Genomic DNA, 288,358 nt, shown 5'->3' with positions numbered 1-288,358 from the left:
ATATCAATGATCTATTCTCAGATATTGCTAAATAGAAAATCTCTTCTGATGAAATCCGCCTAGTATCCTTATAATATCTACTGTACCAATACCATACTTTCTGCCAAAATTGCCAGATTTTCGGGCATGACCAAATCATTTTTGCAGGAAATGTTCTCAGGTGTTTCTGCTATTAAACGGCTTCAGCTCAGTTCAGTGAGGCTGTTACAGATCCATCTCACGCCCCCAGGCGCTGCCTGCAGTTATCTCAGACATAATGAGCAGCACAGACACTGCCTGATAGGCCGCGATGGATACACTGAAAACCACAACACATTCTTGGATGTCGTTTGAGTAACTTGTTAGCACGGCTATTGAGCACCAAGGAATATTTCTGGACTCCCCCTGGATTGGGATGAGGATTTTCTCACTTTGAATTTTGCCTGGGTGTCTGCCGGACAACACTTTGGTTCCGGCTTGTCTATTTTGCACACTTGTGCTCTTCATCACGTGAGTAAGATTCTATCAGCACCTGTACTGTTAATTGCTGGTTTCCTGCTTGATCTGCAGTATGTGGCGCCCTATATCCTTCTTGTTCTAGATTCATCTTTTTTGTGCCATTTCGTGACACATTAGAGGAGCTGCCTGATCTGTGATACCATCTGGACTGGATTAACCCTCTAAGGGACACTTTTGTGTTGTTTTACCAGATACACTGTTTTGGTATTTCTGATTGCTTCACTGCCACGCTTTGCATGTTTGAATTTGTTATTGTTTGTCTACTTATGGTCAGCATTGTATACTGTCATTTTAGCTGTTATATAATTGATATAACTGACACATCAGTTAGCTACACTATTTAAATGATACAATACTAAATCTTATTATAGACATTTTTTATATATTTGTTGCATATTTGCTTAAGGATTTGTTTACTGAGCACATCATTTTGTATCGTTGGCGCCTCTTACAGCTACCTGCTTGGCTCTAATTAAGGTTAAATATTTTTGCCTGCTGTGTATCTTAGTTTGCACCCAATCCTTACCCTACACTAATCTCTCTAAATCCTGTAATCCACATTGGGGGGAATAACTCGGTTATAACAAGCTCCGCAAAAGAGAGAGAATTTAGAAATGGGGCTAAAATACGCCTTTGGATCGGGAGAGGGTAGGATTTAATTATAGGTAGCCATCCCAACAAAAAGCATTTTATCCTAGCTTCGGTTGTAAATTTCGTATGATATGATTCGAAAAGAATTTGAAGTTGGACTTCTTTCAAAAAATCTGATCAAAAAATTATCTTTACAATTTTTAACTATTATATGTCTTACCATTAAAATTATAGTATTCAGAGCTTTTAAACATATCGAGGATCTATTCTCAGATGTTGCTAAAAAGAAAATCTCTTCTGATGAAATCGGCCTAGTATCCTTATAATATCTACTGTATGTACCAATACCATAAATTATTACAGAACAATATGACATGATTTATAATTCAGAAAGAAAAGTACAGTATAAAATTATTCTTTACAAAACGGTTGGAGAATATCAGCACTCTCCTTATTATCTTACAAATACAAATTAGAACACCCTTTCATCACTCAGAATTAATTAATTTATTCTTTTCAAATACACCAGAGAACTTTGCAGTTGATTTTTAGATATGATCTATACTTTTCCTTTTTTCTCTCTCTTTTTTTTCTTTGGGATGGGAATTAGATAAATTATAGACAAAAGATATTATTTAATGAAATAAATATTCACTTTATTTGCGTAGATAATTTCTATATGAATGATTAATTTTCATTTTCTTCAGAAATTTATTAACACTTGGCAAATATGCTGTACATGCACATTAAGATAAATGAAGTTATGTGTTTAAACTATGTTTTAAAATAAGGATTGCATTTAATTTGCTTTAATCTTTTGTCTTTTAATAAAAATAAACAAAAAAAATAGTAAAGCAGTGCAGTTAGTAAAGATTATTTCATACTATACATTTATGAATACATAAAAATATCAAAGAACCCCCAGGAAGACCTATAGGCTCCGAAAATGAATGCCTAACAGAAAATGGTAGCAGGTACATAGATCAGAGACTAAGGGAAGGGAATATCTATATACGCTACTATCCTACATCAGAGATACAACAGAGTTACTAACAAAATGGCAGAATATCCATGCATCCCAACAAACATGGATGGTTGTAGCAGATGTGGAATCACTATATACCAGTATTAAACACACTGATGGGATAAAAGCTACAGAATATTTCCTATCAACCAATAATGACAAGTCTGATCATAATGAAATCATCATCAAGCTTCTAGATTTTATTCTAAGGCATATTTATTTTACCTTTAAAGACCAATACTTTCATCAAACACAAGACACAGCAATGGGTACAAAATGTGCTCCTACATATGCACATTTATTTCTAGGCCATTGGGAACAAAAATCAGTATTCACATATGACAATGATGAATACATGGATCTCATCCATATTTGGGTGAGATTCATAGAGGATATTCTATTTTTTGGGAAGGAAATCATAAAAAAAATAGGAGAATTTCTGAACAAAATCAACAATATTGATTCCAATATAAAACTAACAATTCAAGCCAGTCAAACAGCATTAACTTTTTGTATCTCACCATAGAGAAAAGAAATAACGGTACCTTAGAAACAGCTACTAATACCTTATTACATAAGACTAGTGCACATGCCAATGGCACAATCAAAGCTATACCACAAGGAGAATTCCTTAGACTAAGGAGTAACTGCTCAAGCACTGAAATATATCAACATGAAAGTAAAGCACTAATATTGCATCTAGTACAGAGAGGATACGGTAAAAGACAAAGCAAAAAAGCAAAGTATAAAGCCCTAAAATCTGATAGACAATATCTCTTACAATCCCAAAAGACTGAGAATGAGATTTCTATTTCAGCCCCAAGATTCATAACCACATACTGTCCACAAATACCAGAAGTCCTAAAAATTATACACTCCAAGGGTCTGATCAAATATACGGCGCAGGTTTCGGCACAAGTGTGGACACCTGCTTCACCCGTAATTTCACCTCGCACATCGGGGTATTACATATACTGCGCCGTTAGATGCTAAACTGGCGTAAGTAAGACAAACTGGCGTTCTTCCCGAAAAGTGCGCAAATACACATTTTAGTCGTCGCAAGTAACTTACGCCAATATTTGATGCCACCACCATTGACATATGACCCCTGGCAAGATTCCTGGCCAGAGGAATATTCTTCTTTTGGCTTTGAGGGGAAGCCAAGACAGCCACAAAGGGTCCATGTATTTACCCCCCCCCCCCCCCAACACAATCTCAGGGCAGTCATGGCTTTTACACACAGAGTATGTCACAAGAAGTGCCAACTGGACAAGCTGAGTGGTCACACACTGGTCATCAGTGGGACTATCAATCCACCCTGAGAGCTCCACCATCCTCATCACTTGGGAGCACTCCACCATCCTCATCACTTGGGAGAGCTCCACCATCTGCAGATGTAAATATAGCTTAAAGTACTCAAGCACCAGCAGATGCAGCTGAAAATGTCCCACAAGCACCAGCAGATGTAGCTGAAAATGTCCCACAAGCACCTGTAAGTTGCAGCAGAAAATGTCCAACAAGTACCAGCAGTTGCAGCTGAAATGGTCCAACAAGAACCAGCAGATGCAGCTGAACCTGCACCTCAAGCACCTAGAAGCCCTGCTGCTCAAGAGCCTGTGGATGCATTGTATTCTCCCCTGGGTGAGGAATACATTGCACTCCAGAGGAGGCTCATAACAAGCTCCGAGAGCAGACAAAGAGGCCAAGAGAGGTTTCACAGGAGCCAAGAGAGGTTCTTCAGGAGCCAAGAAAGGTTCTTCAGGAACCATGAGAGGTTACACAAATGTAGCATAGAGCTGCAGAGGCACATGGCAGCATCATTAAGTGGAAGTGTTCAAAACCAGTCACAGATGATGCAAATTCTGTCTGATATGCAGATGCAGATGGACAATAGATGTCGGGAACAAAATCAACTCTTGGGTGTGTTGGTTGAGCACTTTACACACCAGCAGGACACTGCCTCCAGCATCTGTGGCCAGCACACCAGCAGATACATCAGAATCCTCTAAAACAAGGAAATCCACTACAGGCACCTCAGCTCCCTCATCCAAGAAGCCTAAAAAGAAATAAATATTATTATAGTTCACCATAAATCTTGTCCTCTGTTATTTACCATATAATTGTCATCCACATCCATGTGAGGTGTGTTTTAGTACACTAATATTGTTAAAACATATAATAAGGCCTGTGTGGAAATGGCCCAAAAAAGGTAATATTATCATGTTTATGACATATTCATGTTCTATAAAGCACATTACATAGTTGTTTATGAAGGGTATATATAATAATATTCACTTCTAAGATGTAAATCAAGGTTTCTCACATCCAATATAAATTGCCATGTGGGTATATATATATAAATAATAATGTATTTACAGAAGGTGTGAACATAAGGTATAAACATCCATTTTCATTCTTCTTAATGATAGTCAATAAATCATAGTGACCTAAACATGAATTAAACAAATGAGATATTTTCAGTAATTAGGGTGGTTAAGGGAAGGGGGGTGGGATGTAGTAGTTTCACTTACATGCAGTGGAAATACGCAGTATGTAATTCTATGACCAGCTGCAGCAACAACAGCAGCAGGGGCAGCACCAGGGACAGCAGCACCAGGACCAGGGACCTCAGCAGCAACTAGAGCATCAGCGGGTATATCATGAACAACAAGGGCTTGTAAGGGCTTCCAGCACCCCTTGTGCCCCATGAGGCTGTATATCTATGTAAAGCAGGGGAAACATGGTGGATAATGAGGGTGTGCACTGGCAAGTGGTTTAAGGCTTCCGGGTGAGAGGTTGTGCTGTTTGTGATTGGTTTGACACACCTGCAGGGGCAGGACTAATAAATGCTTAGAAGTTTAACTGTTTGAGATCAAGCGGCTGATATGTATGTGATTGAGCATGCATTTGTTAGGCCTTCAGAGAGTTACGTTGGTTTTTAAGTCAGTGCAAGGGTTGCTGCACCTGCAATTTGTGTCAAGATGAGAATGGAGTAGATTTTCTGAATTCTGCGCATAAGTCCTTACGCTGTATATTGGATACCAAATTGCGCGTCTGTTCTATGTCAGTCTATGGGTAAAAAAAATACGGGCGAAGGGTGAAATATACGTGCGTAACTTGTATGCTACGCCATATATGTAATACCAAAATTGCGTAAAATTTGGCGCTCTATATGTAATGGAGGCCCAATTGGCATATTTTAAAAAAATGACCCTATTATAGCTAGTTCAATTGTAACCACAGGATACTAGCTCAATTGTTGACAAAGTAACCACAGGATACAAAAGACCCCCAAATCTAAAAGTTAAGCTTGTCCAACGTCATTATATACACCTACCAAAACAGATATAATTGAGTCCTGGAATGCATCCCTGTGGAAACTGTTCAATTTGTAGTTATGTCAAAACCATTAATTCCATAACAGATAAATCTGGCTTCAAACATACAATGAAACATTTTTCATGTACTACTGAGGGAGTAATATATATGCTAATATGCACTTGTTCCAAGCTCTATGTGGGTATGACGTTATGTCAAGTCAGAACTTGAGTCATGGAACATATAAACAACAGAAAAAATACAGAAAAACATCATAAAAAAGGCAGAAAATTAACCACAGTAGCCAGACATTGTCGAGAATATCATCAGAGTAATCCAATGGCATTAAAATTTTCAGTACTACAAAAGGTATCCTTAGAGGGCGGAGCCAAGCAGCACACATAGATGGTTGTGTGAGACATCAGCTCCGGAGTGTGATACACTGAAAAAGGAGGTTAATGCACTGAAATCGAGTGATGAGAGGCAACCATATAGCAGATTAGTGGTAGCGACTTGCCCTAACTGCTTTTTTGAGGGACTTTGTAGCCAGACATTGTCGAGAATATCATCAGAGTAATCCAATGGCATTAAAATTTTCAGTACTACAAAAGAAATCCTTAGAGGGCGGAGCCAAGCAGCACTCATAGATGGTTGTGTGAGACATCAGCTCCGGAGTGTGATACACTGAAAAAGGAGGTTAATGCACTGAAATCGAGTGATGAGAGGCAACCATATAGCAGATTAGTGGTAGTGACTTGCCCTAACTGCTTTTTTGAGGGACTTTGGCAAAAACGTATAAGCGCAACAGAGGATGATGTGCTGACGGGGTCTGGACATATACAGCAAGCGCCATCTTGGATAAGCTACGCAGAGGCCTAACTGTCAGCACAGGACACTACGGGAGCCGTTGTCCCTGGATTATGCGTATAACAGATGTCGGGATGTAAGGACACAGAAATAAAACATGTCAAGGTAACAAACTTCACTGGGGATAATAAACCAGTTGCAGAGGAGTTATGAGGGAAACAGCAGAGCTGCATAAGGATAGTGTTGAAACACGCATAGAGCACACTATATTCAAAATAAACACAGCTAATTCAACTATGCTACTGAAACACATATATTTCGTATAGCCTATATGAATATGAGAACTGTGCATACTGAGCTGTATTAACGCATCAACACATCAACTCTGGGTTACGCAGATATGCCTCTGGAAAACTATTTGGAGTAGAATATAAGGCCTATATGTAGCCTTATTGAAGAGATGGTATTGGCAAGAGTTAACTAATAAATAGCAACAACCATCAAATTGCATCTTGCAGCACATGCTTACACCATCTTATTCTTTCAGAGGTGAAAACTTATATTAGACATTTTTGAGATACTAAAGGTAACATTACCTCTTCAGCAGATATTTGAATATCTATCCAGACACCAAACATTTATGGGAGTTGGCGTTTGTTTGTTTTGATACTACATCTACATCTAGGATGTCTTCCAGAAGAGTTCAAAAACCTGAGAAAGCTACCAAACTAACTTCCATGGATACTTATCTCAGATCTAACACAGCTACTAAACAATTAGAAATTACACCTATGGATGCAGAGGGAGAGTCTGATTTGGAGTCTGGTCAATGTGAACCTCTTGATGCTCAAACGCCTGCGACCAAAGCAGATCTTCACCTATTAGTGTCAAAGCAAGACATTGCCACTAACTTTGAGAAATTATGGGACAAAATAGATAGTCTTCATACCACAGTTACCAGCAGTCTTTCAGAGATTAAGAGTGAGATGATTGAAATTGGAAACAGAGTTGATGCTTTGGAAAATGATAAAGGTGATCTAGAAGAAAATGTTTGTGTCATGTCGCAAACTGTTTCCCGCCAGCAACAACAAATAATAGATCTCCAGGACAAGATGGAAGATTTGGAGAACTGAGATAGGAGGTTGAATCTTCGGATAAAAGGTATACCGGAATCTGTCACCACCCCAGACCTACATACCTACCTACAGAGTCTCTTTAAAGTTATCACAACGGATACAGATGGCACAGAGTATCAGATTGAGAGGGCCCACAGGGCACTTAGAGCAAGACCCCAAAGAGATATGCCACCACAGGATGTGATTATTAAATTCCTTAAGTTTACCGACAAAGAAAAAATCTTGAATGCGTCAAGGAAGAACCCTACCTTTAAATTTCAAGGAACCGTGGTGCAATTCTTCCAAGATCTGTGTGTAAGAACATTACAGCGGCGAGGCAGACTCCGACCATTAACATCACTACTGAGAAAACATCAAATACCCTATCGTTGGGGCTTCCCTTTCGCCCTCAACATACTTAAGGATGGGAAAATGACCTCAATCAAGACAACTAATGAGATACCTGAAGTTTGCAGAATCTTTGGTTTGGAAACACCGGAGATACCATTGGACACTGACCCTGGAGAAAAAACAGGGACACAATCTACCACACAAAGCTACAAAAAGTCTACTTGGACAAAAGTAAACAACAAAAGATCCAGACCTTGACCTCACACTTGATCCAGAACAACCTAGAAGCACATTCATAATGAGAGTTGGTAAGACATTCTCCCAAATGTGGCTATGTCCATATAATGGAGATTACAAACTGTATACACCAGTAATGTTAGTAGACTGTATGAGACTGCTAAAGTTTATCATATAGTTATATGTTGAGCCGTTAACCAAAGCTTCTTTGATATGCATTGCTGCCTATTACAAATAGAGTAAATGCAATAAGACACTTAGTATCATCTCCTATGTCATATGTTAATGCAAAGAATGCGTTATTTGTTATATATTTTCTACAGTTTTTTTTGTTTTCTTTTATATGAAAAGTTTTTTTTTGTTTTTGTTATTTAAGTATTTTGAATTGTGCCATTCTCACTGTGCGTCAGATAGCAATTCCGCTGAGAGGTTCACCAAGACTAGTGATCAGGAGAGGAGGAGTTGGAGGTTACGTGACAGTCAGGATAACAATACACCAGGGTGGTTAGATAATGAGGAGGAAACTGGGAGACACTTTTTAACGCATTACTATCATGACATTAGTTAATGGCTAAGACACTGAATTATATATGCGGACAAACCTGATAAATATCTAGCTGAAAAAATCAGAGACGAATATCAATCAGTATCTATCCCGAATATTCAGACTGCTACAGGACGCATTACTTCATACCCGCAAGAAATCATAGATACTTTTGCGGAGTACTATAGAGACTTATATGATGGAAAAAAGGTGCAACTCAATGCCCATACACATACTGTTCTTGAAAGCTTCCTAGATCTAGCTAGTTTGCCACACTTGACTACAGAACAACAAGACCAACTGAATGCTAAGATAACACGGGCTGAAGTGGTGATAGCTAAAGGAGCTCAAACCAGGAAAGGCCCCGGGACCTGATGGATTCCTGGGGGAATATTACAGACTTTTTAGACAGATACTGATTCCCCATATCAAATGTCAAATTTGCTAACCATATATTGGAGGGCCAACCTATACTATACTTTCAGAGCTTCTGCAGGCCAAAATAATTGTTATTCCAAAGAAGGGCAGAAATGCTACATTATGCTCTAGTTACAGACCCATATCCCTAATAAACCAAGATTTGAAGATTGTGACTAAAATTCTTGCCAAACGTTTGAAACATATCCTGCCCTTTATTATACACCCTGACCAGGTGGGCCTTATCAAAAACAGGGAATCCCCAGATAATATTAGAAGGATGACCACAGTTCTTGACTATTTACACCATGAGCGGACCCCTTCTCTGGTCCTCTCCTTGGACACGGAGAAGGCGTTCAATATGGTAGATTGGACATATATGAATACGGTACTAACGAGGGTGGGATTCAATGGGTCATTTAGGAAAGCATTAGAATGCTTATATTCAAACCCCACGGCGCGCATTAGAGCAATCAGACACCAATCTGGAGTTATTAACATACGCAACGGTACCAGGCAAGGATGTCCACTGTCACCTCTTCTTTTTGCAATTTGTATTGAGCCGTTAGCAGCAAATATACGAAATTCACCAAACATTACTGGGTTGCAATTACAACACACTCATCACAAGATAGCCCTATTGATGTACTCTTAACAGTAACTAAACCACTCATTTCACTTCCCAATATATACAAGATTTTACAACAATTCTCAGAGGTATCAGGATACAAGATAAACGTAGACAAATGTGAAGCACTCCCACTGGGCTTACCAAAACAAACTATTAAATTGATAGAAATGAACTTCGACTTTAAATGGGTGAAAGACGACATAAAATACCTAGCGGTCAAACTAACAAAATAATCTACCCAATTATATAAGGCCAACTATATACCCATGTTTAAATCAATAAGATCTGACCTGCTGAAGTGGAAAAAACATAATTTCTCCTGGTATGGTAGATTGTCTTCGATTAAGATGAATATACTTTTGAGACTCCTATATTTATTCTGATCTCTACCCGTTAAAATAGACAAATCGGACCTAAGGGCCCTTCAGACAGATCTCCATAGATATCTTAGAGGCTCTAGACATGCAAGGATCCCACAAGACACACTTACTGGACATAGACAACTAGGAGGAGTGGGACTTCCTAACTTGATGGATTACTATTTAGCAGCTAGAGTAGCCCAAAACTCACTATTTCGGAGAAAACAGACAGATGTATTATGGCCTCATTTAGAAGCTATTGTAGGGGGTTATAGGGTTTCAGAAGATGTAATATGGGACAGAGACACCTATAAAAATAAGAAAGGTTACCAGAATCCGATTACCAGACTGGCAGTTAAACAACTAGATATAGCTAACAGAAAGAGCTTGATCCTATATTTTGTCAGAGGGGTCAGGTCGATTGATAGATAAGTGGGCACATAAAGACCTATATCGAATAGCTGATTTTCTGGATCATAGGAAGATTATGACTTTCAACCAACTGCAAAGAAAACTTGAACCCTTCCGCTTACCATGGTTTTTAGATTTACAGATAGCTTCAGCTATTAATTCGTATATTAAAACTGGATCAGACTTCAAGACTAATACTATTTTTGAAAAACTATGCAGTGCAACATATAGACCAAAACAAGCAGTTTCACAACTATATCTCCACATACAGGAAGCACATACGTTATCAAAATCTTCTGCCATACTTCAATGGGAAACAGATATAGGCAAAATATTAGATGTGATGACATGGAATCAAATATTTCTAAATTCTAATAAGGGCCTACTAGGTGCAGATCTAAGGGAAAACAACATCAAGACAATATTTCGCTGGTACTTAACACCTTTAAAGACAGCACATATGGTTAAGGGCGGCACCAGGCAATGCTATAGGGGGTGTACACAGATAGGCACATATTTTCATATGTGGTGGGAGTGCCCTAAGGTGCAAAGGGTGTGGCTTGATCTTTCCAAAATGATAACCACATTACTAGATGAACAAATAGTATTAGCGCCTATGCAGGCATTATTGAATGAAGGAGATCCGAGATTCAATATGTTTATAAACAAATTTATTAGAATTGTATGTACAGTATGTCTATAGCAAAATACTGTAAACAGGGAGTACCAGAGTGGAGGGAGGTTTAGGAAAGAATCAGGAACATGTCTTGTATGTGTGAGACAGTTGCATATATTCAGGATACAGTGGAATCTTTCAACAACATTTTGGTTTTATTGGATTCTAAACGAAAAATGTGTTTAAGATTGGTTGAAGTATAATGTAGAGGGTGAGGGAGGATCTGACACAGATATGAACAGAAAAGATATAAGGGTGAGCTCAGTGGACAACTAATGAACGGAAAGATATTAAGAGATGTTTATTGATAAATTAGCAGAAGGAGGTGTACAGTGAAATGGCTTATTGGTTATATTTGTTTTATATGTTGATTGTTATATAACTTTAAAATGGAACATTTTAATATGGATTCTCGCTCTTAAGGGGGCTTTAGCCTGAAATACACAGTGTTATTATGTTATAGGAATTGTTAACATGGAGAGACAAACTTAAACAGCTGTTATCTACTTGTAAAATTGTCTTTCAAATGGAATTAACTGTGTATTGAGAAGAATGTTCAATAAAAAATAGTTCAATCTAAAAGATATCCTTAGGTATTAGAGGTGGTAATTTTGAAAAAGCTTTATTGCGTGCTGAATGCAAATGGAACTACTTATTAGACAGTGTCAAACCCAAAGGATTAAATGATAATAACAACTTTCATGTGTAGCTTTAAACACACTTTATATATCATTACAACAACAAAAAAGTTTTATACTCAGATCCCAACATCATCACTACAAACATAAATAAAGAAAATGTAAAACATCATATAGTACTTCATACCTTATCACCTTTCATTTAACAGAATGTATTCAACCACAGCCAATAGATAGTTGTTGCACTTCTATAATCCTCACATGTTTTCGCCAGCATAGAATCACATAATAATGAACAAATGAAATAGTCACATATCACATTTTTAAATATCAATTTAACCCATTACTAAGCATTAAAAGCACATACTGCAACATCAAGAGCACAGACCCCAAACAGTGTGTCACATATTGAGACATCCAGAGCACAAACCCCAGTGTGTCACAAAATGAAACACTCTGAGCAGAGACTACAGTGTGTCACAAACAAAAAAACACCCAGAGCAGAGACCCCAAACAGTGTGTCACATATTGAAACATCCAGAGCAGAGACTCCAAACAGTGTGTCAGATATTGAAACATCTAAAGAGACCCCAAATAGTGTGTCATATACTGATACATCTGTTATATTTAGCTGAAAAAATCTAAATCACTGATAAGAAATATAATGGAACAATAAAAATAAGGAAAATATAATTTACATGTCAAATTATGTAACTTAAATATAGTGAAGTGTAAAACACTGAGCAAAATCTTCAAGCACAACATTTTAAAAGTTAAAATGTTCCCATTTTACGATCCAGCAACAACTGCATACAATAAACAACAACAGGCAACTTTAAAATAACAATGTCATTTTAAAAATTAAAACACAACCTTACAATCTATGATTTAAATTGCTGCTACTATGCAATCTATTACCAACTTTATATAATAATCATAACTGGCAATATTAATACATCAGTGTTACTTACAAATTCAAGTGCAATGTTATATCATATAATTTACATTAAAGGGACAGTCTAGTCAAAATTAAACTTTCATGATTTAGATAGGGCATGCAAGTTTAAACAACTTTCCAATTTACTTCTATTATCTAATTTGCTCAATTGCTTAGATATCCTTTGTTGAAGAAATAGCAATGTACATGTGTGAGCCAATCACACAAGGCCTTTATGTGCAGCAACCAATCAGCAGCTACTGAGCATAACTAGATATGCTTTTAAGCAAGTGATATCAAGAGAATGAAGCAAATTAGATAATAGAAGTAAATTAGAAAGTTGTTTAAAATTACATGCTCTTTCTAAATCATGAAAGCAAAAAAATTGGGTTTCATGTCCCTTTAAGTTGCTATCTTACTTATTAACAACAATCTCTTACAGCAATTAACAACCAGTAATACTAAAATGATAGTGTCACTTTAAAAAATTGACACTAAACAAAATGAAGATAAATGACACAAATCCTAGCTAATCAGGAAAAAATGAATCAACCAATGAGCTCAAGGAGGAGGGAATGATATACCAGTAAATACAGGATCATCTGAACCGCCCGGCCCCCCCTCTGAAGAAGCGTTAGTGAAACGTGCTACAGGGGATCCTCTAATGGAGTTTATCTCCATGTTTTAATTTGCTTGTCTCAGCCTATAATCTCTTAGTTAGCAGTGGTTTGTAGTTTACAGATAGATAAAAGTTAAATTAGCTCCCGGATTGAAGGAGTTTAGCAGAGAATCATTTGAATCACCTATGTGACTGATTTAACTTCCAGAATCTAAGTATCTAGCACCATATCACCTCTGCACCAGATTATTAAACTAGGCTGAGACAAAGGGGCCCTTGTACTAAGAGACGGGCGGACAGCTTTTCGATTTGCGAAGCTGTCCGTCCGCCTTCGCTACATACGGGCAGCGGATCTGTTCGTCTGTGGACCCGTATGTATCATTACACACTCATCGCAGTGTGTAATGCCCGCCCCTTCATTCGCACGACTAAAGGGGCTGTCAATCACCGAGAGCGAGCAAACTCTCTGTGATTTTCCCTCGCCACCTCAGAGATGGTGTAGGGTGTAAGAAGCAGCGGTCTAATGACCGCTGCTTCTTACATTGCGGGAAGCAGGCTCGCTGCTTTGTACATGGAGCCCAATGTGTTTTTAATATGGTTTGAATGGCAATTGTGTGCATGAATTGTAATGATTATCACCTAATTTTCTTATAATAAGTGCCAATAAAACTACGTTTTACTTTTAGTGATAGTATAATTTAGCTATTCTCTTTAAAATGTAAAGGTGTACACAACTTTCTTTTGTCAAGCTCTTTTTGATTTAGTTATATAAGTAAAACTTTCTTATTGTAAATCTAGTGCACTCTTATTGTAAATCTAGTGCACTCCTATTGTAAACCTAATGCACTCTTATTGTAAACCTAGTGCACTTTTATTGTAAACCTAATGCACTCTTATTGTAAACCTACTGCACTCTTATTGTAAACCTAATGCACTCTTATTGTAAACCTAGTGCACTCTTATTGTAAGCCTAATGCACTCTTATTGTAAACCTAGTGCATTCTTATTGTAAACCTAATGCATTCTTATTGTAAACCTAATGCATTCTTATTGTAAACCTGGTGCACTCTTATTGAAACCTAGTGCACTCTTATTGTAAACCTAGTGCACTCTTATAGTAAACCTGGTGCACTCTTATAGTAAACCTGGTGCACTCTTATTGAAACCTAGTACACTTATTGTAAACCTGGTGCACTCTTATTGAAACCTAGTGCACTCTTATTGTAAACCTAGTGCACTCTTATTGTAAACCTAGTGCATTCTTATTGTAAATCTAGTGCACTCTTATTGTAAACCTAATGCATTCTTATTGTAAATCTAGTGCATTCTTATTGTATACCTAGTGCAATCTTATTGTAAACCTAATCCACTCTTATTGTAAACCTAGTGCATTCTTATTCTAAATCTAGTGCATTCTTAATGTAAACCTAGTGCACTCTTATTGTAAATCTAGTGCACTCTTATTGTAAACCTAGTGCATTCTTATTGTAAACCTAGTGCAATCTTATTGTAAACCTAATCCACTCTTATTGTAAACCTAGTGCATTCTTATTCTAAATCTAGTGCAATCTTATTGTAAATATAGTGCATTCTTATTGTAAATCTAGTGCAATCTTATTGTAAATCTAGTGCATTCTTATTGTAAATCTAGTGCACTTTTATTGTAAACCTAATGCATTCTTATTGTAAACCTAGTGCACTCTTATTGTAAACCTAGGGCACTCTTATTGTAAACCTAGTGCACTCTTATTGTAAACCTAGTGCATTCTTATTGTAAATCTAGTGCACTCTTATTGTAAACCTAATGCATTCTTATTGTAAATCTAGTGCACTCTTATTGTAAACCTAGTGCACTCTTATTGTAAACCTAGTGCACTCTTATTGTAAATCTACTGCATTCTAATTGTAAACCTAGTGCATTCTTAATGTAAACCTAGTGCACTCTTATTGTAAATTTAGTGCACTCTTATTGTAAACCTAGTGCATTCTTATTGTAAACCTAGTGCAATCTTATTGTAAACCTAATCCACTCTTATTGTAAACCTAGTGCATTCTTATTCTAAATCTAGTGCAATCTTATTGTAAATCTAGTGCAATCTTATTGTAAATCTAGTTCATTCTTATTGTAAATCTAGTGCACTTTTATTGTAAACCTAATGCATTCTTATTGTAAACCTAGTGCACTCTTATTGTAAACCTAGTGTACTCTTATTGTAAATCTAGTGCACTCTTATTGTAAACCTAGTGCACTCTTATTTTAAACCTAGTGCACTCTTATTGTAAATCTAGTGCATTCTTATTGTAAACCTAGTGCATTTTTATTGTAAACCTAGTGCACTCTTATTGTAAATCTAGTGCATTCTTATTGTAAACATAGTGCACTCTTATTGTAAACCTAGTGCACTCTTATTGTAAATCTAGTGCACTCTTATTGTAAACCTAGTGCACTCTTATTTTAAAGCTAGTGCACTCTTATTGTAAATCTAGTCCATTCTTATTGTAAACCTAGTGCATTTTTATTGTAAACCTAGTGCACTCTTATTGTAAATCTAGTGCACTCTTATTGTAAACCTAGTGCATTCTTATTGTAAATCTAGTGCAATCTTATTGTAAACCTAATCCACTCTTATTGTAAATCTAGTGCAATCTTATTGTAAATCTAGTGCACTCCTATTGTAAAACTAATGCACTCTTATTGTAAACCTAGTGTACTCTTATTGTAAACCTAGTGCACTCTTATTGTAAAACTAATGCACTCTTTTTGTAAATCTAGTGCACTCTTATTGTAAATTTAGTCCCAAACTTTAGTCTTTAAAAACACTTATGGAGGTACCCATCACCTTCTCCACCTTTCCCTTTGCATTAACATGTTTCGCAAACACTTGGGGCGCATTTAAATATACGGCGCAGGCCTCGGCGCAAGCGTGGAAACCCGCGCCGCCCGTAATTTCAACTCGCACATCCGGGTATTACATATACTGCACTTTATACACCAGCAGGACACTGCACTCTTATTGTAAACCTAGTGTACTCTTATTGTAAACCTGGTGCACTCTTATTGTAAACCTGGTGCACTCTTATTGAAACCTAGTGCACTCTTATTGTAAACCTAGTGCACTCTTATTGTAAACCTAGTGCATTCTTATTGTAAATCTAGTGCACTCTTATTGAAAACCTAATGCATTCTTATTGTAAACCTAGTGCACTCTTATTGTAAATCTAGTGCACTCTTATTGTAAACCAAGTGCACTCTTATTGTAAATCTAGTGCATTCTTTTTGTAAACCTAGTGCATTCTTAATGTAAACCTAGTGCACTCTTATTGTAAATCTAGTGCACTCTTATTGTAAACCTAGTGCATTCTTATTGTAAATCTAGTGCAATCTTATTGTAAACCTAATCCACTCTTATTGTAAACCTAGTGCATTCTTATTGTAAATCTAGTGCAATCTTATTGTAAATCTAGTGCATTCTTATTGTAAATCTAGTGCAATCTTATTGTAAATCTAGTGCACTCTTATTGTAAACCTAGTACATTCTTATTGTAAACCTAGTGCACTCTTATTGTAAATGTAGTGCACTCTTATTGTTAACCTAGTGCACTCTTATTGTAAAACTAATGCACTCTTTTTGTAAATCTAGTGCACTCTTATTGTAAATTTAGTCCCAAACTTTAGTCTTTAAAAACACTTATGGAGGTACCCATTACCTTCTCCACCTTTACCTTTGCATTAACATGTTTCGCAAACACTTGGGGCGCGTTTAAATATACGGAGCAGGCTTCAGCGCAAGCGTGGAAACCCATGGATGGCAGGGAGAGGTGGGTGGAGGGGAGGAGGGGAGGAGGGGAGAGGAGTATTGGAGAGGGCAGGAGGAGCAGTGGGGTTTCCGTCAGGGAGTAAGTGGGGAGAGGGAGAGCCAGAAGGGATGATGGGAGGGGAGATGCCCGAGAGCCCCAGAGAGCAGGCACATCTAGTAGAGGGACAGAGGGTGCAGATGGGGACAGAAGGGGGGAGGAGGGAAAGGATAGGGAGAAACCCACACCAGGGACATCACAGGGAGGAAGCCAAGTGGCCATGGAGGATGAGAGGCTGAGATGTCCCAACTTCTCATTTGCTGAAAATGTTGCCCTTGTCCAGGCCACCATGGACAATTACAGAGCCCTCTTCGGGCAGGAGAAGGGCAAAGGCATTGCCAAAAAGAGAAAAACGACATGGTTGGTGGTATAGGATGCCGTCAACAGTGTGGCCCCGCAGAGGAGGAATGTTGAGGGCCTGAAAAAGCCCTGGAATGACTTCAAGAGGTGGGTCAAAGAAAAGATGGGGCAGGAAACTATGCACCAGAAGGGAACAGGTGGTGGGCCAGCCCTGGATATAGAGTATAACACCTGGCAGGAGATGATACGCAGGTCCCTGAGTATCACAGCAGTCTGTGGACTTCCAGGGGCTCGTGACTCAGGGGCTGCAACCACAGCACATCATGCTGGTGAGTAACAGCCCACACACCAGTATTATATATGTATTTGAGATATAACATCCTTTAATATCACACATTCATGTACACAATGAGGAGCATGGTCATTGGCGTACTAACAAAAAATCTACAATTATACTTGACATTACTGCTACTTAACACAATGCAAATTCATGATATGAGGTGGAATAGTGCAATACTAACATGTCTCAGAGTAACACAGGCCACAATCCACATGTAGAGTTTTCATTGAATGGACACATAACTATTGTATGAAACATATCCCTGTATACTGCTCATATTCAAACCAATAGGAGAACAACTCACAATGTGCACATGCATGTTATAGAGTTTGACATGAGAATCAGTATAGGCCCTAGCATGTATCAATGTACATTGTATGCCCACATGGACATATATCTGACTGTACTAATCCCTCTCATCCTTTGACTCCTCCACAGAACCTCCTGTCACGAGGATACAAACATCCATGCCACCACCACCGCCACCACCAGTCTTCAGGCAACCATAAGAACAGTATGCTCCCATGCATGAGCATGGTTGGATGGCTTCAGTTGAGGACCCGGGAGTGATGCCACCACCATTGCCATATGACCCCTCGCAAGATTTCTGGCCAGAGGAATATCCTTCCTTTGGATTTGAGGGGGAGCCATGACAGCCACAAAGGGTCCATGTATTTACCCCCCCCCCCCACAACACAATCTCATGTCAGTCATGGATTTTACCCACAGACTATGTCACAAGATGTGCCAATTGGACAGGCTGAGTGGTCACACACTGGTCATCAGTGGGACTATCAATCAACCATGAGAGCTCCACCATCCTCATCACTTGGACGAGCTCCACCATCCTCAACACTCGGACGAGCTCCACCATCCTCATCACTTGGACGAGCTCCACCATCCTCATCACTTGGACGAACTCCACCATCCTCATCACTTGGATGAGCTCCACCATCCTCATCACTTGGACGAGCTCAACCATCCTCATCACTTGGACGAGCTCTATCATCTGCAGATGGAAATATAGCAGAAACTACAGCTGCACCTCAAGCACCATCAGATGCAGCTGCCCCTGCCCCACAAGAATCATCAGATGCAGCTGAACCTGCCCTACAAGGACCATCAGATGCAGCTGAACCTGTCGCACAAGGACCATCAGATGCAGCTGAACCTGCCGCACAAGGACCATCAGATGCAGCTGAACCTGCCCCACAAGGACCAGCAGATGCAGCTGAACCTGCCCCACAAGGACCAGCAGATGCAGCTGAACCTGCCCCACAAGGACCAGCAGATGCAGCTGAACCTGCCCCACAAGCAACTAGAAGCCCTGCTGCTTAAGAGCCTGTGGATGCATTGTATTCTCCCCTGGGTGAGGAATACATTGCACTCCAGAGGAGTATACAAAGAGGACAAGAGAGGTTCTTCAGGAACCAAGAGAGGTTCATCAGGAGCCAAGAGAGGATGCATCAACGCAGCATAGATCTGCAGAGGGACATGGCAGCATTGTTAAGTGCAAGTGTTCAGAACCAGTCACAGATGATGCGAATTATGTCTGATATGCAGATGCAGATGGACAATAGATGGAGAGAACAAAATCAACTCTTGGGTGTGTTGGTTGAGCACTTTACACACCAGCAGGACACTTCCTCCAGCATCTGTGGCCAGCACACCAGCAGATACATCAGAATCTTCTAAAACAAGGAAATCCACTACAGGCACCCCAGCTCCGTCATCCAAGAAGCCAAAGAAATAAATAAATATTATTATAGTTCACCATAAACCTTGTCCTCTGTTATTTACCATGTAATTGTCATACACATCCATGTAAGGTGTGTTCTATTACACTAATATTATTATAACATATAATATGACCTGTGTGGAAATGGCAAGATAAACAGGTAATGTTATCATGTTTATGACATATTCTTGTACTATAACTCACATCCACAATAGTTGTTTATGAAGGGTACATATAGTAATATTCACTTCAAAGATGTTACTCAATGTATCTCACATCCAATATAAATTGACACATGGGTATATATAATACTGATGATACTGATAGGTGTGCATTATCAGGTGTTTTAAGGCTGCAGGTGAGAGGTTGTGTTGTTTGTGATTGGTTTGACACAATTGCAAAGAGGCGGCCTTCAAGGTCCTACAAATTATCATATGAGCCATCCTAGATTTAGCTTTCAACTAAGAATACCAAAAGAACAAAGCAATATTGGTGTTAGAATTAAATTGGAAAGTTGTTTGAAATGACATGCCCTATTTGAAACAAGAAGGTTTTCTTTGGACTTGACTGTCTCATTATATATTTTAGCATCAATGCCAAGCTGTGTTAACAGTAGAATAAATTACACTCCCAGTGGGTTCTAAAGAGATAAAGGTAATACAAACATGATTTCCCATTGTTCTCTCAAAGTATTGGTGATTGTTTTAAGAACAAATATAAAGTAAAGAAGCAAGTATATGTACACAATGTGATAAAGTAATGAGATCTGATTATACCTACAAGCTCAATGCATTTGATAAGGTTGTGGCTTCCAAATACAAAATCAGCTATTTCAAATACACAAATAAAAAAAACACATCTCATAGTATACTGTCCCTTCAACTATTGGAGATGCTGCTTAAATGTATGTGTTTGTTAAGGCTTCCAGGGAGTTACGTTATTTTTTAGTCAGTGCAAGGGTTGCTGCGCCTGCAATTTGTGGCGAGATGAAAATGGAGTCGATTTTCTGAATTCTGTGTGCGTAAGTCCTTACGCTGTATATTGGATACCAAATTGTGTGGCTGTTCTATGTTAAGCTAAGGGAGAAAAAAATACGGATGACGGGTGAAATATACGCGCGTAACTTGTATGCTATGCTGTATATGTAATACCAAAATCGCGTAAAAACCGGCGGCGGCGGCTTTTGCGGGCGACGTTACATATGTAATGGGGCCCTTGGCTTTCTCTCAACTTAACCAAATCTTAACTTCAGGCCCCACTCTTGGCCTCACTATATATATATTTTTTTTTATTATGGTTTGAATGGCAATTGTGTGCATGAATTGTAATGACTATCACCTCATTTTCTTATAATAAGTGCCAATAAAAGCTACATTTTACTTTTAGTGATAATGTAATTTAGCGATTCTCTTTAAAATTTAAAGGTGTACACAACTTTCTTTTGTCAAGATCTTTTTGACTTAATTATCTACGTAACATTTCTAGTTAACTCCACCCTTCCACACTTTCCATTTCTGTGTATTCCATAGTATGTTTCTAATCAGTATCAGAAGAATACTAACTAATATTAAATATTGCAACAGTATTTTGGTATTTTTGTATGATTCAGTGTTACAAGTGATTTACTAATGTATTTTATTGGATTATAGCTATGTTATGTGACAAACATCTCAAGTCTGATCTTTAAATATAATTTTTAAATATGGCCAAGGAAATGGTCAATACACACATTGCAATATTATTGTTTAAAGCAATTGGAATAAATTAGTATTATTTTTTCATGGCAACTGTTTTCCTTTAGATCCCAACCTGATCTGAAGGCTGAGGTTTAATCCCTGTAGTACAATCAGAGGCCAATCAGACCGGAGGACTCCTAACACACCCAGCCTGCTTCGTTAGCACCAGCTGGGGTGTTTCACTTGTGTAAGTTTTTTTGGTACAGAACATCTTTAGTTTTAAAGGAGAGTTACACTATGAAAACACCCTCTTTTGTCTTATTATTGCTAAGGACTGGATATTTCTGGAATGGTTATCAAGAGGAGCTGCTGTTTAGAGTTGTTTTCTATACAGATGAACTGTTTTTTTGTTTTTCCCACTGTCCACTTTAATTTTTTAATGTTGTGATGTTTATTAGATACGCCTATAAACACAATGTTAATTTAACATGCTTGACCCAGAAAGCCCATTTTTAGGTCTATGTTAAATTAATGTGTTTGACACTGGACTTAGGGGGTTAATTAACTAAGTGAAAAGTAATATTGGTGCCAGCCAGGTCCAGTAAAATGACAACATGCAACATATGGTCAGTACTTTAGTTCCATCTGCTGGGCAATGTCCATAATGCTTTTTAGTTCATTTATGCTTTTTTATTAAAAGTGAGATAATAATAATAATTATTATACTTTATTTATGAAGCGCCAACATATTCCGCAGCGCTGTCCATGGATACAATTCATTTAAATAAAACAATGATATAAAACCTGTAAGAGATAGGACAAATTTTACAAACACATACAGGAGGAATTGAGGGCCCTATTCCTGTGGGAACTTACAATCTAGAATGCAAAAATGACATGTTCCAATCATGAATAACCGCATTATTGATGCTAGATTGCTATGTGTGTAACCCCACAAATGGGTTAAATATAAAAGTCCTGTTTTGAAGCTACAAGCTTTTCATCCTCTAGATCAGAAAACGACCAGTTAGCCAATCAAGAACAGCAGTTAAATGACCCCTATAATCACTGGACATTTTCTGCCACTCTAACTAATTAGAACATATTTTTTTTCATTAAAATAAGCATTTCATTCAGTAATTTAAAACTAAAAAAGAATGTTTTTGTAACTTTACACCATGCTGCAATTTATGCTGAGAATAAGTAGTTAAAAATGATCTAAACATAGAAATATTATATATATTTTAAAATGTCACACAATTCTGATTTCACAAAGGTGGCTTAACCCCTAAAAATAGCTGTAACAAAATGTTCCTATATAGAATTTTACATAATATTAATTTCATAAAATAGTGAGAGGATTACACTCCAGTTTACTAGGAGGAGACAAAACACCCAACATAACAGCTTTAACCCCTTAATGACCACAGCACTTTTCCATTTTCTGCCCGTATGGGACCGAGGCTATTTTTACATTTCTGCAGTGTTTGTGTTTAGCTGTAATTTTCCTCTTACTCATTTACTGTACCCACACATATTATATACCGTTTTTCTCGCCATTAAATGGACTTTCTAAAGATACCATTATTTTCATCATATCTTATAATTTACTATAAAAAAATTATAAAATATGAGGAAAAAACTTTTTCTAATTTTGACCCCCAAAATCTGTTACACATCTACAACCACCAAAAAACACCCAAGCTAAATAGTTTCTAAATTTTGTCCTGAGTTTAGAAATACCCAATGTTTACATGTTCTTTGCTTTTTTTGCAAGTTATAGGGCAATAAATACAAGTAGCACTTTGCTATTTCCAAACCACTTTTTTTTTCAAAATTAGCAATAGTTACATTAGAACACTGATATCTGTCAGGAATCCCTGAATATCCCTTGACATGTATATATATATATTTTTAGAAGACATCCCAAAGTATTGATCTAGGCCCATTTTGGTATATTTCATGCCACATTTCACCGCCAAATGCGATCAAATAAAAAAAATTGTTCACAAACTTTAGGTTTCTCACTGAAATTGTTTACAAACAACTTATGCAATTATGACACAAATGATTGTAAATGCTTCTCTGGGATCCCCTTTGTTCATAAATAGTAGACATATATGGCTTTGACTTTGCTTTTTGGTAATTAGAAGGCCGCTAAATGCCACTGCGCACCACACGTGTATTATGCCCAGCATTGAAGGGGTTAATTAGGGAGCACGTAGGGAGCTTCTAGGGTTAATTTTAGCTTTAGTGTAGTAGACAACCCCAAGTATTGATCTAGGCCCATTTTGGTATATTTCATGCCACCATTTCACCGCCAAATGCGATCAAATTATAAAAAACGTAAAATTTTTCACAATTTTAGGTTTCTCACTGAAATTATTTACAAACAGCTTGTGCAATTATGGAACAAATGGTTGCAAATGCTTCTCTGGGATCCCCTTTCTTCAGAAATAGCAGACATATATAGCTTTGGCATTGCTTTTTGGTAATTAGAAGGCCGCTAAATGCCTCTGCGCACCACACGTATCTTATGCCCAGCAGTGAAAGGGTTAATTAGGGAGCTTGTAGGGAGTTTGTATGGTTAATTTTAGCTTTAATGTAGTGTAGTAGACAACCCAAAGTATTGATCTAGGCCCATTTTAGTATATTTCATGCCACCATTTCACCGCCAAAAGCGATCAAATAAAAATCGATTACAAACTTTTTCACAAACTTTAGGTTTCTCACTGAAATTATTTACAAATAGCTTGTGCAATTATGGCACAAATGGTTTCAAATACTTCTCTAGGATCCCCTTTCTTCAGAAATAGCAGACATATATGGCTTTGGTGTTGCTTTTTGGAAATTAGAAGGCCGCTAAATGCCGCTGCGCATCACACGTGTATTATGGCTAGCAGTGAAGGGGTTAATTAGGTAGTTTGTAGGGAGCTTGCAGAGTTAATTTTAGCTTTAGTGTAGAGAACAGCCTCCCACCTGGCACATCACACCCCCTGATCCCTCCCAAACAGCTCCCTTCCCTCCCCCACCCCACAATTGTCCCTGCCATCTTAAGTACTGGCAGAAAGTCTGCCAGTACTAAAATAAAAGGTATCTTTAATTTTTTTTTTTAGCATATTTACATATGCTGCTGTGTAGGATCTCCCCTTAGCCCCCAACCTCCCTGATCCCCCCCAAACAGCTCTCTAACCCTCCCCCTCTGCCTTATTGGGGGCCATCTTGGGTACTGGCAGCTGTCTGCCAGTACCCAGTTTGCAAAAAAAATGTGTTGTTTTTTTTAAAATTCTGTAGTGTTGCTTCCCCCCACAGACTAACCCCCCACCCCCTGACTGATCATTTTTTATATACTTTAGTCCCCCCTTTTTCACATTTTTAACAAAAAAAATTCTGTAGTGTAGCGGTTCCTACCCGCTCCATCCCTGTGCACACACCCCCGGCTACCCCCGCCCACGATTCCCGCCCCCCTCCACATCACAAGGCCCATCGATGGCCGCCACCCACCTCCCACACCGGCTCTCACCCACCAACAATACCGGCCATCAATGTTCGGTGCAGAGAGGGCCACAGAGTGGCTCTCTCTGCATCGGATGGCCAAGGACTGTTATTGCAGGGTGCCTCAATATCGAGGCATCACTGCAATAACCAGAAAGCGGCTGGAAGCGATCAGGATCGCTTCCACCGCTTTCCCAGACCGACGATATACAGGGTACGTCCTCAGGCGTTAACTTTTTTTTTGAGGACGTACCCTGTACGTCGTTGGTCATTAAGGGGTTAAAGGGACAGTAAACCCAAAAATGTTCTTTCATTATTTAGATAGAGAATACAATTTTTAAAACGTTTCCAATTTACTTCTATTATCAGATTTGTTTTGTTCTCATGGATACCTAGGTTGGTAGCGTGCACAAGATAGAGTGAGGTGGATTCTGAAGTGCTGGACTAAACACTGTTGATAGTTCTCTGAGCTGAGACCCAATTTCCCCCTCAGAGGGCCTATGAAGGACAGACAGGAGTTTTATCCAGGCAGTGAGCATCTTCTCTCCGGGCTACAGTGTACTGCTCTGCATGTATTGCCTCAGATAGGCCCTTCTACTGCATGCAGTGGTGCAGCTGCGGTAAGCATGGTATAGGGTAGAGCTCACAGGTAAGTACATTACACCTTCCATGAACCACTGGCTATTACAACAAACATGTACGCGTTTCACATAATCTGGGGACATGTACACACACACTACATATTGTATGTAAGCTGAGTACTTTTAGGTACTTTATATTTCTACACATTTTCTAGCATTAAGAATAGAAAGACTGGCTTTATGACTCTACAGTAACACCTGAGCGTTTAACACAGCCCCTTTTACTTCATCTGTGCTAAATCACTGCTTGGGTATAAGATCCTACATTTGACGTCTAATGGACTCAAACCATCTAATGAAAGAAAACAAAATGATACATTTTCTTTATGATGGTTAGAGTCCATAAGCCCTGCCCTTGTTATTCTGTACAGATCTTGCAGGTCTTGTTGCACTTCATTTGCGCTACTTATATACTTTTCTAGTTTCCTACTCTGCTTATGTATGCGTATGTATGACTGAGGGTTCTGGGAGGGTTTAAAGTTCTCATAGACTGAAGTAAAATCTCCCATGTGATGTCTCCTGGACTCTCATCATCACAAAAGAAATTAAATTATCAGGTAAGCATAAATGTTGTTTTTTACACTTCACCCATTTATTGTGATTCCTCACTATCAGTTCAGAGAAAGAGGGATCTATAAGACCTGAAAACAACACAACAAACTGACGGCTAGATTTAGAGTTCTGCGGCCAAAGGGGTGCGTTAGCTACGCTGGCTTTTTTTCTCCTGCACCTTTTAAATACCGCTGGTATTTAGAGTTCACAGAAGGGCTGTGTTAGGCTCCAAAAAGGGAGCGTAGAGCATATTTACCGCCACTGCAACTCTAAATTCCAGCGGTGCTTACAGACGCGGCCAGCTTCAAAAACGTGCTCGTGCACGATTCCCCCATAGGAAACAATGGGGCTGTTTGAGCTGAAAAAATACCTAACACCTGCAAAAAAGCAGCGTTCAGCTCCTAACGCAGCTACATTGTTTCCTATGGGGAACACTTCCTATGTCTGCACCTAACACCCTAACATGTACCCCGAGTCTAAACACCCCTAACCTTATACTTATTAACCCCTAATCTGCCGCCCCCGCTATCGCTGACCCCTGCATTTTATTATTAACAGGGCCGGACTGGGAATAAAATGCAGCCCTGGAAAAATATGAAGACCAGCCCTATTTTCTGTTTAGTCGGTAGAATGCAGATGGATTACTGAGATACTCCTTTCCCAATATGTTTTTCAGAATTAAATTATATTACTTTGCATTAAATAAAAATGCCAGAGGGATATTATATAGGCACCCTACAACCCAATTGCATCCATTAATCACCCCTTTAAATTGTAAATTTCCAGCCCCAGCTGCTGCAGCCCACCGGGAAATGTCCTGGTATCCTGGTAGGCCAATCCGGCCCTGATTATTAACCCCTAATCTGCCGCTCTGTACACCGCCACAACCTACATTATCCCTATGTACCCCTAATCTGCTGCCCCTAACACAGCCGACCCCTATATTATATTTATTAACCCCTAATCTGCCGCCCCCAACGTCGCCTCCACCTACCTACACTTATTAACCCCTAATCTGCCGACCGGATCTCGCCATTACTATAATAAATGTATTAACCCCTAATCCGCCTCACTCCCGCCTCAATAACCCTATAATAAATAGTATTAACCCCTAATCTGCCCTCCCTAACATTGCTGACACCTAACTTCAAGTATTAACCCCTAATCTGCCGACCGGAGCTCACTGCTACTCTAATAAATGTTTTAACCCCTAAAGCTAATTCTAACCCTAACCCTAACACCCCCTAAGTTAAATATAATTTTATTCTAACAAAATAAATTAACTCTTATTAAATAAATTATTCCTTTTTAAATCTAAATACTTACCTGTAAAATAAACCCTAATATAGCTACAATATAAATTATAATTATATTGTAGCTATTTTAGGATTAATATTTATTTTACAGGCAACTTTGTATTTATTTTAACCAGGTACAATAGCTATTAAATAGTTAAGAACTATTTAATAGTTACCTAGTTAAAATAATTACAAATTACCTGTATAATAAATCCTAACCTAAGTTACAATTAAACCTAACACTACACTATCAATAAATTAATTAAATAAACTACCTACAATTATCTACAATTAAACCTAACACTACACCATCAATAAATTAATTAAATACAATACCTACAAATAAATACAATGAAATAAACTAACTAAAGTACAAAAAATAAAAAAATATTTACAAACATTAGAAAAATATTACAACAATTTTAAACTAATTACATCTACTCTAAGCCCCCTAATAAAATAACAAAGACCCCCAAAATAAAAAAAATGCCCTACCCTATTCTAAATTAAAAAAGTTCAAAGCTCTTTTACCTTACCAGCCCTGAAAAGGGCCATTTGCGGGGCATGCCCCAAATAATTCAGCTCTTTTGCCTGTAAAAAAAAACATACGATACCCCCCCAACATTACAACCCACCACCAACATACCCCTAATCTAACCCAAACCCCCCTTAAATAAACCTAACACTAAGCCCCTGAAGATCTTCCTACCTTATCTTCACCATGCCAGGTTCACCGATCCGTCCACCGAAGTCTTGATCCAAGCCTCCGAAATCTTGATTTGGCGTTCCTTTTGTGCTCAAATGGGGATCCAGCTTTCCTTCTCCTCGGCATATCACCCTCAATCCAATGGGGCTGCGGAACGGTCTAATCAAGCTCTGGAACAGTTCCTCCGTTGCTATGTCTCAAATCACCACAATAATTGGTCTGAACTGTTACCTTGGGCAGAGTTTGCTCGTAATAGTGCTATTAATGCTTCCTCCAAGTTATCCCCGTTCATGGCGAATTATGGGTTTCAACTATCCTTGTTGCCCGATTCATTCATGTTTCAGGTAATTCCGGCTTTGGAGGAGCATCTCCGGCAACTCCGTTCCACGTGGGTGCAGATTCAGGATTGCCTTCATTGTTCTATGCAGCGCCAAAAGTTCCAAGCTGATCGTAGGCATCTGCCCGCGCCTTCCTACCAGGTTAGTGAGAGACTTTGGCTGTCCTCCCGCAACTTGAACCTTCGTGTGCCTTCCAGTAAACTGGCTCCCCATTATGTTGGTCCTTTTTGAATATTCCGACGGGTCAATCCTGTGGCCTACGCTCTTGACCTTCCTCCTGCAATGCGCATCTCCAATGCTTTTCATGTCTCCCTCTTGAAACCATTGGTTTGTAATCGGTTTACCACTGTGTTGCCTCGTCCCTGTCCTATCTTCGTTGACAACCATGAGGAGTATGAGGTCAGCAGCATTATTGACTCTTGTATGTCCAGGGGCCGTGTACAGTATTTGGTTCACTGGAGGGGCTACGGTCCGGAGGAGCGTTCTTGGGTTCCCTCCTCTGATGTTCATGCTCCCGCCCTCCTCCGTACCTTCCTGTCAGATTCTACAGTGTAGCCTATGCTGTCTCTTTAAGCAATTGTCCTTACTCCCTATATAACCTCCCACTTCTCTTGCCTCATTGCTGGATTAATGTTTTCACATCTCTGCATGAGAAAGCTTCTCAGCCAATCTGCTATCTGACATAGGGGAATCATTCTTCTGCTACACAGAGCAACCACTTCCTGTGCTGCAGCTCTCTCCCTCTCACACAGAACCACCTGTGTGCAGGACTGACATCATCAGCTACAGCCACAGCTCTCACCTCTCACTCTCAAGCTTGTTACCTGCAGTTCAGCATTCTCATACACGCTGAACTCTTCTGTTCCTGGGAAACCTGTAGCAGCACTGGACTCTAACTCACTAAGGTCTAAGGCAGGTTGTATAACTTATTATCTTATGCTAAGTCAATTTAGCTTCATGCTTAGTAACCTGTGAATTGTTACTGAAATCTCTCTCTCATTTATACCTGATTGTATTTGTATGGTTACCTTCTGCTTAAAGCTATAACCTCCAAGTCTGCAGTGACTCTGGAGAAATAGTTTATAGGCAAACATTAAGACAGATAGTTTAATATTGCCAATTGCATATTGTAATTAAGCTATCTGTAACATCTATCACTTTGCTTAAGTTAACCTATTCAAGTAAGCTGCATAAATTCTACAGAACTGCTTTCAGGAAATCCTCACAAAAACAAGTACACTCACACTTTTTGTTCAGGGTTATAACAGATTAATCCAGCCTAAATTTGTAGAGGTTGAAAGCAGTTATGGAATTAACTAAAATCACTAATCAAGTCACAGCACTTTCACAGCGTATGGATAATGTTACCCAGTCAATTAGAGAATTGCAAACTGAGTATCAATTGTTGAAAGATTGTGTTAGAGAAATGTATGCTTCAAAAACCGCTCAACCTGAACCGCAAGTGTCATTACCTGATAAATTTAGCGGTAATAGGTCTAATTTCAAAGAATTTAGAAATGCCTGTTTACTCCTGTTTGAACTCAAGCCTAAAACCTATAGCACTGATCGCCTTAAGGTTTTAACCATGATTTCCTATTTAAGGGGAGAGCCTCGCAGTTGGGCTGATAGTTTATTTGAAAATCAAAATACCTTATTGGATTCTTTTCAAGACTTTCTAAAAGCACTTTCTTCTCTGTATGACGATCCTTTCAAGCAGGAATCTGCTGAGGCTTCACTCAGAGCCTTAAAACAAGGCCGGCATCCTGTGGAGGATTATATTTCACAATTTAAAATATTTGCCATTGAGTCAAAATGGAATGAGGCGTCACTGAGACACCAATTTAGAAGTGGGCTTAGTGAAGATATTAAGGATGAGTTGTCCCGCACAGGCGTACCCCAGAGACTGGAGGATATTTGCAATCTCTGTACCAGACCGACGACTACGTGAGCGTAAACATGAGAGGTCTAATACGTCAGCTCCCTACAAAAGGTTCACCCCCTCTCCATCAAGTTCCAAGGAAACCGAATCACCTATGGAAATAGGTTTTATGCGTGGTCCTCTCTCCACTGACGAGAAAAGTAGAAGGCGGGCATTGAGACTATGCTTGTACTGTGCCTCCCCAGAGCATGATGTGTCATCTTGTCCACTTCTTAAAAAGACAAAAGCTGGTAAGATAGAATTTAACACACTTAGTCTGTCTCTATCTAAACATACTCATTCTCATATAACGTTACCTCTTACTTTGCAGTGGGATCACCACCACATAGAAGTTGAGGCTCTTATTGACACAGGAGCGTCATCAAGTTATATTGATATTCATTTTGTCAATTTAAATAAAATTCCCTTCCTAGCAAAACAGTCTCCTGTCTCCATTAATTTAGTTGATGGCTCTTCTCTCTCCACAGGCCCCATTACACATGAAACAACACCTTTATTACTCTGTACTAGATCTGGACATAGGGAATCGATATCTTTCGACTTAATTCCAAGTCCTCTATACCCAATTATCCTTGGGTTGTCTTGGTTACACATACACAAACCAACCTTTGACTGGCAACGTATAACTGTTGATTTAACTTCTTCCTACTGCACTCAGACTTGTTTTCCATTATCTCATATATTACTCACAAAGGATGTTATATTACCTAGTGATCTAGAGGATTTTCAGGATGTGTTCAACAAAAAAGAGGCACAGGTTCTACCGCCCCATAGGTCATACGATTGCCCCATTGACCTTTTGCCTGGTGCAACAATTCCTGTTGGACACATATATCCTCTATCAAGACCTGAATTAGATCACTTAAAGTTATACCTACAAGAAAACCTAGCAAAAGGTTTTATTAGACCATCCACGTCCCCAGCTGGAGCTGGAATCTTTTTTGTTAAAAATAAAGACCAGTCACTTAGGCCCATAATTGACTATCGGGAGCTAAATAAAAGAACAAAGAAAAACCATTACCCGCTCCCGTTAATACCCGAACTTATTGAGAGGTTACGCACTGCCAAGATCTTTACAAAATTGGATCTCAGGGGTGCATATAACCTCATACGAATGAGGGCTGGAGATGAATGGTTGACAGCATTTAGAACTCGATATGGCCTTTACGAATATACTGTCATGCCATTTGGTCTTTGTAATGCTCCAGCAACATTTCAATGCTTTATTAATGACATCTTTCATGACATCTTAGACAATTTTGTAGTCGTGTACCTAGACGATATACTTATCTTCTCTGAATCCCAACAACAACATTTAACTCATGTTAGAACAGTATTAGCTCGTTTAAGACAACACAAATTTTACGCCAAATTAGAGAAATGTGAGTTCAGCAGGCCTGAAGTGACATTTCTGGGTTACGTTATCTCAAGCACAGGAATCACTATGGACGATTCAAAAATACATGCTATAACACAGTGGCCAACTCCTAAAACCAAGAAACAGGTACAGAGGTTTCTTGGCTTTGCCAACTTTTACCGAAGATTTATGCATAATTTTGCACAAACAGCTAAACCTCTAACTGACCTAACTAAGGGAAAAAACTCATTTGACTGGACTAAGGACTGTGAAAGGGTATTCGAAAAACTAAAAACAGATTTCACCACAGCACCCATTCTGCAGTTCCCAGACCCCAACTTACAGTTTATTGTCGAAGTGGACGCATCAGATTATGCTCTCGGGGCTATACTCTCGCAAAAAACATCTTTAACAGATAAGTTACATCCAGTAGCATATCTCTCCAGACTCCTGTCTCCTGCTGAACGCAATTATCCCGTGGGGGAAAAAGAATTATTGGCAATTAAAACTGCATTTGAACAGTGGCGACACCTTCTAGAAGGTGCTACTTTCCCTGTTATAGTTATAACTGATCACAAAAACTTGCAATATTTACAGCAGAACAGAACCCTATCCTCCAGACAACTACGATGGAATCTATATTTTTCTCGTTTTGACTTTCTGATTATGTACCGTCCGGGAAGTCGTAATGGTAAAGCGGACGCACTATCCAGACGGGATTCTAGACCTCCTTCTGAAGAAGTTCCATCCACAGTCATTCCTAGTTCAAAAATTCTGGGGTTACTTATATCCCCACATCCTGAATTCCAAACCTGTCAAACCCAGGATTCCTCAAAGCCATTGCATCTCTTGCAAGCAAGGGAGGACGGCTTATACTACCATGGAAACCTCCTTTACATACCACCGCAATATAGGTTACAACTCCTTTACTCCTGCCACGACTCTCCAACATCTGGACACTTAGGTCTTAATAAAACTCTGGACTTACTACGACAACACTATTGGTGGCCAGCGATGACCTCAACAGTTCAGGAATACATCGCACAGTGTACAACCTGTTCTACTTCCAAACCGTCTCGTCATTTCCCTGTAGGGTTACTCCAATCTTATCCAGTACCCGAAACTCCCTGGAGCTATATTGCTATGGATTTTATCGTTGACCTCCCAAGCTCTTTTTCCTTTTCTACTATACTAGTTGTTGTAGATCTTTTGAGTAAAATGGCACATTTTATTCCAGCAGTTGGGTTGCCGACAGCTCAGGAAACCAGTGAGTTATTCATTAAAGAAGTTGTTCGGTTACATGGACTTCCCATGGTGATACTCTCGGACAGGGGTTCACAATTTACCTCACGTTTTTGGAAATCTCTTTGTCAAACTCTGCATATCACTCAAAAACTTACGACCTCTTACCATCCCCAATCCAACGGGCAAGTAGAACGAACCAACCAATGGTTGGAGCAGTATCTGCGTTGCTTTTGCTCAAATCAACAAGAAATGTGGACAAAGCATTTAGCTTTGGCAGAGTTTGCCTACAACAATGCTACCAACTCCTCCACTCGACTTAGTCCATTCTACGTCAACTATGGCTTACATCCTAGAATCTCTTTTTACCCATACTTACCAAGTTCCAACCCAAAAGTGAATGATACAGTTAACGATATCTCTCAAACTTTCACCATTGCTCAACAAAATATACAACATGCTCAAAATTTGCAGAAAAAATACTATGACTTACGTCACACTCCTCAACCAACGTATCAGATAGGCCAAATGGTATGGTTGTCAACGAAAAATTTAAAATTACATACTCCCTCAAAGAAATTGAGTAAATTATTCATTGGACCATTTCCAATTGTGGATATTAAAAATCCTGCTACTGTTACACTTCGTCTTCCCGACATCTATAAAATTCATCCCACATTTCATGTCTCTCTGGTAAAGCCTTGTCTTTCTGACAAATTATCTGCAAATGCAGTCTCGCATACAGTCTCACACGATCAAGAGTATGACGTGCAGTCTATCATTGACTCCAGACGTAGACGCGGGACACTGGAATACTTGATTCACTGGAAGGGCTTTGATCATTCTGAGGATACTTGGGAACCAGCTGCTTCTGTATCTGCTCTGAGATGTGTTTCCCTGTTTCATCGCCGAAACCCAGACCGTCCAGCTCCCTGAACCCTCGTGGTGGGTTCCTTTTCGGGGGGGCTATGTCAGATTCTACAGTGTAGCCTATGCTGTCTCTTTAAGCAATTGTCCTTACTCCCTATATAACCTCCCACTTCTCTTACCTCATTGCTGGATTAATGTTTTCACATCCCTGCATGAGAAAGCTTCTCAGCCAATCTGCTATCTGACATAGGGGAATCATTCTTCTGCTACACAGAGCAACCACTTCCTGTGCTGCAGCTCTCTCCCTCTCACACAGAACCACCTGTGTGCAGGACTGACATCATCAGCTACAGCCACAGCTCTCACCTCTCACTCTCAAGCTTGTTACCTGCAGTTCAGCATTCTCATACACGCTGAACTCTTCTGTTCCTGGGAAACCTGTAGCAGCACTGGACTCTAACTCACTAAGGTCTAAGGCAGGTTGTATAACTTATTATCTTATGCTAAGTCAATTTAGCTTCATGCTTAGTAACCTGTGAATTGTTACTGAAATCTCTCTCTCATTTATACCTGATTGTATTTGTATGGTTACCTTCTGCTTAAAGCTATAACCTCCAAGTCTGCAGTGACTCTGGAGAAATAGTTTATAGGCAAACATTAAGACAGATAGTTTAATATTGCCAATTGCATATTGTAATTAAGCTATCTGTAACATCTATCACTTTGCTTAAGTTAACCTATTCAAGTAAGCTGCATAAATTCTACAGAACTGCTTTCAGGAAATCCTCACAAAAACAAGTACACTCACACTTTTTGTTCAGGGTTATAACACTTCCATGCCCGTTTCCCCAATAAGCCTTTTGTACTCCTGCGGGGGAGGGGTCGTTGAGGGGAGGGTACTGTCAGGGTTTTTCCCTGTTTTGTTTGCCATTTGCTGCTGGCAGCCATTTTACTCACCTCTCTTGCTGACTATGGTGCATTGTGGGGGATGCTGCTCATTTCTTGCACTTCCTTTTATGGCCAGACTGGTGTGCATCATCTGTGTGAGACAGGATGCAGTCTCAGAATTGTGATGTCATCACTTATTATTTAAAGGGCCTCTGTTCAGTATGCTTTGCCTTTGCGTTGTCTGTTTGTGAGAGTTCCGGTGTATTACCTGGCTGTCTGACGTCCGTCCTGGTTCCTGATCCCTGGCTTGTTCCTGACTCTGCTGTTTTCCTTGTTCCTGATTCCGGCTCGTCTGACTATTCGCTTTGGCTCCTGACTCGGCTCGTCTGACTACCAGCTCTGGTTTTGACTCCTGGCTTGTTATTTGACTTGTGGACTTTTTATTATTTTTTTGTTATTAATAAAGGTGTGATTATTTTTGCACTTCTCGTCTCAGTCTGATTCCTGGCACCCTGACAAAGACATCACATGTGGGATTACACTCCAGTTTACTAGGAGGAGACAAAACACCCAATATAACAGCTTTAATCCCTCACACTCTACCGGAATCCTTCAGTTTTTTTTTCCAAGATAGTGTGAGGTGAATTCTGAAGTGCTGGACCAAACACTGTTGATAGTTCTCTGAGCTGAGACCCAATTTCCCGCTCAGAGGGCCTATGAAGGACAGACAGGAGTTTTATCCAGGCAATGAGAATCTTCTCTCCGGGCTAGAGTGTACTGCTCTGTGCTTGTATTACCTCAGATAGGCCCTTCTATTGGATGCAGTGGTGCAGCTGCGGTAAGCATGGTATAGGGTAGAGCTCACAGGTAAGTACATTACACCTTCCATGAACCACTGGCTATTACAACAAACATGTACGCGTTTCACATAATCTGGGGACATGTACACACACACTACATATTGTATGTGAGCTGAGTACTTTTAGGTACTTTATATTTCTACACATTTTCTAGCATTAAGAATAGAAAGACTGGCTTTATCACTCTACAGTAACACCTGAGCGTTTAACACAGCCCCTTTTACTTCATCTGTGCTAAATCACTGCCTGTGTATAAGATCCTGCATTTGACGTCTAATGGACTCAAACCATCTAATGAAAGAAAACAAAATGATACATTTTCTTTATGATGGTTAGAGTCCATAAGCCCTGCCCTTCTTGTTGCACTTCATTTGCGCTACTTACATGCTTTTCTAGTTTCCTACTCTGCTTATGTATGCGTATGTATGACTGAGGGTTCTGGGAGGGTTTAAAGTTCTCATAGACTAAAGTAAAATCTCCTATGTGATGTCTCCTGGACTCTCATCGTCACAAAAGAAATTAAATTATCAGGTAAGCATAAATGTTGTTTTTTTACACTTCACCCATTTATTGTGATTCCTCACTATCAGTTCAAAGAAAGAGGGATCTATAAGACCTGAAAACAACACAACAAACTGACGGCTAGATTTAGAGTTCTGCGGCCAAAGGGGTGCGTTAGCTACGCTGGCTTTTTTTCTCCCGCACCTTTTAAATACCGCTGGTATTTAGAGTTCACAGAAGGGCTGTGTTAGGCTCCAAAAAGGGAGCGTAGAGCATATTTACCGCCACTGCAACTCTAAATTCCAGCGGTGCTTACGGACGCGGCCAGCTTCAAAAACGTGCTCGTGCACGATTCCCCCATAGGAAACAATGGGGCTGTTTGAGCTGAAAAAAAACCTAACACCTGCAAAAAGCAGCGTTCAACTCCTAATGCAGCTACATTGTTTCCTATGGGGAACACTTCCTATGTCTGCACCTAACACCCTAACATGTACCCCGAGTCTAAACACCCCTAACCTTATACTTATTAACCCCTAATCTGCCGCCCCCGCTATCGCTGACCCCTGCATTTTATTATTAACCCCTAATCTGCCGCTCTGTACACCGCCGCAACCTACATTATCCCTATGTACCCCTAATCTGCTGCCCCTAACACCGCCGACCCCTATATTATATTTATTAACCCCTAATCTGCCGCCCCCAACGTCGCCTCCACCTACCTACACTTATTAACCCCTAATCTGCCGACCGGATCTCGCCATTACTATAATAAATGTATTAACCCCTAATCCGCCTCACTCCCGCCTCAATAACCCTATAATAAATAGTATTAACCCCTAATCTGCCCTCCCTAACATCGCCGACACCTAACTTCAAGTATTAACCCCTAATCTGCCGACCGGAGCTCACTGCTACTCTAATAAATGTTTTAACCCCTAAAGCTAATTCTAACCCTAACCCTAACACCCCCCTAAGTTAAATATAATTTTATTCTAACTAAATAAATTAACTCTTATTAAATAAATTATTCCTTTTTAAATCTAAATACTTACCTGTAAAATAAACCCTAATATAGATACAATATAAATTATAATTATATTGTAGCTATTTTAGGATTAATATTTATTTTACAGGCAACTTTGTATTTATTTTAACCAGGTACAATAGCTATTAAATAGTTAAGAACTATTTAATAGTTACCTAGTTAAAATAATTACAAATTACCTGTAAAATAAATCCTAACCTAAGTTACAATTAAACCTAACACTACACTATCAATAAATTAATTAAATAAACTACCTACAATTATCTACAATTAAACCTAACACTACACTATCAATAAATTAATTAAATACAATACCTACAAATAAATACAATGAAATAAACTAACTAAAGTACAAAAAATAAAAAAGAACTAAGTTACAAAAAATAAAAAAATATTTACAAACATTAGAAAAATATTACAACAATTTTAAACTAATTACATCTACTCTAAGCCCCCTAATAAAATAACAAAGACCCCCAAAATAAAAAAATGCCCTACCCTATTCTAAATTTAAAAATTTCAAAGCTCTTTTACCTTACCAGCCCTGAAAAGGGCCATTTGTGGGGCATGCCCCAAATAATTCAGCTCTTTTGCCTGTAAAAAAAAACATACAATACCCCCCCAACATTACAACCCACCACCCACATACCCCTAATCTAACCCAAACCCCCCTTAAATAAACCTAACACTAAGCCCCTGAAGATCTTCCTACCTTATCTTCACCATGCCAGGTTCACCGATCCGTCCACCGAAGTCTTGATCCAAGCCTCCAAAATCTTGATCCAAGCCCAAGCGGGGGCTGAAGAGTGACGTCCATCCTCCGGCTGAAGTCTTGATCCAAGCGGGCAGAAGAGGACATCCGGACCGGCAAACATCTTCATCCAAGCCGCATCTTCTATGTTCTTCAATCCGATGACGACCGGCTGATCTTCAAGACCTCCAGCGCGGATCCATCCATCTTCACCGACGACTTCCCGACGAATGACGGTTCCTTTAAGGGACGTCATCCAAGATGGTGTCCCTTGAATTCCGATTGGCTGATAGGATTCTATCAGCCAATCGGAATTAAGGTAGGAAAATTCTGATTGGCTGATGGAATCAGCCAATCAGATTCAAGTTCAATCCGATTGGCTGATCCAATCAGCCAATCAGATTGAGATCGCATTCTATTGGCTGTTCCGATCAGCCAATAGAATGCGAGCTCAATCTGATTGGCTGATTGGGTCAGCCAATCGGATTGAACTTGAATCTGATTTGCTGATTCCATCAGCCAATCAGAATTTTCCTACCTTAATTACGATTGGCTGATAGAATCCTATCAGCCAATCAGAATTCGACGGACGCCATCTTGGATGACGTCATTTAAAGGAACCGTCATTCGGCGAGTAGGCGTCGGTAGAAGAGGATGGATCCGCGTCGGCTGGAAGATGATGGCTCCGTAAGAAAGAAGATTGAAGATGCCGCTTCATAGAAGACTTCATCCCGATGATGGACTTCTTCAGCGCCCGCTTGGATCAAGACTTCAGCCCGATGATGGATTTCTTCAGCCGCCGCTTGGATCCAGACTTCAGGCGGAGGATGGACGTCACTCTTCAGCCCCCCCTTGGGCTTGGATGAAGATTTCGGAGGGTCTTCGGGACAGATCGGGACCCGGTGTGGTGAAGACAAGGTAGGGAGATCTTCAGGGGCTTAGTGTTAGGTTTATTTAAGGGGGGTTTGGGTTAGATTAGGGGTATGTGGGTGGTGGGTTGTAATGTTGGGGGGGGGTATTGTTTGTTTGTTTTTTTACAGGCAAAAGAGCTGAATTCTTTGGGGCATGCCCCGCAAAGGGCCCTTGTCAGGGCTGGTAAGGTAAAAGAGCTTTTCTATTTTAATTTTAGAATAGGGTAGGGCTTTTTTTTATTTTGGGGGGTCTTTGTTATTTTATTAGGGGGCTTAAAGTAGGTGTAATTAGTTTAAAATTGTTGTAATATTTTTCTAATGTTTTTAAATATTTTTTTATTTTTTGTAACTTAGTTCTTTTTTATTTTTTGTACTTTAGTTAGTTTATTTAAATGTATTTATTTGTAGTTATTGTATTTAATTAATTTATTGATAGTGTAGTGTTAGGTTTAATTGTAGATAATTGTAGGTAGTTTATTTAATTTATTTATTGATAGTGTAGTGTTAGGTTTAATTGTAACTTAGGTTAGGATTTATTTTACAGGTAATTTGTAATTATTTTAACTAGGTAACTATTAAATAGTTATTAACTATTTAATAGCTATTGTACCTGGTTAAAATAAATACAAAGTTGCCTGTAAAATAAATATTAATCCTAAAATAGCTACAATATAATTATAATTTATATTGTAGCTATATTAGGGTTTATTTTACAGGTAAGTATTTAGCTTTAAATAGGAATAATTTATTTAATAAGAGTTAATTTATTTCGTTAGAATAAAATTATATTTAATTTAGGGGGGTGTTAGGGTTAGGGTTAGGGTTAGAATTAGCTTTAGGGGTTAAAAAATGTATTATAGTAGCGGTGAGCTCCGGTCGGCAGATTAGGGGTTAATACTTGAAGTTAGGTGTCGGCGATGTTAGGGAGGGCAGATTAGGGGTTAATACAATTTCTTATAAGGTTATTGAGGCGGGAGTGAGGCGGATTAGGGGTTAATAACTTTATTATAGTAGCGGTGAGCTCCGGTCGGCAGATTAGGGGTTAATAATTGTAGGTAGGTGGCGGCAACGTTGGGGGCGGCAGATTATGGGTTAATAAATATAATATAGGGGTCGGCGGTGTTAGGGGCAGCAGATTAGGGGTTCATAGGGATAACGTTGGTGGCAGCTGTGTGCGGTCGGCAGATTAGGGGTTAAAAATTTTTAATAGAGTGGCGGCGATGTGGGGGGACCTCGGTTTAGGGGTACATAGGTAGTTTATGGGTGTTAGTGTACTTTAGAGCACAGTAGTTAAGAGTTTTATAAACCGGCGTTAGCCCAGAAAGCTCTTAACTACTGACTTTTTTCTGCGGCTGGAGTTTTGTCTTTAGATTTCTAACGCTCACTTCAGCCAAGACTCTAAATACCGGCGTTAGAAAGATCCCATTGAAAAGATAGGATACGCAAATGGCGTAGGGGGATCTGCGGTATGGAAAAGTCGCGGCTGCAAAGTGAGCGTTAGACCCTTTCCTGACTGACTCCAAATACCAGCGGGCGGTAAAAACCAGCGTTAGGAGCCTCTAACGCTGGTTTTGACGGCTACCGCCCAACTCTAAATCTAGCGGTTAGTCTGGCAGTTGCTACCAGGGATCATTATTATGATGTTTGCTTGGCATTTATATGGACATGAACCACCATATTTTAATATTGGGACATCCCTCTTTCAAATGATAAGTTGTATGATATATTTACAGTATATGTTGTGGGGGTAACTGAGAATCACTTGGGCATGTGACCCCTCGTTTGAAAGAAGGAACATTCTTCTTTAAAAGATGGATCATTTTACCCCTTATAGCACTTATTTTGTGGTGCTAGGGTTTGTTTGTTCATTATTATAATTTTTTTTTAAAGATCTCTATTAGGGAGAGCAGCATAATAAGAATCACTGAGATTGAACGACAACTGTACACATTTTAAAAGTTCCACGAAAGGAGTTCTCATGCCCCCAGCTTCCCTCCATTTCCTTATAAAGTAGCAGTCTGCTCACTCATTAGCATGTGTTTAATCAAGTCACTGAACAGTCTGTTTTAAACATTACCATATTAAAGGGATGGTCTACTCAAGAATTTTTATTGATTAAAAAGATAGATAATCCCTTAATTACCCATTCCCCAGTTTTGCATTACCAACACAGTTATATTAATACACTTTTTACCTCTCTGATTAGCTTGTATCTAAGCCTCTGCAGACTGTCCCCTTATTTCAGTTCTTTTGACAGACTTGCATTTTAGCCAAATAGTGCTGACTCCTAGGTAACTCCACGGGTATGAGCACAATGTTATCTATATGGCACACATGAACTAACGCCCTCTAGCTATGAAAAACTGTCAAAATGCACTGAGATAAGAGGCAGCCTTCAAGGGCTTAGAAATTTGCATATGAGCCTACCTAGGTTTAGTTTTCAACTAAGAATACCAAGAGAACAAAGCAAATTTTATGATAAAAGTAAATTGGAAAGTTGTTTAAAATTGCATGGCCTTTATCTAATTCACACTGAGCGTCACCATCGTGGTATTTACGTTTTCTTGTACCCTGTGACAGGAATTTACAGATCAGTAAATATTAATGACTTGTATGACAAGCCTTTATTGTGCACCTCAGTTTAGAGTGCACAAGACAGAGCTGGACATTTTTGCAATGGCTGCATTTCTCTATATTATTCACTACAGCTTTTTTATATTTGCAGAGCTTTACCAACTGGCATCTATGATAGGGTAAAACAAGTGAGCAGCTTCAAAGAGAGCTGCAGGTACAGGTGAAAAAAACATAGGCCTAGATTTAGAGTTGGGCGGTAGCCGTGAAAACCAGCGTTAGAGGCTCCTAACGCTGGTTTTAGGCTACCGCCGGTATTTGGAGTCAGTCAGGAAAGGGTCTAACGCTCACTTTTCAGCCGCGACTTTTCCATACCGCAGATCCCCTTACGTCAATTGCGTATCCTATCTTTTCAATGGGATCTTTCTAACTCCGGTATTTAGAGTCGTGTCTGAAGTGAGCGTTAGAAATCTAACGACAAAACTCCAGCCGCAGAAAAAAGTCAGTAGTTAAGAGCTTTCTGGGCTAACGTCGGTTTATAAAGCTCTTAACTACTGTGCTCTAAAGTACACTAACACCCATAAACTACCTATGTACCCCTAAACCGAGATCCCCCACATCGCCGCCACTCGATTAAATTTTTTTAACCCCTAATCTGCTGACCGCCACCTACGTTATCCTTATGTACCCCTAATCTGCTGCCCCTAACACCGCCGACCCCTGTATTATATTTATTAACCCCTAACCTAACCCCCACAACGTTGCCGCCAGCTACCTACAATAATTAACCCCTAATCTGCGGACCGCAAAGCGCCGCTACTTACGTTATCCTTATGTACCCCTAATCTGCTGCCCCTAACACCGCCGACCTCTATATTATATTTATTAACCCCAAATCTGCCCCCCACAACGTCGCCTCCACCTGCCTACACTTATTAACCCCTAATCTGCCGAGCGGACCACACCGCTATTATAATAAAGTTATTAACCCCTAATCCGCCTCACTAACCCTATAATAAATAGTATTAACCTCTAGCCTGCCCTCCCTAACATCGCCAACACCTAACTTCAAACATTAACCCCTAATCTGCCGACTGGAGCTCACCGCTATTCTAATAAATTTATTAACCTCTAAAGCTAAGTCTAACCCTAACACTAACACCCCCCTAAATTAAATATAATTTAAATCTAACGAAATTAATTAACTCTTATTAAATAAATTATTCCTATTTAAAGCTAAATACTTACCTGTAAAATAAATCCTAATATAGCTACAATATAAATTATATTTATATTATAGCTATTTTAGGATTTATATTTATGTTACAGGTAACTTTGTATTTATTTTAACCAGGTACAATAGCTAAAATAGTTAAAATAATTACAAAATTACCTGTAAAATAAATCCTAACCTAAGTTACAATTAAACCTAACACTACACTATCAATAAATAAATTAAATAAAATACCTACAATTACCTACAATTAAACCTAACACTACACTATCAATAAATTAATTAAATACAATACCTACAAAAAACTACAAGGAAATAAACTAACTAAAGTACAAAAAATAAAAAAGAACTAAGTTACAAAAAATAAAAAAATATTTACAAACATCAGAAAAATATTACAACAATTTTAAACTAATTACACCTACTCTAAGCCCCCTAATAAAATAACAAAGACCCCCAAAATAAAAAAATGCCCTACCCTATTTTAAATTACTAAAGTTCAAAGCTCTTTTACCTTACCAGTCCTGAACAGGGCCCTTTGCGGGGCATGTCCCAAAGAATTCAGCTCTTTTGCCTGTAAAAAAAACACATACAATACCCCCCCCCCAACATTACAACCCACCACCCACATACCCCTAATCTAACCCAAACCCCCCTTAAATAAACCTAACACTAAGCCCCTGAAGATCTTCCTACCTTATCTTCACCATACCAGGTTCACCGATCGATCCAGAAGAGCTCCTCCGATGTCCTGATCCAAGCCCAAGCGGGGGGCTGAAGATGTCCATGATCCGGCTGAAGTCATCATCCAAGCGGGAGCTGAAGAGGTCCATGATCCGGCTGAAGACTTCTATCAACGGCATCTTCAATCTTCTTTCTTCCGGATCCATCTTGCAGACCTCCGACGCGGAACATCCTGCTGGCCCGACGGACTACCGACGAATGAAGGCTCCTTTAAGGGACGTTATCCAAGATGGCGTCCCTCGAATTCCGATTGGCTGATAGGATTCTATCAGCCAATCGGAATTAAGGTAGGAAAATTCTGATTGGCTGATGGAATCAGCCAATCAGAATCAAGTTCAATCCGATTGGCCGATCCGATCAGCCAATCAGATTGAGCTCGCATTCTATTGGCTGATCGGAACAGCCAATAGAATGTGAGCTCAATCTGATTGGCTGATCGGATCAGCCAATCGGATTGAACTTGATTCTGATTGGCTGATTCCATCAGCCAATCAGAATTTTCCTACCTTAATTCCGATTGGCTGATAGAATCCTATCAGCCAATCGGAATTCGAGGGACGCCATCTTGGATAACGTCCCTTAAAGGAGCCTTCATTCGTCGGTAGTCCGTCGGGCCAGCAGGATGTTCCGCGTCGGAGGTCTGCAAGATGGATCCGGAAGAAAGAAGATTGAAGATGCCGTTGATAGAAGACTTCAACCGGATCATGGACCTCTTCAGCTCCCGCTTGGATGAAGACTTCAGCCGGATCATGGACCTCTTCAGCCCCCCGCTTGGGCTTGGATCACGACATCGGAGGAGCTCTTCTGGATCGATCGGTGAACCTGGTATGGTGAAGATAAGGTAGGAAGATCTTCAGGGGCTTAGTGTTAGGTTTATTTAAGGGGTTTTGGGTTAGATTAGGGGTATGTGGGTGGTGGGTTGTAATGTTGAGGGGGGTATTGTATGTGTTTTTTTTACAGGCAAAAGAGCTGAATTCTTTGGTTGTTGTAATTTTTTTCTAATGTTTGTAAATATTTTTTTATTTTTTGTAACTTAGTTCTTTTTTATTTTTTGTACTTTAGTTAGTTTATTTCATTGTATTTATTTGTAGGAATTGTATTTAATTTATTTATTGATAGTGTAGTGTTAGGTTTAATTGTAGATAATTGTAGGTATTTTATTTAATTAATTTATTGCTAGTGTAGTGTTAGGTTTAATTGTAACTTAGGTTAGGATTTATTTTACAGGTAATTTTGTAATTATTTTAACTATTTTAGCTATTAAATAGTTCTTAACTGTTTAATAGCTATTGTACCTGGTTAAAATAAATACAAAGTTACCTGTAAAATAAATATAAATCCTAAAATAGCTATAATATAATTATAATTTATATTGTAGCTATATTAGGATTTATTTTTAAGGTAAGTATTTAGCTTTAAATAGGAATAATTTATTTAATAAGAGTTAATTTATTTCGTTAGATTTAAATTATATTTAATTTAGGGGGGTGTTAGTGTTAGGGTTAGACTTAGCTTTAGGGGTTAATACATTTATTTGAATAGCGGTGAGCTCCTGTCGGCAGATTAGGGGTTAATACTTGAAGTTAGGTGTCGGCAATGTTAGGGAGGGCAGATTAGGGGTTAATACTATTTATTATAGGGTTATTGAGGCGGGAGTGAGGCGGATTAGGGGTTGATACATTTATTATAGTAGCGCTCAGGTCCGGTCGGTAGATTAGGGGTTAATAAGTGTAGTTAGGTGGAGGCGACGTTGGGGGCGGCAGATTAGGGGTTAATAAATATAATATAGGGGTCGGCGATGTTAGGGCAGCAGATTAGGGGTACATAGGGATAATGTAGGTGGCGGGGGTGTACGGAGCGGCAGATTAGGGGTTAAAAATAATATGCAGGGGTCAGCGATAGCGGGGGCGGCAGATTAGGGGTTAATAAGTGTAAGGTTAGGGGTGTTTAGACTCGGGGTACATGTTAGAGTGTTAGGTGCAGACGTAGGAAGTGTTTCCCCATAGCAAACAATGGGGCTGCGTTAGGAGCTGAACGCGGCTTTTTTGCAGGTGTTAGGTTTTTTTCAGCTCAAACAGCCCCATTGTTTTCTATGGGGGAATCGTGCACGAGCAAGTTTTTGAAGCTGGCCGTGTCCGTAAGCAACTCTGGTATCGAGAGTTGAAGTTGCGTTAAATATGCTCTACGCTCCTTTTTTGGAGCCTAACGCAGCCATTCTGTGGACTCTCAATACCAGAGTTATTTAAAAGGTGCGGCCAGAAAAAAGCCAGCGTTAGCTACGCGGGTCGTTACCGACAAAACTCTAAATCTAGCCGATAGTGAGTAGTGACCATTTCTACTGTAGTTGTAACATGGAATTTAATGTTCCCTTCAAGTCGAAAATGTGGGGGCTTTGTTGCTACTCAATTAGTTAAGATCTCTAGCAAACAAGAGTGCTGTCAGAGAATCTCCCATGAGCCTTTAGTGGCAAACGTGTTTGTAGTTATATTTTGTTAATATATAATAGGTTTAGATAGCGGACAAACAATTGTTCCAGCTAATACAGTATCCCCCCCCCCCCCAATATTACATGTTTTGGGCATTCCCATAGCATGACAATGATTGTAAGGTTCAAACAGCCACATGTATGCCATCAGTAGAAGCTTATTTTGCATCTCTGAGCTTCTCTGCTAATGAGCATTTTTGTGTGTGTGTGTTTACAGATTAATTTACAATGTCTTCTTGTAATAACATGGTGCATTGTTTTGAATGAATTCTACAGTGAATGTATCATTGCTGTGTCTTAACATATCATATAATGGGAACATGGAAGTGTCTCAGCTGAAATTAATTGTGTGGATTTTTAACTGTGCTCACCAACACCAAGCTCCTCACATACTGTATTTCTGTGCCAGGATACCAAATTTCTCCTGTAGATCTTTTACATTCCAATGTTCTTCACATAGCAGAATATGTTCTATTAATTCATAAATATATATATAGATAGATAGATAGATAGATAGATAGATAGATAGAGAGAGCTAGATAGATAGATGATAGATAGATATGTTTATTTGCTAAAATGTGTGTGTGTATATGTGTATATATATATATATATATATATATATATATATATATATAAACATATACACACACTTATATATAGGTATAGATTTTTACAGATATATATAGGAATATCTAATTAAAAATACATAGAATATATTCTGTTATGGGAAGGACATTGGAATGTAAACTATTTACAGTAAATACACATATAACACTTTATTAAATATGAATATGGCATAAATATGCTTTAACATGTTTTCATCTACTTAACTGCAAATGGCTCCAATGCACTTACATATATGTCTGTACACATATATAAACATATATATATATATATATATATATATATATATATATATATATATATATATATATATATATATATATATTTACACATACATATACACATTTAGACATGTTTATGTATATATCTCTATGTTAAAGCCGTTTGCCTGCCTTTTTTTTCTAACACCTGAGATCTCATATAACTGAGCCCTTATAACTTTTTTTGTGCATTTTTTTAAAATATATATATTTTTTTTTAAATTCTTTTTATTGAGGAAAAACACACAGGTACAATTAATTAGGTGCATATACTGACATGCCAAGTCACAGTGACAGTGGTTTTCATATTATGGGATGAACACATCAGATGGAACAACAATACAATACCTGGAATGGTACATTTGTTATCAGAAAATACATAGCGGCCCAGTAATTTTTCATAAAGTATAGCACATGTGTAATCCACAAGTGTAAGCACGGAATATTATTGTAATATGGACTAATCCATGCAATGAGGAATGTATCAGAATTAGTTGCTTATTATCTCACATTGTACCTGCGCTTCCTGGTTTTTAATTTTTAATTCAATAACACACACCATAACAAGCCATCCAACACAACACGGAACCAAACAATAAAACAAAACACACTAAACTAAACAGGGAGACAAAACCTAAAAACACATATCAGTCATTTGTGCAAACCTATTGCCAGTCGTAATGTCTGTAATTTATATCTCATGCATATGGGACAATTTGCCAGAGCTCAGATTATAAGACAGGGGCTATGTATTAATATATGGTGAAGCTCACGGTGTGAGGCCAGGAGCGGCTGATGTAGCGTGTCCCTGAGCAACGCACCGGCGGCTTTCACATGGGTGCAGGTTTCGTCTCCACTCGCCTGCAAAGACATAGTGCGTATGGCATTGGTCCCGTAACAGGATTCCGGTGTGTGCCCAGGATCCGATCCTCCGCCATCAGAGGGAAGCAGTAGGGGACTGCCATAACGCTCAGTATTATTGCCGGTCACAGCCTTCACCCCGCGTGAGTCAGGGGCCACAGTCTGTGGTGGGGGTAGTGTGGACAGGGCGCCAGTATCTGTTTCCGCGACGTGCGCTGGTGATGAAGTAGTAAGTGTGCCTTCATCAGTAATCTGCATGGTCTTTGGAGATCGGGGTTTGCCTAATTCAGTTTGGTATAAGAGGCGATCCTCTGCAGTGTAAGCCATCGATCGTCCATGTGGGTTTGAAACCAGTGGCCTGGTGGATGCAACGGTGAAACTAGTCATCTTCTGGGTTGAGTTACCAGGCTGCACACCATTCTGATCCGTTTCTGAAGTGTCAGCACCCCTCATGTTCTGTAGTGTTTCGCATAGGTCCTCGCAGCTGTTGAGCAAAGTCTCTAATTTGGGAAGGAAAATTGCAAACAGTGCCGCGGTTATTTCACTGTTGGAGGCCATCGCCTCGTGGGTAGGTGTCATATATTCAATTAAGATGCCTTCCGGGGTAGAAGAGCTGGAGTTCCTTCTATCTGCTAAATGTTCCCGGACAGCTTGCCTGTCAAGGGAGAGGCAGATGGCGTGGGTTAATGGCTGTAAAATTGAAGTTAAAGGAGATTGTCTTCAGAGCTAATGAAGCCTGCAGCCATCTTACAGAGCCGCCCACCGGAAGTCCTCTTAAAATAAATTTTTATTAGATGGAGTTAATATGAGTGTAAGTGTAATGTATTTTTGATGTATTTTGTGACACTTTTTTGTTTAGCCAGTTAACCAGGACACGGTAATCCTTCTATCATAAATCCCGATAGCGATCACATTTACTTTCAACTTGCAATACAAGCGGTAAACCCGACGCGCACAAACACTCGCGATAAACCCCTTTTCGCTTGAGCGTAACTGTTAGCACTCCACTCGTAATTTGGCCCATAACAAGCCCAGTGCTTGTATTCAAGTTAATAGTATACTATCTGACCCTTGTTCTATTGCATTGGTACCAGGCACCTATCACCTTTACTCTTTGCTTGTGCCATAGAAATATTAGCTATATGAACCAAGAATAACCACATAATTAAAGGCGTTCATATACAACCAAAAACCTATAAACTATCTCTGTTTACAGGCAATGTTCTCTTCACTTTAACTAACCCACTTATTTCGATTTTGAAACTCATATCAGAGAAGCATAAATGTAAATATATATATTCCAAACCCTGCTAATTCCTTTACCTTCATTTTATATTCCATTGTTACAAAAAATTATTATTATGGGTCAGATAACATGTAGATTGCTATTTAACGCTCGCGCTCCAGCGTTAACTGCACTAGAAGATCTGCTTTGTCAGGTTACGCTTGTATTATTTTAAAGAGTTGAAAGTAAACTGTTTTTGCTCTCGCGCTAACCCGATAAGTACAAATACCCATGATAAACCCAATATAGTTTGCACACAACTGTTTGTTTGGCACTCATAAGCTGGCCCTATATTGGGGACATAAAACCATCCTAAAAAACTTATGTACCTCCCAAAATTACTAGGCGGATTAGGTGTGCCCTATTTGGAAAGATATTGGCAGACAATTTACTTAAGAGAGTGATTTACTGGCATATTAACTATTACTGGAAAACTAGAACATAACCTAACTCACTCAAGCCATTTAGGTTATAACTACTGGCATAAATCCACTAGGAGCTCAGTACATATGCGTGGACATAGAATGATTGATGAAACCTATGTAATTTGGGATAAACTTATTGTTTATCCATTCTTGTCATCTAAATCATCACCTCTCCCACCTGTTTTAAAAAAACAAGGAATTCACACCAGGTATCTAAATAAGACACCTAGATCCCTTGGACAGATACAGTCCTATGAACTGTTAGATAATAATCTTGATATCTTTGGCAATTGGTATTTTTATTATTTAATTACGGTCACAGCAATAAAAATAACATGCTATATACCCCTACTAATTTTTAAAAAACTTTGTATGCTAGCTACATCAATAAGACATAAACTTTCTATATTACATACTTATAGCAGCAAGTACTCCCTGGTACGGAGCAGTGCTTCATTAAACAATGGAAATTCAAATTAGGTAAAAAAAATATTGTAAAAACATTTTAAAAATGTGTTTTAAACTCTTATATCCTCATAGATCCGACTTATGTTGGCGCTGTGTAAAGGATATAGTCCGCATGGGCCATATTTGGTGGACATTTTACAAAACCAATCATTTTTGGAAACAAGTAGCTTTACAAACAGAAAAAAAATAGGAACTTAAATACCACTAGATCATTATATGAAAATTATGCGCAGAGTTTTTCATTGAGTTAAATTTTATTTGGAAAGTTGATTCATACAATAAATGTATAAAATAGGCCTTAGACATGTGGTTAAACATATATTCAATATGATGTATTTTGCTGAATATTTGGTGAAAGGTGCACTAATTGCTAATTAGGACGGATTACTTTTTTTTTTTCTTTTTCTCTTTTTTTCTTCTTTACTTTTTTCTTCCGCTTTATATTTCTCTCTTTTTTTTCTTAATAAAGAAATTGGCAAAGTAGGCATAATGGCTTTGAGAGATTTAGATAAATCAGTTGTGTAAGACTGATAAGACTGGTTTAATTTCATTTACTTGTTTATGTATATTTGTTATTTTTCAAATTTATATAGAAAAGCAAATGGAGGGGGCGGAGGAAGCAAATGTGCGATGTAGGTCTAAAAAGTAAAATTATAAAAATAGTAAGGCTCAATGTTATTTAAAAAGATTTACTCCTTACAGCCTATATTATTAGAATATGCATTTCAGATACAGTAAATTTACCATCACTTTAAGGGCAGGAATAGACAAGCAGGGTTTATACACTTTTGCTAGGGGCTTTCTGGTCCTACTATCAAATCTATGTACTTGACCTTGAAAATAATGTTTGAATTGAATCATTCTCGCTTAACAGTCAACACCCATAATACTTACTGGTTTGGATTCCTTGTCCCCCGATTAGTCCATAGAACATGCTTGTAAGTATCACTCATAAATTGCACTCGTATTACAAAAAAAGCAGGGATTTAAGTTTAGGAGCCAGACCATTTTTGGTTCAGGACATGGGTAGCACTTGCTGATTGGTGGCTAAATGTAGCTTTCTTATTCCTGCTTTTTCAAATAATGATACCAAGAGAATGAAGAAAAATAGATAATAGGAGTAAAGTAGAAAGTTGCTTAAAATGACATGCTCTACAGGGAGTGCAGAATTATTAGGCAAATGAGTATTTTGACCACATCATCCTTTTTATGCATGTTGTCTTACTCCAAGCTGTATAGGCTCGAAAGCCTACTACCAATTAAGCATATTAGGTGATGTGCATCTCTGTAATGAGAAGGGGTGTGGTCTAATGACACCAACACCCTATATCAGGTGTGCATAATTATTAGGCAACTTCCTTTCCTTTGGCAAAATGGGTCAAAAGAAGGACTTGACAGGCTCAGAAAAGTCAAAAATAGTGAGATATCTTGCAGAGGGATGCAGCACTCTTAAAATTGCAAAGCTTCTGAAGCGTGATCATCGAGCAATCAAGCGTTTCATTCAAAATAGTCAACAGGGTCGCAAGAAGCGTGTGGAAAAACCAAGGCGCAAAATAACTGCCCATGAACTGAGAAAAGTCAAGCGTGCAGCTGCCAAGATGCCACTTGCCACCAGTTTGGCCATATTTCAGAGCTGCAACATCACTGAAGTGCCCAAAAGCACAAGGTGTGCAATACTCAGAGACATGGCCAAGGTAAGAAAGGCTGAAAGACGACCACCACTGAACAAGACACACAAGCTGAAACGTCAAGGCTGGGCCAAGAAATATCTCAAGACTGATTTTTCTAAGGTTTTATGGACTGATGAAATGAGAGTGAGTCTTGATGGGCCAGATGGATGGGCCCGTGGCTGGATTGGTAAAGGGCAGAGAGCTCCAGTCCGACTCAGACGCCAGCAAGGTGGAGGTGGAGTACTGGTTTGGGCTGGTATCATCAAAGATGAGCTTGTGGGGCCTTTTCGGGGTGGGGATGGAGTCAAGCTCAACTCCCAGTCCTACTGCCAGTTTCTGGAAGACACCTTCTTCAAGCAGTGGTACAGGAAGAAGTCTGCATCCTTCAAGAAAAACATGATTTTCATGCAGGACAATGCTCCATCACACGCGTCCAAGTACTCCACAGCGTGGCTGGCAAGAAAGGGTATAAAAGAAGAAAATCTAATGACATGGCCTCCTTGTTCACCTGATCTGAACCCAAATGAGAACCTGTGGTCCATCATCAAATGTGAGATTTACAAGGAGGGAAAATAGTACACCTCTCTGAACAGTGTCTGGGAGGCTGTGGTTGCTGCTGCACGCAATGTTGATGGTGAACAGATCAAAACACTGACAGAATCCATGGATGGCAGGCTTTTGAGTGTCCTTGCAAAGAAAGGTGGCTATATTGGTCACTGATTTGTTTTTGTTTTGTTTTTGAATGTCAGAAATGTATATTTGTGAATGTTGAGATGTTATATTGGTTTCACTGGTAAAAATAAATAATTGAAATGGGTATATATTTGTTTTTTGTTAAGTTGCCTAATAATTATGCACAGTAATAGTCACCTGCACACACAGATATCCCCCTAAAATAGCTATAACTAAAAACAAACTAAAAACTACTTCCAAAACTATTCAGCTTTGATATTAATGAGTTTTTTGGGTTCATTGAGAACATGGTTGTTGTTCAATAATAAAATTAATCCTCAAAAATACAACTTGCCTAATAATTCTGCACTCCCTGTATCTGAATCATGAAAAAAAAAATTGGGTTTCATATCCCTTTAATAAATACATTTGTGTCAACTAATATTTGATAGTTGTGGGTGTGATGTTGATGACGTATTTTGTTATTTTTGGTGCTTTAATCATCTTTAAAACCAGTTTTTGCTATTTTTAACATGAGCATCGCCATCTTGTTTTTTGGGGCTGTGCATGTGTCTATGGTTGTCCAATAGCGTTGTTAATTTATTATTCGTTTATCAACACTCTTTGTATCTTGAATTTGATGTGACTATTTTGTTGTCCGTGTGTGTTTGTTAATTTGTGGTTGGAAGGATTGTGATTGCCAAAACCTTTGCTATGTATGTATCGTATGGGAGATTTTCCCACTATCTGGAATCCGATCAGAAATGTTCCCAGCAGTGAAATGTTTTTATCTTTTTAACAGCAATCATTAAAACTTGATAAACATGGACCTGTTTTGGGGTAAACAGGTAAGTAAGGAAAGGAATCAACCCCTTAATGTTTATATCCCCTTGATTTAGTTTAATAGTCAAATAAAATAATAAAAAAAATTATGGTTAATAGTTATGCCCCTGCCCAGGATTGATCTTGGGTCTTTTTTCTCGTATGTCTTGTGGCTTTACCCTCTGAGCTAACCAAGAGCTTTTGCTCAGTTTGATAGTATCTGAGTCCTACTGCCTGCTCTGGCTGGCTTGCTGGCTCCACCGGCCTGCCAGCTGAAGGCAGTTATCCAATTAGTATCACTATAAAATGCTACTTTACAGTCTCCTCCCTGTCCTGCATTGTGGTTACACCTTTTGTTTGTGCCTCTGACCTGCATCCTGCTGAGTTGTTGATTTTCAGTATATGCTCACCTGCCAAGGCATAGACCCTGTTCCAGTGTACACTCAACTGTCCAAGGCCTTGGTGTCTCCTGCTGCACAGCATCCAAGTCCTGAGTCTCCTGCTGATTATTATATCTGTTCAATAAACTTGTTTTCTTTATGTCTGCCATAATGCCTAAAAGGGGAATTATACCAGAGAAACACATTCCACTGGCCCCTTTTAACTCACCAGTGAAACCTTTCAGACACCTCTATCTCTGAGCTCCAAACCCCTAACTCTGTTCTTCCGAGTGTGACATTAATGCTGGTTGCAACCTATAAGATTAATCATGAAAGGTTTATCAAGATAAATAGCTAGATACTGTGGGGCCAGTCACTTCATTTTTTAGTTTAATGTGGAGGATAGTTGTAACTATTCACCTTCAGACCCAAAGCTAATTACAGAATGTATTAAGTGTGATCTATGTCTGACAGAGAACTTCTGGCACATAGCGAGGGTGAACCATCCTCAAGAGACTGGAGCCTCACTGAATTCAGTCCTTTTTTAACATGGCTTTTTTCCAGGGCCAGGAAAGGCAGAGGTTGTTTTTCCAGTTGCTCATTCACCAAATTACCCTGTCTAAGACCCAGAATGCTCCTCTTTCCTACCTGCCTTCGACTATTTTGTTCAAGAGGAACACTAAATGTATTCTTTTTTTATCCTCATTTTAAAAAACACTTTGTCCCCAAAAAAGATTAGGTGGCAGAATTTACCTAATTATCACAAAATTAGTCCCTCATCACCTCAGGGTTTTACACACAGTATCCCATCTAATAATAGATTTATTTGTAAATTCTTATTTGCCCATGAGATTAAAACAGCAGATTTATAAGTTATATTTTCTATTAAAATTAAAAATCACCTTCAAAAAGCTCATCTCTTATGTTTCCTACCTACACATTAAAATGGACAACATCCAACTTCTTAGAGACTTTTTTTTAAATTGACTCCCCTGCATAGATATGAGAGATGCGTATTTTACTTATAACAAAAGACATGCCGCTTGCCATCCTTAAAATCATCAACTTTATTAGAAAAACATTAAAATGTTAAGTCCAGGATGATTCACAAACGAATAGGGGTCGGAAGAGAAGACCGGTTTACGCTTTTGGTCCTGTGGCCGTAATCATAGCCATATGGTCTTCTCCTTTACCAAACCCTTTAAAAGGAGTAAAATAATACAATTGGCTAGTACACAAATAGTAGCTCCTCCTAAACAGATCTTTAAAGGTACAATCTGTCACAAATACAAGTACGTGCTCAGTATTAATACGCGTCATAAAATGTATATTAAAGTGTAGCAAATGCATAAACCAATACACATATTTAAATCCAAAATCGGATTTACCTTAAAACTTTGGAAAGAAGCTAAGGAAATTATAATAATTATTTCAATGATGAAGAAAATAAAATTAATAAGAAAGAGAAAAAGGGGGTGGCAATATAATGAATGATATATCTCCTTCCAATAATTTATCAGATTGTGTTCAAAATTTAAGTCCAGGGTTGTACGTGTCCTGAGCTTGAAAATCCAAAACATGTCAAACTTGTTTAATAGTCTTAATCTATCTCTCCCTCTTTTTCAATGGCACAGCATTTAAAGGTATCCAACCGTTTCTGATGGAATCTAACAACATTTTGGACAATAGGGGTCGATGAAGTTCCCACATTTATGATTGAAAGGGTTCCTTAATTCTTGACCATGCTTCTCTAGTGGTCAAACCTATGTACTGCACCCTGCACTGATTGCAGGTAATCAAATACATCACATAAGCTGAGGTGAAGTTAAGACAACCATAAATGTTGAAGATTTCTCCAGTCATCATAGAGGTGAAATAATCTGTGATGCCAGCATAAGTGCAATATCTACATTTACGATAACCACATCTATACATCCTGTGACAAGTCAACCATGAATTCTGTTGTTGTACTAATGGTCTAAGCTGAGATGGTGATAGTATATTTCCTAAAGTTTAAAGCCCCTCTTTTGCAACATCCTGTAATTTTTCACCAGCCTGTAAAATGGAAAAATGTCTGCAAATAATTTTACAAATATCATAGTATTGAGCACTTTAAGTGGTTACAAAAGTAAATACACTAAAAGAAGATTGTTTATTTTGTTAAGTTTATCACTCAAGAGGGATCTTCTATACAGATTCTCTGGGGCCAATTCATCAATGTCTGTCCGACATGATACACAGTAGCGTATCGTGTCCGACAGACATCGCTGAATTTAACATTGCACAAGCATTTCACCAGAACTGCTTGTGCAATGCCGCCCCCTGCAGATTCGCGGCCAATCGGACGCTAGCAGGGGTGTCAATCAGCCCGATCGTATAGGATCGGGCAGATTGCAGACCACAGTCTCAGAGGAGGTGGACCAGTTATAGAGCAGCGGTCTTAAGTGCATCACTGAATAATACCACAGTATTTTAAAATACAGTATATTCATCTCACCATATTTGTTGTTGGCAGTTTTCTGTATCCTGTTCTGTTTATGTGTGATCAGCTATGCAGCTTCTTATTTTTAATTGTATATATTATGGCTATATGTATTTTAATTGATGTGTTTTAAATTCTGACTGCACAACACATTTAGCACTGTGACTTTAAAACAAGAAACATCTTTATGAAAATAAATGTGAATAATACTCCCTAGGTGGCGATGTTGCTTAATTAATGAGTGTTGACTTACACCTGTGTACAAGTATAAAGGTAGCCTCTGTATGTACACTTGCAGACATGACTAAGGACCTAGCATAGGTCTGAAATGTTGTTGCTTTTGTATGGACCATGGTATAATAAAGGTCTTTCTTTTATGAAACTTGCCAAGGCTGGAGTAACCTTTCTTCAATGAATTAAGGAGTTGCCAGAGATGGGTTTTACAATACACCTTAGACAAAACTTGACCATTCTCAGAACCTGAGAGCGTGATGTCCAAAAACGTAATACATTCATTATGGATGTCACGATCGCACTCCACGCTCCTCTTCTTCCGGCTTCTCTGTCCTGTGTGTTGCGTTGCTTAGCAATGCTACGCACATTCTGAGCCGTCCTCCTCTGCTGACGTCAGGCGGGTTACTTAGTCCTGCGGCCCGATCTCCTGGTGCCCGTTTGTTTTATCCTGTAGCTTGTGAGTACTTTCTCTTGTCTACAGATGTACCCTAACCTGCCTGATTACAAGTTGCCAATCTTTGCTGAACTGACTACTCTATTGCTTAACCCTGAATTGCCTGATTACAAGTTGCCAAACTCTGCTGAACTGACTACTCTATTGCTTAACCCTGAACTGCCTGATTACAAGCTGCCAAACTCTGCTGAACTGACTACTCTATTGGTTAACCCTGAACTGCCTGATTACAAGCTGCCAAACACTGCTGGACTGACTACTCTATTGCTTAACCCTGAACTGCCTGATTACAAGTTGCCAAACACTGCTGAACTGACTACTCTATTGGTTAACCCTAAACTGCCTGATTACAAGTTGCCAAACTCTGCTGAACTGACTACTCTATTGGTTAACCCTGAACTGCCTGATTACAAGTTGCCAAACTCTGCTGAACTGACTACTCTATTGGTTAACCCTAAACTGCCTGATTACAAGTTGCCAAACTCTGCTGAACTGACTACTCTATTTGTTAACCCTAAACTGCCTGATTACAAGTTGCCAAACTCTGCTGAACTGACTACTCTATTGGTTAACCCTGAACTGCCTGATTACAAGTTGCCAAACTCTGCTGAACTGACTACTCTATTGGTTAACCCTAAACTGCCTGATTACAAGTTGCCAAACTCTGCTGAACTGACTACTCTATTGGTTAACCCTGAACTGCCTGATTACAAGCTGCCAAACACTGCTGGACTGACTACTCTATTGGTTAACCCTAAACTGCCTGATTACAAGTTGCCAAACTCTGCTGAACTGACTACTCTATTGGTTAACCCTGAACTGCCTGTTTATAAGTTGCCAAACTCTGCTGAACTGACTACTCTATTGGTTAACCCTGAACTGCCTGTTTATAAGTTGCCAAACTCTGCTGAACTGACTACTCTATTGGTTAACCCTGAATTGCCTGATTACAAGTTGCCAAACTCTGCTGAACTGACTACTCTATTGGTTAACCCTGAATTGCCTGATTACAAGTTGCCAAACTCTGCTGAACTGACTACTCTATTGGTTAACCCTGAACTACCTGTTTATAAGTTCCCAAACTCTGCTGAACTGACTATTCTATTGTTTAACCCTAAACTGCCTGATTACAAGTTGCCAAACTCTGCTGAACTGACTACTCTATTGGTTAACCCTAAACTGCCTGATTACAAGTTGCCAAACTCTGCTGAATTGACTATTCTATTGTTTAACCCTAAACTGCCTGATTACAAGTTGCCGAACTCTGCTGAACTGACTTTGCCTATTCCTGATCCCACTCCTCCTTCTATCAAGAGACCCAGTACTACTATCCAGAACCACAAGAACCTCTTGACCCTCTGTGTGAGTACCTTGTTTTATAGAAGTTGTCGTGGGGTCATGTCCTGGGTTATACTCAGTGTGCTAGAGTGTTATTTGAGTTCACTCTAGCATTTGGGTCTGATTCCGGACCTTACCCAACCTGACATTATTATTACTCAAAGGGATTTTTTATCACTTTTCTAGCTAACGTTGTCCTGGTGCACCAAGATATATCACAACTACATTATTTAGCTGCAGAATATAGGATTCATCATCAACATTATCTGAAATAGGGAGGCTGGGAGATTCCAGTGAGGAGTCATAATAAATTCACATAGTTGTTTTCTAGCCTCTATTATTAGAAACCACTAAATTCAAGAATACCTTGTTCCAAGGCCAAGGCTATTTGATTACTTCCAAACTAAGACCTTTTCCGAAAACATTTGATTCTTCAGAAGTTTACTATACTGGCTAATGTTTGATAATGGAACAAATTTTCTGGACTTTGTTTATAAAACTATGCTGTTGGGTTGTTATTTTACATCTACCTATTTTTTCAGGAACTGTATCCTCTTAGTCATCAAAATGAAAGTAAGCAATCTTTTTTGGAAAGGTCACTCTATATGGCTAAAGTAGGCAGTTGGCCTAGCAAGGCCAATGTATAAACTTATCTTTCTCCCCATGATGCTGAATTGTATACTGTCTAGCTTATTTCTGATTGGTTACCTATATGAACTCCCTTTATGCACAATAAATTTCCACCTGTTTTGCAAACAAATACCTTAATTAGGAATATTGCTACATTAGGCCAAATCAGGCAGATATTAGGGCAAGTCATGAGTTTACAAGTTGCATGTGCTGCAAAGAAAATATATTTCATCAGCAGTCTCATCTGTTACGTTCAGGTGTGTAAATCCCACCTGTAGAGGGTGTTCTCTGTTTTCCTTAGTATAGCAGACTAACATAGTAGTAGTCCTTTCACCCCTTAGAATATTCGCAGAGGTTAACAGGGCTCGCAGGAATAGCAATCAAAGAAATACAAGAGGGAAAAACATATGAAATGATATATAACACAAATAAAGTAAATGGGACCAAGAGGCTGAGGTATTACCAGCTAGCATTACTGATTTGTTATGGAGTTGTGTCATAGCTGCAGTTAAAGATGAGGGACGAAAGCATATATAGAGTGTAGTTTATGCAAGACGTCCAATTAATTTGTGCTGGAACTAAACATGTTTGTGCTATTTATTGCCTGACAGTGTCAGGTGCGACTGCAGAGTCTGCTAGATACTGTGTAGATATAGAGATTTGAATATGCCAAAGAACAACATACCAGGTGTGATATTACACAGTGAAAAGGTTATGATAAAATGTGTAATATATTAAAAAAGTACTAGGGTGAAACGTACAAGGCATCATATGGATGCTACGAGGGGTTGGACATTCCAGGTGGGATTTGGATGGTTTTGGAGAAAAACGAAGACATAAATAAAAACAGCAGTACTGGAGATCACAATTTAGGATGCTCCTGCACATTAAAGAGATGTTTGGGAGCTCTAATAAAGAGAAGTGCTTCAATGCACTTGTTCCGAGGTCTAGTATACTCTTTATGATTGTATGACCAGTGCTGGTTGTAGGTTCTAAGACCTAGATTTGGAGTTTGGCGTTAGCCGTGAAAACCAGCGTTAGAGGCTCCTAACGCTGGTTTTAGGCTACCGCCGGTATTTGGAGTCACTCAAAATAGTGTCTAACGCTCACTTTTCAGCCGCGACTTTTCCATACCGCAGATCCCCTTACGTCAATTGCGTATCCTATCTTTTCAATGGGATTTTTCTAACTCTGGTATTTAGAGTCGTTTCTGAAGTGAGCGTTAGACATCTAACGACAAAACTCCAGCCGCAGGAAAAAAGTCAGTAGTTAAGAGCTTTCTGGGCTAACGCCGGTTTCTAAAGCTCTTAACTACTGTACTCTAAAGTACACTAACACCCATAAACTACCTATGTACCCCTAAACCGAGGTCCCCCCACATCGCCGACACTCGAATAATTTTTTTTAACCCCTAATCTGCCGACCGCCACCTACGTTATCCTTATGTATCCCTAATCTGCTCCCCCTAACACCGCCGACCCCTGTATTATATTTATTAACCCCTAATCTGCCCCCCTCAACATCGCCTCCATCTGCCTACACTTATTAACCCCTAATCTGCCGACCGCAAAGCGCCGCCACCTACGTTATCCTTATGTACCCCTAATCTGCTGCCCCTAACACCGCCGACCCCTATATTATATTTATTAACCCCTAATCTGCCCCCCACAACGTCACCTCCACCTGCCTACACTTATTAACCCCTAATCTGCCGAGCGGACCTGAGCGCTACTATAATAAAGTTATTAACCCCTAATCCGCATCACTAACCCTATAATAAATAGTATACCCCTAATCTGCCCTCCCTAACATCGCCGACACCTAACTTCAATTATTAACCCCTAATCTGCCGACTGGAGCTCACCGCTACTCTAATAAATGTATTAACCCCTAAAGCTAAGTCTAACCCTAACACTAACACCCCCCTAAATTAAATATAATTTACATCTAACGAAATTAATTAACTCTTATTAAATAAATTATTCCTATTTAAAGATAAATACTTACCTGTAAAATAAATCCTAATATAGCTACAATATAAATTATAATTATATTATAGCTATTTTAGGATTAATATTTATTTTACAGGTAACTTTGTATTTATTTTAACCAGGTACAATAGCTATTAAATAGTTAAAATAATTACAAAATTACCTGTAAAATAAATACTAACCTAAGTTACAATTAAACCTAACACTACACTATCAATAAATTAATTAAATAAACTACCTACAATTACCTATAATTAACCTAACACTACACTATCAATAAATTAATTAAATACAATTCCTACAAATAAATACAATTAAATAAACTAGCTAAAGTACAAAAAATAAAAAAGAACTAAGTTACAAAAAATAAAAAAATATTTACAAACATAAGAAAAATATTACAACAATTTTAAACTAATTACACCTACTCTAAGCCCCCTAATAAAACAACAAAGCCCCCCAAAATAAAAAATGCCCTACCCTATTCTAAATTACTAAAGTTAAAAGCTCTTTTACCTTACCAGCCCTGAACAGGGCCCTTTGCGGGGCATGCCCCAAGAAGTTCAGCTCTTTTGCCTGTAAAAAAAAACATACAATACCCCCCCCCAACATTACAACCCACCACCCACATACCCCTAATCTAACCCAAACCCCCCTTAAATAAACCTAACACTAAGCCCCTGAAGATCATCCTACCTTGTCTTCACCTCACCGGGTATCACCGATCCGTCCTGGCTCCTATATCTTCATCCAACCCAAGCGGGGGCTAGACATCCACTGAAGAAGTCCAGAAGAGGGTCCAAAGTCTTCATCCTATCCGGGAATAAGAGGCGATCCGGACCGGCAACCATCTTGATCCAAGCGGCATCTTCTATCTTCATCCGATGACGACCGGCTCCATCCTGAAGACCTCCACCGCGGACCCATCTTCTTCCGGCGACGTCCAACTGAAGAATGACGGTTCCTTTAAGGGACGTCATCCAAGATGGCGTCCCTCGAATTCCGATTGGCTGATAGGATTCTATCAGCCAATCGGAATTAAGGTAGGAATATTCTGATTGGCTGATGGAATCAGCCAATCAGAATCAAGTTCAATCCGATTGGCTGATCCAATCAGCCAATCAGATTGAGCTCGCATTCTATTGGCTGATCGGATTGAACTTGATTCTGATTGCCTGATTCCATCAGCCAATCAGAATATTCCTACCTTAATTCCGATTGGCTGATAGAATCCTATCAGCCAATCGGAATTCGAGGGACGCCATCTTGGATGACGTCCCTTAAAGGAACCGTCATTCTTCAGTTGGACGTCGCCGGAAGAAGATGGGTCCGTGGTGGAGGTCTTCAGGATGGAGGTGGTCGTCATCGGATGAAGATAGAAGATGCCGCTTGGATCAAGATGGTTGCCGGTCCGGATCGCCTCTTCTTCCCGGATAGGATGAAGACTTTGGACCCTCTTCTGGACCTCTTCAGCCACCGGATGATGGATCGCCAACCCCCGCTTGGGTTGGATGAAGATTTTGGAGCCAGGACGGATCGGTGATACCTGGTGAGGTGAAGACAAGGTAGGATGATCTTCAGGGGCTTAGTGTTAGGTTTATTTAAGGGGGGTTTGGGTTAGATTAGGGGTATGTGGGTGGTGGGTTGTAATGTTGGGGGGGTATTGTATGTTTTTTTTTACAGGCAAAAGAGCTGAACTTCTTGGGGCATGCCCTGCAAAGGGCCCTGTTCAGGGCTGGTAAGGTAAAAGAGCTTTTAACTTTAGTAATTTAGAATAGGGTAGGGCATTTTTTATTTTGGGGGGCTTTGTTGTTTTATTAGGGGGCTTAGAGTAGGTGTAATTAGTTTAAAATTGTTGTAATATTTTTCTTATGTTTGTAGATATTTTTTTATTTTTTGTAACTTAGTTCTTTTTTATTTTTTGTACTTTAGTTAGTTTATTTCATTGTAGTTATTTGTAGATATTGTATTTAATTAATGTATTGATAGTGTATTGTTAGGTTTAATTGTAGGTAATTGTAGGTATTTTATTTAATTAATTTAATGATAGTATAGTGTTAGGTTTAATTGTAACTTAGGTTAGGATTTATTTTACAGGTAATTTTGTAACTATTAAATAGTTCTTAACTATTTAATAGCTATTGTACCTGGTTAAAATAATTACAAAGTTGCCTGTAAAATAAATATTAATCCTAAAATAGCTACAATGTAATTATAATTTATATTGTAGCTATATTAGGGTTTATTTTACAGGTAAGTATTTACCTTTAAATAGGAATAATTTATTTAATAAGAGTTAATTAATTTCGTTAGATTAAAATTATATTTAATTTAGGGGGGTGTTAGTGTTAGGGTTAGACTTAGCTTTAGGGGTTAATACATTTATTAGAATAGCGGTGAGCTCCGGTCGGCAGATTAGAGGTTAATAATTGAAGTTAGGTGTCGGCGATGTTAGGGAGGGCAGATTAGGGGTTAAAACTATTTATTATTGGGTTAGTGAGGCGGATTAGGGGTTAATAACTTTATTATAATAGCGGTGCGGTCCGCTCGGCAGATTAGGGGTTAATAAGTGTAGGCAGGTGGAGGCGACGTTGAGGGGGGCAGATTAGGGGTTAATAAATATAATATAGGGGTCAGCGGTGTTAGGGGCAGCAGATTAGGGGTACATAGGGATAATGTAAGTAGCGGCGGTTTACGGAGCGGCAGATTAGGGGTTAAAAATAAAATGCAGGTGTCAGCGATAGCGGGGGCGGCAGATTAGGGGTTAATAAGTGTAAGGTTAGGGGTGTTTAGACTCGGGGTACATGTTAGAGTGTTAGGTGCAGACGTAGGAAGTGTTTCCCCATAGCAAACAATGGGGCTGCGTTAAGAGCTGAACGCGGCTTTTTTGCAGGTGTTAGGTTTTTTTTCAGCTCAAACAGACCCATTGTTTCCTATGGGGGAATCGTGCACGAGCACGTTTTTGAGGCTGGCCGCGTCCGTAAACAACTCTGGTATTGAGAGTTGAAGCTGCGTTAAAAATGCTCTACGCTCCTTTTTTGGAGCCTAACGCAGCCTTTATGTGGACTCTCAATACCAGAGTTATTTTTATGGTGCGGCCAGAAAAAAGCCGGCGTTAGTTTTTCGGGTCGTTACCGACAAAACTCCAAATCTAGCCGTAAGAAAGGTTTCCTGAAAGATATATATAAGTTGCAGTTTTCTACTGGTGAACACTGATTAGTCATAATTTTGTACAACTAATTTTCTCTTATTTAAATCCCATTTCCTTTAATTTTCCTTTGTCATTTTTCTAGAAAGGCCCAACGGATTAAGGTATAAATGGTAACTTTATAGCTGTTTCCACCTTTGAGAATTGGTGGTGCTGCAACATTATTGTGATACCCAAAGCTCAATATTAGCAACCGCCATCTTTTATATATATATATCACTGAGGCAAGTTTTTTAGGGTAAGGTCTAGAGCCACCGCTGCATATGTCAGAAATATGCATTAAAGGGACACTGTACCCAAAAATTTTCTTTTGTGATTCAGATTGAGCATGAAATTTTAAGCAACTTTTTAATTTACTCCTATTATCAAATTTTCTTCATTCTCTTGGTATCTTTATTTGAAATGCAAGAATGTAAGTATAGATGCCGGCCCATTTTTGGTGAACAACCTGGGTTATCCTTGCTGATTGGTGGATAAATTCATCCACCAATAAAAAAGTGCTGTCCAGAGTACTGAAACCAAAAAAAAGCTTAGATGCCTTCTTTTTCAAATAATGATAGCAAGAGAATGAAGAAAAATTGATAATAGGAGTAATTTAGAAAGTTGCTTAAAATTGCATGCTCTATCTGAATTACAAAAGAAAAAATTTGGGTACAGTGTCCCTTTAATGTATGTGCATTGCTTTTCTTAAATGCCATAGTATTTCCTATTAAATATAAAACATAGCAGCAATTCACTAACTCTGGGGTTACCAGGTGCCAGGTGTTTCTTCAAGATGTCCAGTATGCATTATTGCACAAGTACAGTGTCATTAGCTTCTGATGGTGACCATAATTGTAAATCACTGAGGCTTCAGTCTTGTGTTTTCTTGAATGACGAAATTAAAGGGTCATTATAGTGAAAACATTTCATGCTCTCATTTGTTACAGTATGCAATTTTATCACTATTGACCCTGCAACTCTGCATGTTTCACCCCTGCAAAATTGTTAAACACAAAGGTAAATTACTTTGTGGGAGCCGCAGAGAACTGTGAGTCCAGAGCATAAACCGTTGCTTTAGTCATGCAACCCAGCTGTGCATCTAGTTCTGCTGATCCGTTTAGTGGCATTACTTTGCCTTTGTGGGGTTAAACACATAGATTTACAGGGTTAACTGTGATAAAATGACATATTCTAACAAATTAGAGCATATCATTTGTTTCACTATAATAGCCCTTTAAGAGGTCAGAGAAGAACAGTTAAGTAGCACTACGTGCAAAAATCAGCATTCTTTGTGTAGCTGACAATAAATAATTGCTCAATGTAGCACTGTTAAAAAAAGGTTAAAAATTATGGTCCCTACTTGCACACGAGGCCAAATTATCAAGCTCCGAATGGCTCCCGAAAACAGCAGTTATGAAGCAGCGGTCTTAAGACATCAATCCACCGAATCCTATACGATCGGGCTGATTGACACCCCCTGCTAGCGGCAAATTTGCAGGGGGCTGCATTGCACAAGCAGTTCACCAGAACTGCCTTTGCAATGATAAATGCTGACAGCGTATGCTTTCGGCATTCATCGATGTCTGTCGGACATGATGCGCTGAGTGGATCATGTCGGACAGACCGATGATGAATCGGCCCCAATGTGTTTGAATGATTGTTTTATGTGTAACTGGCACAAAAGGGGATAACAAATAATTGCTTGTTTACTAGGGGGTTAAATGACTGGATTTCTGCATATTACTGGCATAAATGGTTAAATCATCAGCCTATGTGTTATTGGTATCCAAGAAAAAAAATTAGTGCTTATGAATTACTAGCTGTAAAGGGGCTGGAATGGAACCCAAACTAAGACCCAGTGCTATGATACTAAATATCTTCGCAACCCTATTTTTATGCTTGGAGACCTATTTACCAAATGTCTGTCTGACCTGATCCGACAGTGCGCATCAGGTCCGACAGACATCGCTGAATGCGGAGAGCAATACGCTCTCCGTATTCAGCATTGCACCAGCAGCTCACAAGAGCTGCTGGTGCAATGCCGCCCCCTGCAGACTCGCGGCCAATCGTCCGCCAGCAGGGAGGTGTCAATCAACCCGATCGTACTCGATCGTGTTGAATTGTGGCGATTCCAGTCTGCCTGCTCAGAGCAGGCGGACAGGGTTATGGAGCAGAGGTCTTTAGACCGCTGCTTCATAACTGCTGTTTCTGGCGAGTCTGAAGATTCGCCAGAAACACGGGCCCACAAGCTCCATACGGAGCTTGATAAATGGGCCTCAATGTCTGAACATTTCTGAAGTAATATACAACAAGATATCTGGAATTGTTGGAAAAGTGACTAAAATGTATATATATTTTATTCCTTATTGTAGTCAAACTTGAAAGTGTTGTAAAAGGTAATAACACAAACACACAGACTCTCATACAACACACACACAGACTCTCATACAACACACACACAGACTCTCATACAACACACACAGAGACTGTCATACAACACACACAGAGACTGTCATACAACACACACACAGACTCTCATACAACACACACACAGACTGTCATACAACACACACACAGACTCTCATACAACACACACACAGACTCTCATACAACACACACAGAGACTGTCATACAACACACACAGAGACTGTCATACAACACACACACAGACTGTCATACAACACACACACAGACTGTCATACAACACACACCACACAGACTGTCATACAACACACACCACACAGACTCTCATACAACACACACACAGACTCTCATACAACACACACAGAGACTGTCATACAACACACACAGAGACTGTCATACAACACACACACAGACTGTCATACAACACACACCACACAGACTGCCATACAACACACACCACACAGACTCTCATACAACACACACCACACAGACTCTCATACAACACACACCACACAGACTCTCATACAACACACACAGAGACTGTCATACAACACACAACACACAGACTCTCATACAACACACACCACACAGACTCTCATACAACACACACACAGACTGTCATACATCACACACCACACAGACTGTCATACATCACACACCACACAGGCTCTCATACAACACCCACCACACATACTCTCATACAACACACATCACACAGACTCTCATACAACACACACCACACAGACTCTCATATAACACACACCACACAGACACTCATACAACACACACCACACAGGCTCTCATACAACACCCACCACACAGACTCTCATACAACACACATCACACAGACTCTCATACAACACACACCACACAGACTCTCATACAACACACACCACACAGACTCTCATACAACACACACCACACACACTATCATACAAGACACACTCTCAGACAAGACACACATCCTCATACAACACACACCACACAGGCTCTCATACAACACACACACAGCCTCATACAACACACACACACCACACATACTCTCATAAAACACACACATACCACACACTCTCGTATAACGCACACACAAAAAAAATAAGCAGGCAATCTATTATTTAAATGGTACTAGACTTAGCAAAACAGAGCAGGAAAGGGATTAAGGAGGAGTAGTAATAGATAAGAAGCTAAAGATGTGTGCACCATGCAGGGCAGTGGCTTCTAAGGCTAATAAGATACTAGCATGTATTAAAAGAGGCATTGATGCAAGGGAAGAAAGCATAATTCTGTCACTATATAAATCCCTGGTAAGACCTCACCTTAGTATGGCGTGTAGTTCTGGGGACCAATCTCAAAAATAGACATTGCTGAAGGGCTACAGAGCTAATAAGGGGAATAGAGAATTTGAGCTATGAGGAGAGGTTAGTCACACTTGGTCTGTTTTCTCTAGAAAAAGGTGCTTGAGAGGTCATATAATTACTTTATATGAATATATTCAAGGCCCATATACAGAGATGGCAGAAGCTCTGTTTATTCCAAGAAAATGGTTTGTGACAAGAGGACATTATTTAAGGCTGGAGGAAAGGAGATTTAATCTTCTGCAACAGAAGCTTTTTTCACTTTAAGAGCAATAAAATTGTGGAACTCACTACCTTAGATACTTTTAAAAATGTACACTAGGAAATTGCGGAACTAGAATTGTTTCACAGGACAGTATGCAGGTTTAGCACTCTGATGCCCAGACTCAGAAGGCGGTGCTTCACAAGAATCAAATAAAATATAACTTTTATTATTCAAAATTAAAATTGTATTCAACAAAAATAGTTACAAAAACACTCTAATGTTAAAATCAACAATGAGAGGTAGAACCTATATGGTAGGTAATGTGATACTGTTTATCTGTTTCAAGCCTTGATGAAGTATAATTCCTAGTATCACAAATTTGTGTTTTAGATAATATCTAATACCTAGTATGTGGTTAGTTCACCTAAACGGTGGAAGTGTTAATATCTAGCTTAAAAAAAGGTGTATTGAGGTAATAAATAGGATGTAAGTATTCCTCTCAGATTCTTTGAGGCAAATGTGCCTGTAGAGTTCCACAATAATACTATTGGACTCAGGTTGAATACTACAGTCCTAGTATTACTGTGGTGTGGGAGGTTATGCACTAAGACAGATTTGTGAGGCTGTCTGTAATGAGAGTAATTATTACATTGGGTAGCAGTGATAAATATTCTAAACTCGTTTGATATAACGAATAGTTCAGAAAATTGCTACTGTAATATAATTGTAATACTATGTTAGTTAAATGACAGCTTAGCAATGTTGTTCTGTTAGCAGTATTGCGCTGCTAATAGTGCTAGTTGGCTGGTCTTGTGTAGACTTGTGTAATTTTTAGCTTAATGTAAGCACTGTATCTTTATTAACCATTCAAGGGGGATTCTATATGTTTGATGTATTCTGCATTAATGCCAACTATATGGATAATTCGATCTTCATGTTTTACTGGGGTGTGTCCACAGTGTACATCAATTTTGTATTAGAATATAGTTGTTATCATCGTCTGTCCGGCGTTATACTATGATTAAACGTCACAGCTCATTACAATTGCTAGAAAATATTGGATCTCACTATATATATCTCACATCTGATGTTGGGAGATCGCATAACTGTTATTATGCCACATAGAGAGAGATCTTGATGTATTGTACTGTATAGTGGTACCAGTATGTACAGTATATAATTGTATCCTAGCGGTTAGTCTAACTTTATTTCCACTGCTATATGCCAGTTTGTGGAATGTATATGCCTTTTGTGTTTAGCAATTTGTAACAATGCTGGCTGCTGACTGCCTATGTTGATATCTATTGACTATGATATCAGGACGAAAAATGGTTGAAATTTATACTGTACTAGTGATTGGATATTTCGTATCTCCTTACAAAGAAAGATTTCTTTATATGTTGTATAATGTATTAGTACAAACGTATTCTATATATAGAGATTTAACAAATTTTCTTCTCCATGAGGTTTAACATTACACAGTAAAACAATTTATCACTTCTGTCAATAGCGAAAATATCAGTACTGGCGTGACCCCTTGTTGTATATAATACATATATTCTCTTGGATGGAGGAAATATAACAATTATGTGCCACTAATCAGCCAACTTGTTTGTTAGTGTGCAAATATACCCCCACTTTAGATTAATTAGTTACACTGATGTGAGCGTCTCAGCATCTTGGGAAATATTTCATGCTGCTATTCAGCCCACTTGTCAATGGTTTGCCAAAACACACCCCATAGAATTGCGCTATATAGATTTGCGCTGATTATGCTAGATAATTTCTAGGTTTAAATAGGTTCTATCTCAACAATTTAAAATTTAAAAGCGTCCTCCACACTGCTCTGACACGTTTCGCCCGTTACGGGCTTTCTCATTTAAAAATGGTTGGATACATTTCTGGCAAGAAATAGAATTCAGGGATATGATTGCTTCTGTTAAATGGGTCACCTTTTAAAGGGATTAATTTAAGCTCAACTGGAGCTTTTTTGTAAGTATATTATATTTATATAGGTTGTCTCTTATAAGACACACACACACAACACACTCTCATATAACACTCCCACTCTCATACAACACACACACACTACATACACACTCTCATAAAACACACACCACACACACTCTCATATAACATACACCACACACACACTCATACAACACAAACACCACATACACTCTCTTATAAGACACACACACACAACACACTCTCATATAACACTCCCACTCTCATACAACACACACACACTACATACACACTCTCATAAAACACACACCACACACACTCTCATATAACATACACCACGCACACTCTCCTACAACACAAACATAAGTTGTGACCCAGTAAACGTGGTGTTATGACCCAGTAATGGGTCCTGACCCGTGGTTTGAATAACCCTGTCTTATAGGACTCCCCTCTTACTCCACTACAAAAAACAGAGTCTGCAAGAATTTGTTTCCAAAGCAGAATATTTTATACAAATATTTGTTTTTATCAGAACCTGCAGTGAATCGTGTACATCTGACCTCATCAAGGTCACATAAAAGGAGAAAGAGGCATTTAATTAAGGAGTGAAAGAGGACAATTAGCACACAGTCTGTGCCTTACAGTTCTACTGGCTTAAAAAATATCTTGTTTTCTAATACCTCAGCTCCCTTCTCATGTCTGATTTTGGAGTATAATAAAAGAATTAAGCATGCTAAAATGAAAAATAAAGCAGCCTAATGAGAGATTACACAAGACAGCCCAGTTCTGTCCAGTCTCTGAAATACTCAATAATATGTGCTGAAATCTAGTCTGTGCATTCTGTAAACTGGGAAGAAGGACATTTATCAAAATGAAAGAATCTGCATAGTGTGTGTAGTACAGGACTCGTTTCTAACCGCCACAGTGCGCCACCTTAAATTAACATACTTGTTTTTGATCCATTTTTAAAGGTACACTAAACCTGAATATTTTTTCAATATCATATAAATGAATGCGTCCTCATACCTCACTCTATTAAACACCCACCCCAATCTCACTGGTTTCCAGTAATCAAAATAACATTCCGAATATTGCTGTAGTCACTAATGCTCAGCCACTCCTCCAAAAAAGCTTTTTTTTTTTTACTTCGAATGCAAGCAGGTGGTACAGCCAATGAGAAGCCATACTTCCCACTCCATTAGCAAAAACTGTGCATGTTCCTGGCACTGAAAAATGGGTTGTGAATGTGCTGTAGCTGTCACACCAAATAAAAGTGCAATCTATCTTTCCATATACTCTCTCTATACAGCTTTCAGTTCTGATAGCATCTACTGGTCTTTGATCATGGAGTATGCGGTGTGGCTTCTTATTTGCTCAACTGCCAGTGGACACAAAGTAAAAACGGCTTATGTGAAGGAGCAGCCCAACATCATTGGCAGATGGTAACATCACAAGTTTTTTTTATAGCAAAATCTGGGATAAATGTCTGTACTGGGTATGAGGAAACCTTCATTTCTATGATGATAGAATACATCTAATTTAGTGTCCCTTTTATTCAAATAAAAAGATTACACTTAAAATGATTTGGTAATGACTTTCTATAGCAATGACAGAGACTAAAAAGCTTTATGTGCAGCTCTGACATTATTGCTTGGAATACATTAAATTCCCACAAGTACATAATGTTGCTTTCCATACAAGCGTCTCGTGGCTGCATCTTATACGCTTCTTTCAGTTCAAGAATTATTTCCATCAATCTCAAGGTGTATTCTTGTCAGGTTGTAAAAATAAACAAACCCAATAGAATCCACGCTCAAAACCTTGGCAATGCATTTGTCACTTTATGAACGGACGGGACACTGATTGCTATGCACATTTGCTTAGTCGCAGATTTGGCTGGAATTGGAGTGTCAGTATTTCCTGGTGGAAAAAAAAGATTTTTATTTTCACAAACTGCCCCCAAATCAACACTAGTTGGAGCTGGGGGCTGCATTGTTCATCTGTAGTAATGTGTTAGTAGTGTAGTTCTGGAAAAGTGGCTGTAGGAACATTCCAATCGTCCCAAAAACGCAGACAAAGACGAAAATCCAAAGGAACAGACGATCGATCACCATCGCTACATACTTCCAGTCTTCACTTACCTGGAAAAAAAGGGAAATATTAATATGTTAAGGAATTAAGATTAATATAATACATTTATTATTATTATTATGGTTTATTTTATTGAATTATTGTCACCCAGTTGTGAGATATTTACTGTTTGTTGTTCCTGTGATAAATGTAATGGTTGTTGTCTGAAACCTATTCTTGTAGATCAATAGAAAGAGCATGAAGGCATGGGAAACCATCTATGATTTCCCTTTTTTGAAGTCATGTATAAGCTTACAATTATCCCAGGACACTTCAGAACATCTCTCACTGAATACCATGGTTCGACCCAGAGAAACTTAGGCCTAGATTTAGAGTTCGGCGGTAGCCGTCAAAACCAGCGTTAGAGGCTCCTAACGCTGGTTTTGGGCGCCCGCTGGTATTTGGAGTCAGTGATTAAAGGGTCTAACGCTCACTTTACAGCCGCGACTTTTCCATACCGCAGATCCCCCTACGCCATTTGCGTAGCCTATCTTTTCAATGGGATCTTCCTAACGCCGGTATTTAGAGTCGTTTCTGCAGTGAGCGTTAGAGCTCTAACGACAAGATTCCAGCCGCCTGAAAATAGCAGGAGTTAAGAGCTTTCTGGCTAACGCCGGTTTATAAAGCTCTTAACTACTGTACCCTAAAGTACACTAACACCCATAAACTACCTATGTACCCCTAAACCGAGCTCCCCCCACATCGCCGCCACTCGATTAAAATTTTTAACCCCTAATCTGCCGACCGCCACCTACGTTATACTTATGTACCCCTAATCTGCTGCCCCTAACACCGCCGACCCCTGTATTATATCTATTAACCCCTAACTTGCCCCCCACAACGTCGCCGCAAGCTACTTAAAATAATTAACCCCTAATCTTCCGACCGCAAATCGCCGCCACCTACGTTATCCCTATGTACCCCTAATCTGCTACCCCTAACATCGCCGACCCCTATGTTATATTTATTAACCCCTAATCTGCCCCCCACAACGTCGCCGACACCTACCTACACTTATTAACCCCTAATCTGCCGACCGGAGCTCACCGCTATTCTAATAAATGGATTAAACCCTAAAGCTAAGTCTAACCCTAACACTAACACCCCCCTAAGTTAAATATAATTTTTATCTAACGAAATAAATTAACTCTTATTAAATAAATGATTCCTATTTAAAGCTAAATACTTACCTGTAAAATAAATCCTAATATAGCTACAATATAAATTATAATTATATTATAGCTATTTTAGGATTAATATTTATTTTACAGGCAACTTTGTAATTATTTTAACCAGGTACAATAGCTATTAAATAGTTAAGAACTATTTAATAGTTACCTAGTTAAAATAATAACAAATTTACCTGTAAAATAAATCATAACCTAAGATATAATTAAACCTAACACTACCCTATCAATAAAATAATTAAATAAACTACCTACAATTACCTACAATTAACCTAACACTACACTATCAATAAATTAATTAAACACAATTGCTACAAATAAATAAAATTAAATAAACTATCTAAAGTACAAAAAATAAAAAAGAACTAAGTTACAGAAAATAATAAAATATTTACAAACATAATAAAAATATTACAACAATTTTAAACTAATTACACCTACTCTAAGCCCCCTAATAAAATAACAAAGCCCCCCAAAATAAAAAATTCCCTACCCTATTCTAAAATACAAATATTACAAGCTCTTTTACCTTACCAGCCCTGAACAGGGCCCTTTGCGGGGCATGCCCCAAGAATTTCAGCTCTTTTGCCTGTAAAAAAAAACATACAATACCCCCCCCCAACATTACAACCCACCACCCACATACCCCTAATCTAACCCAAACCCCCCTTAAATAAACCTAACACTACCCCCCTGATGATCTTCCTACCTTGTCTTCACCATGCCAGGTTCACCGATCCGTCCTGGCTCCAAGATCTTCATCCAACCCAAGCGTGGGCTAGACATCCACTGAAGAAGTCCAGAAGAGGGTCCAAAGTCTTCCTCCTATCCGGCAAGAAGAGGACATCCGGACCGGCAAACATCTTCTCCAAGCGGCATCTTCTATCTTCTTCCATCCGATGACGACCGGCTCCATCTTGAAGACCTCCAGCGCGGATCCATCCTCTTCTTCCGACGACTAGACGACGAATGACGGTTCCTTTAAGGGACGTCATCCAAGATGGCGTCCCTCGAATTCCGATTGGCTGATAGGATTCTATCAGCCAATCGGAATTAAGGTAGGAATTTTCTGATTGGCTGATGGAATCAGCCAATCAGAATATAGTTCAATCCGATTGGCTGATCCAATCAGCCAATCAGATTGAGCTCGCATTCTATTGGCTGCGATCCGATTGGCTGATAGAATCCTATCAGCCAATCGGAATTCGAGGGACGCCATCTTGGATGACGTCCCTTAAAGGAACCGTCATTCGTCGTCTAGTCGTCGGAAGAAGAGGATGGATCCGCGCTGGAGGTCTTCAAGATGGAGCCGGTCGTCATCGGATGGAAGAAGATAGAAGATGCCGCTTGGAGAAGATGTTTGCCGGTCCGGATGTCCTCTTCTTGCCGGATAGGAGGAAGACTTTGGACCCTCTTCTGGACTTCTTCAGTGGATGTCTAGCCCACGCTTGGGTTGGATGAAGATCTTGGAGCCAGGACGGATCGGTGAACCTGGCATGGTGAAGACAAGGTAGGAAGATCATCAGGGGGGTAGTGTTAGGTTTATTTAAGGGGGGTTTGGGTTAGATTAGGGGTATGTGGGTGGTGGGTTGTAATGTTGGGGGGGGGTATTGTATGTTTTTTTTTACAGGCAAAAGAGCTGAAATTCTTGGGGCATGCCCCGCAAAGGGCCCTGTTCAGGGCTGGTAAGGTAAAAGAGCTTGTAATATTTGTATTTTAGAATAGGGTAGGGAATTTTTTATTTTGGGGGGCTTTGTTATTTTATTAGGGGGCTTAGAGTAGGTGTAATTAGTTTAAAATTGTTGTAATATTTTTATTATGTTTGTAAATATTTTATTATTTTCTGTAACTTAGTTCTTTTTTATTTTTTGTACTTTAGATAGTTTATTTAATTTTATTTATTTGTAGCAATTGTGTTTAATTAATTTATTGATAGTGTAGTGTTAGGTTAATTGTAGGTAATTGTAGGTAGTTTATTTAATTATTTTATTGATAGGGTAGTGTTAGGTTTAATTATATCTTAGGTTATGATTTATTTTACAGGTAAATTTGTTATTATTTTAACTAGGTAACTATTAAATAGTTCTTAACTATTTAATAGCTATTGTACCTGGTTAAAATAATTACAAAGTTGCCTGTAAAATAAATATTAATCCTAAAATAGCTATAATATAATTATAATTTATATTGTAGCTATATTAGGATTTATTTTACAGGTAAGTATTTAGCTTTAAATAGGAATCATTTATTTAATAAGAGTTAATTTATTTTGTTAGATAAAAATTATATTTAACTTAGGGGGGTGTTAGTGTTAGGGTTAGACTTAGCTTTAGGGGTTAATCCATTTATTAGAATAGCGGTGAGCTCCGGTCGGCAGATTAGGGGTTAATAATTGAAGGTAGGTGTCGGCGATGTTAGGGAGGGCAGATTAGGGGTTAATACTATTTATGATAGGGTTAGTGAGGCGGATTAGGGGTTAATAACTTTATTATAGTAGCGGTGCGGTCCGCTCGGCAGATTAGGGGTTAATAAGTGTAGGCAGGTGTCGGCGACGATGTGGGGGGCAGATTAGGGGTTAATAAATATAACATAGGGGTCGGCGATGTTAGGGCAGCAGATTAGGGGTACATAGGGATAACGTAGGTGGCGGCGGTTTACGGAGCGGCAGATTAGGGGTTAAAAGTGTAATGCAGGGGTCAGCGATAGCGGGGGCGGCAGATTAGGAGTTAATAAGTGTAAGGTTAGGGGTGTTTAGACTCGGGGTACATGTTAGGGTGTTAGGTGCAGACTTAGGAGGTGTTTCCCCATAGGAAACAATGGGGCTGCGTTAGGAGCTGAATGCTGCTTTTTTGCAGGTGTTAGGTTTTTTTTCAGCTCAAACAGCCCCATTGTTTCCTATGGGAGAATCGTGCACGAGCACGTTTTTGATGCCGGCCGCGTCCGTAAGCAACTCTGGTATCGAGAGTTGCATTTGCGGTATAAATGCTCTACGCTCCTTTTTTGGAGCCTAACGCAGCATTTGTTTGAACTCTCGATACCAGAGTTAAATTTATGGTGCGGCCAGAAAAAAACCCGCGGAGCGTTAACAGCCCTTTTACCGCCGAACTCTAAATCTAGGCCTTAGTTTCCTGATGAAGGTAGTGACCATGAGCATCCATATGTATTTTTGCTGGGAAATGCCCCAGACATAATGTTACCAGTGGAAACAAGTGCAGCAAGACAGAGTTGCTTGTACAAGTGAACAGCACATCATTTTGAAAATGGTATCTCAATGGCATATTAGACTGGTACTCAGCATCTCTGATTACACAACACACCTTATACCATTTGTTTCACAATTTCAAACTACTTTTCCCACATCACCAATAATCATTTCAGAATACCCTACACAGAAAATATTTAACCACTGCTAGTTGAAACATTGTTACATCAGTATTGACAACCCCAACGCTCTTACAGTGGAATATGTTCTGCATTAACAGTTAACAGTATTTTATGTCAATTTAATTACTAAGGACCTTGTTGAGAACTGTGTTGACACTGCATTATTATCATTAATCACAGTAGTAATAAACATACTAATGTATCCCTAGTTGTAAATACAACATGAAAATACAAAAAGTCTAATTTAAATGCAACTTATCGGTTCTTTACGTGATGTGTACAATATTGTTAGTCTCTTTGCCATGCTTTTTTTATTAAAAGGACTAATAAATACAGTAGATTTGCATAAACAACAAATACATGATGATAAGACAATTCAATAGCACAAAGGGGCCGATTTATTAAGCAGTGTATGCTGATCATTCCGCGTGAGACTTCAGTCTCGCTGGAATCAGGAGTTAAGAAGCAGCGGTCATAAGACCGCTGTTCCTTAACTCACTGGCCACCTCTGAGGTGGCGTGCTGCAATCATTCCCATCAGATACGATCGGAATGAGTGACACCCCCTTCTAGTGGACAATTGGCCACGAATGTGCAGGGGGCGGCATTGCACAAGCATTTCACAAGAAATGCTTGTGCAATGATAAATGCCGACATTGTATGCTGTTGGCATTTATCGATGTCGAGCGGACATGATTCGCTACAGTGAATCATGTCCGCCTGCCATATAAAAAATCGTCCCCTTTGTCTGAACTTCAAATGAGTATTAGATTTTTTTCTGACAAATTTCAGTTATGTATTTCCACTCCTCCTGTATCATGTGACAGCCATCAGCCAACCACAAATGCATATACGTATATTCTGGGAATTCTTGCACATGCTCAGTAGGAGCTGGTGACTCAAAGTGTAAATCTAATCTAATTTTGTTAATGGAAGTGAAATAGAAAGTTGTTTAAAATTGTATGCTCTATCTGAAGCCTGAACGTTTAATTTTGACTTAAGTGTCCCTTTAAACAACTCTTATTGTAATTTTCTTCTTTCTATTTCTGGCCATTCTACCACTCTCTGGCCTATCTAACGTCACTTGACTTTGCTCTGTTTCTCCCATTCTGATATCACAGTTTCTCCTGGTTCTCGTGTTTCTTTTCTTTATTGCACTGCTCTGCATATTGTTACCATAAATGTCTCTCTCCTACCTGTAGGATTTATTTCCCTCTTCCCCTGCTCTTGGCCTTATTATTGCCTTTTTATAAGTTGTTTTGTCTTCTTCTAACTCATCTGTTATCCCTACATATCTGTTCTCATCACTCTCCCTTGTCCTGGCTAATTCTCTAGCCCAAATGAAACCTACCACATATGCCCAGTTGATGTCTGTATTTTTTGCCCGTTTATCTTTTTTTTTTACTTTTCCTTTATAATTACATTTCCCACTGCCTTGTCCTGTTTTCCATGTAACTTTTTTTCTGACATCTATATTGCCTTTCTCCTAACTGCCCTTCCTATATTATTCCCCATTACCTTGAATATTTGCATCTTTAAATATGTGTGTGCACGACTGAACCGTGTTCTTAAGGGTATCCTCTCAAAAAGAATGGTTAATTAGTTGAGAGGATTGGTCAAAGTGCCAAACAAGGGCTATGCCAATCAAGTGCCCCTAGTCAGGGAATATGGCCTCCCGAGCATATTATTATTGCTACACTAAACTGTAAAACATTCACAGTGCTCATTCTTAGGCACAACAATGTAGATCAATAGAAATGTAATTCAATTTAAAATGTCACTATTTTAGTGTTAACATTTTTCTGTGCATGTGAAGCATAGCTAGATATTCTCAGTGCACCAGCATTTTAAATACTGCAGCTGCCAGTGGGGTTTGTATCATGTTAACAATGAACAAATTGAGTCATTAACAGACGGTACATACACCTTAGGCTCTCTGAGCAAGTGCTGTGTTTAGAATGCTGGTGCACGGTGCATACTTAAATACACTTTTGAAACAGCTATAGCTTTTATTAGAAGCATTTTTGATAATACATGTACAGTATATTACAACAATACTCCTATTAAAAAACATAATTACATTTATGTGGATTTCAATTTTGGCTGGAATTTGAGAGAGTTACTGTCCAATTATAAAGCTGCATATTTACTGACCATCTATCCCTAGATCAGTGGTGTTTCTAGTGCTGCTAAAAAACTCTCGGCTAGATTACAAGTTTTGTCGGTAAAAACTTGCGTTGCTAACGAGCCTTTTTTTCTCCAGCGCACACTTTAAACAACGCTGGTATTACAAGTTTTCTGAATGGCTGCGTAAGCCTCAGAAAAGTGAGCGTTGAGCAAATTTAGCGCCACTTCATCCTGTAATACCAGCGTTGCTTACGGTAGCGGTAAGCTGGCTAAAACGTGCTCGTGCTTGATCTCCCCATAGGAAACAATGGGGCTGAGCTGGCTGAAAAAAACCTAACACCTGCAAAACAGCAGCGTTCAGCTCCTAATGCAGCCCCATTGTTTCCTATGGGAAAATACTTTCTAAGTCTACACCTAACACCCTAACATGAACCCAGAGTCTAAACGCCCCTAATCTTACACTTATTAACCCCTAATCTGCTGCCCCCGACATCCTCGCCACCTGCATTATTTTATTAACCCCTAACCTGCCACTCCGGACACCGCCGCCACCTACATTATACCTATGAACCCCTAATCTGCTGCCCCTAACATCGCCGACACCTACATTACATTTATTAACCACCTAATCTGCAGACCGGACATCGCCGCCGCTATAATAAATGTATTAACCCCTAAACCTAAGTCTAACCCTAACACCCCCCTAACTTAAATCTATTTTTAATAAATCTAAATAAAATTACTATAATTAAATAAATTATTCCTATTTAAAACTAAATACTTACCTATAAAATAAACCATAATATAGCTACAATATAACTAATAGTTACATTATAGCTATTTTAGGATTTATTTTTATTTTACAGGCAACTTTGTATTTATTTTAACTAGGCACAATAGTTATTAAATAGTTATTAACTATTTAATAGCTAACTAGCTAAAATAAATACAAAATTACCTCTAAAATAAACCCTAACCTAAGTTACAATTACACCTAACACTACTCTATAATTAAATTAATTACCTAAACTACCTACAATTAAATACAATTAAATTAAATAAACTAAATTACGAAAAAAACAAACACTAAATTACAGAAAATAAAAAAGAAATTACAATATTTTAAACTAATTACACCTAATCTAATCCCCCTAATAAAATAAAAAAGCCCCCCAAAATAATAAAATTCCCTACCCTACACTAAATTACAAATAGCCCTTAAAAGGGCCTTTTGCGGGGCATTGCCCCAAAGTAATCAGCTCTTTTACCAGCCCTTAAAAGGGCTTTTTGCGGGGCATTGCCCCAAAGTAATCATCTCTATTACCTGTAAAAAAAGAAATACAATCTCCCCCCCAACATTACAACCCACCACTCACACACCCCTACTCTAAAACCCACCCGATCCCCCCTTAAAAAAATCTAACACCACCCCATTGAAGATCACCCTACCTTGAGCCGTTTTCACCCAGCCGGGCACCAGTGGTCATCCGATGGGGCAGCAGAGGACATCCGGACCGGCAGAAGTCTTCATCCTATCCGGGCAGAAGAGGACATCCGGACCGGCAGACATCTTCATCCAAGCGGCATCTTCTATCTTCATCCATCCGACGAGGAACAGCTCCATCTTGAAGACCTCCGGCGCAAGGTCAATTCTATTGGCTGATCCAATCAGCCAATCGGATTGAACTTCAATCCGATTGGCTGATTAAATCAACCAATCGGATTTTTCCTACCTTAATTCCGATTGGCTGATAGAATCCTATCAGCCAATCAGAATTCGAGGGATGCCATCTTGGATGACGTCATTTAAAGGAATATTCATTCATCGTTAGTCCATCAGCCGAGAAGGATGTTCCGCGCCGGAGGTCTTCAAGATGGAGCTGTTCCTCGTCGGATGGATGAAGATAGAAGATGCCGCTTGGATGAAGATGTCTGCCAGTCCGGATGTCCTCTTCTGCCCGGATAGGATGACCACTGGTGCCCGGCTGGGTGAAAACGGCTCAAGGTAGGGTGATCTTCAATGGGGTAGTGTTAGGTTTTTTTAAGGGGGGATCGGGTGGGTTTTAGAGTAGGGGTGTATGGGTGGTGGGTTGTAATGTTGGGGGGGGATTGTATTTCTTTTTTTTACAGGTAAAAGAGCTGATTACTTTGGGGCAATGCCCCGCAAAAAGCCCTTTAAATGGCTGGTAAAAGAGTTGATTACTTTGGGGCAATGCCCCGCAAAAGGCCCTTTTAAGGGCTATTTGTAATTTAGTGTAGGGTAGGGAATTTTATTATTTTGCGGGGCTTTTTTATTTTATTAGGGGGATTAGATTAGGTGTAATTAGTTTAAAATATTGTAATTTCTTTTTCTTTCATGTAATTAGCAAGAGTCCATGAGCTAGTGACGTATGGGATATACATTCCTACCAGGAGGGGCAAAGTTTCCCAAACCTTAAAATGCCTATAAATACACCCCTCACCACACCCACAATTCAGTTTTACAAACTTTGCCTCCTATGGAGGTGGTGAAGTAAGTTTGTGCTAGATTCTACGTTGATATGCGCTCCGCAGCAGGTTGGAGCCCGGTTTTCCTCTCATCGTGCAGTGAATGTCAGAGGGATGTGAGGAGAGTATTGCCTATTTTGAATGCAGTGATCTCCTTCTATGGGGTCTATTTCATAGGTTCTCTGTTATCGGTCGTAGAGATTCATCTCTTACCTCCCTTTTCAGATCGACGATATACTCTTATTTATATACCATTACCTCTGCTGATTTTCGTTTCAGTACTGGTTTGGCTTTCTACAAACATGTAGATGAGTGTCCTGGGGTAAGTAAGTCTTATTTTCTGTGACACTCTAAGCTATGGTTGGGCACTTTGTTTATAAAGTTCTAAATATATGTATTCAAACATTTATTTGCCTTGACTCAGGATGTTCAACATTCCTTATTTTCAGACAGTCAGTTTCATATTTGGGATAATGCACTTGAATCAATTATTTTTCTTACCTTAAAAATTTGACTTTTTTTCCCTGTGGGCTGTTAGGCTCGCGGGGGCTGAAAATGCTTCATTTTATTACGTCATTCTTGGCGCTGACTTTTTTGGCGCAAAAAAAAAAAATCTTTTCCGTTTCCGGCGTCATACGTGTCGCCGGAAGTTGCGTCATTTTTGACGTTCTTTTGCGCCAAAGATGTCGGCGTTCCGGATGTGGCGTCATTTTTGCCGCCAAAAAGCATTTAGGCGCCAAATAATGTGGGCGTCTTATTTGGCGCTAAAAAATATGGGCGTCGCTTTTGTCTCCACATTATTTAAGTCTCATTTTTTCTTTGCTTCTGGTTGCTAGAAGCTTGTTCATTGGCATTTTTTCCCATTCCTGAAACTGTCATTTAAGGAATTTGATCAATTTTGCTTTATATGTTGTTTTTTCTCTTTCATATTGCAAGATGTCTCACGTTGCATCTGAGTCAGAAGATACTTCAGGAAAATCGCTGTCTGGTGCTGGAACTACCAAAGCTAAGTGTATCTGCTGTAAACTTTTGGTAGCTATTCCTCCAGCTGTTGTTTGTATTAATTGTCATGACAAACTTGTTAATGCAGATAATATTTCCTTTAGTAATGTACCATTACCTGTTGCAGTTCCATCAACATCTAATGTTCAGAATGTTCCTGATAATATAAGAGATTTTGTTTCTGAATCCATCAAGAAGGCTATGTCTGTTATTCCACCTTCTAGTAAACATAAAAAATCTTTTAAAACTTCTCTTTATACAGATGAATTTTTAAATGAACATCATCATTCTGATTCTGATGACTCTTCTGGTTCAGAGGATTCTGTCTCAGAGATTGATGCTGATAAATCTTCATATTTATTTAAAATGGAATTTATTCGTTCTTTACTTAAAGAAGTACTAATTGCTTTAGAAATTGAGGATTCTGGTCCTCTTGATACTAATTCTAAACGTTTAGATAAGGTCTTTAAATCTCCTGTGGTTATTCCAGAAGTTTTTCCTGTTCCTAGTGCTATTTCTGAAGTAATTTCCAGAGAATGGGATAAATTGGGTAATTAATTTACTCCTTCTAAACGTTTTAAGCAATTATATCCTGTGCCGTCTGACAGATTAGAATTTTGGGACAAAATCCCTAGAGTTGATGGGGCTATTTCTACCCTTGCTAAACGTACTACTATTCCTACGTCAGATGGTACTTTGTTTAAGGATCCTTTAGATAGGAAAATTGAATCCTTTCTAAGAAAAGCTTATCTGTGTTCAGGTAATCTTCTTAGACCTGCTATATCATTGGCTGATGTTGCTGCAGCTTCAACTTTTTGGTTGGAAACTTTAGCGCAACAAGTAACAGATCATGATTCTCATAATATTATTCTTCTTCTTCAACATGCTAATAATTTTATCTGTGATGCCATTTTTGATATTATCAGAGTTGATGTCAGGTTTATGTCTCTAGCTATTTTAGCTAGAAGAGCTTTATGGCTTAAAACTTGGAATGCTGATATGGCTTCTAAATCAACTCTACTTTCCATTTCTTTCCAGGGTAACAAATTATTTGGTTCTCAGTTGGATTCTATTATCTCAACTGTTACTGGTGGGAAAGGAACTTTTTTACCACAGGATAAAAAATCTAAGGGTAAAAACAGGGCTAATAATCGTTTTCGTTCCTTTCGTTTCAACAAAGAACAAAAGCCTGATCCTTCATCCTCAGGAGCAGTTTCAGTTTGGAAACCATCTCCAGTCTGGAATAAATCCAAGCCTTCTAGAAAAGCAAAGCCAGCTTCTAAGTCCACATGAAGGTGCGGCCCTCATTCCAGCTCAGCTGGTAGGGGGCAGGTTACGTTTTTTCAAAGAAATTTGGATCAATTCTGTTCACAATCTTTGGATTCTGAACATCGTTTCAGAAGGGTACATAATTGGTTTCAAGATGAGACCTCCTGCAAAGAGATTTTTTCTTTCCCGTGTCCCAGTAAATCCAGTGAAAGCTCAAGCATTTCTGAATTGTGTTTCAGATCTAGAGTTGGCTGGAGTAATTATGCCAGTTCCAGTTCTGGAACAGGGGATGGGGTTTTATTCAAATCTCTTCATTGTACCAAAGAAGGAGAATTCCTTCAGACCAGTTCTGGATCTAAAAATATTGAATCATTATGTAAGGATACCAACGTTCAAAATGGTAACTGTAAGGACTATCTTGCCTTTTGTTCAGCAAGGGCATTATATGTCCACAATAGATTTACAGGATGCATATCTGCATATTCCGATTCATCCAGATCATTATCAGTTCCTGAGATTCTCTTTTCTGGACAAGCATTACCAGTTTGTGGCTCTGCCGTTTGGCCTAGCTACAGCTCCAAGAATTTTTACAAAGGTTCTCGGTGCCCTTCTGTCTGTAATCAGAGAACAGGGTATTGTGGTATTTCCTTATTTGGACGATATCTTGGTACTTGCTCAGTCTTTACATTTAGCAGAATCTCATACGAATCGACTTGTGTTGTTTCTTCAAAATCATGGTTGGAGGATCAATTCACTAAAAAGTTCATTGATTCCTCAGACATGGGTAACCTTTCTGGGTTTCCAGATAGATTCAGTATCCATGACTCTGTCTTTGACAGACAAGAGACGTCTAAAATTGATTTCAGCTTGTCGAAACCTTCAGTCACAATCATTCCCTTCGGTAGCCTTATGCATGGAAATTCTAGGTCTTATGACTGCTGCATCGGACGCGATCCCCTTTGCTCGTTTTCCCATGCGACCTCTTCAGCTCTGTATGCTGAATCAATGGTGCAAGGATTACACAAAGATATCTCAATTAATATCTTTAAAACCGATTGTACGACACTCTCTAACGTGGTGGACAGATCACCATCGTTTAATTCAGGGGGCTTCTTTTGTGCTTCCGACCTGGACTGTAATTTCAACAGATGCAAGTCTCACAGGTTGGGGAGCTGTGTGGGGATCTCTGACGGCACAAGGAGTTTGGGAATCTCAGGAGGTGAGATTACCGATCAATATTTTGGAACTCCGTGCAATTTTCAGAGCTCTTCAGTCTTGGCCTCTTCTGAAGAGAGAATCGTTCATTTGTTTTCAGACAGACAATGTCACAACTGTGGCATACATCAATCATCAAGGAGGGACTCACAGTCCTCTGGCTATGAAAGAAGTATCTCGAATTTTGGTTTGGGCGGAATCCAGCTCCTGTCTAATCTCTGCGGTTCATATCCCAGGTATAGACAATTGGGAAGCGGATTATCTCAGTCACCAAACGTTGCATCCGGGCGAATGGTCTCTTCACCCAGAGGTATTTCTTCAGATTGTTCAAATGTGGGAGCTTCCAGAAATAGATCTGATGGCGTCTCATCTAAACAAGAAACTTCCCAGGTATCTGTCCAGATCCCGGGATCCTCAGGCGGAAGCAGTGGATGCATTATCACTTCCTTGGAAGTATCATCCTGCCTATATCTTTCCGCCTCTAGTTCTTCTTCCAAGAGTAATCTCCAAGATTCTGAAGGAATGCTCGTTTGTTCTGCTGGTAGCTCCGGCATGGCCTCACAGGTTTTGGTATGCGGATCTTGTCCGGATGGCCTCTTGCCATCCGTGGACTCTTCCGCTAAGACCAGACCTTCTGTCGCAAGGTCCTTTTTTCCATCAGGATCTCAAATCCTTAAATTTAAAGGTATGGAGATTGAACGCTTGATTCTTGGTCAAAGAGGTTTCTCTGACTCTGTGATCAATACTATGTTACAGGCTCGTAAATCTGTATCCAGAGAGATATATTATAGAGTCTGGAAGACTTATATTTCTTGGTGTCTTTCTCAACATTTTTCTTGGCATTCTTTTAGAATTCCGAGAATTTTACAGTTTCTTCAGGATGGTTTAGATAAAGGTTTATCCGCAAGTTCTTTGAAAGGACAAATCTCTGCTCTTTCTGTTCTTTTTCACAGAAAGATTGCTAATCTTCCTGATATTCATTGTTTTGTACAAGCTTTGGTTCGTATAAAACCTGTCATTAAGTCAATTTCTCCTCCTTGGAGTTTGAATTTGGTTCTGGGGGCTCTTCAAGCTCCTCCGTTTGAACCTATGCATTCATTGGACATTAAATTACTTTCTTGGAAAGTTTTGTTCCTTTTGGCAATCTCTTCTGCCAGAAGAGTCTCTGAATTATCTGCTCTTTCTTGTGAGTCTCCTTTTCTGATTTTTCATCAGGATAAGGCGGTGTTGCGAACTTCTTTTGAATTTTTACCTAAAGTTGTGAATTCCAACAACATTAGTAGAGAAATTGTGGTTCCTTCATTATGTCCTAATCCTAAGAATTCTAAGGAGAAATCGTTGCATTCTTTGGATGTTGTTAAAGCTTTGAAATATTATGTTGAAGCTACTAAGTCCTTCCGAAAGACTTCTAGTCTATTTGTTATCTTTTCCGGTTCTAGAAAAGGCCAGAAAGCTTCTGCCATTTCTTTGGCATCTTGGTTGAAATCTTTAATTCATCATGCCTATGTCGAGTCGGGTAAAACTCCGCCTCAAAGGATTACAGCTCATTCTACTAGGTCAGTTTCTACTTCCTGGGCGTTTAGGAATGAAGCTTCGGTTGATCAGATTTGCAAAGCAGCAACTTGGTCCTCTTTGCATACTTTTACTAAATTCTACCATTTTGATGTATTTTCTTCTTCTGAAGCAGTTTTTGGTAGAAAAGTACTTCAGGCAGCGGTTTCAGTTTGAATCTTCTGTTTATGTTTTTCATTAAACTTTATTTTGGGTGTGGATTATTTTCAGCAGGAATTGGCTGTCTTTATTTTATCCCTCCCTCTCTAGTGACTCTTGGGTGGAAAGATCCACATCTTGGGTAGTCATTATCCCATACGTCACTAGCTCATGGACTCTTGCTAATTACATGAAAGAAAACATAATTTATGTAAGAACTTACCTGATAAATTCATTTCTTTCATATTAGCAAGAGTCCATGAGGCCCGCCCTTTTTTGTGGTGGTTATGATTTTTTTGTATAAAGCACAATTATTCCAATTCCTTATTTTATATGCTTTCGCACTTTTTTCTTATCACCCCACTTCTTGGCTATTCGTTAAACTGAATTGTGGGTGTGGTGAGGGGTGTATTTATAGGCATTTTAAGGTTTGGGAAACTTTGCCCCTCCTGGTAGGAATGTATATCCCATACGTCACTAGCTCATGGACTCTTGCTAATATGAAAGAAATGAATTTATCAGGTAAGTTCTTACATAAATTATGTTTTTATTTTCTGTAATTTAGTGTTTTTTTTTTCCGTAATTTAGTTTATTTAATTTAATTGTATTTAATTGTAGGTAGTTTAGGTAATTAATTTAATTATAGAGTAGTGTTAGGTGTAATTGTAACTTAGGTTAGGGTTTATTTTACCGTTAATTTTGTATTTATTTTAGCTAGGTAGCTATTAATTAATTAATAACTATTTAATAACTATTGTGCCTAGTTAAAATAAATACAAAGTTGCCTGTAAAATTAAAATAAATCCTAAAATAGCTATAATGTAACTATTAGTTATATTGTAGCTATATTAGGGTTTATTTTATAGGTAAGTATTTAGTTTTAAATAGGAATAATTTATTTAATTATAGTAATTTTATTTAGATTTATTAAAAATAGATTTAAGCTAGGGGGTGTTAGAGTTAGACTTAGGTTTAGGGGTTAATACATTTAATATAGTAGCGGCGACGTTGGGGGCGGCAGATTAGGGGTTAATAATTGTAGGTAGGTGGCGGCGATGTTAGGGACGGCAGATTAGGGGTTAATAACAAATTTTATAGTGTTTGCGAGGTGGGAGTGCGGTGGTTTAGGGGTTAATACATTTATTATAGTGGTGGCGATGTCCGGTCGGCAGATTAGGGGTTAATAATTGTAGTTAGGTGGCGGCGACGTTGGGGGCGGCAGACTAGGGGTTAATAAATATAATGTAAGTGTTGGCGATGTTAGGGGCAGCAGATTAGGGGTTCATAGGTATAATGTAGGTGGCGGCAATGTCCGGTCGGCTGTTTAGGGGTTAAATAATTTTATTATAGTGTTTGCGATGTGGGGGGGCCTCGGTTTAGGGGTTAATAGGTAGTTTATGGGTGTTAGTGTACTTTTTAGCACTTTAGTTAAGAGCTCTATGTTCCGGCGTTAGCCCATAAAACTCTTAACTACTGACTTTTATATGCGATAGGAGTCTTGGAGGTAGAGGCTGTACCGCTCACTTCTTCCAAGACTTGTAATACCAGCGTTAGGAAAATCCCATTAAAAAGATAGGATATGCAATTGACGTTAGGGGATTTGCGGTATGGAAAAGTTGCGGAAGAAAAGTGAGCGGTACACCTGTACCTGCCAAACTCGTAATACCAGCGGGCGTTGAAAAGCAGCGTTAGGACCCCTTAACGCTGCTTTTTAAGGCTAACGCCAAATTCGTAATCTAGCCGTCTATTCTGTAATGGAGCTCTCCGATCCTCAGAGGTGCCAGCTGCCCTGAATTGCAGACAAGAGCTTTTTCTATGTATATATTACTTTACACTGAGCAAAGAGGGAGGTAAAACAGGAAGAAGGGGCTTAAAAACCGAAAACAAAAACAAAGCTAGGATTAGGAATACGCAGTTGAAGATGAGGTCCCCCCTCCTGTATCCCAGATATTTAGCTGTGTGGTCAATTTTGTGCACCCTCCTAATTTGACGGTATAGAACCACCACTACCATAGGCATTGTGCATAGGAGTTGTGCACAATAATGCACTTTCAGTTACTTTTAAAATAAACTGCATTAATGTAATCTTTTGTTATGAAAAATTTAAAATAATTTTTTACCTTTAGTGCTCTTTCAAATGTAAAATACAATTTCTAGTTAATATCCCATTAACAATTGTGCTTTTATTCGAGAGGGCATATGAAACAGAGAGAATTACCTGCTGATGGTAGTTTAGAAAATGGACACTGAAACGGAGGAAAGGGAAAGTGGTTTGTGCCTACTTATTCAACAAAGAAAGGATGTGTAAAATAAATAAAAACAGAGAAGCGCTCAACCTGGGAACACACAATAGCATTATAGCTTGTTCTATGGCTAGTTACCATCCTACGAGCAGCTGCTTTTTGTTTAACATGAGCCTTTCACAGAGAAGAATTTTCCTGTAGTATATCAGTCTGATCCTGACTAAACAGTGCAGTCCGGTCCCGAAATATAAGGCAATTCCTCTCTGAACGAGAGAAACGGCAAACCCCAGACGGCCTATTGTGGGCCTCGTCAGTGAGGAGCAGCCATATCCCTCTAGGCACACTGAGCAACGGGTCCATGTCTGTCTTCCCGCATCACCCTTAGGGAGACCTCCCTCAGAGAAAGGGTGTCTGCTGACAGCCGCACTTCTCCCCTGTGTACATGTGCAAATCCAGCTGAAGTGGGGACTATACAATTATATGCATATACAATCATACTGCTGTTTAAACATTTCTAGCTTTTGCAAGGGTGAAACATATAAAAATCTCAAGTCCCAATTATAAGAGTACGTACTTTTGGCATTACAGAATGTCCCTTTAGTGTTTCATGTTTTTGTGATGCCTCATTAACTACTTTATTAGTTTCAATAAACAAAATCAAATACTTTTAATTAATGCCTTCTGAATTATTTTAATGTGCTGAACTTTTGTTTTTTTCCCCTTTTTTTTAAAAGACAAACTTTCAACATCCATCCAATAGTGAATTGTTGTTACATAGCAATTATTTATAAAACTAGCACAACCTCAACCAGAAAGTAATTCACCTATAACATTGCAGGACTATACAATTGCTTGTTTTTCAGATTTGCCTGTGAAGTTTCCAATTAAAGCCGATACCAGCACTTGATACACTGATAGAAAATGCTTATATCACCACCCTACAGCTTAAAGGCACATTAAGCAAAAGAGCTAAATGCCCTTCTAAGGGCAATGCCCAACCAGGGCGATTTTTAGAGTGTTATTTTTTTTAGAAAGCTTTTTTTTTTTGGGGGGGGGGGGGGGGGTACTTGTATTGTAGGATGGGTTAGCATTTTTTTTTGTGTGAAAAATAATTAAATCACTTTAGGGCAGTACTTTGTGGTGGGCTATGGGGTAGTTTAGGGGTTATTAGAGTTGATGGCTTATGGCGATTTGGATTAACACTGAGTATGGGTATTAGGTTTTTTATGCTTTTCTTGCTTCTTTGAAGTCTATGGGGGAATATGTTAACGAGGTCACGATATTCTAACTTCGGCTCTTTGTACGTAATCTAGTCCTATGTTTGTTGCAATACAGTTTTGGGATCCTACAGTAATGAATGGGGTTCATAAAACTCCCAGCACACCACTAGAACTGCCACTCAGCACCTTCACAGAACCACCACTAAAAGAAAGAGTTGACTGTTACATTCAAATACTTCTCTGTTAAACCGTTATGAGGTTACACAGATATCTGACAAGTTACTGTTTCCTTCATTTTTTACCATGCTGACATGACAATAACATATATTCTGGGTTTTGTAGGAGCTAAAAACTGAGTTCTCAACTCACATATTTTTTATTTTTTCCATCAGCACTAAATAGCAGTTTCATAGCACCAATTGTCCTGTCTGCTGATTTTGTTATATGTGGCTTATGCACACAAAGCAGAAAGCAAAACAGATACATCAGACTGCGAGGGAAATCTCATTAAAGAAACATAACATTTGGGGCAACTTTAAAGTGAATGTAAATTTCGATGCTAAAGTGCCGTTTTTTTTAAATTTTATTAAAAACAAGGGGCACTTTAATTCATCAAAATTTACATTTCACTCCTGTTGTGAAAAAAAAACTTACCTTTTAATCTTGACAGCAGCTACAGCTTCCTCCACCCGTCGCAAAGCCTCTTCCTGGGTCTAAAATGAGGAATCCGGCTTCCGCCAATCACGGCATTGAATCAGACACTGATTTCCCGGGGGCAGGGGGGGAGCCGTGATTGGAGGATGACCTATTCATCATTTCTGACATCAGAAATGGCTTGCGACGACCGGGGGAAGCTGGAGCTGCTGTCAAGTTTAAAAGGTAAGTTTTTTTTCACAACAGGAGTGAAATTTAAATTTTTATGAATTAAAGTGCTCCTGTTTTTAATCACATTTTTAAAAACCGGGCACTTTACCATCAAAATTTACATTCACTTTAAAGTAATGTTTAGAAAAGTCTGTAATACAACTGAACTGTATTGAATTAGTTAATTGCAACAAAATATATTTGTGATAAGAAGGTATATTTGTAATGACTATAATCTTTGACTTACACTCTGGTCATCGTCTTCACTTTTCATATGGTCAGCAATGAAACGCACTCCATCTACTGCCTCCTCTAAACCACACAGACACTGTCGAACTTTTCCTTGTCTGTCCCTGAAGCCATTCACACCCTCTGGTAGTTCAGGGAGCTGCCCTCCATACTTTTTCACGGAGGCCTGGTTCACATAGCAAGTGCAGGACCTGGCACTGTCCCGAAGAAAGAAACTGCCAGTTGCCCTCTCCTGGCTTTGCCGTTGCTGCCGCAGCCGCTGACGCGCACAGTTCTGTCTTGGCTGCTTCATGAAAAGAAAGGTAGGCAGCTTCTCCAGGAACACCACTTTAACCCAAGGAGGCATTGTGTGTGTGGTGGGGGATCTGTGGTGCACATTTAATACACAGACACTGGTCACAATGGAAAAAGTCACTAGAACCATAGTGAACATTAGATATTTGCCCACCAATGGCACATCAAGGGAGGTAGGGGGTACGATCTTGGAGATCAAAAGCAGAAAGACAGTTAAAGCCAGAAGCACAGAGATACAAAGTGTCATCTTCTCCCCACAATCAGAGGGCAAATAGAATACAAGGATTGCCAATGATGTAATTAAAATGCAAGGAATGATTAGATTTATTGTGTAGAAGAGAGGTTTGCGTCTAATGATGAAGTCATAGGTGATGTCCACATAGGTGGTATCCTCTGGGTTCTCATTCCTTCTCCCTGGCAAAGCAATGATGTCCCACTCTCCACTGGGTGTAAAGTCATCCAAGCTAGCTACATCACTCTTCAACACCAGATCAATCTCAGTGCGATCATAAGTCCATGAGCGGAATTTCATAGTGCAGTTCTGCTGATCAAAGGGGAAGTGCTTGACCTCAATCTTGCAGGCACTTTTGTAGATTGCAGGTGGCAGCCAGAAGATGCTACCATCATAAGATACCACAGCATTGGAATAGAAGGACACTTCGTACATTCCATCAGCACTAAGAAGATGCAAATATGTGTGTTAGTTCATGATGCATATATTTTAAAAATGAATATGGTACTTTTTCTTTATAATATATTACTGTATATATATATACCTGTATATATATATATATATATATATATATATACACAGTATATATATATATATATATATATATATATATATATATGTTGCAGGTAAAGTTAAAAATTGAGTTATCCTAGCATTACCGGGGTAAAGCTGACCTTACCCAAGCGGCTCTGGGTAAAGCTCGATGTAACATGATAAATCTTCTCAGAGTGCATCGAGTTACCGTATCAAACATATATACGATGCACTGTAATTAACACAGCTTCACTATCTTTTTTCCTCCGCCTGGGGGTTCAAGAGGGGCAAAGGCCCCCTTGTAAACCCCATTCCACCGGGTTCACTTGGAATTGATGCCAGAGGATTGGCAGGGAACCTTCCTTCAACTCCTCAGGCAGAGGCAAAAAAAATAGTGTAGATGGGGGAATTACATTACTTCAGGCTTTACCCAGAGCCTCTTGGGTATTGTCAGCTTTACCCAGATAAGAAAAGCTCTAAGGCGAACCTTGTTGAGAGAACTGGCCCAAATTGGCAATGTTGTAAAGTATCAATTCATATGAAAAAATAGATTATTAAGTACAACAATCACAGGCAATGAACCCAAATAGTATGAGTAGCTAAAAGCCAACACATTTATTTTGAATGCCAACTTTATCATGTGTGCCATTGTTTCATCCCCCTTCTATAGGGCCCTACCTCCCTCGTATATGCAAGAACGTGTGAAATTCAACTACTTACTTGTTGTAAAGTACAACGTCCGGAAGCCATATGTGCTTGGAAGGAAGTCTCACTTTCTTCATGTTGTCAAACTCAGCTGGGTTCCATGTCAACCGGTAATCTTCCCATTCCTAAAATGAAAGAAAAGGGTTTGAGCGGGTAACTTTGGATATATATATAAGACAACAGTTTTGGAAGGTAACAAAAACAGACAGAATGTAATAAATATTGAGACCCCTATATAGTAAGTGCACACTGAGAGGCCTATTTATCAAAGGTCTTGCAGACCTGATCCGACAGTGCGGATCAGGTCCGCAAGACCTCGCTGAATGCGGAGAGCAATACGCTCTCCGCATTTAACATTGCACCAGCAGCTCACAAGAGCTGCTGGTGCAACGCCGCCCCCTGCTGACTCCCAGCCAATCGGCTGCCAGCAGGGAGGTGTCAATCAACCCGATCGTACTCGATCGGGTTGAATTCCGGCGACTATCAGACCTTGAAAAGCATGCTGCCTACTTCTCAAGGCTATAACCCTGCTATATATAAAAATAAAGAGATTGTTTAATTCAACATTCATTTATTTTGGAAAACATGAATAAGGATTTGCGCCAAGTAAATAAAAATCACAAAAAATAACTCGCTAGGTCAGGAAATATTTTTTTTCTTGTAATTCAAGTATGAAAATAGCATCTTGTTAGAATATACGGCTCTAAAAGGATGAAGTTGTCTCCTATAAAATTGGAAAAATCTTTAAAATTGATTTTTTTTACCACTGTAAAATGGATTTTGCTGTATATGTCATGGAAAGGAGTTAAAAAATAAAGCAATATGCACAGAATGCAAATTCTGCAACAATTCAGTAAAATGAAGGGAAGAAAAATCTTGGGTACAGTATCTTTGCTCATTTTAAGGCGATGATTCACTCCAGTCTTAAAGTAAAAACCAATGAGTACAGCATAAAAAAGAGACGTGAGAGGGACTATTAAGCCTCAGACACGAAGAGGGCTACTGTGTGCATAGAGCAGATATGTTGAAACCAGTGGGTCTACCAATCTTTTAATATAATAATGAGTCTAGTGCCCGCCTCTCTTACTTTACATACAGTTACTCTGGAATACTTAAAGGGATATGAAACCCATTTGTTTTTCGTCTATGATTCAGAGAGAGCATGCAATTTTAAGCAACTTTCTCATTTACTCTTATTATCAATTTGTATTCGTTCTCTTGCTATCTTTATTTGAAAAAGCATCAGCTGTTGGAGGCGTGAGGCACTCACTACGCATGCGCAAGAGGCCCAAACCTTGCAAAATCAGCTGTTTAAGTCTAAGCAAAGGGTCGAGGAATTCAATGGGCAGTAGACTTCATTGCGCATGCGCGCAGAATACCGTGCATGTGCACACGGCCCAAATCCTCACCATCAGCAAAATAAGCTGCATCAGAGGGTCCATGATTTCTACAGGCGAGTTGCCTTCAGTGCGCATGCACGCGCTACCGTAAAATGGGAAAAACAAACAAACATACAACTTGTAAAACTACGTGAAGCCCAAATTTTAAAATGTTACAGTATAGGACGCATTCCATTAAACAACGTCATGTAACAGTGTCATGTGGCCCCACGAAATGTAACAGTTGTGTATTGTACGATCCAGCCTGTGTAACCCCTGAGTCTAGACAACCGTTACATTTTGTGGGGCCACATGAGACTGTTACATGAAGTTGTTTAATGGAATGTGTCCTATACTCTAACATTAGAAAATTTGGGCTTCACATATTTTATTATATTTTTTCAAATTGTATGTTTGTTTGTTTTTTTCATTTCACGGCATCGTGCGCATGCGCATTGAAGGCAACTCGTCTGATGCAGCTTATTCAGCTGATTGTGAGTAGTCGGGCCGTGTGCGCATGCGTGGTGAGTGTTGTGTGCACATGCGCAATGAACTCAAATGACCATAGAATTGCTCAACCCTTTTCTTCGACTTAAACAACTGATTTTGCGAGGTTGGGCCTCTTGCGCATGCGTAGTGAGTGCCTCACGCCTCTAACAGCTGATGTCACATCACCGGAAGTGATGCAGGTCTGGAATTTTTATGCATCAAGACATTTTTGGTTACCTGGGTAGAGCTTGCTGATTGGTAGCTAAATGTAGCTGAACAAAAAATGAGCCAGCTCCTAAGCTTACATTCCTGCTTTTTCAAATAAAGATACCAAGGGAACAAATAAAAATTGATAATAGGAGTAAATTAGATAATGAAAGTAATTTTTTTTTTTTATGACAACCAATACTGTTGAATGTTATGGTTATTATGAGATGCAGATATTTATAACCTTAAATTACATTATATGTCTTAGAGCCGTGGTCGGCAATCAACTAAAATGGGACTAAACAGTAGGCATGTGCATTTGGCGATTGGTTCTATAAAGGAATGCTATATGGTGGCGGGTAGTATTCAGCTCTTTCAAGGCCAGATTTATTCTTGTGAAAGTGCAACACACAAAGATCTGTATTTGTGTTAATTCCATAGTGATTATTTTTTAAATGATGGAAATTCTGCTTATTCTGTATTTATACAGCATAACAAATGGATCGTTATTAAACTGCTGAGTAACACTGGATGCTGGAAGAAGCCCCTTGTGAACTGAGAAACAGGTCAAATGTAAAGAGTTCTCCCCTTATTTCCCTACCATGCAAGGAAGAGTTAGCAGAGCGCCGTAGCTGGTATGGGCATGTATTGATCTGTAGATACAAAGAGGCCCATTTATCAAGCTCTATACGGAGCTTGTGGGCCCGTGTTTCTGGCGAGTCTTCAGTCTAAAGACCGCTGCTCCATAACCCTGTCCGCCTGCTATGAGCAGGCTGACAGGAATTGCCACAATTCAACCCGATCGAGTATGATCGGGTTGATTGATAAGTCTGCAGGGGGCGGCGTTGCACCAGCAGCTTGTGAGCTGCTGGTGCAATGCTGAATACGGAGAGCGTATTGCTCTTGGCATTCAGCGAGGTCTTGCAGACCTAATCCGCACTGTTGGATCAGGTCCGCAAGACCTTTGTTAAATAGGCCTCAAAGAGTAAGAGAGCAGGAGATTTGAGAGGTGCTATTACTTTATTATTGAGCTGTAAAAGTGGATACACACTATTGACAGACCACAAGAGGACACAGTTAAAGGGACACTAAATCCAAAAGTTTTCTTTCATGATTCAGATAGAGAATATAATTTTAAACAAAATTCCAATTTGCTTCATTCTTTAGATACCCTTTGCTGTAGAAATAGCAATGCACATGGGTGAGCCAATCACACGAGGCATCTATGTGCAGCCACCAATCAGCAGCTGCTGAGCCTATCTAGATATGCTTTTCAGCAAAGGATATCAAGAGAATGACGCAAAATAGAAAACAGAAGTAAATTAGAAAGTTGTTTAAAAGTGCATGCTCTTTCTAAATCATGAAAGAAAAAAAATTGGGTTTCATGTCCCTTTAAGTAATCTTAGTAGTTGAAAGGAATGTCTGATTAGAATAATACTTGTAGTAAAGTTTGGGTCGATGTATCTTGTTGTTCTTTGGCCACCATTCATTGTAAGCAATTATTCCTTTTGGTTTGAAAATAAGACGCAGCTTTAGTGAAAACAATAATAGAGAATTAAAATAAATATTGAATAAACAAAACTTAAAGATCGTATTGCAAACTACAATAAATCATATATGCAAGAAATCAGTAACTATTGCTTAGAGAGATAAAGACAACAGAACACAGTCCTAATCAGATCTTCCACGCTTTGTAAAGGTTATGCAATACTTCTTGTCAACAGCTCACCATTAAAAAAAAAACAATCACAGTGTAATGAATTTTTAATAACATGGTAGCCTCCATATGAGCTAGTAAAGGTGGTCTCTTAACATTATTGAGCCCAGACTGTCTGACAAACTACAGGCCTGTTTCAAATGATCACTTTCTAGGAAGGGTAACTGGCAGAATAGTCACTATTCAACTGGAAGTTCACCCTCAAGGTTCCATGATCAGCTGCAGTCAGGATTCAGTAAAGGCAAAGACAAACTCTGGTTTTATTTATTCATAACAAGAGAAAAAAATACTCTTGACACTAAAGAATATGGAAACTTTACAGGGCCGCTGAATAATCACTGTGAATGGAGTGTCACCATTTCCAACAAACAGGTACAGAGGCTATTGCCATGAATATTCACCCTAAACCCATAACTCTGTCATGTAGAGTGTCACAAGGTTCAAATATGTCTTTAGTTATCACTGTGTTGTAAATAATGATAGACATGGTCTTAAATAAGGAAATTTATACTTACCTGATAAATGTATTTATTTCTTAACACGGTGAGTCCACGGATCATCTTAATTACTGTTGGGAATATCACTCCTGGCCAGCAGGAGGAGGCAAAGAGCACTACAGCAAAGCTGTTAAATATCACTCCCCTACCCACAACCCCCAGTCATTCGACCAAAGGGAAAGGAGAAAGGAAGCAACATAAGGTGCAGAGGTGCCTGAAGTTTATAGAAAAATAAACTGTCTGAAAAATACAGGGCGGGCTGTGGACTCACCGTGCCAAGAAATAAATAAATTTATCAGGTAAGCATAAATTTCCTTTTCTTTCTAATGACACGGTGAGTTCACAGATCATCTTAATTACTGTTGGGAACCAATACCCAAGCCAGAGGACACTGATGATAAGGGAGGGACAAGACATGTAACCTAAATGGAAGAACCTTTCTCCCAAAAGAAGCCTCAGCCGAAGCAAAAGAATCAAACTTGTAAAATTTTGAAAAAGTGTGTAGAGATGACCAAGTGGCAGCTTTGCAAATCTGTTCCACAGAAGCTTCATTTTTGAAGGCCAAAGAAGAAACAGCCCTTGTGGAATGAGCCGTGATTTTCTCAGGAGGCTGTTGTCCAGCATTCTCATATGTCAAGCGAATAACACTCCGCAGCCAAAAAGAAAGAGAAGCAGCCGTAGCTTTCTGACCCTTGCGCTTCCCAGAGAAAACAACAAACAAAGAAGAAGACTGGTGAAACTCCTTAGTCACCTGTATATAATATTTCAACGCACGAACCACATCCAGGTTATGCAACAAACGCTCCTTATGAGAAGAAGGATTAGGACACAAAGAAGGAACAACAATCTCTTGATTAATATTCTTATCTGAAACAACCTTGGGAAGGAAACCTAAGGCAGTACGCAGGACCACCTTATCAGAAAGAAAAATAAGGTACGGAGAAACACACTGCAGTGCTGAAAGCTCCGAAACTCTTTGAGCCGAAGAGATAGCAACTAAAAACAAAACCTTCTAAGATAACATTTTAATATAAAAAAGAATGCATAGGCTCAAACGGAGCCTGCTGAAGAACTCTAAGAACCAAATTAAGACTCCAAGGAGGAGAAGCAAACTTAAACATAGGCCGGATTCTAACCAAGGTCTGACAAAAAGACTGAACATCTGGCACATCCGTTAGACACTTGTGTAACAAAATAGATAAAGCAGAAATTTGACCTTTCAAGGTAATTGTAGATAAACCCGTCTCCAGACCCTCATGGAGAAAAGACAAAATCCTAGGAATCCTAAAGAATAACCTTTAGATTCACACAAGTAAAGATATTTAAGCCATATCTTACAATAAATCTTTCTAGTCACAGGCTTACGAGCCTGAATCATAGTCTCAATGACCGACTTGGAAAACCCACGCTTAGATAATATCAATCGTTCAATCTCCAAACAGTCAGCTTCAGATAAACAAGATTTGGATGAAGGAAGGGCCCCTGAAGTAGAAGGTCCTTCCTCAATGGAAGAGATGACACCTCCACCAGATCTGCATACCAGATCCTGCGAGGCCACGCCGGTGCGATGATGATCACCGATGCCCTCGCCTGTCTGATCCGAACAATTACCCGAGGAAGTAGAGCAAATGGAGGAAACACATATGCCAGATTGAACTCCAGAGGAACTGCCAGAGCATCTATAAATACTGCCTGAGGATCCCTCGACCTGTACCTCGGGAGCTTGGCATTTTGATGAGATGCCATGAGATCCAACTCCGGCTGTCCCCACCTGAGAATCAAGCTGGAAAACACCTCCGGATGAAGTTCCCACTCCCCCGGATGAAAAGTCTGTCTGCTCAGAAAATCCGCCTCCCAATTGCCCCCCCCCCCGGGAATGTGGATAGCAGACAGTGTGGATTCGCCCACTGACTAATCCTGGCTACCTCTGTCATGGTCAAGGAAGTCCAAGTTCCTCCTTGATGTTTGATGTAAGCCACTGACGTTATATTGTCCGACTGAAGTCTGATAAACTGGGCTGAAGCTAGCTGAGGCCAGTAACAGGTTAGGTTGGGGTATTACAATCCAATTATGTAACCCAGACTCTGCCTCCTAGATAAATACAAATTATCCCAAAATTAATTTGCAAATAACAAAAACTTCAAAGATACATAAAGGATGGTGCATTGACTGCTGGACTGGGTATAGAATAATATAATAAAACGGCAAAAAGCATATATATATATATATATATATATATATATATATATATATATATAATGTTCACCTCAGAAAATTCAACATGAACTTGGCACCAATATTACTACAAATGCTGCTCAGGATTATACTGATTGCAATATGATAAATATATGTTCTAAAATGAGATCCAAACCTATGCTAATGTTATAAAATACAAATATAAAAAATAAAAGATCCTGGACACAACGTTAAAAACGCCTCTCTTTTTATCTGGTCTACAGATAATCTTGAAACGTGAAACCTGCCCCTGGGAGGAAAACTTTTGAACTCCAACTTATATCCGTGGGATACCACGTCCACCGCCCAGGGATCATCCTGAACCCAAGCCTGAAAGGGAAAGTCTGACCCCCACAAAGTCTGCTCCCGGACCAGGGGCAGACTCTTCATGCTGAATTTGAGTCAGAGACAGGCTTGTTAGATTGCTTCCCCTTGCTCCAAGAATGATTGGACTTCCAGGAGGACTTGGGCTGTTACTGCTTGGAAGAAGAAGGGGAAGGCTTGCCTTCAAATTTATGTAAGGAACGAAAATTACTCTGACGACCCTTCAACTTATTTCTCTTATCCTGGGGAAGGGAATGCCCTTTCCTCCCGTAATATCTGAAATAATCTCAGCTAGTCCCGGCCCAAACAAGGTCTTACCCTTGTAAGGAATAGACAAAAGGTTAAACTTAGAAGACACATCCGTAGACCAAGACTTCAACCACAAAGCCCTGCGAGCCAAAACAGCAAAGCCAGAAATCTTTGCTCCTAGCTTGATGAACTGCAAAGAGGCATCTGTGATAAAGGAATTAGCCAATTTAAGAGCCCTAATCCTATCCAAAATTTCCTCAAGAGGCACATCTGCCTGAATAGAATCAGACAATGCATCAAACCAATATGCTGCCGCAATAGTGACAGTAGCAATACACACCACAGGCTGCCATTGCAACCTCTGGTGAACATACATCTTTTTAAGCAATGCCTCCAACTTCTTATCCATAGGATCCCTAAAAGAACAGCTATCCTCTATGGGAATAGTAGTCCTCTTAGCTAAAGTGGAAATAGCTCCTTCCATCTTAGGAACTGTCTGCCAAGACTCCTTAATAGAATCAGCAATTGGAAAAAAAATTCTTAAAAATAGAAGGGGAAAAAGGAATCCCAGGCTTCTCTCATTCTTGTGCAATAATCTCAGAAGCACGATCTGGAACAGGAAAAACCTTCACTGCTGAAGGAACATCAAAATACTTATTCAGCTTACTAGATTTCTTAGGAGTGACTACAACCGTGGCATCAGAGTCATCCAAAGTAGCTAAAACTTCCTTTTTACCACTTCAGCATCAGCGGAATGAACCATACTATCTGAGTCAGAGATTTCCCCCTCAGACGCTACCAAAGAGTCCTGCCCCTCAGATCTATGAGAAGAACTATTCAACATAGCCACACCTGATTCAGACACCTTACTCAGTGAATCCTTATATCTCCTTTTACGCTTCCCCTGTAACATAGGAAAAGCCACCAGAGCATCAGTTACCGCAGAGGATATCTGGGTAGCAATGTCCTTCAAGGAAAACCCAACTGGAGTAGCAGATGAAACACTGGGCACTGCATGAGTAGACACTACAGGATAGGAGGAGAAAGTTGCGGCATATCCTGGACAGGAGACCCCTGAACAGCATCCGCCTTAGCTAATGATGTCTCAGATTCAAAAAGTCTATCCCTATAATGTAATGTCCTATCAATACATGATGAACAAAAAGGGATTGGAGGTTCCACATTAGAGTCAAAGCATAAGCTACATGTAACCTCTTGCAAAGCCTCTTTCACAAAAATAAATCAAATTGGCTTCCCAAAAATAAAAAATAGAAAACGTTACTGGCCCTTTAAATTTTAAAAGGACAACTTTTTTACTTCAAAAAAACCTGTTTACCTTTTGAAAAAAAAAAAAAAGTTAAACAAAAAAGAATACAGCACACAGATATGGAAAGGCTTCCTCCCCCCTGGACCCGTAGAACAAAAAAAGTCTGACTTATACTAATCAGGCATACAGGATAGGGCAGCACCAGATATGGAAGGCACAGTGAGAGAGAAAAACCCCAACAGTTTCCAAATGCTCAAAAGCCACCACAGCTCTACTGAAGAGACTGATGTGGAACACAGCTAGACCCCAGAAAAAAAACAAAACCGCCAGTTCTGCTTTGAAAATAACAAACTCTTGATTGAAGAATCTTCAGACACTTTACTTTACCACCTCCTTGCATAGGCAAGGGAATGACTGGGGGTTGTGGGTAGGGGAGTGATATTTAACAGCTTTGCTGTGGTGCTCTTTGCCTCCTCCTGCTGGCCAGGAGGGATATTCCCAACAGTAATTAAGATGATCCGTGGACTCACCATGTCATTAGAAAGAAATCCCTATTCTTCAAACACAAGGTATATGGCATCAGCTCTCAACAGCTGGCTGCAAATCTCCAAGAGCAGACAAAGGTCAACTGGTTGATGCTAAATCTTTAGAACGCTGAAGTTCTTATGATGGGAGCATGGTGGACTAAACAGTGAGACATGCATCATATGAGGCTTATCATTGTTAAAATTAGAATGTGCAAAATCTATTGTGGCCAAAACTCAATTATGAGTAGTCAGGTATAATAAAATTATATATTTTTAATCTCAGATGTATATAAAGCACCTTATCCCAGCAGAGGACTTCTTCCCTCTATGAGTTTTGTTTTTTTAGCCTCAGATCTGTACTACTGAATCAGACTATATATTGGCCTTGCGTTTATTTTTAATGTTTTTTTTTGCTATATTTAGCTGGGAAATCTGATTTTTATGTAGTTTTAAATGTATGTAACATCTGTATGGTTAGATATCCCTACTTATACCTATTTAGGAATTAATGACCCCTCTGCTGCTATTTGCTATGTACGCCAAAGAAAATGACACAAAATGTCTCCTATGGGGAAGTTTCCTCATGTTATAATATTTATGCAAAATAAAGTTTCTAAACATTCTGCTGATAAAAACGGAGGTATAATATGCATGAGTATCTTACAGAAGGTTAACAACTAAAACCACTTCTAGCACAGGGATTTGAAAGTGGCTCAGCAGCAAAAGGGCTAAAATATTTTTGCATGAAAAAAGGTAAACTGAAACGTGTTTATTTTGTTTCTGATACTAACAGCAAATACATAACTAGTATGTGACAAAGACATGTCCCACAAAATAAATGTATTTCATCACATTCATTAAAGGGATATGAAACCCATTGTTTTCCTTTAGGATTTAGATAGAGCGTGTCATTTTAAACAACTTTCTTATTAACTTCTCTTGTTCACTTGGTATCTTTTGGTGAAAATCAGGGATATATGCTTAGGAGCAGCCCATTTCTAGAGCACTATATGGGGCAGTTTTGCAAGAATGTTTTCCATTTGCAAGAGCATTATATGGCAGCACTATTTCCTGTCATGTAGTACTCCAGAAGCCAACCTAGGTTATCTCTTCAACACAGAATATTATGAGAACAAAGCAAATTTGAATTGGAAACATTTTTTAAAACGGTATGTTCTGTCTTGGGTTTCATATCCCTTTGAAAATAATGAAAAAAAAAGAGCTTACCTGTGTTAACCACACATTGGTTGTCATTATCTGCTCCCGTTCATGCTATAAAGAAGAAAATAAGGTTAGAATATCTATATACATACACACACAATATATATATATATACACAATAAAAAATACCCTGTCTGCATGTCAGTGTGATTTCTAAATACTTTCATAGTCAAAGAAATAGAGACAAGTTGTGGACCTATATATAGCAAATCAATACGCTTTATTCTTTCCATTGAGTAAAACCCAATTAACGGATTGGCCATGTATTCACAGCATTGCAAGACCTATTATTAAGTATATAAAACAATTTTAAAATGTTATTTCCCCTCTATTTGAACCGAAGTAAATGTAACCTAATTTTTTTTTCTTATTTCAAAGAATAATTGTTACTTTTTTTTGGGACATTGTGACATTTAACAGACATTTATTGTTTTCTATTATATAGGTACAAATCCCCGAATCCGGAATTCCAAAATTATTCCTAAACTCAGACTATGGGGTAGAATTATTAAGCATATATTGTCCGCATTTAATATTGCACAAGCATTTCTGGTGACATGCTTGTGTAATGCCGCCCCCTGCTCACTGGCAAATCAGCCGCTAGCAGGGGCTGTCAATCATCCTGATTATATCGGGATAAAAGGTGGTGGACAGGTTAAGGAGCAGCAGTGTTAAGATTGCTGCTTCTTAACTTATGTCTCAGGCATTCTTGAAACAATGAGCCTTCAAAGCAGTGCTTAAAGGGACACTAAACCCACATTTCTTTCTTTCATGATTCAGATAGAGCATGCAATTTTAAGCAACTTTCTAATTTACTCCTATTATCAATTTTTATTTGTTCTCTTGCTATCTTTATTTAAAAAGCAGGAATGTTGAGAACCTGGGTTATGTTTGCTTATTGGTGGGTAAATGTAAGTATCCAATAAGCAAGCACTATCCATGGTGCTGAACCTAAAATGGCCTGGCTGCTAAGATTTACATTCCTGCTATTAAAATAAAGATAGCAAGAGAATTAAGAAAAATTGATAATAGGAGTAAATTAAAAAGTTGCTTAAAATGTCATGCTCTATCTCAATCATGAAAGAAAAAATTTGGGTTCAGTGTCCCTTTAATAAATGGAGCCCTATATCATTATTTTTTTTAAAAAATGATAATAATATATATATATATATATTCTCAAATCCAAACTATTCTGAAATCCAAACCTTTTCCAGTCCCAAACCACTTTGATAAAAGGTTTTGTATTTGTATTTGAACAGATTGAACATACATAGAAGCGGTTGTGTTTTATGTGTGCTGATTTTACTAAATATATTCAATCCATATTTTTAGTTTATTTATTATATTAGATTCAAAATTTAATAACCAGAGAGTCCTCACATGAATACTATTTTACACACAATGTTTAGTTGTTTTTGATACCTTTTAATAGAACAATGAAATCATAAATTGAAGTTTTGTATTCCATAAGCTTTCAAGACCTTGCAGGGTTCAAAGGTGGCTGATGGATGTGTGTATAAACGGCTTATACAACCAGCATGTGTAGAAATGGCTTATACATGTCGTTCTACAGAAAACTGAAAATAATAATACTAGAGAGGTCTAAATTGAAATGTGCATGTGAATGAATTTCAGATTTAAGTAGAAGCATTTTGCAAGATACTTCCATAAGCAAATATGTTTCTAACAAGTTATTACTGTCTTTGCAGTATACGCATATATGCTATGTGTGAATAGAGCATCAGGGATCAGACACCAATGCTGGCAGTTGTGTGTATTGCAACAGTGAAGACTTAGGCGGATGATCCACTATGTGGTGATATATTCAAAAGGAATCCATCACGGGGTCGAGATTGCAGATTAAATATTCAAAACTGCTGACAATGTTTAAGGCAGTATCGCAGCGAGGTGTTTTACTATACATCTCAGTGGGTTGTGATGCTGGCGATATATTGAAAGCAGCATCACCAACTACATTGAAGGTGTAATGTAAATGATCCCTTTACACAGTATTGTAAGGCAATATAATTTACATGTGTCAAGTGAAACTAGGACATCAATAATACACTTATAGAAGCTTGGGAACTTGTACATATGTATACAATTTTATTTATATATATTTTATTGTATAATGCTATTATATGTATTTAAAACGATTGTCGTGTTTTTAAAAATCTTGTTTTTTCTTTTGGCGTAATAGTAGGAAGATTGCATATTCATGATATTAATATTTTGTACAAGACTTTCTAGTTTTATTCATAATATTGAGACCACAATGTAATAAACCTGTTATTAATATAGAACACGTTTGTTACAGTGCGGTCACAGTATTATAACAGTGAGAACTTATAATATTGTGACCACACTGTAACAAATGTGTTCTATATTAATAACACGTTTATTAAAGTGCGTTCACAATAATTCAGAAAAGTGGGAACTTATATTGGCAATAAGTTAATAAAACTAGAAATTCACAGCTACTGTCTTCAATGACATATTCATTTTACAAACAGAAACGCTTCCTAAAAAAGATAAAAACACGCCAAAAGCAAAAAAAACATAATTTATGTAAGAACTTACCTGATAAATTCATTTCTTTCATATTAGCAAGAGTCCATGAGCTAGTGACGTATGGGATATACATTCCTACCAGGAGGGGCAAAGTTTCCCAAACCTCAAAATGCCTATAAATACACCCCTCACCACACCCACAAATCAGTTTAACGAATAGCCAAGAAGTGGGGTGATAAAAAAAGTGCGAAAGCATATAAAATAAGGAATTGGAATAGTTGTGCTTTATACAAAAAAATCATAACCACCAAAAAGGGTGGGCCTCATGGACTCTTGCTAATATGAAAGAAATGAATTTATCAGGTAAGTTCTTACATAAATTATGTTTTCTTTCATGTAATTAGCAAGAGTCCATGAGCTAGTGACGTATGGGATAATGACTACCCAAGATGTGGATCTTTCCACGCAAGAGTCACTAGAGAGGGAGGGATAAAATAAAGACAGCCAATTCCTGCTGAAAATAATCCACACCCAAAATAAAGTTTAATGAAAACATAAGCAGGAGATTCAAACTGAAACCGCTGCCTGAAGTACTTTTCTACCAAAAACTGCTTCAGAAGAAGAAAACACATCAAAATGGTAGAATTTAGTAAAAGTATGCAAAGAGGACCAAGTTGCTGCTTTGCAAATCTGATCAACCGAAGCCTCATTCCTAAACGCCCAGGAAGTAGAAACTGACCTAGTAGAATGAGCTGTAATCCTTTGAGGCGGAGTTTTACCCGACTCGACATAAGCATGGTGAATTAAGGATTTCAACCAAGATGCCAAAGAAATGGCAGAAGCTTTCTGACCTTTCCTAGAACCGGAAAAGATGACAAATAGACTAGAAGTCTTACGGAAAGACTTAGTAGCCTCAACATAATATTTCAAAGCTCTAACAACATCCAAAGAATGCAACGATTTCTCCTTAGAATTCTTAGGATTAGGACATAATGAAGGAACCACAATTTCTCTACTAATGTTGTTGGAATTCACAACCTTAGGTAAAAATTCAAAAGAAGTTCGCAACACCGCCTTATCCTGATGAAAAATCAGAAAAGGAGACTCACAAGAAAGAGCAGATAATTCAGAGACTCTTCTGGCAGAAGAGATGGCCAAAAGGAACAAAACTTTCCAAGAAAGTAATTTAATGTCCAATGAATGCATGGGTTCAAAAGGAGGAGCTTGAAGAGCCCTCAGAACCAAATTCAAACTCCAAGGAGGAGAAATTGACTTAATGACAGGTTTTATACGAACCAAAGCTTGTACAAAACAATGAATATCAGGAAGATTAGCAATCTTTCTGTGAAAAAGAACAGAAAGAGCAGAGATTTGTCCTTTCAAGGAACTTGCGGACAAACCTTTATCTAAACCATCCTGAAGAAACTGTAAAATTCTCGGAATTCTAAAAGAATGCCAGGAAAAATGATGAGAAAGACACCAAGAAATATAAGTCTTCCAGACTCTATAATATATCTCTCTAGATACAGATTTACGAGCCTGTAACATAGTATTAATCACAGAGTCAGAGAAACCTCTTTGACCAAGAATCAAGCGTTCAATCTCCATACCTTTAAATTTAAGGATTTGAGATCCTGATGGAAGAAAGGACCTTGTGACAGAAGGTCTGGTCTTAACGGAAGAGTCCACGGCTGGCAAGAGGCCATCCGGACAAGATCCGCATACCAAAACCTGTGAGGCCATGCTGGAGCTACCAGCAGAACAAACGAGCATTCCTTCAGAATCTTGGAGATTACTCTTGGAAGAAGAACTAGAGGCGGAAAGATATAGGCAGGATGATACTTCCAAGGAAGTGATAATGCATCCACTGCCTCCGCCTGAGGATCCCGGGATCTGGACAGATACCTGGGAAGTTTCTTGTTTAGATGAGAAGCCATCAGATCTATTTCTGGGAGTTCCCACATTTGAACAATCTGAAGAAATACCTCTGGGTGAAGAGACCATTCGCCCGGATGCAACATTTGGCGACTGAAATAATCCGCTTCCCAATTGTCTATACCTGGGATATGAACCGCAGAGATTAGACAGGAGCTGGATTCCGCCCAAACCAGAATTCGAGATACTTCTTTCATAGCCAGAGGACTGTGAGTCCCTCCTTGATGATTGATGTATGCCACAGATGTGACATTGTCTGTCTGAAAACAAATGAACGACTCTCTCTTCAGAAGAGGCCAAGACTGAAGAGCTCTGAAAATTGCACGGAGTTCCAAAATATTGATTGGTAATCTCACCTCCTGAGATTCCCAAACCCCTTGTGCCATCAGAGACCCCCACACAGCTCCCCAACCTGTAAGACTTGTATCTGTTGAGATTATAGTCCAGGTCGGAAGAACAAAAGAAGCCCCCTGAATTAAACGATGGTGATCTGTCCACCACGTCAGAGAATGTCGGACAATCGGTTTTAAAGATATTAATTGAGATATCTTTGTGTAATCCCTGCACCATTGGTTCAGCATACAGAGCTGAAGAGGTCGCATGTGAAAACGAGCAAAAGGGGATCGCGTCCGATGCAGCAGTCATAAGACCTAGAATTTCCATGCATAAGGCTACCGAAGGGAATGATTGTGACTGAAGGTTTCGATAAGCTGAAATCAATTTTAGACGTCTCTTGTCTGTCAAAGATAGAGTCATGGACACTGAATCTATCTGGAACCCTAAAAAGGTTACCCTTGTCTGAGGAATCAATGAACTTTTTAGTGAATTGATTCTCCAACCATGATCTTGAAGAAACAACACAAGTCGATTCGTATGAGATTCTGCTAAATGTGAAGACTGAGCAAGTACCAAGATATCGTCCAAATAAGGAAATACCACAATACCCTGTTCTCTGATTACAGACAGAAGGGCACCGAGAACCTTTGTAAAAATTCTTGGAGCTGTAGCTAGGCCAAACGGCAGAGCCACAAACTGGTAATGCTTGTCCAGGAAAGAGAATCTCAGGAACTGATAGTGAGCTGGATGAATCGGAATATGCAGATATGCATCCTGTAAATCTATTGTAGACATATAATGCCCTTGCTGAACAAAAGGCAGGATAGTCCTTACAGTTACCATTTTGAATGTTGGTATCCTTACATAACGATTCAATATTTTTAGATCCAGAACTGGTCTGAAGGAATTCTCCTTCTTGGGTACAATGAAGAGATTCGAATAAAACCCCAGCCCCTGTTCCAAAACTGGAACTGGCATAATTACTCCAGCCAACTCTAGATCTGAAACACATTTCAGAAATGCTTGAGCTTTCACTGGGTTTACTGGGACACGGGAAAGAAAAAATCTCTTTGCAGGAGGTCTTATCTTGAAACCAATTCTGTACCCTTCTGAAACAATGTTCTGAATCCAAAGATTGTGAACAGAATTGATCCAAATTTCTTTGAAAAAACGTAATCTGCCCCCTACCAGCTGAGCTGGAATGAGGGCCGCACCTTCATGTGGACTTAGAAGCTGGCTTTGCTTTTCTAGAAGGCTTGGATTTATTCCAGACTGGAGATGGTTTCCAAACTGAAACTGCTCCTGAGGATGAAGGATCAGGCTTTTGTTCTTTGTTGAAACGAAAGGAACGAAAACGATTATTAGCCCTGTTTTTACCTTTAGATTTTTTATCCTGTGGTAAAAAAGTTCCTTTCCCACCAGTAACAGTTGAGATAATAGAATCCAACTGAGAACCAAATAATTTATTACCCTGGAAAGAAAGGGAAAGTAGAGTTGATTTAGAAGACATATCAGCATTCCAAGTTTTAAGCCATAAAGCTCTTCTAGCTAAAATAGCTAGAGACATAAACCTGACATCAACTCTGATAATATAAAAAATGGCATCACAGATAAAATTATAAGCATGTTGAAGAAGAATAATAATATTATGAGAATCATGATCTGTTACTTGTTGCGCTAAAGTTTCCAACCAAAAAGTTGAAGCTGCAGCAACATCAGCCAATGATATAGCAGGTCTAAGAAGATTACCTGAACACAGATAAGCTTTTCTTAGAAAGGATTCAATTTTCCTATCTAAAGGATCCTTAAAGGAAGTACCATCTGCCGTAGGAATAGTAGTACGTTTAGCAAGGGTAGAAATAGCCCCATCAACTTTAGGGATTTTGTCCCAAAACTCTAATCTGTCGGACGGTACAGGATATAATTGCTTAAAACGTTTAGAAGGAGTAAATGAATTACCCAAATTAATCCATTCTCTGGAAATTACTTCAGAAATAGCACCAGGAACAGGAAAAACTTCTGGAATAACCACAGGAGATCTAAAGACCTTGTCTAAACGTTTAGATTTAGTATCAAGGGGACCAGAATCCTCAATTTCTAATGCAATTAGGACTTCTTTAAGTAAAGAACGGATAAATTCCATTTTAAATAAATATGACGATTTATCAGCATCAACCTCGGAGACAGAATCCTCTGTATCAGAAGAATCATTAGAATCAGAATGATGATGTTCATTTAAAAATTCATCTGTATAAAGAGAAGTTTTAAAAGACTTTTTATGTTTACCAGAAGGAGGAATAACAGACATAGCCTTCTTAATGGATTCAGAAACAAAATCTCTTATGTTATCAGGAACACTCTGAACATTAGATGTTGATGGAACTGCAACAGGTAATGGTACTTTACTAAAGGAAATATTTTCTGCATTAACAAGTTTGTCATGACATTTAATACAAACAACAGCTGGAGGAACAACTACCAAAAGTTTACAGCAGATACACTTAGCTTTGGTAGTTCCAGCACCAGGCAGCGATTTTCCAGTATTTTCTTCTGACTCAGTTGCAACGTGGGACATCTTGCAATATGTAATAGAAAAAACAACATATAAAGCAAAATTGATCAAATTCCTTAAATGACAGTTTCAGGAATGGGAAAAAATGCCAGTGAACAAGCTTCTAGCAACCAGAAGCAACAAATAATGAGACTTAAATAAAGTGGAGACAAATTTGATGCCCACAATATTTGGCGCCTAAATGCTATTAGCGCCAAAAATGACGCCACATCCGGAACACCGACATTTTTGGCGCGAAAAACGTAAAAAATGACGCAACTTCCGGCGACACGTATGACGCCGGAAATAGAAAAAAATTTTCGCGCCAAGAAAGTCAGCGCCAAGAATGACGCAATAAAATGAAGCATTTTCAGCCCCCGCGAGCCTAACAGCCCACAGGGAAAAAGTCAAATTTTAAGGTAAGATAAAAATGATATATTCAAATGCATTATCCCAAATATGAAACTGACTGTCTGAAATAAGGAAACGTTGAACATCCTGAGTCAAGGCAAATAAATGTTTGAATACATATATTTAGAACTTTATAAAAAAGTGCCCAACCATAGCTTTAGAGTGTCACAGAAAATAAGACTTACTTACCCCAGGACACTCATCTACATGTTGTAGAAAGCCAAACCAGTACTGAAACGAGAATCAGCAGAGGTAATGGTATATATAAGAGTATATCGTCGATCTGAAAAGGGAGGTAAGAGATGAATCTCTACGACCGATAACAGAGAACCCATGAAATAGACCCCGTAGAAGGAGATCATTGAATTCAAACAGGCAATACTCTCCTCACATCCCTCTGACATTCACTGCAGGCTGAGAGGAAAACCGGGCTCAAACCTGCTGCGGAGCGCATATCAACGTAGAATCTAGCACAAACTTACTTCACCACCTCCATAGGAGGCAAAGTTTGTAAAACTGATTTGTGGGTGTGGTGAGGGGTGTATTTATAGGCATTTTGAGGTTTGGGAAACTTTGCCCCTCCTGGTAGGAATGTATATCCCATACGTCACTAGCTCATGGACTCTTGCTAATTACATGAAAGAAAACACGTTTTTTAAACACACAATCATTTAAATACATATTATAGCATTATACAATAAAATACATATAAATAAAACAATGTATATGCATGTACAATATACCCACAATCCCAGAGCTCCTATAGGTTTAATAGTATGTTTTTTGGTTTTGTCTTTATTAACAATGGAGATCTCAGGCATAAGGATTATATAGGCGTTTCGTGGGAGTTTAATGAGTGTTTCATGGGAGTAGCTTGTATTTCAACGGGGATACATCACCGTGGGTTTCTAATTTTCAAAGCGCTGCCCTCCATCTTGGAAGCACCTTTTTCAGCAATATCAATCTCGCCAGCTTTTCAGTGGCAATAATTATACACTGTAAGAAAATTTTGTGAATTTACAGTGAGACTTAATTTACATATGCATAATATGAAGTGTTACTACGCCAAAAGCATTATTTGTTTTAGTGAACACAAAGTCTATGTTGTGTAAACATACTTTGAATACAGTCCCTCCGTGAATGCAGATGAGTGGCGATGTGGGTGGACTTTTGCTAAAGCTGCGACCCCTATTATTTACTATGGGAGACACATCGAGACTAGAGATTCAGCACTCATTTTTTAGAATATATCACCAGACTCACTGACTGAGAGACTGGTGAGGCCAAAAAGGCAATTTCTTGTGGATGTGACAACGTTCTAAATATCATAGCCTTATTTGTGTCATACACACCACAGCTGACTCTCTGAGAATGTGTAGTGTTTGAATACTGGTGCATGGGACACACAACATAAATTTTACCTAAAAGATTTCTGCTAATGGAAGTATATTGACATTTTTTTTTTAATTTAAAATCTAAATACGCCCATGCACATTTCAGCCTTGACATTTCTACTCCTTTAAGTGTGTTGTCTTTTAAAGCAAAATTTTAAGGACTTTTTGAGAATTGTTATTATGAACACTATGCCTAAAATATAAAGGAAAAAGGAGGACTACCTAAAAATGCCCCCCAGGACCTGCTTCATTATGGCAAGGACCACTAAACTCACCACACTAATAAGTTGAGCCAATGATACCATGAGTTGTACAGTGACTTGTTCTGACCCGTTGGTTGCTGGACGAATCAGCTTGTTGTAGCGTGAAGGATCCAACAAGAATTCCACCAACCGCTCTTCTGTGTCTGTTGCCAGGCTCCCTTAAAGAAATAGAGGTCCAGGTGTCAGTTAGAATGTATGGCGTGATAGGAATAATCAGTCACAGGGAAGATGAATTAGAATATAGCCACAATGGCACTTAGTAGCCTAAACAAGTAACAACTAACTAGACACCCACAGTTCTGTAACCCCCAATCATAACCAACATGCTTTCCCAATCCCTACTACCCCCAAACAACCCCCCCCCTTTTTTAAAAATGTTTTGTATCTTCTCTCTCTTTCTTCCTTGCACTTCTCCTCTTTCCCCCTTCTCAGGGGAATGTTTCCCCCCCCCTTTTTAGTGGATTATCCATTCAATAAAAGATGAAACTAAAATAATTTCAAAAACATAATCTGGGTATGATAGCTCTACGTTGATTGTGAATATGTTAAATAAGGATATAATATTAAATGTTTGAATTCTACAAGGAGTTAAGTCGGATATGTTCATGGACAATTACTCATTTCCTCTTATTCTTCCATGGACAATTGAGATGACAGTTGAGAGCAGTTGAGAGCATATAAAAAAAGGACTTCTCAAAACCATAATTTGGTTATTACCTTCGTTTGATAACCAGATTTCAAGGTCAACATATCTATGTATGTAACGATTTCAATTTTTTGTGAATAATAAAAAAAAAATTGAAAAAAAAGGAATATAGCCACAATACTACTTAACACCAAAAAACAAATGCAACTTACAAATAAATATAAATAGTAGGGACAGCATCCATGATTTCAAATATGTTGGGAGAAATAGCTGGGTTGTAAAATAGTAATGATAAGTAAAATAGAAATGATAAAATAATAATTAATAATAAGGATTTATTTACATAAAATGTAAATAATATTAATAATAAGGATCTATCTCAGCTGCCGTATATGTTATTTTCTACCTTTATGTAGTTAAGATTTATTTTTTATGTGTTGCTTTATGGTCAAATAAGTATTAATTTTATTTTCCCTTTGTGCCAAGCCTGCTATTATGTTCTGCTAATGTAAAAGGACATTAAAATAATGTAAAATTGTGCTTGTCTCACACTCCTTAGGAAGCTAAAAAAAGCAAAATCTGTAACCTGAAAATACTGCAAACTGCCTAAACCAGCTATTTGATTTGCAGCATTTGCAGATAACAGAATGTGCTTATTTACGGCCTAGATTTAGAGTTTTGTCGGTAACGACCCGCATAGCTAACGCATGCTTTTTTTCCCCCGCACCTTTTAAATACCGCTGGTATTTAGAGTTCACAGAATGGCTGCGTTAGGCTCCAAAAAGGGAGCGTATAGCATATTTACCACCACTGCAACTCTCGATACCAGCGGTGCTTACGGACGCGGCCAGCTTCAAAAACTGCCCCATAGGAAACAATGGGGCAGTTTGAGCTGAAAAAAAACCTAACACCTGCTCCTAACGCAGCCCCATTGTTTCCTATGGGGAAACACTTCCTAAGTCTAAACCTAACACTTATTAACATGTACCCCGAGTCTAAACACCCCTAACCTTACACTTATTAACCCCTAATCTGCCGCCCCCGCTATCGCTGACACCTGCATATTTTTTTTAACCCCTAATCTGCCGCTCCGTACAGCGCCGCAACCTACATTATACCTATGTACCCCTAATCTGCTGCCCCTAACACCACCGACCCCTATATTATATTTATTAACCCCTAATATGCCGCCCCCAACGTCGCCTCCACCTACTTACAATAATTAACCCCTATTCTGCCAACCGGACCTCACCGCTACTATAATAAATGTATTAACCCCTAAAGCTAACTCTAACCCGAACCCTAACACCCCCCTAAGTTAAATATAATTTAAATCTAACGAAATAAATTAACTCTTATTAAATAAATTATTCCTTTATATTTAAGTATTTAAAGCTAAATACTTACCTGTAAAATAAACCCTAATATAGCTACAATATAAATTATAATTATATTGTAGCTATTTTAGGATTAATATTTATTTTACAGGCAACTTTGTAATTATTTTAACCAGGTACAATAGCTATTAAATAGTTAATAACTATTTAATAGTTACCTAGTTAAAATAATTACAAAATTACCTGTAAAATAAATCCTAACCTAAGTTACAATTAAACCTAACACTACACTATCAATAAATTAATTAAATAAAATACCTACAATTACCTACAATTAAACCTAACACTACACTATCAATAAATTAATTAAATACAATACCTACAAATAAATACAATTAAATAAACTAACTAAAGTACAAAAAATAAAAAAGAACTAAGTTACAAAAAATAAAATATTTACAAACATTAGAAAAATATTACAACAATTTTAAACTAATTACACCTACTCTAAGCCCCCTAATAAAATAACAAAGACCCCCAAAATAAAAATATGCCCTACCCTATTCTAAAATTAAAATAGAAAAGCTCTTTTACCTTACAGCCCTGAAAAGGGCCCTTTGCGGGGCATGCCCCAAAGAATTCAGCTCTTTTGCCTGTAAAAAAAAACCATACAATACCCCCCCCCCAACATTACAACCCACCACCCACATACCCCTAATCTAACCCAAACCCCCCTTAAATAAACCTAACACTAAGCCCCTGAAGATCTCCCTACCTTGTCTTCACCATGCCGGGTTCACCGATCGATCCAGAAGAGCCTCCGATGTCTTGATCCAAGCCCAAGCGGGGGGCTGAAGATTTCCATGATCCGGCTGAAGTCTTCATCCAAGCGGGAGCTGAAGAGGACCATGATCGGGCTGAAGTCTTCTATCAAGCGGCATCTTCAATCTTCTTTCTTCCGGATCCATGGTCATCCCGCCGATGCGGAACATCCATCTTCACCGACGACTTCCCGACGAATGACGGTTCCTTTAAGGGACGTCATCCAAGATGGCGTCCCTCGAATTCCGATTGGCTGATAGGATTCTATCAGCCAATCGGAATTAAGGTAGGAAAATTCTGATTTTCAGAATTTTCCTACCTTAATTCCGATTGGCTGATAGAGGATGGATCCGCGCTGGAGGTCTTCAAGATGGAGCCGGTCGTCATCGGATGGAAGAACATAGAAGATGCGGCTTGGATGAAGATGTTTGCCGGTCCGGATCGACTCTTCTGCCCGGATAGGATGAAGACTTCTGCCCGAAGATGGAATTCTTTAGCCGCCGCTTGGATCCAGACTTCAGCCGGATGATGGACGTCACTCTTCAGCCTCAGCTTGGGCTTGGATGAAGACTTCGGAGGCTCCTCTGGACCGATCGAGACTCGGTGTGGTGAAGACAAGGTAGGGAGATCTTCAGGGGCTTAGTGTTAGGTTTATTTAAGGGGGGTTTGGGTTAGATTAGGGGTATGCGGGTGGTGGGTTGTAATGTTGGGGGGGTATTGTTTTTTTTTTTTTTTTACAGGCAAAAGAGCTGAATTCTTTGGGGCATGCCCCGCAAAGGGCCCTTTTAAGGGCTGGTAAGGTAAAAGAGCTTTTATATTTTAATTTTAGAATAGGGTAGGGCATTTTTTTATTTTGGGGGGCTTTGTTATTTTATTAGGGGGCTTAGAGTAGGTGTAATTAGTTTAAAATTGTTGTAATATTTTTCTAATGTTTGTACATATTTTTTTATTTTTTGTAACTTAGTTCTTTTTTATTTTTTGTACTTTAGTTAGTTTATTTAATTGTGTTTATTTGTAGGTATTTTATTGATAGTGTAGTGTTAGGTTTAATTGTAACTTAGGTTAGGATTTATTTTACAGGACATTTTGTAATTATTTTAACTAGGTAGCTATTAAATAGTTATTAACTATTTAATAGCTATTGTACCTGGTTAAAATAATTACAAAGTTGCCTGTAAAATAAATATTAATCCTAAAATAGCTACAATATAATTATAATTTATATTGTAGCTATATTAGGGTTTATTTTACAGGTAAGTATTTAGCTTTAAATAGGAATAATTTATTTAATAAGAGTTAATTTATTTCGTTAGATTTAAATTATATTTAACTTAGGGGGGTGTTAGTGTTAGGGTTAGACTTAGCTTTAGGGGTTAATACATTTAATATAGTAGCGGTGAGGTCCGGTCGGCAGATTAGGGGTTAATACTTGAAATTAGGTGTCGCAGATGTTAGGGAGGGCAGATTAGGGGTTAATACTATTTATAACTTTATTATAGTAGCGGCGAGGTCCGGTCGGCAGATTAGGGGTTAATAAATGTAGGTAGGTAGCGGCGACGTTGAGGGGGGCAGATTAGGGGTTAATAAATATAATATAGGGGTCGGCGGTGTTAGGGGCAGCAGATTGGGGTACATAAGTATAACGTAGGTGGCGGCGGTGTGCGGTCGACAGATTAGGGGTTAAAAAAATTTAATCGAGTGGCGGCGATGTGGGGGGGGGGCCTCGGTTTAGGGGTATATAGGTAGTTTATGGGTGTTAGTGTACTTTAGAGCACAGTAGTTAAGAGCTTTATGAACCGGCGTTAGCCCAAAAAGCTCTTAACTCCTGGGTTTTTTCTGCGGCTGGAGTTTTGTCGTTAGATTTCTAATGCTCACTTCAGCCAAGACTCTAAATACCGGCGTTAGAAAGATCCCATTGAAAAGATAGGATACGCAATTGGCGTAGGGGGATCTGCGGTATGGAAAAGTCGCGGCTGCAAAGTGAGCGTTAGACCCTTTCCTGACTGACTCCAAATACCAGCGGGTGGTAAAAACCAGCGTTAGGAGCCTCTAACGCTGGTTTTGACGGCTACCGCCAAACTCTAAATCTAGCCGTTAGTTTCCTAGGGAGTGTGAAACGAGCAGAATTTATATATAAAAGCAAGATTGGTTGAACGAATGAATGAATTAAATGTATTAATTAGTTAAGGTAAATGATCCTTCCTACCTAAAATGTACTCACTTGTGGAGCTGGAAAAGACAACCATAATGTATTATTTGTGCACTGAATTCCCAATATAAAGCCTTAAAATACATAAGTAGGAAAGTCACTAACAACTCTATTAAATGTTGTTTTTTAAATGCTTTGTAACATATAAAAACATAGAATTTGACGGTAGATAAGAACAAAAAGGCACATCAAGTCTACCCATATTACATGTTACTGTTTTCTTAGCATAGCCTTATGCATGTCCCAGGCGGTTTTTAAATTATTTTCCAGCCCCTGTGTTTACCACCTCTATTGGAAGTTAATTCCATGAATCCACCACCCTTCTGTAAAAAAAATGGTTCCTCACATTTTTCCTGAATCTGCTAACCTCTAACTTAAGATTGTGACCCCTTGTTTTGGTATTTCCGTTTTTGTGGAAAATGCTCTCAGCTTCCAATTTATGTCCAAATTACAAGTGGAGTGGTAGTTTGCATTTTCGCTATAGCGAAAACTCCACTAGGATTTTAATTGTTGCACTAGTCGGGTTGCACTGGTATTACAAGTTGAAAGTAAACTGTTTTTCTCCAGCGGTATCCCGACTTGTGCAAAAAGTTGGAAATCGAAAATCGTGATTGCGTTTTCACAATTCCCCCATAGAAGTCAATGTGGAAAAAAAGTAAAACAAAAGTAAAAAAAATAAACAACAAACACCCCACCCTCTCATGCAAACACCATAACATATTCTCATTAGCGCTAACCCGACATGAAAATATGAATATTTAATATTAAAATGTTATTTATGTAACGGAATATGTTCTATTTATTCATCAATAAATATTTCAATATATATATCTGATGTTTTTTTAAACAAATATATATTTATACCTATATATATATATATATATATATATATAGATGATTATATAGTTATAGATATATACAGATATATAGGAACATCTATTTAGAAATACTTAGAACATATTCTGCTATGTGTAGAACATTGAGATGTGAAATATTTACAGTAAATACATAGTTAAAACCTTTAAATATGAATAGTGAATAAATATGCTTTTACATGTTTTCATCTACTTAAAGGCGAAAAGGCTCTAATGCAATTATATATATGTTTACATATATATTAATATGTTTATATGTGTATATATGTCTGTAAATACATATATACACACATATAAATACATTAATATATATGTACACACACACACACACATATATATATATATATATATATATATATATATATATATATATATAGTAACAAACGATTGCACTCACAGGACTTTCACAAACCAACATCAAAATTTAATGGAACGTTTTCTGAGATATGATCTCCTTCATCAGTATGATGCTGATGAAAGAGATCATATCTCCCAAAACGTTCCAATAAATTTAGATTTTGGTTTGTGAAAGTCCTGTGAGTGCAATCGTTTGTTAATATATTGAATCATATCTTTGCACCCAGGGAGACCAAGCTTCAAACACTTCAGCAATGGACCCTGTCACTGACAGGCTTAAGAATCCACATCCATCCGGATATTGTGAGCTATCTAGAGCTCAAAAAAACACAAGGAATCATCATCTAGCTGTATTTACAGCAGTTCATGTAACTATTTATTACGGTTTTCCATCATAAACACCAACTTATCCACCTGAACTCTGGAAGCTTTTCAGAGCTCAAAACCACCGCAAGGAATTTACCTTCAGCTGTACTTACAGCATCCTATACCACAATATCACTAATTTTTATCAGCTAGCTGTTTTTGCACCAGCCCTGATAAGAAAAAAACTCACTACTGGATTTAGAGAAATATACTATATTTCATCTGCTCACCTATTTCTGTCCCTGATCTGGACTATTATCAAAGAGGATTTCTGTTAATCATTTTTTATTGGACATTGGAAAATAAAAGTGTTTTTATTTTAAATTTCACTTTGTGTCCTTGCAAGCATCATTTATACACATCTCATGAGTGCTGCAATTAATATCCACAATTGATCTCATAGTATGTAAACTGAACACTAATTGGTTTGCATACATAAAGTTTATACCATACTCCAGAGAGGAGAAGCCTTTCAAGTATAAAGAAGGGGAAAAGAAATAAACAGCAACAAGGAAAGAAATCCAGCAAAAAGAATTAAAGTGTCTCTACCTAACTCCAGAGAGGAGAAGTTTGTCTGAAATACCAACATATTTCTACTCCAGGGATATCAAGATTTCCACCTGCTAAAAGTTTCTGCATAACAGCTGGAAACATCTTTACCACAGATAGGGATTACATCCCCTCCATGCTTCCAACATACCTCACATGTTTGAGGTTAAATAAGGTAAGCACATTTAAATCTCACGTTTAGTTTTTGATTGCCTAGTACTGACATACTGCACCATAATTTGGTTTTGTTTTTGTTTTTCTCCATTCTATGTGCGCTGAACTCTGAAACTCAACTCCATACCTTTTTCCTTCACATTCCATTTGATGATAGTGGAATATTCAGCTGCCATTGAAATATATCAGGAGGAACTATTTAGCGCAAAATAACCATTTGCAACGTACACAGCGCAGATCAAGAAACACCCAAGCAACACTTTCTACACACACACATATATATATATATATATATATATATATATATATACAGTATATATACATACATACAAATACATCTTTAGACATGTATGTATTTCAATGTTCCTTTGCTTGCCTTTTATCTCATATCTTTGAGCCTTTAGAACTTTTGTGTGCAATATTTTTTTTAAATATTAGACAGTTATAAGTGTAAGTGTACTTGCTAATGTATTTTTGTTGTGTTTTGTGACACTTTTTATTTTCGGAAACCAGTTAACCAAAGCTCTGAGTTTGCGGTAAGGATTCTAGAGTAAACTTGTTATATGAGCGCAATTTAAACGGAGCACAAATGATCGCGGAAACTCTTGCAAAATCATTTGCGTTCCACTTGTAATCTATCCCTTAGTAAGTCCCTTCATATATTTGAAGGTTTCAATCATGTCACCTCTTTACGTTCTTTACAGTAAGTAAAGTACTATTGAGACTATAATTGGCCTTTGGGTTTTTGGACCCTATATGCATAATTTTGCTCTTGGTAATATTACATGTTAGGTCCCATTTATTTGCCAAGTCCTCCAGTTTTTAAATATCACTCTTGGAACATCAACTCTGTTACAATTTTTTTGTATCATCAGCAAACAAACATACCATCCTCTGGAGTCCAAAACAGGTTAAACAAAACAGACCCAAGAACTGACCCAGGGACAACACCACTAGTAACTGACCCCTCATTTGAATATACTACATTAATTGAAACCATTTGCCTTCTATCCTTAAGCCAGCATTTTACACACTTAACAATAATAGCATCAACTCCAAGGCAATACATTTTGTGAATGTTTGTTGTGTGGGACAGTGTCAAATGCTACCAATCTCCTCCCTGGTCTATTAATTTAGTTACATGGTCAAATAAATCAAATAGATGAGTGTGACATGATCTTCTAGCAGTGAAACCATGCTGTCCTTAGTCTTCTAAGTTGTGTGCCTGAAGGTAAAAACAAGTCTTTCCTTTAAAAGAGTTTCCATTAATTTCCCTGTAATTGAGGTCAAATTGACTGACCTAGTTATAGTTAGCAGAATCTTCCCTACTATCCTTTTAATAAAGAGGGACTACCTTAGTATTTTTCCAGTCTTCTGTAGCAACTCCTGTAAACAGCGACTGATTAAATAAATCAGCTAATGCCTAATGGAGTAGATATCACAGATCAAAGTTCGCTTAGAACCCTTGGATGAATATTATCTGGACCTTCAGACTTATTTACTTTTATTTTTGATAAAGCCCTTAAAACCTCTTCCTCTGTAAAAAGAGAAGTACTACTCACATTATAATTTAAAGTAACATCCCTTAAAAGGATACAGAACCCAAAATGTTTATTTTATTATTCATATAGAACACACCATTTTAAACAACTTTCCCATTATCATTTTTCTTTGTTTTCTTGTTATTCTTTGTTGAAGAGAAGAAAGGTAAGTTTAGGCGTTTGCACATCTCTGTAGCACAATATGGCAGCAGTTTTGCAACAATGTTTTACATTTGCAAGAGCACTAGATAGCAGCAGCACTATTTCCTGTCATGCAGTGCCACAGAAATGTGCACGCTACCTATCTAGATATCTCTTCAACAAAGAATAACATGAGAACAACACAAATTTGATAATAGAAGTAAAATTATATTCTCTATCTGAATCATGAAATAATTGTTTTCACTATCTTTACATTCTGTTGTGAAGACGGAACAAAAGTAATCATTTAGAGATTTGCTATTTGTTTATCTCCTTCCACTACTCTACCATCCTATTAGTCTTACTGTCCCTTCACTAGTTTTTCTCGTTTCACTGATATATCTAAAGAAGGTTTTCTATCCATGTGCTATTCTCTGAATTAGCCTTTCTGCTTGACTCCTTTATCATTTTTGTTGGGTTCTCCATTTTCCCTATCTTATTCTGAGTAAGTGGGGCCCATTTATCAAGCTCCGAACGTAGCTTGTGGGCCCGTGTTTCTGGCGAGTCTTCAGACTCGCCAGAAACAGCAGTTATGAAGCAGTGGTCTAAAGACCGCTGCTCCATAACCCTGTCTGCCTGCTCTGATGAAGTGGATAGGAATCACCGGAAATCAACCCTATCAAATACGATCGGTTTGATTGACACCCCCCTGCTGGCGGCTGATTGGCCGCAAGTCTGCAGGGGGCGACGTTACACCAGCAGCTCTTGTGAGCTGCTGATGCAATGCTGAATACGGAGAGCGTATTGCACTCCGCATTCAGCAAAGTCTTGCGGACCTGATCCGCACTCTCGGATCAGGTCTGCAAGACCTTAGATAAATAGGCCCCAGTGTGTGAATTTTTTATAGTCTTTTTTGTCTTAACGGCATGTGCTGCTTTTCTTGAAAACCTTATTGGTTTTAATTTTATTTTACAAATAAGCATAATACAGTGTTTAGTTACATCTAATAACATAATTTATGCTTACTTGATAAATTTCTTTCTTTCCGGATATGGTGAGTCCATGGAATCATCAATTACTAGTGGGAATATCTCTCCTGACCAGCAGGAGGCGGCAAAGAGCACCACAGCAAAAACTTTTAAATACCACTCCCCTTACCCACAATCCCCAGTCATTCGACAAAAAGGAAAGGAGAAAGGAAGTAATATAAGGTGCAGAGGTTCCTGATGTTTACAGAAAAATAAACTTAAATAAAGGGTGGGCCGTGGACTCACCATATCCGGAAAGAAAGAAAATTATTAGGTAAGCATAAATTATGTTTTCTTTCCTAACATATGGTGAGTCCACGGAATCATCAATTACTAGTGGGAATCAATACCCAAGCTAGAGGACACGGATGATAAGGGAGGGACAAGACAGGTAACCTAAACAGAAGGCACCACTGCTTGAAGAATCTTTCTCCCAAAAGAAGCCTTTACCTGAAGCAAAAGTATCAAATTTAAAAAACATTGAAAAAGTGTGTAAGGATGACCAAGTAGCAGCCCTACAAATCTGTTCCATAGAAGCTCCATTATTAAAAGCCCAAGAAGAAAGAGCCGTGATTCTCTCAGGAGGCTGCCGTCCAGCAGTCTCATAAGTCAAGCGAAAAATACTCCTCAACAAAAAAGAAAAGAAGAAGCCGTAGCTTTCTGACCCTTTCTCTTCCCAGAATAAACAACAAATAAGGAAGAAGACTGACAAAAATCCTTAGTTGCCTGTAAATAAAATACGTACCACATCTAGGTTGTGCAACAAACGTTCCTTATGAGAAGAAGGATCAGGACAAAAGGAAGGAACAACAATCTTGATTAATATTCCCATCCGAAACCACCTTAGGAAGAAAAACTAAGGCAGTACGCAGAACTACATAATCAGAATTAAAAATAAGGAAAAGAGATTCATACTGCAAAGCTGAAAGCTCCGAAACTCTTCGAGCAGAAGAAATAGCAACCAAAAACAAAACTTTCCAGAATAAACACTTAATATCCAAAGAATGCATAGGTTCAAAAGGAGCATGTTGAAGAACTCTAAGAACCAAATTGAGACTCCACAAAGGAGTAGCAAATTTAGAACCTGGCAAAAAGACTTAACACCTGGCATATCTGCCAGACGTTTATGCAACAAAATAGATAAAGCAGAAATTTGACCCCTCAAGGTACTAGCAGATAAACCCTTCTCCAAACACTCTTGGAGAAAATACAAAATCCTAGGAATTTTAACTCTATTCCAAGAAAAACCTCTGGAATCACACCAATACAAATATATAGGCCAAATCTTATAATAAATCTTTCTAGACACAGGCTTACGAGCCTTAATCATAGCTTCAATAACTGATTCAGAAAAACGTTCAATCTCCAAGCAGTCAGCTTCAGAGAAATGAGATTTGGATGAAGGAAGGGCCCCTGAAGTAGAAGGCCCTTCCATAACGAAGACTCCAAGGTGGAAGAGATGAAATCTCCACCAGATCCGCATACCAGATTCTGCGAGGCCACGCCGGGACAATGAGAATCACCAACGCCCTCTCCTGTCTGATTCGAGCAATGACCCGTGGAAGGAGAGCGAACGGAGGAAAAACATACGCTAGACTGAAGTTCCAAGGAATGGCCAGAGCATCTAACAGTACAGCCTGAGGATCTCGAAACCGTGACCCATACCTTCTGACGAGATGCCATGAGATCCAGTTCCGGCTGCCCCCACTTGAGAATCAAGTTAGAAAATACCTCCGGATGGAGTACCCACTCCCCTGGATGAAAAGTCTGTCAGCATAGAAAATCCGCTTCCCAATTGTCCACCCCAGGAATGTGGATCGCATACAGACAACAATTGTGGGACTCTGCCCACTGAATAATCCTGGCTACCTCTGTCATGGCAAAGGAACTCCGTGTGTCCCCCGATAATTGATATAAGCCACGGACGTTATGTTGTCCGACTGAAATCTGATAATTTGGACTGAAGCTAACTGAGGCCAGGCCAGAAGAGCATTGAAGATTGCCCTCAGTTCTAGAATATTTATAGGAAGAACCGACTCCTCCCGATTCCAAAGACCCTGTGCCTTTAATGAACCCCAGACAGCTCCCCATCCCAAGACTGACATCCATGATCACAATCACCCAGGTAGGTCTGCGGAAGCAGGTTCCCAGAGAAGATCCTGGGACAACCACCACAGAAGAGAGTTTCTTATCTCCTGATCAAAAACAATACGTGGAAACACATCCGCATAATCCCCTTTCCATTGTCTGAGCATGCACAACTGCAGAGGCCTGAGATGGAACCAAGCAAACAGAATGATGTCTATAACTGACACCATCAGATTAATAACCTCCATACACTGAGCTACTGATGACCAGGGAAAGGCCAAAAGAATAAGACAAGGATTGAAGATCTTTGATTTTCTGGCCTCTATCAGAAAAAACTTCATTTCTAGGGAATCTATTATTGTTCCCAAAAATACCACTCCTGTAGCCGGAATCAAGGAACTTTTTCCTAAATTCCCCTTCCAACCGTGGAAGTGCAGAAAAGACAATATCTCCGTGAGGGAGCTTGCTTGTGAATAGATGGCGCCTGAACCAGAAAAATCGTCCAGATAAGGTGCCATTGCAACACCCTGTAACCAAAGAACTGCCAAAAATGCTCCCAGAACCTTCAGAAAAATCCTGGGAGCCATAGCAAGACCAAATGGAAAAGCCACAAACTGAAAATGTTTGTCTAGAAACGCAAATCTTGAAAACTTGTGATAATCCTTGTGGATAGGAAAATGTAGATACACATCCTTTAAATCCACTGTGGTCATGAACTGACCCTCCTGAACTAAAGGAAGAATGGAACGAACAGTCTCCATCTTGAAAGATGGAACTCTGAGAAACTTGTTCACACTCTTGAAATCTAGAATAGGACGGAATGTTCCCTCTCTTTTGGGAACTATGAACAGATCGGAATAAAAACCCAGACCCTGCTCCTGAAAAGGAACAGGAACTATTACTCCCATATCGGAAAGATCCTGGACACAACACAAGAATGCCTCTCTCTTTATGTGGTTTACAGATAACCTGGAAAGAAGAAACCTGCCCCTGGGATAAGTCCTGAACTCTAGCTTGTAACCCTGGGATACAATGTTCACCACCCAGGGATCCGGAACATCCCAAACCCAAGCCTGAGCGAAAAAGAAAATCTGCCCCCCACAAGATCCGCTCCCGGATCGGGGGCAGACCCTTCATGCTGACTTTGAGTCAGTAACAGGCTTTATAAATTGCTTCCCCTTATTGCAGGAATGATTGGACTTCCAGGAAGACTTAAAATGCTCCTGCTTGGAAGAGGAAGGGGAAGGTTTAGCTGAGAAGTTCCGAAAGGAACGAAAATTACTTTGACGCTTTTGTATATGTCTTTTATCCTGAGGAAAAAAAATGACCCTTACCTCCCGTAATATCAGAAATAATTTCAGCCAGACCTGGTCCAAACAAGTAAGCAGCAAACAAGGGAAAGAAAGTTAAATGGAGAGTAACCACGGTTATGTATGTCAATCAACTTGAGAACAGTATATCGATCAGCTAGCTCCCAATTCACAATACATGTAGTGTTTTTGAATATTGACAGAATTGTGTAACCAGGTCCTGTGAGGTTTCCCTGCCCCAGACTTGGACCGGTGAGACTCGTATTCCACCGCTAAATGCACATATATTAAAGTGAATATGCAAATACACTAGATATCTAGTAAACAATATACGCCAAGAGTCCACACCTCATACCTGTGTGCTGCTGGATCCTGAACGACAGTCCGTTACGGCAGAATGTCCGTTCTCCTTCTTATGTATGGAACGTCTAGTTCAGCTTATAACCAGCTCCTGCGGTAATCCTGAGTGAGCTCTGATGGCTGCGGTGGGTAACTCCTCCTTCCGTTAGCGTCCCAGGTGATGAGTGTAATGATGCGGTCAGGGTTGCGGTGCAATACCTAGCTGCTGTGCTGCACTGAAGGCCGGTCAATGAGAACAAAGGTGAAAAAAGGAGCACAAGCAGCGGTACATTGCACAAAAATAAATTTATTTACAAGTAGCAAACATAGCGCCTTGGCGCTCAGAGTGAAGAAAAATGACAAACAAACAAAACAAAAACGTGAGAGGGGAGATAACACCCCGGGGTAAATACTGTCAAGAAAATCAATAAGACTAGCAACAGGAGAACAGGTATACGCGTTTCAGCTTACAGCCTTACTCATTACCTGGCTAAAACATAGTGAAGTGAACTTAAAAGCAGTAGCTAGTCTTCCCATTGGTAGTTGGGAACACTCCCCTCAATTAATCCTCCAATGGGTATTTATTTACGTAGCTGTGAACACCTTAGAAAGCACAGGGGTATACACTAGTGTCAGCACAAAGTAAATAAGGTAAATACATATAGATTTAGAATGGAAACAATTCCTGCACAAAGTTAACTACATATTGTGTAATAACAATCTAACATGTATAAACAATTGCAGTGAGCAAAAATATATTCGGTGGGAGAGAGGAAAGAGAGCTCCGGACCCAGCTGGAAGCATTCGTGGTACAAGGAGACCGCTTCATGTTTACTGAAATGAAAAATACAGATAATATAACATGAGCATGGAACATCAGGTGTTTGCACCCAGTGACATACTTGTCAAGTAAATGTTAAGCTATAGTTAAAAGACCCTAGACATAAAGACTAAACCCTAGCAATAATAATAATGGTGGTGCAATTACCCATTAATCAAGGTAAAGTCAAATGTGTCTAAAAATACATAAGTACTGTTTTCATGTGCATTCCTTTCTATAAGGGACTGTGGGTAGCTTTTGTATAAAGAACCTGGCTTGCAACGGGTAAATTAACCCTGAGGGCATACTGGAGTACCAGATATCAGAGTGATTATACTTAAAATTTCTGAGTAGTTAGGCTCCTACGCTCATGGAGTAACATAGTATGGACAGGGTAAACCGGGTGGGGGAGAGGATTAGGCCCTACCAAAAATTGATGAGGTCATATTCTGAGTTCAGGCCTTCTGGAACCCTCGTCCTGAGCTTAAAAATCCAGAAGGCCTCCCTCTCCCCCAACCTGCGGACCCTGTCAACTCCCCCCTTACAGGGAGCCACCCTCTCAATGATGGTCCAGGAAAAAGAGCTTGTATCTTTCTGGTGTGTGCCCGCAAAGTGTTGAATCAGTGCTGTTGTGAGTACACCCGCCCTTATATCACTAAGGTGCTCTTTAATACGGGTTCTGGCCTCTCTTGTCGTAAGGCCTACATATTGGAGGGAACATTCCCTACAAGAAATGACATAAACCACATATGTAGACCTACAGTTGAGGCAAGAATCTATCATAAAACTCTGACCTGTCATCAGTGAGATGAACTGGTTACCAGGGGCCAACTTCTCACAAGCCACACATGTACGATGGTGGCAGTGAAATGTGCCCTTACAGCTCAACCATGAAGAGGTGGGTTGTCCTGTCTTTTTAATTCTTGTGGGTGCCACAATGTTGCCTATTGTTCTATTTTTCTTATAGGAGTACCTTAGGCCATCAGCAACTACTTTCTGGAGTTTATCATCTGCAGATAGCATATTAAAGTTATGCCTCACTATCTGGCAGATTTCCCTGTATTGTCTTGAGTACTCCGTTAAAAAGACAACTTTGTTGTCTTTCTCTTCCTGAGTACTGGATTTAGGTCTAAGAAGTCTTTCCCTGGGTATTCCTCTTACGGTGTTCCTGGCTTTAGTGATGACAGAACTCCTATAGCCCCTCTCTTTCAAGCGTATGGTCAGTTCATTGGCCTGTTTCTCATAGACCTCTGCATCACTGCAGTTCCTTTTCAGCCTAATGAACTGACCCTTCGCTACACCTTTGAACACTCCCGGCGGGTGGCAGCTAGCCGCATGTAGCAGTGAGTTGCCCGAGATGGGTTTGCGGTAGGTCTCTGAGCTGATAAACTGATCCTGCCTACCTCTAAGGGTCACATCTAAAAAGTTGATGGTGTCACTTTGTATCTCATTTGTAAAGTGAATCCCCATGGAGTCATCATCCAGACTTCTTATAAATGCTTGTAATTCGGATTCACTAACTCCCCATATAAAGAGGAGGTCGTCGATGTAGCGACCGTACCAAACCACTTTGTCCTTGTGAGGATTCCCATCTCCATAGACGTGGGACAGCTCCCACCAACCCATGAACAGGTTGGCGTAGGAGGGGGCAAATTTCACCCCCATAGCCGTCCCACGCCTCTGGAGAAAGAAATCCCCCTCAAATTCAAAGTAGTTATGGTTGAGAAGGAAGTTAGTAACTTCCACCACAAAATTCACAAAGTCTGATTCCGGTCCATATTGTTTTTCTAAGAAAAACCGAATGGCCTGTAACCCCTTCCTGTGTGGAATAGAGGTATATAGCGATTTTACATCGGCTGTCAACCAAACATAGTGTTTACTCCAAACTACTTTTGACAGAAGATTGAGTACATGCTTAGTATCAGAAAGAAAGCTCCATAGAGCACTCACCATTGGCTGCAGAACATGATCCAGCCACTCTGACAGGTGCTCCAGCAGGGATCCAATGCCACTCACGATTGGCCTCCCCTGTACATTAACAGTGGACTTGTGAACCTTAGGCAGGTGGTTGAATGTAGGAATGGTGGGATTAGACACTATGAGATAATCACGTGTCTTGGCATCAATAAAGCCCAGCTCCACACCATCATCCACAAGGGAGGCCAACCGCCGCTGGAACCTCCCCGTCGGATCACCCGGCAGAGCACTGTAATCATCAATATTTCTTAATTGCCTATAGGCCTCCTCCCTGAAGCTACTGGCATTGAGCACCACTATGGTGCCACCTTTATCTGCGGCCCTCACCACTATGTTTTCATTGCTAGCCAGGCTGTCTAGTGCCTTCCTCTGTAGTGCAGAAATGTTGTTATGTTGGCCCCTCTCTGACTTATAATACAACTTTGTGAGGTCTGACTCTACCCTCTGTTGGAATTTCTCTAGGACTTGACCTCTGTTTTGGATGGGATAAAACGAGGACCTACATTTAAAGGATGGAACCTGTATATACCCGGCCCCACTGGCCTCATCCCCTAGTGTCTCCAGAGACCTAATGTCACAGAGTTCCTGGAAACTTAGTTGATTATCGGGCCCTAAGCCTACCAAGCTTCCTGACCTGTTCCTGGGAATGGATGTTGTTACGGTTACCCTTAGTCTCGCTGAGAGATGGACCGCTTAGTAGCCTGGATCCCTATTGCTAAAGAGGGGAGAAGCTGCTTTCCATAGTATTCTATATGAGTCTCGCAAATATAGAATAATCTCCCTTAGCTGCAGTACAGCTAGGATACCCTTCTGCCCACAAAAACGAGTCAACGCTGCGATTGAGGGTCAAACAAGAACTCAGGACTGGGATGCCCAGCCTGCTTTTTATTAAGGTTACATGCACACAGGGCACTCCCAGGGGGAGAGGGGGGGAAGCACAAAATCCCCCATCACACATTTAGATAGAGAGCACTGTCCTTTGACAGGCCACAATAGGATTACAGTACTTAAGATAACAAGTTTACAAGTTCATCTTATCAATTAGCAGTCTGGCTCCAGAGGTGATTAGACAATAGTTTCTAAAAGCTGAAAAAAAAGAGTTAACTCTTTATGAAATGAAACTTGTTACGGTTTTCTTGGAGCCCTTCTTAGGCGCTGGCTTGCTGGTTCAGGCATTGCTGCTGGGAAATAAGCTCTTCACAACAAAATAACTAATGCTTCTGTAACATTGCTCCCTTTCTGTGGAACACTCTGGCAGACACGGTCTGACCCCTTTTCGGGGCAGACTAAGGCTGTCCAGACCGCTGGTTATGCGGGGCTGAGGTCGGTTTGTCTGGACAACCCGTCGGCGTTGCCATTCTGTTTCCCAGGTCTGTAAGTAATGGTGAAATTGAAGGTTTGCAACGATAAGCTCCAACGTAATAGCCTGCCGTTATCTCCAGAGACCCGGTTCAGCCACACCAACGGGTTATGGTCGGTGACCAGAGTGAACTCCTGACCATATAAATAGGGAGTCAATTTCTTTAATGCCCATACCAAAGCCAAACACTCCTTTTCGACCGCTGCATAGCTGACTTCGCGGGGCAGGAGCTTCCGGCTGATGTAGGCAACTGGATGCTCCCCTCCATCTTCGCCTACTTGGCTGAGGACGGCTCCCAGCCCGAACATGGAAGCATCTGTATGGACGATAAAACGTTTGTTAAGGGCTGGGGCCGCCAAGACAGGAGCGTTAATTAGAGCATTTTTGAGAGCCTGGAAAGCCGTTTCACAGTGGGGAGACCACAGGACCTGTCGAGGTAAGTTCTTCTTGGTCAAGTCAGTCAGGGGTTTGGCAAGTGTGCTGTAGTCTGGTACGAACCGTCTATAGTACCCTGCCGTGCCCAGGAAGGCTAGGACCTGAGTCTTAGTGATGGGGGTGGGCCAATTGGCGACAGCTTCTATTTTGGCCGGCTCTGGTCGCTGCTTTCCACACCCCACCCGGTGACCCAGGTACTGTACCTCGGCCATCCCAAAGTGGCATTTTTCTGGCTTCAGAGTCAGGCCAGCAGCCCGGATCTGATCCAGAACCATTCCCACATGAGCTAAGTGGTCCTCCCAGGACTCACTGTGGATCGCTATGTCGTCCAGGTAGGCGCAAGCAAAACTCTGGAAGCCATCCAGGAGCCTATCCACCAAGCGCTGGAATGTAGCTGGGGCATTCTTCATCCCAAACGGCATTACCCTAAACTGATATAAGCCGAATGGGGTGACGAATGCCGACTTGGGGATAGCCTCCGGGGCCAGGGGAATCTGCCAGTAACCTTTGCAGAGGTCAATAGTGGTCAGGTAATTTCCCCTGGCTATACGATCGAGTAGCTCGTCTACCCTGGGCATAGGGTAAGCGTCCGTCACAGTATTTTCATTGAGCCTCCGATAGTCTACGCAGAACCGGGTGGTCCCATCTTTCTTGGGCACCAAGACAACTGGGGAGGCCCAGGGACTATCGGAGGGCTCAATTACCCTGAGCTGGAGCATCTCATCGATCTCCTTCTTCATTCCTGTCCTAACTGCTTCGGGGATTCGGTACGGAGCCTGGCGCAAGGGAGCTTGTCCCGGAGTATCTACCTGGTGGGTGGTTAAAGTAGTGTACCCTGGCTTCGGGGAGAAGGTGAGGTGTTTGGACTGGAGGAGTTGGTTGAGCTGCTCCCTTTCAGTGGGGCTAAGTTGGTCCCCTATCTGAACCTGCGCCACTATACCTGTGGGGAGGCTCTTTTCTAATAGGTCTGGAATGGGTAAACTGTCGGGGTCTTCCTGAGGGGAACAACATACGGCCGTCACGTTCTCTGGTCGCTCAAAATATTCCTTGAGCATGTTTACATGGAATGTCTTTCTAAGATTGTTGTCGTGGCAGCTAGCTATCACATAAGTGGTGTCTCCCCTTTTCTCTACGATCTGGTAGGGACCCTGCCAGGACGCCTGCAATTTGTCTGTCTTCACCGGCTTAAGTACTAACACCTTTTGTCCTATGGTGAAGATTCTCTTTCGGGCCCCCCGATCGTACCATACTTTCTGTCTTCTCTGGGCCAACTGGAGATTAGCCCGCACGGATTTGGCTAATTGCTCCATTCGGTCCCTGAGTTCCAGCACGTATGGCACAATTGGGACACCGTCAGCCTCCATCTCTCCCTCCCAGTGCTCCCGGATCAGGTTTAGGGGTCCCCGTACCTTTCTTCCGTAGAGCAACTCGAAGGGAGAGAACCCTGTCGTTTCCTGGGGCACCTCCCGATAAGCAAATAGGAGGTGCGGCAGGAAGCGTTCCCAGTCTCGGTATTCCTGAGTGAACGTCTTGAGCATTTGCTTGAGGGTCCCATTGAACCTCTCACACAGCCCGTTCGTCTGGGGGTGGTATGGGGAGCTTAGGAGGGACTTAATTTTGCAAACCTGCCAGAGTTGTTGGGTCAATTCAGCCGTAAATTGGGTGCCTCGGTCGGATAGGATTTCTTTTGGAAATCCTACCCGGGAGAACACCTGTACTAGTGCATTCGCTACCGTATCCGCTTGTATGTTGGATAGGGCGACAGCCTCTGGGTACCTGGTAGCGTAGTCCACTACGGTAAGAATGTATCGCTTACCGGAGGGACTAGGGGTAGCCAGTGGTCCCACTAGGTCAATAGCAACCCGGCTGAAGGGTTCCTCTACAATGGGCATATTTACTAGCTGGGCTTTAGGGTGATCGCCTCGCCTTCCTACTCGTTGACACACATCGCAGGTGTTACAGTAAGTTCTAACGTCAGCGTGCACCCCTGGCCAAAAGAACGTGTGAGTAATGCGGTGTAGGGTACGGGTAACGGCTAGGTGGCCTGCTAAGGGGATGTCGTGGCCTATTTTGAGGATTTCTTGACGGTATTTGTGGGGCACTACCAGCTGTCGCCTACGCTGTCCCCTTTTCTCTGTCCAGCGGTATAGTTTCCCTTTTTCCCATAAGAATGTTTCGTTATCTGCCCCGCCCCCTCCGGTCTCTGCTCGTTCCCGGTACTTTTGTAAGGTCGGGTCAGTCTTAGACTCTGCCTCGAAAGCATCTGGGGTGTCCCAGGGTATGGGGCCTAACCTGTCAGGCAAGGTCGGGGTAGGTCTTACCTGTGTCTCCCGCACTGGTGAAAGCTCTCGCTCCGTCCGGGCTTGGGCCCGTGTAGTCACTGGGTCCGCCTCGTTGTTGCATACTGGAGCATAGGCAGAAGTCATGGGGCCCAAATCGTTGCCCAGTAGTACTTCGGCAGGTAAATTATCCATTAGGCCCACGTTCACAGCCCCCTTTCCCGCTCCCCAATCAAGATGCACTTTAGCTGTTGGAATTTTGTACACATCCCCCCCCGCCACTCTAACGGCCACCGTCTGTCCGGATCGCTTGTGCTCTGGCACCAAATGACTCTGTACCAGCGTGATAGTAGCCCCTGTGTCTCGCAATCCCTCGGTAGATCGCCCCTCGAGCCATACCCTCTGCCGATGGTGCTGGCGGTTATCTGAGGCAGCATATACAGGGTCTGCCTCGTGAAGCGGCCCCACATATCCCTCCATAGGGGCCTCTTGGTTAACACAGAGGGCCCGGGCCGGACGATAGGACCCAGAGGGGTAATTGTAATTCCTGGGTGTCTGGTGCGTATTAAGGGGGCAGCTAGCCATGAAATGCCCTGGTTGCTTGCATCGGTGGCAAGTCGGTCTGGGACGCTCAGAGCTGTTATTGGGTGGTCCTGAGTGTCGGACGGGCCCTGTGGGCACCGGGGCTCGGAATTCAGCACGAGGGGGTGCACGGTAAACCTCTCTGGGTTCGACCCGTGCTGGAGCTCGGTAGTTCATGGGTTCGTGAAGACGGGAGTCATAATGTTCATCGGCCAATTTGGCTGCTTCTTCTAAGGTAGAAGGCCGCCTGTCTCGCAGCCATTCCTTCCCTTGCTGTTCCATGCCATTATAAAAATGTTCTAAGAGAAACAATTGTAAAATTTCCTCCCCAGTCACCGCTTTACTTCCGCTCAGCCAGTGATTTGCCGCTCTCCGCATTCGGTGCGCCCATTCCATATGGGTATCGTTAGGCTTCTTTTCCGTGCCCCGAAACTGTCGGCGATACGTGTCCGGAGTTACAGCGTATCGTCGCAACAGTGTCTCCTTAACTAGCTCATACTGTGTCACTTCATCAGCACCCAGAGTACGAAAGGCTTCCAGGGCTCGCCCGGATAGTTTCCCAGACAATATCGTGGGCCACTCTCTGTTGGGAATCTGGTGCAGGGCACATTGCCTTTCGAAGTCCGCCAAATATTCATCAATCCCTGTCTCGCTCTCTAGGAAGGGTCGAAATGCCGCATTGGGTATCTTGGGCCTCCCAGCATTTTCGACAGGGATGATTACCTGCGGGGCTTCAGCATTGCGGTGTGCGTTCGCTAGGTTGAGTTCGTGGGCTCGAGTCTCTCGTATATCCTTGTCCGCCTCCGCCATCAACTGCTGTACCAATTCCATGGAGGGGTTCGGCCCGTATAATGAGAGCCTTTCCCGAACAATCCTGGTTTTTTCGTCACTAATCGTGGTCGGTGTTTCCGCCATTGTGAAGCTCTGATCCAGTTCGGTCAATTCTGTGATCAGCTCTCTCCTCGGCCGGTTGCTGGCGTACCCCCCTCTGCTTTCAAGTAAATCCTTTAGGGTTGTACGCTTCAATTTTTCGTAAGCGCTCTCCATCCGTTCTGTACCTCTCCTAGGAAATCCAGGAAAATCCCGCCGCTGCCGCCAAATGTTACGGTTACCCTTAGTCTCGCTGAGAGATGGACCGCTTAGTAGCCTGGATCCCTATTGCTAAAGAGGGGAGAAGCTGCTTTCCATAGTATTCTATATGAGTCTCGCAAATATAGAATAATCTCCCTTAGCTGCAGTACAGCTAGGATACCCTTCTGCCCACAAAAACGAGTCAACGCTGCGATTGAGGGTCAAACAAGAACTCAGGACTGGGATGCCCAGCCTGCTTTTTATTAAGGTTACATGCACACAGGGCACTCCCAGGGGGAGAGGGGGGGAAGCACAAAATCCCCCATCACACATTTAGATAGAGAGCACTGTCCTTTGACAGGCCACAATAGGATTACAGTACTTAAGATAACAAGTTTACAAGTTCATCTTATCAATTAGCAGTCTGGCTCCAGAGGTGATTAGACAATAGTTTCTAAAAGCTGAAAAAAAAGAGTTAACTCTTTATGAAATGAAACTTGTTACGGTTTTCTTGGAGCCCTTCTTAGGCGCTGGCTTGCTGGTTCAGGCATTGCTGCTGGGAAATAAGCTCTTCACAACAAAATAACTAATGCTTCTGTAACAGATGTGTGGCTCTCATCACTCCCCTCCTCTTGGGAATGGTAGAACTTTCTCAGCGTTAATTTTCGAATTAGTTTGTTAACGTCAAGTAATGTCCTGAACAAATTAAAGTCTGCAGTGGGTGTAAAGGACAGTCCCAGACTCAGTACCTCCAGTTCATGTTTGGTCAACACCACATCTGAAAGATTCAGAACATTCTGTAGTTGCCTCGGCCTCGGCCCCTCCTCTGGGGATACCTCCTTTGGTCTTTGTACTGATGGCTTTGATCTTTGCTGGCGCCTCCCCCCCCGTCTGGTGTTCTTTGACCTGAAAACCTGTTTCAATTGTACTCTCTCCACTTCCATAGCTTCTGTAGAGCTCGTCTCTGCACATCTTGATTCTTCCCTATAATGTGAACGAGGCTGTGGGGCCTGTGTTTTCAGTATAGAAGGTGGTAGAGGTGTTGAATTATCCTTTGGTCTGGTAGCCTGCGCCTTAGGTGGTAATTCTTCCCCACCCGATCCAGATCCCTCATCACACGATTCACCTTCACTTTCGAAGAAGTTCACTCTCCTTCTACTTTGCCTATGTCTGTTGTTCCCCCTTGATTTATTTGGGTAAAATGTATTTCTATTTTGTTCCTTCCTTACTTAGAGTTTGTCTATCCTTTTTGTTCCATACATAGACACGATTCAAGTCGTAATCCAGCTGATCTCTAAGGTATTTACTGTGTTTTATTTCCAATAGCAATGTTTTAGCTTCAAAGGTGTAGCGAAGGGTCAGTTCATTAGGCTGAAAAGGAACTGCAGTGATGCAGAGGTCTATGAGAAACAGGCCAATGAACTGACCATACGCTTGAAAGAGAGGGGCTATAGGAGTTCTGTCATCACTAAAGCCAGGAACACCGTAAGAGGAATACCCAGGGAAAGACTTCTTAGACCTAAATCCAGTACTCAGGAAGAGAAAGACAACAAAGTTGTCTTTTTAACGGAGTACTCAAGACAATACAGGGAAATCTGCCAGATAGTGAGGCATAACTTTAATATGCTATCTGCAGATGATAAACTCCAGAAAGTAGTTGCTGATGGCCTAAGGTACTCCTATAAGAAAAATAGAACAATAGGCAACATTGTGGCACCCACAAGAATTAAAAAGACAGGACAACCCACCTCTTCATGGTTGAGCTGTAAGGGCACATTTCACTGCCACCATCGTACATGTGTGGCTTGTGAGAAGTTGGCCCCTGGTAACCAGTTCATCTCACTGATGACAGGTCAGAGTTTTATGATAGATTCTTGCCTCAACTGTAGGTCTACATATGTGGTTTATGTCATTTCTTGTAGGGAATGTTCCCTCCAATATGTAGGCCTTACGACAAGAGAGGCCAGAACCCGTATTAAAGAGCACCTTAGTGATATAAGGGCGGGTGTACTCACAACAGCACTGATTCAACACTTTGCGGGCACACACCAGAAAGATACAAGCTCTTTTTCCTGGACCATCATTGAGAGGGTGGCTCCCTGTAAGGGGGGAGTTGACAGGGTCCGCAGGTTGGGGGAGAGGGAGGCCTTCTGGATTTTTAAGCTCAGGACGAGGGTTCCAGAAGGCCTGAACTCAGAATATGACCTCATCAATTTTTGGTAGGGCCTAATCCTCTCCCCCACCCGGTTTACCCTGTCCATACTATGTTACTCCTTGAGCGTAGGAGCCTAACTACTCAGAAATTTTAAGTATAATCACTCTGGTATCTGGTACTCCAGTATGCCCTCAGGGTTAATTTACCCGTTGCAAGCCAGGTTCTTTATACAAAAGCTACCCACAGTCCCTTATAGAAAGGAATGCACATGAAAACAGTACTTATGTATTTTTAGACACATTTGACTTTACCTTGATTAATGGGTAATTGCACCACCATTATTATTATTGCTAGGGTTTAGTCTTTATGTCTAGGGTCTTTTAACTATAGCTTAACATTTACTTGACAAGTATGTCACTGGGTGCAAACACCTGATGTTCCATGCTCATGTTATATTATCTGTATTTTTCATTTCAGTAAACATGAAGCGGTCTCCTTGTACCACGAATGCTTCCAGCTGGGTCCGGAGCTCTCTTTCCTCTCTCCCACCGAATATATTTTTGCTCACTGCAATTGTTTATACATGTTAGATTGTTATTACACAATATGTAGTTAACTTTGTGCAGGAATTGTTTCCATTCTAAATCTATATGTATTTACCTTATTTACTTTGTGCTGACACTAGTGTATACCCCTGTGCTTTCTAAGGTGTTCACAGCTATGTAAATAAATACCCATTGGAGGATTAATTGAGGGGAGTGTTCCCAACTACCAATGGGAAGACTAGCTACTGCTTTTAAGTTCACTTCACTATGTTTTAGCCAGGTAATGAGTAAGGCTGTAAGCTGAAACGCGTATACCTGTTCTCCTGTTGCTAGCCTTATTGATTTTCTTGACAGTATTTACCCCGGGGTGTTATCTCCCCTCTCACGTTTTTGTTTTGTTTGTTTGTCATTTTTCTTCACTCTGAGCGCCAAGGCGCTATGTTTGCTACTTGTAAATAAATTTATTTTTGTGCAATGTACCGCTGCTTGTGCTCCTTTTTTCACCTTTGTTCTCATTGACCGGCCTTCAGTGCAGCACAGCAGCTAGGTATTGCACCGCAACCCTGACCGCATCATTACACTCATCACCTGGGACGCTAACGGAAGGAGGAGTTACCCACCGCAGGTGGTTGAATGTAGGAATGGTGGGATTAGACACTATGAGATAATCACGTGTCTTGGCATCAATAAAGCCCAGCTCCACACCATCATCCACAAGGGAGGCCAACCGCCGCTGGAACCTCCCCGTCGGATCACCCGGCAGAGCACTGTAATCATCAATATTTCTTAATTGCCTATAGGCCTCCTCCCTGAAGCTACTGGCATTGAGCACCACTATGGTGCCACCTTTATCTGCGGCCCTCACCACTATGTTTTCATTGCTAGCCAGGCTGTCTAGTGCCTTCCTCTGTAGTGCAGAAATGTTGTTATGTTGGCCCCTCTCTGACTTATAATACAACTTTGTGAGGTCTGACTCTACCCTCTGTTGGAATTTCTCTAGGACTTGACCTCTGTTTTGGATGGGATAAAACGAGGACCTACATTTAAAGGATGGAACCTGTATATACCCGGCCCCACTGGCCTCATCCCCTAGTGTCTCCAGAGACCTAATGTCACAGAGTTCCTGGAAACTTAGTTGATTATCGGGCCCTAAGCCTACCAAGCTTCCTGACCTGTTCCTGGGAATGGATGTGTGGCTCTCATCACTCCCCTCCTCTTGGGAATGGTAGAACTTTCTCAGCGTTAATTTTCGAATTAGTTTGTTAACGTCAAGTAATGTCCTGAACAAATTAAAGTCTGCAGTGGGTGTAAAGGACAGTCCCAGACTCAGTACCTCCAGTTCATGTTTGGTCAACACCACATCTGAAAGATTCAGAACATTCTGTAGTTGCCTCGGCCTCGGCCCCTCCTCTGGGGATACCTCCTTTGGTCTTTGTACTGATGGCTTTGATCTTTGCTGGCGCCTCCCCCCCCGTCTGGTGTTCTTTGACCTGAAAACCTGTTTCAATTGTACTCTCTCCACTTCCATAGCTTCTGTAGAGCTCGTCTCTGCACATCTTGATTCTTCCCTATAATGTGAACGAGGCTGTGGGGCCTGTGTTTTCAGTATAGAAGGTGGTAGAGGTGTTGAATTATCCTTTGGTCTGGTAGCCTGCGCCTTAGGTGGTAATTCTTCCCCACCCGATCCAGATCCCTCATCACACGATTCACCTTCACTTTCGAAGAAGTTCACTCTCCTTCTACTTTGCCTATGTCTGTTGTTCCCCCTTGATTTATTTGGGTAAAATGTATTTCTATTTTGTTCCTTCCTTACTTAGAGTTTGTCTATCCTTTTTGTTCCATACATAGACACGATTCAAGTCGTAATCCAGCTGATCTCTAAGGTATTTACTGTGTTTTATTTCCAATAGCAATGTTTTAGCTTCAAAGGTGTAGCGAAGGGTCAGTTCATTAGGCTGAAAAGGAACTGCAGTGATGCAGAGGTCTATGAGAAACAGGCCAATGAACTGACCATACGCTTGAAAGAGAGGGGCTATAGGAGTTCTGTCATCACTAAAGCCAGGAACACCGTAAGAGGAATACCCAGGGAAAGACTTCTTAGACCTAAATCCAGTACTCAGGAAGAGAAAGACAACAAAGTTGTCTTTTTAACGGAGTACTCAAGACAATACAGGGAAATCTGCCAGATAGTGAGGCATAACTTTAATATGCTATCTGCAGATGATAAACTCCAGAAAGTAGTTGCTGATGGCCTAAGGTACTCCTATAAGAAAAATAGAACAATAGGCAACATTGTGGCACCCACAAGAATTAAAAAGACAGGACAACCCACCTCTTCATGGTTGAGCTGTAAGGGCACATTTCACTGCCACCATCGTACATGTGTGGCTTGTGAGAAGTTGGCCCCTGGTAACCAGTTCATCTCACTGATGACAGGTCAGAGTTTTATGATAGATTCTTGCCTCAACTGTAGGTCTACATATGTGGTTTATGTCATTTCTTGTAGGGAATGTTCCCTCCAATATGTAGGCCTTACGACAAGAGAGGCCAGAACCCGTATTAAAGAGCACCTTAGTGATATAAGGGCGGGTGTACTCACAACAGCACTGATTCAACACTTTGCGGGCACACACCAGAAAGATACAAGCTCTTTTTCCTGGACCATCATTGAGAGGGTGGCTCCCTGTAAGGGGGGAGTTGACAGGGTCCGCAGGTTGGGGGAGAGGGAGGCCTTCTGGATTTTTAAGCTCAGGACGAGGGTTCCAGAAGGCCTGAACTCAGAATATGACCTCATCAATTTTTGGTAGGGCCTAATCCTCTCCCCCACCCGGTTTACCCTGTCCATACTATGTTACTCCTTGAGCGTAGGAGCCTAACTACTCAGAAATTTTAAGTATAATCACTCTGGTATCTGGTACTCCAGTATGCCCTCAGGGTTAATTTACCCGTTGCAAGCCAGGTTCTTTATACAAAAGCTACCCACAGTCCCTTATAGAAAGGAATGCACATGAAAACAGTACTTATGTATTTTTAGACACATTTGACTTTACCTTGATTAATGGGTAATTGCACCACCATTATTATTATTGCTAGGGTTTAGTCTTTATGTCTAGGGTCTTTTAACTATAGCTTAACATTTACTTGACAAGTATGTCACTGGGTGCAAACACCTGATGTTCCATGCTCATGTTATATTATCTGTATTTTTCATTTCAGTAAACATGAAGCGGTCTCCTTGTACCACGAATGCTTCCAGCTGGGTCCGGAGCTCTCTTTCCTCTCTCCCACCGAATATATTTTTGCTCACTGCAATTGTTTATACATGTTAGATTGTTATTACACAATATGTAGTTAACTTTGTGCAGGAATTGTTTCCATTCTAAATCTATATGTATTTACCTTATTTACTTTGTGCTGACACTAGTGTATACCCCTGTGCTTTCTAAGGTGTTCACAGCTACGTAAATAAATACCCATTGGAGGATTAATTGAGGGGAGTGTTCCCAACTACCAATGGGAAGACTAGCTACTGCTTTTAAGTTCACTTCACTATGTTTTAGCCAGGTAATGAGTAAGGCTGTAAGCTGAAACGCGTATACCTGTTCTCCTGTTGCTAGTCTTATTGATTTTCTTGACAGTATTTACCCCGGGGTGTTATCTCCCCTCTCACGTTTTTGTTTTGTTTGTTTGACAAACGTGTCATTTTTCTTCACTCTGAGCGCCAAGGCGCTATGTTTGCTACTTGTAAATAAATTTATTTTTGTGCAATGTACCGCTGCTTGTGCTCCTTTTTTCACCTCTGGTCCAAACAAGGTCTTACCCTTGTAAGGAAAAGACAAAAGCTTAGTTTAGAAGAAACATCCGCAGACCAGGAATTTAACCATAAAACTCTGCGAGCTAAAACAGCAAAGCTAGAAATCTTTTTCAATTTGATAACTTGAAGAGAAGCATCAGAAATAAAGGAATTAGCCAATTTAAGAGCCTTAATCCTATCCTCAATTTCCTCAAGAGGAGTGTCTGACCGAAAAGAATCAGACAACGCATCAAACCAATAAGCTGCTGGGCTAGTGACAGTAGCAATACACACCGCAGGCTGCCATTGCAACCCCTGATGAACATACATCCTCTTAAGAAAAGCATCAAGCTTCTTATCCATAGGATCCTGAAAAGAACAACTATCCTCAATGGGAATTGTAGTTCTCTTAGCCAAAGTAGAAATAGCACCCTCAACCTTAGGCACTGTCTACCAAGACTCTTTAAGCAATAGAAAAAAAAAAAAAATTGGAGAAGGGGCAAAAGGAATCCCAGGCTTCTCCCACTCCCATGCAGCAATCTCTGAAGCACGATCAGGGACAGGGAATACCTCCACTGCGGAAGGAATCAAAATATATAATAAGCTTGCTAGATTTCTTAGGAGTTATTACAACGATAGAATCAGAATCATCCAAACTAAACAAAACCTCCTAAAGTAACAAACGGAGGTGCTCTAATTTGAACCTGAATGACACAACTTCAGCATCAGAAGAAGGAAATATACTGTTAGAGTCAGAGATCTCACCCTCAGACAATAAAGAAGAATCCTCTTGCTCAGACTTCTGAGAAGAGACATTAGAAAAAAACAACCCCTGAAACAGGGGTCTCCAAATTTTTAAATTTCCTCTTACGCTTCCCCTGCAACATAGGGAAAGCAGATAAAGCTTCAGAAACTGCAGAAGATATATAAGAAGCCATATCATGCAAAGAAAACTCCAGCTGAAGCATGAGAGGAATCACAGGGTATAACATGTGGGCAGACAAGGGTAGGGATGCCTGAGAACAAGGCTGCACTTGAACAGCATCTTCCCTAGAAAAAAATGGCTCAGATTCAAAAAGTTTATCTTTGTAATGCAATGTTCCCTCAATACATGAGAAACAGAAAGAAATAGGAGGTTCCACATTAGCCTCCAACAAATAACATTTAGCAGGGCCACTTAGTGCATCAAAACACAAAAAATAAATTTCAAATAATAAATTTATACAAAAGAAAAAAAGCCTAAAAAACGTTACTATCCCTTTAAAAAAGTAACGTTAACACAGACATTTATAGCAACACACTTAAAGGGACACTCAATCAAAATTAAACATTCATTATTCATATAGAGCATGCCATTTTAAACAACTTTCAAATTTACTTCCAATAACTAAAGCACAGTCTTTTTATATTTAAACGTTTTGAGTCACCAGCTCCTACTGAGTATGTGCAAGAATAAGTGTGTATGCATTTGTGATTGGCTGATAGCTGTCACATGGTACGTGTATGCATTTGTGATTGGCTGATGGCCGTCACATGGTACAGGGGGAGTGGAAAAGGACATAACTTTTAAAATTGCCAGAAAAAAAATCTACTACTCATTTGAAGTTCAGACTAAGTGCTATTGCATAGTCTTGTTATCTTGAATTTGTTGATTATGTAAATCTACTGTGTTGACTGGTCCTTTAAACTTAATAAAAGTAAAGTAAAATAAACATGGGCACCTCTACACCTCAGCCATATTGCTGAAGTGCCTAACTGAACCTGCTGATCAAACGGAGAAAAAATAGGAACACTCAGGACTGAAACCACTCTACAGCAAAGAAAAAGCCACTTGTACACATCCCAGAGCTGCACTAAAATAAAACAAACACTTTCTGGTTTGAAAAAGTGCACCAAAGCTACCTCCTCAGCAGTCTCCGCCCACCAAAACATCACAACACACTTGGACACTCATACCCTTACCCAGGGAAAAAAATGTTGCAAAAAAACATTAAACTGAAAATTGCATACAAAGTAATAAACAAATCATGAGCCAGAACCTTGTCAATGCCCTGTAATATAACCCCTCATCAGAAAAACTGAATTAACCGTTTAAGTGCCAATATAAGAATATAGTATAATATAGCACTTACCATAAAAGTAACTGCCCTGCAGCAGGCAGCTCACAAAGTTTAAAAGGCACCCTTCTCCTATAGACCTGTGAAAAATGAAAAAACTGTGCAAACTTAAACAGGCTTTCTGACAAGGGCAGCAATAAATCAATTGGGAGGCACAGAGGGGATTATACCCCTCAAGTTCCCAAATGCTTAAAAGCCACCAATGCTCTACTGAAGAGACTGAAATGGACTATGGCTAAACCCTTAGCAAAGATCAGAACATCTTGTCCTAGTTTGAAAATAACAAGCTCTTGATTGTAGAATCTTACAGACACCTAACTTTACCACCTCCTTGCAACTATTGACTGGGGATTGTGGGTAAGGGGAGTGGTATTTAACAGTTTTTGCTGCCGCCTCCTGCTGGTCAGGAGAGATATTCCCACTAGTAATTGATGATTCCGTGGACTCACCATAGCTTAGGAAAGAAATAGCATTCTCAAAATATTCCCACTGTTGTCCCACTTGTGCACCTGTAATCAATGCCATTTCTTTTATAGTACATATATAGTACATATATAGTGCACTATTTAACTCTTTTAAAACAAAAATCTTATAAGGAAAATTCCTGTATAGTTTTACAAATAACAACTTTGCTCTATCCATCAGGAAAAAGCAGTAGATATGCTTTATAATATAAAATATAAAGTTCATATTTTATAATACATCAGAACAAACTCTTTTTTACAAGTTGAATGTTTGTGGCAACCCTTTGTCAAGCAAGTCTATCAGTGCCATTTTTCCAACATAAATACACATACACTCACTGGCCACTTTATTAGGCACACCTTGCTAGTACCGGGTTGGACCCCCTTTTGTCTTCAGAACTACCTTAATTCTTCGTGGCATAGATTCAACAAGGTGTTGGAAACATTCCTCAGAGATTTTGGTCCATATTGACATGATAGCATCATGCAGTTGCATCACATCCATGATGCCTATCTCCCGTTCCACCACATCCCAAAGGTGCTCTATTGGATTGAGATCTGGTGACTGTGGAAGTAATTGGAGTACAGTGAACTCATTGTCATGTTCAAGAAACCAGTTTGAGATGATTTGAGCTTTGTGACATGGTGCATTATCCTGCTGGAAGTAACCATCAGAAGATAGGTACACTGTAGTCATAAAGGGATGGACATGGTCAGCAACAATATTCAGGTAGGCCATGGCATTTAAACGATGCTCAATTGGTACTAATGGGCCCAAAGTGTGCCAAGAAAATATCCCCCACAACATTACACCACCAGCCTGAACCGTTGATACAAGGCAGGATGGATCCATGCTTTCATATTGTTTACGCCAAATTCTGACCCAACCATCTGAATGTCGCAGCTGAAATCGAGACTCATCAGACCAGGCAATGTTTTTCCAATCTTCTATTGTCCAAGTTTGTTGAGCCTGTGTGACTTGTGGCCTCAGTTTCCTGTTTTTAGCTGACAGGAGTGGCACCCGATGTGGTCTTCTGGTTCAAGGTTTGACGTGTTGTGCATTCAGAGATGGTATTCTGTATACCTTGGTTGTAAAGAGTGGTTATTTGAGTTACTGTTGCTTTTCATTCATCTCGAACCAGTCTGCCCATTCTCCTCTGACCTCTGACATCAACAAGGCATTTTCGTCCACACAACTGCCGCTCACTGGATATTCTTTTTTTTCAGACCATTCTCTGTAAACCCTAGAGATGGTTGTGTGTGAAAATCCCAATAGATCATCAGTTTGGGAAATACTCAGACCAGCCCTTCTGGCACCAACAACCTTGCCACGTTCAAAGTCACTAAAATCCCCTTTCATTCCCATTCTGATGCTCGGTTTGAACTTCAGAAAGTCGTCTTCACCATGTCTAGATGCCTAAATGCATTGAGTTGCTGCCATGTGATTGGCTGATTAGCAATTTGTGTTACCAAGCAATTGAACAGGTGTACCTAATAAAGTGGCTGGTTAGTGTATAAAATATAAATACACATGAATACACTTATATAATACACACCTATATATACACACCACCAGCAAAAAGATTATGTCTCACTGAAGGCTCAGATGATGGTTAGCATTTTTTAACATTAATGTATTTTTTTAATCAAGGTGTGTACATTGTTTTTTAGAAAAAATGCTATTGCACACCTAATAGACTACATTATAGTGTAAGTTTAACTTTTATATGCACTGGGAAACGTTCAAAGCCTGATCAGTCTACTTGAAAATTTCTATTGTTTAAAAAGATAGATATTGCCTTTATTACCCATTACCCAGTTTTGCACAACCAACACACTTATATTAATATACTTTTTACCTCTGTGATTACCTTGTATCTAAGCTTCTGCATTCGGTCCCCTTATCTCAGTGCTTTTTACAAACTTTCATTTAGCCAATTAGTGCTGGTTCATGGATAACACCATGGTAATGAGCACAATGTTATCTATATGGCACACATGAACTACCACTGTCTGAAAAGATAATAAACTTCACTGAGATAAGAGGCATCCTGAAAGACTTGGAAACAGGCAGATATTTAGAGGTTATAAAAAATATTAATATAACATTGTTGGTTGTGCAAAGCTGGGGAATGGGTAGTAAAGGCATTATCTATAATCAAGTAGACTTTACTTTTAATGTGCCTTTATATATGATGTTCAGTCATGGTGAGTTTCAACCTCATGAAAATATTTAGATCCTTAAAACTGTATCTTAAAGCCATTGCATTTTAGACAAATTAGTTTGCAATTAGCGTTGTCAGGTGTCCAGTATTCAACCAGAGTCCAGTATTTTAGCAGAATGTCCAGTAAACTCACTCTGAACTAGCAGCCAACAGCCAAGCTTTAGTAATAATATTTTATAGATATATCTCCAGAGTCCAGAATATAGAATAAAAAAAACAATTGCAATTCTCAAAACACTACTAGTTTCTCGGCCCTTGTGAGCAAACAATGCGGCCATTTTATCAGGTACATATAAATATGAGTTTATATTCACATACAATATTCCACAGGATATGCTATGTGGCATCCTTATTTGTGTTTTACATCATTTAAAGGATTACTTTCTGTTATAATTTTTAAGCTAAACAACTAACATATTAAAGTTAATAAACATTAATTAAAACCTACTGACCTATATTTTCTCCTAAACAAAGTTTCATAACGTTCTAAAAGTCTTTTATTCGCCGATGATGTCACGTTATCCTGCCCACTATTTTCAGCACTGCATGTTCAAAATACTTAAACCAATAACTTTGTGTTTAAAGCGCTATTTTGAAACCTAGGTATTGTAAACGGATTGGTACAGAGCAAAGGATACCCACGGAGTGGGTTTGGAAAACAATTAAATTTGCAGACAAGATTTCTGATATACGGTAGAGATATGTTAATGAAATGCTATTGATAAAAAGCGTATTTGGGGTAGTTAGTTAGTAACAGGCATAGAAAATATTTACTTACAGTGGCCCTTTAACTATGTGCTTAACCTCTTTGTGGGGTAGCAATAATAATATTCAATTTTATTATTAACATTATAATGTTTCTTTTATGGACTTGACACCTCTTGTTTTTCTGCACAAATTGTACAATTTTTTTTATCTGATTTGCAGCATTTTGTTGAAAACACAAGTTACAGAATTTGCTTTTTGGCCACTTTTAGTGATAGGGTTGCCAGGTGTCTAGTGTTTAACCAGTCAGTACAGTATTTAGCAGTCTATCCAGTAAAATCGTCACATAAAAATATTCAAGGCCCTCAATAACACTGCTCCCCCTATGTCTCTGACCTTGTCTCCAGATACTCCTCTTCCCATCCCCTTCGCTCTGTTCATGACCTCCTTCTCTCCTCCTCTCTTGTTAACTCCTCACATTCCTGTCTACAGGACTTCTCCAGCTTGGCCCCTATCTTGTGGAACCCTCTGCCTTACTCAAGACTCTCCCCTAGTTTTCATAGTTTCAAGTGCTCCTTAAAGGGCCACTAAACCCAAAATCTTTCTTTCATGATTCAGATAGAACATACAAATTTAAACAACATTACAATTTACTTCTATTATTTATTTTGCTTCATTTTTTAGATATCCTTATTTGAAGAAAAAGCAATGCACATGGGTGAGCCAATCACATGAGGCTTCTATATGCAGCAACCAATCAGCAGCTACTGAGCATATCTAGATATGCTTTTCAGCAAAGAATATCAAGAGAATAAAACAAATTAGATAATAGAAGTAAATTAGAAAGATGTTTAAAAATGCATTCTCTTTCTAAATCATGAAAGAAAAAATGTGGGTTTCATGTCCCTTTAAAGATTCAGTTTTGCTCCTCCTTTTGTCAACCCTTGAACCACCTTAGCATGTAAGCCTGTGACCCCTGCTGTTCTATAGATCACCTCCATGAGAGCTAATTTACAAAAGTGCAAATCTTGGCAGGGTTCTCTACTCATTTATCTCCCAGAATTGTTACCTTGCATATTAGACCCATGTTTATAGTGTCTACAAATTAAAGTGAAAGTACATTTTTAACCTGTGCAACACATCTATGTAATATTTATAACTAATATTTATGTTTCGCTAGGTTTTTTTTCTTATTTTTTTCAAAACAGAGTTTATATTTTAATACTTTATCGTCGCTCCTCCCACCCTGCTCTTCCTGGATTTTCTAGCCATTACGTATAGAGAGGTCACACCCGCTCTATACGTAGTCTAAATGGGTGTTCACAATACATGCAATGATTGCGCATGCGCGAATCGCTGATCCGGAATACAATGCGCATGCGATTTTATTAAGACCCAATTTTCTCGGCTGAAAAAGAAAAGTAGCTGTGTGCATGCGCGAATTGAGCATGCGCGATAGATAAGATCTTGTTTTGCATAGATTTTGCGCATGCGCACTTGATTAGATAGTAGTATGACATAGCTTCACGGCCGCCGATCGGCCAGAAAGTCAATTGGAGGATAAAAAAAACGTGACCAGGAAGTGCATTATGTTTTCAAAAACGGGTTGAATTGAAAATACGAACATTATTAGTTTATATGCGGCGAAAAACATAATTTATGCTTACCTGATAAATGAATTTCTCTTGTGGTGTATCCAGTCCACGGATCATCCATTACTTGTGGGATATTCTCCTTCCCAACAGGAAGTTGCAAGAGGATCACCCACAGCAGAGCTGCTATATAGCTCCTCCCCTAACTGCCATATCCAGTCATTCGACCGAAACAAGCCGAGAAAGGAGAAACCATAGGGTGCAGTGGTGACTGTAGTTTAAATTAAAATTTAGACCTGCCTTAAAAAGACAGGGCGGGCCGTGGACTGGATACAATACAAGAGAAATAAATTTATCAGGTAAGCATAAATTATGTTTTCTCTTGTAAGGTGTATCCAGTCCACGGATCATCCATTACTTGTGGGATACCAATACCAAAGCTAAAGTACACGGATGAAGGGAGGGACAAGGCAGGCTTAAGTGGAAGGAACCACTGCCTGTAGAACCTTTCTCCCAAAAATAGCCTCCGAAGAAGCAAAAGTATCAAATTTGTAAAATTTTGAAAATGTATGAAGCGAAGACCAAGTCGCCGCCTTGCAAATCTGTTCAACAGAAGCCTCATTTTTAAAGGCCCAGGTGGAAGCCACAGCTCTAGTAGAATGAGCTGTAATCCTTTCAGGGGGCTGCTGTCCAGCAGTCTCATAGGCTAAGCGTATTACGCTCCGAAGCCAAAAAGAAAGAGAGGTTGCCGAAGCTTTTTGACCTCTCCTCTGTCCAGAGTAAACAACAAACAGTGTAGATGTTTGGGGAAAATCTTTAGTAGCTTGTAAGTAAAACTTTAAAGCACGGACCACGTCCAGATTATGTAAAAGGCGTTCCTTCTTTGAAGAAGGATTAGGACACAATGATGGAACAACAATCTCTTGATTGATATTCTTGTTAGAAACTACCTTAGGTAAAAACCCAGGTTTTGTACGCAGAACTACTTTATCTGAATGGAAAATCAGATAAGGAGAATCACATTGTAAGGCAGATAACTCAGAGACTCTCCGAGCCGAGGAAATAGCCATCAAAAACAGAACTTTCCAAGATAAAAGTTTGATATCAATGGAATGAAGGGGTTCAAACGGAACCCCTTGAAGAACTTTAAGACCCAAGTTTAAGCTCCATGGAGGAGCAACAGGTTTAAACACAGGCTTAATTCTAACCAAAGCCTGACAAAAAGCTTGAACGTCTGGAACTTCTGCCAGACGCTTGTGCAAAAGAATAGACAGAGCAGAAATCTGTCCCTTTAAAGAACTAGCTGATAATCCTTTTTCCAAACCCTCTTGGAGAAAGGACAATATCCTAGGAATCCTAACCTTACTCCATTAGTAATTCTTGGATTCACACCAATAAAGGTATTTACGCCATATCTTATGGTAGATTTTCCTGGTGACAGGCTTTCGTGCCTGTATAAGGGTATCAATGACTGACTCGGAGAAGCCACGCTTTGATAAAATCAAGCGTTCAATCTCCATGCAGTCAGTCTCAGAGAAATTAGATTTGGATGATTGAAAGGACCTTGTAGTAGAAGGTCTTGTCTCAGAGGCAGGGTCCATGGTGTAAAGGATGACATGTCCACTAGGTCTGCATACCAGGTCCTGCGTGGCCACGCAGGCGCTATCAAGATCACCAATGCTCTCTCCTGTTTGATTTTGGCAATCAGTCGAGGGAGCAGAGGAAACGGTGGAAACACATAAGCCAGGTTGAAGAACCAAGGCGCTGCTAGAGCATCTATCAGTGCCGCTTTTGGGTCCCTGGACCTGGATCCGTAACAAGGAAGCTTGGCGTTCTGGCGAGACGCCATGAGATCCAGTTCTGGTTTGCCCCAACGATGAACCAATTGAGCAAACACCTCCGGATGGAGTTCCCACTCCCCCGGATGAAAAGTCTGACGACTTAGAAAATCCGCCTCCCAGTTCTCTACACCTGGGATATGGATTGCTGATAGGTGGCAAGAGTGAGTCTCTGCCCAGCGAATTATCTTGGAGACTTCTAACATCGCTAGGGAACTCCTGGTTCCCCCTTGATGGTTGATGTAAGCCACAGTCGTGATGTTGTCCGACTGAAATCTGATGAACCTCAGGGTTGCTAACTGAGGCCAAGCTAGAAGAGCATTGAATATTGCTCTTAACTCCAGAATATTTATTGGGAGGAGTTTCTCCTCCTGAGTCCACGATCCCTGAGCCTTCAGGGAATTCCAGACTGCACCCCAACCTAGAAGGCTGGCATCTGTTGTTACAATTGTCCAATCTGGCCTGCGAAAGGTCATACCTTTGGACAGATGGACCCGAGATAGCCACCAGAGAAGAGAATCTCTGGTCTCTTGATCCAGATTTAGCAGAGGGGACAAATCTGTGTAATCCCCATTCCACTGACTGAGCATGCATAGTTGCAGCGGTCTGAGATGTATTTGCGCAAATGGCACTATGTCCATCGCCGCTACCATCAAGCCGATTACTTCCATACACTGAGCCACCGAAGGGCGCGGAATAGAATGAAGAACACAGCAAGATTTTAGAAGCTTTGATAACCTGGATTCTGTCAGGTAAATCTTCATTTTTACAGAATCTATCAGAGTCCCTAGGAAGGAGATTCTTGTGAGTGGGGATAGAGAACTCTTTTCCTCGTTCACCTTCCACCCATGTGACCTGAGAAATGCCAGAACTATGTCCGTATGTGACTTGGCAATCTGAAAGCTTGACGCCTGTATCAGGATGTCGTCCAGATAAGGGGCCACTGATATACCTCGCGGTCTTAGGACCGCCCGAAGCGATCCCAGAACCTTTGTAAAGATTCTTGGAGCTGTAGCTAACCCGAAGGGAAGAGCCACAAATTGGTAATGCCTGTCCAGAAAGGCAAGCCTTAGGAACCGATGATGATCTTTGTGAATCGGTATGTGAAGGTAAGCATCCTTCAAATCCACTTTGGTCATGCACTGACCCTCCTGGATCATAGGTAGGATGGTCCGAATAGTTTCCATTTTGAACGATGGAACTCTGAGGAATTTGTTTAAGATCTTTAGATCCAAAATGGGTCTGAAGGTTCCCTCTTTTTTGGGAACCACAAACAGATTTGAATAAAAACCCTGTCCCTGTTCCGACTGTGGAACTGGACAGATCACTCCCATAACTAGGAGGTCTTGCACACAGCGTAAGAATGCCTCTTTCTTTATCTGGTTTACAGATAATCTCGAAAGGTGAAATCTCCCTTGAGGAGGGGAAGCTTTGAAATCCAGAAGATATCCCTGAGATATGATCTCCAACGCCCAGGGATCCTGAACATCTCTTGCCCACGCCTGGGCGAAGAGAGAAAGTCTGCCCCCTACTAGATCCGTTACCGGATAGGGGGCCGTTCCTTCATGCTGTCTTAGAGGCAGCAGCAGGCTTTCTGGCCTGCTTGCCTTTGTTCCAGGACTGGTTAGGTTTCCAGCCCGGTTTGGATTGAGCAAAAGTTCCCTCTTGTCTTGTAGCAGAGGAAGTTGATGCTGCACCTGCCTTGAAGTTTCGAAAGGCACGAAAATTAGACTGTTTGGCCTTTGATTTGGCCCTGTCTTGAGGAAGGGTATGACCCTTACCTCCAGTAATGTCAGCAATAATTTCCTTCAAACCAGGCCCGAATAGGGTCTGCCCCTTGAAGGGAATGTTAAGTAATTTAGACTTTGAAGTCACGTCAGCTGACCAAGATTTAAGCCATAGCGCCCTACGCGCCTGGATGGCGAATCCAGAATTCTTAGCCGTTAGTTTAGTCAAATGAACAATGGCGTCAGAAACAAAAGAATTAGCTAGCTTAAGTGTTCTAAGCTTGTCAAGTATTTCAGTCAATGGAGTAGCTGTCTGAAAGGCCTCTTCCAGAGACTCAAACCAGAATGCCGCAGCAGCAGTGACAGGCGCAATGCATGCAAGGGGCTGCAGGATAAAACCTTGTTGAATAAACATTTTCTTAAGGTAACCTTCTAATTTTTATCCATTGGATCTGAAAAAGCACAACTGTTCTCGACAGGGATAGTGGTACGCTTTGCTAAAGTAGAAACTGCTCCCTCCACCTTAGGGGACCGTCTGCCATAAGTCCCGTGTGGTGGCGTCTATTGGAAACATTTTTCTAAAAATAGGAGGGGGGGAAAACGGCACACCGGTTCTATCCCACTCCTTATTAATGATTTCTGTAAACCTTTTAGGTATTGGAAAAACATCAGTACACACCGGCACTGCATAGTATTTATCCAGTCTACACAATATCTCTGGTACTGCAATTGTGTCACAGTCATTCAGAGCAGCTAACACCTCCTCAAGCAATACACGGAGGTTCTCAAGCTTAAATTTAAAAGTAGAAATATCTGAATCAGGTTTCCCCGAATCAGAAATGTCACCCACAGACTGAAGCTCTTCCTCAGCTTCTGCATATTGTGACGCAGTATCAGACATGGGCCTTAAGGCATCTGCGCGCTCTGTACTACGTCTAACCCCAGAGCTATCGCGCCTTCCTTTGAATTCCGGCAGTCTGGCTAATACCGCTGACAGGGTATTATCCATGATTGCCGCCATGTCCTCCAAAGTAATCGCTATGGGCGTCTTTGATGTACTTGGCGCCATTTTAGCGTGAGTCCCTTGAGCGGGAGTCAAAGGGTCTGACACGTGGGGAGAGTTAGTCGGCATAACTTCCCCCTCGCCAGAATCCTCTGGTGATAAATTTTTAAAGATAAAAGCTGATCTTTATTGTTTAAAGTGAAATCAATACATTTAGTACACATTCTCATATAGGGTTCCACCATGGCTTTTAAACATAATGAACAAGGAGTTTCCTCTATGTCAGACATGTTTATACAGACTAGCATTGAGACTAGCAAGCTTGGAAAACACTTTACATCAAGTTAAACAGCAATATAAAAAACGTTACTGTGCCTTTAAGGGAAACAAATTTTGCTAAAATTTGAAATAACAGTGAAAAAAGGCAGTTAAACTAACAAAATTTTTACAGTGTATGTAACAAGTTAGCAGAGCATTGCACCCACTTGCAAATGGATGATTAACCCCTTAATACAAAAAAAAACGGATTAACAAATTGAAAAAAATGTTTTTTAAACAGTCACAACAACTGCCACAGCTCCACTGTGGCTTTACCTTCCTCAATATATGATTTTTGAAGGCTTTTGAGCCCTTCAGAGATGTCCTAAAGCATGCAGGGGACTGCTGAGGGAAGCTGAATGTCTCTGTCTGTAATTTTTACTGTGCAAAAAAGCGCTAAAATAGGCCCCTCCCACTCATATTACAACAGTGGAAAGCCTCAGGAAACTGTTTCTAGGCAAAAATCAAGCCAGCCATGTGGAAAAAACTAGGCCCCAATAAGTTTTATCACCAAAGCATATATAAAAACGATTAAACATGCCAGCAAACGTTTTATATTGCACATTAATCAGAGTATATACCTCTGATAGCAAGCCTGATACTAGTCGCTATTAAATCACTGTATTTAGGCTTAACTTACATTAATCCGGTATCAGCAGCTTTTTTCTAGCAAATTCCATCCCTAGAAAAACTTAAACTGCACATACCTTATTGCAGGATAACCTGCACGCCATTCTCCCTCTGAAGTTACCTCACTCCTCAGACATATATGAGAACAGCAGTGGATCTTAGTTACTTCTGCTAAGATCATAGAAAAACGCAGGCAGATTCTTCTTCTAAATGCTGCCTGAGATAAAATAGTACAACTCTGGTACCATTTAAAAACAATATACTTTTGATTGAAGAAAAAACTAACTATATTACACCACTTTCCTCTTACTACCTCCAGCTATGTTGAGAGTTTGCAAGAGAATGACTGGATATGGCAGTTAGGGGAGGAGCTATATAGCAGCTCTGCTGTGGGTGATCCTCTTGCAACTTCCTGTTGGGAAGGAGAATATCCCACAAGTAATGGATGATCCGTGGACTGGATACATCTTACAAGAGAAAAGGTATTTATATATTACTGTGACAAAAACGATGAATGAAACTCATATTATTTTGATATTGCCTAGGTAATTGTGCATAGCTGAACAACGAACTTTACTTTTACTTTTATAATAATAATAATAATAGCAAATACATAAACACATAAATGTCCAGATTTTTAAGTCTCTGAGTGTTAGCTAAATGTAAAAGAACTCCTATGCCTCAATACATTACAAGAACGGAACAGAAAGAATCAATTGGCAGTCAAGGGGGTCAAATCACAACTGGTTGTGTGTGTTACTGACAGCCAAAGAGATATTACTATTGATTTGTATGTTACTCATGGCCAAGGGGTAAAATGACAACTCTGTTGTTAAAGGGACAGTCTACACCAGAATTTTTATTGTTTTAAAAGATAGATAATCCCTTTATTACCCATTTCCCAGTTTTGCATAACTGAGTTATAATAATATACTTTTAACCTCTGTGATTATCTTGTATCTAAGCCTCTGCAAACTGCCCCTTTTTTCAGCTCTTTTGACAGACTTACAGTCTAGCCAATCAGTGCCTGCTCCCAGATAACTTCTCGTGCACGAGCACAGTGTTATCTATATGAAATACGTGAACTAACACCATCTAGTGGTGAAAAACTGTTAAAATGCAATCTGAAAGAGGTGGGCTTCAAGGTCTAAGAAATTAGCATATGAACCTCCTAGGTTAAGCTTTCAACTAAGAATACCAAGAGAACAAAGCAAAATTGGTGATAAAAGAAAATTGGAAAATTGTTTAAAATTACATGCTCTATCTGAATCATGAAAGTTTATTTTGGCCTAGACTGTCCCTTTAAGAATATACATAGTATGATCATGAGTGGTGGCTAAGGATTGTATGATCCCACTTCCCATCATGCCTAGCCACCTATAGATTGTCCAGTATCTTTGTGGTAGACAACTGGCAACTTATTTAGGGAGTGTGGGTCAAGCAAAGTTTCTGCACAAAAGCAAGATGTGTTTAAGGTCCCTTTAACATTGATTTCATTTTGAAAGTGATTGATTTGCTGTGCGTTAAAGTGTCTACCTTCTCTACTCTAGGAAACATTGATAAGTGAATATAGAATGAATAGGAAATACATTTCTCTTATGTAATGGGACCTTCATCAGTATTTTTTTTAAGGTTCTATTATAGCTAACATTGAAACAGAGCGTATGCTCACTGAGTACAAATCATATCTTGTTTGATAATATCACAACTTTTCTTCCTTTTTTATTTTAAATAAATTAATAATATATTTATAATGCATCTATGTATGTGCCCTCTGTTTTATAGCCTCACCAACAGTTAACAGATAGAAAGAGTAAAATATTCATCTTAGAAAGGAATTGACAACAATTTTATATAAATTCTGAGAGCTGTTCATCTTACTTTAGATTGTATTAGGTTTAATTGGAATATTCCAAAATGATTTGCTGGTGATGAACCAGAAAGTCTTAGAAGCACCTGGACAATCTAACAGATCAGAAATACACAGATGCATACACTTAATGAAGTTTAGATGCAAGAGGTCCCAAAAATGAATTTACTAAATTAAATTTCAATGAACATAATTCTGGAAAACATAAGTCCCCACAATCGGGAGCAGTGTAGGAGAATAACAAAAAGAAAAACTGAAAATACAAATTAATCCTTACATCAGGGAGTTCTCAACCAAAACAATTCAAATGCATAATTTATTATTTAATCTTTACTATAAAATGATATTATAGTTCAATAATAAAAAACATAATTTATGCTTACCTGATAAATTTATTTCTCTTGTAGTGTATCCAGTCCACGGATCATCCATTACTTGTGGGATATTCTCCTTCCCAACAGGAAGTTGCAAGAGGATCACCCACAGCAGAGCTGCTATATAGCTCCTCCCCTAACTGTCATATCCAGTCATTCGACCGAAAACAAACAGAGAAAGGAGAAACCATAGGGTGCAGTGGTAACTGTAGTTTAATTAAAATTTAGACCTGCCTTAAAAGGACAGGGCGGGCTGTGGACTGGATACACTACAAGATAAATAAATTTATCAGGTAAGCATTAATTATGTTTTCTCTTGTTAAGTGTATCCAGTCCACGGACCATCCATTACTTGTGGGATACCAATACCAAAGCTAAAGTACACGGATGATGGGAGGGCCAAGGCAGGATTAAGCGGAAGGAACCACTGCCTGAAGAACCTTTCTCCCAAAAACAGCCTCTGAAGAAGCAAAAGTATCAAATTTGGAAAATTTGGAAAAGGTGTGAAGCGAAGACCAAGTCGCGGCCTTGCAAATCTGTTCAACAGAGGCCTCATTTTTAAAGGCACAGGTGGAAGCCACAGCTCTAGTAGAATGAGCTGTAATTCTTTCAGGGGGCTGCTGTCCAGCAGTCTCATAGGCTAGGCGTATAATACTCCGAAGCCAAAAAGGAAAGAGAGGTTGCCGAAGCTTTTTGACCTCTCCTCTGTCCAGAATAAACGACAAACAGGGAAGATGTTTGACGAAAATCTTAAGTAGCTTGTAAGTAAAACTACAAGGCACGGACTACGTCCAGATTACGTAAAAGACGTTCCTTCTTTGAAGAAGGATTAGGACACAATGATGGAACAACAATCTCTTGATTGATATACTTGTTAGAAACCACCTTAGGTAAAAACCCAGGTTTGGTACGCAGAACTACCTTATCTGCATGAAAAATCAGATAAGGAGAATCACATTGGCCTAGATTTAGAGTTTGGCGTTAGCCGTGAAAACCAGCGTTAGGGGCTCCTAACGCTGGTTTTAGGCTACCGCCGGTATTTGGAGTCACTCAAAATTAGGGTCTAACGCTCACTTTTCAGCCGCGACTTTTCCATACCGCAGATCCCCTTACGTAAATTGCGTATCCTATCTTTTCAATGGGATTTCTCTAACTCCGGTATTTAGAGTTGTTTCTGAAGTGAGCGTTAGACATCTTACGACAAAACTCCAGCCGCAGGAAAAAAGTCAGTAGTTAAGAGCTTTCTGGGCTAACGCCGGTTTATAAAGCTCTTAACTACTGTGCTCTAAAGTACACTAACACCCATAAACTACCTATGTACCCCTAAACCGACACTCGAAAAAAAGATTTTTAACCCCTAATCTGCCGACCGCCACCTACGTTATCCTTATGTACCCCTAATCTGCTGCCCCTAACACCGCCGACCCCTGTATTATATTTATTAACCCCTAATCTGCCCCCCTCAACGTCGCCTCCACCTGCCTACACTTATTAACCCCTAATCTGAAGACCGCAAAGCGCCGCCACCTACGTTATCCTTATGTACCCCTAATCTGCTGCCCCTAACACCGCCGACCCCTATATTATATTTATTAACCCCTAATCTGCCCCCCACAACGTCGCCTCCACCTGCCTACACTTATTAACCCCTAATCTGCCGACCGGACCTGAGCGCTACTATAATAAAGTTATTAACCCCTAATCCGCTCACTAACCCTATGATAAATAGTATTAACCCCTAATCTGCCCTCCCTAACATCGCCGACACCTAACTTCAATTATTAACCCCTAATCTGCCGACCAAATCTCGCCGCTATTCTAATAAATGTATTAACCCCTAAAGCTAAGTCTAACCCTAATACTAACACCCCCCTAAGTTAAATATAATTTAAATCTAACAAAATTAATTAACTCTTATTAAATAAATTATTCCTATTTAAAGCTAAATACTTACCTGTAAAATAAATCCTAATATAGCTACAATATAAATTATAATTATATTAGAGCTATTTTAGGATTTATATTTATTTTACAGGTAACTTTGTATTTATTTTAACCAGGTACAATAGCTATTAAATAGTTAAGAACTATTTAATAGCTAAAATAGTTAAAATAATTACAAATTTACCTGTAAAAGAAATCCTGACCTAAGTTAGAAATAAACCTAACACTAGACTATCAATAAATTAATTAAATAAACTACCTACAATTACCTACAATTAACCTAACACTACACTATCAATAAATTAATTAAATACAATTGCTACAAATAAATACAATTAAATAAACTAGCTAAAGTACAAAAAATAAAAAAGAACTAAGTTACAAAAAATAAAAAAATATTTACAAACATAAGAAAAATATTACAACAATTTTAAACTAATTACACCTACTCTAAGCCCCCTAATAAAATAACAAAGCCCCCCAAAATAAAAAAAAGCCCTACCCTATTCTAAATTACTAAAGTTCAAAGCTCTTTTACCTTACCAGCCCTGAACAGGGCCCTTTGCGGGGCATGCCCCAAGAAATTCAGCTCTTTTGCCTGTAAAAAAAAACTTACAATACCCCCCCCAACATTACAACCCACCACCCACATACCCCTAATCTAACCCAAACCCCCCTTAAATAAACCTAACACTAAGCCCCTGAAGATCATCCTACCTTGTCTTCACCATACCAGGTTCACCGATCGGTCCAGAAGAGCTCCGCCGATGTCCTGATCCAAGCCCAAGCGGGGGGCTGAAGAGGTCCATGATCCGGCTGAAGTCTTCATCCAAGCGGGCCAGAAGAGGTCTTCCATCCGATTGAAGTCTTCATCCAAGTGGCATCCATCCGGAGCGAAGCAGCAGCATCCTGAAGACCTCCACCGCGGAACATCCATCCTGGCCGACGACTGAACGACGAATGACGGTTCCTTTAAATGACGTCATCCAAGATGGCGTCCCTCGAATTCCGATTGGCTGATAGGATTCTATCAGCCAATCGGAATTAAGGTAGGAATATTCTGATTGGCTGATGGAATCAGCCAATCAGAATCAAGTTCAATCCAAATGGCTGATCCGATCAGCCAATCAGATTGAACTCGCATTCTATTGGCTGTTCCGATCAGACTTCAATCGGATGGAAGACCTCTTCTGGCCCGCTTGGATGAAGACTTCAGCCGGATAATGGACCTCTTCAGCCCCCCGCTTGGGCTTGGATCAGGACATCGGAGGAGCTCTTCTGGACCGATCGGTGAACCTGGTATGGTGAAGACAAGGTAGGATGATCTTCAGGGGCTTAGTGTTAGGTTTATTTAAGGGGGGTTTGGGTTAGATTAGGGGTATGTGGGTGGTGGGTTGTAATGTTGGGGGGGTATTGTATGTTTTTTTTTACAGGCAAAAGAGCTGAATTTCTTGGGGCATGCCCCGCAAAGGGCCCTGTTCAGGGCTGGTAAGGTAAAAGAGCTTTGAACTTTAGTAATTTAGAATAGGGTAGGGCATTTTTTTATTTTGGGGGGCTTTGTTATTTTATTAGGGGGCTTAGAGTAGGTGTAATTAGTTTAAAATTGTTGTAATATTTTTCTTATGTTTGTAAATATTTTTTTATTTTTTGTAACTTAGTTCTTTTTTATTTTTTGTACTTTAGCTAGTTTATTTAATTGTATTTATTTGTAGCAATTGTATTTAATTAATTTATTGATAGTGTAGTGTTAGGTTAATTGTAGGTAATTGTAGGTAGTTTATTTAATTAATTTATTGATAGTCTAGTGTTAGGTTTATTTGTAACTTAGGTTAGGATTTCTTTTACAGGTAAATTTGTAATTTTTTTAACTATTTTAGCTATTAAATAGTTCTTAACTATTTAATAGCTATTGTACCTGGTTAAAATAAATACAAAGTTACCTGTAAAATAAATATAAATCCTAAAATAGCTCTAATATAATTATAATTTATATTGTAGCTATATTAGGATTTATTTTACAGGTAAGTATTTAGCTTTAAATAGGAATAATTTATTTAATAAGAGTTAATTAATTTCGTTAGATTTAAATTATATTTAACTTAGGGGGGTGTTAGTATTAGGGTTAGACTTAGCTTTAGGGGTTAATACATTTATTAGAATAGCGGCGAGATTCGGTCGGCAGATTAGGGGTTAATAATTGAAGTTAGGTGTCAGCGATGTTAGGGAGGGCAGATTAGGGGTTAATACTATTTATGATAGGGTTAGTGAGGCGGGTTAGGGGTTAATAACTTTATTATAGTAGCGCTCAGGTCCGGTCGGCAGATTAGGGGTTAATAAGTGTAGGCAGGTGGAGGCGACGTTGTGGGGGGCAGATTAGGGGTTAATAAATATAATATAGGGGTCGGCGGTGTTAGGGGCAGCAGATTAGGGGTACATAGGGATAATGTAAGTAGCGGCGGTTTACGGAGCGGCAGATTAGGGGTTAATAATAATATGCAGGGGTCAGCGATAGCGGGGGCGGCATATTAGGGGTTAATAAGTGTAAGGTTAGGGGTGTTTAGACTCGGGGTTCATGTTAGGGTGTTAAGTGCAGACGTAGGAAGGGTTACCGCATAGCAAACAATGGGGCTGCGTTAGGAGCTGAACGCGGCTTTATTGCAGGTGTTTGGGTTTTTTTCCGCTCAAACAGCCCCATTGTTTCCTATGGGGGAATCGTGCACGAGCACGTTTTTGAGGCTGGCCGCGTCCGTAAGCAACTCTGGTATAGAGAGTTGAAGCTGCGTTAAAAATGCTCTACGCTCCTTTTTTGGAGCCTAACGCAGCCTTTATGTCTCGATACTAGAGTTATTTTTATGGTGCGGCCAGAAAAAAGCCGGCGTTAGTTTTTCGGGTCGTTACCAACAAAACTCCAAATCTAGGCCAGGCAGATAGCTCAGAGACTCTCCGAGCTGAGGAAATAGCCATCAAAAACAGAACTTTCCAAGATAAAAGCTTAATATCAATGGAATGAAGGTGTTCAAACGGAACTCCTTGAAGAACTTTAAGAACCAAGTTTAAGCTCCATGGGGGAGCAACAGGTTTAAACACAGGCTTAATTCTAACCAAAGCCTGACAAAATGCCTGGACGTCTGGAACTTCTGCCAGACGCTTGTTTTCTTAAGGTAACCCTCTAATTTTTTATCCACTGGATCTGAAAAAGCACAACTGTCCTCAACCGGGATAGTGGTACGCTTTGCTAAAGTAGAAACTGCTCCCTCCACCTTAGGGACAGTCTGCCATAAGTCCCGTGTAGTGGCATCTATTGGAAACATTTTTCTAAATATAGGAGGTGGAGAAAAGGCACACTGGGCCTATCCCACTCCTTACTAATAATTTCTGTAAGCCTTTTAGGTATTGGAAAAACATCAGTACTCACCGGCACTGCATATTATTTATCCAGCCTACACAATTTCTCTGGCACTGCAATTGTGTCACAGTCATTCAGAGCAGCTAATACCTCCCCAAGCAATACACGGAGGTTCTCAAGCTTAAATTTAAATTAGAAATCTCTGAATCAGGTCTCCCCGAATCAGAGAGGTCACCCACAGACTGAAGCTCTCCGTCCTCAGGTTCTGCATATTGTGACGCAGTATCAGACATGGCTCTTACAGCATCTACGCGCTCTGTATCTCGTCTAACCCCAGAGCTATCGCGCTTGCCTCTCAATTCAGGCAATCTGGATAATACCTCTGACAGGGTATTATTCATGATTGCAGCCATGTCCTGCAAAGTAATCGCTATGGGCGTCCCTGATATACTTGGCGCCATATTAGCGTGTGTCCCTTGAGTGGGAGGCGAAGGGTCCGACACGTGGGGAGAGTTAGTCGGCATAACTTCCCCCTCGACAGACCCCTCTGGTGACAATTCTTTTATAGATAAAGACTGATCTTTACTGTTTAAGGTGAAATCAATACATTTAGTACACATTCTCCTATGGGGCTCCACCATGGCTTTTAAACATAATGAACAAGTATCCTCTGTTTCAGACATGTTTGTACAGACTAGCAATGAGACTAGCAAGCTTGGAAAACACTTTAAAGCAAGTTAACAAGCAATATAAAAAACGTTACTGTGCCTTTAAGAGAAACAAATTTTGACAAAATTTGAAATAACAGTGAAAAAAGGCAGATACACTAACAAAATTTTTACAGTGTATGTAACAAGTCAGCAGAGCATCGCACCCACTTGCAAATGGATAATTAACCCCTTAATAACAAAAACAGAATAATAAATGACAAAAACGTTTTTTAAACACAGTCACAACAACTGCCACAGTCTACTGTGATTGTTACCCTCCTCAAACACGACTTTGAAGCCTTTTGAGCTCTTCAGAAATGTCCTGTATCATGCAGAGGGAAGCTGAATGTCTCTGTCAGTATTTTTAGCTACACAGAAAAGCACTAAAATAGGCCCTTCCCACTCATATTGCAACAGTGGAAAGCTTCAGGAAACTGTCTCTAGGCAGAAATCAAACCAGCCATGTGGAAAAAAACTAGGCCCCAATAAGTTTTGTCACCAAACATATATAAAAACGATGAACATGCCAGCAAACGTTTTATATTACATTTTATAAGAGTATGCATCTCTATTAATAAGCCTGATTAATCCGGTATAAGCAGCATTTTCTAGCAAATTCCATCCCTAGAAAAATATTAACTGCACATACCTTATTGCAGGAAAACCTGCACGCCATTCCCTCTCTGAAGTTACCTCACTCCTCAGAATATGTGAGAACAGCCATGGATCTTAGTTACTTCTGCTAAGATCATAGAAAATGCAGGCAGATTCTTCTTCTAAATACTGCCTGAGATAAACAGTACACTCCGGCACCATTTAAAAATAACAAACTTTTGATTGAAGAATAAACTAAGTATAAAACACCACACTCCTCTTACGACCTCCATCTTGGTTGAGGCTTGCAAGAGAATGACTGGATATGACAGTTAGGGGAGGAGCTATATAGCAGCTCTGCTGTGGGTGATCCTCTTGCAACTTCCTGTTGGGAAGGAGAATATCCCACTAGTAATGGATGATCCGTGGACTGGATACACTTAACAAGAGAAATCTCAGATTCATCACAGCATTTCAATATTGCATGAAGTTCCTTTGGTAGCAAAGTATTAGGTACATCTGTGCAATTATAAAATTTTCATTTTTATCGTTAGTGTCTCATGCAAACTATTTGCTTAACCCTTAAGGATCACAGCACTTTCCATTTTGTGACCGTTTGGGACCAAGGCTATTTTTACATTTTTGCAGTGTTTGTGTTTAGCTGTAATTCTCCTCTTACTCATTTACTGTACACACACATATTATACCCCGTTTTTCTCGCCATTAAATGGACTTTCTAAAGATAACATTATTTTCATCATATCTTCTAATTTACTATAAAAAAATCTAAAATATGATAAAAAACTGGAAAAAAAACACACTTTTTCTAACTTTGACTCCCAAAATCTGTTACACATCTACAATAATACATAATACAAGTAGCACTTTGCTTTTTTCAAACCATTTTTTTCAAAATTAGCGATAGTTACGTTGTAACACTGATATCTGTCAGGAATCCCTGAATATCCCTTGACATGTATATATATATATATTTTTTTTTTTTTTTTTTTTTTATTGAGGTTTAGTTAAAGGCATACATCAATCAGAAAAACAAATTCTTATGTCACATGAGATAAGGCTTCAATGTTACAGAGGTGATAAAATAAACATGAAAGAAACGTAGAGCCAACAATTTACATAGCTTGCAAACATTATACAGATAGGATGCCAATCATTTAGGAACCTTCTACATGACACAATAGGCCACTCTTGGGCCATCAGAAGTAACAGGAAATAATAAGGCGAAAGAAGGAAATTGTAACCAAGGAGACCACTTTTGGATCTCATTAATAAACCTCGATTTTATAAGGTTTGATAACGTACACATATAATTTTTGAACCTTAACTGGTAACTGTTAAAACTTGCAATAACTGGCACCTTTAACAAAGGTCACTGGAAGTGAAAGTGCTAGCACCTGCCTACTATTAAAAAAATTTCAACCGAATATGGAGCTAACAAGAAGCATATTTATAGGTCTGAAAATCCCTTCATATATTTTGAATGAAAGAGAAGGTCCAGTATGAACTGAGGTAGCCAGTAGAGGTTGCCTGATATGGTTGCTCACAGGGATTGTTGGGGTTCGTAATAAAATTTTTACCTAAAAGGTTGGTATTTATATTTTACAGAAAATGAATAATACAGGGAGGCATAATGGTTCACATCATTATGGGAGATATGATTACTAGCATAAACATTGCTTGGAAGACCTAGATGGGTCAATCTGGTAGTGGAAAGAACAATAAAAAATTTGCATCAGAAACCAAACAGTTATCTATTAGGCTGTGAGACATGTATGCAAGTAGTCTAGCCCACCACCACCTTAAGGAAAATATGGGGCTAAAATAAAACAAAATTATGATTTTTAGGATCTCTCCATGCAGTTTAAATAGAAGGGAAGGCCAAATACAAAATGGGGTAGCCAAAAGGGGGGGGGATTGATAGAATTACTCATGGAGAATGTTGAGGGCCACCAGAATGTTTACAACTAAGAGATGTATATTTTGTCTTTTAGAGGGACTTTATAATAAAGCATGGCATAGTGGTTCAGAACTTGAGGGAAGATATGGTTACCAAAATAAATATTGCATGAAAGTCCAGGATGGGCTAATCTGGAAGTTAAGAAAAATAAAAAGGTTTGCATTTAGTACTAAACTGCTATCTAGAAAACTGTGGAACATGTATGCGAGTACTCTAGATCCTGGTTTCTCAACAGCCGGGCCGTGGCCCAGTACCGGGCCGTGATAGCCCTGCTGGTGGGCCCCGACCTGTCATGCCCCCACTGCACATTCTTACCCCACTACACACCAGGGGCAGACTGATACCAATCAAGGCCCCAGGAAAACTGTCTCACATTGACCAAAATGTATTCAATTGTATGCAAATGAACATTGTAGTCTCCCTGCCCTGCCCCCAACAGGTCCCTCAACCTCCAGAGCTAGGACCCCAACATTAAGGTCCAGAGAAAGGGCACCCAACCTCCAGGGCCAGACCCCACACTCCATGGCCCTCACAGCGACAGACCCCCGCCAGGGCCCCCACTAAACCCACACTTTTTTTGCTTAGTTACTCATAGGGCAACTGAAAACTCCAGCTTAAGGAATGCACCAGGATCCGTGGAGATGCCATTTGTGCCCCCCCCCTACATGCTGGTCCCTCGGCCCAGGTCCTATTTGCCTGGCTGATCAGCCTGCCCCTGCTGCTCACTATATATATATATATATATTTTTTTTTTTTTTTTTTTTTTTTTTAAACTACCGGGCCCTGGACATGTCTAGCTAAAATTTACTGGGCCTTGAGGTCACTTTGGTTGAGAACCACTGCTCTAGATCCCCTACATTTCTAAAATTAAATTAAACAGTTGTATATCGCACAAGTAACCAGAGTAAATAAATAGTACTCCTCTCCTTCCCCCCAGGCTGATAACACTAGTGCGGGACCTGCCCGCGCAACATACATAACTAATATTTGAAGGGAGAGAGAAAAGCACACGCCCTAGCACCAAGTGCAACATGAATAGATAGCGGTTACACATTAAAGGGTGAGCTAAGATGGGTGATAACATTGAGAATTAGTAACGTGGGCAATCACAAAGGGCAATATGTAACTATGCAATTAAGTACAGTGAAACCAGATAACTTAATCCTAAATCTACCAATATCCAATGTATAAAAACTGTGATAATAGCCAAACAAGAGGGTGTTATGAATGTGAATTATGTCAAACAGAGGAACCTCGTATTAGAGTCCATTAGTCTATGTGAGTATAGCTGAGTGACAAGTCCGGAATATTGGATGTCCAGATGCTTAACCTGCTTCACAAAGCAGGTAACGGCCTCCATTTTAGCCTCCAGACAGGTACGGTAATCAAGCCTCCAGGATCCCATCCAAAGCACTGCAATGTCATGTGGAGGCATAAGTTCAGAAACCGCAAGGCTAGCAGCGGGTGTTTTTGATTTTGGAGAGGCACACATGGCCGTATAGAACAATGCGGCTGCTGCCACGCCAAGGTCGGTAAGGGCTGAGCTGTGTCCCCAAGGGATATCCACGGTCCCCTCACGACTGAAGGGGGGTATGCGGCAAAAGAGCTTAGACTGATGTGATCCTGCTTCTGCGCTAAGAGCGCCTGTAGTATAATAGCAGAGACCCGAGGTAAACTAGTAACGCTACTCAGGGCGATTGTTGTTCCTTTCTCTGGCGCTAGGCCAAGTTGAGCTGATGGTTCTCCGACTTTCGGCTCACTGCTTCTCTCCATTATGCTAAGAGTGGGGTACAAGTGCCGGGGCCCCAAAGCGCTGCCACCCCCTCTCTCTGTCACGCAGGTCTCGGGTTGTTGGGGCGGGTTAGTGCCGCCGCTGAAAGCTGCAGTTAGCTCAACCTCTAAGGCAGCATGGTGGCCAGCTAGTACGCTGCGCAGCTCCTCTAGAAAACTTGTAGGGATCTCCATTATGTAAGCGTAATAGGCAAGGATGAGGCAGACCAAATGTACGTTGTGTCTTGGTGATAAAAGTAGATGCCAGGATTATAAGCACAGGACGTGCTTCCTAACGACAGGGCCAGAAGGTATCCCGCCGGGGGGGTATTGTGCAGGCCAAGATCTCAAAGTGGCTCCGAGCACTGATGCCAGCAGCGATATCTTTCAAAACTGGGTTCATAAGATGCGTCTTTTGTAGAAGATTTCAAAGCTGTTCTTTATATTATAGGTAGCCCAGTCAGAATGTATGAATTAAGAAAAAGTTAGTAAAAAGCTGGAGCAGCATGCAGCTATGCGTCTGAGCATGGACGCTGCCCGGAAGTTCCCCCCTATATATTTTTTTTTTTAGTAAACAACCCAAAGTATTGATCTAGGCCCATTTTGGTATATTTCATGCCACCATTTCCCCGCCAAATGCGATCAAATAAAAAAAATTGTTCACTTTTTCACAAACTTTAGGTTTCTCACTGAAATTATCTACAAACAGCGTGTGCAATTATGGCACAAATGTTTGTAAATGCTTCTCTAGGATCCCCTTTGTTCAGAAGTAGCAGACTTACATGGCTTTGGCGTTGCTTTTTGGTAATTAGAAGGTCGCTATATGCCGCTGCGCACCCCACGTGTATTATGCCCAGCAGTGAAGGGGTTAATTAGGGAGCTTGTAGGGTTAATTTTAGCTTTAGTGTAGTAGACAACCCAAAGTATTGATCTAGGCCCATTATGGTATATTTAATGCCACCATTTCACTGCCAAATGCGATCAAATAAAAAAAAATTGTAAAATGTTTCACAATTTTAGGTTTCTCACTGCAATTATTTACAAACAGCTTGTGCAATTATGGCACAAATGGTTGTAAAAGCTTTTCTGTGATCCCCTTTGTTCAGAAATAGCAGACATATATGGCTTTGGCGTTGCTTTTTGGTAATTAGAAGGCCGCTAAATGCCGCTGCGCACCACACTTGTATTATGCCCAGCAGTGACGGGGTTAATTAGGTAGCTTGTAGGGTTAATTTTAGTTTTAGTGTAGAGATCAGACTCCTACCTGACACATCCCACCCCCTGAACCCTCCCTGACCCCCCCTCAAACAGCTCTCTTCCCTCCCCCACTTTACAAATGTCACCGCCATCTTAAGTACTGGCAGAAAGTCTGCCAGTACTAAAATAAAAATCTTTTTTTTTTCTCAATTAATTCTGCACTGTTGGATCCCCTCTTAGCCCCCAACCTCCCTGATCCCCCCCCATACAGCTCTCTTACCCTCTTGCCACTTCCTATTTGCCGCCATCTTGGGTACTGGCGGGGGGGGGAGCCGTGATTGGAGGATGACCTATCCATCATTTCTGATGTCAGAATTGGCTTGCAACGACCGGAGCAAGCTGGAGCTGCTGTCAAGATTAAAAGGTTTTTTTCACAACAGGAGTGAAATGTAAATTTTGATGAATTAATGTCCCCCTGTTTTGAATCAAATTTTTAAAAACCGGGCACTTTAGCATCAAAATTGACATTCATTTTAAGCTTATTATTGAAATTTTTTATTGTTAGATTACATTTTTCCATGTAACGAATTGGTTTTCTTTTTGTTTAAGAAGTAATATATAGCAACATTGGACTTTGTCTTGGAGAGAGACTATTTCCCGGACATGACAAAAAACAGATTAGATCAGAGACTTTAATCAGTACACAACCTTTACCCCTCAGATTAAGGAGACGCTAGCTACCTCTGAACTTTGTTTACCATACTTTATATATACTATTGATAGTGCTAGGCACTAGAGTGAGAATATTCATTTATTATGAAAAAAACTCTTAGCTAATTAAAATACCTGCTAATTGAAATATGATGATTGAAATAATGCTAGACACGCCTATGAAACCTGTAGATTTAATTATTCTACTGTCCTGCTTAGTGTACTGCTTAGTGTGTGTTATTAAAAACACTGTTATTATTTTACTGCATTCTTGTGCGTCAGTTTCCCTTTTTCAGTACTATAGTGAGACCTTGTTTGCCAGGACAATTCATGAAAGACAGAATACCAGCTGACTGCTTCTTCCCTAAATAGTTCTTACATACTTTGGAGCTGTACTTTGGGTTATTGTCCTATTGTAAGAGAATCAAGCACTGTCCACAGGGTATGGCAAGGTCCATTTTAGCCTGTATAAATCTTCCACTTTACCACCACCAAAGCACCCTCAGACCATCACATTGCCTCCACCATGCTTGATAGATGGAATCAAGCACTCCTCCTGTATCTTTTCATTTTGTCTGCGTCTCACGCATGTTCTTCTTTGTGATCCGAACATTTCAAATTTAGATTTCACTGTCCATAATACTTTTTTCCAATCTTCCTCTGTGCAGTGTCTGTGTTCTTTTCCCCATCTTAAAGGGACAGTCAACTCAAAAAAATGTATTGCTTAAAAAGATAGATAATCCCTTTATTACCCATTCCCCTGTTTTGCATAACCAATATGGTTATATTAATATACTTTTAACCTCTGTGGTTACCTTGTATCTAATTTTCTTTTGACAGCCCCTGATCACATGACTTTTTATTTATTATCTATTGGCTAGCATTTTAGCTGTGTTGTGCAGAACCCATGGGCGTGAGCATAATGTTATCTGTATGGCTCACATAAACTAGCAGTCTCCTGTTGTAAAAAGCAAATAAAAAAGCATGTGATAAGAGGATGTCTGTAGTAGCTTAGACACAGGCAGAAATGTAGAAGTTTAAATGTTATAAAGTATATTAATATAACAATGTTGGTTGTGCAAAGCTTGGGAATGGGTAGTAAAGGCGTTATCTAACTTTTTAAACAATAACAATTTCTCCTACATTGGTGTATCCGGTCCACGGCTTCATCCTTACTTGTGGGATATTCTCAATCCCTACAGGAAGTGGCAAAGAGAGCACACAGCAGAGCTGTCCATATAGCTCCCCTCAGGCTCCGCCCCCCCAGTCATTCTCTTTGCCGCTCTAACTAGTAGCACCTCCACGGGGGTGGTAAAGAGTATGTGGTGTTAGTTGTAGTTTTTTTATTTCACCTATCAAGAGTTTGTTATTTTAAAATAGTGCCGGCTTGTACTATTTACTCTCTAATAATCCCTAAGGAAGGTAAAAGCCACAGTAGAGACTGTGGCATTGTACTGTAGTGTTTTTTTTTAACCGGTTAACTGCTGTTCTTAGCTCCGGTTTGGGCATTTAGGGGTTAATTGGTCTGAAACTTTGTGTGCAATCTTTTCAAAGCATTAAGACACTGTGGTGGAAATTTCACTAAAATCAGATGTTTATTTGATAGTTTTTTTGATGTTTCAGTAATAAAGTGTGCACTTTTATTATTAAAAAGACACAGTAACGTTTTTGTTAAAATTAATTTTTATTGCATTAAAGTTCTGTCGAAGTCTGTCAAACATGTCTGACCCTTCAGATAGCCTATGTTCTGTATGTTTAAAGGCCAAGGCGGTTCCCCCATTAAATTTATGTGTGAAGTGTGCCACAGCTTAAGGACCGTACAGTCACGCTTAAAGATGTAGCCCAAGATGATTCTTTAGCTGAAGGTAGTGAGGATAGCCCGCTATCCTCTCCTTCTGTGTCAATACCAGCTATGCCCGCGCAAGCGATGCCCAGTACATCTAGCGCACCAATTGCTATTACTATGCAACAGTTAGCAGCAGTAATGGATAATTCTCTCACAGCATTTTTATCCAAACTGCCAGCTTTTCCAAGGAAGCGTGATTGCTCAGTTTTAAATACAGAAAATGAGCAAGCAGACGCAGAGGATAATTTATCTGTAGTGCCCTCACATCAATCTGACTTGGCGGTGAGGGAGGGTCTGTCTGAGGGAGAAATTTCTGACACAGGAAAAGTTTCTCAGCAGGCAGAGCCAGATACCATAGCATTTAAATTTAAGTTAGAACACCTCCGCGCCCTGCTTAAGGAGGTCCTAGCTACACTTGATGATTGTGACCCTTTGGTGGTCCCAGAAAAATTGTGTAAAATGGACAAATTCTTAGAGGTCCCAGTACACACTGATGCGTTTCCGATACCTAAGAGGGTGGCGGATATCGTGACTAGGGAGTGGGAGAAGCCAGGTGTACCTTTTGTTCCCCCTCCTATATTTAAGAAAATGTTCCCAATTGTTGACCCCAGAAGGGACGCGTGGCAGATGGTCCCTAAGGTAGAGGGGGCAGTTTCAACACTAGCTAAGCACACGACTATACCAATAGAAGACAGTTGCGCTTTCAAAGATCCTATGGATAAAAAATTAGAAGGTTTACTTAAGAAAATTTTTGTTCAACAAGGTTTTCTTCTTCAACCAATTTCTTGCATTATTCCTGTAACCACTGCAGCGGCTTTTTGGTTTGAGGAACTAGAAAACTCGCTCCAGAAGGAGACTTCCTATGATGAAGTCATGGACAGAATTCACGCCCTGAAGCTGGCTAATTCTTTCATTACAGATGCCCCTTTACAGTTAGCTAAATTAGCAGCGAAAAATTCTGGTTTCGCAATCGTGGCGCGCAGAGCGCTTTGGCTAAAATCTTGCGTCGTCCAAAACAAAATTACTTAATATTCCTTTCAAGAGTAAGACCCTATTCGGGCCAGAGTTGAAAGAAATTATTTCAGATATCATTGGGGGAAAGGGCCATGCCCTTCCACAGGATAGACCTTTCAAAGCTAAAAATAAGTCTAATTTTCGTTCCTTTCGCAATTTCAGGAACGGACCTGCTTCTACCTCTACAGCCACTAGGCAAGAGGGTAACGCATCCCAGCCCAAACCAGCATGGAAACCATTGCAAGGCTCGAACAAGGGTAAACAGGCCAAGAAACCTGCTGCTACTACCAAGACAGCATGAAGGGATAGCCCCCGATCCGGGACCGGATCTAGTAGGGGGCAGACTTTCTCTCTTTGCTCAGGCTTGGGCAAGAGATGTTCCGGAACCCTGGGCACTAGAAATTGTTTCTCAGGGGTATCTTCTGGAATTCAAGGACCTTCCTCCAAGGGGAAGGTTCCACATGTCTCGCTTAACTTTAGACCAGATAAAGAGACATTCTTACGTTGAGTAGAAGACCTTCTAAAAATGGGAGTAATACACCCAGTTCCAACAGTAGAACAAGGACTGGGTTTTTACTCAAACCTGGATTTAGGCCAATCCTGGATTTAAAAATCCTAAACAAATTCCTCAGAGTTCCATCATTCAAAATGGAAACCATTCGGACAATTTTACCAATGATCCAGGAGGGTCAATATATGACTACCGTGGACTTAAAGGATGTGTACCTGCATATTCCTATCCACAAAGATCACCATCAGTTCCTGAGGTTCGCCTTTCTGGACAAGCATTACCAATTCGTAGCCCTTCCCTTCGGATTGGCCACTGCTCCCAGAATTTTCACAAAGGTGCTAGGGTCCCTTCTAGCGGTGCTAAGACCAAGGGGCATTGCAGTAGCACCTTACCTAGACGACATCTTAATACAAGCATCGTCCTTTCACAAAGCAAAGGCTCATACGGACATTGTTCTAGCCTTTCTAAGGTCTCACGGGTGGAAGGTGAACATAGAAAAGAGTTCTCTGTCCCCGTTCACAAGGGTTCCCTTCCTGGGAACAATAATAGACTCAGTAGAAATTAAGATCTTTCTGACGGAGGTCAGGAAGTTAAAACTTTTGAACACTTGTCGAGTTCTTCATGCCATTCCTCAACCCTCCGTAGCTCAGTGCATGGAGGTAATAGGACTAATGGTTGAGGCAATGGACGTGGTTCCTTTTGCTCAAATTCATTTAAGACCACTGCAACTGTGCATGCTCAAACAGTGGAATGGGGATTATGCAGATTTGTCTCCCCAGATACAAATGGACCAGAAAACCAGAGACTCACTCCTCTGGTGGTTGTCTCATGATCACCTGTCTCAGGGAATGAGTTTCCGAAGACCGGAGTGGATCATTGTCACGACCGACGCCAGCCTCTTAGGGTGGGGTGCGGTCTGGGAGTCCCTGAAAGCTCAGGGTCTATGGTCTCGGGAAGAATCTCTTCTCCCGATAAACATTTTGGAATTGAGAGCGATATTCAATGCGCTCCAGGCCTGGCCTCAACTAGCGGAGGCCAAATTCATCAGATTTCGGACATGACGACTGTAGCGTACATCAATCATCAGGGAGGAACAAAGAGTTCCCTGGCGATGAGGGAGGTATCCAAGATCATCAAATGGGCAGAGGATCACTCCTGCCATCTATCAGCAATTCACATCCCAGGAGTGGACATCTGGGAAGCGGATTATCTGATTCGTCAGACTTTCCATCCGGGGGAGTGGGAACTTCACCCGGAGGTTTTTGCCCAGTTAACTCAACTATGGGGCCTTCCAGATCTGGATCTGATGGCGTCACGTCAGAACTCCAAAGTTCCATGTTACGGGTCCAGGTATCCCAAGGCGACATTGGTAGATGCCTTAGTGGCGCCTTGGTCGTTCAATCTAGCTTATGTCTTTCCACCGTTTCCTCTTCTCCCCCGGCTAGCAGCCAGGATCAAACAGGAGAAGGCTTCGGTAATTCTGATAGCTCCTGCGTGGCCATGCAGGACATGGTATGCAGACCTGGTGAATATGTCATTGATTCCACCATGGAAGCTACCTTTGAGGCAGGACCTTCTAATCCAAGGTCCATTCAAACATCCAAACCTAGTTTCTCTGCAACTGACTGCTTGGAGATTGAACACTTGATTCTAGCTAAGCGTGGGTTTTCGGAATCATTTATAGATACTCTGATCCAGGCTAGAAAGCCTGTCACCAGGAAAATTTACCATAAGATATGGCGGAAATATCTCTGCTGGTGCGAATCCAAGGGTTACTCATGGAGTAAGATTAGGATTCCAAGGTTACTATCTTTTCTTCAAGAAGGATTGGAGAAAGGTCTGTCAGCTAGTTCCTTAAAAGGACAGATATCTGCTCTGTCTGTTTTGTTACACAAGCGTCTGGCAGCCGTGCCAGATGTTCAGGCGTTTGTACAGGCTTAGAATCAAGCCTGTCTACAGACCTGTGGTTCCTCCATGGAGTCTAAATTTAGTTCTTTCAGTTCTTCAAGGGGATCCGTTTGAACCTCTACATTCCATAGATATTAAGTTACTATCTTGGAAAGTTTTGTTTTTGTTTTCTTCCAAAAGTGGTTTCCAATAAGAATATTAACCAGTAAATAGTTGTTCCTTCTCTGTGTCCTAATCCAGTTTCTAACAAGGAACGTCTGTTACACAATCTTGATGTGGTTCGTGCTTTGAAGTTTTATCTAAAAGCAACTAAAGACTTCAGACAAACATCTTCCTTGTTTGTCGTCTATTCTGGCAAGAGGAGAGGTCAAAAAGCGACTGCGACCTCTCTGTCTTTCTGGCTGAAAAGCATCATCTGTTTGACCTATGAGACTGCTGGAAGGCAGCCTCCTGAACGAATTACAGCTCACTCTACTAGAGCTGTGGCTTCCACATGGGCTTTCAAGAATGAGGCTTCTGTTGAACAGATCTGTAAGGCAGAGACTTGGTCTTCACTGCATACATTTGCCAAATTTTACAAATTCGATACTTTTGCTTCTTCGGAGGCTATTTTTGGGAGAAAGGTTTTGCAAGCAGTGGTGCCTTCCGTTTAGGTTACCTGACTTGTTCCCTCCCTTCATCCGTGTCCTAAAGCTTTGGTATTGGTTCCCACAAGTAAGGATGAAGCCGTGGACCGGATACTCCAATGTAGGAGAAAAACATAATTTATGCTTACCTGATAAATTTATTTCTCTTGTAGTGTGTTCAGTCCACGGGTCATCCATTACTTATGGGATATATTCTCCTTCCCAACAGGAAGTTGCAAGAGGATCACCCAAGCAGAGCTGCTATATAGCTCCTCCCCTCACATGTCATATCCAGTCATTCGACCGAAGCGAGACGAGAAAGGAAAAACTATAGGGTGCAGTGGTGACTGGAGTTTTAATTAAAATTTAGAACTGCCTCAAAAAAAGACAGGGCGGGCCGTGGACTGAACACACTACAAGAGAAATAAATTTATCAGGTAAGCATAAATTATGTTTTCTCTTGTTAAGTGTGTTCAGTCCACGGGTCATCCATTACTTATGGGATACCAATACCAAAGCTAAAGTACGCGGATGATGGGAGGGACAAGGCAGGAACATTAAACAGAAGGAACCACTGCCTGTAGAACCTTTCTCCCAAAAACAGCCTCCGAAGAAGCAAAAATGTCAAATTTGTAAAATTTTGAAAAGGTATGAAGTGAAGACCAAGTTGCAGCCTTGCAAATCTGTTCAACAGAGGCCTCATTCTTAAAGGCCCAGGTGGAAGCCACAGCTCTAGTGGAATGAGCTGTAATTCTTTCAGGAGGCTGCTGTCCAGCAGTCTCATAGGCTAAACGTATTATGCTACGAAGCCAAAAAGAGAGAGAGGTGGCCGAAGCCTTTTGACCTCTCCTCTGACCGGAATAAACGACAAACAGAGAAGAAGTTTGCCGAAAATCTTTAGTTGCCTGTAAGTAAAACTTTAGGGCACGGACTACGTCCAGATTATGCAAAAGACGTTCCTTCTTTGAAGAAGGATTAGGACATAATGATGGAACAACAATCTCTTGATTGATATTCCTGTTAGAAACCACCTTAGGTAAAAACCCAGGTTTAGTACGCAGAACTACCTTGTCTGAATGGAAAATCAGATAAGGTGAATCGCAATGTAAGGCAGATAACTCAGAGACTCTTCGAGCCGAAGAAATAGCCATCAAAAACAGAACTTTCCAAGATAAAAGCTTAATATCAATGGAATGAAGGGGTTCAAACGGAACACCCTGAAGAACTTTAAGAACCAAGTTTAAGCTCCACGGAGGAGCAACAGTTTTAAACACAGGCTTAATCCTAGCCAAAGCCTGACAAAAAGCCTGGACGTCTGGATTCTCTGCCAGACGTTTGTGTAAAAGAATAGACAGAGCAGAAATCTGTCCCTTTATTGAACTAGCGGATAAACCCTTTTCTAAACCTTCTTGTAGAAAAGCCAATATCCTAGGAATCCTAACCTTACTCCATGAGTAACTCTTGGATTCACACCAATATAAATATTTACGCCATATCTTATGGTAAATTTTTCTGGTAACAGGTTTCCGAGCCTGTATTAATGTATCAATAACCGACTCCGAAAAATCACGCTTTGATAGAATCAAGCGTTCAATCTCCATGCAGTCAGCCTCAGAGAAATTAGGCTTGGATGGTTGAAAGGACCCTGAATTAGAAGGTCCTGCCTCAGAGGCAGAGACCATGGTGGACAGGACGACATGTCCACTAGGTCTGCATACCAGGTCCTGTGTGGCCACGCAGGCGCTATCACTGATGCTCTCTCCTGTTTGATCCTGGCAATCAGTCGAGGTAGCAACGGAAATGGTGGAAACACATAAGCCATGTTGAAAACCCAAGGGGCTGCTAGTGCATCTACCAGCACCGCTCCTGGGTCCCTGGACCTGGATCCGTAACAAGGAAGCTTGGCGTTCTGGCGAGATGCCATGAGATCCAGCTCCGGTTCGCCCCAATGCAGAATCAGTTGAGCAAACACCTCCGGGTGAAGTTCCCACTCCCCCGGATGAAAGGTCTGGCGACTTAGAAAGTCCGCCTCCCAGTTCTCCACGCCTGGGATGTAGATCGCTGACAGGTGACAAGAGTGAGACTCTGCCCAGCGAATTATCTTCGAGACTTCCAACATCGCTAGGGAACTCCTGGTTCCCCCTTGATGATTGACGTAAGTCACAGTCGTGATGTTGTCCGACTGAAATCTGATGAACCTCAGTGTTGCTAACTGAGGCCAAGCTAGAAGAGCATTGAATATTGCTCTTAATTCCAGAATGTTTATTGGGAGGAGTTTCTCCTCCTGAGTCCACGATCCCTGAGCCTTCAGGGAGTTCCAGACTGCACCCCAGCCTAGTAGGCTGGCATCTGTTGTTACAATCGTCCAATCTGGTCTGCGAAAAGTCATTCCTTTGGACAGATGAACCCGCGACAACCACCAGAGAAGAGAATCTCTGGCCTCCTGGTCCAGATTTAGTAAAGGGGACAGATCTGAGTAATCCCCATTCCACTGACTTAGCATGCATAGTTGCAGCGGTCTGAGATGCAGGCGCGCAAATGGCACTATGTCCATTGCCGCGACCATTAAGCCGATTACTTCCATGCACTGAGCTACTGATGGGCTTGGAATGGAATGAAGGACACGGCAAGCATTTAGGATTTTTGATAACCTGGACTCCATCAGGTAAATCTTCATCTCTACAGAATCTATAAGAGTCCCTAGAAAGGTAACCCTTGTGAGTGGTAACAGAGAACTCTTTTCCATGTTCACTTTCCACCCATGCGACCTCAGAAATGCTAGAACTATCTCTGTATGAGACTTTGCATTTTGAAAACTTGACGCTTGTATCAGAATGTCGTCTAGGTACGGAGCCACCGCTATGCCTCGCGGTCTTAGTACCGCCAGAAGCGAGCCCAGAACCTTTGTAAAAATTCTCGGGGCCGTAGCCAACCCGAAGGGAAGAGCTACAAACTGGTAATGCCTGTCTAGAAAGGCAAACCTTAGGTACCGATAATGATCTTTGTGAATCGGTATGTGAAGGTAGGCATCCTTTAAGTCCACTGTGGTCATATACTGACCTTCTTGGATCATGGGTAGGATGGTTCGAATAGTTTCCATTTTGAACGATGGAACCCGTAGGAATTTGTTTAAGATCTTCAGGTCCAAGATTGGTCTGAAGGTTCCCTCTTTTTTGGGAACCACAAACAGATTTGAGTAAAAACCTTGCCCTTGTTCCGTTCGCGGAACCGGGTGGATCACTCCCATTACTAAGAGGTCTTGTACACATCGTAGAAATGCCTCTTTCTTTATTAGGTTTGTTGATAACCTTGACAGATGAAATCTCCCTTGTGGAGGAGAAGTTTTGAAGTCCAGAAGGTATCCCTGAGATATGATCTCCAACGCCCAGGGATCCTGGACATCTCTTGCCCAGGCCTGGGCAAAGAGAGAAAGTCTGCCCCCCACTAGATCCGTTTCCGGATAGGGGGCCCTTTCTTCATGCTGTCTTAGGGGCAGAAGTAGGTTTTCTGGCCTGCTTGCCCTTGTTCCAGGACTGGTTGCCTTTCCAACCCTGTCTGTAACGAGTAGCAGTCCCTTCCTGTTTTGGAGCGGAGGAAGTTGATGCTGCTCCTGCCTTGAAATTACGAAAGGCACGAAAATTAGACTGTTTGGCCTTTGATTTGGCCCTGTCCTGAGGAAGGGTGTGACCCTTACCTCCAGTAATGTCAGCAATAATTTCTTTCAAGCCGGGCCCGAATAAGGTTTGCCCTTTGAAAGGAATATTAAGTAATTTAGATTTAGAAGTCACATCTGCTGACCAGGATTTAAGCCATAGCGCTCTGCGCGCCTGGATGGCAAATCCGGAGTTCTTAGCCGTTAGTTTGGTTAAATGCACAAAGGCATCCGAAACAAATGCATTAGCTAGCTTAAGTGCCCTAAGCTTGTTCATGATCTCATCCAATGGTGCTGTGCAAATAGCCTCTTCCAGAGACTCAAACCAGAATGCCGCTGCAGCAGTGACGGGCGCAATGCATCCTATCTCCTCTCGCAACCTCCTTCTTTGTTGAGACTTGCAAGAGAATGACTGGATATGACATGTGAGGGGAGGAGCTATATAGCAGCTCTGCTTGGGTGATCCTCTTGCAACTTCCTGTTGGGAAGGAGAATATATCCCATAAGTAATGGATGACCCGTGGACTGAACACACTTAACAAGAGAAACAGAATTTATGTTTACCTGATAAATTTCTTTCTCCTACGGTGTATCCGGTCCACGGCCCACCCTGGCATTTTGGTCAGGTTTAAATTTATTTTTGTAAACTACAGTCACCACTGCACCCTATGGTTCTCCTTTTACTCCTAACCGTTGGTCGAATGACTGGGGGGGCGGAGCCTGAGGGGAGCTATATGGACAGCTCTGCTGTGTGCTCTCTTTGCCACTTCCTGTAGGGATTGAGAATATCCCACAAGTAAGGATGAAGCCGTGAACCGGATACACCGTAGGAGAAAGAAATTTATCAGGTAAACATAAATTCTGTTTTTTGTGTTGACTGTCCCTTTAAGATTTTCTTTTTATTGGGCAGTCTGATCAATTATTTTTTCTTTGCAACTCTGCTTAGAAGACCAGCATCCTGGAGTCGCCTTTTCCTTGTTGACTTGATAATGGTGTTTTGTGGGTACTATTAAATAAAGCTGCCAGGACCCGTGAAGTGTCTGTACAGTATATACAGTATGTGTTTTAAAGATTACAGGTTTTTCAAGTAGTACAACATATGAGATTATTTGGTAAGAGATTATATCATATTAAGGCATAGGAAAATGCACAGAGACGTACATATTGCATGAAAATATTATCAGCTTTCAGTCTGAAAGATATATATGTTAAAATATAAGTAAACATTATAGCATATCAAGGTATAGGAGCATATACAGAGACATAGATATTGCATGAGAATACTAATGAGCTTCAGACTGAGTAATATATATGCCAATATATAATCAATATAACAACATTTAAAGAGTATATATATATATATATTATAGCATATATTTGCCTTTAAGCATCTCTTTATGTTCAAATTTAATGAGTAAATTATGTACCCGGCATCCAGATGGCTCTAAAATTAGGAATCCATTCTAGTATATAACAAGGTGTATGGAAAATATATAGTAATTACTATTTTTGTGGTAATTTCAAGGGATACCGAGTTGGAAGTCTTTGGGTTAATCAGATTAACCCAGAGTTCTATAATATGGGGGAGCGGAAGTCGTAACATGGACTTAGCAGGAGCTCCACTTTCTGTAAGGGATTAAACAAATTAGAGTATTAGTAAAAGGTTATAAGCACATAACTATAACAGAGAGAAAAAACAGCAAAAGATGTTAATTATATATTGCCCAGTGATTGTGGTATGTAGGCTGCACCCAATAGTTACAGTCATCCCAATTTACTTAATAATGACACTTATGCAGTTAGTTATCATATAATGGAACTAGAATAACTAGAATAAGGGTCTGGATTGGTTAGGGAATGAAATGCAGGTGTATCAATACTATAATAGATGAGGATTTGTGTTCTACCATCTTATATAGCTAGACCCTGTCACTCGGGCATGGGCCCTATACCCAGCGACAGGTGAATCAAACACATCAGGAATTAGGTAGATCCTAATGTTAAACTATTCTTTGTCCTCAAGCTGTATACATGACATTTCTAACCCCTTAGTAGTATAATAGAGTTTGTCTTCAATTATAGGGATGCTTATATATCTGCAGAACTAATAGTGATAGAATAGTAGAAAAGAGTATATCAACAGCATATTTTTAACTGATAAAGGTTTGCGTGAATAGGAATACATACATAACCATTTGGTTAGCTATCAAGGTTATAACAGTTAATTCTTACAGGGGAACCTCGGCCATAAAATAAATGTCTTATTTGGGCTACACTCATTGCATAAACATAGCAGTTAGATTATACTGTTATGCAGCGGTTTAACTATCATATTTTTATATATGCTTATTACTAACGATAGGAAGGAAATCTTTATACAAAGTTTTGTTATCTATTGTAGTGGTAATGTATCTTGTTGCTTGCAACATCTTAATAATAAAAGATAAAGTAGAACAACCAGAAGGCGTGGATATATGACAACATCTATGGCATTGCAATTTTAGCCTTAACTGATAAACAGAAAATGTATATTCAAAGTATATGTTCAAGGTTCAATGGAAGCATAATTTAAATTATTATCAAGTTCAGTGATCCAATCCTCTATAGAACATTCATGTAGGAATATTCCTATAATAATCATGGTCTTTAGCTTACTTGTTATGAAGCTGTTCCCTGTGAATACTATGTAGAGCCTATTTTGCTGTGAAAACAATAGAAGCGTACGCCCAAAAACAGTGTAGACAGAAGAAAAGTCCTCAACTATGTACATGGGGATTGTCCAGTATAACTGCTATAGGATAAGGCAATATGGAGAAGCTACTGAGGATTAGCCTCCACAACTAGCGGTCAGATGTTTAAACATCTATTTCAGCCGTGAGGGTATCCTGACAAGGACAGTGTCTGTAACTTGTAGCCTATTCCAGAGCGCTGAGGGGCACTGTCTGTTAAAGAGCATGTTTTCAACATAGGAGAAGCAACTATATCGTGCAGTAGGTCACAAACAAAGTTTAAGCCAGATGCAAGTCCCAATTCCCAGGCAACGGGAGCATAGCAGATGAAAGCTAAGGCAAGCAATGAATCTGCTGGAAGCGGTGATGTGGGTGTCACAATTTTTCAGGTTATGAGGATAAACGGTATAGGATACTTCACTCTAAGGTGCTCATCTACCATGTTAGATAGCGATCTGTCCTGGCGGCCGGTAAGTGATTCAATAGATTATACCGCCTCTGATGCTTGTCTGTTTTCAGATTTTGAGTCTTACATTGCAGCTGTAAACAATGCTGTGAAGCACCGTTCAAGGCTTTGGAAGTGATGGTCGATTGTTTAACAGCCTTCTTCCAAATAGCTATCGCCTCCATATTTTCCAGGTTCAGCTTGTGACCTGCTCTTTATTCATTTCTGTTTCTAGAGAAATAAGCGGGTTGCACAAGCGACTTCTCTCTTTGATAGGCCTCAATGGTGTAGCAGAGTGTGCCTCATCCAGAGCGGTCTTGGAGCTAGGATTTGGCTTCAGTACTGACTAGCTGATTGTCTCCGATGGACATATAGGTTGTATGGATGTTCCCTAATGTGCAAGTATTATTGACTACTGCTGTGCGGCTCATTTGGAAGGTTTTCCTTTCTTGTTTGTTATGGAGCTCACACCATGATGGGCTGCTGGTTCCACCCCCCAATTTGATGTTCTTTTAATGGACAAAAATTTTGCTTTTCTTTCGAAAACAAGGAATTTCCTAAGTGACCCCAAACTTCTGAAAACTAGTATATATATATATATATATATATATATATATATATATATATATATATATATATATATATATATATAGCAAAGATACTGGGATATATTAAGCTCTGGCCTGGACAAAGGAAATAGAAATGTACAAGATACAATGCAGTAATGGAAATATGTATATATACAATGTATATGTAAAATATATATCATGGGGGGTCTCTAAAATCTCTAATAAGTGGAAAGTTCTGAATAATAAATCATGATACAAATTGTACCCCCCTAATAAGGATAAAACACAATAAGTAAAATATCAAAGGGTTGGTATCAAAGTGAAACAAAGTATCCTGTGGCAGCAAAATGATACACTCAGAAAGGCAGTAATTCCACTCGGAAAGGCAATAAATATTGATATATAATAATGGGCTGCAGTAGTTAATACAGTTCAAACATGTCCATATAGAATTCAAAGGTGTATAAAACCAAATGACATAGAGATAAAAAGATCCCACAGTTCTTCCCCTCTTGTGAATCTACAGACTCGTACCCCAATAATATGAGGTAATTTGAAGGCAGTGGAATCTGTGTTTCGATAGATTCTTTTGAAGTAGGTAAGATCTGTTTCTGAATCTTTATTTCATTCCCTTATGTGACTCTGTTTTGAAATACTCTGGGATCTGGGTTTCGTTCCCTTTGTGTAGCTTAAATCTGTGTGATGTTTTTCGTTTAGCGCTGTGCCACTCCAGGGTTTCTCAGCTGTGCAATCAGAGGACAAATGGTCCTAAAATCCTCTTTATGATCTCCTGCATTCAGGCATGCCAGACATATATGTGGTTGTCTTTGGTTTTGGTAATGAGATGGCCTCTAACTGTTTTCAAAATTTTCAACACACAGTCCCCCAAATGTTGGAGGAATTGTGGGACTAGCGGTACGGCACTCCACATCTGGTGGTCCTGCCCAGTTATTCAACCACTTTGGAAGAAAATATATACACTTCTACACTCATTTGGCTTCATTCCACCATACACCCCAGAAGTAGCCCTCCTTCATATGCAGATGCCCAATCTCAACCCTCCCAATGAAGCCCTTACAATCTATATTTTCATGTCTGTGAAACTAGCTTTAGCTAGATCCTGGAGGGAAGAGAGATCTCCATCCTTCTCACAAGTAATCTCCATATCTCACTATATAGGACAAATGGAACAATATTCATACAAAGTTCTGGACAAGGTTGATTCCTTTCATGAGATCTGGTCTCCCTGGCTTTCTGAATTCTCAAATTGGGACTTGACTCCCAATCTTAAACTTCCCCCCTTTTTTTTCTCTCCCTTTCCTGGTCTTCTTCCCTCATCTTTCTTTTATTTACTCCATGGGGCATTCCTTCCTCTTTACAGTACAGGTCCATTAATAACACTACTCATACTATAACTTACAATAGATTTAACTTCCCAAGATATTCCTATACTATACAACTTCCGAAAATAAGACTATATCTCCACCATCATCTAGCACATCGCCTCCTTTTATTCAGATAGACATGCACCTGTATCAACCCGCTATATACCTCTCTTATAATTGCATGTTTTGTGTTTGTATCTACCAACTAATATATCACATAGCTACAATGATGTTCCTTTTTTTTTGTTATTATCTTAATATTTGTCTCAATAAAAAATCTTATAAAAAAAAAAAAAGATGCTTAAGACTAAGGCCAAAAATATTGCAAATAATCGGCTAGATTACGAGGCTTGCGTTAGGCTTAAAAAGCAGCGTTGGCCAGTCCCAACGCTGCGTTTTAACGCCCACTGGTATTACGAGTCTTGAATTTACAGGTGTACCGCTCACTTTTTTGGCCAGATTCGGAAATACCACAAATCCACTTACGTCAATTGTGTATCCTATATTTTCAATGGGACTTGCATATCGCCGGTATTATGAGTCTGACCCAAAGTGAGCGGTACACCCTCTCCTGTCAAGACTGGTACCGCATTTAAAAGTCAGTAGTTAAGAGTTTTACACTACAATGCCATAGCATAAAACTCTTAACTTAAAGGGACAGTCTACACCAGAATTTTTATTGTTTTAAAAGATAGATAATCCCTTTATTACCCATTTCCCAGTTTTGCATAACCAACACAGTTATATTAATATACTTTTACCCTATGTGATTATCTTGTATCTAAGCCTCTGCAAACTGCCCCTTTTTTCAGTTCTTTTGACAGACTTACAGTCTAGCCAATCAGTGCCAGCTCCCAGATAACTTCTCGTGCACGAGCACAGTGTTATCTATATGAAATACGTGAACTAACACCCTCTAGTGGTGAAAAACTGTTAAAATGCAATCTGAAAGAGGTGGCCTTCAAGGTCTAAGAAATTAGCATATGAACCTCCTAGGTTAAGCTTTCAACTAAGAATACCAAGAGAACAAAGCAAAATTGGTGATAAAAGTAAATTGGAAAATTGTTTAAAATTACATGCCCTATCTGAATCATTAAAGTTTATTTTGGCCTAGACTGTCCCTTTAAGTGCTAAAAAGTACACTAACACCCATAAACTACCTATTAACCCCTAAACTGAGGCCCCCCACATCTCAAACACTAAAATAATTTTTTAACCCCTAATCTGCCGAACCGGACATTGCCGCCACTATAATAAATATATTAACCCCTAAACCGCCGCACTCCCGCATCACAAACATTAGTTAAATATTATTAACCCCTAACCTGCCGGACCTAACATCGCCGCCACCTACCTACATTTATTAACCCCTAATCTGCCGCCCCCAACATCGCTGCCACTATAATAAAGTTATTAACCCCTAAACCTAAGTCTAACCCTAACCATAACACCCCCTAACTTAAATATAATTAAAATAAATAAAATTACTACAATTAACTAAATTATTCCTATTTAAAACTACCTAGTTAAAATAAAGACAAATTTACCTGTAAAATAAAACCTAACACTATACTATAATTAAATAAATTAAATACAATTCATTACAATTAAATAAAATTGTTCCAATCAGCCAATAGAATGCAAGCTCAATCCAATTGGCTGATTGGATCAGCCACTAGGATTGAACTATTTACAATTCAGTCTATTTATCCCTTTAGCTCAGAGGAAGGCATCTGTAAAATTGAAGAAGCCTCTCAAGAATTTGATCAGCTGATCAAAGAGCAAGAATACCCCAATACCCAGAGTCATGGGGGCAATGTAAATTATAATCAAGGGGATCTCACCTCTAGGTTGGAAGAAGCCTATGATATAGGACAGCCTGAAATCTTTCCAGGATTTCAGCAAATAGTTGAAGAGCAAATCTCCTTAGCTAATGGCTGTTCCAGTGATGATGAACGCCGACAGCTGCGAGAACTCCTGATGGAGTACAAGGATATGTTTGCTAGGGACTACAGGGACTTATGACTGTGGTACTACAGACTTGCACATTGCAAAAATCCAAACAGATCCTAATGCACCACCTGTCTTTGTTAAACAATACAGACTTCCTTTAGCCTCATATGATTCTCTTGCAGAAATCATAAGGAACCTAGAAGAACGGGGTATCATCTGACTGGTGCACAGCTCTTATAACAACCCTATTCTCTGTGTTCTTAAGCCCAATGGACAATGGCGTTTCTGTGCTGACTTAAGACAGCTAAACAAACGAGTGTACATGTCTGGCTGGCCTGTGCATATATTGACCAGTGCCTAGCACAAATGCAGGGATCCAAAATATTCACTGCCAATGATTGGGCACAGGGATATTGGACCATAAAGGTATGATATTGGAGCATAAAGGTTCATGAGGAAGACCAGTATAAGCTTGCATTCTTGTTCCAAAAGGTCCAGTATGCATTCCAAAGGCTCCCGTTGGGATACATACATTTAGGACATGAATTTGCTGTATTCATGCATACGACTATGCCTGATGCACTGGAAAAAATGACCTTATATTATGTTGATGATGTTTTAATTAAAAGCATAGACTTTGAAAAACACATCACTGAACTTAAGCACGTCCTCAGCCAACTTAAAAGGGCAGGTGTCAAATTATCCCTACAAAAAGCTCAATGGTGCCGCACTAGTGTAAACTTCTTGGGACATGAAGTTACTTCTGAAGGGTTAAATCCTCAGAAGAAAAAGGTGGAAGCTATAATAAATTCTAAGAACCCAACTAACTTAAAGGAATTGAGATCATTCCTGGGTATGACAAATTATTCTCGCAAATTTATTGATAATTATGTAGAATTAGCTAAACCACTGCTACTTCTTCTAAAGAAGAATGTGAAATGGCACTGGAGTGAGACTCAAGAGACAGCCATCAAGGAGCTGAAGAGAAAACTCACTCAAACACCTTGCTTAGCGTACCCTGAAGGGGGTAAACCTTTCAACTTAGAGACAGGTTACACAGATATAAGCATGAGTACTGTTTTGTACCAAAAGCATTGATGATTTAAGTAAAGTCATTGCTTATACGAGTAAAACTTTATCCCCAGTAGAAATAAAATTTAGCGATTACAAAAAAGCCCTCTTATCTACTGTATGGGCTCTACACAATTTCTGCAGCTATATACAGGGAGAGAAAATTATTGTAGAAACGGTCCACCAGCCTTTGCTATATTTGCAAAGTGAGAGATGAAAATTTGTCTAATAGCCGCATAACAGCTTGGACTCTTTCCTTACAAGGCTGGCCTTTAGAAATTTGCTACAAGCAAAACAAAATGAATCAGGCCGCACAGGGGCTTGCTGAGCTCCACAACTGTACTGCTAAGGATCATGGGGAAGAGTTATAAGAAGTTGATTTCCTGGAGGAACAATTGCTTTCCCCATATAAAATATACAATGAAGACCAGTGTCAAACATTACCTTGGGTATATGTTAATGGTTGTTCTTACCATGCCACTATTAATAACGAGCGCAGATTAGTCGCGGGCATCGGTATAACTTGGGCCAATAGATTCCCAGACATTTCTGTAGGTTTCAACATTGGACCAAGATCCAGTTAAGTTGCAGAACTAACTGCTGTTCTAAAAACCATTGAGATGACTATTGAACACGGTATTCATGAATTTGTGATCATTACTGACTCAAATTACGTGCGTGACAGTTTTGTTGAATACCTGCCAACTTGGAAAAGAAATGGCATGCAGAAAACTAACAACAAACCAGTCAAACATGGCAAGTTGTTCTGCAAGATTGATAATCTAGTGGTGTCCAATGGGTTAACCATACACTGGAAAAAGACCAAGGGTCATTCTAGGGTTCTAGGTCCTGATAAGGAAGGCAATAATCTTGCAGATTCATTAGCCAAACAAGGAGCCATAACTGGAGAACTCCTTAATATCGACCACTTAATGGGTGCAGTCTAGGTAGAAGCCATTACTAGAAACCAGGCTAAACAACAGAGTGAGCATAACCTGGTACAATGGAGTCTAAATCCTCCTAGTGATGACCTAATCACTAGTCAAAGAGAAGACCCCATTGTAGGCATCATCTATAAACACATAGAAGATCCTGAAAGCAACCCCATCTCAAAAGAAAATGGAAATGGCAAGGAAGATCTTAGAATATTAATGAAATCAAGGTCACAATTCAAGTTACAGGATGGTTTGTTAATTACAACCTCCAAAACTGGTATCCAGAAATGGGTGGTACCTACAAAGTTCAGAGGTCTCATGCTTCAACATGCCCATGATGCTCCCACATCTGGCCATCGTGGGGCCAAATTAACATATGAAATATTATGTGACTACGCCTTTTGGCCACATATGTTGAAGGATGTTCAAACCTACTGTCAAGGTTGTTTAATCTGTCCATAATTACAACCCACTGTGCCAACACATAGAGCGCCATTGCAGAAAAGGGGGATGGTAATGCCATGGTCAGATATCCAAATTGATTTTTTTGGTCCAGTAACTAGGTCATCTAGAGGTAACAAATACATGTTAACAGTGACATGCCTATTCACCAAATGGGTAGAGTGCATCAGTGCACCTAACAATAATGCTTAAACATGCGCAGCATTGCTCATCAACCACGTGTTTTCCAGATTTGGATTACCCCAGCGAATCGAATCCGATCGGGGGACCCACTTCACCAGCGAAGTGATTACCAAGATGAGGAAAATACTAGGGGTCAAAAGAAAGCTCCATATTGCATATAGAGCTGCCTCAAGTGGTGGCGTAGAGTGTTACAACCAGTCCATTGTAAAAATCCTCAAAAAGTTTGTGAGTAAAACTGGTAAAGACTGGGATGTAAAATTACCTCTAGTCCTAATGTCATTAAGAGCAACTCCAAGTAGTGCTACTAAGATGTCACCTTTTAAATTAATAACTATTTAGTAACTATTCTACCTAGTTAAAATAAATACAAACTTGCCTGTAAAATAAAAATAAACCCTAAGCTAGCTACAATGTAACTATTAGTTATATTGTAGCTAGCTTAGGTTTTATTTTATAGGTAAGTATTTAGTTTTAAATAGGAATAATTTAGTCAATGATAGTAATTTTTATTTAGATTTCTTTTAATTATATTTAAGTTAGGGGGTGTTAGGTTTAGGCTTAGACTTAGATTTAGGGGTTAATAACTTCAATATAGTGGCAGCGACGTTGGGGGCGGCAGATTAGGGGTTAATAAATGTAGGTAGGTGTCGGCGATGTTAGGGACGGCAGATTAGGGGTTAATAATATTTAACTAGTGTTTGCGATGCGGGAGTGCGGCAGTTTAGGGGTTAATATATTTATTATAGTGGCGGTGATGTAAGGTTCGGCAGATTAGGGGTTAAAAAATTTATTTTAGTGTTTGCAATTTGGGGGGGGGCCTCGGTTTAGGGGTTAAAAGGTAGTTTATGGGTGTTAGTGTACTTTTTAGCACTTTAGTTAAGAGTTTTATGCTACGGCGTTGTAGTGTAAAACTCTTAACAACTGACTTTAAAATGCGGTACCAGTCAGACTCGTAATACCGGCTCTATGCAAGTCCCATTGAAAAAATAGGATACGCAATTTACGTAAGTGGATTTGCGGTATTTACAAGTCTGGCCAAAAAAGTAAGCGGTACACCTGTATCTGCAAGACTCGTAATACCAGCGGGCGTTAAAAAGCAGCGTTAGGACTGGCCAACGCTTCTTTTTAAGCCTAACGCACAACTCGTAATCTAGCCATAAGGAAGCACCTGCAATATGCCTTTGCAATTGCTCCAAGGAACATAGAATAGTCCGCAACTGCCACTAAAACCTATTATGATCTCAAAACGTCCAAAAAGGAATATGAAATAAATGATAAAGTTTATCTTTATAAATTTGGAAGAGATCAAGTTAAGGAAAAGAAATTTCTTCCATCATGGAAGGGTCATTTTGTCATTACTGACAAAATTTCTCCAGCTGCATATAAAATTAGGATACCTTAACAAAACAATAATATGAACTAAAAGAGACTGTCGAGCATCTCCGTTGTTGCAGATGGGGTGCTACTAAAGGTCTTGTGACTTAAGTTGTAACTTTGTTATCCTGGACTTGTTATTGTACTTGACAAAATAAAGCTTTTTCAAACAAAAAAAAATTAGGATACCTAAAAATGATACCTTTTTGGATAAATGGTTCCATATTAACCAGTTGCAAGGGTGCCATCCTAGATCCCAACTACAAATCATAGAGGAAAAATGAAGTGTTATATCCCCAAATACATTAAAGAAGTATTATTGATTAAAGATGCCTAGCTAGCGAGCATGAGGGCTCAAAAATAACAGACTCTCTTCGTAGAAGACTGTCTATGATGCATACTGTCAATACACTCACCAAGTACCACTGACTTTAAGCCAATTCAAATACATGTGTCCTACATCTATTTAAAATTGGAAGGGGGAATAATGTCAGGGTACCTGTGTAGTAACATTAAATAAACTACAGATATACCACATGATTTGATATAACATTTTAGCTAATATCTAATTTTACATGAATTGGTCTCACTATGACCCCTGTCCCACCTCACTGCTGCTTAAGACAAGTGAGAACAAAGGGAAAACATTTGGTTCAATTAGTGAAGGCAGTTTATTTCAAAGAGATTTTTATTACATGGCTCTCTTTCAAGTTTGATTTCCTGATCTTTCCTCTATGTAATAAAAGGTTATCAGGTAATTCTAGATTGTAAGTTCCCACGGGAATAGGGCCCTCAATCCCTCCTGTATGTGTTTGTAAATGTTGTCCTGTATCTTACAAGTCTTGTATTGTTTTATTTAAATTAATTGTATCCATGGACAGCGCTGCAGAATATTTTGGCGCTTAATAAATAAAGTATAATAATAATAATAATGACCCCTATTGATAAACAGACATTATGTCTGTAGGAAAACCCTTTGAGGCTTAAGTGTATGCAGAAAACCCCCCAGTTTTTACAGAAGAAAATGGCCGTTACACTTAGGTGCTAAAATATCCCCTACGGAGCTACATACGCATCTTCCCAGACAAACTGGAAACATAAATTTTGGTTTTAAAAAAAAAGGAGAAATTAGAGCTTCATATGAAATGAAATTGTGTAGTTTTCAAATATTCAATACATGCCTTAGACTGTCCAAATAAATCGTATAAACATGTATTTGTGAATCTGAGTGAAAATTCCTAGCGGTGGCACGTTAGATAAATATTTGCTGAATTTAATAAGTGGCTATACAGTCAATTTAAAATGTCCAATTTATTTCAAAATTAATAACCTATTCTTTTTATTTTTTTCCGGCATCTGACAAGTACATGTGTAGAGGTGTACTGAATGTGAAATATGCTATATTTGTATTAATATGCGATAATAATCAAATGCAACTTTAAATGCACTTTAAAATATTATTAGAGATATGCTCATGTCTAGTGTCTATAGATACATGATAAGTCATATTAGATAGGACAGATATGTGACTAGACTGGTTTATTAATATCAAGGAAAATACACTTTGGCTTTGTGCCAAGTATATTCTCTGCCATTTTGGGACACTTTCTTGAACAAAGGAAGATTAACAATTTTGAGGCCTGTATCTTTGCACATAGTGGATAAATCCTTCTTAGATGACCCACAAGAAATTCTGGAAACTGAATAATCATTTGGTTAGGTGGTAACGTATGGCAGTGACTCTAATTTAATATTTTAAAGCAAATACATTCATTGTGGCTACAGTAATTGTAGCTGGTAATTTTAAAAGGGCACTTTGTATTTTAAGTTATATCCATAGTCCTGTGTAGTCTTAGCTAGTCACATTAAAGGGACAGTCAAGTCCCAAACAAACTTTCATGATTCACATAGGGCATGTAAATTTAAACAACTTTCAAATTTAGGAAAAGATACTTGGCTATACGAGATTTATTAGTCAAAGTTTACTGCAACTGGGTTTAACACTAACACAATTCTCTTCACCATCAGATTGTTAAATTCAAAGGTTAGCATCGCAAATAGTTGTGGGATATATTGCATTTTATTGGTATGCTGATGTAAGATGCATCACACACTTTCCCAAATAGTTAACACTAATTATGACGATATTTGTAATATTGATACTGTTATACATTTACTCTGCATGCACTTTGACGTGTATGCTCGGTATTGGCATAATATACACCCACTTTCTGTCCCAGTCCACCAATGGCCTTAGAGTTGGGGGAGGTCCATTGCCATGTCACTCCTGATTGGCTTCGGGACATACTCCCTCGGGGGATTTGTATGCATCACTATGGGTGGCGAAACTGGCGCTGATTGTAGCAGTGTTATATGCTTCTCACGTCATAGAAACTGAATGGAGTGGGCTTGCATGTCATTTGCCTTTAATCTTGCTTGCCAATGATTGCGGCGAATGTTTGGGGCGGATCTTACAGTTGTCCCTGATTGGCCTTTAGACACACGCCCCTCAACAAACACATACACACTAGTATTGGTGAGCACAACGGGCACTGATTGGAAAATAAATAATCACTCTTATGACATTAGGGCCGCTTGGAGTAGATACACACTCCCCTTCATTTAGCGTAGATCATTGGATCATTGGATATTATGTCAAATAACACAGTGTCAGAGATGATTACGCTACAAACGGCGTTGACTTTTTCAAAAACATAATTTATGCTTACCTGATAAATTTATTTCTCTTGTAGTGTATTCAGTCCACGGGTCATCCATTACTTATGGGATATATTCCCTTCCCAACAGGAAGTTGCAAGAGGATCACCCAAAGCAGAGCTGCTATATAGCTCCTCCCCTCACATGTCATATCCAGTCATTCGACCGAAACAAGACAAGAAAGGAGAAACCATAGGGTGCAGTGGTGACTGGAGTTTTAATTAAAATTTAGATTTGCCTTAAAAAAGACAGGGCGGGCCGTGGACTGAATACACTACAAGAGAAATAAATTTATCAGGTAAGCATAAATTATGTTTTCTCTTGTTAAGTGTATTCAGTCCACGGGTCATCCATTACTTATGGGATACCAATACCAAAGCTAAAGTACACGGATGATGGGAGGGACAAGGCAGGAACTTAAACAGAAGGAACCACTGCCTGTAGAACCTTTCTCCCAAAAACAGCCTCCGAAGAAGCAAAAGTGTCAAATTTGTAAAATTTTGAAAAAGTGTGAAGCGAAGACCAAGTCGCAGCCTTGCAAATCTGTTCAACAGAGGCCTCATTCTTAAAGGCCCAGGTGGAAGCCACAGCTCTAGTGGAATGAGCTGTAATTCTTTCAGGGGGCTGCTGTCCAGCAGTCTCATAGGCTAAACGTATTATGCTACGAAGCCAAAAGGAGAGAGAGGTTGCCAAAGCTTTTTGACCTCTCCTCTGTCCAGAGTAAACGACAAACAGGGAAGAAGTTTGACGAAAATCTTTAGTTGCCTGTAAATAGAACTTCAGGGCACGGACTACGTCCAGATTATGCAAAAGTCGTTCCTTCTTTGAAGAAGGATTAGGACATAATGATGGAACAACAATCTCCTGATTGATATTCCTGTTAGAAACTACCTTAGGTAAAAACCCAGGTTTAGTACGCAGAACTACCTTGTCTGAATGGAAAATCAGATAAGGAGAATCACAATGTAAGGCAGATAACTCAGAGACTCTTCGAGCCGAGGAAATAGCCATCAAAAACAGAACTTTCCAAGATAAAAGCTTAATATCAATGGAATGAAGGGGTTCAAAAGGAACACCTTGAAGAACTTTAAGAACCAAGTTTAAGCTCCACGGCGGAGCAACAGTCTTAAACACAGGCTTAATCCTAGCCAAAGCCTGACAAAAAGCCTGGACGTCTGGAACTTCTCCCAGACGTTTGTGTAAAAGAATAGACAGAGCAGAAATCTGTCCCTTTAACGAACTAGCAGATAAGCCCTTTTCTAAACCCTCTTGTAGAAAGGACAATATCCTAGGAATCCTAACCTTACTCCATGAGTAACTCTTGGATTCGCACCAATATAAATATTTACGCCATATCTTTTGGTAAATTTTTCTGGTAACAGGCTTCCGTGCCTGTATTAAGGTATCAATAACTGACTCCGAGAAGCCACGCTTTGATAGTATCAAGCGTTCAATCTCCATGCAGTCAGCCTCAGAGAAATTAGATTTGGATGGTTGAAAGGACCTTGTATTAGAAGGTCCTGCCTCAGAGGCAGAGACCATGGTGGACAGGACGACATGTCCACTAGGTCTGCATACCAGGTCCTGCGTGGCCACGCAGGCGCTATCAGAATCACTGATGCTCTCTCCTGTTTGATCTTGGCAATCAGTCGAGGCAGCAGCGGAAACAGTGGAAACACATAAGCCATGTTGAAAACCCAAGGGGCGGCTAGAGCATCTATCAGCGCCGCTCCCGGGTCCCTGGACCTGGATCCGTAACGAGGAAGCTTGGCGTTCTGGCGAGACGCCATGAGATCCAGTTCTGGTTTGCCCCAACGATGAACCAGCTGAAGGAACACCTCCGGATGAAGTTCCCACTCCCCCGGATGAAAAGTCTGGCGACTTAGAAAGTCCGCCTCCCAGTTCTCCACGCCTGGGATGTAAATCGCTGACAGGTGGCAAGAGTGAGACTCTGCCCAGCGAATTATCCTTGAGACTTCTAACATCGCTAGGGAACTCCTGGTTCCCCCTTGATGGTTGATGTAAGCCACAGTTGTGATGTTGCCCGACTGAAATCTGATGAACCTCAGTGTTGCTAACTGAGGCCAAGCTAGAAGAGCATTGAATATTGTTCTTAACTCCAGAATATTTATTGGGAGGAGTTTCTCCTTCTGAGTCCACGATCCCTGAGCCTTCAGGGAGTTCCAGACTGCGCCCCAACCTAGAAGGCTGGCATCTGTTGTTACAATCGTCCAATCTGGCCTGCGAAAGGTCATACCCTTGGACAGATGGACCCGAGAAAGCCACCAGAGAAGAGAATCTCTGGTCTCTTGATCCAGATTTAGCAAAGGGGACAAATCTGAGTAATCCCCATTCCACTGACTTAGCATGCATAATTGCAGCGGTCTGAGATGCAGGCGCGCAAATGGCACTATGTCCATTGCCGCTACCATTAAGCCGATTACTTCCATGCACTGAGCCACTGACGGGCGTGGAATGGAATGAAGGACACGGCAAGCATTTAGAAGTTTTGATAACCTGGACTCCGTCAGGTAAATTTTCATCTCTACAGAATCTATAAGAGTCCCTAGGAAGGAGACTCTTGTGAGTGGTAATAGAGAACTCTTTTCCACGTTCACCTTCCACCCATGCGACCTCAGAAATGCCAGAACTATCTCTGTATGAGACTTGGCAATTTGAAAACTTGACGCTTGTATCAGAATGTCGTCTAGATACGGAGCCACCGCTATGCCTCGCGGTCTTAGAATCGCCAGAAGTGAGCCCAGAACCTTTGTAAAAATTCTCTGGGCCGTAGCTAACCCGAAGGGAAGAGCTACAAACTGGTAATGCCTGTCTAGAAAGGCAAATCTTAGGTACCGATAATGATCTTTGTGAATCGGTATGTGAAGGTAGGCATCCTTTAAGTCCACTGTGGTCATGTACTGACCCTCTTGGATCATGGGTAGGATGGTTCGAATAGTTTCCATTTTGAATGATGGAACTCTTAGGAATTTGTTTAAGATCTTTAAGTCCAAGATTGGTCTGAAGGTTCCCTCTTTCTTGGGAACTACAAACAGATTTGAGTAAAATCCTTGCCCTTGTTCCGTCCGCGGAACTGGGTGGATCACCCCCATTACTAGGAAGTCTTGTACACAGCGTAGAAATGCCTCTTTCTTTATTTGGTTTGCTGATAACCTTGAAAGATGAAATCTCCCTTGTGGAGGAGAAGCTGGGTGAAGAGAGAAAGTCTGCCCCCCACTAGACCCGTTTCCGGATAGGGGGCCATCCCTTCATGCTGTCTTAGGGGCAGCAGTAGGTTTTCTGGCCTGCTTGCCCTTGTTCCAGGACTGGTTAGTTTTCCAGGCCTGTCTGTAACGAGCAACAGTTCCTTCCTGTTTTGGAGCGGAGGAAGTTGATGCTGCTCCTGCCTTGAAGTTTCGAAAGGCACAAAAATTAGACTGTTTGGCCTTTGATTTGGCCCTGTCCTGAGGAAGAGTATGACCCTTACCTCCAGTAATGTCAGCGATAATTTCTTTCAAGCCGGGCCCGAATAAGGTTTGCCCCTTGAAAGGAATATTAAGCAATTTAGATTTAGAAGTCACGTCAGCTGACCAGGATTTAAGCCATAGCGCTCTGCGCGCCTGGATGGCGAATCCGGAGTTCTTAGCCGTTAGTTTAGTTAAATGTACAATGGCATCAGAAACAAATGCATTAGCTAGCTTAAGTGCTTTAAGCTTGTCCATAATTTCATCCAATGGAGCTGTGTGAATGGCCTCTTCTAGAGACTCAAACCAGAATGCCGCAGCAGCAGTGACAGGCGCAATGCATGCAAGGGGCTGTAAGATAAAACCTTTTTGAACAAACATTTTCTTAAGGTAACCTAATTTTTTATCCATTGGATCCGAAAAAGCACAACTATCCTCCACCGGGATAGTGGTACGCTTAGCTAAAGTAGAAACTGCTCCCTCCACCTTAGGGACCGTCTGCCATAGGTCCCGTGTAGTGGCGTCTATTGGAAACATTTTCCTAAAAATAGGAGGTGGGGAAAAGGGCACACCGGGTCTATCCCACTCCTTGCTAATAATTTCTGTAAGCCTTTTAGGTATAGGAAAAACGTCAGTACACACCGGCACCGCATAGTATCTATCCAGCCTACATAATTTCTCTGGAATTGCAACTGTGTTACAGTCATTCAGAGCCGCTAAAACCTCCCCTAGCAATACACGGAGGTTCTCAAGCTTAAATTTAAAATTAGAGATCTCTGAATCCGGTTTCCCTGGATCAGATCCGTCACCCACAGAATGAAGCTCTCCGTCCTCATGTTCTGCAAACTGTGACGCAGTATCGGACATGGCTCTCACAGCACCAGTGCGCTCTGTCCTTATCCCAGAGCAATCGCGCTTGCCTCTTAAGTCTGGCAATTTAGATAATACTTCTGTCAGGGTATTATTCATAATAGTAGCCATGTCTTGTAAAGTGATTTGTATGGGCGTCTCTGATGTACTTGGCGCCACAATATCACGCGCCTCCTGAGCGGGAGGCGAAGGTACTGACACGTGAGGAGAGTTAGTCGGCATAACTTCCCCCTCGTTGTCTGGTGATAATTCCTTTACAGATAAAGACTGACCTTTATTATTTAAAGTGAAATCAATACATTTAGTACACATTTCTATGGGGCTCCACACTGGCCTTCAAACATAGTGAACAAACAGATTCATCTGTGTCAGACATGTTTAAACAGACTAGCAATGAGACTAGCAAGCTTGGAAAACACTTTAAAATAAATTTACAATCAATATAGAAAACGCTACTGCGCCTTTAAGAAGCACAAAAAACTGTCACAGTTGAAATAACAATGAACCAAATCAGTTATAGCAACCAAATTTTCACAGTAAATGTATTAAGTTAGCAGAGCATTGCACCCACTTGCAAATGGATGATTAACCCCTTAATACCCAAAACGGATAATCAAATAGAGAAAAAAACGTTTTTAACACAGTCAACACACTGTCACAGGTCTGCTGTGACTGATTACCTCCCTCAAAAATGACTTTTGAAGTCCCTTGAGCTCTCTAGAGACGTCCTGGGTCATGCAGGAAGACAGACTGAATTTTTACTGCGCAAAAAAACGCTAAAATAGGCCCCTCCCACTCATTATTACAACAGTGGGAGCCTCAGTTAACTGTTTCTATGCAGAAATATAAGTCAGCCATGTGGAAAAATTCATGCCCCAATAAGTTTTATCACCAATGTACCTCACAAAAACGATTAAACATGCCAGCAAACGTTTTAAACATCCTTTTTTAAAGAGTATGTATCTCTATTGATAAGCCTGATACCAGTCCTTCTACTGCATTTTAAGGCTTATTACATTACTTCAGTATTAGTAGCATTTTCTTAGTCAAATTCCATTCCTTAGAAAATTACTTTACTGCATATACATTAATCAGCCTGATACCAGTCGCTTTCACTGCATTTAAGGCTGTACTTACATTACATCGGTATCAGCAGTATTTTCTTAGTCAATTCCATTCCTTAGAAAAATATTTTACTGCACATACCTTATTTGCAGGAGACCCCGCACGCTATTCCCTTTCTGAAGTTACCCCACTCCTCAGAATGTGCGAGAACAGCCAGTGGATCTTAGTTACTTTTGCTAAGATCATAGAAAACGCAGGCAGATTCTTCTTCCAAATACTGCCTGAGAAAAAAACAGCACACTCCGGTGCCATTTAAAAATAACAAACTTTTGATTGAAGAAATAATTAAGTATAAAACACCACACTCCTCTCACGACCTCCATCTATGTTGAGGGTTGCAAGAGAATGACTGGATATGACATGTGAGGGGAGGAGCTATATAGCAGCTCTGCTTTGGGTGATCCTCTTGCAACTTCCTGTTGGGAAGGGAATATATCCCATAAGTAATGGATGACCCGTGGACTGAATACACTTAACAAGAGAAAGTAATCTTATAACCAACTCGGTATTCACCAATTCTGACATAAGCATGCCAGTAAAGCAATTACACGATGAAGGGGCGTTTATCCCTTGCAGGTGAATAAGTACTACTTTCTGATCACCATAAAGAGCAAGAACTTATTACTTATATTTGGCCACGCTATCCATTGCAGATCAATCATAAGATCTTATATGAGGGTATTATTACTATCCGCTATTACTTTTAATATATTAGTTTTTGGGTTAAGATGTTGCCCACTGTGGGTCAAGAATGTCACTTTGATACAGATGGTTTTTGGATGAATTAATATACAATCCTTTATCTGATTATCAGCTATCGATCAGCCTCTGAACTAGATACTAATGGAAAGGATTACAATTTCATTTTAATTATTTTATATGTGTCAATGGAACTTTTATGTATTATGTTCACTTGAGTGCATAATGAATTGTATGTATGAATTTATCTGTTTTATGTTTACTTGAGTGAATAATGAATTGTATGTATGAATTTATCTGTTATATGTTGAACCTTGGTTACTATAGTTACGAATTGTAGTATGGGTGCTATACTCAAAACTTTTTTGTTGTGCTAATTATTTGCATGCTTGTGTCCACCTGTTCACTCCTATGCCAATTATGGTTGCCGTAGCAATTGATTGTTACCGGTCACACATTGGTGGAAATTTTAATTGATTGTCCTATCAGATAATTTTTTAGGTTTTCAGTTTGTTATATAGCAAGTGTATTTCTGAATGTTTTTTATAGCCTGATGAAACAGCCCACAGGAGGCTGAGAAACGCGTCGCTGTGTTATTAAAGATTTTAATTTTTTATATGCACTTGCTTGTGTGGTACTTTACCCAAGATTCAATTGTGGTACACTATTGCCCTATCCTCCTCTGTACTATATGTTCCGCTGGAAGCCGGTGACCACCTGTTGGGGATAGTCTACTGGGTGACTTTGTGGTTCCAGTTTGCTGGTATTGCACCTGGAGGTGCTTTGGATCCTGTGAGTATAATTATTTGGTCACATCCTCCCTGTGTTCAAACGTTGCTGGGCCATGTTGGTTTGCCTTTTCCTCTTTTAGGCATTTCACCTCAGGCCTCCCAAGGAATCACTACTGGATCTCTGCTAAGGATTACCAGTGAGCTGGACTACTGTGAAGTTCCAGCCCGCCCCAATAGCACCATTTGGGTGCTGCATGTTTGTGAGTATATTCACTGCAATTTGTTTCCACAATCTTTTTGTTTTGGTGGTACTGGGCCATGGTGGCGCCTCTGTTTTCTTCTTTTCTCAGATTCTGACCATCAGGACGACCATCCTTTGACAGAGTGCTGCCGCTTTTTGTTTTGGGACTTTTTATTTGATGGACATTCACATAGGATTATAGACTGTTAAGTATATTGTGATTGTTGTTTCACTACATGCCACTGTTGGATTACACCATATAGTTATATTATAGCCGAATTTATACTATCTGTATTATTTACACTATATTGTCAATTGGGAGGCGCACCTTAAAGGGTGTGGTGTGCTGTTGTGCACACCATTCTCTATATTGAACTTTCAAATTTACTTTTATTACCAATTTTGCTTTGTACTCTTGGTATTCTTAATTGAAAGCTAAACCTAGGAGGTTCATATGCTAATTTCTTAGATCTTAGATCTTGAAGGCCGCCTCTAATCCAAATGCATTTTGATAGTTTTTCACCACTAGAGGGCATTAGTTCACGTGTTTCATATAGATAACATTGAGCTCATGCACGTAAATTTAACATGGAGTCAGCTCTGATTGGCTAAAATGCAAGTCTGTCAAAAGAACTGAAATAAGGGGGCAGTCTGCTGATGCTTAGATACAAGGTAATTACAGAGGTAAAACATGTATAATTATAACTGTGTTGGTTATGCAAAACTGGGGAAATGGTAATTAAGGGATTATCTATCTATTAAAACAACAAAAATTCTGGTGTTGACTTTCCCTTTAATGCTAAATAATTTTACTTGCTAGGTAAAGGTCCTTTGTATTTCATATCTCTAAGTCAGGCTTATTATTGTATGGAAATCTCTCTGGTGTGTATTAAGTTATTTGCAGAGATATATATATATATATATATATATATATATATTTCAGAATTTGCCTTATTGTAGCTAAATAAGAGGTTATTTCAGTTCAGACATATTGGCATATACATTGTCTGTTTGCATTAATAATACATACAACCTCTGGTATTTTATTGTGGTATTTTAATGTGATTCATTGTGAGTAAAGTTAATTTTAAAGGTATATCTTTTATGATCTTTGTTAAGAATATTATAACAGCATAAGTGTGTATAATTTGATTCATAATCTGGTCTCTACATAAATATATTGCAATGTATATATATTTTAACTAATCCAAAGAATGTAGGAATAAATATTAATTAAAATTTTTTCGTATATACATTTTAATTGGAGGTTATTTTAGATGAAAATTTTTTTTTTATTTATTGAAGTCTCCCAACTCCACCAGCAAAATCACAACAATGTATACATCACATCTCATATCAATACAGAATAGTAGCGCATGTAATACAATGTGTAAAGTAGTTATAAAGGATATCTAATTCGCATACAAGAATAACATAGTTTTAAACTTTTATCTCCTTAAGGTAGAGTGAGGTACGGCTTCTTATGTTGCAGATAGGATTCATTACTCCCGAAAAGAAAGAAGGAGCAATAGGAATACCCATTTTAGAGAAGAAGGAAAGAAGGAGAGGGACATAAGAGGAAAAGTAAAGAATGAAGTAAAGATTGAAGTGAAGATTGAGTGCTCGTAGAACTTTCGATTAATTAATTCCAACCTCGTATTAGGCCCTTGTTTCAACGGCTCTTCTCGTTTGCATCCTAACAGTGTCCTCCCAAACTATCCATTCCTCCCAAACTTTTAGAAACTCCTGTCTTTTGTCTAATAGGGACGATGCTATGTTCTCCATTTGATAATAATATCTAATTTTGTTTAGGATAACATCATAGTGGGGGACTGATGTTTTCCAATGTTTAGCCATCACTGTCCTAGTTGCAGTACATATTATACCTACTAGTTTTAATGATTGTCTGTGTAATCCCTCAATAGGGAAGTGTAGTAGAGCCTGTTCCATACTTAATTTAATTCGTCTATTAAAGATATTGCTTAGGAGTTCAGAGGTGGCGTCCCAAACTTTTTTACTTTCGGGACAATCCCACCACATATGATTGTATGTACCCTCTATCTGGCAACCTCGGTAGCATTGAGATGATCCAGCCATGTTAGATTCCAGCTGATAGTATTTAAATCTACTGGGGTAGTTATACCATCTATATACCACTTTAATATAATTTTCCTTTAGGTTTGCGCTAACAGAACACGCTAGACCTTTCTGGATCGTGGTTGCCCATTCTGTTGAGTCTCTAACAAGGTTAACCTCATCTTCCCATTTTTTAATAAAGTATAACTTCTCAGGGTGTCTGCCAACAGACAACAACCTATAAAGACTAGAGATTGTACCCCTGATTCGGGAATCGGATTGACAAAATTTCTCATAAAGTGTGGGAGTGTTCAATGTTCTTAGCCTGCGGATCTTATCTATCCTATTTTTGAGTTGGAAATAGTGGAACCAGGAATGCGGTGTGGAAGGTTGGAGGTCGTGATATTGCTGGAACGAGATAATCTCAGAATTTTGTAGTGCATCAGCGATTCTATACAAACTTTTGTTGGCCCATATTGTGTTAGTGTGGGTATTATGGCGGTCCGAGAATATGGACAGCGGTGTAAGAGGGGAGCCCTCCGGAATCAGATTATATCTTTTTTGTAGCCTATCCCATAGTCTCAGGGTGTGTCCTAATGATGTACAATTTGTCCAGGATTCTGGTCTATCTTTTTTAGGTGTCCAGAACATCTGATAGACTGGGTTAAGGTTTAATATATCTCCCTCTAGCTGAACCCAGGCTAGTTCACTATTAGAATTATGTAGGAGTGCTGTTTGAGCTAACCTAGCAGCATTGTAATACACTTGGAAATCAGGTACTCCCAGTCCCCCTTCGGTTTTAGGTTGCAAAAGGGTTCGCCTATTTATTCTCGCTTTCTTATTAGCCCAGATGAAATCAAAAACGTTTTTTTGAACGATCTTAAGATCTTTTGTGGGGATATCTATCGGTAGTGATCTAAATAGGTACAGCAATTTTGGAAGTATCACCATCTTACTGACTACCATTTTACCATAGAACGAAATTCTATATGTGCTCCAGGACTTCATTTCTTTATGGAGGTGTTTGTATAGCGGAGGATAATTTAGTTTATATAACTCTTTTAGGTTGGAAGGGAGAAAAACTCCGAGATATTTGATCGCCCTAGTTGCCCACTTAAAATCAAAATTAATTTCCAACAGTTTTTTGGTATGACTGGGGAGATGAACCTCAATGGCTTCACACTTGTCATTATTAACCTTGTAACCCGAAAGGGTGCCAAAGGTTGATAGGAGCCCATATAAAATTGGTAGAGATAGTAGTGGTTTGCTAATTGTTAGGATGATGTCATCAGCGAATAGGGAAAGTTTGTGATCTTTTTTACCTACTGTTATACCGGAGATATCTCTGTGGTTTCTAATGCTAGCGGCTAAGGGCTCAATGCACATGGCAAATAGTAGGGGCGACAATGGGCACCCCTGCCTGGTACCATTATTGATATAGATTCTTTTGGATTGATAACCTGCTACTCTAAGATAGGCTGATGGCTTACTATAGATGGCCTGAATCGCTTTACTAAAGGAACCTGAGATTCCAAACTGTGATAGAGTTTCATTCATGTAATCCCAATGGATTCTGTCGAATGCCTTCTCTGCATCCAAAGATAGGAACAGAGAAGGCACTCTTTCTTTTGTCGCAAAGTCAATCAAGTCAATGACCCTGCGTACGTTGTCTGGGGCCTCTCTCCCTGTAATAAACCCCACCTGGTCATTCAAAATCAGTTTGGGTAAATGTAGATTCAACCTAGTGGCCATTATTTTAGTAAGGAGCTTAAGATCTAAATTTATGAGCGAGATTGGTCTATAATTTTTGCAATGAAATTTGTCCTTACCGGGCTTTGGGACCACACATATTCGTGCCATTAATAATTCCTCTGGGATCACACCACCTTCTAGGATATAGTTAAATGACTCCAATAAGTGAGGGACCAGCTCCCCTGCAAATTTTTTATAGAAGCTCCCTGAATACCCATCGGGTCCAGGAGCCTTATTGCTTCTGAGTTGTTTAATTGCTATAATAATTTCCCGGGTTGTAATTGGGGAGTTTAATTGGTCTGAGGCAGTTTTTTCTAGTTTAGGGAGACGGCAAGCCGTTAAAAACTCCTGTATTCTGTGTTTCCTAGACTCGGCTTGATCTCTCGGTATTCCATATAGAGACTGGTAAAAGTCTGCAAATGAGTTAGCAATATGCTTAGGGTTGTTTATGACCGAGCTAGCTGGGGGATAGAGGAGGACCTGGTAATATTTCTTATCTTTCTGGCTAGCATGCGATCCGGCTTATTGGCGTAGACAAAATATTGTGCGTCAATAATCCTTAAATGGGCTAATGCTTCCTCATCAAGTAGTTTATCTAGTTCTTTTTTTTTTGAAGTTATTAGTTTGATTAAGTTGGGGCATCTGGTCCTAATTAATTGCCTGTTTAGGTCTTCAATCTCTCGTTTCTTGTCCTCTATAATCTTTTTTTTCTGGCTATTTAGGTTAGCTTTTTCTTTAATAAGGAAACCTCTCAAAAAGGCCTTAAACGCTCCCCATTCCAATAGGGGATTGGGTGTTGAGTTTTTGTTATTTGCCCAAAAGTGACTAATTTCCTGGGTAAGTTTCTGGCATATCACATCATTCCGTAATAAGGATGTGTCAAGGGACCAGGATCTGTCCCTAGATGGATCAAAAAAGCCTTTGATCGCGATTTCCACAATGGAATGGTCTGACCAGCTGGTTTGTGCTATATTGGCGTATGTAGTTAGGGGGCATAAGATCTGACTCGCAAATATGTAGTCGATTCTAGAAAAGGAGTTATGTGCCGCCGAGTAATATGTGTAGTTCTTAATTCCTGCGTTATGGAGTCTCCAAATATCAAGTAGATTATGGTCTAATATAAAATCGCCTAATATTTTTTTGGGGGGTGTCCCTGTCTGGGGAGATCTATCCATGTTATCATTAAGTGTCAGATTAAAGTCCCCACCCAAAATAATTTTGTATTTTTTCCAGGTAGTCAACAATTTACTAATTTTGGCCATAAAGTGTCCCTGATTTTCATTCGGGGCGTAAATGTTTCCTAGCACTATCGAGTTCCCATGTATCTTCCCCCTTAGTATTATGAACCTACCATCTGGGTCTCTAATTACTTCTTCTTCTTGGAAATTCAACGATGAATGTAGGATAATAGAGACCCCTCTCTTTTTCTTATGACCAAAGGAATGATACTGGATCGGAAAGGCCGCGTCCCAGTATTTTGGGTGTTGTGTTGAGGTAAAATGGGTCTCTTGTAACATGACTATGTGGGCCTGTTTGTTTTTGTAAATTGGAGGTTATTTTAAAGAATTAATAAATTGTATTATAACCCTGCTATATACTGACAAACCATTTATCGAATCATCAAGAACGTCAAGGAGAGAGGTTCAATTGTTGTAAAGAAGGCTTCAGGGCAGCAGGCAGGTGTGAGTGCATCTGCAGGCACATTGAGGCGAAGACTTTTTGAGGATGGCCTGGTGTCAAGAAGAGCAGTAAAGAAGCCACTTCTCTCCAGGAAAAACATCAAGGACAGACTGATATTCTGCAAAAGGTACAGGGATTAGACTGTTGCTGACTGGTGTAAAGTAATTTTTTCTGATGAATCCCCTTTCTGATTGTTTGGGGCATCCGGAAAAAAACTTGTCCGGAGAAGAAAAGGTGAGCATCCTGAGACCATTTATGTGTGGGGTTGCTTCTCAGCCAAGAGAGTGGGCTCTCTCACAATATTGCCTAAGAACACAACCATGAAAAAAAGAATGGTACAAAAACATCCTCCAAGAGCAACTTCTCCAAACCATCCAAGAACCGTTTGGTGACGAACAATGCCTTTTCCAGCATGATGGAGCACCTTGTCATAATGCAAAAGTGATAACTAATTGGCTTGGGGAACAAAACATCGAAATTTTGGGCACTTGTGGTCAATCCTCAAGAGACAGGTGAACAAAATTCCAAGCATTGATTATGCAAAAATGGGCTGCCATCAGTGAGGATGTGGCCCAGAAGTTGATTGTAATTATACTTCAGTATACCATAGTAACACCTGAAAAAAAAAAGATCTAAAAACACTGAAGCAGCAGACTTTATGAAAAATAATATTTGTGTCATTTTCAAAACGTTTGGCCAGGACTGTAGATATATACAGATATATAGGATTATCTATTTATAAATACATAGAACATATTTCCCCACTAGCAGAACATTGGGATGTGAAATATTTACAGTAAATACATAGTTAAAACATGTATTAAATATGAATATTGCATAAATATGATTTTACATGTTTTCATCTACTTGACAGAAAAGGGCGCTGATGCACTTCTATATATTTCTACATATGTGTACGTAAGTATTCATGTGTTTATATGTGTCTATATGTCTGTAAATACATATATATATATACACACATATAAATACATAGATACATATGTACACACACACATATATATATATATATATATATACTGTATATATTTATATGCATACATACATATACATACATCTTTAGAGACGTGTATGTATGTATCTCTATGTTATAGCCCTTTGGGTGCCTTTTTTTCTAAACACCTGAGACCTCATATCTTTGAGCCTTTATAACATTTGTGTGCAATATTTTTTCATAATAATTTTTATTACATGGTGTTATGAGTGTAACTGTACTTTGTAATGTATTTTGATGTGCTTTGTGACACTTTTTTGTTTTGCGAAACAGCTAACCAGAGCTCTGAGGATGCGGTGATCATTCTAGCGTAAATTTAAATTGTGCTCAAGTGTTCACTTTCAATTCTTAATAACAGCAGTAAGCCTGATGCACGCAAACACCTGCAATAAACCCGTTAATCATATACGCACAAATGTTTGCACTCCACTCGCAATCTGGCCCTTTATGGGGAGATACCTACATCTAATATCCCTTTAATTACAGTATTCAAACAATTTAAATCTGCTATATAGTTCTATATTTGTTCTAGTATCCTTGTGCTAGCACACAGTTATGTTCTTAGCTCTTTACTAATCAAGAACACCGTGCAAAAGATAAGCAAAAGGAAGCAAAGACAGAAAAACAAAATGCATGCTTACCTGATAAATGTCTTTCTTTCCAGATATGGAGAGTCCACAACGTCATTCAATTACTAGTGGGAAAATCACTCCTGACCAGCAGGAGGAGGCAAAGAGCACTACAGCAAAGCTGTTAATTGTAACTCCCCTACCCAAAATCCCCAGTCATTCGACCAAAGGGAAATGGAAAAGGAATTACACAAAGGTGTAGAGGTGCCTGAGGTTTAGTAAAAAATAACTGTCTTAATAAAGGGTGGGGTCGTGGACTCTCCATATGCGGAAAAAAAGAAATTTATCAGGTAAGCATAAATGTTGTTTTCTTTCCTAAGATACGGAGAGTCCACAACGTCATTCAATTACTAGTGGGAACCAATACCCAAGCTAGAGGACACAGCATGAACAGGGAGGGAGAACAAGACAGGCAGACCTAAACAGAAGGCACCACCACTTGAAGAACCTTTCTCCCAAAAGAGGCCTTAGCCAAGGCAAAAGTATCATATTTGTAAAATTTGTAAAAAGTATGCAGAGAGCACCAAGTTGCAGCCTTGCAAATCTGTTCCACAGAAGCTTCATTTTTGAAAGACCAAAAAGAGAAGGACAGCCCTAGTGGAATGAGCTGTAATTCTCTCAGGAGGCTGCTGTCCAGCAGTCTCATAAGCAAAACAAATTATACTTCTCAACCAGAGGGAAAGAGAAGTAGCAGTAGCCTTTTGACCCTTACGCTTTTCTGAGGAACAAACAAACAGGGCAGAAGACTGGCGAAAATCCTTAGTCGCCTGTAGGTAGAATTTTAGAGCATGCACAACATCCAAGTTGTGCAACAGACGTTCTTTATGAGAAGATGGCCTGGGACATAGAGAAGGAACAATTTCCTGATTAATATTTCTATCTGAAACCACTTTAGGAAGAAACCCCAATTTAGTACGAACCGCACTATCCACATGAAAATTAACGTAAGGCGAATCACACTGCAAAGCCGAGAGTTCCGAAACTCTCCGAGCAGAAGAGATAGCAATAAGATAGCAATAAGAAACAAAACCTTCCAAGATAGCAACGTAATATCTATGGAATGCATTGGCTCAAACAGAGACTGCTGCAAAACTTTAAGAACAAGATTAAGGCTCCAATGAGGAGCAACAGGTTTAAACACAGGCCTGATTCTTACCAGGGCCTGACAAAAAGATTGAACATCTGGCACATCGCTTGTGTAACAAAATAGATAATGCAGAAATCTGACCTTTCAGAGAACTGATTGACAACCCTTTCTCCAGACCTTCCTGGAGAAAAGACAAAATTCTAGGAATCCTGACCCTATTGCAAGAGTAGTAGGTAAATTTTTTGAGTAATAGGCTTGTGAGCCTGGATCAAAGTCTCAATGACCGACTCAGAAAATCCACGCTTAAACAAAACTAAGCATTCAATCTCCAAGCAGTCAGCTTCAGAGAAACAAGATTTGCATGGAGGAATGGACCCTGATTTAGAAGGTCCTTCCTCAGAGAAAACCTCCAAGGTGGCTGAGATGACATCTTCAATAGGTCTGCATACCAGATCCTGCAAGGCCATGCAGGAGCTATTAGAATTACCAATGCTCTCTCCTGTTTGATAAGAGCAATAACTCGTGGAAGGAGCACAAACCGAGGAAACAGGTAAGCTAGACCGAAATCCCAAGAAACCGCCAGAGCATCTATCAGAGCGGCCTGAGGATCTCTTGATCTTGAACCGTAACTTGGAAGCTTGGCGTTCTGCCGAGATGCCATCAGATCCAACTCCGGCACACCACATTTGAGGGTTAACCTGGAGAACACCTCCAGATGGAGAGCCCATTCCCGGGATGAAATGTCTGTCGGCTCAGGAAATCCGCTTCCCAGTTGTCCACTCCAGGAATGTGGATGGCAGATAGACAACAATTGTGAGCTTCCGTGCCACTTCCTTCATGGTTAAGGAACGCCGAGTTCCTCCCTGGTGGTTGATGTAAGCCACCGAGGTGATGTTGTCTGATGTTGTCCAACTAAAACCTGATAAACCGGGCTAAGGACAATTGAGGCCAAGCCATCAGAGCATTGCAAATCGCTCTCAATTCCAAGATGTTTATGGGGAGTCCATAGAGTCCCTGTGCCTTTAACGAGTCCCAGACTGCTCCCCAGCCATCTGTCCATGGTCACAATCACCCAGGAAGGACTCCGGAAGCATGTGCCCTGAGACAGATGGTCCTGAGAAAGCCACCAAGAGAGAGAGTCTCTTGTCGACTGGTCTAGATTTATCCTCTGAGACAGATCCGAATGGTCTCCATTCCATTGTCTGAGCATACATAATTGCAGAGCTCTAAAATGGAATCGAGCAAAGGGAATGATGTCCATGGAAGCGACCATCAGACCAATTACCTCCATACATTGAGCCACTTGAGTAGACTGAAGAGAGAGGGAAGAGGAGCGAATTCTGGATTTCCTGACCTTCATCAGAAAATTTTTCATAGATAGGGAATCTATTATGGTCCCTAAGAAAATCACCCTTGTAGCTGGAACAATAGAACTCTTTTCCATATTCACTTTCGAACCGTGGGAACGTAGAAATGACAACAAGATCTCTGAATAAGAGTTTTCTTGTTGAAAAGATGGTGTCTGAACCAATATGTCATCCAGGAATGGCGCCACTGCAATTCCCTGGGACCTGATCACTGCTAAGAGAGCCCCACAGAACCTTTGAGAAAATTCTGGGAGCCGAGGCAAGGTCAAACGGAAGAGCCACAAACTGAAAGTGTTTGTCTAGAAAGGTGAATCTCAGGAATTTGTGATGATCCCTGTGATGGGAACATGAAGATACGCGTCCTTCAGGTCTATGGTCATCATGAACTAACCCTCTTGAACCAAATGAAGAATGGAACAAATGGTTTCCATTTTAAAGGACGGTACCCTGAGAAACTTGTTGAGGCACTTTAGGTCTAAAATGGGTCAAAAAGTTCCCTTTTTTGGGCACCACAAACAGCCCCTTCTACTTTAGGCACCATGCGCCAAGAATCTTTAATGGAGTCAGCAACAGGAAACATCTTTTTAAATACGGGAGACGGGGAGAAAGGAATCCCTGGCTTCTGCCATTCCTGTTAAATAATCTCCGTCACATGGTCTGGGACAGGAAAAACTTCCACAGAGGAAGGAACATAATAGTATTTATTAGGTTTACTAGACTTCTTAGAAGTTTCAGAGTCGTCCAAAGTAGCCAATACCTCCTTTAACAGTACACAAAGGTGTTCAAGCTTAAATCTGAAGTTTACTTCTTCAGTATCAGATGAAGGAATAATACTGTCTGATTCTGAGATTTCACCCTACGAATCCTCCTCATCAGACTTATAAGGGAGGGCAACCTGCGTAGCAGTAGGTGGAACAGAAACCTTACTATCTGAATGTCTAATTTTCCTCTTGTGTTTTCCCAGCATAGGAAAAGCAGATAATGCCGCAGATACCGCAGAAGATACCTGTGCAGCAAAATCTGCAGTCAAATAAACTCCTCCAGGAGGCTGAAAGGAACTGCAGGGTACTGTATGTGAAGCCATAGAGGCTTGGGACGTTTGAGGAGAAAGCTGTGGCATTGCCTGAACAGCATCATCCTTAGAGACATTAGGCTCAGCGGGCAACAATTTATCTCTAAATTGAAGTGTTCTAGCTAAGCATGCAGCACAGAATTGCATAGGCAAAACAATTTGTGCCTCTAGGCATAACAAGCATTTGTAAAAAAACACAGAGTCTTCTATGTCCATAATACTAAATAAAAAAATCCCCAAATTGTAGACATTTTTTAAATACACTGTCACTTTAAGAATTTTTAATACCATAGCAGCTTAATTTTAAAATAATAAACTAATCAGGCCCCCTACACCTCAGACAAGCTGAGGAGCCTTACTGTAACACTTATACACAATTTGGCTGCCAGAAGTCTCTAAAACGATCGTTTAGTAGATCGACACTGAAGAAACTGAAATTCAATGACGCTGCTCCGCTCTGTGAATATGCGACAGCTGAGAGAAGTCACATGACTGGCAGAGAGAGGAAAATACGCAACAAGTAAAAGGTGCGCGTTTCCCTCTGCCTACAACACCGGAGCTAAATTTACATAAACGCTTAAGCAGTCTGTCAGTTAGCCTGTTCTAGCTAAGCAAGCAAAGAAAACCAACTGCCAAATTTTTAAGTTTATACATATATCCCTGTATAAAACATAAGCCCCACACTCATACTATTAAAGTATTTCAACAAAATTAGCCCAAAGAGGAAAAACGTACTAATAAAGGGAATATTAACCTCTAGTCTCAACATGCATAATGTGCCTGCCCACTGCCAAAGAGAATCCTGTATAAAGGATTTTAAAAATGTCCCCATCTACTGCATATGAAATATTTTTTCTGAAGTGAAAGTCTCCAAGACCTAGAAGACAAAAGCTCTTACCTGCAGTCTAGCTGTCCGGCAGGAAGACAGCTCACAAGGCGTGAAAGGACACATACTCATTACAGAGACCTGTAGAAAAAGAAAGAACATACGGCTAGATTACGAGTTTTGCGTTATGAGGGGTGCGGTGCTGACTTGCACGTTATTGTCACCGCTCACTTACCTACAGCGCTGGTATTACAGGTTTTCAGAAACCAGGCGTCATTAGGCAAGAAGTGAGCGTAGAGCAAAATTGTGCTCCATACCGCACTCCAATACCAGTGCTGCTTAAAGGGACACTGTAACCAAAAATTTTCTGTCGTGATTCAGATTGAGCATGAAATTTTAAGCAACTTTCTAATTTACTCCTATTATCAAATTTTCTTCATTCTCTTGGTATCTTTATTTGAAATGCAAGAATGTAAGTTTAGATGCCGGCCCATTTTTGGTGAACAACCTGGGTTGTCCTTGCTGATTGATGGATAAATTAATCCACCAATAAAAAAGTGCTGTCCAGAGTTCTGAAATCAAAAAGAAGCTTAGATGCCTTCTTTTTCAAATAATGATAGCAAGAGAACGAAGAAAAATTGAGAATAGGAGTAAATTAGAAAGTTGCTTAAAATTTCATGCTCAATCTGAATCATGAAAGAAAAATTTTGGTTACAGTGTCCCTTTAAGTCAGCGGTGATCTGGTTTTACGTGCTCGTACACAATTTCCCCATAGACATCAAAGGGGAGAGCCGGCTGAAAAAAAGCCTAACACCTGCAAAAAAGCAGCATAAAGCACCGTAACGCAGCCCCATTGATTCCTATGGGGAAACAAAATGTATGTTTACACCTAACACCCTAACATGAACCCCGAGTCTAAACACATCTTACACTTATCAACCCCTAATCTGCTGCCCTCGACATCGCCAACATCTACATTATACTTATTAACCCCTAATCTTCCGCCCCCAACATTGCCGCCACCTACATTACACTTATTAACCCCTAATCTGCTGCCCCCAATATCGCCGCCACCTACATTATATTTATTAACCCTTAATCTCCCGCCCCCAATATCGCAGCAACCTACATACACTTATTAACCCCTAATCTGCCGCCCCCAACGTCGCCGCCACTATAATAAATATATTAACCCCTAAACCTAACCCTAACACCCCTAACTTAAATATAATTCTAATAAATCTAAATAAAAATTATTACCTAAATAATTCCAATTTAAAACTAAATACTTACCTGTAAAATAAACCCTAAGCTAGCTACAATATAACTAATAGTTGCATTGTATCTAGCTTAGGGTTTATTTTTATTTTACAGGCAAGTTTGTATTTATTTTAACTAGGTAGAATAGTTAGTAAATAGTTATTAACTATTTACTAACTACCTAGTCAAAATAAATACAAATTTACCTGTAAAATAAAACCTAACCTGTCTTACACTAACACCTGACCTTACACTACAATTAAACAAATTACCTAAATTAAAGACAATTAACTAAATTACAAAAAAAACAAACACTAAATTACACAAAATAAAAAAGAAATTATCAGATATTTAAACTAATTACACCTAATCTAATAACACTATCAAAATAAAAAAAGCCCCCCCAAAATAAAAAAAAACCCTTGCCTAAACTAAACTACCAATAGCCCTTAAAAGGATCTTTTGCAGGGCATTGTCCCAAACAAATCAGCTCTTTTACCTGTAAAAAAAATACAAACACCCCCCAACAGTAAAACCCACCACCCACTCAACCTACCCCCCCAAATAAAATCCTATCTAAAAAACCTGAGCTCCCCATTGCCCTGAAAAGGGCATTTGGGTGGGCATTGCCCTTAAAAGGGCATTTATCACTTTTTCAATTGCCCAAACACTAATCTAAAACTAAAACCCACCCAATAAACCCTTAAAAAAAAAACTAACACTAACCCCTGAAGATCCACTTACAATTTGTTTCCTAAAGAGCCGACATCCATCCTCAACGAAGCCAGGAGAAATCCTCAGCGAAGCGGCAAGAAGTCCTCAACGAAGCCAGGAGAAGTCTTCATCCAAGCCGGCAGAAGTGGTCATCCAGACGGCATATTCTATCTTCATCCATCCGGCGTAGAGCAGGTCCATCTTCAAGACATCCGGCGCGGAGCATCCTCTTCTTCCGACGACAAATGAATGTTCCTTTAAATGACGTCATCCAAGATGGCGTCTCTTTAATTTCCGATTGGCTGATAGAATTCTATTAGCCAATCGGAATTAAAGGTGAAAAAATCAATCAGCCAATAGGATTGAGCTTGCATTCTATTGGCTGTTCCAATCAGCCAATAGAATGCAAGCTCAATCCTATTGGCTAATTTCTATCAGCCAATCAGAATTAAAGGGACACCATCTTGGATGACGTCATTTAAAGGAACCTTCATTCGTTGTTAGACGTCGGAAGAAGAGGATGCTCCGCACCGGATGTCTTGAGATGGACCCGCTCCGCGCCGGATGGATGAAGATAGAAGATGCCGTCTGGATGAAGACTTCCGCCCGTCTGGAGGACCACTTCTGCTGGCTTGGATGAAGACTTCTCTCGGCTTCGTTGAGGACTTCTTGCCGCATCGCTGAGGACTTCTCCCAGCTTCATTGAGGATGGATGTCAGCCCTTCAAAACTGTAAGTGGATCTTCAGGGGTTATTGTTAGTTTTTTTTAAGGGTTTATTGGGTGGGTTTTAGTTTTAGATTAGGCTTTGGGCAATTGAAAAAGAGCTAAATGCCATTTTAAGGGCAATGCCCATCCAAATGCCCTTTTCAGGGCAATGGGGAGCTTAGGTTTTTTTAGTTAGGTTTTTATTTGGGGGGTTTGGTTGTGTGGGTGGTGGGTTTTACTGTTTTAGTGTAAGGTTAGGTGTATGTATTTATTTTAGTTAGGTAGTTAGTAAATAGTTAACTATTTAGTAACTATTCTACCTAGTTAAAATAAATACAAACTTGCCTGTGAAATAAAAATAAAACCTAAGCTAGATACAATGTAACTATTAGTTATATTGTAGCTAGCTTAGGGTTTATTTTATAGGTAAGTATTTAGTTTTAAATAGGAGATATTTAATTAGTAAAAGTAGGTTTTATTTAGATTTATTTTAATTATATTTGAGTTAGGGGGTGTTAGGTTTAGGGTTAGACTTAGGTTTAGGGGTTTTTAACTTTAGTATAGTGGCGGCGACGTTGGGGGCGGCAGATTAGGGGTTAATAATTGTAATGTAGGTTGCGGTGATGTTAGGGACAGCAGATTAGGGGTTAATAATATTTAACTAGTGTTTGCAAGGCGGGAGTGCGGCGGTTTAGGGGTTAATATGTTTATTCTAGTGGCGGCAATGTCGGGAGCAGCAGATTAGGGGTTAATAATTTTATTTTAGTGTTTGCGATGCAGGAGGGCCTCGGTTTAGGGGTTAATAGGTAGTTTATGGGTGTTAGTGTACTTTTTAGCACTTTAGTTATGAGTTTTATGCTACAGGTATGTAGAGTAAAACTCATAACTACTGACTTTAGATTGCATTACGAATCTTGCGGGATAGGCTGTACCGCTCACTTTTTGGCCTCCCAGAAACAGCTTGTAATATCGGCGCTATGGAAGTCCCATTGAAATAAGACAACGCAAATTGTGTAAGTTAATTTGCGTTAAGGCCAAAAATGTGTGCGGTACAGCTGTACCTACAAGACTCGTAATAGCAGCAGTAGTGAAAAAGCAGCGTTATAACTCATAACGCTGCTTTTTTACTCATACCGCAAAACTCGTAATCTAGCCGAGAGTTAACAACTCTGGCTTTCTGTACCATGGGCAGCAATGTGTTAGGAAACAAAGCAAGGACTACCTCGCAACTTCCTAACTGCTTAAAAGCCACCACTACTCTACTGAAGAGATTGACGTGGACTCATCTAAACCCAAATTCTTGCTTGCAGGGAAAAGTACCCGAAAAAGGAATTCATTTCTTCAGACACCAAACTTCACCTCCTCCATTGACAGAGACAAAAAAAATGACTGGGGATTATGAGTAGGAAGAGTGACACTTAACAGCTTTGCTGTGGTGCTCTTTGCCTCCTCCTGCTGGCCAGGAGTGATATTCCAACTAGTAATTGAATGATGTTGTGGACTCTCCGTATCTTAGGAAAGAAAAATATATTTATAATATCACAAATAATTCATGTTAGAGAAAATTACCATTAAATTAAAGGAAAACAAAACATTTTTACATTATATAGTGCCTTTAGAAATCTTAATAAAAAGTTATAAAACACTGGTGTCCTCAGATTTTTAAGACTTAATTTTTAAAGCAATCTTTTTGTGGAGGTTTAACTGTTCTATGTGACAATGCAGATGGTTAAAGCATTCTTAATAGCTAATTCTTGGTCTTATAGTCTCTGTGACCTCTCAACCTCATCTGTATGTCACAATGACCGCTAAAGCTTTTCCCACATCTATTATCTGTGTAGTGATGTCCCAAGAGTAAGCAAAAAGGCCGTCTCATGTTGTTTTCCTTTTTATGGGTAATCACTGCTTGCTCTTTGCAGTTTCAAGATTTGACATAAGCTTTCTAATGGTGTCAGGCCCCGCTGGGGCTTCTAGGGAATTCCAGTTCCTTCCTGCAATGTGACACACTACAACCACACAGAGATGTGGCATAGCCTGGAGTCTAACACACAAAAAATAAAAGTCTTGCTTGCTCATCCAGAAGCAGATATTGTGATGTTTTGTGAAAAGTACAGGTGAATACAGGCAGGAGGTGTAAGACATGCAGAGTAATAAACACAATCCTATATAATAAAAGGCCAGGTATGTTTGTCCAACGCAGTCATGCGCAGTAGAGACTTTGCAGGACAAACATACCTTGCATTAAGGAGAAACCTCAGCGAGACAAAACATACCTGGCGCGAGACAGCTTCAGGAAGCTCCAGTCCTCCAGTAACTTAACAGCCAAGTTCCTCAAGCTCCAGGCATCTGCCGCATATGGAGCCGGAGCGCGATCGGTGCTCTGCCTCCATATGAGGGCAGATGCCTGATTGTTACAGACGGTGACACTGTGTGTGTCACCATCTGTAATGATCTTCTGCTGGTGCCGGCGGGAGGTAGGTAGGAGCGCAGCAGCCGAGGGGGGAGGGAATGGGAGGGAGTGGGAGGAACAGGGAGGGATGGGGCAGCTACACTACAGAAAATGGGTTTTGGGGATGTGGGGGGTACTAAATAGCGATTGCGGGAGGTGGGGGGAGATGGTGGGGCCGCTACACTACAGAAAACCAAAAATAAATTCAAAAAAAGGGGTTTATAGGTACTGGCAGACAGCTGCCAGTACCTAAAATGGTGGCAATAGTTAGAGGGGGTAAGGTTAGAGAGCTGTTTGAGGGGGATTAGGGAGGTTGGAGGGCTAGGGGGATCATACACTGCAGAAAAATAAAAATAAATTATTTTAAAAAAAGAAGGTTTTTATTGGCAGAGTGTCTTACAGTACTTAAGATGGAGGGTGACCAGTGGGGGGTGGGGGAGGGAAGAATGCTGTTTGGGAGGGATCAGGGGGTGGGAAGTGACAGGTGGGAGGGCAATATCTACTCTAAAGCTAAAATTAAACTTACAAGTTTCCTAATTAACCCCTTCACTGCTGGGAATAATAGAAATGCTTTTACAACCATTTGTGCCATGATTGCACAAGCAGTATGTAAATAACTTCAGTGAGAAACACAAGGTTTGTGAACATATTAACAATTGTTTTTATTTGATCACATTTGCCGGTGAAATGGTGGCATGAAATATACCAAAATAAAAATGCTGTATCCGGTATTTTGGGCACGTTTTTCTCTGAAAGTCCCGATAGGGAAGGGGTTAAAGCGAATGTAGTAGCGAGCACTATAATCCCCACAACACCCTGCACGGCCCCGTGCACACCGGCTTTAACACTAGTACCTTTATAAAGATATTTATGGATGTGTAGAATAACTTTGTACAAAGGTATTTATTATTAGACTCCTGTGCAATCTTAGAAGAAACATAGTTGTGTCCTTTATTACCGATCAGCAGTTTTGCCATAACCTTCACTGTTTAAAGGCAGACCTAGTAGGACCCAATTGGCATCCCCACATCTACTTAAATCCTTTCACAAGCTGGTCTCCACAAATTTCTCCACAATGACAAGACACCTGGCGTTGAATTGCCCATTGGGTAACTAAGGCCAGATTTCTAAACGTCCCTTATTTAAGACATACTTAAATAGTGTATTTTCTTAAATCTATGTTCAACAATTTTAAATACACTTTTAAATATTATACTTCATATTTTTTTCTGATGTCATGATCCGAGCTGCATATGGCGTCCAATCACAAAAGCCTCACTAGTTGAATTTAGCAGACTGTCAATGCTATTTAGCAGAGTGCCCAGATGCAGCTTGGATTGTGACATCATAAGTGGGCGGAGTTTAGCGGCAATTACAAAGTGGCCGGAAACGATATTCTTATTAAAATATGTTTTTTACCTTTACTGCTGCATGATACAGTAAGGGTTACAGGAGGCTATTTGCGGCTTAATCTAAGGTAAGACTTTAAGATGACTAAAGTATAGACTGTGCCCTTAAGAATGATGTAACAATTATTATTTTTAAATAATCCATTAGTTAATTAATTAGTTACATCCAGTACATCATTATTAGGCATAATTACTATAGTTACCACTTACCTTGTAACAGAATAAAACATATAACCCTTATTTTTACCACAATAGATATTACTACTGCAACAAACAATTGGCATCCCAGCAAGAGGATAACGGGTTCAATTAACCTTAGCTGAAACATTTAACCTTAGCTAAAACATTTAACCTTAGATGAAATGTCATACTGATGTGACTATGCATTTTGTTATGCAGTAAACACAATGGGCTAGATTATGAGTGGCTCTAACAGTTGCACGCTTGAATTACAAGTTAAAAGAATACACGATCGCTTGAGCGCAAAATTAAATTAACGCAAAGCAAAAAAGTCTCACAAAACACATCAAAAGTGCATTACAAAGTACACTTTCACTCATAATAACAACATCTATTAAAAATAATTTTAAAAAAATGCACACAAAAGTTATATGGGCTCAAAGATATGAGGTCTCAGGTGTTGGAAAAAAAGCAGGCAAAGGGCTTAGAGATGGATATGTATGTATATATGTGTTTATATGTGTGTACATATGTATTTACAGATATATATACACAAATAAAGAGATAAATAAATATGTACACCTTTGCAGTTAAGTAGATGAAAACATATTTATGCAATATTTATATTTAATAAAGGTTTTAACTATGTAAATATTTCACATTCCAATGTTCTGCACATAGCGGAATATGCTCTAAGTATTTCTAAATAGATATTCCCATATATATATATATATATATATATATATATTTATATATATATATACACAACAGCAATTTAAAATATGGGGAGGCGAAAAACATAATTTATGCTTACCTGATAAATTTATTTCTCTTGTGGTGTATCCAGTCCACGGATCATCCATTACTTGTGGGATATTCTCCTTCCCAACAGGAAGTTGCAAGTGGATCACCCACAGCAGAGCTGCTATATAGCTCCTCCCCTAACTGCCATATCCAGTCATTCGACCGAAGACAAGCAGAGAAAGGAGAAACCATAGGGTGCAGTGGTGACTGTAGTTTAAAATCTAAAAAATACCTGCCTTAAAATGACAGGGCAGGCCGTGGACTGGATACACCACAAGAGAAATAAATTTATCAGGTAAGCATAAATTATGTTTTCTCTTGTAAGGTGTATCCAGTCCACGGATCATCCATTACTTGTGGGATACCAATACCAAAGCTAAAGTACACGGATGAAGGGAGGGACAAGGCAGGTACTTAAACGGAAGGTACCACTGCCTGTAAAACTTTTCTCCTAAAAATAGCCTCCGAAGAAGCAAAAGTATCAAATTTATAGAATTTTGAAAAGGTATGAAGCGAAGACCAAGTCGCCACCTTGCAAATCTGTTCAACAGAAGCCTCATTTTTAAAGGCCCATGTGGAAGCCACAGCTCTAGTAGAATGAGCTGTAATCCTTTCAGGAGGCTGCTGGCCAGCAGTCTCATAAGCTAAGCGGATTATACTTCTTAGCCAAAACGAAAGAGAGGTTGCCGAAGCCTTTTGGCCTCTCCTCTGTCCAGAGTAGACAACAAACAAAGCAGATGTTTGACGAAAATCTTTAGTAGCTTGTAAATAATACTTTAAAGCACGAACCACGTCAAGATTGTGTAATAGACGTTCCTTCTTTGATGAAGGATTAGGACACAATTATGGAACAACAATCTCCTGATTAATATTCTTATTAGATACCACCTTAGGTAAAAACCCAGGTTTGGTACGCAGAACTACCTTATCTGCATGGAAGATCAGATAAGGAGAATCACATTGTAAGGCAGATAACTCGGAAACTCTACGAGCCGAGGAAATAGCTACCAAAAAAAGAACTTTCCAAGATAAAAGTTTGATATCTATGGAATGAAGAGGTTCAAACGGAACCCCCTGAAGAACTTTAAGAACCAAATTTAAGCTCCAAGGTGGAGCAATAGGTTTAAACACAGGCTTGATTCTAACTAAAGCCTGACAAAATGCCTGAACGTCTGGATCATCCGCCAGACCCTTGTGCAAAAGAATAGACAGCGCAGAAATCTGTCCCTTTAAGGAACTAGCTGACAATCCTTTCTCCAATCCTTCTTGGAGAAAAGATAATATCCTGGGAATCCTGACCTTACTCCATGAGTAGCCCTTGGATTCACACCAATAAAGATATTTACACCAAATCTTATGATAGATTTTCCTGGTGACAGGATTTCGTGCCTGAATTAAGGTATCAATGACTGACTCGGAGAAACCACGCTTTGATAAAATCAAGCGTTCAATCTCCAGGCAGTCAGCCTCAGAGAAATTAGATTTGGATGGTTGAAAAGACCTTGAAGTAGAAGGTCCAGTCTCAGCGGCAGAGTCCATGGTGGAAAGGATGACATGTCCACCAGATCTGCATACCAAGTCCTGCGTGGCCACTCAGGCGCTATCAAGATCACTGATGCTCTCTCCTGCTTGATTTTGGCAATCAGACGAGGGAGCAGAGGAAACGGTGGAAACACATAAGCCAGGTTGAAAGACCAAGGCGCTGCTAGAGCATCTATCAGCGTTGCCTTGGGGTCCCTGGACCTGGATCCGTAACAAGGAAGCTTGGCGTTCTGACGAGACGCCATGAGATCCAGTTCTGGTTTGCCCCAACGATGAATCAATTGTGCAAACACCTCCGGATGGAGTTCCCACTCCCCCGGATGAAAAGTCTGTCGACTTAGAAAATCCGCCTCCCAGTTCTCTACACCTGGGATATGGATAGCTGATAGGTGGCAAGAGTGAATCTCTGCCCAGCGAATTATCTTTGAGACTTCTAACATCGCTAGGGAACTCCTTGTTCCCCCTTGATGGTTGATGTAAGCCACAGTCATGATGTTGTCCGACTGAAATCTGATGAACCTCATTGTCGCTAGCTGAGGCCAAGCCTGAAGAGCATTGAATATCGCTCTTAGTTCCAGAATGTTTATTGGAAGGAGTGTCTCCTCCTGAGTCAACGATCCCTGAGCCTTCAGGGAGTTCCAGACTGCCCCCCAGCCTAGAAGGCTGGCATCTGTCGTTACAATTGTCCAATCTGGCCTGCGAAAGGTCATTCCCTTGGACAGATGGACCCGAGATAGCCACCAGAGAAGAGAATCCCTGGTCTCTTGATCCAGATTTAGTAGAGGGGACAAATCTGTGTAATCCCCATTCCACTGACTGAGCATGCATAGTTGCAGCGGTCTGAGATGTAGACGTGCAAACGGCACTATGTCCATTGCCGCTACCATTAAGCCGATTACTTCCATACACTGAGCCACCGAAGTGCGAGAAGTGGAATAAAGAACACGGCAGGAATTTAGAAGTTTTGATAACCTGGACTCTGTCAGGTAAATCCTCATTTCTACAGAATCTATTAGAGTTCCCAGAAAGGAGACTCTTGTGAGAGGGGATAGAGAACTCTTTTCCTCGTTCACCTTCCACCCATGCGACCTCAGAAATGCCAGAACTATGTCCGTATGAGACTTGGCAATTTGGAAATTTGACGCCTGTATCAGAATGTCGTCTAAATAAGGGGCCACTGCTATGCCCTGCAGTCTTAGGACCACCAGAAGTGACCCCAGAACCTTTGTAAAGATTCTTGGGGCTGTAGCTAACCCAAAGGGAAGAGCTACAAACTAGTAATGCCTGTTCAGGAAGGAAAACCTGAGAAACCGATGATGATCTTTGTGTATCGGAATGTGAAGATAAGCATCCTTTAAATCCACTGTAGTCATGTATTGACCCTCCTGGATCATAGGTAGGATAGTACGAATAGTCTCCATCTTGAATGATGGAACTCTGAGGAATTTGTTTAAAATCTTGAGATCTAAAATTGGTCTGAAGGTTCCCTCTTTTTTGGGAACCACAAACAGATTTGAGTAAAATCCCTGTCCTTGTTCCTCCTGTGGAACAGGATGGATCACTCCCATAACTAGGAGGTCTTGAACACAGTGTAAGAATGCCTCTCTCTTTATCTGGTTTGCAGATAATAGTGAAAGGTGAAATCTCCCTTTTGGAGGAGAATCTTTGAACTCCAGAAGATATCCCTGGGATACAATTTCCAACGCCCAGGGATCCTGGACATCTCTTGCCCAAGCCTGGGCGAAGAGCGAAAGTCTGCCCCCTACTAGATCCGTTACCGGATAGGGGGCTGATATTTCATGCTGTCTTAGGGGCAGCAGCAGACTTTTTGGCCTGCTTACCTTTGTTCCAGGTCTGGTTAGGTCTCCAGACCGACTTGGACTGGGCAAAAGTTCCCTCTTGTTTTGCATTAGAGGAAGTTGGTGCCGTTCTCGCCTTGAAGTTTCGAAAGGCATGCAAATTAGTCTGTTTGGCCCTTGATTTGGACCTATCCTGAGGAAGGGCATGACCTTTTCCTCCAGTGATATCAGAAATGATCTCCTTCAAACCAGGCCCGAATAGGGTTTGCCCCTTGATACTTCTCTCTTACTACATCCATGCTTGTTGAGAGCTGCAAGAGAATGACTGGATATGGCAATTAGGGGAGGAGCTATATAGCAGCTCTGCTGTGGGTGATCCTCTTGCAACTTCCTGTTGGGAAGGAGAATATCCCAAAAGTAATGGATGATCCGTGGACTGGATACACCTTACAAGAGAAAGTGAGTTTAAAATCCTCCACTAAGTTTAGTGGAGGATTTTAAACTCACTTTTCACCTCCCCATATTTTAAATTGCTGTTGTATTTCCCCCAGAAAACAACTTTATCAAGCAGTGATTCAACCTACTCCCAGCTGATGAGTGGCAATAACCACGAAACAGCTGTCCTGGGATTGGTCTGAATCACTGTACTACCCTTAGCTAAGCTTAGAAGCTGTGTAATGCGGCGATGCAATGGCGTAAAGGGAAGTCTGCCTTAAAAAGCAGGCTAGAAGTAAAAAAGTGAGTCATTGTGAACCTCATTTGCATATCTCACCCAGAATCCTTTGCTGCATTGGAAACAGTGTAATCAGAGAGTTTCTGGGATAAAAGAAAGTCTTCTCACTTGTATAGATTTGTAAATGGTATACACAATGAGTTATTTTCTCTACATTATATATATATATATATATATATATATATATATATATATCTGTGTATATATATATATAAATATATATATACAGGGAGTGCAGAATTATTAGGCAAGTTGTATTTTTGAGGATTAATTTTATTATTGAACAACAACCATGTTCTCAATGAACCAAAAAAACTCATTAATATCAAAGCTGAATAGTTTTGGAAGTGGTTTTTAGTTTGTTTTTAGTTATAGCTATTTTAGGGGGATATCTGTGTGTGCAGGTGACTATTACTGTGCATAATTATTAGGCAACTTAACAAAAAACAAATATATACCCATTTCAATTATTTATTTTTACCAGTGAAACCAATATAACATCTCAACATTCACAAATATACATTTCTGACATTCAAAAACAAAACAAAAACAAATCAGTGACCAATATAGCCACCTTTCTTTGTAAGGACACTCAAAAGCCTGCCATCCATGGATTCTGTCAGTGTTTTGATCTGTTCACCATCAACATTGCGTGCAGCAGCAACCACAGCCTCCCAGACACTGTTCAGAGAGGTGTACTGTTTTCCCTCCTTGTAAATCTCACATTTCATGATGGACCACAGGTTCTCAATGGGGTTCAGATCAGGTGAACAAGGAGGCCATGTCATTAGATTTTCTTCTTTTATACCCTTTCTTGCCAGCCACGCTGTGGAGTACTTGGACGCGTGTGATGGAGCATTGTCCTGCATGAAAATCATGTTTCTCTTGAAGGATGCAGACTTCTTCCTGTACCACTGCTTGAAGAAGGTGTCTTCCAGAAACTGGCAGTAGGACTGGGAGTTGAGCTTGACTCCATCCTCAACCCGAAAAGGCCCCACAAGCTCATCTTTGATGATACCAGCCCAAACCAGTACTCCACCTCCACCTTGCTGGCAACTGAGTCGGACTGGAGCTCTCTGCCCTTTACCAATCCAGCCACGGGCCCATCCATCTGGCCCATCAAGACTCACTCTCATTTCATCAGTCCATAAAACCTTAGAAAAATCAGTCTTGAGATATTTCTTGGCCCAGTCTTGACGTTTCAGCTTGTGTGTCTTGTTCAGTGGTGGTCGTCTTTCAGCCTTTCTTACCTTGGCCATGTCTCTGAGTATTGCACACCTTGTGCTTTTGGGCACTCCAGTGATGTTGCAGCTCTGAAATATGGCCAAACTGGTGGCAAGTGGCATCTTGGCAGCTGCACGCTTGACTTTTCTCAGTTCATGGGCAGTTATTTTGCGCCTTGGTTTTTCCACACGCTTCTTGCGACCCTGTTGACTATTTTGAATGAAACGCTTGATTGTTCGATGATCACGCTTCAGAATCTTTGCAATTTTAAGAGTGCTGCATCCCTCTGCAAGATATCTCACTATTTTTGACTTTTCTGAGCCTGTCAAGTCCTTCTTTTGACCCATTTTGCCAAAGGAAAGGAAGTTGCCTAATAATTATGCACACCTAATATAGGGTGTTGATGTCATTAGACCACACCCCTTCTCATTACAGAGATGCACATCACCTAATATGCTTAATTGGTAGTAGGCTTTCGAGCCTATACAGCTTGGAGTAAGACAACATGCATAAAGAGGATGATGTGGTCAAAATACTCATTTGACTAATAATTCTGCACTCCCTGTATATATATAGTAGGATAAGGGTTGGGGGAGTGAAGTCTTTACCTAAGTAGAGGCAACACTGGAGGCGCTAATGTTGGCACTGAACTAGAAAAAGCTGCTGGAGTGTACCTGAAACGTGTCTACACGACCCTTTCCTGTAGTCACACAGAATAAATGTAAACCAAAAAGAAATGGTGCACTTCACAGCGCTAATCCCCTATTTGACTTATGTTAAGAATAATTACATGTAATGTGTGTAAATCATAAAAGTGCAGTATAATGACTTATTGACCCTGATACGTATATGAGTACTTGTGTACCCACCCCACTGATATACTGTATAGTGGAAGAAACTCAGAATTGCCTAAGAAAAGTTACGAAAAAGAATAAAACTATTAAATACCTATTTGGACAAATTTCATCAGAAAATAAATCCACAGTATTTATATATATATATATATACCGTGACAAGATTAGGAAGACTAAGGGAGTCACAGGGATCTACACTTGTCAGTCCTTGTTGGATTTAGCACGGTAAAGCTCACAACATTAAACCGGTAAGGTATGAAGCATGTGACCCCCACAAATGTAAGTCCGTAGGATTAAGCAATATAATTCTTTATCGTAGACTAGACACTTCTTATCAGGGTATATACACGATTAGAAAGAAATTCTCGTTTGGGCTCACAGCCTACTTACATCGACAACCCTCAATCCTATGAGGTAAGAAGTGGGTGATGTTACACGTATCCCGCTGTATCAATCTCCGGGCGGCTGCTTCAGCTTGTGGGTGTTGATTCACCAGTCTTTAACTCAATCACAGTGTCGGCTTTCTTCTTACCGGTTTATATACCCTGATAAGAAGTGTCTAGTCTACGATAAAGAATTATATTGCTTAATCCTACGGACTTACATTTGCGGGGGTCACATGCTTCATACCTTACCGGTTTAATGTTGTGAGCTTTACCGTACTAAATCCAACAAGGACTGACAAGTGTAGATCACTGTGACTCCCTTAGTCTTCCTAATCTTGTCACGGCATATATATATATATATAAATACTGTGGACTTATTTTCTGATTAAATTTGTCCAAATAGGTATTTAATAGTTTTATTCTTTTGCGTAACTTTTCTTAGGCAAATCTGAGTTTCTTCCACTATACAGTATATCAGTGGGGTGGGTACACAAGTACTCATATACGTATTAGGGTCAATAAGTCATTATACTGCACTTTTATGATTTACACACATTACATGTAATTATACTTACCATAAGCCAAATAGGGGATTAGCGCTGTGCAGTGCACCATTTCTTTTTGGTTTACATATATATATATATATATATATATATATATATATATATATATAAAATCATCTTCAAAGAAAGGAGTCCGGAGTAGCAGATGAAACAATATTTTTATTTTATTCAGCTTGATTAAGAGAGCTATGAGTACGGCATAAATGCTGAAACGCGTAAGCTTATTTGGACGATTAGGGTATATGTAGCTTTTTTTGTTATTTTGTTCCTGTTTTAATAATCGCTTAATCAAGCTGAATGAAATAGAAATATTGTTTCATCTGCTACTCCAGACTCCTTTCTTTGAAGTTTATGGGCCGCCACAGAGTTACTAGCAGTATATGGTTATCCCCTAAGGTGGTATCTGACGAAGTCAGTGTCTGCAGTCTTCCAGGTTGACACGTACCATTTAACAGACCTTTGGTCTCCATCATCACCACTTACCCCAGAGAAGTCGGCAGCATCGGATGACGTCACAGCAGGAGCTGGAGTGAGCCAGGCGGTGGAGGGTTTCATGCGGCTGAACGCAAGGCTTGTGGGAACAGAAGGACTACAAGCTTGAGCCGCTCAGACTGTGGATAGCCTAGGAGAGCAACCGACAGGAGCTCACGATCTAGCCGTGAAGACGGGGTAAGTGGAGAGACTCTCCAGTATTTTTGGGTAGAAGGATTCAGTGCATCCAGAGACTTGGAACTTTTTCAGAGTTCACCATAGAGCAGACGAAAGGGGCCCAGTACATAATAGGATCGCCTCTTGAGGGGCATTGTTATATAAAATCATCTCTATATATATATATTGTACAAAAAAAAAATCTGTATATATTTATACCTATATATATATATAATCTTTGAAAAGTAAATGCACTCACAGGTCTTTCTCAATCCAAGTGAAACCAAAGGTTTATTTTATTGATGTAACGTTTTCAGGGATATCTTCCCCTTCATCAGAATAACATACAAGTGAGAATGTGTTCAATTTATACATATAGACATAGTCAAAACAAATTAATTGGACAAGCAAAACCTGTGTGTAATCAGTGAGTTCAAAAAAACATACATAGGCATTGGAATTGCAATCAAAGTGGCGCGGGGGACAACAGACACTCATGGAGTGGTTTCACAAATTCAACAATACAGATACACCGGTAAGGTTTAAAATGACACATAGTGACACCAAGATACATTTCCTAGATTTGAATATATTCATACAGGAACATACATTGGGTAGTACACTATATAGTAAGCCTACTGATCGTAATTCACTATTGAATGCTGCTAGTTGTCACCCCCCTGCACTCCTTAAGGGCATTATCAAATCCCAATTTATCAGAGTAATTCTTAATAATTCCAATAGAGCCACGGGGGTCTCCCAGTTACAACTGATGAGGGACAAATTCCTCCAGAGAGGCTATAAAGCACGAATGGTGAATGATGTACTAAAGGAGGTGATGGAGCTTACACAGGATAGCCTTATTAATAAGGTTGCTACAGCCGGTGAAGCAAAAAGGCTAATCATGGCCACTACATTTTCCCCCAACACTACAGAAGTAGGGAAGACACTGAGACAACACTGGCCCCTAATGCAATCAGATACACGATTGGTCTTCACCAAGGACCTTACACCAATGGTAGCATATAAGCGGGCTACCAACTTGCGGGACATCCTGGTCAAGACTGACCCAAAGAAGTGTTACCAAGAGAGGACGTATAAGAATATCAAAGGCTCATATAAGTGCCATGGTGTACTTGCTGTTTTGCCCATGTGCCTGGTTTTATGTGGGCAAAACCATTGGTACACTACGAGAGAGAATGGCCAATCACAGAAGAGCAATACGAGTGGCTCTGACATCAGGCGAATCTGAACAACCGGTGGCAAGACATTGTGCCCAAATGGGCCATCAAGTATCTTCAATCAGATATATCTTGATTGACCATATCCTCTGCCTGGATAGGGGTGGTGATCGGGATAGGACTCTGCTCCGACGAGAAGCTGAGTGGATGTACCGCCTGGGCACAATAATCCCAGGGGGGCTTAACTCACCGCCGGATTTCAAAATGGTAATATAGGGTTGAGATACATACTTGGGGTACATAAGAATGAGATGTTGGTGTGGACTGGTGAAGCTTGGGGTCAGATCCTAGGGAGGGTAGACCCACTGTTTCTAAACCAAGCTCCATGGTGCAATAGGGTCATTCTGTGATCCTGTGGCACCATGTAATCAACAGTTCTCAACTCTTAAGGTTACCCACTTAGAGTTCTCCTAAACCCAATGCACCGGGTGTATTTGGCATGATTAAATTCTATCTCTCTAGTGAAAACCTTAAGATACCCTTGGGTATATGTTGAGGACATATGAAAAATTGATGCAGCTTGATAATTTTGTATATGGTGATAATTTCATATATGGTGCTAATTATGTGATATTAATGGAGCTCTACAATTATGCATATGGGTTACGATATAGTAGGGGTACAATACACCTGGTCTCAGTACTATACGATCCCAATAGAAGGTAAGTCATGATACAAAGTATATAATTCTTTACTCATGAACTAAATAATCTATTCCGTATTCATTATTCTATTTTGTATCAAAGTGTTGCAACTTGTGTGCCGGGGAACGGCAACAATATTTCGATATGTTGATGAATGTCAATTGAGGGCCTCGCTCTCATTTCGATAGTACCATAAATAAGTGAATGGCACTATTTTTAACATATTAAGAGTCTATCTAAATATGTTCTCTTTGTATATAAAAAACTTCTTTCTGTATATACTGTTGTAACATTCTGTGACATGCCAAATGGGGCTGACCTTTGGAATATGGAGCATGTATCTCTCCCGGTTGGTACTCATAATTACTAAACCGGAGCTTTTTGGGCTGTCTCAGACACCGTAGAAAAAGTGCGCAAGTGTTTGTGTTTACCCGGGTTTCCATGGCAACCAGCGGTAGTTCCGCACACACGAGTATTCTGAGGTGGACGAGACAGACCTGGGAGAATATGCCCGAATCAATCATCGGTCACACGTTTGGGTATGATACAGACAGGAACTACTGATGTGCACTTTTTTATTTTCCCATATACGATGTGCGATGTTAGTATTGTATAAAAGCACGGGTGATTCACTTTTGGAAACGGTACAACAGTATTAAGTTAAGAGTGATGCTACAAACTAAATCACATTCTAATATTTACAAATGTTATATGCTGAATGTTTGATAATGTATTATTTTGACATTCGTACACCGGTAGTGCTTAGATACACAGCACTTCCGGTTTTTCACTTTGATTGGAACGCAGGGTGTGCGTTCCATTCCAATGCCTATGTATGTTTTTTTTAACTCACTGATTACACACAGGTTTTGCTTGTCCAATTAATTTGTTTTGACTATGTCTATATGTATAAATTGAACACATTCTCACTTGTATGTTATGCTGATGAAGGGGAAGATATCCCTGAAAACGTTACATCAATAAAATAAACCTTTGGTTTCACTTGGATTGAGAAAGACCTGTGAGTGCATTTACTTTTCAAAGATTATCCAGTTCTTTCTTGCACCCAGGCGGATGTCCCTAGGAGGGTAACACAGCTAGATGGACGGTATTTATATATATATATATATATATATATATATATATATATATTAATATATATATAAGTATAAATATATATTTGTGCTAAAAACATCAGATGTGATCATATGTAGAAATATGAATTTATGAATACATAGAACATATTCTTCTATGTGAAGAACATTGGAATGTTAAATATTTATAATTTTTATGTCGGGTTAGCGTACTTGAGAATATGGGATCGGGTTTGCGCACGAATAGTGTGTTAGGTTTTTTTCCATTTTTTTTGCTCCACTGACTTCTATCAGGGAATACGTTATAGCAAGCATGATATTCTAAGTTCGGCTTTTTATGCGCGTTGAGTTAGCATGCAAGCAAAAACTGTTTACTTCCAACTCATAATATGAGTGTAAACAGACACGTTCAAAAAGCTTACTTCTAGCACAGTTAAAGCTCGAGCAGGAGCTTTAAATAGCACTCCACTTGTAATCTGGCCCAATATAGGCTAGATCAGGGGTGCCCAATAGGTAGATCGGGATCTACAAGTTGATCCCAAAAGCGTTGCTGGTAGATCACAGCCGATGTGATCAAAATAATGTGGTCAAGTTACGCAATCTCAACACTGGGGTGTGAGTGGAGTAAGGTTGCTAGGGATAATCACTTTATCTACCACAGTGTGTGAAGGGGCGGGTCATTAAACAGTATGATGGTCGGACACGAAAAGTGCTAAAGGATTGGATCTTGAGGGACATCGATTTCAACCAATCAATGTAAATTTTTGAACGACAACACAAATGGCCTATCAAAAGCATAGTTGAGTGAGTACTCTCCCAATGGATATGGCGGTATAGTATAGTTAGGACGGTAAGCGGCAATAGATAGAAAAAGAGACGGAAGCTGCTGTGCTATGGTAAAGGAACAAGTCTGATTGACGTTTTGCAAATGAACGGTGTTGACCCGGTAGGAAATGGTCTGCATGGCGCGCTATTTAAATTTATTTGTGTAAGCCTCACTGGGTCAGATCAGGCTAACCCTGCGGTGCAAAGTAAAGGGGTTCAGTGGCAGTAATTTGAATGCAGTGTTTTGTAACATGACACAAGGGGTTGCTCCTGTTAACCTGAATTAAAGTCAGTGCTACTTTTGTCATCGGGATTAATCTGTTGTAGCTTTATGCTTTTGCACACCCATGTTTTGCTAAATCATGCAATCTTAAAGGGATATGAAACACACATTTTTTTCCCATGATTCAGATATAGAACATGCAATTTTAAACAACTTTCTAATTTACTCCTATTATCAAATTTTCTTCATTCTCTTGGTATCTTTATTTGAAAAAGCTGGAATGTAAGCTTAGGAGCCAGCTCATTTTTAGTGGGTAGATCTCGTTGAGCTGGTCATTTGAAAAGTAGATCTCAACACAAAAACGTGTGGGCACCCCTGGGCTAGATAAATAACACATTTGTATCTCCTGCACATTTAAACTGTCTAGATTGTAAGATCTATGAAGCAGGGCTGCTCCTCCTGTATCAAATTATACAAGTGTGGAGCTTGAATTGAAAGATTATGGGCTAGATTAAGAGTGGAGCGCAATTTAGCACTCTTGCTCGAGTGCAAACTATGCTAGACGGAGGCTTTTTGCATGCATTGGGTAGCGCTCGCATAACAAGTTGAAAGTAAAAAGTCTAACACCCATACTCATGCTCTAACCCAATCATATTTATTCAAGTGCGCTAAACCCGACATGAAATATGAATATTTCATATGCCAATGTTCTTTACATAGAAGAATTTGTTCTATTTATTCTTAAATCAATATTTCTATATACATCAGATGGATTTTTTGTAAAATTGATATCTATACCTATTTATATATAAGTATAGACAGATATATATAGGAATATCTATTTAAAAATTCTTAGAACATATTCCCCTATGTGAAGAGCATTGGAATGCAAAATATTTACACTACATACACAGTTAAACACATTCGGCTAGATTACGAGTTTTTGTCGGTAATGGTGTGCGGTGCTAACGAGCCTTTTATTCTCACCGCTCACTTAAGACAACGCTGGTATTCTGCAAGCCAGCGTTAGCCTCAGAAAAGTGAGCGTTGAGCAAAATTTAGCTCCACATCTCACCTCAATACCAGCGTTGCTTAAGTCAGCGGTAAGCTGGCTGAACGTGTTCGTGCACGATTTTCCCATAGGAAACAATGGGGCTGAGCTGGCTGAAAAAAAACCTAACACCTGCAAAAAAGCAGTGTTCAGCTCCTAACGCAGCCCCATTGTTTCCTATGGGGAAATAAAAGTTATGTCTACACCTAACACCCTAACATGAACCCCGAGTCTAAACACCCCTAATCTTACACTTATAAACCCCTAATCTGCCGCCCCCGACATCGTCGCCACCTGCATTATATTATTAACCCCTATTCTGCCGCTCCGGACACCGCCGCCACCTACATTATACTAATGAACCCCTAATCTACTGCCCCAAACATCGGCGAACCCTACATTATATTTATTAACCCCTAATCTGCCCCCCCAACGTCGCCGCAACTATATTACATTTATTAACCCCTAGTCTGCTGCCGCCAACGTCGCCGCCACTATACTACATTTATTAACCCCTAAACCTAAGTCTAACCCTAACCCCCCCTAACTTAAATATAATTTAAATAAAACGAAATAAACTAACTACAATTAAATAAATTATTCCTATTTAAAACTAAATACTTAATACCTATAAAATAAACCATAAGATAGCTACAATATAACTAATAATTACATTACAGCCATCTTAGGGTTTATTTTTATTTTACAGGCAACTTTGTATTTATTTTAACTAGGTACAATAGTTATTAAATAGATATTAACTATTTAATAACTACCTAGTTAAAATAAAGACACATTTACCTGTAAAATAAATCCTAACCTAAGTTACAATTACACCTAACACTACACTATAATTAAATTAATTCCCTAAACTACCTACAATTAAATACAATTAAATTAAAGAAACTTAAGTATGAAAAACAACAAACACTAAATTACAGAAAATAAAAAAAGAATTACAATTTTTTTAAACTAATTACACCTAATCTAATCCCCCTAATACAATAAAAAAAAAATTCCCTACCCTACACTAAATTACAAATAGCCCTTAATAGGGCCTTTTGCGGGGCATTGCCCCAAAGTAATCAGCTCTTTTACCTGTAAAAAAAAACACAATACCCCCCAACATTAAAACCCACCACCCACACACCCAACCCTACTCTAAAACCCACCCAATCCCCCCTTAATAAAACCTAACACTACCCCCTTGAAAATCACCCTACCTTGAGACGTCTTCACCCAACCGGGCACAGAAGTGGACCTCCAGAGGGGCAGAAGTCTTCATCCGATCCGGCAAGATGAGGACATCCAGACCGGCAGAAGTCTTCATCCAGGCGGAATCTTCTATCTTCTTCCATCCGGAGCGGAGTGGGTCCATCTTGAAGACATCCTACGCAGAGCATCCTCTTCCATCCGACGGCGACTGAAGAATGAAGGTTCCTTTAAGTGACGTCATCCAAGATGGCGTCCCTTCAATTCCGATTGGCTGATAGAATACTATCAGCCAATCGGAATTAAGGTAGGAAAAATCCTATTGGCTGATGCAATCAGCCAATAGAATTGAGCTTGCATTCTATTGGCTGATTGGAACAGCCAATAGAATGCGAGCACAATCCTATTGGCTGATTGGATCAGCCAATAGGATTGAACTTCAATCCTATTGGCTGATTGCATCAGCCAATAGGATTTTTCCTACCTTAATTCCGATTTGCTAAAAGGATTCTATCAGCCAATCAGGATTGAAGGGACGCCATCTTGGATGACGTCACTTAAAGGAACCTTCATTCTTCAGTCGCCGTCGGATGGAAGAGGATGCTCCGCGTCAGATGTCTTCAAGATGGACCCGCTCCGCTCCGGATGGAAGAAGATAGAAGATTCCGCCTGGATGAAGACTTCTGCCGGTCTGGATGTCCTCTTCTTGCCGGATCGGATGAAGACTTCTTCCCCTCTGGAGGTCCACTTCTGTGCCCGGCTGGGTGAAGACGGCTCAAGGTAGGGTGATCTTCAGGGGGTTAGTGTTAGGTTTTATTAAGGGGGGATTGGGTGGGTTTTAGAGTAGGGTTGGGTGTGTGGGTGGTGGGTTGTAATGTTGGGAGGGGGTATTGTATTTTTTTTTTAAAGGTAAAAGAGCTGATTACTTTGGGGCAATGCCCCGCAAAAGGCCCTTTTAAGGGCTATTTGTAATTTAGTGTAGGGTAGGGAATTGTATTATTTTGGGGGGCTTTTTTTATTTTATTAGGGCGATTAGATTAGGTGTAATTAGTTTTAAAAAATTGTAATTCTTTTTTATTTTCTGTAATTTAGTGTTTGTTGTTTTTCGTACTTTAGTTTCTTTAATTTAATTGTATTTAATTGTAGGTAGTTTAGGGAATTAATTTAATGATAGTGTAGTGTTAGGTGTAATTGTAACTTAGGTTAGGATTTATTTTACAGGTAAATGAGTCTTTATTTTAACTAGGTAGTTATTAAATAGTTAATATCTATGTAATAACTATTGTACCTAGTTAAAATAAATACAAAGTTGCCTGTAAAATAAAAATAAACCCTTAGATGGCTATAATGTAATTATTAGTTATATTGTACCTATCTTATGGTTTATTTCATAGATAAGTATCTAGTTTTAAATATGAAAAATTTATTTAATTGTAGTTAGTTTATTTTGTTTTATTTAAATTATATTTAAGTTAGGGGGGGTTAGGGTTAGACTTAGGTTTAGGGGTTAATAAATTTAGTATAGTGGCGGCGACGTTGGGGACAGCAGATTAGGGGTTAATAAATGTAGGTAGGTGGCAGCGATGTTAGGGACGGCAGATTAGGGGTTAATAATATTTAACTAGTGTTTGCGAGGCGGGAGTGTGGCAGTTTAGGGGTTAATACATTTATTAAAGTGGTGGCGATGTCTGGTCGGCAGATTAGGGGTTAAATAATTTTATTATAGTGTTTGCGATGTGGGGGGGGGCATCGGTTTAGGGGTTAATAGGTAGTTTATGGGTGTTAGTGTACTTTTTAGCACTTTAGTTAAGAGCTTTATGATCCAGCGTTAGCCCATAAAACTCTTAACTACTGACTTTTAAATGCGGTAGGAGTCTTGGAGGTAGAGGGTCTACTGCTCACTTTTCCCAGCGATCGTAATACCGGCGTTAGGCAAATCCCATTAAAAAGATAGGATACACAATTAACGTAAGGGGATTTGCGGTATGCTAAAATCGCTGAAAAAAAGTGAGCGGTACACCTGTACCTGCCAGACTCGTAATACCAGCGGGCGTTAAAAAGCAGCGTTAGGACCCCCTTAACGCTGATTTTTAACCCTAACGCAAGACTCGGAATCTAGGCGAATAATAATTAAATATTAAAAGTGAATAAAAATGATTTTTCATGAGCCCAAAAATGGTCCAATTTGTTTCATATCCCCAATAATCCCCACTATGTTCTAGTTATATATTCGAAGGTCCAAGAGTGGCCTCCTTTTTCTAATTGGGGATATCTTTTCTTCACAATATAAAGTTAATGGAGGAGTAAACTATTAATAAAAAAAAATTAAAAAAACACAAAAATAAATAAATTTGGACGTTTAGTCCAACTAGAATCCTATAATGTAAGTGATTTTGATTTTCCTTCAGTTTTGGACTATTTTACATTTTCAATGTATTTGTACATACATATGTTAAGTGTACTGTCATACTCTGTGACATCATTTGCTATGCCTGTAAAGCTTCTTTTTGTGGCCTCAATAAAAATTATTAAATAAAAAATTATTTTTCATGTTTACAGGTATTTGACTTCAAATGGTTTCCAATGTACAATATGTTTACTGTACATATTTCACATTCCAATGTTCTTTACTTACAGGATAATGTCCTTTTTATTGTAAATGCATATTCCTATGTAAATATGTATATACCTATTCATGTATATCTATTCATATAGATATATAGGTATAGATATGTATTTTACATGAATATTTTCTGATATATATAGAAATATATATTTAATAATAAATAAAAAGTAAAAAACATTCTATGTGAAGAACATAGGAATGTAAAATAGGCATTTTGCACATCGGGTTTCGTAATTTAGATTTAATGCGGCCGGGTTAGCGCACATGAAAATTTAGGAATTTACGGTGCTTTATTGAAATATTCATTTTTTAATAATGTTATATTGAATAACACTTATTACAAATTATTAAACATACTGTAAAATATTCTAAATAATCCATAGAATATATCTATTTTTTATAGAATGTTTAATAATTTAAAAAACTTTTTTTATATTTCATTAACACTCCTTCAGATTTCATGTGCGCTAACTCAACCACATTAAAACTAAATTGCGAAACCCAGTATGCAACATTTTAAACATTTACAATAAATGAACAGTAAAACACATAAATACATATGTAAACACACACACACACACATATACAGTATATATATATATATATACACATACATACACAAACACACATATATATATATATATATATACACATATATACACGCACACACATACACATATTGAGACATGTATACAGTATGCATGTATCTCTATGTTAAAGCCCTTTGCAGCCTTTTCTCTAACAACTGAGACCTCATATCTTTGAGCCCTTATAACTTTTTTATTTATTTATAAACTTTTTATTGAGGAATTACATATCATTTATACATTTACATTGTATGGACAAGTTACATTATACATATATTTGGTAGTGCAGATTATAACAAGTAATATTGACATGACCGTTATTGATTACAATAACCTCTTTTTTCCCCTTTGTTTTAATTTAGAGAGAATAGAAGAAATTAAAGAAATATAGAAAAGAAAGGTTGAGGACTGTTCGCTATAGTGTGAAATAGGGGTGGCTGATATGGGGGGGAAAAATTGTGATTGTGATTTAATCGCGATTTTCACATCAGCACCCCCTGTAACCCCCCCATAAGTCCCCTCTGTACCCTACACAAGCCCCATCAGCTCCCACTGTAACCTTACACCCCCTGTAACCCCCATAAGCCCCCTCTGTAACCTACATAAGTCCCATCAGCTCCCCCTGTAACCCCCCCAATAAGCACCCCCTTTGACAAAATAAGCACCGCCTGTAACCACCATCAGCCCCCAACCCACATAAGTCCCAGCGCACCCCCCCTCCATGTAACCCGCATCAGCCACAGAACACTCCCCTCCCTGTAACCCGCATCAGCCACAGAGCTCCCCGGTAAGTCGGCCCCCCTCCCTGTAACCCGCCACAGCACTCCCCGGTAAGTCGGCCCCCCTCCCTGTAACCCGCATCAGCCACAGCACACCCCCCTCCCTGTAACCTTCATCAGCTACAGCGCTCCCCGGTAAGTCGGCTCAATGTCGCAAGGCGGGCACGGCAAGTCGGCGTCCCTTCTGTACGTTATAGGTGACGTCAAATGAGCCAGGGCTAAAAATCGCATACTCTCACGGTTTAAAACCGTGGCGATTAATTGCGGTTTAAAATCGCATCCGCGATTAATCTTGCAGCCCTAGTGTGAAACCATATTAATTATCTCGTCCAGATTTTCATCCAAGCTAATCTCATATCTAATGAAGATTTGTATCTTATGCCATACATCATTTATTGTATTTGTTGTGTATGTAATCTTCCCAAATAAAAAGCAACTCGTGAAAAAAATCTTGACGCATTGTTTTCATATAATGATATTCTTCCAGTTACTAGGTCCTATGTATACAATCTACCCATAGGGCTATAGTGGGGGTTTGATCCTGCTTCCAATATTATGCAATTAATACTTTAGCACTGTTAGATGTGATTTGGAGTAAGGCTAAATATGTTGCAGGTATTTTATTGGGAGGTTTATTTAAGAACCATAATATCGTGTCTAATGGTTTATTTATCCCCAATAGCTTCTCTGTTTGGATTACTACATCTTCACAAAAGGGGATGATTTTATCACAACTCCACCAGATATGTCACATATTCCCTGCTTCTTTTTTGCAGCGCCAGGACAGGTCAGATCTTTGTGGATATAGGGTCTTTAAGCATGTGGGGGTGTAATACCAGCGATGTAATATCTTAAAATTAATTTCCAAGATCCTGGCTGATGTAGAAGTTTTGCTATTTAAATATTTTACACATACATGTTGGTGTTAAGCTCTTTTTCCCACCTTTTCATGTATTGATGCCCTTATAACTTTTTTATGTAATTTTATTTTTAATGATTTTTATAAGACAGTGTTACGAGTGTAACTGTACTTTTAAATGTACTTTTCATGTGTTTTGTGCAACTTTTTTGTCTCGTGTATCAGTTAACCAGAGCTCTGAAGTCGCACTAACCATTACTTTTAACTTGTAATACGTGCACTATTTCCGTTACGCGCAAAGAGTCACAAAATACCTCTTATCGCCACAGGGCAGCAATGCACTGCCACGCTGCAGACAACCATGTAAAGCACAAATCACATGCTCTATCCAATTAGGTTTTGCTTTACTTACCATTTGTTTAATTCCCACAAAGGGGATAAAGACATTAGTAATGTAGTATTGCATGACCAGGCAGGACATAGCCATTAAAGGGATAGTCTAGACCTAATACATTGGGGCCGATTTATTAAGGGCCAAATGGCCCTGACAGTACCTGCTTCTGCACGAGCCTTCATTCTCGCGGGAAACAGGAGTTAAGAACCGCTGCTCCTTAACTTGTACGCCTCCTCTGAGGCGACGGACATCAATCCGCCCGATCGTATACGATCGGGTTGATTGACATCCCCTGCTAGGGCAGCATTGAACAAGCAGTTCACCAGAACCGCTTGTGCAATGTTATATGCCGACAGCGTATGCTGTCGGCATTCATCGATGTCGGGCGGACATGATCTGTTACTGCAGATCATGTCCGTCCGACAAATGATAAATCGGCCTCTTAGTCTTTATTACTTATTGTTACATACCAGACAAGCATCTAGCAACAGGTTCCACATCTATAAGCTTGTAAGAAGTACATGAAACTTTTAAATAATCATTGTTTGTTAGGATCCGAAAATGGCAGAAAAGCTCTGCCTACAGCTTTTTATTTTTCCGATTAGTTACCTGTTGTCTTGTATTTCAAATTGCACATGCACAGCTAAGAGTCGATTGTGAATGGCAAACTTAATATACCAAAATATACACACCATAGGTGGGTGTTGCTTGGCAGACATTTTCAGCTCCTAACAAACAATGAATATTTAAATTTTTACTGTACTTCTTACAAGTTTATAGATGTAGTACCAGTTGCAGGAAGCTTCTCTGGTATGTAACAAAAAGTAATCAAAATTATGTATTGTATCTAGACTGTCCCTTTAATTGGTGGCTATATGTGATTTACCGCTACTAATGGGGTCACTGGCCATGTACTACTCAGGAGATACATTATACGGATTACCCACATAGCAACCCAGTGCCTGTAATGCAAAAAATACTCACTCTAACATTTTTTTTTTAAAACAAGCTTTATTGTAAATAGGAATATGACATTACATAGGCATAATTTGAAGATACAGTTAAGGTCAACACTCTGTCAAGGGTGGGTGAAAATCTTAACATTTAACTCCATAAGCGGCGTCGGAAGAGATGGGCGGATTTTTGTATAATTACCAGAGAGTAGTCATTCATGTAGTTTTTAAGCCCGGTTAAATTTCTTTGCCCTCCCACGTGAGTGACATAATTTCATGGGTTCCAATTTTGCCAACTTTCATATAGTATTATCTTTCCTGACGAAGCAGGTTCCCAACCCAGGACTTCCACTGCCCCAGGCCAGGAGCTTGTTGAGTCTTTCAGTATTTGGGAATTAATCCCTTTGCTCCATTAAGCATCAAGACCAAAAGGAGATAATTGGCCTCGCCGGTAACGTTTTGTAAGTCGTGATAGATTAGATAATTTGGCTTGGGTGTGATGGCAATCTTCAAGACCCTACCAATCTCCGAGAGGACATCTTCCCAGTAAGGGCGGATATGCAGGCAGCTCCACCAGATATGCAGTAGACTGCCCTCCTCTCTGCAACCTCTCCAGCACTTCCCACTAGAATTGGGTAGATTCTATTTATTCTTTAAGTGGTCAGGTACCATCGGCTTAAAAACTTGTAATGCATCTCTTGTATTCTAGCTGATACCGAGGATTTCTTAGCTTTTTCGAATATCTTTAACTATTCTTTGGTCTCAAACTCTTGACCTAGTTTACTGTGCCAGGTGTGTATGTAAAATGGGAGATTATATTCTCCCTTTGTGAGCAAGAGTAATGAGATTAAATGTCTCAGGGTTTGAGATGCAGTGCACAAGCTTTCATATGGCGTTTTTTGTCTATTGAAGGATGATTTGTGTCTGTGGGTGTTGTAATAGTGAGTGAGCTGGGCCGTGCGATACCATGAGGAAAATGTCTGACTGTCCCAGCCAGCCAACTCAGCTTGTGTTTTAATTTTCCCCTGGTGTAGGGCATTGGCTATGGAGGTGCTTGTCAAGGGGTACAAGCGCCCAGGTCTGTACTCTCTACACTCCAATCCCATATCTGGATTTTCTTTTATAGGTGTAACAGGGGAGTGAGGAGTGGAGATGTGACTCTCCACCCGAAGCAGTTTGTCCCAGATAGAGAACACCTCATCAAGCATGGGATATTGTTTTATCTAGCTGGGGCGTCGAGTAGGTGAGACCCACGTCAAGGACCCCACATTCCGACTTCTGCAGTATGTCGCTATCTATTTGTATCCATGCCTTGCTCATAAGGAAGTGGCACCATTCTGCCAGTCTTTGTAGATTTATGGCCTTTCTGTATTTTTCTAATTTGGGGACACCTACTCCTCCCTTTTCCCTGGGCAGGTAGATTGTTTTCATCTTGATTGTAGGTTTTAAACCATTCCAGATTTATGCTTCAATGGCCACACTTATTTGGTGTAAAAGGTGAGATGATGTGGAGATGGGGACCGTCTGCAAGATGTATAGAACCCTGGGTAGAATGTTAATTTTAATTATGTTAATACGGCCTATCCACAATATACTTTTGTTTTTCCAGCTGGAAAGGTCTCGCAGTACTTCATCTCTAATTTGTTTATAGTTAAGATCCACCAATTCTTTTACCCTAGATGTGATTGTGATTCCCAGGTACTTCAGGGTATTTGGCGCTATATTAATGGGGCATTGTTGCTGCAAGCTGTCAAAAGTTCTGGGAGACTCTGTTATGTTAGGAATTTCAGATTTCAGGGGGTTTTAAAGAAAATTTGAGACTGCCCCATACTCCGTGAATTCCGTAAGAGATGCCCGAAGTGATGGGATTGTGTTTGATATTGTTAAGAGAATATCATCTGCATACAGCGAGAGTTTATGCTTGCTAATTGGTATGTCCTACTTTGAAGCCTTTTATCATTGGGTAGCGCGGATCTTAGCGAGAGGTGAGAGGGGGCATCCCTGGCGTGTCCCATTATTAATTTGAAACGCTTTAGAGAGCATGCCATTTACTCGCACCATGGCATTGGGGAAGAGTATAACGAGAATACTTTGTTGATAAAGTTAGGGCCAAATCCAAATTTAATGAGAGTGAGGCACATGAATGACCAGTAAACCCAGTCAAATGCCTTCTCTGCATCTGTCCATACTAAGGCTAAAAGGAGGGAATTGACATGAGCATGTGTGATTAGCTGTATGACTTTGAGGGTGTTATCCCTAGCTTCACGAGCAGGGATAAATCCCAACTTGGTCTGTCGAAACCAGTTGGGGTAAGAATTTGTTCAGCCTGTTGGCTAAAACTTTGGCTAAAATTTTTACATCCGAGTTAAGCAAAGAAATGGGGCGATAAGTTTCAGGTTTGTTGGTGGGCTTACCAATTATTTTATAATACAGTTTTCCTGTTATAAGTGAGGTTTAGAAAGAATGCACCTTATTGTTCACTTTTTATGGACTTCCATAGTTTCAATTTTATTTACATCCCCTGTATTTTGTTACCCATTTTCATTTCATAACTATACTGCTGTTTCTGCTTATATGTTAATATGGCGATAACAGAAATGTTTATATTGCATGCACTGATGATGTTTCTCTAATATTAGGGAAATACTGATGACAGAAATGCATAGGAGCTTGAGATGAGGTCTGTCACACGGCTGCATTTGCGGCCACTGTGCTGCAGCTGTGACTGTATTCATCTATATATAGTAGCCGCTTGTGTCATAACACTTTGTGTGTTTTATTCTACTTAAGCCTGATAATGTGTGCTGTATGTTTTTCTCCACTAGTCATTGGTCTACTAATGTGTTATCAAGTGCTGGGTATAGGGCCCATACCTAGCCAACTGGATTTAGCAATGATAGTAAGAGAACTTCGATGCCTTTATTGCAGGCAGAAGACATACATTATTAGCTTCACTGCAGCACAGATCATATTATGACACCCATATTATAGAGGTACCTGGTGATACGGCTACTACTGATACAGGGTGACGCATAGCAGTGCAGGGCAGCATAATATTTGTTCTGTTGCTAAGTTGGGCTGGACCCATATAGTCATTCTCATCTTTGGTTTCCCTACCTCGTGCACTTGATGTTTATTTGGTTATTATATCCCCCTGTGCAGTTTTTAAACAAATAAGTAAACCCAAAAGATATTAAATGCTCACTTAAGGAATGGGTGACCTGTAACACATGATATACCAATTGTATTGTTGGAACCTCCCTACCTTGATATTTATCTGCAGTGGGTGTTGTGCCTCTATATTTCTATAAACCTTGATAGGCTTAAAATGGGTTGTGAATATTCCATCTTCCGCCACGTTGTATAGCCCCACTAAGTCAGTAGCTACTAGCTACAGTTATTAATTTGTCACATCTATTAGCATTACTTATATAGTCCTTTGGCTATTATACTATATTTTTATGTTTGAGGTTCGCCTATCTACAATGGTTGCTGCCCTATACTTTAAAAGCCTCCAACACTATATATTTTATTCAACGTATTCAACCTACCACCCCACCCCCCTCCCCCCATAAGTCTCTTAGATTTAGGAGAACTAAATAAGCGGTTTCTCCTACCTATGCCGCACTTTTCATTACTCCCTTAGTATTTTTTTTATTATTTTACATAACACCCTAATATGGAATCCATCTATTTTACTCAGACCAGCAGGTCTGCTCAAATAGTAGTTTGATAGCTCTATTGCGGATTCTATTTATTACTAGGGGAGATTACATTATATTATATAGAATATATTGCATCCTACATATTATATTATATTTTGTATTTTTTTCTCTTAAGACTTATGGATGGTTAATCTATTTCCTAGAGTTACAAAAACTGAGGTTGATTTCACATTACCCTGTTATATGTGCTCTATTACAGTCAGAATATCTTACAATGTTATACACCACAATGACCTTTTGTAATGATATCATATTTTTTACTCTGGCTGCATATGCAGCAATTGTGTTATGTTTTCATTTTATCTTCCTCAAATAATAAAAAAACAACAGGCAATCACAAAAAAAAAAAACTTATCTGTGTGGGTATCTGCTGCTCACGTTGAAAACCTTATAGTGTCTATACTCAGTTCCAGTACCCGCTTTGGACCAGAGTGTGGGTTAAGGCCAATCTTTTCGCTGACATATATCAGCCAGGTGTATTTTCGGGCATCATGGGGGCAGCTCTAGGTGGTTCATTTCCCTCTCCAGCTGCTTTGGGCGGTGGCCTGATCCTTGTTCCTAGGGCTTGGTTGATGCGAGCAGATCTAAGATGGTCCTGAAGATTGCTGTGGAATTATCATTGGTGGCGATGATGCTCACCGGGAACCCCGATCTGTAAGGGATTTGCTTTTCCTTGAGGACTGTGGTGATGAAACATAGATCTCTTCTTTTCTGGAGGGTGGCTGGGCAGAGATCAAAGAAAACCTGGATATCCACACCTTTGTACACACGTGGATGTTTAGATCTGTTTTTTGTTGAGGATTTCTTCTTTATCTTTGAAGGAGAGAAGTTTGACGATAACGTCTCTGGGCCGTGGTCTGTTAGGTGGTTTGGGGCATAAGGCTCTATGTGCATTCTCTATTTGCACCTCTGCTGCCGCTGGTGAGTCCTTTATATATTTAAATAGATATTGGATATATTTGTTCAAAGAAGGGGGGTTCACAGATTCAGGGATACCCTGCAGTTGCAGATTGTTCCTCATGCTCCTATTCTATAAGTCTTCAGTGCTCTCCATGAGGTTCTGAACAACCACATCCTGTGATTGTATGTAACTGGATTGGTGCTGTAGATCTGAGCATAGGCTTTCTTGCTTTTCTTCTATCTGAGCGACTCTTTAATCAACAGCTGTTATATCTTTTTTGAGTTCCCCAAACATGTGTTTGACGTCAAGCATAGCTTCTTTGATATCTTCCTTAGACGAGAGATGCTTTAGATCCTCTTTAGTGATATAATTGTGATGAACCGGCTCTGCAGCATGTACCTGAGAAGCTATTGTCTGCCTGCGTATCTCTTGTTGTTCTCTGGGGGTGCTGGGTGTGGGTCCTGGTGATATAAGGTAGCTTTCCATATTAGTTAATTGTGAGCCTTTTGATGGCTTTGAGGCCCTTTTGCTGGGCATAACAGAACATGCAACCTTTACTGAAAATCTTGACCCTCAAAGAAGCTGTGGGTATATACAACTAGCCACTGGTTTCCTGTGCTAGTAGGTAGTAGTGAGTTTTGATGTCTGTGATACCCCTATGGGGACTTCTGCAAGTTAAAGGGGCAAATGGAGTGTCCCAGGTCTATTCCTTATAGTTTTGCAGTTAGATAGGAAATATTGAAAAGTTTAGATCTCTTGCCGTTTATCTCTGCAGGAATCTTACATGCATTTTGTGGTTTATGAAGGGGGGAAGTCCACTCCCGTTTATGTCCCCTGTCTTGTAGATCAAGGTGGAGAAATTGTTTCACTCAGGAGGGTATTCTGGGTGGTTATAAGTTTTATTTTTTTATTTTATGTGGGTATAGCAAGTGCATGGTGAAGGAAACAGTGTCAGCCCTGTGTGATCTCAAGCAGCAAGGAGGGCCTTCTGCATTGTATAGGCCTCAACTCAAGGACCAACCAGCAATGTGTAAATAAAGATATTGCTTTTTTACCCGGGCCCAGCTGTTGTCCGGTCAGGCCCCTAACTCACTCCTTGCTTGCTGCAATTTTGTGGGCAGCTGAGCTGGTCTGACAATGTGGCTGAGTGGTCCCTTCAGCAATCCGCTAATTACCAGGCCAGAGGGATAATTGCGTCTCCGATTGCCGCTCAAGGAATAATCTCCCATGGTTCTCCACTGCCTAAGCGGCCGATCACGACCTGATGATGATGCGGGTTTTTCCGTTGGGTTGAGTGTAAGCGGCGGTCGATGCGGCTCACTTCTTGTTCCTCTCTTTTCACTAGTTGTGAGAGTGCGGTGTACAGGGAGCTGGTCTCGCGGATGTGATAATGGCCGTGTGTTACTTTGCGGTGGATCTTGTGGCGCTCTGCGCAGATCCCAGTAGCACTTGCGATCTTCACCCGGCTTCCAATGCAAAGACCCAGTGGTGTGAGGGCTCAATATGTTCAGCTCAACTTTGGTATGCTGTTGGCACAGAAATTATATGGTTTGGCTATCTGTGGTTGCACATAACTTTGTATGAAAGTACCAGGGAGTTCAGTGCTCAGTTAGTGTGCAGCCATCTTCCAGTGGGGCTAGGCTCCGCCCCCTCACTCTAACAATTTTATGTCATATACAAAGCATGCATGCATCCTACATGAGCTGCGAACCTCTTCATATAATTGAATTCATTGCAAGTTCAGCTTATGAACTTTACCTTAATAGTGAAGTGTCTCTATTTTCTGAGCTCTGTGGAACCTTAAAAACAGAATTTATGTTTACCTGATAAATTTCTTTCTCCTACGGTGTATCCGGTCCACGGCTTCATCCTTACTTGTGGGATATTCTCAATCCCTACAGGAAGTGGCAAAGAGAGCACACAGCAGAGCTGTCCATATAGCTCCCCTCAGGCTCCGCCCCCCCAGTCATTCGACCGACGGTTAGGATAAAAAAGAGAACCATAGGGTGCAGTGGTGACTGTAGTTTACAAAAAATAAATTTAAACCTGACCAAAATGCCAGGGCGGGCCGTGGACCGGATACACCGTAGGAGAAAGAAATTTATCAGGTAAACATAAATTCTGTTTTCTCCTACATTGGTGTATCCGGTCCACGGCTTCATCCTTACTTGTGGGAACCAATACCAAAGCTTTAGGACACGGATGAAGGGAGGGAACAAGTCAGGTAACCTAAACGGAAGGCACCACTGCTTGCAAAACCTTTCTCCCAAAAATAGCCTCCGAAGAAGCAAAAGTATCGAATTTGTAAAATTTGGCAAACGTATGCAGTGAAGACCAAGTCGCTGCCTTACAAATCTGTTCAACAGAAGCCTCATTCTTGAAAGCCCATGTGGAAGCCACAGCTCGAGTGAGCTGTAATTCGTTCAGGAGGCTGCCTTCCAGCAGTCTCATAAGCCAACCGGATGATGCTTTTCAGCCACATCAAGATTGTGTAACAAACGTTCCTTGTTAGAAACTGGATTAGGACAAAGAAGGAAGAACTATTTCCTGGTTGATATTCTTATTGGAAACCACTTTTGGAAGAAAACCAGGTTTGGTACGTAAAACGACCTTATCTGTATGAAACACAAGATAGGGTGAATTACACTGCAAAGCAGACAATTCAGAAACTCTTCTAGCAGAAGAAATAGCTACTAAAAACAAAACTTTCCAAGATAGTAACTTAATATCTATGGAATGTAGAGGTTCAAACGGAACCCCTTGAAGAACTGAAAGAACTAAATTTAGACTCCATGGAGGAGCCACCGGTCTGTAGACAGGCTTGATTCTGACTAAAGCCTGTACAAACGCCTGAATATCTGGCATGGCTGCCAGACGCTTGTGTAACAAAACAGACAGAGCAGATATCTGTCCCTTTAAAGAACTAGCTGACAGACCTTTCTCCAATCCTTCTTGGAGAAAAGATAGTATCCTTGGAATCCTAATCTTACTCCATGAGTAACCCTTGGATTCGCACCAGCAAAGATATTTCCGCCATATCTTATGGTAAATTTTCCTGGTGACAGGCTTTCTAGCCTGGATCAGAGTATCTATAACTGATTCCGAAAACCCACACTTAGCTAGAATCAAGCGTTCAATCTCCAAGCAGTCAGTTGCAGAGAAACTAGGTTTGGATGTTCGAATGGACCTTGAATTAGAAGGTCCTGCCTCAAAGGCAGCTTCCATGGTGGAACCGATGACATATTCACCAGGTCTGCATACCAAGTCCTGCGTGGCCACGCAGGAGCTATCAGAATTACCGAAGCCTTCTACTCTTTGATCCTGGCTTCTAGCCGGGGGAGAAGGGGAAACGGTGGAAAGACATAAGCTAGATTGAACGACCAAGGCGCTACTAAGGCATCTACCAATGTCGCCTTGGGATCCCTGGACCTGGACCCGTAACGTGTAACTTTGGAGTTCTGACATGACGCCATCAGATCCAGATCTGGAATGCCCCATAGCTGGGTCAGCTGAGCAAAAACCTCCGGGTGGAGTTCCCACTCCCCCGGATGGAAAGTCTGACGACTCAGATAATCCGCTTCCCAGTTGTCCACTCCTGGGATGTGAATTGCTGATAGATGGCAGGAGTGATCCTCTGCCCATTTGATGATCTTGGATACCTCCCTCATCGCCAGGGAACTCTTTGTTCCCCCCTGATGATTGATGTACGCTACAGTCGTCATGTTGTCCGACTGAAATCTGATGAATTTGGCCTCCGCTAGTTGAGGCCATGCCTGGAGCGCATTGAATATCGCTCTCAATTCCAAAATGTTTATCGGGAGAAGAGATTCTTCCCTAGACCATAGACTTCCAGACCGCGCCCCAGCCTAAGAGGCTGGCGTCGGTCGTGACAATGATCCACTCCGGTCTACGGAAACTCATTCCCTGAGACAGGTGATCCTGAGACAACCACCAGAGGAGTGAGTCTCTGGTTTGCTGGTCCATCTGAATCTGGGGAGACAAATCTGCATAATCCCCATTCCATTGTTTGAGCATGCACAGTTGCAATGGTCTTAAATGAATTCGAGCAAAAGGAACCACGTCCATTGCCGCAACCATTAGTCCTATTACCTCCATGCACTGAGCTATGGAGGGTTGAGGAATGGATTGAAGAACTCGACAAGTGTTCAAAAGTTTTAATTTCCTGACCTCTGTCAGAAAGATTTTCATTTCTACCGAGTCTATTATTGTTCCCAGGAAGGGAACCCTTGTGAACAGGGACAGAGAACTTTTTTCTATGTTCACCTTCCACCCGTGAGACCTTAGAAAGGCTAGAACAATGTCCATATGAGCCCTTGCTTTGTGAAAGGATGACGCCTGTATTAAAATGTCATCTAGGTAAGGTGCTACTGCAATGCCCCTTGGCCTTAGCACCGCTAGAAGGGACCCTAGCACCTTTGTGAAAATTCTGGGAGCAGTGGCCAATCCGAAGGGAAGAGCCACGAACTGGTAATGCTTGTCCACCTCAGAACCTCAGAAACTGATGGTGATCTTTGTGGATAGGAATATGCAGGTACGCATCCTTTAAGTCCACGGTAGTCATATATTGACCCTCCTGGATCATTGGTAAAATTGTCCGAATGGTTTCCATTTTGAATGATGGAACTCTGAGGAATTTGTTTAGGATTTTTAAATCCAGAATTGGCCTGAAAGTTCCTTCCTTTTTGGGAACTACAAACAGGTTTGAGTAAAATCCCAGTCCTTGTTCTGCTGTTGGAACTGGGTTTATCACTCCCATTTTTAAAAGGTCTTCTACGCAATGTAAGAATGCCTGTCTCTTTATCTGGTCTAAAGATAAGCGAGACATGTGGAACCTTCCCCTTGGAGGAAGGTCCATGAATTCTAGAAGATACCCCTGAGAGACAATTTCTAGTGCCTAGGGGTCCGGAACATCTCTTGCCCAGGCCTGAGCAAAGAGAGAAAGTCTGCCCCCTACTAGATCCGGTCCCGGATCAGGGGCTACCCCTTCATGCTGTCTTGGTAGCAGCAGCAGGCTTTTTGGCCTGTTTACCCTTGTTCCAGCCTTGCAATGGTTTCCATGCTGGTTTGGGCTGGGGTACGTTACCCTCTTGCCTAGTGGCTGTAGAGGTAGAAGCCGGTCCGTTCCTGAAATTGCGAAAGGAACGAAAATTAGACTTATTTTTAGCTTTGAAAGGTCTATCCTGTGGAAGGGCATGGCCCTTTCCCCCAATGATATCTGAAATAATTTCTTTCAACTCTGGCCCGAATAGGGTCTTACCCTTGAAAGGAATATTAAGCAATTTTGTTTTGGACGACACATCCGCCGACCATGATTTTAGCCAAAGCGCCCTACTCGCCACTATTGCGAAACCAGAATTTTTCGCCGCTAATTTAGCTAACTGAAAAGCGGCATCTGTAATGAAAGAATTAGCCAACTTCAGGGCGTGAATTCTATCCATGACTTCATCATAAGAAGTCTCCTTCTGGAGCGAGTTTTCTAATTCCTTAAACCAAAAAGCAGCTGCAGTGGTTACAGGAATAATGCAAGAAATTGGTTGAAGAAGAAAACCTTGTTGAACAAAAATTTTCTTAAGTAAACCTTCTAATTTTTTATCCATAGGATCTTTGAAAGCGCTACTGTCTTCTATTGGTATAGTTGTGCGCTTAGCTAGCGTTGAAACTGCCCCCTCTACCATAGGGACCGCCACGCGTCCCTTCTGGGGTCAACAATGGGGAACATTTTCTTAAATATAGGAGGGGGAACAAAAGGTACACCTGGCTTCTCCCACTCCTTATTCACTATATCCGCCACCCTCTTAGGTATCGTAAACGCATCAGTGTGTACTGGGACCTCTAAGAATTTATCCATTTTACACAATTTTTCTGGGACCACCAAAGGGTCACAATCATCAAGAGTAACTAGGACCTCCTTAAGTAGAGCGCAGAGGTGTTCAAGCTTAAATTTAAATGCTATGGTATCAGGCTCTGCCTGCTGAGAAACTTTTCCTGTGTCAGAAATTTCTCCCTCAGACAGGCCCTCCCTCACCGCCAAGTCAGATTGATGTGAGGGCACTACAGATAAATTATCCTCTGCATCTGCTTGCTCATTTTCTGTATTTAAAACTGAGCAATCACGCTTCCTAGGAAAAGCTGGCAGTTTGGATAAAAATGCTGCGAGAGAATTATCCATTACTGCTGCTAACTGTTGCATAGTAATAGCAATTGGCGCGCTAGATGTACTGGGCATCGCTTGCGCGGGCATAGCTGGTGTTGACACAGAAGGAGAGCTATCCTCACTACCTTCAGCTAAAGAATCATCTTGGGCTATATCTTTAAGCGTGATCCTTAAGCTGTTTGGACGCTATGGCACACTTCACACATAAATTTAATGGGGGAACCACCTTGGCCTTTGAACATACAGAACATAGGTTATCTGAAGGGTCAGACATGTTTGACAGACTTAAACAGATCTTCAATGCAATAAAAATTATTTTTGACAAAAACGTTACTGTGTCTTTAAATAATAAAAGTGCACACTTTATTACTAAAACATCAAAAAACCATCAAATAAACATCCGATTTTAATGAAATTTTCACCACAGTGTCTTAATGATTTGAAATGATTGCACACAAATTTTCAGACCAATTAACCCCTTAATGCCCAAACCGGAGCTAATAACAGCAATTAACCTGTTAAAAACACTACAGTACTATGCCACAGCTTTTTACTGTGGCCTTTACCTTCCTTAGGGATTATTTTAGTAGGAAATAAGTCTCTCTGGAGTCTTTCCTGATGCCTCTGGACTCCCCACATGAAGCTGCATGAACTGCCTAAGCAAAACAACTGTGCAATAGAGGCCTGAAAATGAGGCCTCCTCCCTCTTCATTCCAGAGTGGAGGGGCCTTTCTGACTAGAATAGGTGTCCAAATAAGTACCAGGCGCAAAATAAAACCCCAAAAGTGTTTTAAAGTCTGAAAAAACACCTTATTTATAGTGAAAACATGCTAAAAAGCAATCGATTTAGCCCACAATAGTGTCAACCAGCATAGAGCCCTTAATATAAGCCATAATTTTATACAGAGTCTAAGAAAAATGGCTTACCTATCCCAGAGGGGATTGCTGACAGTCTTCTAGCATTACTAGGTCTTGTTAGAAAAATGACTGATCATACCTGAAGCAGTTAAGCCTGCAAACTGTTCCCCCCAACTGAAGTTCTCTGGTTTCAACAGTCCTGCGTGGGAACAGCAATGGATTTTAGTTACTGGTGCTAAAATCATATTCCTCTTGGCAGAAATCTTCATCACTTTCTGCTGCAGAGTAAATAGTACAAGCCGGCACTATTTTAAAATAACAAACTCTTGATAGAAGAATAAAAAACTACAACTAAACACCACATGCTCTTTACCACCCCCGTGGAGATGCTACTAGTTAGAGCGGCAAAGAGAATGACTGGGGGGGCGGAGCCTGAGGGGAGCTATATGGACAGCTCTGCTGTGTGCTCTCTTAGCCACTTCCTGTAGGGATATCCCACAAGTAAGGATGAAGCCGTGGACCGGATACACCAATGTAGGAGAAATATTTGTTAACCAGCTAGACTATGTTTTTACCATTTTTATCATTGCACAGCAAGTCAGTCAGCTAGATCTAAAACCATGTCATACATCACACATACATTTAATTACTATGCACACACACACAGACATACCTAATTTTATTGCACTTTGCAGATGTTGCTCTTTTTAAAAATTGAAGGTTTGTGGAGCCCTGTGTCGAGCAAATCTATCTGCGCCATTTTTCCAACATATATACACAAATAAACACATAAATGCACATGAATACACATATATATATACACACACCGCAAGCAAAACGATTATGACTGTCTGAAGGCTCAGATGATGGTTAGCATTTTTTTTTAGCAATAAAGTATTATTATTTTTTTTAGCAATAAAGTATTTTTTAATTAAGGTATGTACATTGTTTTGTTAGGCATGATTCTAATGCACACTTAATAGACTACATTATATAGTGTAAATATAACTTTCATATACACTGGGAAACAAAAGTGTGACTCACTTTACTGCTATTTTCACTTTATTGCGGTGGTCTGGAACCTAACCTGCAATATCTCCGAGCTACGACTGTATATATATATTAGCTTTATAAAAATTCCATATCTAAATAACGAAAGATATTTATATAAAAAAATAATTATCTCCAAAACTAATGAGTGTTTTTTTTCCTAGCAAAGGCTTTAGTTTGATGTGGAAAATTTACTCATCTCCACTATTAATCTTTCTTTTGTTTTCTATGGCATTTTAATACATTAGAAGCAGTTTGAAGTTATATATATGATAAATCCAGAACATCTGAATTTCTTAGACTCAAACAGAGCAAACATGCAAAAACCTGTGCTAGTTATTTTACAAATGTTTCATAGATCTACACAGAAGCAAATGCTGAATACCAGTGTCAAAGGAAAACAAGTCCATTGATTTATTCAGTATTGAATGCTGTTTTTTATATCAATAATAATGGCAATTAATGGTTTATGCCCTTTGCTATAATTCTATGTAATTTTGTAAGTAACATGTTTATAACCTCTGAACACATAATTCTATTTCTGAACAAGTTACATAGTTTAAACGTGTTCTTAGATCAGTATTTTAACATTTTATTAAAAAGTAAACAATTGTGTTTGTATAATATAATATAAGCAAGCTTGGTATTGTCAGCCACCCCCAACCCCCTCCTCAAAACAAATTGCAAAAAACAAGGTATGCTTCAGTATAGGCCAAATAAATACTGCAGGTCAGACATTAAAAAGTTAAAAGCATTTGAAAATTAGGATTTAAAAGAATAATCAATCAAACAACTGAGTAGCAATTAATCCTTAGGGGCCGAATTATCAAGCTCTGAATGGAGCTTGATGCCCCTGTTTCCGCACGAGCCTTCAGGCTCGCCGGAAACAGCCGGAAACAGCAGTTACAAGAACTGCTTGTGCAATGATAAATGCCGACAGCGTATGCTGTCTGCATTTATCGATGTGCAGCGGACATGATGCGCTACATTGTATCATGTTGGCTCCCACTTTCATAAATCGACCCTTAGTGTTAAAAAAATTGTTATACACATTTCAATTAGCCATTAGCATTTAGGGCCAGATTACAAGTGGATTGCTAAATATCACTTTCATGAAAGCGATATCTGCGATCCATGAATAATACCAGCGCACGCTAATGTGCGCTGGTATTAGAAGTTGACAGCAATGCGAACGCTAGCTGGGAAGCATTGCGCTTATGTGATTGTGCTTCCATATCCTCCAAAGGGCTATTATACATGGCACAGAACCAAAGCGCAGCGAAGGCAGCATATTCTACATATATATTTATATGCTTATATACTGTACATACTGTATATATTTGTGTTAATATGTGTAGTGCAGTTATTTTATTAAAAAATTAAAATGCTACAATTTTTATTATTTAATAAATACACTACACTGTATTCTGGGGGCATTTGGGGAACATTTATAAAATTAACCAGAGATCTGATCTCTGGTTAATTTTATAAGCGCTAAGAAGAAGTGAGCTGCAAAGCATACGAGTCAAGAGCTCTCCTGCTCAGTACCCTACATGTTGTCACATGACACTGTGACATACGTCAGGCCGAACTGAGCAGGAGCACTATCATACAGGCAGATAATGCACACGATCCGAAGAGCCTATAAATTATAAACGTTCCCTTGTCCCTCTTCTGCATAACTGAACTGAGCTGCCCTGACAGAGCAAGACAACCTTTGCTTTAAAGTGATTCAGGAAGCTGAAAGATTACAGTGCTTCCCCCTTTTTTCCTTACAAATGACCCTTTCCTTTCCCCAAGAGTAGAACAACCCCCTCACACACGGAGTGCTGAGTACTCTATCATCCATCCAATTACATCACTCAATAACCCTCGTGTCATTTTTGCTGGTGCAGAAAACTGGGGTTGTTAGGTGAATTGTTATGCGTCAATTTCCTCTTCTGTAATTACACAATTACTATTTGTTTGCTGACAGATAATAATTTAACACTAAGGAACACTTCATTGACTACACACATAATGTAGGTACACCAATCTGGAATCCTTTAGCAAGGACTATTATAACATAAATCTAAACACTGTTGTACTGTAACAAGGAATAGGCTCTTTTGCATTATTTATTATGCGTCACACAAAAAGAAGTAAGAATATATATACATAATATATACATAAATATATATATGCAAACAACAGACTTGCACTCTTCTGGCCTTTTTAACAAAATAGCTTATGACATAATATATAGCATGTAAAAGAAGCTACTGATGTAACGTAATGGATGTATATACACAAATACTTTTCTCCACTGAACTGTGAATATTTTTTTTTAAAGGGACATGAAATGTAAAATTGTTTCTTCCATGATTGAGATAGAGCATGTGATTTTAAACAGCTTTCTAATTTACTTCTATTATCATATTTTATATGTTCTCTTGGTATCTTTTTGTTGAAAACCAGGGGCGTAAGCTCAGGAGCGTGCAAGTGTCCTGAGCACTATATGTCAGCGGTTTTGGTACAATGTAATCCATTTGCAAGACCACTAGATGGCAGCAATATTTCCTGTCATATAGTGCTCTTAACGTCTCTTAAAGGGACACTGAACCCAAATTTTTTCTTTCGTGATACAGATAGAGCATGCAATTTTAAGCAACTTTCTAATTTACTCCTATTATCAAATTTTCTTCCTTCTCTTGGTATCTTTATTTGAAAAGCAAGAATGTATTTAGATGCCAGCCCATTTTGGTCAACATACTTGGTTGTTCTTGCTGATTGGTTGATAAATTCATCCACCAATAAACTGGTGCTGTCCAATGTTCTAGACTTTTTAAAAAAAATAAAGATAGCAAGAGAACAAAGAAAAATTGATAATAGGAGTAAATTATAAAGTTGCTTAAAATTTCATGCTCTATCTGAATCACGAAAGAAAAAATTTAGGTTCAGTGTCCCTTTAAACAAAGAATTACAATGGGAACAAAGCAAATTTGAAAATAGAAGTAAATTGGAAACTAAAAATGATGTAAGACTAATCTAGCTGATTTTTTTTCTGCTATAAAAGTGAGAGACAAGGGTGGAGCAGTGAACATAGCTTCTTTTTTTTAAGACTTTAGTAAAATATTTTAATATGTTCTAAACAAAAATTAATTCATAAGTTGCATTGCCTTGTACAAGACTCAAAAATTGTTAATGGGAATTAAAGTCATTATGTATCTGATCATAGTATATGTCAGCAGTTAGAATTGCATTGCAAAAAATCTGAATAAAGAATAAATGTTATAAAAATATTTCAAATTATCCTTTAGTTTTTGATGTAAATAAAAGGGTCACAATAGTGGAGAAATGACATGCTCTAATTGGTTTAAAACCCTGCACTGCTGTATAATTAAACCACCGAAAAGGTTTTAAGCACACAGTAGAAGTACCTCTTGGGACCCACAGAGAACTGCAGGTCCCGAGCAGAAAATGCAGATGAACCAATCAGCAGTGCTAGTTGCTCAACTCAGCTCTGTTGATTGGAAGCAGTACTTCTACTGTGTGTGTTAACCCTCTAGTCTTAAAATTACATAATCTAACGAATTAGAGTATGTCATTTTTTGACTATTATGGCCCTTTAATTATTGTCTTAACGGCACACTATTGAAAGTAACAAAAGAAAAAGGACTGGGGAATTATTACTTCAGATGATTTGAAGTTTGTTAAATAGCGCATTAGCGCAGCAGGATGCTTAATTATATAGGAAGAGGCATTAGCACCACAAAGTGAGGAGCTGGTCACTCTTAATAGACAATTGTGTACATTTCTGGAAGATGTATCTTTAGAATTATTATTATTATTGTTTATAATGCGCCAACATATCAAGCAGCACTGTAAAAATAGTTATACAGTTATGGAATATAATAATAGAAGACATTTACATGTCATAAGTATACAGTTATAGAATACAATAATCAGAAGACATTTACATAAATCTTAAGGGTAGAGGTCCCTGCCCTTGAGTCACTTTAAGCTGCAAACCATCTTTACAGAAAGTGATCAACAGGACAGATGGACTTGTGAACTTACATTCTAAAGGAAGCACATGGGGAAGTTGAGGGAGAGAGAAACATACGGAGAGATTATGAGTTTTGCGGTAACAGGGGTGCGTTGCTAATGCTCCTTTTTTTCTTACCGCTCACTTAAGCCAACGCTGGTATTACAGGTTTTCTGCAAGCCGGCGTTAGCCTCAGAAAAGTGAGCGTTGAGCAAAATTTAGCTCCACATCTCACCTCAATACCAGCGTTGCTTACGATAGCGGTAAGCTGGCAAAACGTGCTCGTGCACGATTTCGCCATTGGAAACAATGGGGGTGAGCTGGCTGAAAAAAAACCTAACACCTGCAAAAAAGCAGCGTTCAGCTCCTAACGCAGCCCCATTGTTTCCTATGGGGAAATTAATTTTATGTCTGCATCTAACACCCTAACATGAACACTGAGTCTAAACACCTCTAATCTTACACTTATTAACCCCTAATCTGCCGCCCCCGCTATCGCTGACACCTACATTATATTATTAACCCCTAATCTGCCGTTCCGGACACTGCCCCCACCTACATTATACTTATGAACCCTTAATCTACTGCCCCCAACATCGCTGACACCTACATTATATTTATTAACCCCTAATCTGCCCCCCCCAATGTCACCGCAACTATATTAAATTTATTAACCCCTAATCTGCCGCCGCCAACATCACCGCCACTATTATAAATTTATTAACCCCTAAACCTAAGTCTAACCCTAACCCTAACACCCCCTAACAAATGTAAATACATCTAAATAAATTTACTACAATTAAATAAATTATTCCTATTTAAAACTAAATACTTACCTATAAAATAAACCCTAAGCTAGCTACAATATAATTAATAGTTACATTGTATCTAGCTTAGGGTTTAAATTTATTTTACAGGCAACTTTGTATTTATTTTAACTAGGTACAATAGTTATTAAATAGTTATTAACTATTTAATAGCTACCTAGTTAAAATAAGTACAAAAGTACCTGTAAAATAAACCCTAACCTAAGTTACAATTACACCTAACACTACACTATAATTAAACTAATTACCTAAACTAACTACAATTAATTACAATTAAATTAAATAAACTAAATTACAAAAAAAAAATAAAGAATTACAAGAATTTTAAACTAATTACACCTAATCTAATCCCCCTAATAAAATAAAAAAGCCCCCCAAAATAATAAAAATCCCTACCCTATACTAAATTACAAATAGCCCTTAAAAGGGCCTTTTGCGGGGCATTGCCCCAAAGTAATCAGCTCTTTCACCTGTAAAAAAAATACAATACCGCCCCCAACATTAAAACCCACCACCCACACACCCAATCCCCCCTTAAAAAAACCTAACACTACCCCCTTGAAGATCACCCTATCTTGAGCCGTCTTCACCCAGCCGGGCACAAGTGGTCCTCCAGAGGGTCCAAAGTCTTCATCTTATCCGGCCAGAAGAGAACCTCCAGACCAGCAAAAGGCTTCATCCAGGCGGCATCTTCTATCTTCATCCTTCCGGAGCGGAGCGGGTCCATCTTCAAGACATCCGATGCGGAGCATCCTCTTCATCCGACGGCCGACGACTGACTGGTCCTTTAAGTGATGTCATCCAAGATGGCGTCCCTTGAATTCCGATTGGCTGATAGAATCCTATCAGCCAATCGGAATTAAGGTAGGAAAAATCCTATTGGCTGATGCAATCAGCCAATAGGATTGAGATTCAATCCGATTGGCTGATCCAATCAGCCGATAGGATTGAGCTTGCATTCTATTGGCTGTTCCAATCAGCCAATAGAATGCGAGGTCAATCCTATTGGCTGATTGCATCAGCCAATAGGATTTTTCCTACCTTAATTCCGATTGGCGATAGGATTCTATCAGCCAATCGGAATTCAAGGGAATCCATCTTGGATGACGTCACTTAAAGGACCAGTCATTCAGACGTCGGCCGTCGGATGAAGAGGATGCTCCGCGTCGGATGTCTTGAAGATGGACCCGCTCCGCTCCGGAAGGATGAAGATACAAGATGCCGCCTGGATGAAGCCTTCTGCTGGTCTGGAGGTCCTCTTCTGGCCGGATAGGATGAAGACTTCGGACCCTCTGGAGGACCACTTGTGCCCGGCTGGGGGAAGACGGCTCAAGGTAGGGTGATCTTCAAGGGGGTAGTGTTAGGTTTTTTTAAGGGGGGATTGGGTTGGTTTTAGAGTAGGTTTGGGTGTGTGGGTGGTGGGTTTTAATGTTGGGGGGGTATTGTATTTTTTTTACAGGTGAAAGAGCTGATTACTTTGGGGCAATGCCCCGCAAAAGGCCCTTTTAAGGGCTATTTGTAATTTAGTATAGGGTAGGGATTTTTATTATTTTGGGGGGCTTTTTTATTTTATTAGGGGGATTAGATTAGGTGTGATTAGTTTAAAATTCTTGTAATTCTTTTTTTTTCCCTGTAATTTAGTTGTTTTTTTTCGTAATTTAGTTTATTTAATTTAATTGTAATTAATTGTAGGTAGTTTAGGTAATTAGTTTAATTATAGTGTAGTGTTAGGTGTAATTGTAACTTAGGTTAGGGTTTATTTTACAGGTACTTTTGTACTTATTTTAGCTAGGTAGTTATTAAATAGTTAATAACTATTGAATAACTATTGTACCTAGTTAAAATAAATACAAAGTTGCCTGTAAAATAAATATAAATCCTAAAATAGCTACAATGTAACTATTAGTTATATTGTAGCTAGCTTAGGGTTTATTTTATAGGTAAGTATTTAGTTTTAAATAGGAATAATTTATTTAATTATGGTAAATTTATTTAGTTTAATTTAAATTATATTTAAGTTAGGGGGGTTAGACTTAGGTTTAGGGGTTAATAAATTTAATATAGTAGCGGCGACATTGGGGTCGGAAGATTAGGGGTTAATAAATGTAGGTAGCTGTCGGCGATGTTAGGGATGGCAGATTAGGGGTTAATAAACATTAACTAGTGTTTGTGAGGCAGGAGTGCGGCGGTTTAGGGGTTAATACATTTATTAAAGTGGCGGCGATGTCCGGTCGGCAGATTAGGGGTTAAACATTTTATTTAAGTATTTCCGATGTTGGGGGGGGGCTCGGTTTAGGGGTTAATAGGTAGTTTATGGGTGTTAGTGTACTTTTAGCACTTTAGTTAAGAGCTTTATGTTCCGGCGTTAGCCCATAAAACTCTTAACTACTGACTTTTAAATACGGTAGGAGTCTTGCTAGGAGAGGGTCTATCGCTCACTTTTTTAGGCGATCGTAATACCGGCGTTAGGCAAATCCCATTAAAAAGATAGGATACGCAATTGATGTAAGGGGATTTGCTGTAAGCTAAAATCGCGGAAAAAAGTGAGCGGTAGACCCTTTCCTGCCTGACTCGTAATACCAGCGGGGTTAAAAAGCAGCGTTGGGACCCCTCGTAATCTAGCCTATAAGTAGTAGAGACATCTTAAATTAAGTTGTATGTTTTTAAGGAACACAAAGTTTTTGAGACTAGAGGAAAGTCTGACTGTGCGAGGCAAGGAGTTCCATATGATGGTGTAGTTCTAGACAAGGCTTGCAGACGAGAGTGTGAGAAAATAATGAGAGATGAGGAGAGAAGTAGGTTTTGTGCAGAGGTATAGGAGCAGGACGGTTGGGGAGTATTTACAGACAAGGGCAGAGATATAGGAGGGTGTAGTGTTGGTGAGGGCATTGTATGTTAGGGTCAAAAATTTGAATTTTATTCTTGAGGGTAATGGAAGCCAGTGGAGGTGTTGGCAAAGAGGTGCAGCAAATGTGGAGTGATGTTAAGTAAATGAGCCTGGCAGAGTGGATAAGAATCTTGTGTCTTGAGTGAGGAAGTGAGACATTTTAGAGATTTTTTTTAGGTGGAAGCAGCAGGAGTTAGCTAAGGACTAAATGTGGGCAGCAAAAGAAAGAAGTGTGACCCCAAGGCAGCAATTGTCCACAGTAAGTGAGATTTGGGGAATGGGGAGATTGGAAGAAATAAAAGGAGTTCATTTATAGAGGTTCAGCTTTAAGTAGTAAGAAGTCATCCAGGATGAGATTTGGGTGTCATCGGCATGAAGATTATGCTGAAACCCACAGGACTAGATTCATGATCCTAGCGATGATGTGTAGACTGAGAAAAGAAGGGGACATAGCACTGAGCCTTGAGGTACCTCAATAGAGAGGGGGAGGAGGAGGAGCCAGAGAAGGATACACTGAAGGTAAGGTTAGAAAGGTAGGAAGAAAGCCACAGTAGAGCTGTGTCACAAATACCCAAGGAATGAAGGGTCTGAAGCAGCAATGGATAGTCAACAGTGTCAAAGGCTGCAGAGAGGTCTGATACAAATAAAGCAAAAAATATTCATAGGACTACTAAAATGGTAGATGACTTAAAACTCCCAGTGAAATACTTCATGATTCTTAATATGTATACCTCTGAGAAAAGAAGGGAAAATATAAATGTATATTAAAAGAACATATATTTGGTAATTTACTTACGTTTGCTAATGTTGTTCAGGCATGGCAAAAATATTGTGCCCTTAGAGGCCAAGATTTTCAATTATCAAAATATTTACCTATTATAGGAACCCCAGATTTTATATCAGGGTCAAATAACGCTGTATTTAGAACCTGTAGACAAAAAGGGATAACGTATTTTTCACAGATAATGCAACTGGATAGGGGGATAATACAAACATATGAGGAAGTAGCAAGGAACTTCCATCTGCCGGCAAATAATTTTTTTGCATATTTGCAAGTTAAAAGTTTTCTTTCAGAATTGTTACAGAAGCATAGAATGGTTTGGGACCCAGGAATCGAGTCAGGATTAAAACTATATAAGGCGGGGAAACATGCATTATCTTATTGGTATCAGGATATACAGGCAGTGTCTGGGGAAAACCATTTGAATAAGATGAAAGAGACACTTTTAAGATAGTTTGGGACAATACAAAGGGAGGAAATTGCAAAGAGTTTCGAGAGGGCCAGGGAAGCAACACTACTAGTGAGCTGGAGAGAATCCCAGTTCAAACTGATGAATAACTACTATCTTACACCTTATAGAATAGGGAAATGGGGGCAGGGAGGGCAAAACGAGAATTGTTCAAAATGTAATCAAGTGATGGCAGACTTGAAACATTGCCTTTGGGAGGGCCCGAAAATCAGACAATTTTGGGGCAAAGTACAATACTGGTTAAACAGATTTTTACAGGAGACAGTTGAAATTCTTCCATGTAATGTATTTTTTCTGAAAAAAGACCCCAGACAAATAGGTGATAGACTTCTTATAAACATGGCCATTTTGGCCGCACGTAACCTAATATTTCAGAAGTGGAGATCCCCTGATCCCCCTAGGCTAGTAGAATTTATAAGTAATATGAAAATACAAATGACAATAGAAAGACAAGGCTTAGTGTGAGCGTTGGAAAAAGTGGAAGAATATAATATTGTCATGGCCTTCCGAAACTCAGACTCAGTTCATTGCCCCATTTAAGGAGTACGCTCTTTTTAAGCATGCTGATTGTGGAGGAGGTACTGCCTCACCGTTGGTTATAAAAGTTCAAGGAGGGAGGCAACGGCCTGCCGCAGTCGGTATATTCCCCCCCCCCTTTTTTTTTTTCCCTCTCAGAATCAGTCGGTTTAGCATTCTTTAGTAGGTTTTTAGTGCCCCCTTTGAAGAGCACTGTGTACAGATAAGGAGACTTTTCTTTTTTTTAGGTTTGTTAAATAGGTGAATAGGTGGAAAAATAGAATCCATTATTCATGACAATTTGAGTTGGAAATTGTTTTTTTCTTTGTATATTTATATAGGCTACAAACCATGTGCAAAGGTATTTCAAATATTTATTTCTGAGAATGTATCTGGAAACTGTATATGGTATAGTAATTTTTTGCCTTTCTTTTTATTTCTGCTTGTAAAATGGCATAATTTCTGTTTGTTGGATTCTTAATAAAGTGATTTGAAAAAAAAAAAAGAACATATATTTGTGTTCATGCTTCAGAAAGCCCATACAAGTTTAAACAACTTTATAATTTACTTGTATTATCACATTTACGTAATTCTCCTGGTATCCTTTTTTGAAGGGGCTAGCTGAATACATCAGGTGAGCCAATGGTAAGAGGCATATATATGCAGCCACCAATCAGCAGCAAGCTCCTAGTAAAGGCTTGCTGCTACTGAGCCTACCTAGTTATGCTTTTCAACAAGAAATGTCAAGAGTATTAAGCAAATTAGATAACTGAAGTTGTTTAATAGTGTATATTACATGAGCATGAAGCAATGTTAGAAGGGGACCATTTTACGTTGGAGGGTAGAAGGTGTGGTACAATTTGTAAAAACATTAATTTATCAAAAGGGTGGAATAGATGTCCAACTGAGGTAGTAAGGACGAAAACTGGGCTAGTTTACAAGTGGCACGCTAACGTTATTGAAATATCACGCCGGTGCTAACTTGTGTGCAAATTACAAATTGGAAGTAAACGCAACCGCTTGTCATGTTAACAGGATTGGAGCTAGATTAAAAGCAAAATGGAAGTGTTAGTTACAGCATTTGGCCAAATAGTGATAGGCCCAGGACCACATCAAGGGGCTCCATGTACTAAGCAGTCAATTCATCCGTCATTGTAGACGCGGATAAACTCGCCGTTACTCGCTGCGGGCGAAATGGTGTCCGCTGTCGCTATGTACTAATATTCCCCCAATAAATAGACAAGTCTAGCCCGCCGCGAGCAGTTGCGGATTGTTGATAAATTTGACGCCTCGCTCGCCGCGACTAAGCTGATGTACTTAACTTTCAGTTGAATTGTCTGGCCAATTATTAACACGTGACATGCAAGGTGTCACGAACATCATAGTAGTCGCGGGAATAGAATTTTGCTCCTATAAAAGTTCAACTTATCTAAACAACTTTATTATTGTTCAAAATTTTTTGAAGAGTGATAACAGAGCGTTATTTTTGTAATATTTATTTACAATTTGGATATGGCTTCATCTGGATCTGATAATATATAAATATTAATATAAAAATAATTATAAAGATTGACAACTATACAATACAAATTTAAATAGATTACTCTTTAATTACAGTCGACAAATTGGGCGCAATTTATGTACATGGAAATGAGAGACAAATTAGACGCCAGTTATGCTGTAAGTACAATGCTGATATTACTGCCTTTTATATATGTCTAGACTGGCGTCTAGATTGACTTTCCTATTGTTTTGTACCTTGCCCGCCACCTAAAAGGTGGCGAGGCAAAAATAACGAGGTGGGAGCGGAAATTGTAGCGAGCGGACAAATAGATTTTTTAGTACATTCGTTTTTGGCGAGTTGGTGGTCAAATGTGTCTAATTACAGTGAAAAATGGAGCGGTAGCGAGGTTTGGCGGATAAGTACGCTCGCAATTTTAAAGATGCGAGTTTTAACATAATTGACGGCATTGTACATATCAGTTTGCGAATTTTGACGCGAGATTTGTTGCGGGTAGCTCGCTGACTGCTTAGTACATGGAGCCCTTGGTCTCTTCTTCCCTGGGTCCCTGTAAATGGTTAGGGCTAAATAAAAAGTTGCACCAAACACAACATAAATACATTAAAATAAAGTGTTACACTCACATATAAATCTATATATATATAAATATGTGTATACATGTGTATTTATGTCCCTATGTGTATATATGTATGTATATACATAAGTATATTTATATGGGAGTCCTTTACACTCAAATACATGAAAAATATATTTTTTCAAGTTTAATATTTAATGTGTTTTACTGTGTATGTACTGTAAATATTTTACATTCTAATGTTCTTCACATAAGGGAAATGTTATATTTATTTTAAATATATATTCCCTTATGAACTGTATCTGTATATATATATATATATATATATATATATATATATATATATATATATATAAAAAAAACACAATGGACCCAGCAATCACTCTTCATCTGTGTATTTCTGTGTATTTATTAGTGAAGTTTCGGGAAACAACCTTCCCCTTCCTCAGAACTGTTGTGAAGAAAATTAGAATCTAAAATATTCATAACTACCTTTTCGGCTAGCTATGTATGACCAAAGCAGTGTTAGGTTAGCTCGCAAGAGTTGTTATGTTTTTCTCCAGTTTGCACACTCCATTGCAGTCTATGGGCTGAAGACGTTAACGTGGCCCCTATATCAGAAGTCTTCAGGTTAGCGTGCCTTGGCTTTTACTCGCGCGCAAACATTTTATTTTCAACTTGTAATACGCGCACTAACATGCACGCAATAAAAATGTACTTCTGGTGGTGTTTGCACGCGAGTGAAGGTAATAAATAGTGCAAAACTTGTTACCTGGCACACTATAAGGTTATACACGAATGTATGGAATATGCTAAATCCTAAAATAACAGTTACACTTCAGAAGCAGACATGAGCAGACACAATGAAGCAGATAATGTTGATTCCTATTTCCTATCAAGATCTATGTCTCTACAATAACATTGAAGACCATCAATAAACCTTAAAACTTTAAAAATAACTGTGCACATTTATTACCATATTTGCAATATTTGCGCTCAACTTAATAAGACCAGCACACGCAAATGTGCGCTGGTATTACAAGTTAGGTGGACGAGAGTGTGTTTCCATAAGCTGCAAGACACGGCATGAGAACAAATATATATATAAGCATATACATATATATTTACAGGGAACACGCATTTCCCATAGACCACCCCACAGCCACCAACTTTAGCCCTCAAAAACTGCCTAGTGCAGTTATTTATTTTTAAAAAGGATGCTACAATTTTTTATTTTAAAAAAGGCACTACACATTTGTTTTGGGGAACAATTGGGGGACATTTAAAATTTAACCAAAGGTCTGACCTCTGCTTAATTTTTTGAGCTCACGGTAGCAATAACCAGCCACTTGTAATGGCCGGTTATTTATCCTGCGCCGTAAACGGGCAAATTTGGGTATTTATGGGTGCACAATAAATTAGCGCTCCACTTGTAATCTAACCCATTGTAAATGATTGATTTTATCTTATTAGGAATATATGTGCAAGATGTTACTCTATCTTCTTAAGGTAGTATCAGTAAGGCTTATGGTGGAAATATTTTTTAAAAGATCAATGGACCACTAAATACAGTAGAATTGCATAACTAACAAGTGCATAATAAAAAGACAATGCAATAACATTTACTCTGAATTTCACAAAAAAATCTGCCAAATTTACTTTTTCTCCCATTTGCCAGTCCCATCTGATAGACATTAGCCAATTACACTCTAGTATACGCATATCCTGTGAGTTTGTGCACATGCTCAATAGGAGCTGGTGCCTCAAAAACTGTGCATATAAAAAGACTGTGCAAAATTTGATGATGGAAGTAAATTTTAAGAATTGGGTGCATTTCTATTTTAAATAGAAGAATATTGCTAATGGAAGGATATTGCAGTAATGTTTTTATTTAAAATTTAAATACACCTAGTTAAATGTATTACTGGTTTTCAGTGGCATACGCACATATGCTATGAGGGCTTGTGCACTAGTATTCAAGTTCAGAGAGCTGGCGGTGATGTATATTGTGTCTATGAAGATGTCATTTGTGCCATATAAGCCACTATAAACTCTCTGAGAAGCTGTAGTGTTTAAATACTGGCGCTCTGACCCTCACAACATATGTGTGTATGTAACTGAATAACGTTTACTGGAAGTATATTGCAAAAATGTATCTATTTAAAATGGAAATATGCCCGTACACATTTCAATTTTGACCTTTCTACGCCTTTAACCATGGTATAATCTAGCGGTTACAATATAACTGGAGGGGTCACATGGTAAATAAGCTATAAGTAAAGTAGAAGTAATAAGGAAAGAAAATGTTGGAAGCAGGTGAAAATTATCTGATTATAGAGAGCACTTCTAGCATTTGTTTAATTAGCTACAGACAGGGCCGCCATCAGGGGGTGACAGGGGTGACTCCTGTCAGGGGCCCAATGGGCTAGGGGGGCCCCATGAGGCAAGAACTAAAAATTGGGCAGCCACCAGTGGGTACTACAGCAGAGTGCTAATTGAGCATGGGAAATGTTATTACAAGGAGTAAAGTATTAGCATTTGAGAGGATTTCTGAGTGTGCACTAAACCACTATCCACAGTGTGAGACAGACTTGGCACTTTGTAGAGTGTGTGCCTGAGTCAGACGGCTGATCACTTTCATTTGCAGAGGAGGTAGGAATTACTTAGCAAATGTTTTTTATTTCTTTGTGCAATTTAGGATTGTAACTTCAGTGTGGTAGTAGTTGTATGATGGGGCCAGGGGTCCATAAAAACACATTTTTTTAGCAGAAGTGTATTTATGATTATTTGACAATGCTGTAGAAATTCTATGTTTAAAACCATGCATAAATGTTTCCTCCTCAATACACAAATGATATATATTACATTCCAGTTTACTGCCCCTTTATGCAAGGACTTTCCAGATACAAGGAGGCATTTTTTCTAAGATTTTTACATCTGCATAACATGTTATACTCTCAGACTAAGATTGCTCAGTGTTGGAAATGAGATAGGTTAACTTAAAACTGTTCAGTTTACTCTACAGCTGACTTCATTTTGAAATGCATACCAACAAGCTTAAATCCTGCATTTAACCAGATCTAATGGTATGAGTACCACAGCTTATGGTTCCACCAAGACCATATAGAGTACAGGATTTTCAAAATCCACAAGTACAGCTGACAGATGGGAACATTTGTACACTATATTTTAAGTGGTGCTCTTGGTTGGGGAAAATATCAAACAAACATATGTCAACCTTTTAAAAGTACTTTTCTTCATCTAGCCATATACCCAGATCATTAATGTACAATTTTGAATTCACAGAATTATTTTTGTTTGCACATTTACAAATATGATTCTTTAAAAAGTGATCTCTTAATTTCTGCATTTTTTTTTATCATGCATGTCACACACTGTTGATTTAGGGGATGCAAGGTGCATAAATGTTTCCTCCTGTGAGTGTTTCTGTGGGTGTCTGTGTTTATGTCTTTGTGCTTTGGTTTGTGTCTCTATGAGTGTGTATCTATTTTTTTTCTGTTGGTATCTCTGTGAGGGTGGGTGTGTATGTCTTTGTGCATTTTCTGTGGATGTCTGTGAGGGTGTGTGCATATGTCTTTGAGCTTTTTCTATTGATGTCTCTGTGAGGGTGGGCGTGTGTTTGTCTTTGTGTATTTTCTCTGGATGCCTCTGTGAGGGTGGGTGTGTATGTATGTCTGTGTTTTCTGTGGATGTCTCTCTGAGGGTAAGTATTTTCTGTGGGTGTCTCTGTGAGGGTGTGTGTATGTCTTTGTGTGTTTTCTGTGGATGTCTCAGTGAGGCTGTGTATGTATGTCTTTCTGTGTTTTCTGTGGGTGTCTCTGTGTGTGTGTGTGTGTATGTCTTTCTGTGTTTTCTGAGGCTGTCTCTGTTGGTGTTTCCTTGGGTGTATGTGCAAGTTTGAGTTTGTGTGTGTGTGTGTCCATTGTCTGTTCCTTTTTAGGACATTATGACCTTACTACTGATAATTCACATCTTTCTACAGACTTTGAGACTAATGAGACCTTTCCGGAAGTCACCAATCTACCATTTAACCTTTAAATTATTGTTTAGGCAGTTCTGGGCCCTTCTTTTCAGCCACTGCATGCTGTTGTCATCATTTAGTTGTCATCTTCCTTTACAAAAAGATAATCAGAACTCCATATTTTGTTTTCTATATCTCCTTTTTTTACAAAACTGTAGTTTACCTCATTACTTGTAAGGTCAATGTAAACAAGTGCTAAGTGTCTGCTTGGCTGTCTGTGTTTGAGTTTCTTTGCGTGTTTGCTAGAGTGTCTATATGTGAATCATTATGTGTGAGTGTGTGTGTGTGTGTGTTTCAAGGTATGTTACTACCTTTACAACATTTCCAAGTTTAAATAGACACAGAATAAAGTGCATATACGTTTTAGTCAATTGGTCAAAAATTGCACATGTCAAAGGAGGGGGGGGGGGGCCTGATCAATGTTAAGTCAGGGGCCCCAAAATTTCTAGTGGCGGCCCTGGCTACAGATCAGGGATTGGAAACTAGAGGCTCTCTGCACTAGTTTTTGTTGCCACAGGGAGAAATAAAATGATTCAGATAGAGCATGAAATTTTAAGCAACTTTCTAATTTACTCCTATTATCAAATTTTCTTCATTCTCTTGGTATCTTTATTTGAAATGCAAGAATGTAAGTTTAGATGCCGGCCCATTTTTGGTGAACAACCTGCGTTGTTCTTGCTGATTGGTGGATAAATTCATCCACCAATAAAAAAGTGCTGTCCAGAGTTCTGAACAAAAAAAGCTTAGATGCTTTCTTTTTCAAATACAGATAGCAATAGAACGAAGAAAAAATGATAATAGGAGTAAATTAGAAAGTTGCTTAAAATTGCATGCTCTATCTGAATCGCAAAAGAAAAAAATTGGGTTCAGTGTCCCTTTAAGAATGTGTGCCACTGTTTATGTGGCCCCATGAAAAGTAGAACTAAAAATTTGTGCTTTGGTGAGTGAACAGACAAAAAGGTCAGAACTCAAAAGAGCCCTCTGGAGGGGAGAACAGCAGATGTAGTGTTGCCTGCAACCTTACCTAAAAATTGCTATATTGCACTACAAAATTCCTTCAGTCTCTCTTCACTTTCCTTCTGGTAGTTTCACTCTCTTCTACATGCACAATAGAGTTAAAAACGTTTGCTCTGAGACTATGCAAGATTTAATATAGCATGTTGGCCCTTTTGAAGTCAAACAGAGCAGATATGGTAATTAAATGACATGGTTATCCATCACTGGTCAAAAAACAGTGATTGTCGATTCCGTCATTCCCTAGAGGACAACATTTTATAACAGAACTATGTGAGCAAAGCAAGTGTGACTGGGAATTTCAATACCGTTGAGGCAGTAAAACTGCAATAGGAAATTATTGGTAAGACACAGGTTAGACCTCTGAATGCAGAAGGGTTTGATTTATTAAAGACAGTTTTCATCTGTTGGCACATTCAGTAAAGATGGGCAGACATTTTAGAGTAGCTGATAGTGTATTTTTGCTTACACTAGGGTTAGCTAATCAGTAGAACTGAATAATTTCTGTAATGGTATGGCTAAGCACTTATTCACATATCTTGATATTAGTTAAATAGCAATTAGAGAAGTTCTAAACTGAGTGTGTACATAAGTAATATGGTATAAGACAGTTTTCTAACTAATGTAGAATTAAATACCACAGGGATCCTTTTAAATACATTAAATCAGTTTGTGCTAAGTTAGAAGACTTGTGGTTTTATTGTTACTGCATGCAAATGGTTCAGTCAGTACGTACAGCATGAAGAATGACCTCACATTCCTAAACCTACATTGTGCGCTCAGACGGATACAGACTCGTATAAAGCAATATAACCTAACTGCAAAGTATAATAAAACAGCTGGATACTTAACAAGGAGTGCAGGTTCAAAGTCATACACTTGACTTTAAGCTTAACCAAGGCATACACACACTATGCATTACCAATATTTTTATAGAATATATTAGCTCTGCAAGCTGTATTGCTAGAATATACAAACAATACACACTGAACACACAATCCTGAAGGATTCTACACTAACCCTGCAATCTGCAGTACCGAGATTTACACAAACCCTACATTGTGCGGACACCCCTATGGTTCAATATCAGTCCTGCAAGTTGCTCTAGAAAGATATAAGTATAAAATGGACAGTTATTCCTGCAGGGCTCAACATTAACCTTGAACGCTGCACTACAACAAGCTTTTTAAACCATATTCTAAGATGATATTCCCATAGGATTCAACTATAGAATGCAACATTGGTCAAAATAAGAGGGAAAAAGGAAAAACAACAACAAAAAAACACGTAACAGACAGAGCAAAATGATTTGAGGCCTCTGCTCTTGAAGACAATCTCAATCAACATGTTGCTTGGTAAAGACCAAAGGTTGTTGCTTATTGGATGGTAAATAATATACAGGCTATGCAACTGATCTTAGATACAACACCAGTCCTTCAAGCTTATTTACAATGATGGTATCCAGGCAGGGCTCCATTTGTAGCCCTCAAGTTTTAAAACGGGATGCAATGTACTCTTGAACCTTACATTGAGCACACAGTAACAGTGTAGTATTTATTAGAGAGAATGCATTTTGTTTTTAGCCATCACCTGTATGATGTGGTACAAGAAACCCTGCATGAGTCGTATGCTGATTTTGAGCTGCCTGTAACCGACCACTGGGATATGTAATCCATAAAGCAGGCATTACAATAGAATACTACATTAGCCCTTCAAATTATGCCCCCTATGTATACAAAACCATATACTGCAGTTATTGCAACAGAATTATCACATCTCCTTTGTGCTGCTTTACACAGCACTATAGATGTATCTATAGGATTTTATCTCAACTCTGAAAACTGAAATACTATGTCATCTGAAATGGATAGATAGATAGATAGACAAACAGAAAGAGATCATTGAACAACTACATTAAAAAAATGAAACATATATTGGGATGTATTTAAAAATCAAATTACAATAAGCTTCCATAAAATAACCATTCTCTGAGTACTAGCAAAATTATGTGGATCAAATAAACCACAATATAGCTTGGCATTTATACATATTTTAAACATATTAAATAACTATATTACTATAAAATGATTCATGCTAAAACTAAATATTATGCAGATATTTCCAAAGGGTCCTTATCCAACCTATACATTGTATAACCTGTAAATTGCTTGCCATCCAATATGATGCAATGTACAAAGTAATAAAACTGCAGGCTTTCTACAAAACCACACACCTACACTGTATACTAGGTGTATACTATCTTACTAAAACATTATATACTGCTAAATTGTCCATACATGCTATCGTTTCAAAATGTCCCTTCAACACAGGGTCCTTCTACAACCATGTAAGCTGTCTTTTCACCTACGCCACACACTGCAGATTTCCTAGTACCTCCAACCATGTTCACTGTATATGTTGGTGAATGTGGCCCTGTGATCATTACAGTAGCTTTACAGGTTTTCTGCACCCACTTTACTTACTTCTAAGGAGCCCGAGCAGACAGAGCCGCATGAAAAGAGGAGCCATAGTACAGAGAGCTCACAACCTCATGTCCTCTCACGGTGGGCTGCTGTCCAAGGTGCTGAAGATACAGCCTGGTACCCCACCGAAATACGGTTGCTATTTTGGAAGTATCTGTTGTGGGGGTGATTTTCTGATATATCCCGTTCTAGATATAATCCTGGGTTGATGAGGAAACTTAACTGAATGACTCTGTAATATATAACGTGCAGAATAAAATTCCTATATAATACTTGTCGATCGGTGAATTCCTATGATATGATGGCTAGGGATCCTGTATTAATACTTTATGTTGGATTGGGCTCCTCTGATATACTTTGTGGTGGGTGGGAGCCTATATAAGCTCCGTTGTGATATAAGGTGTTTTCTATACCAACAGGCTTCTAATTTACAGTATGCTCGGCGTTGTCCGTTCAGAGTGTGCCTGGGCCTCCGGAGTCATGCTTGGTGATGCTATGGGGCTGTTGTCCAAGGTGCCTATCTAATTCCTAGGCTCCGTATCTTACACGTCCACAGTGCGCAGAATCCAACGTACAGGCGCCGTGCAGCAATGAGGAGGAGGGTTTGACCCCACATCAGTCTTCAGCTGGATGGGTCCACTGGTACAGCCTGTTCCCTGAGACACGCCTCGGTGATACCGCTGCAGTACACAGCCCTAAAAGCCAGATCTAATCAGACCTGCTGGAGCTCACTGAATTTGTATATTCATTATTATAGTTAAAATGACATGAAACCCAAATTTTTTCTTTCATGATTTAGAAAGAGCATGCAATTTTAAGCAACTTTCTCTTTTACTTCTATTATCTAATTTGCTTCATTCTCATGATATCATTTGCTGAAAAGCATATCTAGATAGGCTCAGTAGCTGCTGATTGATGGCTGCACATAGATGCATCATGTGATTGGTTCACCCATGTGAATTGCTGTGTCTTCCACAAAGAATATCTAAAGAATGAAGCAAATTAGATAATAGAAGTAAATTGGAATGTTGTTTAAAATTGCATTCTCTATCTGAATCATGAAATAAAAAATTTGGGTTTAGTGTCCCTTTAAGTAAAATATACATAAAAATAGTTTAATTCGCAGTACTTACAGTGTAAATATAAAGCTAATATTCTTATTTGATACCGATTGGTACATTACTCTGATTTATTTTTGTGTGTGTGGGTGACAGATCGCAAGCAGTTTACATTTAAACAATTGAGCAGGGCCATCTTTAATATTGACTGGACCCTGGGCAAACATTTTCTTGCCCCCCCCCCCCCCATGCAATTTCGCTCTCCACCCCAACATCCCAGAAAACAACTAAATCAATTTTTTTTATAATTTTCTTTTAAATTATTAACCCAGCAGTGGATCATCCACTGCTGGGCTAATCATTAAAAAAAATTGCAATATGTGAAACTGGCCTAAGCAGTACTAATAAGTAAATAAATATATAAATTCCTCCACTCTGAATTAATTTAATATGCTTTTGAATGTGATTCTGGTGTGAGGTTAGCTGGTTAAAGAGATTTAGGGCAGCCAACAGGAGCAAAGCAAGGTAAAGACTGAGGAGGAAGCATGGAGGTGCAGTATAAGTTTACTGACTGGAACAGCAGAACTACTATGGGAAGCTGTAACATCTGAGACAGAGAGAAAACAAAAACTATAAAAATAAACCTTACCTTAATGTGTGAAGTATCAGCATGACACTATACATCAGCCACAGCAGCACGTCACTTCTTTGCTATCTTTTATTGAAGAGTAAAACTAGGTAGGCTCATAAGAGCTCAGGAGAGTGCAGCAGTGTTTTGCAACATTACCGCAACATTATTTGTAGCTTTGTTATGCAATATTGCAAAACACTGCTGTCATAGAGTACTAAAGACACGTGCACACTCCTGAGTTCTTATGATCCTACCTAGTTTTACTTTTCAATAAAAGTTGCCAACGGAACAAAGCAAATTTGATTACAGAAGTAAATTGGAAAATTGTTTAAAATTGCATGCTCTATCTGAATCATGAAAGTTTAATTTTGATTTTACTGTCCCTTTAAGAGTAAATATATATATTTTTAAGCATTTGAGCTTGAAACTGTTTCTCGCCTTGTAATTAGTTTAAACTCTTGTATAAGATCGCAGGAACAAAAAAAACAACAACAAAACAAACACAAAAAAGTAGATGCAAGAAGGAATGCTATAGTCTGACATATTATTACTGTAATAGTGCTTACAAACGTCAACTCTAGAGCAGCAATGCAACAATGCTAAACACAACTGTTAAGCCAATGACAGGCATACTTACATAGCCACCAATCACCAGCTAGCTATTAGCTGTGCTTTGATGCTCTGGAGCTGAATTAAACTATATCAGTCTAATCTTTTTGCAAGGGTTAAACAGTTCTATGCAAGTTGCAATAGTGCAATAATAAAATGCTCTATAACATATTATAGTATTTTCATTTTGCATCCATGCAGAGTGTACTACAGATCCATATCTCAATAAGACAGGAGCAATGTACGTACATTTTCAAACAATAACTGTCCTTATTCTAATCTGAAGCAGCCAATTCCACCATGTGTTTAATAATAGCAGTTTTTTTAAATAATATTTTGGAGCATATGTAATTCTATTATATAGAGAATACTGATTATATGTTTTTCATGATCTTTAGATGCTGAATTTGCTTGTGCTTAGTTGATATTTTAAGAAACACAAATACTTCCTTCTTGATAATTAAATTATAAAACATGTACAGATATATATACAAAATAAATAAAATATACATATACAATAGATTTGTGTATTCATATCCTTTCTTGTGCAGATCCAGATCTTAATGTGGTAATCTTGCACCAGAATTAATCTGGCTCCCAAAAGAACAGCAGTTACTTCCACCTTCGGATCCTAACGAAGGATCTGAATGCACAAGCCAACACTTTTAATATATCAAACATGCCACAACGAGATGGATCCAGTTTTCTGCAGCTGCCAAGCCATACTTTAACCATGTGTTTAACCCCATTGCGCTAAAATTACCAGTTCATAAGAATTAGAGTATATAATATTTGCACTATAATGGCCTTTTAAATAATGAAATATTGCTGTATCATTGTACACTAGATAGCTAGTGCTGCGGATTATGGGCCAGATTACGAGTGAAGCGCAAATTAATGCTTCCGCTTTATATATACAGGGAGTGCAGAATTATTAGGCAAGTTGTATTTTTGAGGATTAATTTTATTATTGAATAACAACCATGTTCTCAATGAACCCAAAAAACTCATTAATATCAAAGCTGAATAGTTTTGGAAGTAGTTTTTAGTTTGTTTTTAGTTATAGCTATTTTAGGGGGATATATGTGTGTGCAGGTGACTATTACTGTGCATAATTATTAGGCAACTTAACAAAAAACAAATATATACCCATTTCAATTATTTATTTTTACCAGTGAAACCAATATAACATCTCAACATTCACAAATATACATTTCTGACATTCAAAAACAAAACAAAAACAAATCAGTGACCAATATAGCCACCTTTCTTTGCAAGGACACTCAAAAGCCTGCCATCCATGGATTCTGTCAGTGTTTTGATCTGTTCACCATCAACATTGCGTGCAGCAGCAACCACAGCCTCCCAGACACTGTTCAGAGAGGTGTACTGTTTTCCCTCCTTGTAAATCTCACATTTGATGATGGACCACAGGTTCTCAATGGGGTTCAGATCAGGTGAACAAGGAGGCCATGTCATTAGATTTTCTTCTTTTATACCCTTTCTTGCCAGCCACGCTGTGGAGTACTTGGACGCGTGTGATGGAGCATTGTCCTGCATGAAAATTATGTTTTTCTTGAAGGATGCAGACTTCTTCCTGTACCACTGCTTGAAGAAGGTGTCTTCCAGAAACTGGCAGTAGGACTGGGAGTTGAGCTTGACTCCATCCTCAACCCGAAAAGGCCCCACAAGCTCATCTATGATGATACCAGCCCAAACCAGTACTCCACCTCCACCTTGCTGGCGTCTGAGTCGGACTGGAGCTCTCTGCCCTTTACCAATCCAGCCACGGGCCCATCCATCTGGCCCATCAAGACTCACTCTCATTTCATCAGTCCATAAAACCTTAGAAAAATCAGTCTTGAGATATTTCTTGGCCCAGTCTTGACGTTTCAGCTTGTGTGTCTTGTTCAGTGGTGGTCGTCTTTCAGCCTTTCTTACCTTGGCCATGTCTCTGAGTATTGCACACCTTGTGCTTTTGGGCACTCCAGTGATGTTGCAGCTCTGAAATATGGCCAAACTTGTGGCAAGTGGCATCTTGGCAGCTGCACGCTTGACTTTTCTCAGTTCATGGGCAGTTATTTTGCGCCTTGGTTTTTCCACACGCTTCTTGCGACCCTGTTGACTATTTTGAATGAAACGCTTGATTGTTCGATGATCACGCTTCAGAAGCTTTGCAATTTTAAGAGTGCTGCATCCCTCTGCAAGATATCTCACTATTTTTGACTTTTCTGAGCCTGTCAAGTCCTTCTTTTGACCCATTTTGCCAAAGGAAAGAAAGTTGCCTAATAATTATGCACACCTGATATAGGGTGTTGATGTCATTAGACCACACCCCTTCTCATTACAGAGATGCACATCACCTAATATGCTTAATTGGTAGTAGGCTTTCGAGCCTATACAGCTTGGAGTAAGACAACATGCATAAAGAGGATGATGTGGTCAAAATACTAATTTGCCTAATAATTCTGCACTCCCTGTAGATGATTTATATATTGATATATGATTTATGTATTTATATGTATATATATATATATATATGTAAATACATATGTAGACACATATATAGAGATATCTATATACATACATATATATCTTTAGACAGCCCTTTGCCTACCATTTTCCCCCCTAACTCCTGCAATCTCATATCTTTGAGCCTTTATAACTTGTGTGCAATATTTTTTTTGGAATAATGTGTATTAGATGGTGTTATTATGAGTATAAGTGTACTTTGTATTATATTTTTGAGCGTCGAGGACATGGTAATCACTCTAGTTTAAATTGTGATTGCGCTCAAGAGATTGCGTTTACTTTCAACTTGTAATACCAGTGGTATGCCCAACGAGCACAAACCCCTGTGATAAACCCCTTATTGCTCGGGCACAAACGTTTATGCTTCACTCGTAATCTTCCCCTTTGTTGGCAATTTATAAACAAATTATATTAAAATTATCTCATATGACTATATGGTATGTTAAAGGATGGATTAGTATTACGTATGTATACATACATACAAATACATATATATTAAACTCTCCACCACCTCTAAGGTGGCAGATAGAAATCACCTCAAACACGTTCATGTGGGGTGATTGGCAGGCCCTCCTCTTGTGCGATAGGGGACGGCAATACAATATAAACACTTAACACTAAAGAACAGTGTTCAAATGACCCATCTTCTAAGGCAGATTTAGGGACAGAGTCAGAAGGCTCCATAACTGCAGGGAACTTATACAGAAGTTAAAGGGACACTGAACCCACATTTTTTTTCTTTCATGATTCAGATAGAGCATGGCATTTTAAGCAACTTTCTAATTTACTCATTTCATCAATTTTTCATAGTTCTCTTGCTATCTTTATTTTAAAAGCAGGAATGTAAATCTTAGCAGCCAGCCCATTTTAGGATCAGCACCATGGATAGCGCTTGCTTATTGGAGGCTTACATTTACCCACCAATAAGCAAGCATAACCCAAAAATGAGCCGGCTCCTATGCATCACATTCCTGCTTTTTAAATAATGATAGCAAGAGATCGAAGAAAAATTGATAATAGGAGTAAATTAGAAAGTTGCTTAAAATTGCATGCTCTATCTGAGTCATGAAAGAAAAAAATTGGGTTTAGTGTCCCTTTAACCCCTTAACGACCACAGCACTTTTCCATTTTCTGTCCGTTTGGGACCAAGGCTATTTTTACATTTTTGCAGTGTTTGTGTTTAGCTGTAATTTTCCTCTTACTCATTTACTGTACCAACACATATTATATACCGTTTTTCTCGCTATTAAATGGACTTTCTAAAGATACCATTATTTTCATCATATCTTATAATTTACTATAAAAAAATTATAAAATATTAGGAAAAAAGGGAAAAAACACACTTTTTCTAACTTTGACCCCAAAATCTGTTACACATCTACAACCACCAAAAACACCCATGCTAAATAGTTTCTAAATTTTGTCCTGAGTTTAGAAATACCTAATGTTTACATGTTCTTTGTTTTTTTTGTAAGTTATAGGGCCATAAATACAAGTAGCTACTTGCTATTTCCAAACCACTTTTTTTCAAAATTAGCGATAGTTACATTGGAACACTGATATCTGTCAGGAATCCCTGAATATCCCTTGACATGTATATATATATATTTTAGAAGACATCCCAAAGTATTGATCTAGGCCCATTTTGGTATATTTCATGCCACCATTTCACCGCCAAATGCGATCAAATACAAAAAATTGTTAACTTTTTCACAAATTTTTTCACAAACTTTCGGTTTCTCACTAAAATTATTTACAAACAGCTTGTGCAATTATGGCATAAATGGTTGTAAATTCTTCTCTGGGATCCCCTTTGTTCAGAAATAGCAGACATATATGGCTTTGGCATTGCTTTTTGGTAATTAGAAGGCCGCTAAATGCCACTGTGCACCACACGTGTATTATGCCCAGCAGTGAAGGGGTTAATTAGGGAGCATGTAGGGAGCTTTTTGGGGTAATTTTAGCTTTAGTGTAGTGTAGTAAACAACTCAAAGTATTGATCTAGGCCCATTTTGGTATATTTCATGCCACCATTTCACCACCAAATGCAATCAAATAAAAAAAAACGTTTTCCCTTTTTCACAAACTTTTTAACTTTTTCACAAACTTTAGGTTTCTCACTGAAATTATTTACAAACAGCTTGTGCAATTATGGCACAAATAGTTGTAAATGCTTCTCTGGGATCCCCTTTGTTCAGAAATAGAAGACATATATAGCTTTGTCGTTGCTTTTTGGTAATTAGAAGGCCGCTAAATGCTGCTGCACATAGAAACATAGAAACATAGATATTGACGGCAGATAAGAGCCATAGGCCCAGCAAGTCTGCCCGACCTTACCTAACAGTATAAACTTATCTAGTTCGTAGGATAGCCCTATGCTTGTCCCATGCATTTTTAAAGTCCCCCACAGTGTTTGTTGCTACTACCTCTTGAGGAAGTTTATTCCATAAATCACACGTGTATTATGGCTAACAGTGAAGGGGTTAATTAGGTAGCTTGTAGGGAGCTTGCAGGGTTAATTTTAGCTTTAGTCCTAGGGTTGCCACCCGTCCCTTAAACTACAGAACACTTATACGTTACACATGTTGCAGGGTGTGCAGGGAGGAATATGAATAGTGCTGTCCAGAAACACAATACATGTTCCTCCCTGCACATCCTGCAGCATGTGTAACTCATAAGTGTCCAGGAAAACATTGCTGAGGGGGCAACCCTATCCCTCCCCCACCCCACAATTGTCCCCGCCATCTTAAGTACTGGCAGAAAGTCTGCCAGTACTAAAATAAAAGGTATATTTGGGGGTTTTTGTGTGGTTTTTTTTTTATAGCATATTTACATATACTGAGTGACAAGTGGAGAAAGCGCCTACTATGTACCTCAGCCCGGGATAAGGTGCACCTAGCTGACACCGAGAGGTAAACTTAATGGGGAGAAAGCCCAGGCGCCTACCAAAAGGAGGCGGGTACTAAACAATCGAGGGTGAAGAAGCTAATCTGATTAAAAATGAATTTAATTACAAAAATAACATAAAATACATACTAACATGGATCCATGAAAGCTTTTATGCTTATGTTTTTATATTGTCTAAAATCTTAACTAATTCATTGTCAGCTTTCATGGATCCATGTTAGTATGTATTTTATGTTATTTTTGTAATTAAATTCATCTTTAATCAGATTAGCTTCTTCACCCTCGATTGTTTAGTACCCGCCTCCTTTTGGTAGGCGCCTGGGCTTTCTCCCCATTAATTATATTTACATATACTGCTGTGTAGGATCCCCCTTAGCCACCAACCTCACTGATCCCCCACCAAACAGCTCTTTAACCCTCCCCCTCTACCTTAATGGGCGCCATCTTGGGTACTGGCAGCTGTCTGCCAGTACCCAGTTTAGAAAAGAATTATGCTTTTTTTCATTTTTTTGCCCTTTTCTGTAGTGTAGCTTTCCCCCCTCCAAAGACTAACCCCCCACCACTCCCAGATCCCTTAGATTGTTTTTATAATAATAGTAAATCCCCCCTTTTATCCCACTTATTAACATTAATTTCTGTAGTGTTACGGTTCCCACCCGCTCCTGCCCTGTGCACGCACGTGCGTCCATGCGCGCCCCCGTCGGTCCCCCGATCCTGCCCCCTCCACATCACACGGCCAATCGATGGCCGCCCACCCGCCTCCCACGTTGGCTCCCACCCACCAAAGATACCGGCCATCGATGTCCGGTGCAGAGAGGGCCACAGAGTCGCTCTCTCTGCATCGGATGGCCATGCAGGGTTATTGCAGGATGCCTCAAGGCATCACTGCAATAACCGCAAAGCGTCTGGAAGTGAGCAGGATCGCTTCCAGTTGCTTTCCAGACCGAGGACGTACAGGGTACGTCCTCAGGCGTTAATGGTCTGTTTTTAGAGAACATACCCTGCACGTCCTCGGTCATTAAGGGGTTAAAGGGACACTGAACCTAAATTTTTCTTTTGGCACTGAGCCCAAATTTTTTCTTTCTTGATTCAGATAGAGCATGCAATTATAAGCAACTTTCCAATTTACTCATATTATCAATTTTTCTTCATTCTCTTGCTATCTTTATTTGAAAAAGAAGGCATATAAGCTATTTTTTGGTTCAGACCCTGGACAGCACTTGTTTATTGGTCGGTTAAATTAATCCACCAATCAGCAAGAAAAACTCAGGTTGTTCACCAAAAATGGGCCGGCATCTAAACTTACATTCTTGCTTTTCAAATAAAGATACCAAGAGAATGAAGAAAATTTGATAATAGGAGTAAATTAGAAAGTTGCTTAAAATTGCATGCTCTGAATCAAGAAAGAAAAAAATTGGGCTCAGTGTTCCTTTAAGGACAAAGCCATTTTTCAATTTATTTCCATTAAAGGAACACTTAGGTCAAATTAAACTTTTATGATTCAGATAGAGCATGCCATTTTAAACAACTTTCCAATTTACTTCCATTAAAAAAAATGTGCACAGTCTTTTATATTTACACTTTTTGAGTGAGCATTTTTACTGAGCATGTGCAAGAATTCACAGAATATACGTATATGTATTTGTGATTGGCTGATTACTATCACATTGTACAGGGGGAGTGGAAATATACATAACTTTGAAATTTGTTAGAAAAAATCTACTACTCATTTGAAATTCAGAGTAAATGCTATTGTATTGTCTTGTTATCTTGATTTTGTTGATTATGCAAATCTACTGTGTTTACTGGTCCTACCAGGGCTAATTTTACATTTCTGCGGTGTTTAGCTGTAATTTTTCTCTTACTCATTTACTGTACCCACACATATTATATACCGTTTTTCTCGCCATTAAATGGACTTTCTAAAGATACCATTTCATTTCATCATATCTTATAATTTACCATTAAAAAAATGATAAAATATGATGAAAAAATTGAAAAAAACACACTTTTTCTAACTTTGACCACTAAAATCTGTTACACATCTACAACCACCAAAAAACACCCATGCTAAATAGTTTCTAAATTTTGTCCTGAGTTTAGAAATACCCAATGTTAACATGTTCTTTACAAGTTATAGGGCAATAAATACAAGTAGCACTTTGCTATTTCCAAACCATATTTTTTCTTCAAAATTAGCGTTAGTTACATTGTAACACTTATCTGTCAGGAATCCCTGAATATCCCTTGACAAGTATTTTTTTTTTTTTTAGTAGACAACCAAAAGTATTGATCTAGGCTCACTTTGGTATATTTCATGCCTCCATTTCACCGCCAAATGCGATCAAATAAAAAAAAATCGTTCACTTTTTCACAAACTTTTTCACAAACTTTAGGTTTCTCACTGAAATTATTTACAAACAGCTTGTGCAATTATGCCACAAATAGTTGTTAATGCTTCTCTGTGATCCCTTTTGTTCAGAAATAGCAGACATTTATGGCTGTGGCATTACTTTTTGGTAATTAAAAGGCCGCTAAATGCCGCTGCGCACCACACTTGTATTATGCCCAGCAGTGACAGGGTAAATTAGGTAGCTTGTAGGGAGCTTGAAGGGTTAATTTTAGCTTTAGTGTAGAGATCAGCCTCTCACCTGACATATCCCACCCCTTGATCCCTCCCAAACATCTCTCTTCCCTCCCCACCTCATAATTGTCCCCGCCATCTTAAGTACTGGCAGAAAGTCTGCCAGTACTAAAATAAAGGCTTTTTTTTTTTTTTTTTTGGTCAGCTGTGATGGACCCCCAACCTCCCTGATCCCCCCACAAACAGCTCTCTAACCCTCCCCCCGCTACCTATTTGCTGCCATCTTGGGTAGTTCCTCCCAAAAGTTTTTCTTCTCCAATTCAAGATAACAAATAGTAGGCAATAAATGGTTGGCAGCAAATGGTAAGATCTAAAACTTATTTTAATAATATAATCAAATCAGCAACACGTTTCTCAGCTTAACAAAGCTGTTTCATCAGGCTTCATAATTTTTAGATACGGGGCACTTTACTTATAGTAAAAGGATTAATCAAGGACTTGCATGAATTTCCACTTTACATTTCTGATTGAAATTACATGGAGCGTTAGTTACTGTGACATGGGGACAACTTTTTTTCATGTGTAACCTGCAATACGGTTCTAGCGGTATATCTTAATCATGTTTGCACTTACTGTGGTAACTAATGTTCTTCACTTCTAATCTAGGCCACACTGGGGGGGGGGGGGGGGGTGTTACGGTGTAAGTGTGATTAGACACACATCAAATGTAGTCAGTTTATAAAGAGCTTATTTTGTAGTATTAACTTGTTCTGCATTTGTTAAATGGTCAGAAACAACATAATTTATGTAAGAACTTACCTGATAAATTCATTTCTTTCATATTGGCAAGAGTCCATGAGCTATTGACATATGGGATATACAATCCTACCAGGAGGGGCAAAGTTTCCCAAACCTCAAAATGCCTATAAATACACCCCTCACCACACCCACAATTCAGTTTAACGAATAGCCAAGCAGTGGGGTGATAAAGAAAGGAGTAGAAAGCATCAACAAAGGAAATTTGGAAATAATTGTGCTTTATACAAAAAATCATAACCACCATAAAAAGGGTGGGCCTCATGGACTCTTGCCAATATGAAAGAAATGAATTTATCAGGTAAGTTCTTACATAAATTATGTTTTCTTTCATGTAATTGGCAAGAGTCCATGAGCTAGTGACATATGGGATATCAATACCCAAGATGTGGATCTCCACTCAAGAGTCACTAGAGAGGGAGGGAATAAAATAAAAACAGCCATAATCTGCTGAAAAAAATTAATCCACAACCCAAAAATATAAGTTTATTTCATTTGAAAGAAAAAAACTTAAATCAAAAGCAGAAGAATCAAACTGAAACAGCTGCCTGAAGAACTTTTCTACCAAAATCTGCTTCCGAAGAAGCAAATACATCAAAACGGTAGAATTTAGTAAATGTAAGCAAATCTGATCAACTGAAGCTTCATTCTTAAAAGCCCACGAAGTGGAGACTGATCTAGTAGAATGAGCTGTAATTCTCTGAGGCGGGGCCTGACCCGACTCCAAATAAGCTTCATGAATCAAAAGTTTCAACCAAGAAGCCAAGGAAATAGCAGAAGCCTTCTGACCTTTCCTAGGACCAGAAAATAAAACAAATAGACTGGAAGTCTTCCTGAAATATTTAGTAGCTTCCACATAATATTTCAAAGCTCTTACCACATCCAAAGAATGTAAGGAACTTTCCAAAGAATTATTAGGATTAGGACACAAGGAAGGGACAACAATTTCTCTACTAATGTTGTTAGAATTCACAACCTTAGGTAAAAATTTAAAAGAAGTCCGCAAAACTGCCTTATCCTGATGAAAAAATCAGAAAAGGAGACTCACAAGAAAGAGCAGATAACTCAGAAACTCTTCTAGCAAAAGAGATGGCCAAAAGGAACAACACTTTCTAAGAAAGTAGTTTAATGTCCAAAAAATGCATAGCTTCAAATGGAAGAACCTGTAAGGCCGTCAGAACCAAAATAAGACTCCAAGGAGGAGAATTTGATTAAATAACAGGTTTAATAAGAACTAAAGCCTGTACAAAACAGTGTATATCAGGAAGTATAGCAATCTTTCTGTGAAATAAAACCGAAAGAGCAGAGATTTGTCCTTTCAAGGAACTTGCAGACAAACCCTTATCCAAAACGTCCTTAAGAAACTGTAAAATTCTAGGAATTTTAAAAGAATGCCAGGAGATTTTATGAGAAGAACACCATGAAATGTAAGTCTTCCAAACTCTAAAATAAATCTTTCTAGAAACAGATTTACGAGCTTGTAACATAGTATTAATCACTGAGTCAGAGAAACCTCTATGACTTAGTACTAAGCGTTCAATTTCCATACCTTCAAATTTAATGATTTGAGATCCTGATGGAAAAAAACGGACCTTGAGACAGTAGGTCTGGCTGAACGGAAGTGGCCAAGGTGGGCAACTGGACATCTGAACCAGATCAGCATACCAAAAGCTGTGTGGCCATGCTGGAGCCACCAGCAACACAAATGATTGTTCCATAATGATTTTAGAGATCACTCTTGGAAGGAGAACTAGAGGCGGGAAAATGTAAGCAGGATGATAACACCAAAGAAGTGTCAGCGTGTCCACTGCTTCCGCCTGAACATCCCTGAACCTGGACAGGTATCTGGGAAGTTTTTTGTTTAGATGAGAGGCTATGAGATTTATCTCTGGAAGACCCCACAACTGAACAATCTGAGAAAACACATCTGGATGGAGAGACCACTCTCCTGGATGTAAAGTCTGGCGGCTGAGAAAATCCGCCTCCCAATTGTCTACACCTGTGATATGCACCGCAGAGATTAGACAAGAGCTGGATTCTGCCCAAACAAGTATCCGAGATACTTCTTTCATAGCTTGGGGACTGTAAGTCCCACCCTGATGATTGACATATGCCACTGTTGTGATATTGTCTGTCTGAAAAAATTAAAGGTTCTCTCTTTAGCAGAGGCCAAAACTGAAGAGCTCTGAGAATTGCACGGAGTTCTAAAATATTTATTGGTAATCTCGCCTCTTGAGATTTCCAAACTCCTTGTGCTGTCAGAGATCCCCAAACAGCTCCCCAACCTGAAAAACTTGCATCTGTTGTGATCACAGTCCAGGTTGGCCGAACAAAAGAAGCCCCTTGAACTAAACGATGGTGATCTATCCACCATGTCAGAGAGTGTCGTACATTGATTCAGCATACAAAGCTGTAGAGGTCTCATGTGAAAACGAGCAAAGGGGTTCGCTTCCGATGCTGCAGTCATGAGACCTAAAACTTCCATGCACATAGCCACTGAAGGGAATGACTGAGACTGAAGGTGCCGGCATGCTGCAACCAATTTTAAACGTCTCTTGTCTGTTAGAGACAGAGTCATGGACACTGAATCTATCTGGAAGCCTAAAAAGGTAAACCTTGTCTGAGGAATCAAGAAACTTTTGGTAAATTGATCCTCCAACCATGTTTCCAAAGAAACAACACTAGTTGATTGGTGTGAGATTCTGCAGTACGCAAAGACTGAGCTAGTACCAAGATATCATCCAAATAAGGAAACACTGCAATACCCTGTTCTCTGATTACAGAGAATAGGGCACCCAGAACCTTTGAAAAGATTCTTGGATCTGTTGCTAGGCCAAATGGAAGAGCAACAAATTGGTAATGCTTGTTTAGAAAAGAGAATCTCAGAAACTGATAATGTTCTGGATGAATCAGAATATGAAGATATGCATCCTGTAAGTCTATTGTGGACATATAATGTCCTTGCTGAACAAAAGGCAGAATAGTCCTTATAGTCACCATCTTGAAAGTTGGTACTCTTACATAACGACTCAAATTTTTCAGATCCAGAACTGGTCTGAATAAATTTTCATTCTTTGGTACAATTAATAGATTTGAATAAAACCCCAAACCTTGTTCCTGAGGAGGAACTGGCATGATTACCCCTGAAGACTCCAGGTCTGAAACACACTTCAGGAAAGCCTGAGCTTTTACTGGATTTACTGGGATACGTGAGAGAAAAAAATCTTCTCACAGGAGGTCTTACTCTGAATCCTATTCGATACCCTTGAGAGACAATGCTCTGAATCCATTGATTTTGGACAGATTTTATCCAAATATCCTTGAAAAACCTTAATCTGCCCCCTACCAGCTGAGCTGGAATGAGGGCCGCATCTTCATACGGACTTAGGGGCTGACTTTGGTTTCCTAATTGGCTTGGATTTATTCCAATTTAAGGAAGGCTTCCAATTGGAAGCAGAGTCCTTGGGGGGAGGATTGAGTTTTTGTTCTTTATTCTGACGAAAGGAACGAAAAAGGTTAGAAGCCTTAGATTTACCCTTAGGTTTTTAATCCTGAGGCAGAAAAACTCCCTTCCCCCAGTGACAGTTGAAATAATAGAATCCAACTGAGAACCAAATAAATGATTACCTTGGAAAGAAAGAGATAGTAATCTAGATTTAGATGTCATATCAACATTCCAACATTTAAGCCACAAAGCTCTTCTAGCTAAAAAAGCTAAATACATGGCTCTAACATCAATCTTGATAATATCAAAAATTGCATCACAAATAAAATGATTAGCATATTGCAATAGGCGAATAATGCTAGATAAGTCAGAATCCAAATCCTGTTGCGCTAAATTCTCCAACCAGAAGGTTGATGCAGCCGCAAAATCAGCCAAAGAAATTGCAGGTCTGAGAAGATGACCTGAATATAAATAGGCCTTCCTTAGATAAGATTCAAGCTTCCTATCTAAAGGATCCTTAAAGGAAGTACTATCTTCCATAGAAATAGTGGTACGTTTAGCAAAAGTAGAAATAGCCCCATCAACTTGGGGATTTTTTCCCAAAACTCTATAGATTTTACTGGTAAAGGATACAATTTTTTAAACATTGAAGAAGGAATAAAAGAAGTACCTGGCTTATTCCATTCCCTAGAAATCATATCAGAAATAGCCTCAGGAATAGGAAAAACCCCTGGAGAAACCACAGGAGGTTTAAAAACAGCATTTAAACGTTTATTAGACTGAACGTCAATAGGACTGGTTACCTCAATATCCAAAATAATTAACACTTCTTTTAATAAAGAACGCCAACAGGCCCATTTATCAAGCTCCGTACGGAGCTTGAAGGGCCGTGCTTCTGGCGAGTCTTCAGACTCACCAGAAACACAACTTATGAAGCAGCGGTCTAAAGACCGCTGCTTCATAACCCTGTCCGCCTGCTCTGAGCAGGCGGACAGAAATCGCCAGAAATCAACCCGATCGAATACAATTGGGTTGATTGACAGCTCCCTGCTGGCGGCCAATTGGCCGCGAGTCAGCAGGGGGTGGCGTTGCACCAGCAGCTCTTGTGAGCTGCTGGTGCAATGTTAAATGCGGAGAGCGTATTGCTCTCCGCATTTAGCGAGGTCTTGCGGACCCTGATCCGCAGTGACGGATCAGGTCCGCAAGCCCTTTGATAAATGGGCCCCATATACTCTACTTTAAATAAATAAGTAGATTTGTCAGTGTCAATGTCTGAGGAAGGATCTTCTGTTTCAGATAGATCCTCATCAGAAGAGGATACATTATGTTGTTGGTCATTTGAAATTTCATCAGCTAAATGAGAAGTTTAAAAAGACCTTTTACATTTATTAGAAGGTGGAAATGCAGACACAGCCTTCAAAATAGAATAAAAAACAATGCACATTAGAAGTTGAAGGAACTACAACTGGCAATGTACATTTACTGATGGATACACTAACTGCATGTAAAAGTTTATCATGAGATCTATTACAAATGACATTCGGTGAAATAATTTCAACAATTTTACAACAAATGCACTTAGCTTTGGTAGGAGTGATGTCAGGCAGCAATGTTCCAGCAGAAACTTCTGAGGCAGGATTAGATAGAGACATCTTGCAAAATGTAAGAGAAAAAGCAAAATATAAAGCAAAATTATCTATTTCCTTATATGACAGTTTCAGGAATGGGAAAAAAAGCAAATAGCATAGACCTCTGATAGAGAAAAAAAATCAAGAGGCAAACATCAATGGGGTATTGAAATAATGAAAAATAACCGGAAATGACACACTCGTGTCACTAGTGACGCAACCGTGTGAAAGGTCTCGGCGTCAAGTATGACGCCGGAAATGACGAGGTTGCGTCATAGACGTATTTTTCTGCGTAAAAAATATTTTCGCGCCAAGAATGACGCAATAAAGTTTAGCATTTGACGCACCCGTGGCCCTAATGCCCCCCCGCAATTTGCAAGAAGTAGTCAATTGAAAAAAGACTAAACCCCAGGTAAGAAAATTTTTTCTTTAAAAGATGTTTATATTACCCAAATATGAAACTGACAGTCTACAGAAGGAAATACATGAACCTGACTCATGGCAAATATAAGTACAATACATATATTTAGAACTTTATATAAATGCATAAAGTGCCAAACCATAGCTGGGGTGTCTTAAAGGGACACTGTAACCAAAATTTTTCTTTCATGATTCACATTGAGCATGAAATTTTAAGCAACTTTCTAATTTACTCCTATTATCAAATGTTCTTCATTCTCTTGGTATCTTTATTTGAAATGCAAGAATGTAAGTTTAGATGCCGGCCCATTTTTGGTGAACAACCTGGGTTGTCCTTGCTGATTGGTGGATAAATTCATCAACCAATAAAAAAGTGCTGTCCAGAGTACTGAAACCAAAAAAAAGCTTAGATGCCTTCTTTTTCAAATAATGATAGTAAGAGAACGAAGAAAAATTGATAATAGGAGTAAATTAGAAAGTTGCTTAAAATTGCATGCTCTTTCTGAATTACAAAAGAAAAAAATTGGGTACAGTGTCCCTTTAAGTAATAAAAAACATACTTACCAAAAGACACCCATCCACCTATAGCAGATAACCAAACCAGTACAGAAACAGTTATCAGTAGAGGTAATGGTAAATTGAGAGTATATCGTCGATCTGAAAAGGGAGGTAGGAGATGAATCTCTACGATCGATAACAGAGAACCTATGAAATAGACCCCCATTAGGGAAATCATCGTATTCAATAAGCGATACTCCCTTCACGTCCCTCTGACATTCGCTGTACTCTGAGAGGAATCGGGCTTCAACAATGCTGAGAAGCGCATATCAACGTAGAAATCTTAGCACAAACTTACTTCACCACCTCCATAGGAGGCAAAGTTTGTAAAACTGAATTGTGGGTGTGGTGAGGGGTGTATTTATAGGCATTTTGAGGTTTGGGAAGCTTTGCCCCTCCTGGTAGGACTGTATATCCCATACGTCACTAGCTCATGGACTCTTGGCAATTACATGAAAGAAAACTACATTTTCACCACATTTGTATTTTGTGGATGCTCTTTACAGAAAGGGTGCTTGATTCCTGATTTTTTTTTAATTAAAGGTAGTAAGGACAGAGGAGAATTGCCTGGCATTTCAGGGCTGGAGTGATCTTGTTAGGCAGGATCAGACTGATATACTTCAGGAAAGTGTTCCTCTGTGAAAAGCACCATTGGGCAAAAAGACGCTACTCCCCGGTAATAACCAGGCCATAGAACAAGCCACTGAGCTGTTGTTCTTTCCTAGCAGACTGCTTCTCTTTCTGTTTGTATTATGACCATCAGGAATGTCTCCCTAAGACGTGGACAAGCTGTTGTTCGTTCTTGGCAGACTGATTCTCTTTCTTTTTGTATCAGTAAGGACTTAAAGGTACATGAAGCGCCCAAGTTTTCTTTCATGATGCAGATTTTTATTTCTATTATTACATTTGCATTATCCTATTTCTATCCTTTGTTCAAGGAGCAGAAATGCATTATTGGAAGCAGCAACGCACTACCAGAAGCTAGCTGAACACATTGTTTGAGCCAATGACAAAAGGCATATATATTAAGCCATCAATCAGCAACTCCCAGTAGAGAGAATTGCTGCTCCTAAGCCTACCTGGGTATGATTTTCAACAATGAATAGCAAGAGAACAAAGAAAACTAGATAATATAAGTATATTGGAAAGTTGTTTAAAATCACATGCTGTATATGAATCATAAACGTTTAGTTCTGTCTTTAAAGTAATTCTAGAAGGCCTGGGATTTGCATAAGGCTCATCTTAAGACATAAAACCCAAAATGTTTCTTTCATGATTCAGACAGAGCATACAAGTTTAAACAACTTTCAAATTTGCTTCCATTATCAAATGAGTCCTTGTTTTATTGATATCCTTTGATGAAAAGCAGTAAAATAAGCCCAAGTGCGTGCACATTTTTGCAGCACTATATAGGTCAGCAAATGTAAAGGTTACAAGTGGCGTTGGGGAGAGCTAGGTAAGCAAATGTAAATGTTAATAGTGGTGTGGGGGAGAGTTGTCAGCAAATGTAAAGGTTAATAGTGGTGTGGGGGAGAGCTAGGTCAGCAAATGTAAAGGTTAATAGTGGTGTGGGGGAGAGTTGTCAGCAAATGTAAAGGTTAAAAGTGGTGTGGGGGAGAGCTAGGTCAGCAAATGTAAAGGTTAATAGTGGTGTGGGGGAGAGCTAGGTCAGCAAATGTTTAGGTTAATAGTGATGTGGGGGAGAGCTAGGTCAGCAAATGTAAAGGTTAATAGTGGTGTGAGGGAGAGCTAGGTCAGCAAATGTAAAGGTTAATAGTGGTGTGGGGGAGAGTTGTCAGTAAATGTAAAGGTTAATAGTGGTGTGGGGGAGAGTTGTCAGCAAATGTAAAGGTTAATAGTGGTGTGGGGGAGAGCTAGGTCAGCAAATGTAAATGTTAATAGTGGTGTTGGGGAGAGCTAGGTCAGCAAATGTAAAGGTTAATAGTGGTGTGGGGGAGAGCTAGGTCAGCAAATGTAAAGGTTAATAGTGGTGTGGGGGAGAGTTGTCAGCAAATGTAAAGGTT

General features: G+C 39.7%; 1 protein-coding gene across 1 annotated transcript; it reads right to left on the bottom strand.

Annotated features, from left to right (window-relative positions):
• Nucleotides 1-69,733: 69,733 nt before the first annotated feature.
• Nucleotides 69,734-269,611, bottom strand: CHRNB2 (cholinergic receptor nicotinic beta 2 subunit). Its single transcript, XM_053704462.1, has 6 exons — nt 269,147-269,611; nt 111,625-111,770; nt 102,218-102,262; nt 92,115-92,224; nt 90,333-91,305; nt 69,734-71,389 (listed from the first exon to the last, which is right to left on the bottom strand). Exons 1-6 carry the CDS (start codon nt 269,190-269,192, stop codon nt 71,219-71,221), a joined length of 1,491 nt encoding a protein of 496 aa, XP_053560437.1. The 5' UTR covers nt 269,193-269,611; the 3' UTR covers nt 69,734-71,218.
• Between the last annotated feature and the right edge of the window lie 18,747 nt (nt 269,612-288,358).

This window comes from Bombina bombina, chromosome 1, assembly GCF_027579735.1.
Source record: "Bombina bombina isolate aBomBom1 chromosome 1, aBomBom1.pri, whole genome shotgun sequence".
NCBI classification, from domain to species: domain Eukaryota; kingdom Metazoa; phylum Chordata; class Amphibia; order Anura; family Bombinatoridae; genus Bombina; species Bombina bombina.
This window is presented reverse-complemented; position numbering and strand designations above follow the sequence as displayed.

Bases quoted from the DNA above. Each gene is read 5' to 3' on its own strand.
- CHRNB2 (XM_053704462.1), bottom strand. From the start codon at position 269,192: ATGGCTCCTCTTTTCATGCGGCTCTGTCTGCTCGGGCTCCTTAGAA. The intron at 92,225-102,217 runs GTAAGCTCTTTT...CTTTCATTTTAG, and splicing joins CCAATGTGTGGTTAACACAG to GAATGGGAAGATTACCGGTT. The intron at 91,306-92,114 runs GTAAGTAGTTGA...GCATCTTCTTAG, and splicing joins GACGTTGTACTTTACAACAA to TGCTGATGGAATGTACGAAG.